General features: G+C 36.0%; 2 protein-coding genes across 3 annotated transcripts; one reads left to right on the top strand and one right to left on the bottom strand.

The window, feature by feature from the left end:
* Nucleotides 1-22,753: 22,753 nt before the first annotated feature.
* On the bottom strand, nt 22,754-191,373 carry CCDC102B (coiled-coil domain containing 102B). Its single transcript, XM_074146474.1, has 8 exons — nt 191,319-191,373; nt 182,981-183,022; nt 176,610-176,686; nt 175,206-175,826; nt 173,365-173,579; nt 168,035-168,143; nt 137,072-137,281; nt 22,754-22,843 (listed from the first exon to the last, which is right to left on the bottom strand). The coding sequence occupies exons 4-8, from the start codon at nt 175,809-175,811 to the stop codon at nt 22,754-22,756; spliced, it is 1,230 nt and encodes a 409-aa protein (XP_074002575.1). The 5' UTR covers nt 175,812-175,826; nt 176,610-176,686; nt 182,981-183,022; nt 191,319-191,373.
* A 30,904-nt stretch (nt 191,374-222,277) lies between these two features.
* TMX3 (thioredoxin related transmembrane protein 3) lies at nt 222,278-252,397 on the top strand. 2 transcript variants are annotated; one of them, XM_074146292.1, is made up of 16 exons: nt 222,278-222,342; nt 222,635-222,689; nt 226,364-226,403; nt 227,708-227,831; nt 230,833-230,878; nt 232,459-232,539; nt 234,016-234,115; nt 234,367-234,444; nt 236,674-236,740; nt 239,051-239,149; nt 241,101-241,158; nt 241,990-242,043; nt 242,362-242,418; nt 245,922-246,051; nt 248,185-248,253; nt 249,349-252,397. In XM_074146292.1, the coding sequence occupies exons 1-16, from the start codon at nt 222,297-222,299 to the stop codon at nt 249,610-249,612; spliced, it is 1,368 nt and encodes a 455-aa protein (XP_074002393.1). In that variant the 5' UTR covers nt 222,278-222,296; the 3' UTR covers nt 249,613-252,397. The 2 variants fall into 2 exon arrangements, with proteins under 2 accessions (XP_074002393.1, XP_074002394.1); XM_074146293.1 differs by lacking the exon at nt 242,362-242,418 and having other exon boundaries at nt 222,297-222,342; nt 249,349-252,391.
* Nucleotides 252,398-264,572: the final 12,175 nt, after the last annotated feature.

The following is a 264,572-nucleotide window of genomic DNA, read 5'->3' as shown; positions in this document are numbered from 1 at the left end:
GTATCAATAATGCTAGTATTCTTCACAGCTTTCCTTAATTAATTTTTGGTAGCAGCACTTACAGCTTTCAAGCTTTATTTTTTTTTTTCTAGTTTTGGGGACATGTTTTGTTTAACTAGAGGTCAAAGAGCTGAGGTCAGCCCAGGAAGTCTCTTATACTCTCAAAGTGAATAGGAAGGATGGTGTGTTTCTTTATCCAGATAAATAACTCTATTTAAAATAAATAACTAACTAAATAGTGATAGGCAAAATCCAGATCCTGGAATTTATTTTCAGGGTCTAGGATGTACAGAAGTGGAGAAAAAACCCAATTTGATTACTGAGTTATTCAATGTAGTAAGAAAATACCTTGCTATATATTGGATCTTTTTCCCATTTACGCTACTAGAATGAAATTCACATAGAAAACATGTCTTCAAAATGACCTGTTCACAGAGAGCCTGGAAAATAGAGAAATATTATGATAATACACAAGAAATATTGTAGTCTAGAAGTTTCTATTGGATACAACAAAAACATTTCTAAAAGACCAATTTTTATGGTTTTTAGTCTTTCTTCGGTTACTAGTCATGACATCATGTCCCTAGGAAAACTCAAGAGAATTTTTAGGAACCCAAGTAATAACTAAGCTCTGTACTACAGAGAGATAATGCAAGTTTGCTGGGTGTGTCTGTGTTGACATCCTAAGATCTCGAGGGGAAAATCATTTATACGCAGTATTTTCAGGAGGCAACACACAACAGTGCGATCTTTGCTCTTTTGTTCTTTTATAAAAAGGAACAAAAAGATAAGATTTTCTAAAAATGGTCCTTCTCAATCAAGGAGATAGTTACTGCATGCTAGAAAAAACCCAGACTCCATGCTTTACAGTGTTTTTAAAGCCATTGAAATAGAAGTAGCAGGATATAAACTATTTCTATTTGTTTATGCCAATAAAAAAGGTGAAAATCCTAGAAGAATTATCTGCAGAATCTCATTCATTTTTAAGAGACTGTATGAAAGCAATATGTCATCATTTTTGTACTGAGACATCTATTTCATGCTGCGCAAAGTCAATTGTCATAAATGGGAATCCATACGTGAATTCATACCCTCTTGACACTGAACAAAGTCTAATTTTTATATCTCCTAACCTCCTATTGTTGAGTGAGTTTTAGAACTGTGGAATTCAGATTGTTCAGCTTACTTGCCCTAACCAAAATGAATTTTATATTTCTTTATAATCATAATGGAAACAAACAAGACTATGACTTAACTAAACAAATTACCTGGAATAGACCTGGTATAATCCATTTGAGAATGGTCAGGGTTATAAAAGAAATCGATTTGACCATTTTAATAGTTTCAAGGGACTGTGAGCTGACAAATACTAGAAATATTGGCCTTATGCAGTCTACAAGGTGTTTCCTGAATATACAAACCTCACCTGAATATCTGCTAAACAAAACTCTTATTATTCTGTTTCTCTCAGGAATGAACATTTTAAGAGTGAAACCTTGCCATCGGTTTAATCATATTTAATTCATGTAGCAGAAACAGGAATAGAGAAATGCCTCCTGCTTCCTGCCTTGAAAATGTTATCCTTTTTCATTGGGATATTCAGAAAGAGGTCATTCACAGGGCAGAGAGGGAAGCATTACGTTCTGACTTAAGAAACAGGTTTCAGGCACCTTGTGTTCATGCCAAAAGTAAGTGAGGAATATCAATATGTCTCCTGTGGTCTTGGGAGTTAAAAGAGAACTGTATTACAAAAGCCTAATGTAAATCAGGCTTCATACACGTTACTGTAATGGAGAAATACTAGATTACTGTGGCTGAAGACATGTTCCACAAAGGAATGTAGCATGTGAAACACAAATCAATTTTCCATCTCCTCTTAAATCCTAGAAGCTCGAGAGTATTTCAGAAATCAATCTAGGATCAGCTCCTTCTCTCTGGAGAGACTGATTTCACATCAGGGGAAGACTGAACTCTAATAGAAGGTTAAAAGTATATAATACTGTCGTTCTCCCTGATTAATGGTTTTACCATTAAATAAAACAGCAGTGTAGGATTACTGGTACTTCCATATTGCTGTTTTTGGCACATTCCCAGGTGAGGCTTAACCAGGCATTGCCCAGGGTTCCCCCAGGCATTGCCCTGGCCCCAGCTGAGAGAGACCAAACGGAGCTCTGAGGGGAAGAAAGTGTAGGTACCTGTCTGCAACTGATGCCATCCCATTTGGCCTCAAAAACCTGTGCAAGTGGCCCCTGGCCTGTTGTATTCAGAGAGATGTTACTTTTTGACTATTTATCAGCCACCTAGACAGTGTATAACTGAAAGATTCTGTGCAGCATGCCATATCTGCATCCTCACTGGGTGACTGAGATAAGCACCCTACAGGCTGCTCAAACCTTGAGAAACCCATGTTCAGGCATGTTATAGTGTGTATCAGGCTAGAAGCAATGCTTAGGAATTTAGAAGTCCTGCACCTGGGAAAGTAGGTTTGCAGGTTCTCTCTTCCTGTAGACTATGATAAACTTGGTCTCAAAATACTGCTGAGCTGTCCCCTAGATATATCTTTGTTCTCAACTAGTTTGCCAGATTTTCTGGAGGATATGCTTTCAATAATTCCTGAAAGATAAGGTTATGATGTGATTATTAGATGCGATTTGCCTAAAATGCAGTTGGAATCACTAGGGCATATTACTATTTGGTGTCTAGTCAGTCTGTAAGTCAAGTCACTCCTTTCTTTTCAATATATGTGTCTTCAATCCTTTTAAAGAATTATTCCACCTCAGGCTTTCTGCTGCTAAACAATTGTAAAAGAATACATATGTTTCTTATTCTGATTTTAATGATACTCAGGTTTTTTTCCCCATCTTTTCTATTAGAGAAAGACTCTTGCCCAATTTAGCCAAGACATGTCTACGAGTTACATCAAATGAGAGGAATAGATGCAGTGATCTCATTTCCCTTCACACACACTTGATGTTAAGACAGAAAAACTAGAATTGCAAAGCAGACATAAAATTGTAATGAGTGACTCTAAAACCTTATAAAAATTTTGTTTGGAATTCAATTACCAAAAAAAAAAAGGATAAATGAAAATAAAAACTTCTCAGATATGGTAATAGAAGCCACAAACATTTCTAGGTATCACCAAATCAAACAAAAAAGTTAATATTTCCCATCAGAACTGTAAAAATATTTTTAAATGCATATAATTTTAACTTTTAAATTGTATGTACTCTGCATAACTTTTCATTTTTATAAGCACGACTAATCATTGTGATTTCAAAAGAAACAGTTCTGAGTAATAAATACAACTTCACCAATCAATCAATCAATCAATCAATTATAATTTATGTAAAGTATCCTGATTTGGACCATTCATATCAAACTAAAAAAGGTGTTTGAGAAAGGAAGACCTTGACTTTGGACTTTACTGATTATGTTCCCTATCCATCAATAAGTTATATATTCTGCCCTTTAAGTCTCAGAGGCCCGGAGAGATCCTGGAGGTCAACAGTATCTTATCTGTGGTTCTTGGTTTTCCTCTGACTTTTTGAGATTTCTAAGAGGCTGCATGAGAGAAATTATGCTAAGGCTAAGCAGTGCAAATAATCTGCATTATAGCATCTTTATCTAAAAAACACATAATAATTTTAGGTTACACTAAATATACAAATAAAAACATTATTTTGATCGTGAAGAGAGAATAGAAGGGTTTTTTTAATTTTTAGAGAAATAAAGCCAATTTTTCAGGGTTTTTTATATAATTTTATGGATAATTCAATGAATTCAAGTAAAATAACAAAGTATTTCATAGCTACAGAGAAAGCTGAAAAGGAGTCAGTGTATGCAAATCAAAGTATTTGATAGTTTATATAGAATATTTCCCGAAAAAACTACAGTTCCATCTGATAGGGTTTTTTTATATAATGAGGTGTAACAGAAGAATAAAATTTTACCATTAATTTTTGTTACTGCCAACTTGATGCCTTTAGGTGCATTAGCTGCCAAAAATAAAAACTTGACTGCATCTCCAACTGGACCTTGATGAAAGTTGTCCTATAACAAAAAATAGCAATTCTGGATTGAAATAGAAAAAGATTTTAGAACACACTGTAAACACTGACACAAGACATTAATGTATTGAGAAAATACATTTATGGCTACTTACACATAGAGATTTTCAAGTATCATAATACCACAATAAGGACTAAACTGAGTCCAAAGAAACTTGGGAGAAAAAAAATTCTTGTCGTTTAACCCCGGCCAGCAGCTAGAACCATGCAGCAGCTCGCTCACTCCCCCCAGTTTGGATGGGGAAGAGAATCAGAAGAGTAGAAGTGAGGAAAAAATCACAGGTTGAGATAAAGTCGGATTAATAGGTAGAGCAAAAACCATGCAGACAAGCAAAGCAAAGCAAAGCAAAACAAAACAAGAAATTAATTCACTACTTCCCATTAGCAGACATGTGTTCAGCCATCTCCAGGAAAGCAGGGCTCTCAGCAGTTACTTCGGAAGGCAAATGCCATAACTCTGAATGTCCTCCCCTTCCTTCTTCTTCCCCCAGGTTTGTATACTGAGCATGATGTCATATGGTATGGAATATCCCTTTGATCAGTTAGGGTCAGCTGTCCCAGCTGTATCCCCTCCCAAATTCTTGTGCTCTCCCAGCCTGCTTGCAGGCAGGATGGTACCAAGAGCAGAAAAGGCCTTGACTGCTTAGCAATAATGAAAAACTTTAGTGCACTGTCATCATGGTTTCTCATGCCAAATCAAAAACATAGCACTACACCAGCTGCTAGCAAGAAAGTTAACTCCATCCCAGCTGAAATCATGACAATATTCTACAGTGGCTTTGCACTGGCTATGAATGTAGAACAAAAATACTTGTTTTCTTTTTCCTTGAACTTTGAGGAAATCCACATGCTAATTTAGGATTCAGATTGTGTCTCTCTTGAAATGCCTCTCTGGATTGCTGTTTAAAAAGAAAAGTTTTGCTTAACTACCCGTATCTTTTTTAACATAAGCAGTGTTTTCCTTACATTGCAGTTCTTTGTGTTTTCTTGGTCATGTTCCAAACCCTGATAAGCCATATCTTTTTTTGATATGCCAGCTGGATTCAGGTTATTAACTTTTACAAGATATAGACTTGGCAACTCTTTATTCACTGTGAATGAAAAAATAAAAAAGTAAGTAAGTTTCTTCAGTCATCATATGCACTTTCTGTATGCATATTAATAAAGGTAAAATATAACTAATAAGTTATTATTTCCACAAGCAATAACTTTATTAACTTAAAGTCAATTCAAAATTTTAACTACATAGTACTGAGTAAAAAATCTATTCTGTGGCTAGTTTGCTAGTATTGATTTAGGCTTGAGATATATTCTTATTCACTGTATTACACCTCCACTATAGGTGATTTATGACAATGTGTACTTTCTACCGCTTTCTGCATCCATGGCTCTCATTCTCTTCCCCGAATTCTCACTGGTTTGCAAGGTTAAAACTGGCTTTTAATGCTGAGTTGAGATTACTATTTATATCTTTCCGGAGGAGAATTTACTCTTGCTGTGTCAATCCATAAGCAAGAAGTAAAGTATGCCTGCTTTAAAAAAAGTTGCTAAATACACAGAAAGGGGAACTTACAGCTGGAAATCAAAGCAGGACTGATAATGCATTGGAACCATGTTGCAGGAAACCCTTACCTATGTGGCCTAGGTATGTGGGGACTGAATTCCACCTGTACTTCTGTGAGACTTACCTGTGAGTTTAAGTATCTGGAATCATGAGGCTTCCTTAAAAGGGAGTCTAAATAGATAACAAAAACACACTACTCAGAATCCCTCAAAGATGTCTAGGATTTTAAAATTCATAGTTCTCATAGAAACAACATCAGCCTATGTCCTATTAATATTCTGCAGGTGTTAAACACTTCTCTTACTATCTCACATTTCATAGGTCCTGTCTGTACAAATAAATAAAACAGGGTCAGGTTTGAGATGGTACCACAATTATGGCCTGTAACTGTATCATGGTTATAGTCTGTTATGACTGCATGCTCAGTCAGTGGTGTAGTCCTTCATACAGCTTTCGCTAATGTCAGATGGTATTCTGCCACGCTGCCCAGATTTTGGCACAAATAGCACATGACAAGGACCATCCCACACAAGCAGTTTTGGTGTTGCCCATTTTTTTGGGGGGAGAAGAGAGTACAGGCATGTGAATGTGAGCTAGGCTACGTCATTTTGACCTCTGAGACAGTGAACAGTTCTTGATATCCCTTATTTATCACAATACATGGACATAGTCATAGACAGAAATGGACATAGTCATAGACAGAAATAGACATAGTCATAGACATAGACGCATACACATACATAGGTACATGCACATATACAAAATAGTACTTTTGATAGAGTTTTTGGTAGCTATGTGTTACAAATTCATAAACTGAAAATAAAATGTGATCATCATTACAATAATGCTATCACTTAAAGAGAATTTGGGAAAAAAATGAGTTTTTCTGAGGATTTTCATAAAGCTGTGGAGCTTGGAAGAGATACAGGGATCAAGCTGCACTTCTCTAACATGTAAAGTGGACATCTTATTGTACAAAGAGGAGTACTGGATGAAAAGTATAATGTTTGAAGAAACACAAGTGTGAAAATTAATTTAGATTTTGAATTGAGCAGTGGCACTGGTGGCAAAAAGGAAGGATATGTATTTGTATTAATGATGCTTTACAATGTAATGCAATAGTCTATTTTATTCCATTGTGATAAATTCCTGTTTGCCAATTAAGAATGGAACATTGTGCCAAGAAGCAGACTAATTCCTCATTTAAAGTGAAGATGATACAAATTATCACCAGATTTGGCCAGAAAAGGGGAATTCTATTTAGTTAAAGGGGAATTCTATTTATTTAAGTTTACAAAATCAGTTCTTCTCTGGGGACTTAGGGGAACAGAAGGTGTCCTGAGAAAAGCCTATACTGAGAATATAACTCATGGCCTGGTGCTTATGGCTGTCATCTACTCTATGGATGGCTGAGGTCTACCTCTTATGTAGATAATATGCAGAACATTTCAATGAATAAGCATATGTTGAACAACTCCCAGAGAGCACCAACTGTTTTCGCTGCTGTTGTCACGTCGAGATCAATTCTCCTGCTGTTGTCTAAGAAGGAAAATGTCAATTTGCCATTGGGCAAGATAGAGTTGATGGTACTTTACACCTGTGGAATGAAGACAGAGAAGATAAAATCATTAATGCAACTCTTTCCTATAGTCAGCCTATGCTATTGTGGCAGCGACAGAATTCAGACCTAGTTTCCAGTCACTTAAAAACGTAGTTGAATAGTATGTATTTGAATGCTATGACAAGTTTTGTCAACAGAGAGACCGAGTTTTGTGGAGTTAGTTAAGTCTGAATCTATGGGGTATTTCAAAGCATAGAAACACCATAACGTACAGGTCATCAACCTTCTCCTCTTTAGCAGTTAAGAAAGGCCTCTGCAGTCTCATGAAGTCCATTCTCACATTGCGGAAGGCAGCAAGCCTCTTCTACCTCTATGAAATGGAAGGGTTTCTCCAGAGTTCACCCCACAGCCAGGACACAGAGGTAGTACAACACACTTGTTGCCAGCACTGCTCGACCCGGTACCAATAGTTGCAGGTTGAGCTGGCAGTGGCAGAGCCAATTGTTTGCTGTTTCTGATAATTAATCCTCATCTGAGATCCAGGAACATTCCAAACATCTCAGAAAACTTTTTCATGCAGTTTACAAAGTCAGGTAAACAATTTACTTGTTATGCTTCAATGGGTGCAGAATTTCAGAGACACTAGTTACAAGTCCCTTTCACTTAACAGGCCTATAGTACCACACTTTCCTCTCACTTGGATATAATTTACCATTACCATTATTTCTACAAGTTTAGATACAATATTTCTTAAATACCTTGGAGAACAGGCATCTTGGAACAGCGTGATCGATGCTTGCATTACACTATTGCAGGGGGAACACACGGTTACGGCATGCAGCCTGGTTAATGGATAACTGCAGTCATTCAAACACTTTCTATCATTCCTAATACATCAGGCTAAGCTCATACATTAGGCTCCAGAAGGTCTTGCAATCCACATTTACATCTCTGCTCTAACACTGTGTAATATATAGTAGTTATATTTAAATTTAAATAGTTGTTAAATTTAATGAAACCATTGCATCACTCACCTTGTAATATATCGTGAACTCACAAGAAAGGGTAGGGACTTTGTTCTAGTTGTGAAGATAAATCTTGCATAGTCAACTTATAGCCTTATGGTATGATGCTGCCTTTGTTGTGTGGCCTATATAGTTGCTTTCTCCCACATCTAGTGTGTTTCTGTGTCCTCCTAGGCTTTGTTTAGTAAAATAAAAGAAGACAAGCTATTCTAGTGAAATGAAAGATTCTTCATCTCTGTACCCATCTTAGTGGCCCCTGACTGTAACTGTTCCAATTTAAAAACTGTTTTCCAGAACACTGGAAACCAGAATTATATGTAGCGTTCCAGATAACTTGTCTTCCAGTGCCCCTCATTACTACTTCCTCTACTAACAGCAATGTGCTTCTGAAACCTGCTGGTGGTTTACTTGCTCTTCTCATTTTAGACCGCATATGTCACAAGATTTAGGAGAAACATTAGTTTCTAGTTACACAAATTTGGGTTTTATACTGCTGCAGTTCTTTCCACTTGTATTACTTAAAGTCACTGGGTTGTTCAGTTCTATTTCATGTCTATATGATATGCTAGTTCTGCTTCGTTCAGAAATACTGCATTTGTTTTGTCAGCACTTCTATAAGCATACCCTAGGTTTTATGACAAAACCATTAACAAACCTATAAAACAAGATAGATCACAAGACCAGTACTAGAAGAAATCTATTAATAAGTGCTTTTCAAGCTCATTTGACATTTCCAAAAACCAGTAAAAATTAGTAAATAAAAAAACTTTTCAAAAACATACATTTCACTGAAAACATTTATAAATTTAGTAGTTCTGCACTTGATAAACTTTAAAAACATCTGATTACTGGAATTATTTTAAATTCATCTTTCAGCCACCTTAACTGATTCATGTATTAGTAAGATGTTTTTTCAGTAAAAATTCTTGTCAGTAAGGATGGTTTTGATAGGTTTTAGAGGGTGAACTTGTAAAAAAAAATCATTCCAATCATACTTTTTTTTAATTGCTCTAATCAGATCTGAGAAAATACATCCATCCTATTCCTATATCACCACTTCTGAAAGTGGAAAATGTACTCCCAAGCCACAATTAAAAAAACACAAACAAACAAAAAATAAAAAGGGGGAGAGTGGTATTTTTTAAAACAAATCCTGAAAAAAACCAGACCATCTACCCATAGTAGCTATTATTTTCAAATGTTGAACAGTAAAAACATGAGAAGTTATATTTTTAATAGAACTTAAATTATATCCCTTGGAAAGGATTCTTTCTTGTTAAATTTATGGTAAACAGCCTAACCATGTACAGTATGGAACTGTGGAAAAAAGCCCATATGAACTATTTTCTTCCTAAACTTCATGAATTCTGCCACACAAAGTTCAAAAACAGTTGCAAGAAGATTTAACCTAATAATTCCCAATGTACTGTGTAATGTAAGGATGAAAAGGCTATTATGCTTCTGCTTTGATCCTTTTATGGACAATTTTCTTAGCATATTTGCTTTTGGTACAGTAGATGTATTTATAATTCTCTTATAGCTCATATTTAAATACTATATTTTATTTCTTGCAAGCTCTGATCATAAAGCATAGTACACTTTGGGCACAATTTGTGTTCTTCCTTTTGTACACTTCTGCTTTTACCTGCATTAGCCCCTTTTAGTTTCCTACTTCTTTCTCTTCTCTCTTCATCATTTGGTCATGTTGTCTCATTTTTTCTCTACTTTGGTCACTTTTCTTCAAATACACGTGATTTAAGGAAGAAAGGTAGGACACTTGAATATTTTCCTTGAATCATAAGCACCAAGGAAGATACATTAATATACACTTTGAGCAGTTCTCTTAATTTCCATATATTTTATATCTAAAAAATGTTGCTACACAACTTTCTAACCAAACCCATAGTAGTTTAATTCTACTTTACTAACTGATGTCAAACCTAAAGATACAGAAAAAAATTTGTATTTTATGTTATGTGCTTCTACCCACCCACATACATATGCTGTTGTTCTAAAGGTTTTATTCCACATTTCTCATTGATGGAAGCTTTGCATAAGAACCAAGACTAACAGGAGTTATGTGAATATGACAGGTATGGATCTTCCTTTACATTTAGATTCAGACGCATTCACCTAACGTTATGTCTTTCATCAAGCCCCTTGATATCAATGCTTTAAATTGTGCTAAATACATTCAATCTCTAGGATTACATGGTACACGTTGGTTGCTGGAAGTGGACGTCAGCTGATCTATTGTACATTTCAAATATATTTATATTTCTAGTGAGCCCTTAATTCTTTCTCAGTCATTAAAAAATGTTATTCTGGCCTCAAGTGTTGCAGTGATTCTTGAGTTAACAAATTATTCTCTCTTTAGAACTTGTCTTCTTAGTGTCATCCCTTTGGCCAGGTGGCTTTGATGTGTGCTGTAGGAAGATTGCATTCCCATATCGCTTTCTTATGGTCTTCTGTATTTGCATGCACCAACATTTACTTGTTTTTTAAAATCAATATAAATATATTAAAAAATAATTTTCAGTGGAAAGGTTAAGTTAATAATAGTACTAAATCTAAATGTTTAGGACAAGCAATATGGAATTTCTAGCTTAAGAAAGCAATACAAACAATGAACTACACACTTTGATATTCCAATTCAGCAAAAAATATATGTCATATCATTTTCTCCTGGGCATAAAGCTCTCCCTTTTATGTTATATCTTTTCTAGATCAAATAAGAAGTGCATCAACTAACAATTGGTGGAGTATTTTCATGTTAAAACTCTGAGATTTTCTGGTTTGTTTTCAATAAATGCACAAAAACTTTCATAATGTATGATCATGCTGTACATATTTTGTACAGCCTCCAAATCAATACCACTACATTAGTTTGATATGCTTAAACTAATCTCTTAGATGGTTACTGCATCAAGGCTTAATTAGAAACTAACCTTAAGAAGAATCTTAGGGCCAGTTTACTTTTGGCCAAATCAATGAAATATACCCACTCAACGGTGCTTCAGCAAACTGTGCTGTAAAAATAAAAGCATTTAGCAAGAAAAGGCTGTCTTTTGAGCTGTAGCATCTACTTTTTACTGTTTGAAAATTGGTTAGGAGTAAAAAATTAGCCTTTCCTTTCCTTGTCTCTCCCACAGGGCACTGTCTGAAGAAAATGGTCAAATTTTCAGCAGCCAAATATATCTTTTCATATGGGTGAAGTGTTTTACTATGGGAAGTCAAGCCTGAAGAAATGGCAATTAAAGAAGACTTTGAGTTATACTGTGCATTAGTTCTAAAGAATGATGAAATAATTTTTTTTCTCTTTAGGATCAGCTTCAAGACAGTGACACCTGTAACAGTAAAAGGTTGTTTTTTTCATATCATAGTGACAACAGTCTTTAGTCAGCCCTCTTCCTGTGACTCACAGTTTCCCCAATGTTCATGTGTAGAAACCAGTATACATAGAGAGATAGGAAAATGTAACTGGCTTAGCCAGAACTTTGTTTTTTTTCTCTACTATCTTGATTTTTTCTCTCTCTTTCAGCGTCTAAATACTCCATTTGAGAGTTTGAAACATATTTCTTGCCATTTAATTGCAACATGAAAAGTCTTGCTAGCTGTAATTATAAAGTTATTTTTTACTTTTGAATAATGAAGTACTCAGCGCTATGAAGAAAAATAAAGTTGTCTAGTATTAGAGGTGGAACTGAACTACAGAGTCAAATGAATTTGTTATTTGTTTTCTAAAACATATTTGTTTCTAAAAATAAAAGTACTGAAACATTTAGAATAGAAAGCGTGAATGCTGTTGACTTTAAACACAAAAGAAGCTCTTTCTGTATGACTCAGATTAGTTTACAAATAAATATCTAATAATACCATACCAACACAAAAAAACTTCAAGTTTCTGAAAAAAAAAACACATGAAAAACTGAAACTGACTTCCCTATCCCCTATGTGGACAGAAAGGCAAACTACAGTTCTAAGTTTTGAAGGATTAAACTTCATTTAACTGAGATGATTGGAAGGAGTAAGGCATGAAGTTCTTGCTTCCATATATACAAACAAGGTGAACATATGAAAGAATGGAAAGAAAATCCATAACTGAAATATATCTTCTTATGACTTTTGTGTCAGTGTTGTATGTGGTTATCTTTGGATTTTTTCCCCCTGAAAAGTCTGGGGTAATCTTCAGTTAAAAAGGACTATGAAAGTGGACTCTCCTTAATAACATGTTTTCAGCTCTATGGACAGCATTTTCAGAGTAAGATAAAGAACTACAGAGAAGCCACATTTATAGATTCTGGTTATATTTTTTCAACCACATATATTTTAAAAAAATTTTTAAATATGAAAGACTTCCAATAGACATCCAATTCGTAAGGTTCCCTTTTTCTCTGAATACATTAAAAAACTCTCATCCAGCATATAGTTAAAAAAATATTTTCTATTTTACCTCTAACGTAGGTTGGAAAGTAGATTGATGCAAACTCTGAGAATTTGAGTGGCTTGAATTAATAAAAATGGAACATTTAATCCATTATCATTGAGGATCATGGTGATTTTCAGCTTTTAGCTCCTAGCTACCTCACACCTGCCAAGTTATACATCTAGTCCTCATTCGCATTGAAAGGAGTCCTGTTTATGTTCCAAAAACACTCCTGCATTTTCTCATACATTTTAAAAACGTTTTATTGTTTTTAACCCAAAATATGCAAAAAAATGTATCTATGAGAAACACAAATGAAGGAGATTTACAGGGCTAACAAATAATAAAGCTTTCTAATCAACCTTTCTATGCTTACAGCATAACTTGTGCTTCATTTTTTTAAAAGGAATATAGAGATGTATTTTGATCATGGTGAACAAACTATCAAATTCTGACTCTAGAAATTTACAATAAGTTTAAAGATTTCATGTTTTCCCTTAATGCATCCATACCACTAAGCCTCTCTCATATTCAGTATTTTGTAAATTAGTGCTGCTGGTTACATTTTACGTGATACAAGGTTTGAATAATGAGGTAAAATAAAGTCAGTATTGTGACCTAAAATGCAGCAAGACCAAAAAGTTAACACTATGTCTTTTGATGGAAGAATGTGCAAATGATATCTAATATTTCTAAAAAAGAAGTTCCAGATATTATTTGCTGATGACAGCAAATTGCATCTTAGGCTTCTTTGGGCTGCACAAAATACATCTTCTTGTAGAATTGGTAAAACTACTGTAAGCATCTTTGTACCTTGAGAATATTTTGAAAAAAACCTCTAAAATTATATTAAAAAATAAAATTTTCATTTAATTAAACGCTAATAAAAGATAAAAAAATTAAAAAGAAAACAGAATTGTGTAACATTATGGCCTCCACAGTTACATAGAGCATATATAGAATTTTATAAGTTGATATTCCTGAGCTGCCTTGTACAGATAAAAAAAGATTCCAAACCTTGATTCATCAGAAATAAACAGACAGTTAAAACATATGCCAGTACATGTTACATAGCTGAGCACAAAGGAGATAGTATGAGTTAATGTACACTAAAAATACAATTTTGTTACAAACAGCAATATATTTTTAACTTAACTCTGCAAGAAAACAATTCTTTTCAGAATTTAAAAATTGTTAAAATCAAAATATTAAAATTTGATTGCAGACACTGCAAAGTTGGGGTTTTTATGAGCAAGGCAAAAGCACAAGTAGAATAAATTTCTAGTGACAAGCAAAAAGCTCAAAAAGCTCAAGTTGTCTACATGGTAACAAGCTGAGAAAAAGATCAAAGGCAGAAAGGGATGAAGAGGAGCAAAAGGAACAGAGTTCACAATTACAATGCTTCTTAAAAATAAAATAAATAAAGTTGTTTAGCACTGGAAAAGAGAATACATATGGAAAAAAAAAAACAAACCTTTAGCTTTTTGTTGCTTTGTTTTGGCTGTATTTTATAACCATGTGCCATGTACTTAACTTTGAGGTGCTTATATGGTCATTTTGGACAGATTTCTTTAACTATCCACAAGCCGATACTGTTCCATGCAGCATCAAAAGCCTGTGCTGTTCCATGCAGCATTAAAAAAGGATTGCAGTAATTGATTTTTCAGTTTGGCAGAAAAACTGGGGAAAAAGTACTTCAAAGCTAAAAAAAGAAAAAAGTAACTTTTCCTTACCAGAGAGAAAAATTGAAAAGAATCAAATCAAATCATGTTGTTATTGAACACATTTTCTGTTCATCCTAAAGCTCAGCAGTTTGAGACACTTAAATGGAAGAAAAACAAATGAAAGGTAAGGTTCTTAAATCACCTGTAGTTACTTTTATTTCAAATCTCTGCAATTAAAGTTGCCAACCAGGCTGAAAGACAAACAAACAGAAAAGCAAAACATAAGAAGATAACTGGTTCTAGCTCTCTCTCAGTGGATTTTTCTACCTTCTAGTGGAGTGCCTTGCAGCTACTGAGCAATACTTACTAAGATAATGGCATTATAAAAAGAGTTTTCCTTGACTATTCTTTCAGAACCTATTGTACTTTGAATAAAAGATGTATTTTTTAAGCATTGGACATACCTCTCATTAGAGAATATTTGTAGTTACATAAGTGCAGAGAAAAACATAAGATTTTATCTAGCATGCCTATGCCAGGGTTGAATGAAATTGCTAGAAAAGTCTGAAGCTCTAGAAAAAGTAACCCATCACTTAATATAACATTTACTTCAACCTACACATACTCGTAAGTTATGCAAAGTGGCTGTATATTAACCAAACAGAAACCCACAGTATGCTTTCTTTGAAACAATTGTAATTTACTAGCAATTAATGAGATGAACTTCTTCTATGGTTGTTGATCAAGTTTTGTCATTCTTGTATGTTTGACTTTTCATCGCTCATTAGTGTAACGAATGACAGCATTGGAAACAGTTCTTATCAACCATAGAGAAATATAACAATGTTATACTGCAGTACAACCAGGGTTGTATTGGATAATTCATATAGCTCAAAAAGAATTGATACAATGGTTTGCAAGAGATCACTATAATAGAGTAATGGTAGCGTAAATCTGGGGTGAGTTGAGTCTAATTTATGTTTTATTCACTGTTCAAATTAATCCAGAAAGAAATGTTTTACTGTTGGAATAAAGACACTTGCATTGAGTTTATGTGGCGAAGTTTTGGTAACAGAGAGGGGGCTGCAGGGATGGTCTCTGTGAGAAAACACCAGAAGCTGCCCCCATGTCAGACAGAGCCAGTTCCAGATGGCTCCTAAATGGGTCCTGCACTGGCCAAAACCGGGTCTGTCAGTGAAGCTGGTGACACCTCTGTGATAAGATATTTAAGAAAGGGTAGAAATGCTGCACAGCAGCTGTGAGAGAGAGGACTGAGAAAAGTGTGAGACAAACATCCCTGCAGACACCAAGGCCAGAGAAGAAGGAGGCAAGGAGGTACCCCAGGTATCGCAGAAGTTCCCTTGCAGCCCCTGGAACCGTGGTGAAGGAGGTTGTCCGCCTGCAGCCCATGGAAGACCCCATGCTGGAACATGTAGACATGTTTGATAGAAGCTACAGCTTGTGGAGAGCCTGCGTAGGAGGAGGCCTCTGGCAGGAGCTGCAACCTGTAGTGAATCCATACTGGAGCAGTCTGCTTCTCAAGGGCTGTGTCCCATGAGAAGGACCTATGTTGGAGCACTTAATGAAGGACAGTATCCCATGCTGCAGCAAGGAAACAGTGTGAGGAGGAAGGAGCAGCAGGGAGGAGTTGTTATGGACTGAACATATTCCCCTACCCCCTGTGCACCTTGAAGAGAGGAGGTAGAGGAGTCAGGAGTGAAGGAGTGAAGCTGAACCTGGAAAAAAGAGGGATGGGGGGAGGGAAACATGCTTTTAGTTTTGTTTGTTATTTCTCACTATCCTACTCTGTTATTAATCCTCAATAAATTAAACTTTTCCAAGTCGAATCTGTTTTGCTTGTGACAGTAATTGGTGAGCAATCACTCTGTCCTTATCTTGATCCTTGAACTCTTTCATCTTGTTTTCTCCCCCTTTCCTGTAGAAGAGGGGGAGTGGGAGCGGCTTGGTGGACACCTGGCATCCATTCATAGTTAACCCACCACAACACTGCAAAAAGAGAATCTGATAAAAGAATATTTATACATAATTACATCTAAGCTTTCATAAGGCATTTAAGTTGGAAAGCAAACAATTTTTCCATAAAATATAGTAAAAACATTTAAGCTTCATATTCCACTCAACTGATTTTTAGCGATATATCTGACAAGACATAATAAGAGCAAAATAAGGTGCAGAATTGGCATACACAAGAAAATAACAAAATATGTGATTAATCATATAAATTTATAGTCTTTTTTTTTTTTTTGAAAGCTGCATGTTTCAAAATACGACTAAGACATCTAAAGACACTATAGATACTGTGTTTGTTTTTTCTTTTAAGGGCAGACACCTCAAAGTTTGAGATTCTTCCTTATTCTAATTTGTTTTCTTATAGAGTTACCATGGCACTAACTGCTCCACACTTTTTTTTTTAATTTTTATTTTTAATTTTTTTGAGAGAGAAGCTTCTGTGACTTAATTGAGCTCTGATCAAATCCAACAGGATATTAGGGAACAACTACAGTGGCCTTCAGAAATATTCTGCCATTTAAAAACTCTCAAAGCTGTGCTTCAACTTCTGTTTGTGGATACCAATAAAGTAGTGCAATGTATAATAAGAAGCTATGTAGAAAATTGGCTGTTGAATCCATTTGTATTTTTATTGATTATCTGACGTGAAGAAAAGCATTCATTTATTAACAGAAATAGAGTCTATTGTACATGTACCATAGCATTTTGTTGAGTTAATAAGGTTAGCACATCTACTTTTATTTTCTGATGTGTTCACTGATTGATGGTATGCTAATACTTCTTCATTTTAGACCCTCTTACAAAGAAAAAACCAGAAGCTTAAATGGTAAATAGCATATTTTTGTTGCTTCCTTTTCTTATCTGCATTTTCTTCCTTTCAGATGTTAATAGCTTTAAGAATTATTTTATCCAATCTTAGCATAAGCAGTCATTCATGACCCTTTTCTAATTACGATTAATTGGCTCCTGAAATGGCATTGCCTGGAAAATACCCTATTCATGATTAAAGCAAGCACCTGATTCATGTTTGCAGTCTAACATAGTAATATTTGTTGAACATGTTGAGAATATCCCTTGAAATTTATTTTTAAATCACTTTGATTTAGATTGTACAAAAAATTGAATATATCTTTCTGATTTTAATTGAATAAAATTCATGAAGTCATATGAAAAAAAGGTCTGTAATGGTAAAAGGCATTCAAGAATCTTTATAGTGCCTGAGAAATAATTGCTTACTGGCATATTTTTAATTTAGTGTTGGAGGATATTTTTCCCCTTAAAGTGAGGAAAATAGATTCAGGTTACTCTGACATAACCCTTCAATTGTGGTAAGATTTAAGCATAGAAGTCATGGAGACAGTAGGACTTGGGGAAAAAACAGGTAGAGATTTCAGGAGGAAAAAGTCACCAGTTTTAATTAACTGTGACAGCTCCCACCCTACTGGAGACAAAGCTCAGGACTGGTCATACGGTCTTCATAGTTATTCTTTATTGTTTATCAAGTAAATAGTGGAATAAGTACACATTGTTTTGGCATGTATCTTGAAAAGTATTTACAAAAGTACTGTAGAGGGAGACTAGGACATCTTTCGGAAAAGTAGTGCTTTATTTAGGAATGAGAAAGTCAATTTTGCAGTCAACAGTTTCACAGAGAGAAAGTACAGTTTAACTAATTTGATATATTTCTATGATAAGCTCACCAGCTTAGTGGATGAAGGGAAGGTGGTGGATGTGGTTTTTCTGGATTTTAGTAAGGCTTTTGATACTGTCCCTCACAGCATCCTTCTGGACAAGTTGTCCAACTGTGGGATGAGTGTGTTCACAATGCACTGGGTGAAGAACTGGCTGAAAGGTAAAGCTCAAAGGATTCTAGTGAACAGAGCTGTATTTGGCCAGTGACTGGTCACCAGCAGTGTTCCTCAGGGTTCAATTCTAGGGCTAGTTCTGTTCAATATATTTATAAATGGTCTGGATTCAGGAGTTGAATGGACCATTAGCAAGTTTGCTGATGATATCAAACTGGGAGGTTCTGTTTATTCTCTTGAGGGACAAGATGCCTTGCAGAGGGATCTAGATAGATTGGAGTGTTGGGTGATGATTGATGGGATGGATTTAACAAGTCCAAATGCTAGATTCTGCACCTAGGAGGGAGTTATGCTGGGTACAAGTACAAATTGGGAGAGGAATGGCTAGAGAGCAGCACTGCAGAAAGGGATCTGGGGCTGCTGGTTGACAGTAGGCTCAATATGAGTCAGCAGTGTGTCCTGGCTGCCAAGAGAGTAAACCTCATGCTGGCATGCATCAAACACTGTATAACCAGCTGGTCAGGGGAGGTGATTATCCTGTTGTATTCAGCATTGGTGCGGCCTCACCTTGAATACCTTGTGCAGTTCTGGACCCTACAATTTAAGAAGGTTGTGAAGGTCCTTTAATGTGTCCAGAGGAGGGCAATGAAGCTGGTGAAAGGCCTGGAAGAAATGTCCTATGAGGAGTCTCTAAGGACTTTGAGTTCATCTAGTTTGGAGAAAATGAGGCCGGGGGATGACCTCGTTGCTCTCTACAGCTTCCTGAGGAGGGAAAGTGGAGAGGGAGGTGCTGATCTCTTCTCCCTGGTATCCAGGGATAGGACGCATGGGAGTGGGTCAAAGCTGCTTCAGGGGAGGTTCAGACCGGACATTAGGAAGCATTTATTTACCAAGAGTGTGGTCAAACACTGGAACAGGCTTCGTAGAGAGGTGGTCTCTCAGTGTTTAAGAGGCATTTGGACAATGCCTTTAATAACATGCTTTAACTTTTGGTCAGCCCTGAATGGCTCAGGCAGTTGGAATAGATGACCGTTGTAAGTCCCTTCTTTTTGTCTATTCTATTCTATTCTATTCTATTCTATTCTATTCTATTCTATTCTATTCTATTCTATTCTATTCTTTTCTATTCTATTCTATTCTATTCTATTCTATTCTAAACACAGTGTTAACCACTGTTTCCCTATCATCTACTTCCTGACCACCAGACCACATAAATAATTTTTTCCTGTCTTTCTGCATTTGTACCAATATTAAATAATATACACATTTATGGTGTTAAACAAGGTTTAATGGAACATGCTAGTTGTGAAAATTATTTGTAGGTTTTTCTATTACTGTGTTTATAATCAGTTTGTAAAACTGATCCCATTAAACATTCGTGCTATTTATCATCTTAAAAGGGAAAACAAGAAAGACTAGATTTCATGAAGTTTTTCTAGAGGCAATCCGCTTTTTTAGTCACCACTCATCTCAAGAGATGAAGAACAACAGCTTAATGGTTTACAACCAGATTTAGGGTTAGGAGTTTTACTGACCTTTCCATATTTATCCTTAGTGACCCTGAGCAAATCACTTCTGCATTAATCTGTGTGTCTTCACTGCACGTGTGAAATGTGAAAAGGAATGGATGGGAATACTGGTATATAGCAAATATGATAGATGTATATTTAAGATCAGAAGACATTCTAGTATTATGATGAAAAGGTCATAAATTAACATATTCTGACATTCTCAACTGCAGCCAGGGTAATCATGTATCATCATATTTTGGCTTACTTTCAAGTGACTAATTTACGGGTTTACTTCTTCACGGAAACCTCTGAAGTTCTCTATGTATGTAGTTGCCGGAATAAATATTTTATGTAGTTAATGGAAGTAGCTGAATATTCTCGTACTCGGGGAATAGGGAGAAATTATGAAAAATGAAAGCATCTTGTGTGATCTATCACAGTCAAGCAAGAAAACTTAAATAGCACCACTAAGAAGGCACTTGAAATAAGATATGATTAATAACAAAGAAGTGTGTGGGACAAATGTGAATATTAACTACCCCACAAAAAACTATAATTTCCTCATAAGAAAAAAAAAAAAAGATACTGTATTGATATTCTGAAATATAAACTGTAAAATTAGCAGCATCTAATGGTCTTTTTATTGCCACCATAACCTTTGGACTACCCAGGTATATCGCACCTGCTGGGTATCACAATACAGTGAACATGTACTAAAGGTTTATATGGTAGAGCCAGTTTGATTTTCATCAATATCCATGTTACACTACCAAGCTGTTAGCACAAAAATATTCTCCATCACCAACTAAATATTTTTAGTTTTACTTAGAAAGATACAGAGGGGGAAAGACAGAATCCGCATTTCCCTCCTAACTCATAAAATTATTCAACTTGATTTTCAGCCACAGATATGACTGTGGGGTGAAAAGAGACACTGGAGCTTAAGGAGATTTTGCCCAGCTGCTGAAACCCTAGGGCTTTATCTCTAAAAGAACCATATTTCTAATGGTTTGTAAAAAAAAAAAAAAAAAAAAAAAAAAAAATAATCTTGACTCTAAAGCTTATCTAAACAATACAAGGTTTTATCATAAGCTATTTTGCCACATTACTGTATTTTCAAGTGTTTTAGTGCAATCATAGATGCACATTTGGTTGTTGCAGCATTTGAAAATCAATAATTATACATTTTCCATTTCTATTGTGCACATTGAAATTTTCAATACAGCTATGTTACACATAGGGGTGTCATGAAGATGCTGGCATAAGAGAAGCAGATGGAGTTTTAGAGAAAGTCAGTGTGTCATTTCACAATGCATGGAACAAGACCAGATTTCTTTCGTTTAATATAAAACCTTCAACCAGTAAGGTAAGAAATTGAGGAAGTTTGTATTAAAAAAAAAGGTAACTATCATGAATCTATTTTATTGTCAATTGTTAAGAGTTTTAAATGTTTAAACACCCTTTAATAATAAATTGTCTCAGTTTCTCTCTACCTTGTTGACGAACTTGTGTATCAGCTATTGACAACAGAGAGAGTTAGCATCCTTTCATCATGTATCCTGAGAGGTAATGACTGGGATTAGGTCAGTATTGGTAAACATGAAAGAAGGTTAAGAACATAAGAGTCAAAACACAGATAGTTCTACTTTAGCATCCTATCTTCAGCAGTGGTGAAAAGCTGGTGCTCAGGTAGGGCCATAAGAACAGGTAGAGCCTGCTGGATGATCCAACCTCCAACCATTTGCAGCTCAGGTAATTTCTGGGCAAAATGTGATTTCTGTGTAATTAATAATCTTTAGTGCTTTCCATTCATGAACTTGACCAGCCTGCACTTGAAGGTAAGCAAATTTTAACTATATATATATAACTATATATATAACTATAACTATAACACTGACACTAACTATAACAAAGACTTCTACTGCACAGTTACCAATTGCGAAAATAATTGTTTCTTTTTATATGGTTCTAGGTAAATTACAAGACAAATTGAGACCTCTGCAGCAGGCTTAGATGGAGAATGTAATATATCAGTGGCAGGAGAAATATTTTTGGCTTTAGATACAATTAGAATTCTCTTAGAAGCTTCCTGTTTGTAGGGGTATAAGGCATTAAACAAACATATTGCTGAGCAACTAGAACAAGTTCACAGAATCTTTGTGAAACAGAATCTGCATGTAGTCATTAACAACTGTATATGGCAAACAGCAACCCATTATACTTTGTGTCTGACTTGGTGGCTGAAAGCGGTTCTTGTTTTTATAAATCATGAATTTTCTAAAATTCTCAAAATGTGCTTTTGCAGTTTATCTTAATATATTCATGATACTTCTTATGTGATATTTACCATTTTTACATAGTTAATAAACTCAAATTTAAATAAAAATGTGATATATATTTTAAGATAAATTTGAGATGCATTATTTCTATGTATTTCTATTATGTCATGCATATAAGAAACACAAAGAGAAAGGGTAATCCTTTAATCTAAATGTACAAGTGAGAATATTTAGGTATTTTAAATAAAACAACTTTTCTTCTTTAAGTATTATGATTATTTTTTTTTAATGAAAGAAGGTGTAGTATACATGTCAACCTGACTGAACTGGGGAACCTGAGAAAGAGAGTTATTTACCCATTGTTCTATGAAAAAAAACAAGTCAGGACCAAAACAAGAAACAAACAATTGACTTCTATTTCAGACTCACTGTCTTCCCAGGACTAAATGTGAATCGGTCTCATATGCCATGTACATTTTAAAGTATTTTTTTCCCAAAGGTAAACTATGGAAAATATTAATTAAAGTCCACCTTTTGCTTTAGAATAGAGCAATTAAGACAATTGGAAAGGAAGGACAGACAATTGCCAACAAAAATTCTAAGTTGGTACACACTGACACTAGCATATTTTCCTTGGTCCTTTTTGAAAAATCTGCACTAAATAGAAACAATGTATACAATATTCCCATAACACGTCTGGCATGTGCTTCTTCAAGCAAATTTTCCTGTAAGTCTTTATGAAGAGTGTAAGTTCTTTGTCCTTTCTGTTTACTGTTAGCTTTATTGCTGCAGGGCTGTTTGATCATCTCCCGCATCTTCACTCACTGTCTTGGTAGAATCTCCAGCAACATACAAGTAGCTTTGTCTGGTCCCAAATCCTGAGTTCACTTTCTTCTGTCTCCTTACTCTGAAATGAATTTTTTAAAAAAGTGTGACTACAACACTAAGCAGAAAAGCCAGTTTAAGTTTAAAATGATTGCAGATCAAATTTCTTCTAAGAAAAAAGTTTCAGCAGAAGATAGTAGAATTTAGATGAGAAAATCTTTCAGTATTGTTAACTTTATAGTACATATTGGATACTTTTTCAACTGATTCCTTAATAAAGAAGAAAAAAGTATAGGGTTTCAGAGCAATTACTTGGAATTGTCTTTCACAGTGAGAAGCAGGCTACACTTGCTTGATCACTTTTGATGACTGGGAGCCATTATTTATTGATTGACTGTTCTGAACTGCGGTACTGTTGCTAGTCAAGATACGTATAAAGTACTTACATATAACACATGAGTCTTTTTATTGGAAGAAGGGAAAGTGGAGAATAGTGAAAAAGATCAAAAATATCTCAAAACCCTCATTTGACAGAATTCTAGCCGCTAGTCCAGCATAATGTCTTCATATTGCATTAATAGCAATAGGGAGAGATTATTTACCAAAGCATGATAAAGATTATCATTAAAACATAACCATGCTAAAAATATATTAGTTTTTATAACTTTTAGGTTGATAATCACATTCTGAATAATAATGTGCCATAGAACAAGAAACAGGCTATTATATTCTCCAGAATTCAGAGCAGAGTAAACAGACAGTAGCCATGCACAGAACAACACGCATTTAGCAAGATTTAGGAGCTTCAGTACCGCCCAAAGTAGGTACACTACAAACTGACCCAAGAAGACTGCATGTAAGAATGAATAAATCCTGGCAGATCTAAACTGTGTCTGTATATTACTAGTTTTTAATATCATTCATGGTTAATTGAGAATTTACTGTGCTTTAAGCTTAGGGGCATACATCTCCAATTCTCTCGATGTCATCTTTGCACTTTCATTGAAATCCTAGCAAAAGCCACAGTGCAATTCCTGGTTTCTTGTCTTTTTTATAGTAACAGGTTTTCAGAAAAGAGAATTCACAAACCCATTGGTTTAATTTTAACTCTGGGACCCTGAAAGTCTTGCAAATGATGTCTGAACAACACATCAAGGAAACAGAGTTTTTACCAAACTGTGGAACACGGTGGTCCCCAGTTACTTCTTCATAGCTGTAACCCAGTTCCTGGCAGCGTCAACAGGTCAGTCATGCCATTATTCATACTCATCTAATCTAATCTGTCTAATATCTGGAAAACAGCTGTGTTCTTAGAAAAACCCAGCATCACATGTCAAAATAACCCTGGGTTAAGTAAGCGGCTAAAGTGTAAAAGCCTTTGACCTAACATAGCAATGTCATTGCTTACTGCACCAGAGACCCCATGACGCTCTTGTCTACTGATGAACACGTCCACTAATCGTTCCAGATGCAGACTGATTGCCAAGCTCTACATCAGTAAGAATCAATAAGCTGGCAAACTCTTCGCCCTGCTGGATACATAATACTAGGCTGATCAGAAACTTAGTTGTCGTTACCGAATTTCACTGGAATTTTTTTGAAAAAGAAGGCTGTTTCCTTTTTAATTACTTTAATGATTTCTAATAACTTTGCCTTATTAAATTATAGATAAGTTCTATTAACAACTCCTTGTTATTAAAAACACTTGTGTGAATATATTAGTGCAATATAACTCATAGTTCTTTCATTTTCCATTCATTTTGCTAATCTAAAATACATTAATATAAACTAAAAATAAAATCCCTAAAATTAGCAACAGAAAGAGTTTTAAATTAAATTTAAAGAAAAAAACCCTAAGAATATATGAAAAATATTATCAGTACCTGATGGCTATGGGCTTAAGTTACCTCTTTATCCCTGGGAATACACACAGTAAATTTTCAAGACAAATCAAGTTACTTGTTTTTAAAATATTTCTTACTTAAATGTTGTAGAAACACTTAATCTAGTGTTTCTAGATGTCATGACTATCTTATATCTATAAAAAGTAAGAGAGTTTCATTCTGATGTCTATTTCATAATCGAATTAATGCAGTTACACATATGGGCTACTACCAAATACAGTACCTGAATACATAGCATGGTAAGCTCTGGATGTCTATACAAAAGCATACACACTTGCCAAAAAATCACTAGCATATAGAAAATCTTATCTAAAAGACTAGTCCCATTCTGTAATGAATCACAAAACCTAAGAGTGCTTATTGACAAGCTAACATTCAACAACTTCCTTTCATTTCCATGCTGGTTTACAGCAGTCTGCAAATATCTCCTGTAAGAATCCCTGAGACCACTGCTTTATTGAAGGGAATTTTTGCCAAGGTATAACTGAAGTATGTAAGATATAAATCAAAAGAGTTTGGCTCAATTGCTCTTTATTTATAAGATATAATTCCTTTTAATACTTCTGCATTTTTATGGCTTCAATGTATGTATTCCATGTGATGGCAGTAATGAATAGCCTATTTAAATGTGAACATATATGGAGTTTGTGACATAAAAAAATCAGGGAAAACTTTCCCATTGATAGTCTGCACCAGCCATCCTTGACAGCCCCTGGCATCCTGGAAAGGGTGGGGCAAGAAGTTGTTCTGTTGTGTCCCTCAGCCATGTGATGGAAGGGCACTAGGAGCCGGGTGAAATAGGAAACATGTCTGCTTCCAACTGGAGCACGCCAAGGTTCCTCGGGGCAGGCAGGGAAGCAGCCAATGGCACAAGTGCCCATCCTGGTTGTGCAAAGCCTGGTCAGCTCTGCAACTGCTGCTGTTGCTTTAGCTGTTTGTTTGGCCAGCACTGAGAGTGAGTCAAAAGCCCTCTGTACATGGAAGGACTACACAACTGTCTTCCATGTTATTGCCAGACAGGGACTAAAACTATGGAAAGCCTAATAATAAAAGCAATATGCAGCTACTTTAGAAATAAAAATAATAATAAAAAATGAGGTACAAATGAATAAGCAAAATTAAATGCATGGGTTTTGAACCCCAGATAAATAAGCAAAACATTTAAAAAACCTTTTCCTTACAGCAGACAAATAGAAAATGCTATCAAAGGCAGCTAACAAAATCATGAAAATGCACAGGCATATAAAAAGGCAGCATACCATATGTCCACCAATATCTAGTACAACAGGAACATTAAGAAAGCCATTAAGATAGTGTCCCCATTGTGCCCAGGTATACAATAACATATGGTACATTTCCTGCTTCGCTGTGCATTTCCTTGCTTTCATTGTTTAGCATCACTAATTTAGAGATCAATTAATATAGTTTGTGTGTGCATATCTCTGCAGAATATTTTAAAATTCTTCATTGCTACTTAAAATTAATCTTTTTTTTTTTTTTTTTTTTTTAGTGCAAGTGCACAGTAAGTATTAACGTAAGGTAGGATTTTTTCCAAACCTTAATTAAATGGAAGAGCTAAATAGAATTATTTTAAGGTAGCTACAAATGACACTTAAATTATTATTGTCTTCTTATTTAAGTCCTCACATCATTTGTTGTAATGATGCTACAGAGAGACATTACAAGGTTGTTGATGATTTTAATCGATGGAGACTTCCTAAGGACAGATGGGGGTATCTCTCAAGATTGTTGCTCAGAGCCAAAGTAGTAAGGGACCAATGCAACATATACTGTAAACCTTTATGTGCGGAGAAAAGAAGGAAACAAAGTAGTCTGAAAGATTTTTCTCCTCATGGATATTTATACTCAAAAACCTAAAGAAGATTAAGGAAACTCAGGATTCCCAAAACCAAGATGAAAATTATTTTTAAGACACTGTCTATCTCTTTAGTATTTACAGATTCCATGTGTATTCAAGAAGAGCGGAATTTTCCCACACTAGCTCAACCCTACCAAGGTTCCTATTTGATATCAGGACTCTTTATGGGGGGGAAAAAAAAAAAGTTCTTTTCTCAAAGGAATATTGTTAATTATCTTATCTGTCTCTCTAAAAGATTCATACACTGTTTCATGAATTTTATATAGAAAATGAAATTAGAGTGAAAATAAAAGAAAATAAATCAACTTCTCAAATGTTCACAACAGAAATGTTTAGACCAAATAACTGATTAGACCAAATAACTACTATCCTGAATATTTAGTTTTAAAAGATAAAAGGTGAGAGTTCATTTAATAATAAATAATAAACATCAGTCCAGATCCGCTAGGATTTGCCATTTACTGTCTTGCCCATGCCAGTGGCACTATACAGTACTATTCGAAAAACCGTCCATAGTTTATTTCCAAGCATAATGGATGGAGAAGGAAGGGATGTCTGGTACAAAACCAAATCAGAATAAAGAAAGGAAACCATTACAAGCTTGAGTTAGTAACTTCACTGGTATAAACTATAACCTCAATTTTAGACATCTATTAATGCCTAAAATAATTAATATACTGAGTAGAATTACAGGTTCTTGCCCAAATTATAGTAACAGATTTATGTCACCTTCTGATTTCATTAAACCACATTTTCCATTTAGCATTAGGGGACTGTTACAGACCACGAGTGAACATATGGATGTTGAATTAGGTTTCATATCTTTACAAGGCAGAAATTGCTTAGATCCTGTGTAAACTCATCCCCTGTGCAATTCCAATATCTAAAAATACTATATGGGCTCTCAAACAGTACGACTCTTTCTTTAAATGTTGTGTTTCCTTTGAGAACCACAAGTCTTTATATCATGTTTTTCTGTATTTCTCATTCAATTATTTTTATTTCCTTGGAACTCATGCAAAAATGTGCTTTTAATTAATTTCCCGAGTACATTTCTGGGTACAGTGTATTACAATAACTACCACTGAAATTTACTAAACAACTACATTTAATATTTTCCCTAGGGTGGGATATGACAAAAATGACTATTTTGCTACTGCAAACTAGAAACAACGCTTTGCAACTGAATTTGTAGCCATACAGATCAGAACCTGAAATTGATATTTCTGGAGATTAAATAGGTTAAGTAAGTCAGTCATCCACTCTAAGGACTTTAAGAATGGCAGATGATGAACATTACCCAGGACTCCTTCAAACAACTATTTGTAAGTTCAGGTCTTGTTAACAGTGAGATTTTCCAAAAAGAAGAATCATTCCCATTTATAACAACAATTTCACCATTCTAGAACATAACAAGAATTAACATGAGCTTTAAAAGGTCTGTTTTTTCTTAAATTGTTTTTGCTTAATTCTGAGATAATAACGTATTTTTGCTCATTTGACTTTGCATAATACTGTCTTTCTTAAATTCTGATATTTTAGAATCTGATCATACCAGGTTGTGGCATGCTTAAATAAAATAACTTTTCTAAAGAAAATGCTTCCTTTCAATTACATGATAGAAGAAAAAATCTATCCATTCACTCCAACAAAACAGACACAAGAAATAAATAATTTCAGCTTTTGGAAACTGACAGTAACCTTCTGGCTTTTCTAGCTATGGTTTTTAGAGTACTCTGAACATACTGGAATGAACCAGAATAACCACATCATCTGCTTTTACAGTGAAAGAATGTAGAAAAAAGTACACTTTTCACAACGTGTTTAAAAATGCTTTTTTTTTCTGTGTCTATCACTATTTATCAGTCTAATGTAATTGTCCCAATAAATATGTAATTCCTTGCATATTACAATAAAAGAACAGAAAATGTTTTTATATTTGAATACAAAGCATACTTCAGCTCGTCTGCTATTGCTAAGCATACATTGAGGCTAACTACAAATTGTTTTTGTCATTATTCTCTGCAAATTGTTGTGTTTGACATTTGTATTCCAAACACTCAATGTTTAAATACATTTAAAAGTAAAAATTGAAAAAGACATATCAGAAGTATTGACTAATGATCACCACCATACAATCAACATGCTTTTGGGTTTTTTTTCATACGGTCAGGTTAGAGAAAAAAATAACAACCCATGAACTTTTAGCTAAATCACTGACTTATTGTTATAGAAAACAATCTAAAGTGTACCTGGGAAGTAGATACTACAAGTAGCTATTTTAAGACTTATAAATAGACGTATTTGTGTAATATGCTTTCATATTTCTTTATAAATTGCCTTCTGATTTCTGAACAAAGAAACAGTTCTTCTAGTCCTACAGAAAAGAAGGTATCAATAATATATATATTCCTTTCTGTTTTAGGGAATGTGATTTGCATGGAAGGCTTTTTTTGTGGTAATTTTTTTAATAGCTGAAAAAAGGATAAGAAAGTACACTTGGCACAAGCTCTTTTCTCATTTCTTTTTTATGCATTAAGATTCACTTTTTACAGTAATATTTTCACCTACATAATCTCCAGGCCAATAAAAAGCATGATCATTTGCCTTCCCAGTAATTACATCGTTGCCAGCTTCAATTTAGTTCCATTAACCCTTTCAGAATTTTTAACTTTTAACAGTTGCTCAACATACATCTTCATTACTTTCCTCTTACTTCTTCCAGGTATGAAAGGTGTTCAACTCTGTGGCAGACATTACCGTTCCTCCCCCCTCTCTTATCCACGTCCTACTCTTCATCCAAACTTGTCTTGAAACTAAATGGGCTATCTTCAGAATTGTGTCAGGCAGGTTAGTTACGTTCTGTTTTGTCACACTGAAAACACCACACTACACTAATATTTAAACAGAAAATGAAGTTCTGTTAAAAATAAGGAAAAAACATGTACACTCTACAAAATAAACCATTTTATTCCTGAAAAAAACTACTTACTATACTGCAGTATTATTCGATATTATGCCTCCCAGTTATAATCACTGAATGAAAATTATATGAGAGTTCTGACAACCACTGAAGAGTTCTGCCATACACAATGTTCTGTCTTGGACCATTGCCCAAAACACTCTTCAGCTTCGACAGCATAAAGTCTGATATCTCTTAAACCGGTTGGAGCAGAAACAAATACTGTGCAGCACTGCTATGCTGTGATTATGAGCTTTCCAATAGTAAAAGCATTTCTTTTAAAACTTGTCAGGTTAGGAGGTATAATGTGAATGTGCACATTACAATTACTTATCCTGCTCCCTTCCATTCCTCCCAGCTTCAAATTCTGACATGATAGTAGCTACTATCTCACAAGCTATTAAAGATAGCATGCAGCTAGAAAATTATCTAACTGGAAGTTTGAACCTTGGCTTTCAAATATCACAAAACACTAATCTCTAGCTCTGTGGGGTGTAAGGTTGCTGAAATCATCTGGGAGCTGAAGTGAAAAGCAACAAATGGTGATGTTATCTGGTGATGTGAAGGTTTCATTATCTTAGGACCTACCATGTCTGATAAAATAGTACAAGTGCTCTCAAGACCAGTAAAATTATTGTAAGTATGCAAACAGCAGGGGGAAAGCACTGATCCCTAAATGGCAGCAAAGCAGACAAAGACAAAAGCAGACAAAGAACAGATAAAGACAAGACGTAAAACACAATTAGATAAGATATAGAGCACTCTTCCTTTTTTCCCTTGTCCATTTTTTGTCACAATGTTTTAATTATTTACTAATGTGTTAGAATAACAAATTGCTGTTTGTCAAATATCATTCATCATTTTGGTTTCATATTGGAAAAAATAATATGCGTTTTCAGTAAAAAAAGATGCCTGATCTCAGCTACATTAATAAAGTACCAAATTCCCAATACAGTTCAGGACAAGTTGACCTATTATCTACAAACTCCTTTGAAAAGTTTAACTTTAGAGTCTCTGCTTGTGACAATGCCAGGACATAAGCTGGCTGTGTTTCTACTGTCTATTTTTCTGGTATACATCCAGCATCCAGAACTGTTGTTTCAGAAATGTTTGAGGATACATTCAGGATGCTCTTATTGACCTGCTGCCCAGTAACTCAGATAATCCTTCTTGGAACCAGCCAATACACTCTGCCTGAGTAAGCTCTTAAGGCAGACTCACAGCAATGAAGTTGTCAATGATTTTCATGACCCCTCCAATCATTTTCATAGACTCCTTCCAGTACATCCGTGTCTTTCTTATACTGGGAGCCCAGAACTGAACCCAGCACTCCTGATGTGGTCTCACTAGTGCTGAGTAGAGCAAAAGGATCACCTCCTTCAACCTGCTGTGCCCATCCTAATGTTGTTGGCCTTCATTGCCTTGAGAGTCCATTGCTGACTCATGGTTAACTCATTGTCCAACAGGACCCCCAGCTCCCTTTCTGCAAAGCTGCTTTTTAGCCAGTTGGCCCCAAGTCTGCCCTAATGCAAGGGATTGTTCCTACCTGAGTGTGGCATTTGGCATTTCCGTTTGAACTTTGTGAGATTACTGTCTGCCCATTTTTACATCTTTTTGAGGTTCTTCTGAATGACTGCACAATTACGTGGTCAATTAATGACTCTTCCTTGTTTTGTATCAACCGCAAATTTGCTGAGGGTGCATTCTGTCCCATAATCTGGGAATCTGGGAATTCTGTCCCATAATCATTAATGAAGTGAAACAGTACCAGCCCTGGTATTGACCCCTGGGGTACCCCACTAGTGACTGCCCTGCAGCTGGACTTCATTTCAAAAACCACAAATCTTTTAGCCCAGCAGTTCAGCTAATTTTCAGTCCACCTCACTGTTAATTTCTTTAGTCTGCACTGCATCAGATTGTCTATGAGTATGTCATGAGAGACAGAGTTGAAAGTATTGCTAATCTCAAGGTAAACAACATTCATTGCTGTCCCATCATCCACAAAGCCAGATCTTTCATTGTAGAAGGCTATCAGGTTGATGAGGTGTAATTTCCCCTTTATAAACCCATGCTGACTGCTTACAACCATCTTCTTGTCCTCAGTATGCTTGGAAATGGTTCACAGGGTTAGCTGCTTCATTACCTTCTCAGGGACTGAGGTGAGGCCAACTAGTTTGTGAATTCTCATATCCACCTTCAGTCCCTTTCTGCGCAAAAGGCTGCACAAACTGCTGTGCCTATTTGCTGCCCCTGTTATTTGTGCTTTCCTCCTGGCTTCAGTGCTACCTAGTTCTCATATTTGGTCAACAACAGTGCCATGTTCAGTTTATACACTGCCCTCATGATTTTATAAATCTCATTCAAATTTTTCTCAGTTCCCTTCGAGTGAAAGAGTCCAAGACTCCTTCCTTGAAAAGAACCCTATACATCCATCCATTTGACCCATTCAGAAACTGGAGCATGTACAACTGTCATTTTATTGTGTACTTATGTTCAAAAGCAGAAAATAAAAAAAAAGAAGACATGTATATATTAAGATGGAATATTAGCGGCTCAAATTATATGTAATTGAAGTTAATTTCACATCCTCTGCAATTTTATTTATGACTTTCAGTGAAAGAAAAGGTTTTGTATCTTGAACATTCTTGCTTTCAGTATCAATACAGAAATCTCGTATTTTCTCTTTTTTGTCTGGATAGATTAATTTTATTAATTAATTATTTTAATTTTATTACTGTTGAGATCCTCTTTCTGACCATCACTTTGCTATTCCTTGGCTTTTCATATCTCTAAATCTTTTCCTACTTCCAAAGATCGAATCCGTCACACTATTATTTAGATTACTAAACGCCTCTACTTTTCAAAAATATTGTTGCAATAAAAAGAAGATGTTTATCTTTCTATTTATGGTGTAAAAAATTAATAGAATATTGGACTGGCATGCTATAAATCTCTTATGTGACCAGAAACAGAATCCAGCTTTTTGTTATACCAGGCACAACTGATTCAATGTATTCTCTTTGTTTCCTGAAAATTATGAATCACAGCAGGTGATTTAGAGTGAGCGTAGTTCTACTGGGATCAGAAATAACAAATGCAGGATGAGAAAATTAACTGCATGGTAAATGATCTTAGATTTAGCAACTCTTACAGGATTTTATAGAAGATGTAGAAACTACATGATCATTAGAAAGTAAATGACTCCACCACAGAATATGTGGAAGTCAGAGGCACATACATTATCTTTGTTAAAGTTAAGAAACACAAAAAATGAAACTAAAAAAGGTATTCTTTTCATCATATGGTTCCGAACTCTGTTCACGTGTTGTGTTGCAGGTGCCATCTTTGATCAATTTCGTGCCAGCATAATTCCATTAACTTCATGAACTGATGCAAGAAGAGTATTAGAAATTTTCACTGTCAGACTCTAGTAATGGATGGTCACGTCATTTTGGTAAAGTAAGCAGCTCATGTCTTTCAAGTTATATTAGGTAGAAAATTGAGGGTAACACAATGATGGGTTAAAAATATAGACAGCTGTTTGTTACAAATACATGTATGTGTATGAGTTAGTTTACCTCTGAATAAGAAGACGTAGCAATTAATTATTCCTAAACCTGATTTGAGAAATAATTATTTTTCCCTGAAAATTGTGAAAGCACCACCGACTGCCCAACACTGATGTATCTCTAACATTCATTGAGTTATTTTCACAAAACCAACACAAACTCAGAATATACATAAATCATTTCCGTTGAAGAACCTTTTCAGTGTTAGTAAGAATTTGTAAGTTTTCTTAAGCCTTCCCTTATAACCTAGAAATTTGGAAGCAATATACAAATAATGTGGATTATTTTAGCTCAACTTTTACAATCTTTCAGTTTGGCACAACTAACACTTGGGAATTTTTATGGCAATTGCCACTGTACTGGGAAGGAAAAGAACTTCCTTAGTGGCAGTGCCATCTTCAGAACAAAGCACTGAAAGTCCCTCCAAGAGGAACACACCTGCATTCTCCAGGTCCAAGATGCTGTTCAGCTTAAAAGATCTTAAGTGTGTGGGAAGAATATATGCCCAAAACATCCTCCCTAAAACAGACTTCTTAGATTTGAACCTAAGAACTATAAGAACCTTTGAATCTACATCTTCTCTTTTCTAGTCATTTTCTAAATTTTGGAACATATCTCTGAAGCAGGAAACATAGCTGAAGCAGGAAAACAATAACGTAAAAGTAACTTTGACAAATACTTTACAGGTAATAGTAAAGAGACACAAGGTTTTAAGCAGCACAAATGTTGACAAGTCCATGAATATCCTCCTTGCTTCTGTTCATTTTTTTGTAGGTAAATATATATGTGTGAGTAAGGCACACCATAATGGATACAGAAAAAACACACTATTATTTCTTTGTCTAGAAAGGAAGAAGAAAACTGAGTATTTGGAGTTTGAAATAGGCTCAAGAAACAATTTTGCACATCATCATTCAGGATCCCTAAAGGATGGAGATGAATTGTAGTTGATCACAGTGATATGGAAAAGAGTTATTCCTTGCCTGCTTCTAATTTGTCTTTCAGAAACAACAACATAAAAATCTGAACAACTTGCATGAACATTTACATAACTTTTAGTTAAAACTGATTTTGAAAGCAGAGAGTATTTCAATTATTTGTGAATTACTAGACTTACTTGTACTTTAAAAATAAACTAAGAAGTTAAAAAGCAAAGATCATTTTTTCAGCTCCTTTGTATCTTGACTTTTAACTTCTTTGTTTCTTTATTATCTTCCACTGTCTCAAAGTGCAGGAAAAAAGAGCATAAAATTCAGTCTTTTGTATTTCAGATTGTGACTTCTCTCTGTCCAGTAAAACACAGTGGTATTTTGCATGTATTATGACTTCAAGGATGAGATGAAGTTACAGTTTCTCCTTTGGAAGACATCAAACTGTCTTCATCATCATATTTCACTGCAATCAATGTTGCTTTTCTTGTAAATTTGATGAATTTAAGTAATTCAGATGATCATAATATTTTTATTTCATTTTTGAGATTACATCTGGCCTAACAGAATGTTAAAATAACATCTCCTTATTTCTCACTTAAGAAATAAAATCCATTAGAATAGTACTGGACTCCAACAAAGCTGCACCTTCTTAAAATATGTAAAAGTGTAAGCATTACAACTCTCTTGCAACTTTGCTATATATGCTCCAGTTTCACACAACATAGCTTATTTGGCACAAACTTTGCAATTCTGCTTCTCTAGCTCTGCACTTTCTCATCATCCCATCAGAAGATATTTCATTTTTCAAACAGTGTGGAACCAGGTTCAGCTGTAAGATTCCTCCTTAAAAGGGGCCATGACACTAGAATATGGAAGTAGATCTTCCAGGTACTTATGAAAATAATTAATCATTCAAACAAAAGGTTTCCAGGACTTTCTGCAAAGTGCATTATTGCTTATACATCCCAGCAGTTTGTCATACATCACTTTCTAAGTAGCGTACCTCTTTCCTGCTACTTTGCACATTCTCACTTTTCAACTGTGTCTCTTTGTCGTAACTGTATCAATTAATTTCTTAGTTATTCTGAATTCATATACTTTGCAACAAATGATGAGCTTTCTGGTAGTTCAATTCTGGGGAGAAGTACTAATTTTTCATTTAGCTCTCAAACAAAATTTTTTGTGCTGCAGAATAATCCCAATTTGTCTATTTAAAACTACAATACAATAAAGAATATACGTTTATATTTACTAATTGGTTTCTTAAATGAAATAAAATGTCATCAAAAACTCTTTTGTGTGTGTCAAGTAAACAGCTTGGCTTAAATTTTGAAAATTGTACTTCCTCAAAATCTAAACACTGATCATCTAGTTTCCTCATATTTAGGCCAGTGATTGTAACTACAGAAGTTTTACTGAAAAGTACTTTACCACAGCTACTGCTGCGATAGGATGATACCACACGCTGGTGAATTTTCTCAGATTGTTTTGTGTGAGACTTGTCATAGAATTTCAATTGGTAATGATGGTCACTGCAGATCTGTGATGATGCTTCAAAAATTGTCCATGTTTTTTGTTGGCTGCTATATCTTTAAACATTCCTCCAGTGTGGGCAAGCAGACAAAATCAATTATCTCAGAAGTTTCTTTCAAGAAGAATGAGTAACATACACTAATATTTTTTTGCGAGTGACAGTAAGTGCAAATCACAGCAGGAGGCTTTCAAGTATGGAGCTGATGGATGACAAACATGTTACCCTAAAAAAGTGTATGCAATGTAAGCTTTAACTTTTTGGAAATATTGTTGAAAGAAGCTATTTCATAAAAATGCTTCACGTTGCTATCTGAAAACTAGAAGAAAACAACTCTTCTGGTCTCCAGAATACGACTGAAATATGTGCTAGGAAGTGATAAGCACACCTAAAATATTTAATTAAAGCTCTCAGGAATAAAGAAAAGAGCTACTGATACAGAAAGTGTCATGACAAATTATCTGTTGAAGAATCTTTAAGAACTGGAAAATACACAGCTAACTACAAAAACTGTTTTTAAACACTTACTGAATCTAGGCCATGATACACATTTATAATGCTTAGTATAAGGTCATTCGCTTACTCTGATACATTCAGAAAAGTTGAAATGGATGCCCCATCCCTGGAAGTGTTTAAGGCCAGGCTGGATGGGGCTTTGAGCAACCTGCTCTAGTGGAGGTGTCCCTGCCCATGGCAGGGGGGTTGGAACTCGATGATCTCTAATGTCCCTTCCAACACACACCATTCTGTGATTCTGTGTGATTCTGTGATTCTGTGAAATTTGAGATGATTTGTAAAAAGAATTGTCCTTTTTTATAACTGGTATGCAGCCAGTGTGGATCTTTAAAAAACTTTTCCATAAAATTACGTTTAATGATTATAATAGTTAGTATCAGCAGTAAAGCACTTGGCTATTTAATTACCAAGGTAGAAATTCTATTTATAATTCTACAAATGGTGTTTGTGTGTAGTGACATAACAACTTCTGGAGAAATCAATGACTTATTTTAAGAACAGTCATGGTGATACTCCACCTTTTTTTGAATCTTGTATTTAACACAATCATGCAGTATTTCAGGTTATCTTTCACAATAAAACACTGGTTATCTCTACTTTATATAATAATCATTGAATGAATTCAGTCCCATAGAAAAAAATGGGTTATCACCATCAATAAGAAGCTTAAGGAAAAAAAAAATCACATATGGAATCTAATTGTTTGTTGCCTGAAAAAAATGCTATTGATTTTACCAAATCCACTAGTAACTTATTCACTTCTAAATAATAAATTGAAATAGAAAGGATGCATCTTGTTCATGGAATCATACGTCCATTTTTTTCCTTCTTGATCACTTATAGAATGAAGTCAAAATACCTGTGCTTACTGGGGTGGGTATTTAGTTCAGATACAAAATACAAAAGATTACGTTAAGAAAACTTTCTTTGCAAATAAGTAGATAATAGTCTATATACTGTTGATATTTGAGATAATCAGCAAAACATAAAAATATCCTCATATATCAAATTTATCCAAACCTGTAAGAAGCAATGTGGGTGATGCTGTGGTCGTTACTACATTGTCAGTCACAACGAAAAAAAATGGACTTGGGTTATTCGGTTACTAAATCTTTTTTTTTTTCTAACATCGAAAGTTACTTCTGTACTGACATTAAATCACTAGCATGAGCAGTTCAGCAACTTTTGAAGCTTTAAAGAAACCAGTAAAAACTTCATATAAGAGGGGCTAAGTGCAGAGAAGTGGGCTATAATTTCAACACATCATTGATAGAAGACTATTGTTTGGCTTTTCAATTTAATAGAGAGGACAACTGCAATTATAGTGTTCTATGCAACTCAAAGAGCATGGAAGCTCTCCTTCTGTTTTGTTCCTCTAAATGTTCATAAATAATTAGTTCACTGTCTCCTTACATTTGCTTCTCTGTAGGTTCTATTAAATCAGAAAACTAAAAATTAGTGATAAGGAGACTTTTTTTTAGAGATTGTATACATGCAAAGAACACAGCAACGTCTTATGAAATGCCTGCTTAAAATCTGCCTGCATTTTTAAATTTTAGAAGTATTGATCAAAAATATTTTGCACAAATGTGTTTCTCATTTTCAAAGAGCTGTAAACAAATGTATTTCAAAAGAATGGCATCTTAGCTCAGACACTTCCTCATTAAATAAAAAGTATGTAAAAAGAAGTAAAAGAGAAGCAAAATTTATCATTTCCTTTCCTTAGTTGATTTCTTAAGTGAATTAAAGAACTGGGGAAAAGCATTTTTCCATCTGCATCTGACAGGTAATTCTTCATAAACTTTATGAATTAAAACAAGTTATTCAAGGTCTTAATAAATATGTCTTGAGCTAAATTCATAGCTGGTGTCAATTTGGAAAACATTCAATTTTGAGAATGAAGGATTAAGAAAATGTAATATATTTAAATATTAATTTAAATTTTCTGGAAGACCGATTCAATGCTGCAGAATGCACACCAATCAGATTTTACATCTTGTAGGGTTGTCAGTTCCAAATCTCAAATATCTAGCTTTATGTTACTGAAATCTTCACCTTTTGTCATTCCCTGAGTAGTGGGATCTGTTTAAATACATATTTATTTTTAGCAGAAAGTGTTATTTAAATGATTATTTCAATACTTATTCTATAGATTTGTTGCTTAATGCTGTTGGCAAGCTAATCAAGTATGTAATTTTAATTAAGCTTTTTTCATTCTCCTGTGGTATAAATATCTAAAGAAAGATGATCAAATCCTCATTGAAAGTTTTTATCCTGTAAACACAAAACATGGAAAAGAAAGCAAACTCAGAGTAATTAAAATCTAAATATTAGCTGAACATCAATGTTTGATGGTTATTAGGGAACACAAGTTTTCAGTGAAAGATGGTTAAACTAGATCTACTAGACTACTACCCCAGTAAGCATTTTAATAATTCATTTTTCATGTAGTCTGAAAACTGGAACTTTATTCTCAGGTGCCAAATTTCATTTCAAGAAATGAATATTTTATATATTCTTTTCAAAATATTCTTCCATGGAAGTAACCTGTATACTTCCAACAAAGAACTGAATTACACTAGGTAGCTGATTCATAAGATCACAGACTGGAAGTTAAGAGGTCCCTTGATACAGACGAAACACTTATTTTAGTTCTTTCAATCCTATATAATGAAAAGTTAATTTTCTTCAGTAAAGATGGAGATATTGATCGGTTTAATCAGATCAGTCATTCTGAAATGAAGGACATGGACCTGCTGGAATGGGTCCAGTGAAGGGCCATGAAGATGATCAGAGGACTGGAGCACCTCTCCTATGAAGATGGGCTGAGAGAGTTGGGGTTGTTCAGCCTGGAAAAGAGAAAGCTCTGGGGAGACCTTATACCAGTCTTCCAGTACCTAAAGGGAGCCTACAGGAGAGATGGGGAGGGACTCTTTATGAGGGAGTGGAGCGATAGGACGAGGGGTAATGGTTTTAAACTGAAAGAGGAGAGATTTAGATTAGATATTAGGAAGAAATTATTTACTGTGAGGGTGGGTGAGGCACTGAAACAGGTTGCCCAGAGAAGCTGTGGATGCCCCATCCCTGGAAGTGTTCATGACCAGGTTGGATGGGGCTTTGAGCAACCTGGTCTAGTGGGAGGTGTCCCTGTCCATGGCAGGGGGGTTGGAACTGAAGGATCTTCCAACTCTAACCATTCTATGATTCTATGATTCTAAAAGTTGTCTGTCTTCTCTTCCTCCCTTGCCCTTGGAAGACGTACTGTTACTGGCAAAAAGACAGAGAAAGAATTTGTCTCTGCAGCCATTTTGGGTAGAGGGAAGTGATACAGAACTGCAAATTTTATCCTCTCATCAGCACAGGGAAAAATTTAAAAATTCTAGTGGTAGAGGAAATGTATTACAGAAAAGTAAGACTTATGGCTAGGCTGTCCAATTACCTGTTGCTACAAAACCTGTAGAGGTGTACAGTTGCAAAATCAAACATCTCAAAGGCTAAAAATGACAAAATTGAAATCCCCAGCATTTTAATATACCCAAATTTTACTTATAATACTGTCTTACATGCATGATTGAGGACTGTTTCCCTATTCCCATCTGCCCTGTTAATCCCCCTTTCTGCTCCTACTCTCCCTCTGTCCCATCTCCTACTACTATCTGATTCTTTTTTTTTTCCTTCCTATTTTGCCTCTGCCTCCAGTTCCTCCACTCTGCACCATGTCGGGCCCAGCCCTGCTACCCTTTGCCAGTCCCAGTTCTGCTGGTCTTCCTCAAGGTGTGATTGTCAGAGAGAAGGTATTGCAGACACAGAGCAGAATCTGCCCCAAAACACTGTGGCTTCCAGGTCTCTTCTGTGGCTGGAAGGAGCAGTTGTAGCAAATATTGTATTACTTTGTGAGTCAGAATTGACACATGCCACAGAGAAGCTCTGAAGCATTTTGCTGCAAAACTCTAAGAAGTCTCTGATGAATGTGGGAAATTGATTTCTACAGGCTTCATCAGAATATTCAAGTTTTCGTGGGGGAAGGCAAAAGGGATATACCTGACAGCAGAATAATCAATGTACCTAATTTAAAGTCCCTACTCCAAAGCACCATGAGTGAAAAAGTTTAAATTTAAGAATTATTTTAACATAAGAAAATCAGTGCATTTTCCTGGAGGCTGCCAAAACATTATAGCAGCTTTGTATAGATATATATGCACACAGCATACACACATAGCTTCAGGCCATCCAGGACAACGTCATGCTCTAACATGGAAGTTTGCCAAACATATAAGCAGACAACAGACAAAGGGTTTTAATTTTTACTATTATTATCATATCCAGGTACAAAGATTGCTGTAGGTCTAAGCCTTTTTTTAAGCAAAACAACATAAAAATAATGTTTTTTTTCCATATAGAAGCAACTATAGGAGATTTTGAAAACAGAAGAGTCTACCTTATAAGAGTTTGATCCACTCAATATTCTAAATATCGAGATTGGTGTCTCCTGTTGTCTACAAGCTGTTCATGCATGCTACTCTGCTGGAGCAGAGCTTTTCAACATTTATGGACACAGTTTTACTGATATGCACAAGGGAGTTGTTGTGAAATTCTCTTTGTTACCAGGAGGTTCTTTTCTAATCTACTAAACACAGAAATAAAAATCTACTCATTGCACAGCTGTATTTTTCATTAATTTCAGAGAGCTGCAGGTTTCTTAATAGCCTCCATGGCCTCCTCTGGTTTAAAGTCTAAAGTGATTAAAGGAGCTAAAATCTTTCATCCTTCCTTTTTAACCTGAGGGAGAGGAGGACATGAAGATATGACATTCTTTCCAGCATGCAATAAAACCCACACTTGCATCGTCAGTGGTGAAATTAGAATGGGAAGAACGGAGACAATAGCAATGTTGTCATGTATTTCAAAGAATCACAAAATGACATGGGGTTGGAAGGGACCTCTGGAGATCATCTAGTTCGACCCCCCTTCCAGAGCAGGTCCACCTAGAGCAGGTTGCACAGGAAGGTGTCCAGGCAGGTTTTTTCAAAAGAAAGGAATTGATTTTTAAGGTGAAAGCCCAGCGTTTTCCTGTTGAGCCAGTTCTAAAAGCAAATACACATTATATTATATTCTTCAAAAAACTCCATATCTGTATTTTGTATTGTACTATAACATGCATTTGGGTACTTGTTTAATTCATTTGGGGATCTTTTTGTTTGTTTTATATTGTTTTCCATCTTTTCAGTCATTGTCTAATACCCATAAGTAAATGGGAAATACAGTAAATGAATAGCTTGTGAAAAGGAATTTCAAAGGACGAGGAAAGAGTTTGAAGTCCAAAACAGATGAGGCTCAAAAATGTGCTAATGCAAGGTCTGTGGGATTGATTTTTCAACTGGATATTGAGCTCTTACTCCGTACCAAAATTAGTTCACTAAAAATGGCAACATGTATTTAAACAAAAGCACTGGGTGGTGCAAATGATGTGGGAGAAAAAGTGTAGAATGGCTTGGTTTTCCTTTTCCCCTAAGTTTTATTTGGTGGTAATTATGCTATTGTAGCAATTTAAATGAACAAAACTAATAGAGTGGGTATCAGTTTAATCTCTTTTCTTAAACTACAGAATAAACTATAGCAATTGTACTAGAGGGAAATATATAAAGCTGAACATACATGAATCTTTCTTCCAGGAAAGTGATCTAGGATTTTCCTCTACTATTCCGATGTTTATTATGCAACTGTTGAATTTTTTGAAAGGTGTCAGTTTAAAGATCTCAGGATAGCAAGAACAATATGCAGCTCTCTGTGCTGCCTGTATGCATTCTGTATTCACTTTCACATATTAGTAACAGGCAAACGTATGGGTTGCAATGTAACAACATTGCCTAAGAAACTAATTTCAATGTTGAAAATTTAATTAAGATGCTTAGGAATAATATCTTAGCAACTTAAATTCCTTGCTGATGTAGAATCTGGCATGTAGCTGTTTATAAATTGTTGATTGTAGTACGTGGTGCAAGCAGTCAGTGCTGAATTAACTAACAAAAATGGATACATACAGAATGCCAACACTTTGTATTTATTAAACTCATTTTAGAGATCTGTCATTCATAACAATGAGAAATTTATTTTTATATTTTTCTAAAATTTATAATTTTATTTTTAGATAATTGTCTCATCATATTATATATTTTCTCATTATTTTTCATATATATTTAAAAAACATAAAATAATTTAACCCCTATATTAAAATGCCATCTCTCAGCCTTGACTCCAGCACCATGTCTATTGAAGATATTATTAAATAGATTGGATTTTAATCTGTTTCAGTTAATTTATCCAAAAGTAAATTTTATTCAGTTAAAAGAAAAAGCGTCTTACTGCCAGGGACACAACGGCCCACCCCCACCATTAACTCTATAACCTGCTGACTCTTTCTCAGACTTATTTCCTTGTTGGACTGAACGTAGCAACACTGCACTCTGGAACACGAAACTAAGCTTGGCACAACCGCACACTGGGAGAGGAAGCACATACTAGCACAGGCAGGATACTGTGCCAGAGCTGTAGCCCTCAGAGTGTTCAAGGTGAGAGGAGTAAGAGGGATTCTCACCAGCTAAAATGTTAGAGACAACACTGAGTTAAATATTAACCAAAAATAAATATACTGAATAAACCCTACTGTTCAAGAAGTCAAATGTAAGTTTCACATGCCCTGAAGACTAAACAAACTTAAAAATAACACCTCCTTAGTTATTTCAGGTTTTCACTACAAATGCAGGTGTGACTGAAATATCTGCTTTTATTTATTCAACTATCTTCTTTTTATTATTATTTCAAAAACCTTAGTTAAATGCCAGTAATATCCAATAAAGACTTAGCATACGAGTATTTTAAAGAATTTCACAGAATCATAGAATAGCTAGAGTTAGAAGGGACCTTAAAGATCATCTAGTTCCAACCCCCCTGCCATGGGGCAAGGACACCTCCACTAGAGCAGGTTGCTCAAAGCCCCATCCACCCTGGCCTTAAACACTTCCAGGGACGGGCCATCCACAACTTCCCTGGGCAACCTCTTCCAGTGCTTCACCACCCTCACAGTAAAGAATTTCCTCCTAATATCTAATCTAAATCTCATTACCCCTTGTCCTGTCACTACATTTCCTGACAAAGAGTCCCTCTCCGGCTCTCCTGTAGGTTCCCTTCAGATATTGGAAGGCTGGAATTTTTGCCTTAATCCTGAATTTAAGAGTTGTATACATCGTTTCCAAATTATTTGTTTACATATACTGTTTACATACTCTGTCTTGTTATTCACACAAATGTTTGATCCCTTCTAGTCTTGCTGTTGTATTTGAGAATGTATCCTTTAGCCTCAGTAGTGCCAAAGTTTGAAATAAACCTCCTTTACAACATAAATTAGTTGTGATAAAGATGCTAGGAACTCAATGAAGAATATTACATATGATCGCTTTAGTTTTACTTTGGTATGAAAATGTTATAGTAAGCAGTTTTTACATTCCTAATACTGGTGCTTTGTTTCTAAGAAGTGTCACCTTGATCTTGTGTTATTATTTTGCTCATTCATTTTATCCTCTGTTGAACAGACACATTAACAATGGAATATGCATGCTATTCCTTCATATTTCTCCCGTTACTTCTAGGCAGCTATAGACTACTGTCATTCATGGTTGCTGTGTTGTAAATGACAACAGCTATCATATAAGTTGAAAAAAAACCCAAAAAATGAAAACACAAAATCCCATTTAGCAAAAAACTTCATATTTTGAGTTTTATCTCTGGGTAGAAATGTCCTCAAACTGCTTCCTAAGTTCATTAAAATGACACACCACTGTTTGAGAATAGAGGTTTAAATTGTTTCTCAAAAGATGGCCCTATGGCCTCACTATATTGAAGTAATATTTTGATATCTCCTTGTTAAAACAAAACAAAACAAAACAAAACAAAACAAAACCAATCTCCCAAAATAAAAATAATGGCTGCAGCTGGGATTGATAAATGCTGAGGTATAATACCCAACGTCAAGCACTCTTCTGTAACTTCTGCTGGGCATTCCTAATTTTTAGCTGACATTTCCAGCAATTCTTCCATTCTTTCCATGCTACAAATGTACTTCCTCTGCTAGCCTATTTGAATAGACGGTAGTTTATTTTGTTTAGTTGGGGTTTTTTTATATGTTGAACTCTATAACAGTATTTGAAGTCTGTTTGTTCTAGCTGAGGATTTTGAAATATGCTGAGAAAAGCAGTGTCAGCATGAATAACCCTTTTATGCTCAGTATGATTGTCTATATATGTAACCAAGGCTCAGAAAGAGATCAAATGAAGACCATGGAGAACAGCTTCCTTTTGAGTCCCTAATGTGTTAAACAGTAATTAATACACACAAAACTTTTGGATAATTGGAATAGAGGGATCATAGTCAATACAGACCCTCTAGCAAATTACGGTGCTAAATTACAAAATGTCAGAAGCAGTGGATGAGCTTGGGTTTTCCACTTACAAGATTAAGAAAACTCATTTTCCCTCAAATACTTTTTTCTTTTGCCTGTGATGGGAGAAAGAAAGGTTTATTCTCTCAGTTTGTCTTCAGGCAAGATCTTCAGAGAGGGTGTGGACATTCTTTTGATGCCACAGATGACACCAGTCTGTCTGTAGGTTAAATAAAAGACCAAAAGACCCCAGAGTACAGAAGGGAAAATACTGGATGAGGTATTAGAAAATTTGTCTGGAATACTAGCTGTATTCGCAAGTCTATTTAAACTGGTTTTTTTCCTAACAAATGGAACCTATTTAGTTTTATAAACAAGAAGCATTCATACTATTGCACACCAAGCAGGACATGAAATTTGGAGTCAGTGGTCACTCTAGGCAAAACCACAGCAAAGAAGGATGAAACAAAGAATTAACAAAGTGTATAAGAAACACTGTAAAGGAACCATGAAGACCCTCTGAATGCTGTCAAAGACATATTTCAAAATCAAGAAGAAAGTTTGGACAACACAAGGCAGTGGAACAAAAAGGTAAATTAACATAACTCTTGACACAGGTTAAGATTTAACATAGGTTAACTCCTTCTTAACATAGAGGGACTAGTTGAGATGATGAGGAACCAGGGCAAAGCGGACAAAGCTTTTCTATGCTTCCAGTAGGAATTATAGCATAGAATCATAGAATATCTCAAGTTGGAAGGAAACCATAAAAATCACTGAGTAAAACTCCCTGGTCCTCACAAGATTTCCTAAAAAAAAAATCATATGACTAAGAGAGTTATCCAGATGCTCCTTGAATTCTGACAGGCTTTGTGCCACGACCACTTCCCTGGGGAGCCTGTTCTGGTGACCGACCACCCTCCCAGTGAAGAACCTTTTCCTAATGGACAGTCTGAACCTCCCCCAGAGGAGCTTGATTCCATCTCAGTGGACCTTCATCCCATTTCCTCGTGTCCTGTTGCTTGTCTCCAGAGAGACAATATCAGCACCTGCTACTCTGCTGCCCTCCTTGAGGAACTTGTAGACTATGGTGAGGTCACCTCTCAGCCACCTGTTCTCCAAGCAGAACAAGTCATGTGGCCTCAGCTGCTCCTTGTAAGTCTTGCCCTTGAGACCTTTTACATGATAACAGGCAACATATACTGCTGTGGGGAAGACTTTTAATTGCATGTGTTGGAAAGCTGAGAGATCTGGTACCCAAACATACATCAGACATGTCAAAAATGAGATTAGTTGAAGGGTGTGTGATTCCAGGGTATAGCACAGCCAGCATAGATTCTGGGGGGCCTTGGATACAATGTTTCTAGGTAAAAATGGCACAATTTAAGTAAAGGGAACAGGATTTGGTGCAAGTTCACAGGCTTCAAGAGACACCACAGGCATGGAACAAATCAGAATGCAGACATTATGGCCACATGAATATAGTAGAGAAAGCAACAAGGGAAACAGAAATGTAAGTGTTCAGCATATAGACAGTTTGTGGTGTATAGAGTAGATAATGCGAAGCCTTTTATGTAAAAAAGGCTTGCTTGCTTGCTTTCTGGAAGCTGTACTGTAAAAATGGGTATATATGTAATGTAATTTTAAGATAACACTAGTGAAACACATGAACTGTGGAAGCAAGCTAGCTACTATTCAACTAACAAAATTGCAACTCCACACCCCACAACTCTACATTTGTGTCTCTGCACAGAATTTGTATCTCTTCTCCAGGTTATGAAGGGTTTTTAGTTCAGGTAAAGTGAAGCACAGCTCCAAAACAGGAAGCAGCTTGGATCGGTGCAGCATGCAACCAGATAAGCCTTCCTTTAAAAACACTGACCTCTGGGAACATTGTAGAGAGATGATTAAGTAGTGTGCCAGTTATGCTTTAAATTTCTTGACTGGCAGATATGAATACAGTCTAATAATGCATATGGTCTGAACAATTGTTTTTTTTTTTTCATCATTCACATTCATTCTAAGCTTGCAGAACCTTGGGACAGATAATACAAACTGAATCAGAACAAATGATAAAAATCAGGGTCTTTAATGAAGGAAGAAAGCAGTAAGACTCCTCCTGGAACAGGTCAAGGCTCCTTGGTGCTCTGTACGGCAGCAGGAGTCAGCCTGGGCATACAAAAAGGGGATGGGGGATAGAGAAAGATTTACTGGTGATGCTGTTTTGCATGGACTGTTTTATCAATTTGCCTTTGGTGATACAGCAGGTGTGCAGTCTGAGCAGAAGCTATTAGGATATATCATGAAGATGACCCAATTGAATGTCCTGCTTATCTAACTGCAGTGCCAGCTATGGAGATTCTAGCTCTGTAAGGTGAGAATAAGCATATCCCAGGAATTCAATTTGTGCAGTGAAGCCTTGACCTGGTGGAAAAGTCCTACATGAAACACAAAGCTCATAAACCTTGTAATAACACATGTAGTAAAGGAATATGGAAGAAAGGGTTATTCATAAATCTCTAACATGTTAACAGTGATAGCGTATAATCACATTTATTATGGAAAAAAGATCACAAGTAATAACATTTATATATGGGATAGTTTATTCTTCATGATTCCCTGCTTCTGCTATTGTCATAGCTACTCAATAACCTGCAATTTTAAATATAATAAGACAAGTTATTTTTCTCAGAGAATCTGATATGATGGATTTCTATTTACTATAATTACTTAATCTGGAGTGATTTAATTATTTGTATAGTTGTTACATCTTTGTAGAAATAACAAAAATTAATTATGACTTATTAGGAGTAATTAGGAGCTGATTAATTAAAGAAACCCTTAATAAGAATGACCCTCTTATCATCAGGTTTCCTACTTCAGCTACAGTCTTATTGATTAAGAATACAGATACTTAAGATTTTACTGATATATTGCCATAGAAGACTTGGAATAGTTCATGTCACAATTAGAGGAATACAAAACCGCTCTGATAATTTGAAGAGAAATATTGTTGGAAAACTACTGACAGTATGATGGCCAAGAATCATTAACAATCTGGTGCTTATTTTTGAACAGGTGTACAATTTAATTATCAAAGCCAATGGGCAGCATTAATGTCAATTTCAGGGAACCAAAATGCGGCTGGGGGTTCTGAGCCAACAAGCGGATAAATATCTCATTTCAGTCAGACAATCTAAGATAATCAGGAGTAGTCAACAGTGTTATGAGAAATACTACAGGCAAGAAATAAAAATGGTACTTTAATTCTCTGTGGTAAAAATAAGCAGTACTTGTCATACTGACACATTCCTGCCAGGGTATTTTGCCCTTCATTAGCCCCTGAGATAATTCCAGATCTCATGCAGAACTACAAAGGGAAAGATCTAAATAGATAAGATACCCATACTACATGCTATTATTTGGATTCTTTTCCTTTTTTATTTAATTATCTTAAGTGACAAGCTTCCGAAGTTTTGAGTAATTTATCCAAGAAAACAAATATATGAGTCTAAAAGATGCAATTTCCTTAGGTTCTTAGAAAAAACCCACTTAGATGCCGATATGAAATAACTTTTACTTACTTAACTCCATTAATTTTTTGAATACTATTAAATTTTACAGAAAAATAATTTTATTTAACTTTTTTTTTGAAAAATTCTAGTAGAAATGGCATTAGTGTTCTTGGACATTATTCATACCAAAAAAAAGTATACCCTTTGGTAATACTAAAAAGTGAATAATGAATTTAAATTATTTCCTCCAAAAAAGGAGGATCTTATTCTCAAAGATTCTTCCATCCTAATTTTTAAAGATTCTTTAAAGTTTGTAACTTATTTTATTCATAACATCAAACATTTTTCTACACTTTTTAATAGGTAATTTAAAAAACATTCCTCCACCTCCAGTCTAGTTTCATATATCAAAGTCAAAATCATTATTTGTTCACAGAGTGTTTTAACTTACATAGCTTTCTTATTCATGTTCACAGCACAGAACTAAATCGTCAACTAATGGATCTGAAATAAAAAGTTTTCCTCAAACGTCCATTGGTCAAATTTCATGTTTTTTTATACTTGAAAGCCTCACTGGTGTTTTGGGGATTAAGTAGCATGAAATTTGTTCCTTTTGCCAGATTATGATATTTGCACTGTCAGGTCAAAATCACAAGAAATTTGAACTTAGATTAAAAGCAATCAAATCTGAAATATTTTCTTGGGCATTTCTGCTTAACATAAAATATAAATCCCATTACATTTATGGGCAAGACTTATGGCACTTATAAGGTATGGGCAAGGTGTAATAAGTTTAAATAACCAACCATTCCAACCAGTCTGCATAGGTCGGTGTTCTGTGGTCTGCATGAGATTTAAATAAACTGAGGTAACTCAGCCACATTAGATAGTCACTATGCATTGTGATTTACAGTCTGGTTCTCCTGCTGCTGTCATAGTTGAAAAAAAGGATTATTGAAGCTGGTGATTCATGTTATTAAAAAAATTAAAAAAATGAAAAGAGGGAAAGAGACAGAGAGGGAGGGTGGCAGAGAAAGAGAGAGTGAGCAAGGGAGAGAGAGTGATGGGAGGGAAGAGAGCAAGAGGGGAGGGGAGCCTGAAAGACAGGAATGAGCTAACAGTACTTCTTTCTTAGCAGCTTTCCATTTTTATACTCTTGCCTTGATCTGGCAGAACTGGGTTTTGTCAGCTTTCAGGACACATTGAAAAATACAATTTTCTCTTAAATGTTCAGCCAAGGCAGCTCTGCTACTCTGAATTTATACAGCTGGTGTGAAACATACTACATCATTTCTATACTTATTTTTTTTTAAATTAAAAATATTTTGAAGTGCATTTAGGCAGATGCTTGTTTTCACATGGTTGCACACTGACCAATTAAAGAAATTACTTCTATACACTATATTGTCCCAAAAGGTTCCTAGAAACTATTTTAGAGGACAGATGTCAAGTTTAAGACCAAATGATTTTTATATGTTTGTCAAGGGTTTTATCTTAAACTGCTTTGTTAATGATGTGGAAACTTTCCTACATAATTGAAAGATGTTTTAATGCATTAGCATGGTCCTTATCTAAGGAAAGGATTTCATTCAAATCACAGAGAGAAAAAGAAACATTCTGGACAAACTTTGTTCCTCCCTTTCTATTAACAAAAGATTCTAACAGATAAGTTACCAGGTATGTTATAAAAAAAAAACAAAACCAAAACCTAAATACAGATTATAAAAATATCTGAAACTATTTTGGTATATTTTATTTCCATAACATATGAAATACAGAAGTGAGGCTTGATATATAAACCTTTTATACCTTTATTCTAGCCAGGCAAGCTTGTTCAAAAGGAATCCCTTAATAGTAAACTGTGAGAAAAAATATTATGCCAAGGTGACAACCAAAGTCAGACTCCTGTTCTATCCTGACCACTCGGTTTACATCAAGGAAGGTTAGAGATGGTAGTGTCACTGTCTAATATTATTTTTTGTGAATATCTACTCTTTATGGTCATATATATATATCAATTCCTTGTATGTTCATCTCACTTCTAAATGCCATTGAATGTTATTTATAGAACATTCACAGGAGATATCATAGTTTTAGAAAACACTTGAAGAATATTTAAGCTTTCAAGGAGTACATTTTGACAGCTGTTTCACAATCTAACAGAGGCAACATCACATAGCTTTTTATATAATTGTGAAATATCAACCCTACTTTGCTCTCAGATTTCAGAAAATGAACTGTTCTCTTAAATCAATTGATGAGCTACTAAGAAATATACACTTCAAGCAACAACACTGTGACTGCCTCCTAAACATGAGATAGAAAGAATTTATAATATTATTTTAAACAAAATAATTTAATATGCTACAGTTGTGCCACTATTTGCTCCTTATAACAGCTATGCTTCATAAGAAAAACAGACATTAGGGATAAATCAGTCTCTTTTAATTATTGTTCACTTGTCTTTATGGATATAGAAAGACTATAGTCACTAAGTATTAAGATGATGAGTTCAACCAAAATTTGGTCTAACATAACACCAAACCTCCCCTTTTTTCTAAACCTTTCTTCCTCAGACATTTTTTATTTTCCAAAAGGGCTTTTTAATCTTCCACGAGACAAAGCCTATCTGGTCTGGGAGCCCTACATTTGTTGACTATTGTAACCTCTATTAATTCATTTGGCAAATCACTACTTGTAAATGATACAGTAATATCCAAACTAAACTCTTTAAATAACCTATTCTGTAATTAACTTCATAAGTTGATTGGAATGTTTCGTTCTTTGGTAGAGTGCTTGTGTCTATTTTTCAGGCATTTATTTCCCTATGTTATATCTTGTGTGTGTGTGCTACAATGAAGTTTATTCAAAATATTTTTTAAGGTTGAATATGATGAGCTTTTTCAGAGATTTTCTTTATATTTCTACATAACCTCAAATAAAATCTGGCTTTCTTCAATGACCTTTCTTAGAAGGGTTCACCTCTAGTTTTAATCTTTGTGCTAGGATCCTATCATTAGTCTCACAAGTCACATTAGTATTCACATTAGATTAACAATTCAAGTAAGAAATTAGAAACTTTTGGGGGAGCATAAGACATCACTAGGGGATGGCAACAGTGGAAGTAAGAGAAGTGCCTGCAATATGCTTTCTTGTGTTTTTTCAAGATAAAACCATACAACAAATACAAAAATATTTTCCCATGATGTGATGCAAATATACTTCAACAACAACAGAAATAAAAAGAGTTGGGATTTTGTTCTTGGTGTTACAAAACCCCTAATAATTCTGACACAAAACAAAGCCAGCACCCCAGCTATTCCAAAAACATTTAGCTCTGAAGAAGGCAATCTCAACCATAATAACTTAATCAGACAGTCTGGCAGTTTAATGCCTAAACACAGCTATTATAGTAGAATAAAGAAAAAACAACAACCCAAAGCCCAGCCTTCTCACTCAGCAGGCTGAGTGGTGTCACTCCTGACAGTAATTATACAGTGCTCTGCTACATACAGCACATAATATTGTGTTTAGTTGATATTTGTAAATTACAAAAAAGCCAACCCGGCAACCATAGTTTTGAGTCATACATTTTAATCATTGTTTACTGCAAGCATTTGCAGTTCATATTAATTTCAAAGAATTTCATAAGCACTACATTCCTAGTCATAAAAATTTAATTAAAAAAGCCCCCCAAACCACAAAAAGAGTTAGTAAAGCAACTTAACATATGCAGAATTTTTAAATTTTTTTCCCAGTGCTCAGGGTTTGATGATGACCTACAGCATATGAAAGAATATCACTTTGGAGTTTATATGGCAGAAAATCACAAGGATCCAAGCCAATGCTAACTGAAAACTCAAGGAGTATAACTGATTTTGCAAGCTATACAAAGGCTGCCTACTGCCCACTATGTGAGTCTTTGTTAAGCCAACAAAATACCTCAGTCCAAGAGAGCTAAAAATTTGACTGTTCACACCAGAAATTATATCTTTATGAAATATTCCCACAGATTTTTCTCAATGTGTTCAATTGCCTACATATTGCAACTGAGAATTTTTTAAAACTACTAGGAAAATCATTGCTACATTCTGATGAGACTTCAAGATATCTCTAAAGCAAAAAAAAAAAAAAAAAAAAAAAAGAAAAAAAGAACAAAACCCCCTAAAACAGAGCTGTAGATTAACTTCCTGTTAGTGCTGTGAATGTTTAAGATCTTCAGCAAGACGATGAGAAAGTTAGTGTATGTTATAGGAAGTTCCTTCTCATTTTAACCTCAAATTGTATCAAGTTTCAGAACATACGACAAGTGTTACATAAAGATATGTTGATGAATGTATCATTTATATTGTAACAAGTTTAGCCTTGAGTCACTTAGAACACCTAATCTTTGCTTTGAAAACTGCACATTTTATAAGGATGCCATTTGCAACATGCTTCAGACATACCATGGAGGCCAAGTTATATTTTGACTGGAGTGAGTATGAGTGTCTTAAAGCTAGGCAAGTATGCTTTTCTTCATAACCTAGTTTCCTACAGATGACAGAAAACATTCTACTTGTTTTTCCAGACAGAAACTCTGAGACCAAAAAACTCAGGAGAAGAATTGGTTCTTGTCTATGTATTTATCAAAAGAAAAGAGAGGAAAAAAAAAAAATACTGATAGATTTGACCATTTAAATTATTTGAAAGCACTTGAGCTGTATAGTGAGCATTTCCTTACATGATCTATTTATCTTTGCTTACATCTCAAATGAATTTCTTCAGTGTTACTTTCCTAATGGCTAAAATGAAGGAGGTTTGAGGATGACCTACTGTAAGAAACAGATCAAAATTGAAAGGGAGAAATTTTTCACCAAGAAAGGTTACAGGCTGGGAGAGTATATATTTCTTGGTTTTTTCTCAATCACCACAGTATCTCTAAAAATCATGCTGGTAGATATTTTATAAACTACAGCCAAACTTCTTATCAAATGCTTTCCATGGAGTACCAGTATAAAAAAAAAAAAAAAAAAATCTCTGGTTATCTATTCAATTAATTTGCTGCCAAATAACTTCATTGCAGTAGAGATAATTTAAAAATAAACATGTACTGATTTGTGATTCAAAAATATGACCAATAGTGCTAGAAATGAGCATGTTTTTTATTTCTGAAATATTATTACAATTACTATTTACCAACTAGGAGATCTTCTGTACTTGAATACTCACACTAAATATGATTCAACAGGCAGGAAAGGTTACCACAGAACAGAGGGTGGAGAAATGCACTGAAGCAGGGGCTCCAATATTTGCTTTCCAGATCCATAGCTGAAACAGAAAATTGCTAATCTGAATAAAGCAGAGCAGGAATCCAACTCATGGTCTCCTGATGAGGATTTTTGTCACTGAGCTATCACAAGGTGACTGGAACACATAGGAGATTTCAGGGCACAATAGTTTTGTAAGAAACAGGTATTGTTTAGGAACACGAGTAGCTCCTAATTGAAAATAATTAACAAAATTCCAGTCAATAAATTATTTCCAGATATGTTTGCAAAGATATAACTCTTATTTGATTAATGATGTGGGGCTGATTGACAGGAATATAGTATACAACATCACACTATGTCTAGTATGATCCTGTCTGAGACTGTTATTAACAGATTACATTTGATAATCAGTATTAATTACCTGAAATGCTGTATTTAATCATATCTACCTCTAGCCTTGAGAACAGTTCATAATACTTTTTGGTTTGCAGTGTTAGTTTCCACTCTTGTTTCCCTTCCCCTCCTCCCTACCCCCGCACCCCACCCCATTTTCTAAAGGACCTAGTCTTGGGTTAAGTTTTGTGTGAAATTCTTGCTTTCTTTGCTTTCTGCACTTTTGAGGTTCATTTTTTATTCCAATTTTGACATGAATCATTTCTCAGTACTGTTAGCTATGCACTGTTATAATAAAATGCAACATTGTGAAGAAACTGGTTATTATAACTTCCATTATAGATTCAGGGTGAAAGTCCCTTCATCAATCCTTGCTTCAATTCACATAAAGAACCCATAACTTTCACATTAGTGGCTACTCTAATTAGAGGACAGTAAGAGCAAGGGAAATAAGACACAAAAGGAAAAAAAAAAAAAGGTTCCTTTGAACTAGAGAATTGGGCACTGTGAGAAAGAAAGTGTTTCTAAAAATAGTAGAAATCTGCAATACTATCTGAAAAATGGTTTAGACAATATTTCTTTGTATTTTTCTTACCTTCCAGTGGAAGTACTTCCATACTAGATTTCCATACCAGGAAACTATTTGTTAGCAACCTTATGCAGTGACACAACTAACACTATGGGGTTCAATCTAGTGGTGATATGCAATGTAGCACTGAATCTGATTAATATGTCCAAATGTTAGTTTGATATCTACTTTTCCCTTCATCCTTTGGGAAGCATAATTGGAAGGTACTAGAAAAAGATTGTAGGTTTTCCTTTCATAGTCTTTCAACTTTCTTTACTTTGCAAGTGCAAACATTCAATCTGAATTATTTAGATGACTGCCTCTGTTACAAACTAGAAATGTCAAAACAAAGGAAGATTATAAAGCTATAAATATGATAGTAGTGTTGAAATATCTAGCTGGATGTAAAATTTGGATTCAGGTCTTTCTCAACAGAAAATAAAGGGTGTTCTGAAATTCAATATTGCTTGCTGGAAAAAATGTATAAAACAGTTCTAATTTGTTGTTCACATATGCCTAGAAGCACCACATAACTCTAGCCTTCCTCTTGAATGGGAGCTCTTATTTGACTACACAATTCCTATAGGCTTATGCACAAACTCAATCAATTTCTGACTGAGCATAGGAAGATACTGATTGATGAACATCTCCATTTTACTTTTATTTTACTGTTTATTCCATGTTCTCTCTCTCATCAAAAATTTCTACCAGCCCAAGTTTCATGACATTACTTTAAGTTCTATGTAGCCCCTCCATTGTTCATAGAGCAAGACTTCTGAATCTTGTGCCAGAGAAGTATCATTAGTAGCAATGAGACCTCAGTTAGTCCTATACTATAACCATCTACTACATCCCTACAGAAAAGTTTTCTGTTCTCCATAAATCTGTAGTCCCAGATTTGTTCCAAGAGGGCAAGTCAGTTTTGCAATTGTTGTGAAACATAAGACTCAGGAAACTAGATTTTTGGATAATACTGCTTTTGAATGGTCACTTCAAGAAAGACAAGCCTGCTTGAATTATGGCCCTGCTGAACTCATTGACTTCAGAATAACAGGATTTAAACCTGTGTTTTTACAACTGACATTTCCCCATTAGCTTGTTTCATTTCTCAGGCTGGTTCAATAATAAAAATGTGGATTACCAGAATGCATACACTCCTTCCATGTTGGAGGAAAATGGAGGTCCTTTTTGTATTTTACATTTGCATTTAAATTGCTGCTATGGAATATGGAGAACCTATTACTATTTAACTTCTTTTATTAAAAACTCATACTATCAATATTCAGTTATTGTGCTTCCTTCAGTGGTAGCACGGCAGTACAGTGAGTTAATTAGTCATGTTAATAAAATGTGACTGTTCCCTGAAAGATAATTATTGAGCAGAAAATTACAGCTTATCAGCAAAATATTAACTTTTCTTCCTGAAAATTCTTTAAAAAATTGATTTCTCTCTATAAAAGATTATTAGATGACTTTAATTTTCTCATGTTTTTCCTTTATTTATGCTAAAATTGGACCACCACCATTTTTCCAATCTACACTTAATGGTTTTTTAAGAATCTTTAATAGAAATAACATTTTTACTCATTAGTTTTGTATGCTCGTTGAAAGCTGATGTGAACACGTGGCTTCCAGTTTATGAAACAAACAGAACTTACTTATATTACTAGTTCAGTACATGTTTTTAAAGGACATTTTTCATCATCCCAGTTTTCTGAAACAAAGCTTACACTGGGCACTAGATCAATCTTTACTTATTCTGATGAATATTGTCTAGAATTAGGAAGGATCAACACTTTAATAATGTAAATTTAAATTCCCATGAAAATATTGCTGAGTGTTTTCCTTTCTTATCACTTATGTTTACACAGTTCTTTATGTCTGTATTTTTTAAAAGTGAGGTAGGGGAGAAAAACCTTTGACAACACATTAAGACTAAATAAAGTCGTCACTGTAACCATATCCATTTTCACTGAATTTCACTGAATTTTTAGAGTTGGAAGGGACCATAGAGATCATCTAGTCCAATTCCCCTGCTGAAGCAGGATTGCCTAGAGCACGTTAGAGCATGTTACTCAGGACTGCATCCAGGCGGGTCTTGAAAATCTCTAAAGAAGGGGACTCCACAACCTCCCTGGGCAGCCTGTTCCAGGGCTCTGTCACCCTCACCGTGAAGAAGTTTCTTCTCATATTTGAGTGGAACGTCCTATGTTCCAACTTGTGCCCGTTGCCCCTTGTCCTGTCACTGGGAACCACTGAAAAGAGTCTGGCTCCCTCCTCCTTCAACCCACCCTTCAGATACTTATAAGCATTGATAAGGTCTCCCCTCAGCCTTCTCTTCTCCGGGCTAAAGAGTCCCAGCTCTCTCAGCCTTTCTTCATAAGGGAGATGCTCCAATCCTTGAATCATCTTTGTTGCTCTTCGCTGGACTCTTTCCAGTAGTTCCCTGTCCCTCTTGAATTGGGGAGCCCAGAACTGGACACAGTATTCCAGTTGTGGCCTCACCAGTGCAGAGTAGAGGGGGAGAATGACTTCCCTCGATCTACTAGCCACACTCTTCCCTATGCAGCCCAGGATTCCGTCAGCCTTCCTGGCCACAAGAGCACACTGCTTGCTCATTGTCATTTTGCTGTCTACCAGGACCCCCAGATCTTTCTCTTCGGAACTTGTCTCCAGCAGGCCCATGCCTAACCTGTATTGGTGCCTGATTTGTATATCATTTGTACATCATTTGTTTTATCATTAACCTTGCACTTAAATTAAGAACTGCAGATTAACTAAGAATAGTTAATGTCAATTTTATGCTTAAGTGAAGCTAGAAACCATTACCAAATAATAAAATGTACATTCCGTTGCACATAGCCAACCTCTTTCCTCTCTCTATTCCTTAGATTCTGCTACATTCAGAGTCTGAGGCAGGGGGAGGGGAAGAGGAGAAATAAGCTAAAATAAAAGCCAGAGGTGATAACTATATCAAGAACCTGCTCTTGCCTTCTTACTTTAAGAAAGAAGTATTAGAATTTTAATATCATCACTTTAATAATATTTCTATCTTTTTTCCTATTTTTTTCTTCTTTTTTTATTTCATTATTTTGTGTTCTACATTTTCAACAGACATCCATATTCACTTGCTGACAATGGTACAAACAAAACACAAGAGCATTTTGCTATAGAAAGCAAATTAAGATATAAAATGCAAAATGTTGCCAGTTCAGTTGGATTTACAAAATGGTTATATTTGCCAAACAGGTTTGCCATAAAGCTAGGCTTATGAAGTCTTTCTTCCCTAACCTCATTACTAATTAGGTCACAGTGACAGATATTTTGTGATAATAGCAAGGGATTCAACACCATTAAAACAGTTCTGTATTGTTTTAAAGATATTTAAAAACTGTGATGAAATCAATTTTAAGTGGATAAAATGTGGCTCACTCCTGTCTACCATATAAATGTCAGACATGGCTATTAGCTATGTCCCAGGACTAATACAGATTCTCCCAGCATACATGTGATTTTTTAACAATATAAATGAGATGGTCAAGTTAAACTGTCCTTATTTTGCTTCTTTACTTCCTCAAGGGAAAAAATAGTTTTACCTAATGCATCAATAGCTTAAATGTATTCTTATATACCTAGCAACAGGTTGCCATGATGAAGAAATTTACTAAATTTTACTGATACTATAATAAGTTCTAAGCCTACAGAAGGCTTCAATTTATTGCTGTCTAACTTTTGCAGCACAATTTTCTTTTGGAAATTAGTAAAAAATTAGTATAAAATGCTAAAGCAGGAGTGAAAACTGGTCTTTTCTGAGATATATTTTTTTAAAAAAAGTACGTCTTATTAACACTAAACACAAGAAAGCTGTTAATTTGCTTAGCAGCAAATATTAAGAAATTTCAGAAACCATTAACCAGGTGAAAAGAAGAAACTTCTACAGATAATGCTTCATGACCGTTTGAGAAGAACAGATGGTAGGTGCATACAGATGCTGCTGAAGGCAGATGACTTGCTCAGTTTTAGGTCTTGAAGTAAACAATAATCTAATTACTGGCAATGGATTGTCATTGTAACGAGAGTAAACAGTAAAATCAAACTAAAGCATTATCATTTTCAGGACCAGATGCATGCTCTAATCAAACTAAACAATACTAACTGTTATATGTAAATTTTGATAGCACCAAGTTAAGACAAAGTATAAACTGAATTGGTATTATAGCAGCTACAAGAAATATTTCCTCCCCTTGACAAGCAAAAAGCCAAAGATGCCATATGCTATAATAACGACACAAAAATGTGTATCTCAAAAAAGACCCCCACAAAGTATGACTATAGTATAGTCATACTCTACTAGTTATGATTACATATGAAGGGAAATACAGACTTCTGCTAAAGAAAACAGAAATATAAATAGTTTCTAGGAAAGAAAGAGTTGAAAATCAAATGAATAATGTTATGGTGTAATATCTAAGATCACATAATTCTGGTGATGTATCATTACTCAGCAAATAAATAGAAATGCTAACAGAGATATTTTACACACAGTATTTACTGAAAATACAATTTTACTTGAAGGGTTTGCTCTGCTTTTTTTTTTTTTTTACCTTTCCTTTGTCAGCTAAAATTCTAGATGAAAATATTAGTCAAATATTGATATACAAATTGCCTTCTAGCTCACTGAGTTCATATAAGGTCAGTACCCACTATTTCTCTTGAAATTTGAATTAATTAAGTCAATATTTTGAGTTATTATTAATTAAAAACCAACTGAACAAACAAACAAACAAAACCCCAAAACCTTCTTCTATGTTTGTGGAAGTATTATAAGCAAAATGGATGAGAGAAGGACATTCTATTGTCTGTGCTTGTTGCTTTGAATGTTTCTTGCCTTCTATTTTCTCCTTCAGTTTGCCACACCTTGACTGACAGAAGTGATTGGCGTAAAAATGTAACTATTACATCAATCTGTTATCAGTGTTCAATTCCCATTTCAAAAATGTCCATACTTCTGAAAAATGAGTACTATGTTATTCAGCCCTTCATTACAGGCATCTCAGTAACAGCTCCTCATATTAATTTTGAATGACAGGCTCTAATGAAGGGCAACTCCATTAAAATGGAACAGTAAATGTGTTTACCTATGAAATTAATTTAATACTTTTGCAGATGGAACAGTTAGTCTTGGATGACAGGCAAAAATGATACAGTAAGCATCCATGATTTGGAGAGCTGCAGAAATTATGTCTGTTTATTTTGACTTCAAGGTAATTGTTTTGTTCAGAACATAAACTCCAGGATGCTTTTTTTTTTTTTTTCCCCTTGAGAGACAAATTCACTTTGCATGCACCAATAGTTGTATTGACCGCAGAAAAGTCTATACAATGATATTGTATATCTAGCTTCTTGTTCCACCTCTAATCCATCTTGCCCTTTCTCTCAGTGCTAGAGACAGGTATCTTCCTCCCTGACTGTAACAGAAACAGTATTAGCCCTAATCCCATTATTTGATAGAGGGTATCAGTTTCTAAGCTTCAGAGTTTCTTATAAAAAAGGAAAATTATGTTTTACTCTCACATATTGTGGAAATAATGAAGTCATTTCTTTCACTTTATTAAAGATTTTACTTTTATCTTTTATAGCACTGGAATTTGAAGCCTGACTATGATTTTTCAGTATTTTCAGTATTTTTAATGAAAAACAGTTGTCATAACCAATACAAATGAGAAAAAAAATATCAAAAATTATTTCTATGAAAGTTTAGCAATCTTCAATAAATAAAAAGTAACATTAAATGAAGAAACAAGTAGATGGAAACCCACAGAAAACAGAAATACCTTTGTTTGAGATTACAACTGACAAAGTTTAAGGAAGCTCCGGGGTTAAGGTAAAAATGCATTAGTTTGACTAAATCAACGGTATTAGGCTTGTTTAAACTAGATATGAATTTAACCATTTCTTTTACTCTCTTCCAATATTTCAGCATATTAGAAAACTTATGTTTAGAAGTGAATTACACTCTTCAGTAAAAGAATATATCACTAACCAATACTGTTTTACTTAATAACAGCACATTACAGAAGTTCTAGCAAAAAGAAACACAAAATTTCTATTACTGTAGATAAACCTTAGATCTACAGGTTTATACTGCCAAAATTAGAACTTGAAGAGTCATAAAGCAGTGTATTGGAATAGACACGGCTCTCACAGCATTTACAACCACTTTTTTTTGTATCTTCACAATAGACATGAACAGCAAAAGTCATTTATCAGTGAACTAACAAATTGATGTGTTAGAGCAATGAGACTAAAATTTATTTCTTGGAAATACTGTTTCCTAGCACAAAGAAAAGAAGAAAACATGGATAATCAAGCTGTACTGTACAGAACAAATATTGAACTTGGAAATTTTAAAGGCAAGATTAAGAGAAGTGTGAACTTACAGCAGTTTAGATATGTTTGAATTGTTATGTCATAAACTGCAAAGCAACATTTGTTTTATATGCAATGAGCAGATTTATATGAAACTAATGTTCTACAGGAAATGAGGTTGGAAAGCTAAGACAGTGTGAACTACAGCTGAGTCTTGGCAACTAAAACCACAGTATTTAATGCTTTATGAGGGATGTGATTAAAAGCAAGCAAGCAAGCAAACAAACAAACGTAATAATCCTAAAGCAGAAATTACCATTAGAATGAGGGAAGAAAAAATCATTAATGCATTAAATTAGATAATGTGTTAAATGCACAATATGAAGGAATAAATAAGGTCCAAACATTTCTTCATTCTAAGGACTTAAACTGTAATGCCAAAAGCACCCTGAAATATACTGAAAACACTATGTAACTCATTGTCCTCTTATGTCAAACAATGTGTTACTAGAAGGAATTATTATGGGTATGAAATGCACATGAATAACCATTATTTGGGCAAGGCTATTAAAAAAGAAAGTGTTATAATCCATGAAGTCATCAGAAAAAATTAACGTACCTCCTTGTAAATGAAAATTTCAATTCTGAAAGGTTTCATTATAATCGGGACTATTTTTTCCTTGTGATTTATAATTCAAAAAAAGAGCAGACCTTAAGACACTGATGTATTCAGACCTCTTACCTTGAGCAGGAGATGATTTTTTGGTGGCAATTCATTACCTTTAAAGGTTTGGAAAATATATGCTGCTTTTAGGGAAGCCTGGAAAATCAGCTGTTGCATACATTACATAAGATGAATTATTTCGGAGGTTAGAACTCAGTTTGTAAAAGATCTAGGTTCAATTCCTTCTTTGTCTAAGTGGATTTGAACCCACATTTTCCATTTAATAGGACTCAAAGTTACAAAGTAAATGTCTAAGTAAAGTAAAATTGATAGACAATGTGTCAGTATAGTTTGATTCTGTAATGAATAAGTTAAAATCCAAGGCAAGAGTAAACAGAAACTCCATGGCTAATGCTACTCATCTAAAAGGACAGATTCTTTGACTTTTTCATGAGAAGGACGGCCTCACTATTTTACATGAAATTATTATTTGACTTGATTATCAACAAACAGAAGTGGGTAAGGAACTTCGTCTGCTCCCTCTTTGCCCAAAGTTTGTTTTTAAAAAATGTTTTTTTCTTACTAGTAAATTGGAATATATCTGGTAAACCAAACTTCAGTAAATTTGATGCAAAATAGAGTGAAGAAACTACGGCAATGAACATTTCTCATCAAAATACCTGTGACAAAAATTAGGCATAAGAATATAGACTATGCTAAAAATTAAAAGTTAAAAAAATCAACCTTATTAATGGATGAGGGAAAACGTCCCTTGGGAAAAGGTGTTAACAAATGGTTTCAGTGGCTTGGACAGAGTAGATACTATCTATATGCACTATACATTTCTCCATGAACTTAGAGGTTGAATATGCTTTGCTTTTCTTAGACAGGATTGTCCAGATATTCAGTGAGAAGTTTTATTAAGAACATAAAAAAGAAAACCAATGATATATTCCTACATGTGATCAGAAATATTTCAGCAGGAGTACTTAAAGTATATTTTAAATCAATTACAGTCAATTAAAAGTGTACTTATCAGAAATTGGTTCGAGTTAGTAACCATTAACTTTTTCTTCTAGTGGTTCAGCTATTCACGTGATTACTTTTATTTGCTTTAGACTGGCATTTTCTGTCATTTACAAGCACCACATTGGTCATTTACTTTTATAACCTATGTGTTTCATTTACAGATATACAAGAACCTTAATTTTTTTCTCTGAATTTCACAAATTTGATTATCAATCTTAAATCTTAAAAAAATAATATGTAACTTTATTTTTTTTCAACCTATAACACCTCTATTAATCTTCATAACTCTATACAAGTATGCTGCTTTTCCAAAGCTGCTAAATGGTTTTTTGATCAACTGCAAAGATGCAGCATTTGTAGGATCAGACATGATAAATAATTCCAAGTGTAGAACAACAGTGACTATAATTAAAAAAAACTACTGAAACAATTCAGCTTGTTCATTGTGTTGCTGTATAATTCATGGAAACATAACAGAGGGTCTAAACCCATGAGCTCATGAAATGTTTTTCTCCATGCAATTCTAAAAAAAAATATGTAAACACTATGATACATAAAAGATAATAAAATAATGAAAGGAATTAAAAAGGGCACTCATTAACCATATCAGGGAACATGAAATGTTCTTATTATCGGACTGAGCATTGCTAATGTAAATGTTGCCTCACTGCAACAATGATTTCAAATAATTTTGTTATATTTTAGAAAAGGCAATTAAGATTTAACGTACAACCTGATTATTCATTCATGAGGCTTGATTAAATCTGATTTTTATTTTAATTCCTTTGTGACACAAAGAACTTAGCCAGTAGACCATGGGGAGGTTTTTTATGCACTCTTCCTAGCCAATTCATGCAATAAAGATAGAAAAAAGTTTATTAAAAAAAAATAAATCCAGACAAGTAGAAAATCCAACCTCTAACACAATTATAAAACGATGGAAAGAAGTTTCTTCTTTGATGAGATTTCTGCTATTTATGTTTCAAAACCTCTGTTAGTCATGAATCTTTGTCTGCAGCACAGGTTTGTAACAAATACTAAACAGAATCCCCATGCACACATGTAAATCTAGTCTCGGCTACTAAACACAGCCATACATTTTTAATAGCAAACTCACCCAGTTAAAAACTGCTCCATTTTATACTAGTATTAAAGACAAAAGCTTTGAAAGAAACTATTCAATACTCTCTCCTCACCATAAACAATCAACATCCACAAACTTGTAACAGTCTGCTGAATGTGCAAAGAGAAACTTCTTCGATTTATTTTCAGGATTTTTTGTTTCTTATTCTACTCCAGTTTTTCGCTACCTGACTTTTTTCATGAAAAGTCTTACTGCATCTATGATTTTCTGTCCTAAAAACACCAACACACAGAAGCATCTCCCCATTTTTCACTAGAGCTTTTATTAAAATCTGACATCAGCTCTAGATCACTAAAGACAACATATTATAAAACTTACACTAAATTTAAAAACTTTGATCTGTTACGATAAGTCAAATGACATTTGCATGACAATTTCTTTCTTAAAATCTTACCTGAGAGTAAGATTCAGAGTGAATACAGAAGTTAAAGGAAACAGGAAAACCTGTAGCTTTCAAACATTCCAATACATAGTACAATTCCAAGGTAGTACAGGTTATTATGCTTGTTGAAATGCAGCGCTATATGTTTGAAGCTTGGGTACTCTTCCCTTGGTTTCAAATGTTACATAAATGTTACACAATGGGACACTATTTTGCAGAATGGGAAGAATAAGGTAGTCAGAAATAACTGGAAAAATCATTAATTTAAAGTAAAACTTTTCTTCACTAAGGCATTTCATATTTTCCCAGAGAAATTTGGCATAATTTAATTTTCAACTATCAAAGAGTTATTTTGGCAGGTTCTATTTAACATTTCAAGTTTTCTATAAAAGTATTTAAAAGCAAGTTATTACATCAAATTATTATACATACAGACCAATATACCAACACTTCCTTTGTTGTCCTGCCCCATTCCAAATAGGCTGGAAACTTCAAAAGTTTGTCATATATACTGAGTGACTTCTATAAAAAAATAAGATTTAAATAATCATGTCTTGATTTTCTCTTCTAAAAATTTCTGTCCATGAAAACTTAAATGCTGTTTCTGAATTCTGGATCAAAGTTACAACTGCTACCATTTTAGGAATTTGAGAAAGGAATAATAAACTTGATCACAACATTTATTACATATAAGTGAACGTGAAACACAGCAAGTTGAACCATTTTTGTATGTTCTGCCTTAAAATTTTACACAGTTCAAGTGGCTGTAATGGCAGGATTTCAAAAGTCAGACTCAAAATGTATGAACATACAGGGGTAACAATCTACTGAGAGAGTAAAAGTACATCAAATGCAAACAGTAAATTATACTGAAGTTCAGAGTTATCTCACAGGAAGCAGCACAATAGTCAGTGCTCACAGGTGCATTTCATGGACTCTGACCCTGAACTCAAGGAAGAAAAATATTTTAGTATACACGTAAAAATATATAAATGGTTGGCTATTAAAAAATAGGCTAGTTGGCAGAACAGTGGCGTAATGTGAACATGGGAATAAAAGTGTTTCTGGATGATTTATTATCAACATCCTTTCTAAAATGAGATAAAATGCCTGGAGAGATACACAGGCTACTCCCTGACCTTGTTGAGATATGTCATATGAACAGCAGGACCACAAAGCACATTCTCAAAGGAAATAACATATTTATGATTTACTTGACTTCATTTACTAGAAAAATGATCAGCTAGTGTTATTGTCCTACTCTGTGAATAAAAGTACTTGGGAAAGTTAGTAAGACCATAATGCACTGAGAATTATTGATATATGTAATCCACAGCTGAGTTAGTATTACAAAGAAGACTTCTACATTAAACCAGTGAAAAGTAAATATAAACTTTGAACACATTTATTTCTTTATTTTTTAATCAAGTGAGCAGTTATAGCAAAGAACACACAGAAAATTTATCCACACAGAGAAACTGAGCCACTATGCAATTATCTATTATCATCTAGCCTGCCTGTCCTTCCTAGACTCATTGTAAATTTGATATCACAATATAGTATTATTCTTGAATTTCTTTTGTAAATGTATTAGCAATTTAACTATGATTAGAATTGATGCTTTAGTGCAAGGTTGGGATCCTTTGGTACAGCTAAGTTACAACTAGTTACAGATAAATACAACTCAAACTGAAATAAGCCACTCAAAATATTTTTGGGTTCTTGATACCAAGTGTAGTCAGATTAGATTGTGTTAAAGCAATGAAATTAAGATATTAACATAAACTAAGCATGACGTATTGCCAGAAGTATCATCTCTGACTTCCCAGAAAATTGTATATATAAGAATTGAACTATTGTGTTGTAATACTGTAACCACCAAGGATTAGAACTATAGCAATATTTGCGCAAAATTCTTAATATTTTATTCGGGATTGTTTTGGTTTTTGCTGTTGGTTTTGGTTTGGTGGAGTTTTTGGTGGGGTTTTTGGGTGGTTTTGTTTGTTTGTTTGTTTGTTTGTTTGTTTTTAAAATAAGGTTTTTCTAACTGATTTTTCTACTTTACATTTAAATTTCAAAGTTATACTTTACATTAAACATCAAAGTTCAAAAATCAGCACCTTTCTTTATGCTTAATGCTACTTCTCCAAAACAATACTAAGGGAGCTTCCCTCTCAGAGTACAGTATCAGTGCACATTGTTATCACCAGCTGACTATGAGAGCAAGGGTACAGTACACTACCGACATTCCAGACACAGATTCTCATTTCCAGCATGTCAAAACAAGTGCACAGTAAAATATGTGGATATTTTTGTTGGCATTTGGTTTCCAGATGATTGAGCTGGAGCTCACAAAAATCAACAACAACCTTTACTTCATGGAGCTTGTTTTTATGTGTTTGTGTTATGCACTAGCACAGTTATTCAAATACTGAGACCTGAATGGAGTATTATCCTAACCTGTATTTGAGAAGACAGCAATTTTCCTTTTACATTATCTGACTTCTAACAAAGTCAAAATTTCATGAAACTATTCCCATGTTATCAAAAAACATCTGATAAATTCTTGTCTGTCTTAAAAGCAAAACCACCACCACCGACAAAAAAAAAGCAACAAGAAAATGAGACCAAAGAGAGAACAAGGCGTTACTATCCACTTGCAGCCAGAACACCACCAGTAGAGAAGCAGAGTAAGCAGCAAGCTTATATCATAATTTATACCCTGAAGTGCTAAAATTACAGCTGAACTTAAATCCCAACTGTTCTAGATGTTACAGAAGTGTATAAGGAATATTTAATAGTCTAAAAAGACAAGAAATTAAAACGAAGAGACAAAGAGAGGATGCAGAAGGGGGAAGAACAGGCCCAGAGAACAATAGAATGGTTTGGGTTGGAAGGGACCTTGAAGATCATCGAGTTCCAACCCCCCCTGTCATGGGCAGGGACACCTCCCACTAGACCAAGTTGCTTAAAGTCCCATCCAGCCTGGCCTTGAACAGCTCCAGGGATGGGGCATCCACAGCTTCCCTGGACAACCTGTTAACCATTCATACTCCTAATTTAAATCATATCTGTGTTTCTTATATACTGTAAATTGGGTTTATGTTATTAGGTAGTAGGTGAAATCTATTATCGAAAGATGAAAAATGAAATATATTGTCATGAAACGGTTTCCAGAAGGCTTGAAGATTCTCCTTCTGAAATGCACGATGGTAGTTCCCTTGGCTGTCCTTAATGCTCAGAGAGAAGCAGATTCAACATGATATTCTCTTTTAATGAAGAACACTGTTTCATATTATTGGATAGACATAGTGCTTAGAGACATGGTTTAGTGATGGTTTTTGTCAGAGTTAGGGTGATGGTTGGACTAGATGATCTTAAAGGTCCTTTCCAACCTAGACAATTCTATGATTCTACGATTCTATATTTTTTTTAAGCATCCTTATTCCTTCTTGACATACTATCATTTCTTCACTATTAACTCAATTTCAGATGCTTAGTAGTTTTTAGTTGAATGCGTGGCAACAGGACATTTTCAGCAAAAAAAAATGTGGAAAATATCTTGCACTGGTTGGCAGTGTAGGAATACATTTAAAATTCAAAATCATTGGGTATGTAGGAAGCTGCAGCCAAGTGTTAAACACAGCGCTTAACTGTAATAATTCTTTTTATGAGTATAATACAACATAACTGATATCCTACAAATCTGATGAAAAAAATGATGAAAAAATAATTCTGTTTAAAAGATACTTAACTATGCTGGAACGGCATATTTTGAAGCTATGTACAAAGACTAAGGCAGTCATAGCCGTAAAAATCTCTATGTATCTTAATGGCTACATAACGTTCTGTGATAATTAATCCCATAAATTTAATTATTGTCTATTAGGACTTCATAACTCTATCTTATGTAACTTAACATGGGCAGGAATATTTATTCTCTGATTCAGACTTTTCTGTTGCAACTCAATAACATCACACAAAATATTGCACCTTGTGTGCTAAAGAATCAGTATTTTAGAAAAAAAAATCCTCAACAGTTTGAAAAAGTCTGCAATATTTGTTTTATCAGTACTTACATAAAAATGCCAACATTATAATGTGTAATATTTAAATTTATTGCTTTTCTTGAAATAATGAATTTCTCTTCTATGATTACATGTTTTTATTTAAGACCATTATTAGACTATAAAGTGTTGGATTTCTTTATGAGTCTTAATCAGCACAATAAAAGAACTGCAAAGAAATAAGAGTCTCTTTTTTTCATGCAGGTGTACCTAAGGTATTTCACCTATGTGTATTTGCTTAGGTAAAAACAGTATTGTACTATTGCACACCTTCTTTAATATTGTTCCACAGTTAAACATCACACTGTAAAATAAATAAACAGTAATATACAGATACGTTTTTTGGAAAATGATGGTTTTTGCACTCAGGGTAACCATGGATAGAGAAAACAGCTGGTCATTAAAAGCGCATGGAACTGAATAACTCCAACAGTAATCCAAATTTTTATTGCAACCCTGCATTTTCAAACACAATCCCATCTGCTGACATGGATATAGAGGTCTCCTATGTGGTTTGGAGCTTTTCCAGTACCTGCAAATTCAGTGAGAAGTACACTCAGACCCCACAAAGATGGCTGCCAATTTTAGTACATAAATTAACACTTTCTTTGTTTATTAAATCTATAAGCCTTCAACTATCCTAAGAAAGTAATATCACAAAAGCAACAAGAATGTTGCATTTAAGAGCTTGCCTGTTTACTTGTGATAACCAGTTTCTGTAATGTGGCTGGCAGCATTGACATTAAAAGTCTCACATAGCCAGCTGGTCTACTGTTTCATAAAGGAGGAGGAAATAACTAAAAGGATAATTACAAACAGAGTAAATGTTAAATCTTTTTGATTTAACACATTGTTAATTGTCTCTATGACAAAGGAGGTTTCATTCAGAAGACAATCTTTAGGAGGTCTATAGCACTCAGACTTTGCTAAATCTATGAAATGCATAAATATGCCATTTAAAAGAGCAGATGTTAATTTTGGTGTGTCACAAATACATTTGTACTACCATCACACAATGCTATTTCCCTGACTTTTCATTGCTTATCGTTCTTAGTAACCACCTCTGTGAAAAACATGCCATCATATTTGTTAAGATGATCTGGCATTATAAAGTGCACACTTGGACTTCATAGAGATCATCCTCAGAAAGAAAAAAAAGTCAAAATGTGTATTTAAGATTATAGCAACTGACCACTGCATTGTATCCAATAGATTGATAATAATTCTCAATGTGATAACACAAAGGACATAAGATTTTGGAGTAAATTGGAAGGTTTATGAAATGTTATTTGATGTGGCCAAGTCATGTTTATGCAATGAAAGTATGCTACCATAAACTCAAGATAGTGACTGGGGGTATTTCTGTGACAACGCAGGAGAGCCTGCTAAGTCCTAGGTCAGCTATAACTTGTAGGAGAAACAGATTTGTGTGGACCAATGCTTATTCTTACATGAAGCTAAATCAATTTTCCTGGAGACGTTTTTTAGAACCTATTACATTTCTTCATCAAGGTATTATTCCAGGACATTTTCATTCTAATTAACTTCCTGGAAAGCTGAATGCCCTTATTACCATACAGAAGCATAGCTTTAAAATTATTATTTTATTATATTAATCTGTCTAAGAATCAGCTCTCCTCATGCAGCCTAAGACCTCTTTGAGGTTGTACTTCTGTACTGAGCAGTGAACCATTTATTAACTGTGTTATCACAAAGGGATACACTTTCAAGAGTCAGACTTTTATCACTTTCCACATCAGCTTCCTTGTAATTAGTCTTTTCATTGTCATGCAATTTATTTTTGACACCAGTTCTGTATTATCTCTGCCAAACACTTTTATTTTCTCCAGTAATAGTTAGGAACAGCATCTATAGGCACACCATGTATATGCACAGCCCAATTATCTGTAGCTCATCAAGTTCCTTCCCTAGGAGCTTGAGTCACTAAGGCGAGCAGCTTGGCAGGATCTGCAGCGGAGCGTTCTAGCACAGTGCACAGGGAAGTTCCTGAGATGAGGGAACCTTGGGGGGAATTGAGAGATGCCCCAGGAGCCGCAGCTCACATGACAAAGGGACAATGGCTTATGAGAACAGCTCTGGGACCAGGAGCAACGAAGGCCAAGCTCTCCTCTCCATGTGTAAAAGAAACCCTTAGGGAGCACTAGCGACAAGGGTGGGCAAACAGGATGTGGTGCATCAGTCAAGGTGTGGTGTGGCAGTTTTCACAGAAAGGCATGTGGGAACAGCCCTGAAGCTCTAGCAGCTTGACCAGGAAGCAATGGTATCCATCCAGCAGAAAGCCATGACCTCTCTAAGCTCTGCACTCACTATGACTGAGGCAGCTTCCCAGACAGAACTCTGGTCAGAGAACGCTGCCACCCAGGTGCCAGGATGAAGAGGCAGATGAAACATTCTATGAGCAGCTGGGAGAAGTCTCATAACCGCTAGCCTTTGTTCTCATGGGGTGACCTCAAATTACCAGGTGTCTGCTGGAAATACAATACAGTAGAAAGGAAGCAGTCTAGGACGTTCTTGGAATGTGTGGAAAATAACTTCCTGACACAGCTGGTGAGTGAGCCAACTAGCAAAGGTGACCCTCTGGACCTGTTATTTGTGAACAGAGAAGGACTTGGGGTGACATGATGGTTGGAGGCTCTCTTGGGCATAACGATCACAAGTGATAGAGTTTTCAATTCTTGGAGAAGTAAGGAAGCTGGTCAGCAGAACTGCTACCTTGGACTTCAGGAAGGCAGACTTTGGCCTGTTTGTTGGCCTAGCTAACAGTCCCTAGGAGGCAGCTCTGAAGGGCTGGACATTCTTCAAGAAGGAAATCTTAAAGATGCAGGAGCAGACCATCCCCATGTGCCAAAAGACAAGCCAGTGGGGAAGAAGACTGGCCTGGATGAACAGAGAGATTTGGCTGGAACTCAGGAAAAAAAGGAGAGTTTTTGACTTTTGGAAGAAGGGGCAGGCAACTCAGGAGGACTACAAGGATGTAATGAGGTTATGCAAGGTGAAAATAAGAAGGGCCAAAACCCAACTAGAACTTCATCTGGCGACTGTGATAAAAGACAATAAAAAAGGTTTCTATATATACATTAGCAACAAAAAGAGGGCTAAGGAGAATCTCCATTTTTTATTAGATGTGAGGGGAAACATAGTGACAAAGGATGAGGAAAAGGATGAGGTAATACCTTCTTTGCCTCAGTCTTTAATAGTAAGACCAATTGTTCTCAGGGTACCCAGCTCCCTGAGCTGGAAGACAGGGATGGAGAGCAGAATAAAGCCCCCATAATCCATGGGGAAATGGTTAGCGACCTGCTACACAACTTAGACACACACAAGTCTATGGTGCCATATGGGATCCATCCAAGAATACTGAGGGAGCTGGTGGGAGTGCTCACCAAGCCACTTTCCATCACTTAGCCAGCAGTCCTGTGTGGGTGAACAGGATTGTGGAAGAAGCAAGACCAGAGGAAGGAACAGAAGCAGCAGGAACACTGGCAGAGGACGACCCACTAACAGCACCTAACGACCCTACTGATTGAGGGGAATTCCGCCTGTCTGGCAGTTGGGGGTTGCAGGGGCATGTTGTCTGGGAAAGAAGATACTTTGTACTATATAAACTGCGTGTTTCTTGTAATAAACGATTCTGGTTGCACCTCCGACCGGGGTCCATGCCTTCATACGCTACAGTCCTGGCTAACCCGGGAGGTCCCAGTTGACTGGAAGTTAGCAAGTGAGACACGCATCCACAAGAAGAGCCTGAAGGAGGGTCTGGGGAACTACAGGCCTGTCATTTTGACCTCAGTACCAGGGGATGTTATAGAGCAGATCATCTTGAGTCACATCATGCGGCACGTACAGGACAACTAGGCGATCAGGCCCAGTCAGCATGGGTTTATAAAAGGAGGTCCTACTTGACTAACCTGATCTCTTTCTATGACCCACTCAGTGGATGAGGGAAAGACTGTAGATATCACAGAATCACAGAATCTTCATGGTTGGAAGGGACCTTTGAGATCATCGCGTCCAACCACAAAATATTGTCTCCTTAATCTTTAGTAAAGCCTTTGACACTGTTTTCCACAGCATTCTCCTGGACAAACTGGTTGCTCATGGCTTGGATGGGTGTCTTCTATGCTGAGTAAAAAAACTGGCTGGATGGATGGGCCCAAAGAGTTGTGATGAACAGAGTTCAATCCACTTGGCAGCCAGTCAAAAGTGGTGTTCCTCAGGGCTCAGTATTGGGCCCAGTTCTGTTTAATATCTTTAACAATATGGACAAGGGGATTGAGTGGACCCTCACTAAATTTGCAGATGACACCAAGTTAGGTGGGAGTGTTGATCTGCTTGAGGGTAGGATGGCTCTACAGAGGGATCTGGACAGGCTGGATTGATGGCTGAGGCAAACGGTATGAGGCTCAACAGGGCTGAGTGTAGGTCCTGCACTTGGGTCGCAACCCCATGCAGCACTACAGGCTTGGGGAAGAGTGGCCGGAAAGCTGCCTTGCAGAAAAGGATCTGGAGGTGTTGGTTAACAGCCAGCTGAATATGAGCTGTCAGTGTTCCCAAGTGGCCAAGAAAGCCAACAGCATCCAGTCTTGTATGAGAAATAGTGTGTCCATCAGGACTAGGGATGTAATTGTCCCACTGTACTCGGCCCTGGTGGGGCCCCACCTTGAATACTGTGTCCATTTTTGGGGCCCTCACTACAAGGAAGACATTGAGGTGCTAGAGCATGTCCAAAGAAGGGCAATGAAGCTGATGATGGGTCTAGAGAATAAGTGTTATGAGGAGCAGCTGAGGGAACTGAGGTTGTTTAGCCTGGAGAAAAGGAGGCCGAGAGGAGATCTTGTCACTCTCTACAACTAGAAAGAAGGCTGCAGTGAGGTGGGGGTTGGTCTCTTCTCCCAAGTCACAGCCTATAGGACAAGAGGAAACGGTCTCAAGTTGCACCAGGGGAGGTTTAGATTGGATATTAGGAAAAATTTCTTCACAGAAAGGGTTATCAAGCATTGGAACAGGCTGCCCAAGGAAGTGGTTGAGTCATCATCCCTGGAGGTATTTAAAAGACGGGTAGACGTGGTGCTTAGGGACATGGTTTAGTGGTGCTTTTGGTGGTGCTAAGTTAATGGTTGGACTTGATGATCTTAATAGTCCTTTCCAACGTAAATGATTCTATGATTCTATGGATTTTTTTCTTTCAGCAGCACCACTGTTTGCCTGTAATTTGTCTTAACATTTGTACATCTGACCCTAAAAACATCATTTCAGCATTTTGGATTCGAAACACAGATGCAGAATAGAAAAAATTAAAACCAAATACTTCTACTATAACTATTTTAGCAAACTTGAATGCAAATCAGTGTGTAGTTCATCTTCACTTAATCCACCTATTTTAACATCAACTTTGAGACACAGCTGTTAGTGTCACCTATATCCTTTTCAAATGCCTAAACGGAATTTTCAGATTTTCTTTTGCTTTTGTCTGCACTCTCCAGGCACTGTTGTAGCATTTGAATCTAATTTTGCAAAACATCAATCTGAAAATAAAGACTGATTTTCAAATATTCTAAGCACATTTTTACTTTGATGATAGTAAGTAACATTCAATAATATTTGAAGCTGTTCTCTATACATGTACGTTTCACTTTCTAATAGTTTTAACTTCAAAGAGTAGTATTCTGTTTTGCATGCTTTAAACTAAAGTTGCCAGATTTTATTGCATGTATGTCATTGTACTGTATATTCTAGACTATACTCAAAACTGCCATTGTCTTAGCTACCTTGAAATTCTTCCATTAAAATGTTATGTGACACTTTATAGACAACAGGACATTACATACAACTTGCCTTCTAATCAAAGACAAGGACATTTCTTTATCTTAACGTTTTTGTCCAGTTTGTGTGCCATTGCCAATAAAATACATGTCACAAGACTGGAAATGCAATATAGTACAGAGATGGTTTAGAAATAGACCACATATAACTTTCATTCTGGAGCTGTAATTTGAGACCTATGAATGTTCTGCAATAAAAATTGATAATTTTTTTGATAAATAAACAACTCATGTATGACCAGTACTTTGGTAAAAGCTACACCAAAAAAAGTTCTGAGTTAGAAGTGATTTCAGCTCTCCATGGTTTTGTGTACTTGCAGAAAATTGTTGATAGACTGAGGCATGTATTCTTACTCTCAAGAACAAAAATCAGTCTCAAAGGGAGAAGTGAATACAATGTGGCAATTAAGTTTCTAAAAGGCATAACCTGGGGGATCAAAATCTTGCATTTATAATTCTGAAAATAATTTTGAGTGTATTCATGTGTATGCATACCCATAATGGTAAGATTTAGTAACTTAACATAGAGGAAAGGCTTTAGTAACTTAACATAGAGAGAATTGTCATGGCTCAGAAGCAGTTCTGATTCAGGAGGTTCTTTGCAATTGGTATCGAGATACTTGTAAAATATTCTGATTCTTTTCTAGACAAAGGCAGCAAAAGAATACAATGATTGGCATCCTGAATTATTTCTTGTTGGCTAACAATATGTCATTTTGTCCAAGATTATTCAAAAGCATTTAATAATTTTTCATATTACGTGGTGTCATAAATTACAATTTTTGGAAACATGTTTTATTGAAAATGGAAATAAAAATGTTTAATATGCCTAAAAATAATTAAAAAAATTGTTTAGTTTTCTGAACTGGCATGAAATTATATATATATCAAATTGGTTTAAAAAATACTGATTTTCTGGAATGGTACTCAATGATAGTTTAGTATATTGTCATTAATCAGACTATAGGTGTTACTCAGTGTTACATGAGACAAATTTCCATCACAGGAAATATGACTTGGCCATGAATAATGTTGCATATTGGAAAGGTGACTTGAAATACAATTTTAAGTGGAAATAAAGCTTATATTTCTGTTCAGTTTTCATTCCAATACTTGCTAAAAAGAAATAATGTGTAAAAAAAAAATGTACTTAAAACAAAGAACATGTTCTAAAAAAATGAAAAGCCATTGAATAAACTGTTCTCCAGGACTTCCAGATCTATTCTTGTGTTCTTATGACTCCATAAAAAAATACCAAATTTTTCAGTTACTACGATTGCATTGTATTTCTGACTGTTATCAGTCACAGTAGAAACTGCTGTTCTACAGATCCTGTTACTTGATTGCCTTGAAAAAAAGGATAAATTATTATCCTTTTGTCAGTTGTCCGGTCAATGTCATTGACATAGTACAGGAGATTTCCTCCCAGATATTAGGACAGTTATTTCTATTTCTAACTTTAAAATGTTATTTTGTGTATTTATTTTTGATCAAAACCTGAATGCAATAATTTCAGTGACAAATTCCTCTTTTATTCATTAGATGACTCACTAATTTTGAAAGACAGCGATTGAAAGTAGTCAACCATTCTGAAAAAGATTTAAGAAGAATGGACTCTTGTCTACAAGAATTTTGGAAATGATTCCTTAAGGGGATACATTTTCAAAATGTTCCAGAGTCAATTCTTGATCTGTTTTTTTGGTTTTTTTTTTTGTTTGTTTGGTTGTTTTTTTTTATTATTATTATTATTTAGGTGTCTTTTGTTTGTTTGCTTGTTTTTAAACAATTTCTTTTTTAAAAAAATTGCATTAGGGTTGGCAGAATCTCACACTGTTGAAGAAATCAGACTTACTTCTTTTTAGGAAAAGTCAGACCATATGAATAACAACAAGCTTTTAGAAGTTGTCATACCACCTTTCTATAACAGTAGCTGACTCTTACCACTAGTAACAGCTTTCATGACAACATTCAGCTTTCTAAATCCTGTCAAATTTGTTGTTGCACTGTATTGTAGGAACTAATCTTAAGAACTGAATAAGGATATCCTTTCTATAACAGGATATAATGAAAAAGCCAAACATAATTTATACACTGTAGACAAATAAATCTATCAAATATAAGCCGCATGTATGAATCTGGTGAAAGCTAAGACAATGTTAGGTCATCAGTTGAAAGTGCTTTCACTACTCTTTGAGTGAGTTCTGCCTCTTGCTGCAAGTGTTGCATGTGTTTCTTCCTGCTTAAATAAGACATTTAAGCCTATTGTGTGCAGTCAGAATGAGATAAAATAAGCTTTTTGTTCAGTAGTTTTGAAAAAAAAGAAAGGACATATTGTCTAGTGGAGACTTGGGGAATGTTATTTAAAGAAAGTCAGCCACAGAGGGAAGCTGTTCCGGAACCAGATACATCGTGGTACACAGGGAGCTTTTCCTGAGGCAGGGAAATGCCAGGGAAGCTGAGGGACCTGCCAGAAGCTGGCAGCTCTTGTGGGAGATGCTGATGAGGCCTGGGCATTGCCAGAGCAACCGCAACCACCCCATGTCTACATAAAGCAGCCTGGGGAGTGTGAGCGACCAGGAGCGTGGTGCCCAGAGCGGGCAAACAAGGTGTGGGGCATCAGCCAGGGCCTGGCGCAGCAGTTTGTGTGGCATAGCATGCAGAAAGGGCATAGTCGCCCTACCAGCTCAAGAGGTCTCTGCCACAATGGTGAGCACTCGTCTCAGATTTAAAACCAGTGTTTCTACAGAGAAAGCCCCTGACATGTCTTGACACTTCCACCCAAGTGGAACTGGTAAGGAAGGAGACTCCAGTACAGACAGTAGGTTGCAATGGGTGCCCAGATGACGTGCACAGGTTGATGATCTGTTCTGTCAGGTGGGTGAGTTGCAGGAAACAGTTAAAAGGCTGCACAGTATTAGAGGGGCCAAGGCGGAGATAGATAAGTGGTTTCAGAACCATCCTTCTGTGGCAGACACCACAGAGAATGAGGCACCTCGGACCCTGGTCACCCACAAAAGCAGGACTCTGCTTTAGTCTCCATCCTCCAATATTACAATTGAAAACATGTATGAAGTTTTAACAGCTGCAGACACCCATGAGCAAGTCCCTTTCAACCTGATATTCTATGATTCTGTGAAATTGTGAAAATGTACTTGGTTTCAAGCTATATATAGCAGAATATAAATACAACAGAACTGCATTTAACAGAGCACTCAACAATCGATGGGAAGAGAGATTGGCAGTTCTGCTTAATGTGTTTCTGTATATACCTCTTGGGCCACTTTGGGACACAAAGAGAGAATACTATTTCCATGTTGATTTTTTAAATTATTCTGCCTACAAGTAGAAGGCACACAGAATTCTTTAAGTTTCAGCTATGTATAGTAGTTTTGTCTGGCTTCATTTCCAAGTAAAGAGCAGCCTCATTTTTAGGTTTTGCCCAAACATGAGTAGGTCCCTAGAAACCGAATGCAAAAGAAAAAATGCTGAGTATGCAATAATTATACAGCTCATTTCTGCACATAAGCATTAATAACTCTTTCTTGTCATGTTGCTCATGTGCATATCCTAGAGCTAATCTATAAATCACTGTTTTCACAAGGGAACTAAATCCTGATAATAAAGTTCATCGTCAGAGCTTGACAGAAATAAGAGTGATAGGCAAACTAGTAACTATGAAGCAAGCAATTTTCTACAAGAGACGAAGAAAACTGATGACGTTAACTGGTAATAATAAAGTAATACTCAAGAATCAAAAACAATAAACAGGCAGTGTCTGAATGTGAGAGAGAAAGGAAACATTTGTGCTATTCTGTAGGTTTCTCAGAAAAGTGATAATTATTTATTTAAAAGGAAAACAAATTAAATAAACATGGGCAACCTAGACTTTAAAACAAAGGAAAGTTGTTCTAAGAACAATTCACAACAGTGTTTGGGCTGTTAGCAGTTGACATGGTATGGTGTGCACTGGACTCAAACTGGAGGGAGCACAAAACAAACTCAGTGTAAACACTTTGATGCCCTCCCATTTCTTGTCTATATGTAATGGACAAGTTTTCAGTTGTAAAGATCATAGGCTCTTGTCTTCATTTCTCAAATTACCTCCCAACAATTAGCAGTATGATTCATCTGCCTCTTCAAGTCTGCATGAATGTTACTGGCAATAACTTGTGACACTAATGATAATGGCTAGCATGCTGACAGAGGGAGAAGTCAATCATTGCCTTCTCTTTATGAGTTTTCAGTGTACAAGAGAATTCCTCCTACACGAGGCACATAGGGAGTTTCACTGTATACAAAATATACTAAATAGCTCATTTCATCCAAAGTATGCCTGCATCATTTCTTGTAAGTTCTATTCACACTGGAATAACATCATCATCTTATCTGTGAGGATCTAACTATCATTACAGAAAGTTTATTGCAAACAAAAGCCACAAAAATGAGCCGTGTAAGCACAGTCCCTAAGAAATAATAAAACATGTCCAAGCCAGATGGTTTAGTCACAGTAAAGGAGTCAAGAGAATAAAGCTCTTTAAAAGTGGAGTAATTAAGAAAGCTAAAGATATGTAACTATCTTTCCTAACTAATCATGACCTCTGAAATCCCTGAAGTTATGCTGTGAATTTCTGAGCAGTTTCAGATAAATGGGTTCAATGGATATGCTACATATAACTTAATTCCTTACTACAGTGAATCTTCAGTTGCAAGGAAAGGAATGTAGTCACTCTCAGTATCTCCATGAGATCATATGTAGAACTACACAAATTTACATTGATTGTATCAACTAAAAGTAAAAGTTAAACCTGGAGACTTTTGGTGGGGTACATACTTTATGATTTGTAACGATGGATGATGTTAAGAGGGTAAGAATTAAAAAAAATATTTAAATACACAGAACCTGTAAGCTGATACAGAAACTGTAACAGCTGATAAGTACTCCAATGTGATGGACTCTAAATCACTTGGAATATTTATTGGAAGTGTAAGCCTTCAAATCCCAAAATCATAGATTTCAGTATACTTTCATGAGAACACAGAAAGATGAGAAAAGGGGAATATTATTGTTGATTAATTTAATTTAAAACTAAGGTTATTTTTACAGTCAAATACTGAAGATGAAATAGCTGTTGGGGATTCTGAAAAGGATGTTTCTAAGATAACTAGTAGCTATGAGATCAAGGCTCTCACAAAGTCTAGAATTAGTCCTAGTAAGATTTGTAATCATTATATCTACTTTTTCAAATACTTTGTTAGCCTCTGCTTAAATGATTTAATCTGGATATTGCTTTCCCGTCATATTTTGGCTAGACCTTGCAGCAGAATTTTCTTATCTAAAAGGTACTAAAAAGTACACCATCCTTTCAATTCAGTTGGGTGGCAGGACTGGAAGTGGTGGCTGTTACAGGAGTAATGCATTTGACATTATATAAATGGAGGTCCCAAACAGACTTTAATTATATTAGAAGTGTATTAAAATAATTAGATTCTAAGATCTTCAAGACCTGCACTGTGTTTACTTCTGTGTAGACAGATTCTTAGCAATAGTATGAACATGAGTATGCTGCATTGCTACAAATAAAAAATACTGGTCTAACTGTAGAAAAATATCATCTATAGAACCCACAAAACAGAAATACAGGTTCCTGAGATATGAAGGCTGCTTAGCAATGTAGGGAATGAAAAATACTGAACTGAACTGAAACTGTACATAACTGTAGTTATGTAGAATGTAATTACCCAATTTGGAAGGAGGCCAGAGAAACACAAGGCAAATTCTGCCATCTGTTACAGTCATATAATCTCACTAAAATCAATGGCCAGAGTTTAGCTCAACATTGGTTAAACCCTTTGAGTCATGGGACTTAATCACTGCAAGTGGTCAAGACCTTGGGTCTGTGCCTCTTTTAAAGAAGGAGTAGGCATTTGATAGATTATCTTTAAAGAGCTGACTCTCATAGAAACCCTCTCAATCTTCCAAACATTAAGAAACTTCTATTGCCACACATATGACTTAGAACATGATCTGCCAGGCTGGAGGTGTGGAGGATGAGAACCAGGTATCACATCTGAAATGGACTATGTTTTAGACTGGTAATACGTCTTTCACAGAATTAAAATTCTGAAAGAAAAGTCATGTTTTATTTCTGAATTGTTTTTGTCCCATGGTTTGTAGCCAGTTGAAACGGTAAGTTGTAAAAAAATCAGTGTATCAGAAAAGATCTGACACAGGAGACATATTTTCTCTTTTTTACAGTGTCAATTCGAAGCATGGAGAAACGACTCTCTTGCAACTCTCTTGACAACGCCTCAGTGGCAGAACTAGAATGAGAATTCAAGGTTTCTGAACCGTAATTCAGTGGTCTATCATCTGTTGCATACCAGTGCCAACCATGACCTGAAATGTCTCTTAGAGATTTTTATGACATTTATCTAAAACATAATTTAATGAAAATATTTTATTAATCTTACTTCTAATGTATCCCTAAAATTTCTCTTCCCTCTTAAACTTCTTGTCTTTCACTGTCAAGAGAATTCATACTCTATTGAAGGACTCAGGGTTCAACAAATGGAAGACATTTTAATTCCAAATAGACAAAAGTGGCCCTTCTTATGGGAAAGACTTTCGGAAGGGGGATGGACCTGCTTTTTCAATATAACAACTGTTCAGACCACGTTAGCAAGCTTATTTTAAACCTTCACCCAACCAACTATAAAAAACAAAATCTAAAACTCTACATATACAACAATGCACTATTATGACACACACTCAAATAATGTTTGTGTTTGAAATAGCGAAATAACTTGATAAACTGTATACCACAGTGAATATACATCAAACCAGTCTGCCTTATGGCAACTGTTGAATAGAAATAAATACAATGTGCCAGTTTTTTGTTCGTATTTGTCTTAAAATTTAAGGGGTGTAAAATTGCAATGGTCTTCAAGTCAGCGTAAGATAAAAATATAAATCTGTTAGGGTTACTCAGACAATATTAAGCTAAATATGATGGGTGTTATTTCTTGAGGTATGAAAGATGTTATTTTCGGGAAAAGCATTTAAGAACAGAAACAGTGCCAATTCATTCTTTTCACCCATAATAATATCTGACTCTAGAATATAAACAATTTATTTGTTCTCTTCCAGATATAGACATCATTTTTTTTCTTACTTTACATGAACAATATTGCTCCTAAGAGCTTTGTGGATGGCCAAATATTCTGCTGACAGAATTGTTTACTAAAATCAAATGCTGCTAGTAATGCCTAAGACCACTCAATTTCTTATGCCTGGATATCGTCTTGTAAATTATTTCCCCCTTATAATAATCAAGTATGAAAAGTTCCTGCTGAACTTGTTATGCAGTCTCAAAAGTCACCTGGAACCCTGCAGAAGAGAAATGGGAAAAAAGTGTAACAAGTTACTCTCTCAAACTAGTCTGAGGACTTTGCTTCCTTCCAAATAAATGCTAGCATGATATTGCACATTTAACTTCTCACCAGAATTCACCAGCTTTCTCAACTACATGAGTTATGCATTAGAGAATATTGTGAGATGTGGGGCCATTGTCATGTCTGTTCTTTATCAGCCCAAGTAACACACATAAATCTGCTGGATTGAAACAATTCAGCTGCTACAATCCCGTCTTGTTATTCTTCACATTCCTTGCCAGTTTTAGATCCTGATGGCATTTTGCTTTCCTAATTTTATTTCTATGTGTCTTGAGTTCTATGACTCTTCCTTTGTACACTTGGTCAATTTACACATTTGAATGCTTTATATTTCAGTTCATTAAGAAGGCTATGTGATCACTCATCAAATTTTCCAGCCTTTCTGTACAAGGAGATGGTTTGTTTCTTAGTAGTCAGTCAGTTTTACCTAGAACTCAATTTCTCTCGTCATTCTTCCCTTTATGGTAGTTTACCAGAAGATTTTACCTTATAATTTCCTAAACAAGCTGAAATACAGTTTCCTAAGAGTCTGAAGTCTTCTGCTCGTCTTGGAAGAGCTCGTCTTGGAAGACTTCCTGCAAATCCTGAATTCAGTCAGATCATAGTAGCCACAATCTGAGTTGCTCCATATGACCGCAGTTGTCACTGATTGGGAGCAGCAGGTGAAGTGGAACATTACTCTTGTTTGGTCATGAATCTGTTAGGGAAACAGTTCCTGGTGGAGATAAAGACCCTACCTTCTGCTGGCAGATGTCACAAGCTTCTACTATCAGAAAATGCATGTCCTCCTTTTGCTCTTGTATTGACTCATTTGCACCTTCTTTTTTGTCCTCCTGAGCTTTAGGTTCTTGTCTCTGAAGAATCCTTCAAAGACTCTTCCAATCTCATGTTTGACATCCTTGAGATGGTGGGAACCTTCTTACTTCACAAAGCTCTCTCACTGGGTGTCTAGTGCATATGTAGAGCATACGTCCCAAAGGTGAGGCTGCCAGCACCACCATTCCTGATCCTAGCTCTAATGTGGATAAACAAACAGGCACACTCTGAAGCAGAAGTTTGCAGTAGTGACAGAAGCAGTGGATGCATTTGCCAGGGCATGGGGTCACGTGTTAACTGCTCACCAGTATCTGCTCTCTGAGCAGCACTTCTGAGTGATCCCCACCTGCTACACTGTTTTATTTCTGTCTGGAGAGCCAGATCAATGGATCTCCTTAATACCAGGTATAAAGGATGGTGGACATGAGTTCAGTCCATCATTCCACAAAATTTTGCACGTAACAGAGAATCATTCATGCTTTCTGTGGGTTTTTTTTTTTTTTTTTTTGTTTTGTTTTATTGGTTTTTTATTTGTTTGTTTGTTTGTTTTTTTAAAGCTTGTCACTGGTTAGCCTGCTGCACTTTTCCTTCTCACTTACTGTGAGCCAAAATATTTTGTAACTTTAGTGTGTCTTTTCCTTCTTGTTTGTCTTTTGGAGCTATTATATCTAGCAAAAGAACTGTAATCAATACCAAAATCTGAAAAGCATGAGTCATGATCCTGCCTAATAGGAGTTTTGTTGTCTCATTTGGAGGCTCCAAGGCTTCACCTTTATGTACTTTATCAGTCTGAATGTGCTCTGTGTCAGTTGTTTCTCTGTTGCTGTACACACAAGTCATTGATTACCAATACCACTTTGCAGTTTGATTCCTTTTTTTTTTTTTAAATTCATTCTGTGCTGATCGTACTTCAAAATACATTAATTTCATTGTTTTAGCCTTCATCTGGGCTAATGTGGTTGAAACAAACAATTTCCATATACTTCTCATCTACGAGTATTGAGATAGATCAATTATCATGATGTGTTATTTTAGCTATCTGTTTAGTTCTGATGCTAGCCTGCCATTCTGTCATTTTCAAATCTCTCTTGATTTGTTGATGTCTGGCCCATCAAAAGAAAGGCCTGAATTCACCTAATTGGATGTTTATCAACTATTTCATTTTGCTGAAGATCACGTAAATGAAGAAGAGTTCCTAGAAAGGAACTAGCTTTGAGACATTTTCCATTCCTTCCACTTACATTATTGTAGAACCATTTAGGTTGGGAATGACCTTTAAGATCATCAAGTCCACAAGTCCTTTCTTTTTACAGCTTTTCCCAGAAAAAAAGAAATCTTTTCTTTCCCATTTTTTCACTTCAGTGGCATCAACTCAGATAGTTAAAACAGTTATTCTTACAATTACCGTTTGTTATTTGACAGCAGACTGTACCAACATTGCTTAAAACAAGCATATATGCTCCCATATAAGATAATAATCTTATATGTAAAAGGTTCATCTCAAATATGTATAAAATATTATATGTATGTATATGTATAAAATATTATACATATTTGAGGTGAACCTTTTACATATCAGGATTTCTATACACCTATTTTAACCTATATTCTAGAATATGTAGACAGAGTTTTCTGGTATTTGTGAACAAATGCATGAGAATGACCTGGTTCTAGCAGTTCTTGAAGGTGACATTCTAAAGAGATTTTAATAAACCCCATTGAACTGAATGAATAAAATTCACATCACTAGTTTCTGCAAACTGCTATCATTTAAGAGAGGTGTAGATTTGATAGAAATTAAAAAGAACAGACTATTTTAACAATACATTACAAAGGCATGAGTATAGAGTGAGATAAAGTGTGTAGGAGAGAAAATATGAATCTGTCACAGTAAGGAGCAGAATTGAGATCAAAAGCAGGCAAATACAACTAGGAAGGGAAACAGTCATGGTATTGAAAGTTTTTCTCTGCTTTCCAGTGAAACGTTAATGGGCTTTTTTTCTTGAAATGTCTCATGTAATCTTCAAATTGCATAACCATTAAGAAGAATTGCTAATCTACAAAAAGAAAAGAAACAAATCAGTTTAATGATCGTAGCTTTTGTAAGTATAGGAGCTGTGAGAGGTATTTGAAAAGAAGTGGCTGAAAGTGAGAAATGGAGTAAGTTGTTATCCATCCTTCAACTAACTGTAGTGCAAAACCCAATAATGAGATTCCCAAATGAAAGAAGACCCACAAGTAGATATTTCTCATGCATTCTCTTTTCTCAAATGTTTTTTTTTATATGAAGACAGTCCTGTCATTGCATATGCATGTGCATACACATTGCATATTGCTCAAGTTCATATCCTAATGCAAAATTAACCCAATATCTAGAACGAGTGCTGTTTCTCAGGGGTCAGCACTGGGACCAGTGCTGTTTAATATCTTTGTTGGAGACATGGACAGTGGGATTGTGTGCACCCTCAGCAAGTTTGTTGATGACACCAAGCTGTGTGACGTGGTTGACATGCTGGAGGGAAGGGATGCCACCCAGAGGGAACTGGACAGGCTTGAGAGGTGGGCCCGTGCAAACGAGGCCAAGTGCAAGGTCCCAAGCACAAAAACAGGCTGGGTGGAAAACGAGTCAAGAGCAGCCCTGAGGAGAAGGACTTGGGGGTGTTGGTGGATGAGAAGCTCAACATAAGCCGGTAATGTGTGCTTGCAGCCCAGAAAGCTAACCTCATCCTGGGCTGCATCAAAAGAAGAGTGGCCAGCAGGTTGAGGGAGGTGATTCTACCCCTCTACTCTGCTCTGTTGAGACCCCACCTGGAGTACTGCGTCCAGCTCTAGAGTCCTCAGCACAGGAAGGGCATGGACATGTTGGAACAGGTCCAGCAGAGGGCCACAAAGATGGTCAGAGGGCTGGATCACTTCCCCTGACCTGCAGCACCTCTCCTCCTAATGCAGTCATTGCATCCTAATGTATCTATCAGATCCCCAGGTCCTTTTCTTCCAGACTGCTTTCCAGCTTGTTGGCTCTCAGCATGTACTGATGCCTGGGGTTGTTCCTCCCCAGGTGGAGGAACAGCCTGGGAAGGTTTACATTTCTCGTGTTGAACTGCATGAGCTTCCTGTCAGCCCATTTCTTGAGCCTGTGGAGGTCCCTCTGGGTGGCAACACAGCCCTTCGGTGACCCGTGAAAGTTTAGTGTTATCAGCAAATTTGCTGTGGGTACACTCTGTACCATCATGCAGATCATTAATAAAGATGTTGAACAGGATTGGACCCAGTATTGACTCCTGGGGCACACTACTAGTTACTGGCTCCAACTAGACATCGTGCCGCTGATTACCACCCTCTTAGCCTATTCATTCAGCCAGTTTTCAATCCACCTTGCTGTCTACTCATCCAGTCCATACTTCATCAGCTTTTCCATGAGGATCTTATGGGAAACAGTGTCAAAATCCATCCTGAAGTCAGGGTAGACAATATCTGTTTCTCTGCCCTCATCTACCAAGCCAGTCATTTCATCATAGAAGGTGATCAGCAGGCTAGTCAAGCGTGTGTTCACCTTCATGAATCCATGCTGACTACCCCTGATGACCTTCTTGTCCTCCTTGTACCTGGAAAAGGTTTCCAGAATTAGTGGTTCCATCACTTTCCCAGGGATCGAGATGAAGCTGACTGGCCTGTAGTTCCCTGGGTCCTCCTTCTTGCCCTTCTTGAAGATAGGAGTGCCATTGGCCTTCCTCCAGTCCTCAGGCACCGTTCTCAATCACTATGATTTTTCAAAGATTATCGAGTGGCCTTGCAATGACACTAACCAACTCCCTCAGTACTCGTGGGTGCATCCCATCAGGGTCTGTGGATCTATGTAAGTCCTGTTTGATTATGTTTTCCCTGACCTGACCTGCTTCCAGCAAGGGTACCTCTTCCTTGCTCCAGAATTTCTCCTTGGCCTGGGATTCCTGAAAGCTGATCTTGCTAGTAAAGTCTGAGGTGAAAAAGACATTCAAGACCTCAGCCTTTTCCATGTCCTGTGTCACTGGGGCCCCTGCCACATTTAGCAGTAGACTCGAATTCCCCTTAGTTTTTCTTTTGTCACCTATGTACTTATAGAAGCCCTTTTTTACTGTCTTGGACATCCCTGGCCTGATTAAATTGCACTTGGGTGTTGGCTTTCCTAACTGCATTTCTGCATGCCTAGGCAGTGTCTCTGTATTCCTCCCATTGCCGTACCTGCTTCCACCCTCTCTAGGTTTACTTTTTATGTTTGAGTTTTGCCAGGAGCTCCTTGTTCATCCATGCAAGCCTCCTAACATTTTTGCCTCTCTTCCTGCTTGATGGAATGGCCAGCTCTTGACTCAGAGGCAAAGATCATTGAATATTAGCCAGCTTTCTTGGGCCTCTCTTCCCTCCAGGGCCTGATCCCATGTGACTTTAAGAAGAAGATCCTTGAAGACGCCAAAGTCTGCTCTCCTGAAATCCAGCATTGTGATCTTGCTTTGTGCCCTCCTCCCTCCTCTCAGGATCCTGAACTCCATCACCTCATGGACACTGTAGCCAAAGCTGCCTTTGACCTTCACACCCTCAATGAGTTCCTCCTTGTTTGTGAGTATGAGATACAGCAGAGGCCCACCTCTCCTCATTGTCTCCTCTATTGCATGGGTCAGGAAGTTGTCACTGGTGCTCTCCAGGAACCTCCTGGATTGCTTATGCCTTCCAGCAGCTATCGGGGTGTGCACGTGGCCCTGTGCACGTGAGGCTGCATTTAACTGTATGAAGAAGGCTTTATGCACTTGTTCATCTAGTATCCCTAAAGCAAGATCTTAGCAGATCCCATTTTACATATTGCCCTTGTCCCTCTGCTTCTTAGTTTATAATCCTACACACTTTCCCTATGATATACTTCTTTCTTCTCTCCTCCCTAGCATTCCAATTGCCAGTTTTCAAGTTAAGTGTAAAGAGTCTCATTCTTCACTGAAATTAAACTCAGTAAAGATGATGCTTAAGCATACTTCCTATTTACTTAATTCAGTTCAGCTACTTCTGTGAAGCGCATCTCACTGCATCCTCAACTGCACATTACTGTCAGAAAATACATGAGACAGGCTCAACATTACTCCTGATGTTTTAGTTCTTAGCTTTTCTTTTTTGTTGTTAAAATTAAAACACGAAACAGTTAACAAAAACACATCTGGAACAATGTAAATACAGTTCTAAAATGACTACGTGAATAAAATGTCCCAATTATTTACTCATTAAGAGGACAGAATATGAGACATTATAGACAGTAAAGACCAAATTAGAATTCATGATAACAAAATAAATTAATTAATGAAGCAGTATCCTGTAACATCCTAACAGCGTTATAAAATATAAGTGTTTCTGATTTTATTTATTGACAGAAAAGTTTTCTGCAGCAAAATTCTCTTCATTTCTAACCAGCTCCACATTATGCTGTTTTGGGAATAAATTAGTCTGTTTGTTTATAGATAACTAGTGTTGCTCACATCTTGCTCAGCATGTATATTCTAGTTGCATGAGTGTGTTTTTATACAGCAAAAAGTATTTGATGTAAAAAGGAGTATCTCTTTCTCATCTCTCATGAGAAAAATACAGTTTTCCTAACTCGTCATAAAGAAGTTCATTTAGAACCACAAGATTAGAATCTAAACATTTATAACCATAGGAAAAAAAGAGAACATACTCCACTGTACAGGAAGGTATTATAATGAGCTATTACCTTGTTTGAAACAAGGTAATATTACTATTTGCAGCAATATCTAGAGCTGTACATAGTTTCACATACAAAGTTTAAATGCTACCTATTGTTACCACACATTGTAAAATTTATGTCACTTGAGAATAACATATCTAAAAAAAACAGGAACCACTTTATAGTTTAAATTGGAGAGTTTACCATCAGCTCGCTGACAATAGTGTTTGGAATCACACTTACCACAGAAGTGCCTTGATCACTTCAAGGATTCATGTCCTAAACAGTACATAAAATAATAAGAAAATCTGACAGCAGCTCAGATTGCTGCATTAATCTGCATAAATCAGATTGAGTATTAACTGCATGACAAATATCCCTTCAAAACTTGCTAGGTTAGGCTATGGCTATAGAAATGTACTCCTAAGAGGGCCAGTGAAAATTAATATGGATCATACGGTAAATTAAAAAGTAGCAGTCAGAAAGACTGAGAACTTTCCATCTTCCTATGAGTCTGAGATGAGAATACAAATAATCACATTGCGCATTTTGTCTGAATACACAAGATAATTTCCTGGCAATGAAACAGAGAAAATAACAAACTACTTTTGTGATGTGTTAAAGACATATTGCCTGTAGTGTTAAGTACAATTCTTTTGTGTAATGCGTATTAACAGTGAACATACTGTAGTTAAGAGCTGTCTAAATAAACTTACATTAGCATTCTTCTCCCTTTATTCCTACCACTCAGATTTAAAATGAAAAGCGGATCTTTTCATTTTAAAAGAAGGATACTTTTGCTAAATCACTGGTAAGTTGCTGCTTTAGGGAAAAGAACATAAGTATGTATGTGATACTTTCTCTAAAAATACAAGGTATCTCTCTCTCTCTTTTATACAAGATTTTTTTAATAGCAATAAAGGAAAACATACTACTCCACTACTGGAGGCTTTTTCCCTTTGTTTTACTTATTACCCCAGAAAGACAGAGAGAAGATTTTTACTGAGTATCCCGGAATTCAGTAAGTAAACAACATCACAGACTTGAAATCTGCCTTTTCACACAACAAAAAAGGTTCAAGATGAGCTGTAGTTTTATAAAATCCCCTTACAGTACCACAACTTCTATATTTTAGTAAAGAAAGTTAAATTATTTAGTACTAATTCCTTACATAAACCCTTCATTGACACTTCTAGCAGATGTGCCAATCAATTTCAGAATCAGTCACAGAAGTGCTGTGGTTGGAAGGCACCGCTGGAGACAGTCTAGTCCAGCAGTCTCAAAACACTTTTGATCATGCACCCTTATCAGCAAAAAATGTTTGAGCATGCAGCCCCAATATATGTATATTTATTTATAATGTACTACTGTACATTATTGATACTGTACAGACATTGGTGATAAAAACTATAGAGACATTGTTCTTAATGCATTCTGCAGTCAGTGTCTTTTCTCTGGAAAGATAACCCTACTGATTGTATTGTTTGTGATTCTTCATATGCTACCCAGATTTTTAAATAACTTGGAGCCTGTGGCAGTTGAAGTTATGAGCCTTTGTGTGTGCACAGCTAACCTACAAGCAAGCTGCTGGGTCACCTGTTAAAACAGAGGTGAGGTTCAGATGAAGACTAAGGAAGATTATGAACAAGCAAACTATGATACAAATTTCAGTTTCTCCAGCTAGAGCAGGGAAATTGAAGTTTTTAGATGGGAATATATACAGCAAGCGTTTAAACTTAAAACAAACAAAAAAAACCCCACCAAAACACCCTTAAAAAAACCACACTCAAAAAACCAAACGCCCCAAAACTACCTATGCCCACCATCCTGTATTTTTCTGTCTTTTCTTTGAAATTTGTTTGCTCGGGTCTGGTCTTTGGGTGTATTCGACTATCAGAAAGTCAACCACAGGAAATGAAAAAAAACTTCTAACAAAAGCTCAAGGAAAAAAACCCACTTATTCTTTGGGGTAAGGGAAGACCTTTTTTTAGTTCATCTTCACTTGAGATTTTACACATTGTGTTTTTTTACAAGGGTCATATCATTTGATAATAAAACATTTATCCTTACACACTTCTGCACAAGAAAGAAAAACTCAAAGGTGAATGGTAGGGAAAGGTCTTCTTTACACGGACTTTTATAGGTTTCAAAATGCAGCTAGTCATTCACCCTGTGTGGTCCTTCCCATGCATTCAGAAGCCAGCAAGTCTGCAACTTCCATGCACTTCTAGAGGAAGAGTGATCCTTGAAACAAAGTAATAATAATGATAATGTAAGTCCAGCCATTTTGAAGAGAATGGGAAAGGCATCTACTTTTATGACCTAAGAATACTTCACTCACCAAAAAAAAAAAAAAAAACCAACCAAAAAAACCTTTACTCTGAGAATGGTGAGAAAGCATTTTTTTAAACCAGACTGTTTTCAGAAAGAAGATAGGCAGAGAAGAAGGAAGAACGCAGATATAGTTTTAAATGTGAAGATTAATCTCTCTTTCTCATAATGTCTCTTTTGAGGGAAATAAAAAATTAAATATTCATGAGTATCTTAAACCTGAATTTAAAGAAACTGCTAAAAATTATTTACATTAACATTACAGTTAATTAACAAAGGTGCATTGCTTCTGACTCATACCATTTTCTAGATACCAAACTTTAATTTACTTCATGTCTTATTTAAAAGTTTTAATTTATAACTCCAGTCCCTTTCAAAGTAAATCATTCCAAGACCTGAGCAAAAATCAACTCCTTTTAATATATATGAGCATGACTGTTAAAACTTAGTTACATTTAAAAACATGTATTAACATTTTACCATCAAACAATGCAGTGTTTTATAAATTACCCTGTCATAGTCTCAGTGACATATAAAATGACAAGAATTTCCAAGTGTATACATACAAACACACACAAGGGTAGGAAAGCAAATATGTGTATAAAGGAGAGATATAGAAAGAACAGCATCAGCAATGGATTAGACTGATCCTTGTCTAAATTTAGAGTATAATTCTCAATTAATTTCTGATAGGTATATAAATTTGCAAAATTATGAGTATTCTTTTTTTCATATGCCAGTCAACTGCTTGTGGCAAAATAGTATACTACTGGTCATTTCTATTTTGACCTACCTCAACTTTTGACTATTCTATCTCCCTAAGATTTCCTAAGAATTCTCAGTATTTTAACATCAGTTTTGTGCTTTATGTTTCTTTCTTTGCATATATCAGCTCTACTACTTTTTCTTGATACTCCTTTTTTAGCTTGGTGCAAGCACACTGCAGATTTTGGAGCTACTTTTAATTAAGAACAGAAAAAAGTACAACTGAGACTCCAAGATCTTATCTATAGTTACGACACAAAATCTGACTACTGTCGGGAAAAAAAAAAAAAAAAAAAAAGAAAAAGAATTATAACAAGCTGCCCAGAGAGGTTGTGGAGTCTCCTTCTCTGGAGATATTAAAAACCCGCCTGGATGTGCTCCTGTCCAGCCTCCTCTACGTGAACCTGCTTTGGCAGGGGAGTTGGACTAGATGATCTCCAAAGGTTCCTTTCAAATCCCTTATATTCTGTGATTCTGTAACATTTCCCAATATGTAGGGGCAAAGACACTGTGTAATGGTACACGTATTGTATTTTTTTAAATCTCTATATGAAAACATTTGCTACATTATCTAGGGTAAGACTTTCAGAAATACTTATTTAGAAATTGTTATTAAAAAATTTCTACTTTATTTATACAAACAAAGTTCATTCATACTAACCCTTATGTTTTTGTATTTGAAATGTAAGCAGCAGCAGAGACTATTTGGAAAAAAGAATGGGATTTAAAAAAAAACAGTGACATATTTCCAGCTGGTGTAAATTGCTAAAGGTCACTGCCACAGTTTATCACAGCATGGTGATTCCCTTATTCCAGACACTAACAAAGAAAGAATAGTCCTTTCAGCAGAAAGATTACAGAACTATCTAGCTATCACTATTATCTTGTGCTTTCCTACCAATCCTGTGCACAATCTGCTGTTTCCTCCTAAGCACTAGTGTTATATATATGTGCATTGAGACAATACCATGCCTCCCTTGTGATAAAGTTGGCACTTGGTCAGAAATCATAAATGCAGGGCAGGTGGGAAAGTGACAGCCAGGCTTATTTTATATTTTTCGTTTCTAAAGGTGGAGCATGAAACCAACCTCTAAAAGAAACAAACGCAATATAACCTACAAATGTATCAAAGTGACCAAAGAACGAAAGCTGTGTTTCTAATCATCTTGGTGCCATTAGTATACAGTGCAGCACCATTACACTCGGGCAAGACCAAACAGAAAAAGTAATCATTACCCTGAACAAGTTAGAACATAAATAAAATTAAACTTGATTGAAATAAAAATTTGAAGAAATCTGGCCCATCAGCTGCAAAGTTGAACAATTATTATTGACTACCATAGTATTAATTTTTCTTAGTATTGAAAAATAACACATTAGTGATTATATAAAAGAGATGGTCCATAATTCTCATCTCCACCATCTATTACTGCAATTTTCAGCTCCTGTAGTTCCCAAACGGTCAACAATATGTCAGAATGACATTTGTAATGACTGAACTGAATAAAATTTGTTTTGGGCATCTAAATGCAGAGAACTAGTCACTTTTAGACCTTGCACACTCATATCTCATCTACTATGTTTATGTTGCATGTGTGACTTGTTAGATAACAGAAATTTTCAGAGAGACATCCACTTTAGGATGAAATGAACTGTATCCTAAAAAATTCCATTACGCTAAATTGTTAAATGAGTTTCATTATTTGTATCCAAAGTTACATTTGAAGCCTGAGCTGCATTCATGTAGCCAGAGAACTTGCAGACAGAAAGACAAAATGAATATTTCTATTCAATTAAAAGTAACTGTGAGATAATACTGTTATAGTATAGCATAGTAAATTACTTCACTAAATACACTCTGTTTTTCAAGTAATTGTTCTGTTACCAGCCCACATCCAGAAGACCGAGGTTATGCAACCCACATCCTTCCCGAGCTAAGGGGTAAAAAACATTCACTCTCCTTCAAAGACTGGAGCCTTAGCACTAATTTTTAGTTAGTAAAAACACAAATTAGAATTCTACTGCTATTTAGTATTACCAGTGCTTAATTCCCTCCCTTCCTACTTACTGATAAATATGTATAGACAGTATTGTCAGTAAAAATGGCCTGGAATAATTCAAGAACCATGACGAAATAGGTTACTGCATCTATGATTTTCAAGGTTGACAGGATTCACTCCAGATACTTTAGAGACAGCAGTGTCTTAAAAAGTTATGATTAAGTAAAAAGCCTTGCAGAAAACTAGTATACAAAATTTCAGTGTGTGAATTCTGAATATTAACAGGACACATGATTATTTTTTTAAATTCCTCTATATATAGTCTATATTTTACCTGCTGCAAATTTGTTCAGCTGCTATAAGCACATGCATTAATGTGTCTGAAACAAGTTATAGTTTTCTGTCTGTCAGTTCTGCATTCCATATCAATTGATGCAAGAATATTGACTGGATGAAGATTAACTGTCTTTACATATGAAGTGAAATAGAAATTTATTTTACATAGATGCTGCAAATGTCATGAGATCTTGAAGAATCACAGAAAATCACCTAAATATCAATCTCAGAAAAGCAGCCACAAATGAACATTTATTCAGGTTCTTCACCCAGAGCCAGATAAATATGAATTTCCTTAATAGCTAGAACATATTTTTTACTTTTGGGTCACTTAAAAAAAAAAAAAGATATTTTTTCTGAGGGTAACCTCTTCTTTGTAAGTCAAACCCATAAGTGAAGAAATGAGGAAAAAGTTTAATATTGGCATGCAGTCACACTATTTATCCACACTAGAGTGCTTTAGCCCTACAAACACATGGTAACTTAATCTTAGAAGTGATAGCTGAAGGTGGAAACAGAAGTGGTCTCCCAACATGGCTCTAATGGGAGTTACAGCTAGAACATGGGTTTTGAGTTCAGTAAATTTTTAACATCTATTGCTGGATTCAACCCATGTTGTTCTTCCTTGTCCACCCCACTCTCATTCCAAGAGTAAATTGTAGCATAAGGTGAATGTTTCCACTTGGTCTGATTTCCACCCATATTTTTTTCTCGCTCTATTCTCGGTAATTTTTGGTAGCTTTTAACTGCTATCATTTAAAAGCTGAATAAAGGGTAGACAAAGTCACAGGAAATTTAGATTGCTGCTATCCGTATATGTAGTAATGATAAAGATGTTTAAGTTATTTTTGGTTTTGGTATGATTAGGAACAAAGCTTTACTTTTGGATGAAATGTATGACATTCAAAAACCTTTCTCTAATAGAAAACATATTAAAATATTTTTTGAGAGTTTGGAAAAAGGCAAGAGAACAATAAGCATCCAGACATCTAATACTAATACAGCTGCAGTAAAACTGAAAATGATGTATGGAAACAGACCTAGTTGGATCCTCTAAAAGTAAAAAAAAAAAAAGTGATTTCAGAGAAAAGTGTTAAGTTTTTCCATTTTTTTTTTTAAATTTGCTTTTTGAATAACTTGATTATGTCAGCCCCACATGATGAAAGAAGCACCATCTGCAGTTATAACAGCATATTTATGCCATTTTTCAGGGAGAACCTGTTTGCAGGTGAATAATAATACTTCATTCAACAATTACAGTAGAACCATACTTCCAAAACTATGTCCTGCTTGACTGCATTGTGCTGATAGCCTTGTTACACTCCAGCTGGGTTTAATAGGGGGCATGTACAAGAACAGTTATTCTTCCATGGAAACAAGTTGACTCAAGTGCAGAATGTACTAACACCATAATCAAAGCTGTTCATTTAAAAGAGTTAGACACATCAACCATAAGCCAAAAAGAAGCACATCGGAGGAAAAAACCCAGCACTGACAAAGCATTATGCAGAGTATGCAAAGTATTGAAGTAAGTCTGGTGTGTATGGGCTCAGTCTTATCATATTCAAACTTTAACTTCAGCTGTAATACCAGCATGAGTGAACTTTATTAAGAGACAGTAAGGGCACTAAAAAAAAAAGCACAACAAAAATTCAAAAAAGTAACAAAATTTCTCTTTAGGACATTTTTATTTTTTTTTTTTTTTAGCCATTCTCCCACCATTATTATGAAACCGATTAGTTTGTATTAAAAAATTACATTTTTCTCCTTTTCTATTGTCATCTGATTTTAGAAAACCTACTGCAAAAATTCCAGAAATGTCAGCATGAGGAGTCAAGAGGGCTAAACAGTAGAAAGTGGTGACATGACAATCACCTATCACTAATACCTTTTTTTAAAGTAAAGAATGATTAAAAAAGGAAGAAAATACTGTCAAGATAACTCACATTTTAACTACTTACTTATATTTGCAAACTCCAACATTGAAGTTTTATTTGATAATTAAGCTAAGTTTAGCTCAAATTTCAGTTCATGCTTTGTAAAACTATCAAGTGGCTCAAGGAGATTCCTAAAGTACACTTTTTAATTGGAAGAGGTCCTGTTTGTTGTCAACTTCAAAAGGAGAGTAAGTGTGCAAGACTGAAATTCCTGGAGAGAAAGGGGAACAGAAGTTTAACCAGTGAGGACTACAAAAGAATAGTTGAATGCAGTATTTCCGGCAGATTAGCATGAATCACTTCTCAGCTTTATAATGACCTCATTTTTGATTAATTTCTACTTTACGTAGTCAAACTTACATTAAACTAGTGATAGTGATCACACTAGTGATAGGTATCACAAAAAGTTCCATGCTGAAGTAAATTTCCACATATTCTTTCCATGTGTTTGGTCCCTGCCAGTGTTGTATCATAAACACAGTGTTAATCTGTACTAGCCGCTAGGTTGAGGCTCTGCAACCATTTTTGTTACCAATCACAGATGCTAAAAAGGTCTCGAGTAGTTTAGTTGCCATATTATATCCAGGCATTTTTTCCTGAGAATGAACTTTTAGTTCAGATGATGTAGTATGCCCTCTCCCCTCTCTTGTGACAGTACTGCCTTGATTCCCTATTCAGAATCTAAAGTATTTTGCAGCAATTCTTTAATCGCATTCAGGCTTTAAAGAAATGCCTTTTTTAAAGATATACTTTCTAAACATGATTTTCTTAGAGTCTTATCACAAAGGAACTTAAGACAGCTGTAATGATTTAAAGTCCTTCACAGTGTGAACTCCAGGTAGGTTCTACTGGCAAGATGCTTCTTGGGTTTAGGAGGACTTCACCAAAAGTTCTTAATCTTCCAAATCCTAAACTGCCTAAACTAATGTTTATTTTTTAATTATTATTAATTTTAATCTGGACATTCAAGTCAATGTTCTACCCTTCCAGTAAATTTACCTTTAAAATCACAAGATGTTTCAGAACATTCCATTATCAGGGTGTGAAGTTCTTCAAATGTGGTGGGGTGTTCGGCTCATACCTCTGCTAAACTTTTCTAGAACTCCAGAGAATGTGGTCCAGACAGAAGGTACCAAAATTGTTAAGAGCAAACAGCCTAGATTTTCACACTTAAAGGGAACCTGCACACTTTCTTTTGAAAGGACAGCTGGATTAAGTTTCCTCAGACCTTTCATTTACCAGTTTGAGGAATCAAGTTTGAACATTAGCTTCAGTATATGAAAAGCAATGCAAATTAGATGAGACTTATACAGTTGGACTAAGCCATTCATTAAGACCTTTTTTAGTGAAACCTAACTGTAACTGTAATGCCTTTTTTTACTATATTCCATAACTATGTAGAGATCCCCAAGAAATATGGTAACTTCCAGGAAAAATATGATTGTCCACTTCTTGAAATGGCGCATTTTTATACCACAGCACACTAGTGTAATTTCTCACATTTTACCCAGGATAATTATGATTGTTACCACACCTGATGTGGCCCACCATTTCTCTCAGTGCAATTTTAGCCATGAATGATGAGTTCAGTAGAAAGGAAGTGTCTTCTTATTTGTCATTCCCCTGAGAACTGTGCAACGTCTCTTGACTTTATTTCTGGAATTGATCTACTAGACCAGCCTGAAGAGTGACAAAATTTTTATTACCTGTTGCATCAATACTACCACATCATGTCTGCCTGGCTTCAAACATGCTATCAGGGTGATGTTAATTTAAAGGCCTGCTATTATATATCTTGTGTATAGAGCATTGGATCTGCCTTCACAAGAATCATGGTTCAAATCCAGAATCTACTAGCCCTAGAATTTACACTCTTTCTGCTGAAACTAGAAGCTCACACCTAAAATGCATTATTTAGTCAGATATTAGTCACATGTTTGGTAAGACTGCACCAGAAGAAAACATTTTTTCCATCTGTGACCCTTTACCTGCAGGTGAAAAAGTAACTTATCTTTGCCATCAAATTGTTCTCTCTTTGAGTTATGATGCTGCTAGATTTTGATGCATTGGGACTTTAGATGAAGAAAGTGAAAAAAAATCCTTGACCCTAAAGAAACAGAACAAAATCTCAGGGTCTTCAGCCCACTCCAAACTCTTGCGACTTCATAAAACTTCTTTACTTTTTCCTGATGGCCTCTACTACTAGCCAGTTTTCAGGAAGTTTTCCACTAGGCATCACTTGCTTTACATCCACTGAAAACAGACATATTCCCTCAAAAGGGTCAACAAAATTGTTCTAAAATGACTCGCGTGCTACTTTCCTACTTCACAGCAGAACATACACTTCTGAGTCCTTAAACAAGAAGAATTCTTAGGGCAGGAATCTGTAGCAGCGTCTACCTAAGCCATTAGTTCTCTTTGGATGAGTCATGTATGTTATGTGTTCTTTCCTCACAAAATGAGAGAAGTAAGGGCAGTTAAAGGGCTCTTACGCTTTAATAAATAACTCCTTATCCAATTACTCTATGCAAGTAATTATTGAGGGGCAGTGAAAGCACACAAGGTGATGCGTGGAGGTGGGTGTTAGTGTAAGATGGGGTAACTCATTACTAGTTTAAGACACTAGGGTCAACCCTAGGAGTTGGTGTGGGATTTGGAATATAATTCATTTTACTATCATGAATTATGTGATAGCAGAGTGTAGGGATTGTGGATATTGGAGACATAGTTCTGCCTACTGATGCTCCAATCCGGCAAAGAGTCAGGTACTGCTGTGTTTCCCAAGTGTTAGTGATGCCTGCTGCTAATAATAATACCTGAGTACAGAAAGTGTTACCCAACCCACCACTGATGGCTAAATATAAATTTCTCTTCAAGAAGAAATGTAAAATCAGCCTTCTGCATTGGTTGCTCCAGCAACAAATTAGACATTATGTAGATTTTAATTATAACAGTTTTCCTTTCTCCACATTTCACTTTTCTTTGCGGTTATAAATTCAAAATATACAGGAACCTTAATAAAGAAAACCAGTTTAAGTTTACTTTTTTTGTTAGCTTCTCCAACACTTCATAACTTATAAAATAGGGATCTGAATTTCAGGATATTTCTATGTTCGTTGGGCTGCAATATTTTAAGACCAGGGGTTTTATTACTCTACTTCCATAAATGATTGCCTAATACCCAAAGAGGCCATAGAAAAAGTAAGCAAGACGATACAGATAGTGCTAGACTACAAACATTTCTCTTTTATTGCCTTAAAAACAGAGTAAATAGATTTGCCTACACTAGTATTCTGAGACCACCCTCTGCGGACAAAATTAACCATGCATAGTCTTACTACTATTTCACCTACTCCTTTTGTGCTTTGAAACTAAATATTTTTCAGCTCTCACTTTTAGTTAAATAAATGATCAATCTATCAAGTTAGTCTTGAACATGTTCATTTACTGTTTCAATGTTTATGATACTTCGCTGTATATCATGGGAATACGTATGTACTCTCCAGAAAACAATAATCTTGATTTTGCTCTCCAACCCTATATTGAAGTTAATACTAGTATGTATCTCCCACATTGACCTTGTACACAGTGGAGTAATCGGGAACAAATTCTTATAATAATAAATGTTCATCAAACCTGATACCTTTCTATTCAGACTGAAGGCTTCCTGAATGCAGATGACTGAGGAGAGAAGTGAAAAATTGATATACAGAACCTGGAAACTAATATATTAATTCATCAGAGAGGAGGGAGAGGACCTTGAATACCCAAGCAACTTGGTGGAGGTACAGTGGGGGGGAGAAAAAGGAATGTAACAAAAATGACTGGAGTTGTAATTATCAGATGTCACAGAATCACAGAATGATATGGGGTTGGAAGGGATCTCTGGAGATCATCTAGTCCAACCTCTGCTTGCCAGAGCAGGTCCACCTAGAGCACGTTGCACTAGGAATGTGTCCATGCTGGTTTTGAATGTCTCTAGAGACAGAGACTCCACCATATCTCCGGGCGGCCTGTTCCAGTGTTCTGCCACCCTCAAAGTAAACAAGTTCCTCCTCATGTTTAGATGGAACTTCCTATGTTCAGGTTTGTGCCCATTACCTCTTGTCCTGTCACTGGGCACCACTGAAAAAAGACTGGCCCCATCCTCTTGACACCCATCCTTTAACTATTTATAAGCACTGATCAGATCCCCCCTCAGTCTTCTCCTCTCCAGACTAAAAAGACCCAAGTCCCTCAGCATATGCTCGTAAGAGAGATTTGAATATTTGACAGTGGAGAGGAAAAAAATCCCTAAGAATAAAGTTGTGTTTCGAAGTCTTGTGTATCACCAGATAACAAGCAGTGAAACAGAGTCTCATGGGATAGGAAATGCGGTCAAGATGTTCTGGAGGATCGCAGATATTTTATGGGAAACAGAAGAGGAAGGAACTTGTCACCAAACTGGAGGGTCAAAGAAAACTGTATCATGAGGTCCTGCTCCCACTAAGCCTGCATCTATCACATATTGTTTTGTTACACTAAGGAAAGCTTGAACAGACATATCCTTTCCCACTATTTGGAAGGCAGGAAAGGTAACAAATGAATAGGTAGTCACACTCCTCATCTTAGACTCAGTCCTTGACGTTTTTGATACCCAGTAAGCCAGTACAAGTGGTGTTCCCCAGGGCTCAGTATTGAGGGGAGTTCTGTTTAATATCTTTATCTACAACCTGGATGAGGGGCTCGAGTGCACCCTCACTAAATTTGCAGACGACACCAAGTTAGGTGGGAGTGTTGATCTGCTTGAGGGTAGGATGGCTCTACAGAGGGATCTGGACAGGCTGGATTGATGGCTGAGGCAAACGGTATGAGGTTCAACAGGGCTGAGTGTAGGTCCTGCACTTGGGTCGCAACCCCATGCAGCACTACAGGCTTGGGGAAGAGTGGCCGGAAAGCTGCCTTGCAGAAAAGGATCTGGAGGTGTTGGTTAACAGCCAGCTGAATATGAGCTGTCAGTGTTCCCAAGTGGCCAAGAAAGCCAACAGCATCCAGTCTTGTATGAGAAATAGTGTGTCCATCAGGACTAGGGATGTAATTGTCCCACTGTACTCGGCCCTGGTGGGGCCCCACCTTGAATACTGTGTCCATTTTTGGGGCCCTCACTACAAGGAAGACATTGAGGTGCTAGAGCATGTCCAAAGAAGGGCAATGAAGCTGATGATGGGTCTAGAGAATAAGTGTTATGAGGAGCAGCTGAGGGAACTGAGGTTGTTTAGCCTGGAGAAAAGGAGGCCGAGAGGAGATCTTGTCACTCTCTACAACTAGAAAGAAGGCTGCAGTGAGGTGGGGGTTGGTCTCTTCTCCCAAGTCACAGCCTATAGGACAAGAGGAAACGGTCTCAAGTTGCACCAGGGGAGGTTTAGATTGGATATTAGGAAAAATTTCTTCACAGAAAGGGTTATCAAGCATTGGAACAGGCTGCCCAAGGAAGTGGTTGAGTCATCATCCCTGGAGGTATTTAAAAGACGGATAGACGTGGTGCTTAGGGACATGGTTTAGTGGTGCTTTTGGCAGTGTTAAGTCCATCAAGTCCAACCATTAGCCAATGGTTGGACTTGATCTTAAACATCCCTTCCAACCTAGGCAATTGTGTGATTCTCTGGTTCTATAACTTCTCTCACACTCTGATATTGTGCACATAATGCCATGGTATGAGTTCATCTCTTCAGATAAGCTAAAGTAGCTATTTGTCATGTAAGTCCTTGTAACCAAATTCTCTCCTTCCATTTGGCTACTTACAGTACATAGACTCAACAAATGGTACGAATTAATTTTCTTTTAGTTTTCTAAAATATCATATAAAATACTGCATAGTAAATTAGAGAGAAAATTTTAACATAATGTACATGGATGGTCAGAGTGTAGAATAATACCTAGCTTTATCAATCCAGGTAATACAGATGATATTGTTTATTTTAGAGCAAAAGAAAAGCACAGAAATATTTGAATCTGTTATAAATTTTCATCAGTTTATGAAATGTTTTATTATGCCTTGAGATTCCCCAGCAACCTGAAATGAAACGGCCTACCTCTGAGGTGCTATTAGGATAAGAATAACTTACAGAATAAGCTTTGCAAGACACGTAGAATCAATCATTTTTACTATTATAACCAAGACAAATTCCCATTAGAAACTATGCTACACTTACAAGCATCTACTTTAAATTTTTATATACTTGGTGTGCCCAATATAGCAGCACTGTGTCTCAAATTACTTTTGTAAATCTAATTGATTTAATAAATTCACACTTAAATTGCTATTCAATTACTTACTCTTCTCTTCAGCAATTTTACAATCTTGAGCATATAGCAGAACGGGAATATAATCAAAGGGCTTATTCATTAAAGAAATACTTCTCTGCTGGTAGGTCACCTGGGTTTTTCTCAAGATATTCAAGCTACACCACTTCTCTGTAAAAAAGGTATCATGGAAAACTGGAAAATTATAAATATTTGATAATACACAGAAACAGACATGTCTCATCATGCAGTGAGTATAAAGAATATTTATTTATCTCATGTGAAAATATACATTCATAATGTTCATTGTGTATATCTGTGGCCCATTAGTTCTATATACTTTTTTCCAATCTTTTTTTAAAAATAATTTTCAGTTTTAAAAGGGCAACAGTTTTCATATAATTATGTATATGAATGATTTTTAGCTAAAATCAAGCTGCAAAGTTCATCTCTATCTATGCGCATAGAAATGAAAGGTAAAGCTACTCACAGCCATTTACATGTCAAATAGGTGAATTGCTTAAAAGCCAAACAAACCAGTGGGCCAATCACATGGCAGAGATCACAATACAATGAAGAAGTATTGGTATGCAAATATGAAGAGGGACTGGATATTAGTATTTTAAGTTTCTCTGTGGTATTACAGACACACAGTACCTAGAGGCTCTGTGAGCAATATTTTTTGTTACAATAAACTAACAAAGTAGGAAAGTATCATCCATTTTGATTGATGAGAAATCTGAAGCAGAGAACTACTAACTGTCTTCTTCAAGCCTGTACGAAACTGAACATACAATTAATCATTAAGACAGTGCTTTGATCAAGACCACCACATCCCCTTTTTTTTTCTTTTCTTTTTTTTTTTATCAAGAAACTTGTTTCAGCTTGAAGGTGCAATAAATCTTGCTTAAGTGAGATATTACTCCTCCGAGCACAGCCAGATTGTCATTTCCCCACAAGCAAACAGTCTGCTTGCTGTGCAATTCCAGCTTTCTGTTTAGCATTGCTTAGAGTGGTTTCCCAAAAAAATCTCTGCTACCTAGAGTAAATGTGGAAACACTGGCACTTCTGCCTGTGGGCTAAGCAAACTATTCCAAAGAACAGCTTGACTCTAATAGTAGGTGGTGGATAAGCTAATGCAGTTTTTCCCCTCTTTGCACTTTTCAAGATAGTATGTATATTAGATGTTCTGCTCTTATAGACAGATTAAAGACTTGATACTTCTTTCTGCATTTGACTTTCTCTATTTTATTTTAGTGGAGTATTTATAGTGCTTAAAGAATTTAGTTAGATCCAGAAAGAGAAAACCAAAACAACCTCACATCTATGAAAGATGGCTTTTTCTTTTAATACCTGAAAGTAACACCCTTATTTATTTCCATATGTCTTGAATTAGAATATTTACTCTTTTAAATATTATTAAGTAAAAAGAAAATCAACTCTGTAATAAGAATTCTACAAAGTTAGTGCAATTGTATTCACTGCAATTTTAATGATGAAATACAGAATAGTAAAAAATCTTCAAAATATTTTAGAGCTCTCTGAAGACATTTCAATTCTCTAAGCCAGCATATGTTATTTCTCTAAGTAGCATATATCCCAATTTGTTTAAGCTCAAAATTCCCTCAAAATAAAAATTCAATCAAATTTAACTTTTGCCTAAATAAACCTGCTTAGAAGCATTAAGAGCTTTTTTGGTTTTGAATTACTTCACAGAGTACAGACACTTATAAAATGTCTGGGTTTTAGACTAGTAACAGATTTAATGCTACAGGTTTTAAGATGGGGCTTTCACCAAAGTTGTGTGTTTAAATCATACCTGACTTCTGCACAAAGCTTTTATACCATAAATCTACTTTGGAAAGTGGTAGGTTCAGGGGTTTCATATGTTATTATAAAGGAAAGGTTTATTATCTTCAATGTTATCAGTTACCTTGACATTTTGATGTACCAGCATTTTTTTCCAGACTAAACAAGTTAAACTTTGGTGTGATTTTATCTGACTATTAGATAAATCTTACAAAAGGATTACTGAAGCTATGAGGAATGATACCTCTGTTCTACAGAATTTTAACTGGATCCTACCCATACATCACCTGTATGCGTCTGAAGAGTGGCACTGAAATCTGCACTACCTGCACATGGTATATCACTTTATTAGCTTTTTTTTTTCTGGAAGTTGCTGTGCCTGATTGGTAATATAATAATACAATCACTATACAATCATATATTGTCTAGCAATATCTAGGCAACATAAACAGAAACATAGGCATATGCCGGCACTCTTGCATGGAATCTTTATTACAGAAAAAAAATCCAAAAGATTTTTATTGCGATTTAGTGTGTTTTATCTTTTCTGATTTATCTAAGACAGACGATTTTCCTATCTAGAATGGAACATGAAATCACCTGCACATACATATCCACTTTTTGTACCATTGTCTCCACAATCCTTTATAAAACACAAAATAAGTATATCAAAATGTTAAGGAGGCAGGTCTTAAAAAATATTATAAAACATCAGCATCTTCTTAATCTCTGACATACTTCATCCTCTTTTCCTACTTTCATGAACAAAATATTATTTAAGTATTATGAAGATGAAAAATACTTGTTTTGAAAATGGGGAGAATTATGAACCCCTAAAAGACTGATTCACAATTTTTCTTCTTAAAACAAGGAACTGAGAGCTTATGTAGAGAAGAGGAATGTGGTTCCTTCTCAGAAAGAGTCATTTAGCTAGGACTCAAACTGCTAAGTCATTTTAGGTCAAAGCAAAGCATTTTAATCATCACTCAACAAATTGATTAGCAGTCAGCAGTGACTGAGAAACTCAGTGATCTTTTTGCCTGAAACACTGTTTAGTAATTGGACTCCCTCTCATTACAAACCTCATCAATCATGAGAACCATGACAAAATCTCATTTTCATTTCTTCTCACATAGAAAGTATTACACCATTACATTCCATTGAGCTTCTGCCAAGTAAACCTGACCACGTGCAAACATATACACACCAGCAGAAAAAGTGAGATATAAGCATTAGTATTTCCATAGCCACAGCCTGAATATCCAACAATCCACACTTACTTCAAGCATTCCCTTTTTAAGCCCCTGCTTATCCCATTGAAAAGAACAGGCAACAAAATGCAAGAAAAAATGTCTACTGTTACTTTTCAGATATATCAAGCACAAAGCACAGCCTTTCTGAAGTTAGTAGTTGCTGCTGCAGTCTGCAGTTTTTTCAGCAATGTCTCATACTTGATTGTTTCCATGGTAACCAACAAAATAAAGGAACTGTTGATATTCTGCTGTTATCTGTTACCAACAGAATCTTAGTACATTTCATTTATTTCTTTATTCTACCCACATCTGAAACCTAATTGATTGAGATTAAAAAGAACTTTTGGCATTGTAAGAGTTGTTTTCTGCATCTGACTCCTCAAATAAACTTCACCCAAGAGCAGGAGATGCAGAACCAAACACTATTGAGTGTTGTATTGGAATCAAACATTTCTTTCTTTCTTCAAGCAATAAGAAGTGTTTGGAGCAAGAGGCTCACGTCTCCCCCTTCAATCACAATCTCTACAGCAAAATAAATGCTGTGGATGTAATTCTCATAATAATCCACTTAGGCAGAGTACCTCCAATTCCACAAACTATCACGCAGTAAACCAATGATGTTTTTTACATTTCATCCCCTACAGTCCCTCCCTTTCAAATGCACAGAAACCTGTTCAATATAATTAAAATATTTATGATTAACTGGAAACTTTTTAATGAAAAAAAAAAGGAGATAAAACTAAGCTGCGTTAGTCAAGGTCCAAAGTGATGGTTATACTAATTAATTGTTTTTTCACAGCTATCTCAGAGACCAAACATGTTTCTGTGAACAGTAGAATTAGTCTGCTGTCCTATGTGTTATTTGCACTTTAACTTCTCTTATCTTCTATAGGACACATACTGGATAACAAACAGTACATACTGTGACTAATCCAAAATTTATGTGCAATGCTGCCTGGCTGGTCAGCTGCTGCCACAGACAAAAAATACCCGCCAAATTTTGTCTGTTTTCTGTATCTACTCCCACTAAGGAGCAAGAAAGAAAACTAATTTGAATCTTTTTCCTCTTGCAGGCAGGATGATTTTCACAAAGCCTGCAGGAACGCAGATATTGGGAAGCATTTATCATTTGATTTAATCATTTGACTGTTATTGACTAACAGGTTCAAAAGTTAGTGGTAGGAATGTGTAGATACACGTAATGACTTACTGTCATTATGTGGCAAAGCAAACAAAAAAAAAAGAACATACTATGGTGACAAATAAATGTGCAGTGAATAAATTAAAAATGTCAGCAGATTGTTCAGTTAAGGCAAATGTACCAGGGTCTAGGGAGAAGTTTATACCCCTAGGATAGGGACAGAATGGTTGTGGTGAAATGGTAGAGCAGCACAGAACCATTTATCTTCTTCCAGAATGGCCATGTTAACTAACCAGCAGTAGCCCTGCTGCTACATAGCAGTAGCCAAAAAGCTCATTTCTCACCAAACTGACTGAGCCACCTGTTCACAGGGTGGTATTCTTCAGGCTTTTGCAGCTCTAACAATGTTATCTTTTACTTTTTTAATCTGTTCAATAGTTTGCTGTACGATTGTGCTGGATGGCACCTGGAAATGTCTGAGAGTCTCTTGTGTCCAAGGTGAATACCATGGGAAGATGATGTCACTATCATCTCTGCATTATTTTTTTTTAAATTATTGTTATATATAAGTTGATATTATCTCCCTGTTCTTTGATTTTAGTAGCCTTACTTAGGTGAATAATATTTTTCAATAGGAACAATATATCCTTAATGTTCACAGATTAGATTCATTTCCAGCTTTGATGTTTTACAGTCTATAAGAAACAAAAAAAGGTTTAGAACACAGATAAATTTTAAGAGTTAATTTACTGATGCTAATCCAAAGGCTTGCTTAATTTTTCAGCTTCATTTCCTCTTGTTTAGATTGCAGTCTTTGCCACTTCATCAAAATTTTTATATTCTCAGCATGATCAATACACAGAGTCCCATGAATTCAGTATGTTTCTTAGAGGTTAAAACCCACACATTTGCAACTTTATTGATCCTTGCTGTGGTTTCAGTTGTGATAGAGTTAACTTTTTTATTAGCAATTTGTACAGTGCTATGTTTTGGATTTGGGATGAGAAATACTTTTGATAGCGTTATGGTCATTGTAATTGTTGCTAAGCAGTAAACGCCTTTTTTGCTCTTTACACTGTGCTGCCAGCCAGCAGGCTGGTAGGGCACCAGACAGGAAGAGGACACAGCTGCTACATCTGACCCCAACTGACCAAAGGGATATTCCATACCATATGACACCATACTCCGTGTATAAAGCAGGGGGAAGAAGAAGGAAGGGAGAGACTTTGTGGTGATGGTGTTTGTCTTCCCAAGTAACTGTTATGTGTGTTGGAACCCTGCTTTCCTGGAGATGGCTGAACACCTGCCTGCTGATGGGAAGCAGTGAACGAATTTCTTGTTTTGCTCTGCTTGTGTGCACGGCTTTTGGTCTACCTCTTAAACTGTCTTTGTCTCAACCCACAAGTTTTTTTTCTCACTTTTACTCTTCTGATTCTCTCCTTCATTCAAACTGGATGAAGTGAGCGAGCAGCTGCATGGTTCTAGCTGCCGGCTGGGGTTAAGCCATGACAATACTTCAATTATTTTTATAACTCACTTTAAGTATTTAAAGTTTGTTTTTAAATCAAAGTAATGAAAATAACGAGAGATTTCTATGAATAAAATTCAGTTAAGAATCAAGATTTTTTAAAAAATGCCTCTCTGCTTAGAACTATCAGTGGAGGCTAGCTAGGCAAAACTTAGGTGAAAAACAAAACACAGTCATTTCAGAACCTATCCTATTCAGTTAGTGGTGGACTCCATGCTAAATCCTGTTATAAGATTAGTCAGGGAGACTTTGATTACTTAAGCCAAAAAGATCATTGAAATACAGCATGGTGAAATTTAACTGCACATAGAAGTTTTACTGATGATAAACCAGTATGATTAAAGTTCTTAAAATGAAATTTCTTCTTTTCCAGATTTCTTCGTTATTTACTCTGGTAGGACATGAAGATACACAAACATATGGCAGTGACTCACACCAAAACATCCTCTGTTCTTTTAGCCTATTTGTCTTTAATTTCTTATAACAGCAATCAGAAAAGAGTAATAGAGATTAAAAAATTTACCCATCATAAAAGGGACTGTAGCAGTGGCTAAAATTATCTACACAACCAGAATTTTAATGCTTAAAAAATCACTACTTTGCAGAGACATGCGGTTTATTGCAGTTACTCACAGTATAGAATATCAACACTAAAGCAATCCAAGAATCTTCAGTTTTATTCCTATTGTGTTCATAATCAGCTCTTCTTTGCAATTTCTTACCTTTGAATGGTTTCTCAGCTACAGTTGTGAGATTGTGTAAATTTAAATCAAAATTAGCACAGAGGATTAAACATAATCTCAAAGCTAAATTTTATTGATGTGGATATTGTTTTAAATCCTTATTCAGATATCATATCTTGGAGCTATTGTAGATATACCAAACATTGCAAATTATTTAGCACTACTCATTTAATATAATAATGATGACTATTAATTATTACTGATTAAGATCAAATTCTGAACAAAAATGGACTAAATATTTTATCTTCTAAGTATATTTCTTAGGCCTTCTGCATTCATATACAGATTTAGGAAGAGTTAAATTTGACTTTGCAGTCAATTTTATGAGATACAGATATTCAATCACCAGAATTTTAGGTATTATGAAAGATGAAGTTGTGCTGAATGAATAATGTGCCTGTGATAGAGCAAACATTCTCTGTTGATGCTTTAGGCCATCCATCAACATCGACAGAAAGATGTGTAAGCAGGATTTACACATTGTTAAGGCTTAATCCAGTGCTTCTTTTCTAAATGACCTGTTGACAAGGAATGATATTCAACATGCAGCAGCTTTAAGGAGCGATTCCCTCAATAAGATCATTGTGTGTGGGAGTCAGAGGAGATGTACAATTACAGAGCTCAACTAGGACTTCTCCTCTTAAACTACATGTAATTTCAGAAGTTTGGAGACACTTCTCCAATATGGTTCAGTCTTTCAAAATTATACACAAAAAAATTATGTCACATTGATGCCACGGACATATTTGTGGTAAATACTGTTGTGACCACCCACTAATGCCTCCTGTTGAAGATTATTGTTGCTTTCATACTTGGTCAGGAGCAAATAGAGAACAGTGAATTCTTAGAGTATTTCAGAAAAAAAAAAAAAAAAAAGAAAAAAGAAGAAAGAAAAAAGAAAAAAATAAAGAAAAAAAAGAAAACAGCACTGAAAATAGTCCATTTATTGATGTAACTTATGTGCGTTCCTCTCACAATGCTTGAAAATTCTTGAAGACAGGTATAAAATGCATAAAATACAGCATACACCAAAACCTTCCATGCTTATCAACTGACAGTTTGGTAGATGCAGTAAATAAAAACCCATATTATCATATAGTTTACTGCTCTTAGGGTACTGAAACTTTTCTTCAAACTGTCATTAGTTACTTCCAATAATTATGTCTTTTAACTTCTAGAGGTATTTTCAACATCATTAACAGATATGTCAAAAAGACCAATAAATATCAAGGAGCGGGAAAATTATTTACTCAGCATGATTGTCTATCCACAAATTTGCTAAAAGGAGTGTAAGGAGTTGATGCTACCAACCTTCTTTGCTTAAAATAAAGTTTCTGAGTAGATCCACATTCCTCTAAACTGGAACAAAAAGCGGTTGCCTGTACTACTTGTATTTTAGCAAATATGTCTACATGGGTATTGAATTCAAGCTAAGACCCTCCTGACATCATATCTGATTTTTGCTAAACCAGGGCAGGTCTCCACAGATGTAAAATGCCAAATAAGGAATTCTGCTTACCAGACATGAAGTATAGACGGACAACAGCACTACATTGCTATCAAGTTTACTGATGCAAACATTGTAAAATTATGAATCCTTTTTCTTGCTAAAAATCACACAACTAACCATTATGAGTCATTTGTTTAACAGTTCTTCAGGTCTGTTGCCAACAATTGTCAGAGAATGACAGTAAAAAACAGCAGAAATTCATATACAATTACCTGATTCACAGAAACAGAAAATAAAAATCAACAGCAAATGTGGATTTTAAGACTGCGGTACAGACATTTATGCAGGTATAGTGATCCATACCTGCAAATTTGAACAGGCAGAATCCATCCAATACGACCTGGGTCACAGCATTGGCTTAGTTTTTCTACCCAGAGGAGTTAATGCATCAAACACCTAGATTTGCAAGGTAAAAAAAATATTATCCTCTCTTCTCAGAGGACATAAAGAACTGTCAGTTTACTGAATCCAAAAATTCTTGAATTTTAATGAATCAGAGAAATAGGGGAAAGAAGTTTCAATTTCAACAACCTTCGACTACAGAAATACTTAATAATGTAAAAGGCTATTCAAAGATAATTTTTAAACCTACCAATGCATGCACATTTCTATTATATCCTTCTTTTCTTGATTTTTCTTATATTTCTCTGTGAAAAAAACCAGTATATATTGTTCAAAGGTTTAAATCCTTTCAAAGAAAACCATAAGAACAGAACCAAAATTACTAGCCAAAACATCTTGCAAATTTTTTTTTTGTGTTCCACATGTATTGATGAGAACTCATAAGATTGAACTTTCGATATAAACTTGTTCTTTTGACATTTTTCCTCAGCCTCAATCCTAGTAAATTCCTTTACAAGTAGCATCTTAGAAATATCTTAAGAAAATAAGTCATTTGTGACCAAATGAGTCTTTCCTGCTACTGCCAAGCCAATCACTTGCTCTTCCTCATGCCAGCTGAGGCATCCTCAGCCACTTCCCAGCTTTTATAGGTCATCACGTCATCAGATGGTTTTAAACATGCTACCTTCAAAAGAGCCCACAGAAGCCAAGCCATTCAGTTATAGATATTCACAGCACTGTAGCAAAAGCTTTTCTTCAGTTCCCCATGTTCCTTAGGCAGAAGGATTTTGAGCAACAGATGTTAGGACGTCTACATAAATACAACTAAATGTTATTACAATCCGGAAGAAAGCATTTTAGAGCAAGGGAAGAGACGGTTCTTTTTTTTGTTTGTTTTATTATCAGTTAGGAGCTGGGAAAGAAAAAAACAAGAAAGGCAGACTAGACTGTTCCATTGAAGTTGATTAGTTTCACAATATACCTCTGGAGACATCACTTTCCTCACTTCTCTTAAATGAAAAATTAAACAGTAAAAATGATCATTGAGTAGATCTGTAGAATACCAAGCCTTGCATCTTTTAAAAAACAGGAGTGTGTATGTGCTCAGAGATTTCCCTCTGGCATTCTATATTGAGTTATGCTTCACTTCCATTTTTTCAAAGATTAAATTTTTATTTATCTTTTTCTCCCAAATACTCTTAAGCTATTGACAATGAACCTGGTGCAGTTTGATTTGGAACATACAGCTAAATACAATAAAAATTATACTGTAGATTGGGTATAACTACCTGCTAGAGGATCAGCAGTTAAGCTTCCAAGAAACTTATCTTTCATTAAGTAGTTTTACTGATTTAAATTAAAACAAGCAAACAAACAAACAAACAGGAAAAAAAACCTCAAGAAACCAAACAACAGAACAAAACCCAAATGAAAAAATCCACACAGTAAAGGGTGTCTACATGGAATATATTTCAAAGTTTATACTGAGAGTTTGGTGGTGATGCCACTACACGTAGTGATTTGCCATTACTAGTAGAAGGCCACAGGATTTCTATTAACTTGGCAGTGTGGCGTCTCAGGTCTTGTCTTTACCAGAGTTGAGTTTAGCTTTGACATAAAGTATAGCGGTCAAGTGACTATTGCCTGTGAATATTATTTATGGCAAAGGTCTAACAAATCTATAAAGTTGATGACTAACAAACACGGCCCCTTTATGTTAAGTGGGTTGGAGGAGCCTATCATAGAACCTGAACTAAGGGGTGAAGACAGTCACACTTCAGCAACCAGTGAAGAAAACTCCAACAAAGAGATGGTCTTTGAAAACATAAACAAATAATCCCAAGACAGACTCAAGTCTGAGAAGAAAGCAATGTTCACCACCAGTCGTATACTCCTCCATACAAAGAATGCAAGACAGAGATAACTTTCTGTAATGCTCCCCCTCACCCCATACCTCTTGAGAATGATTACAGACCTTAGATACTTGACTGACACCACAAAGATGAACAAAACATAAAAGAAAATGAAACATCAAAGAAAACTTGGGTAATTTTGGTACAACAAATTTAACTATATTACTACTGAAACTTTTCTTTATTACCCAGATATTTTGGCCTGTAAATGTTAGTGTCATTGTAACTGAGACAATAACTGTATATTTGGATTGCACACTTAAGTCTTTAATTAGACTAACAGTAAGTTATTGGCTCTGCGTGTACAGTGTTCCTTTTTGCCTTTAAAACTTCAAGCTTGAAGCAGCTCCTCTTTAAATAACATGTAGTGTAGAGTATATAGATAGTTAAATGGAAACCAGGAGGTCTGAGTAAATGGAGCCATTTGGGAGGTGAAACTGCTCTGATCATCTCCCTGCCTACTACTACTACATCACAGACAAGTAGATTCATTCCTTCAAAATGAATCTGCCTGTTGTGTGCTGTGATATACAGGAGATATAAAGTGTGATTAGACTTTTTAAAGAAGTGGTTATTTTTTACTTCAAAAAAAAAAGATAGTGGGTTGCCTGAAAACTAACTTATGCTGTCATGCAATTCTTGCCTCCCAGGAATATCTAAATAAGGCCTGTAATTTCTGCAGTAAAGTTGAGAACATATTTTTTAAAAAAATGGTTTTGATCTCATATGTATTTTTAAATGCAATGTTCAAAGTACAGGCAAGAGGATGAATACTGTACATAAAAATATTGTGAAGAGTTTTATGCTAAGGAGCTATCCTGACTCCTATTAAAATATCAGTGGCTTTTGGATGGTAAACCTCTAGATATGCAACATCTTCCAGAGGTATTATAACATAATCTAAAATATGGATGAGCTTGCTGGATTAGTACCACCATCATCTGCACCTCCTAAGTTCAAGATACCATTATGAAATCCTTTTTTTTTGCTGTTTTCTTTCTTTGTCTTATTCTGATACAGCTATCACTCCATAACACTTATCAATCACTCCAAAAGAAACAGAAATAAATTAGGGACAAGTTCAAAGTTCACTGTGCTCAAAATAACATCAAAAACTGTGATTTACTCACAGTAGTGATGACCAAGTCTTAAAAAGTGACATTTAATTTTCACTGAAAAATTGATAAAGTAGCATTTAATTAATGATTTTGTCTCAAATGTCTACACCACTAAGCCAGTAAAACAAAAACCAAACAAACTAAAGGATCAGCATTCTGAAGAGACGACTGGGGTTTTTTATTGGATTTATTTTTTTATTATTCTCTCCAACATGACAGGCATTCTTCAGATCCTGGAGCACCTGAATGCTATCTAAACACATACTAATAATTGTTACTTTACCTAATCTATTGCTTACTGACCGAATTCAAAGTAAAAAACCACCACCAGCAGTATCATTCTTTACTCTGCTTCTACTCCCTCTGAGTAGAAGAGAAAAACTAGAAAAGCTAGAAAAATTCCTATGCAACATTTATTGCTGTGGTAATCAAGGAGCAAATGAAGTTTGAAAACTGATGTCCTTACTGGTTTTAACAAAAATGTCCATATATGGTGCAAAAGAAAAAAAACTGATTTTTTTTCTTTACTTTGGGTGGATGTTCTATTTATTAAGCTAATAATTTGACAAACTAACAGACACGGCAGACCTACTCATATGGTTTCTGCTTTATTGCAGTCCCTTCTCCAGAGGGAGAATTTTGCACATCTATAGAAAAAGTGTGTTGTATGACAACTGCATGTACCTCAAAGAACAAGAAGAGATGGGATTTAATGCCTTTCCAGAGCTCAGTTGGTAAGAAAAAATCCAATTAAGTATTCTGAATGCTGTTGATACATAATGAAGTAGCAACTAAAATAACAGAGCTGAACTTGAATTAATGGTATTTTATATGATCTTCTCAAAGGCAAAGCATAAAAAGATTTTAAAGAACAATCTGAAATACCGCAAGGGGACAGTAATTAGCAGGGGTTTTCTTTTTCTGTCTTTAATTCCTGCCAACCGAAAAGACGGTCTTAAGAAATGCCTGTAATGAAGTGCTGACATTGCAGATAAGATTGAGCTATGGCAAATAAAGATGGAATTATCTTGAAAAAGTGAATCTTCAAATATGGTCAAGTAATTAGAGACAATAATTATTTTAAAAAGACAAATTTTATCACAGAAAATTTCTAAATAGGAAAAGAAGACAATTAAGAACTAACCAAGCAGCTCATTTTAACTTGTATTCTAAATTCAATCTTTACCACTCTAAGGCTGATTTGTTAGACTTTCAAAAGAAAAACTTTAGAGAGAAAAAGAAATTGGTAATTTTTACTGATATTCAAGCAGAATTTCAGCTATGGTCTCCTCCCCCCTGCAGTATCAGGGTCATTTCATCAATATTTTAAACTTTAATTATGCCAGATTCTAAACATAAAATTTATTTAAACTGAAGTGACAACTGAGATGTTCCATATTTTTATTTATTAGGAGCATGAAATTTCTGGCATAGTGGAAAGGGGCTTTTGGGTGAGTCAGGGACCATGTGTTAGAATTATTCTTTAAATAGATAAAAAAAAATTACCTCAAAGTTTCATGTGTGTTTTACTATTTAAATTGTAACATATGAATTTACTGGTCTGTGTTTCCTTTAGTTTGGCTTTGTTAACATTGAATTAACTAGAATTATTATACCAGACATTTTCTAATGCAATCCTGTCCAAACCACAAAACTTCTCATGTTACTACAACATTACCATAATGTTACCACAAACATCATAGATATGGACCAATAAAATATATATTTTGCCTCTGTAATATATTGTAATGCAATGACAGTAACAGAAACACACATTAATATGCAGTCATCCTTAATTACACAAAGAGATGGTACTTTTTTTCCTATGTATTATCACTTTGCTTCTGCCACCATACATTACGTAAAAAAAAGGGGCAGATGGAACATTTATTTTTTAATAAAGATGAATACAGGAATCCTGGTCCACCTTCAGATCATAACTAAAAACTCTTTTTCTAAGGCCTGTCAGTCTATATCTGGCAAAAATTGTTATACTGGAAGCAAATGTCCAATTAGAAATGCATAATGATAGTTTTTCCATAAACATAATTACATAAGTATATGCTGTTTACACTGTTTAGTTTCATCCACTTTCTCTGTTCATTGCCTAGATTCTATCAACATAAAGAAGTAAAATAGTGAAGTAGATGCTTTAAATAGATAAGTCTAGTTTTAAGCAAAGTAATACTCCTTTACCTTGTCCTTAAAAAAGAGGCAAAGGTAACCTGAAGGAATCTTTCATAGAAGTACTGGGTTTGGTAGGATAGAGTCAGTTTTCTTCATAGCAGGTCATATGGTACTGTGTTTTGGATTTATGACCAAAACAGTGTTGATAACACACCAGTGTTTTAGCTATTGCTGAGCAGCACCTGCAGAGCATCATGGCCTTTTCTGTTACTCACTCTGCCCCACCAGTGAGGAGGCTGGGGGTGGGTAACAGGCTATGAGGATAAGCAGCCCGGACAGCTGACCTCAACTGACCAAAGGGATATTCCATACCATATGATGTTGTGCTCATCAGTAAATGCTGGGGGAAGAAGAAAGAAGTGGGGGGACATTCAGAGTTATGGTGTTTGTCTTCTCAAGTAACTGTCATGCATGATGGAGCCCTGATTTCCCAGACATGGTTCTAAACAGCTGCCTGCTGATGGAAAGAAGTGAATTAATTTCTTATTTTGCTTTGCTTGTGTATGTAGCCTTGCTTTATCTATTTAACTGTCTTTATCTCAACCTACAAGTTTTCTCACTTTTACCCTTCTGATTCTCTCCCCCATCCCACCAGGTGGGGGAGTGAGCGAGCAACTGTGTGGGGCTGAGCCTCCTATGCGGGTTAAACCACAACAATAGATTATATGAACTACAATTGGATTACTAAGGTAATTTTTAGGTTCTAATCATAATATCAAGAAGCAAGACTGTACAGAAATAACAGTCATAAGCTCAATGCACAGCATGAAAAGAAAGTGAGAAAAAAGAGTGGAAATCTGCTTTAACAAACATCCATGCACCACATCATTGTAAATACTTCTTGGGCATGTCACGAAATTTCGCTCCTCAAATTCTGTTCCTGGAAGCATTATTTGGTGCATTAACAAAGAGCCACACATATTTAAGGTAACAGAATCATGCTAGGGAAATTATTCAAATGATTCATCCATTGTATCACACCCTGAATGTGTAGGAAAGCTACATAAGAAACATTTGGTTTTATCACTATTTACCGTTCTCAGGAAGTCATACTGTTCTAGTGTTCAGCAACAGGTACATGTGTCCTATTTAGCACATGACTACAATGAATCAACATTTCCAGGAAGGCAGATTTATTGGGTATGATGTGCACAGATGGTATGAGCACATTCAGGAAAGCCAAGACATTTTTCTTATGCCAAATTTACCATGTGTTGTCAGACCAATGATGCAGAGCATCTGCAATACAACTTCTGCATTTCCTGAAATAAGGGCATCACTGCACAGGTCTTATGAAGCTGATTTGCATAATGCACATGGCCAAGATCCCTAGATTTTCAGTTATAAAATTTTGTAATCCATTCAATACTTGTACTTTGAACAAGACTACTCCCAAACATCTATAAAAAAAGACGTTTGAATACCACTTGAATACAATTTCTGGGGGCAGGGAGGCAGGGAAGTGAGTGGGGATGGAGAAGAGATTTGAATGCCTTAGCCTAAAACAACAATAAGGTTTTCGTTTGCTTGTTTTTTGATGCACAAGTGCTACAACTTGAGCTGGATGCTATCACGTTGACAAATTTATCGGTTTTGCCAGTGAGTATTTATATAATTACAGTCCTTCTGTAAGTACAGTCCTTCTATAGCATATGTAATCTTATATATCTAATGCATATCTTAGTCTAGTTCAATTTACTAATTCCACACAGATGCTGCATATTTAACACATATGTAAAAGTTAAAAGCAACCTTCCCGTCTAGATTATCTTACTGACTTGTGTAGGCAATGTCATACAGCTGCCCTAAATACATATTAACACATTAGCACAATATGTTATTTTATTCATACTTTCTAGTTAAACTTTTCTGTCTTACTGATCCACTGTATTTGACTATATTTTTAAATTGAGAGCTGCCCACCTCACAAAAATATAATAACCTTGGCAGGGTGTTTGTTTGTTTGGTTTAGGCTGTTGGGGTTTGGTTTTGGTGCACAACAGACCTCTACAGTAACCACACAGAAAGGCTACCTGGATCAAAGGATAAACATAAAAAAAACCAAAAACCAAAAAACCAACAAACAAACCTGTATAATTTTGATATATTTCTAAAAACCATTGAGTTAGTACAGGGTGATGGAAAAAATTCACAATAAGCAATTTTCAGAGCACATCTAAAGTAGGACATTATTGTTATTTCAAATCTTGAAAAAGAACATATGCAGCATTACTCTTCCCTCAGATTACCCAGAAGGTACCTTTAGTGTGTGTGCTATGCAACCAATAAGGCACTTCTATGGCTCTCTCAAGTAATTTACTTGAGGAATCTTCTAAAGTATCATAATTTTCCTGTGAAGTTTTGCTGGTGTCATCAAGGGAATCATGTCTAGTTTGGCAGCAGGCTAGGGTAAAAGGGAAGAAGCACACAATACAGAGAAAAAGTAAAAAAGTTTAAAAATTGCATTCTTCTTGGTTTCTGAAGGCTATGCATAGAAACAGCGCTTTCATAAAAGTTTCTAGTTGGTATGTATGCTTTCCCACCATTTCCCATATATGTTTCTCATACCAAAAATTCCTCTTTGCCCAGTATAACAAGTTTCATTTTCTCCCTCAGTGGGAATTCTTTGATTAACCATTCAGCTTCTGCTCAACCATTTCCTACCCCATTTCCTACCATGCTCATGAAATGCTTTAAATATGTTTAAAGTTTGGATAAAGTGACTGAAACAATGTTATGGTAACCAGCGGCCCAAAAATATGTGAATATGCTAATTCAATGAAGACCATAATAGACATAGAAAAATAGAAAATTTTTAAAATTTGAATGAATAATAAACTTATTTTTCTTGTGTAAATGAGGTTTTTAAAGATATGCAGGACATTGGATAATCTTCAATTTGACACTCGGCATCAAAATTTTTTTGTTATTTCAGATCATGCAAGACAGCAGACAACTCTGTATTCTTTATTTCTTGAGAAGGCCCAGTGGCTAGGTAATAACTACATTTATAAAAATGGATTAGTCTTCATTCTCTGTATTCTCTAGACTACCCTAAAACCAAACCACTAGCAACAACTATGTTACCAAAGCCTGGTTCAGTGGGCAAAAAATTTTTCTTTCAGAAAAATAATAATGATGTTTAATGATGTTTCTTATTTTTTAAGAAGGAGATAAAGACAAATTTTTTTGTCTGAAATGAAGCATAATCATAGCACACGGATGCTGATGACCTTAACACAAAGCGTCATGAAACTAGTAGTGACAAATCAGTTTTTCTTTCTCTGGAGACTGTTTATAGCATATTTATATTCAAATACTTCATAGTACCTGTTATTATCTGGCTTAATGAAATATAATTCACGGATAACTACTGCATAAAATATCTCTAAAAAGGTAAATCTGCTTGCAAATCCAAAGATTTTTTTAATATCACTTAATTAATAAAGACTCCAAACAAGGAACAAGCTATATGAACACAAAATTTCAACAACAAAAATTTGGAGTGAAAGGTTATATTTACTTTGGGATATGTTAGAAAATGCCACCATATCATGGGTGACATTTCTAAATATCAATTTAGCTGATTTTATGAAACACTGCTCCTATTTCTCTAGAGCCAAACTGAACAAACACTCCAGAGCAAAAGAAATTCCTTAGCCCTTTTTAAGAACTCTGTAAGAATAAGAAAAATGCGAAGCTTTATAATTTTTTCCACAGTTCAAAGGCATATATGAAATACTCCAACCTACATATTAATCCAAGCTGGACTTTATCAGCCTACCCTCACTAGTCCAAACCCACAGTCTACTAGTCTGTGCACAGAACACTTATTTTATTTCAGATACTGAATATCAGAACTTATAATAATTCTTGTGTTAAAAGAAAGGTACACCACATAGAATAAGAGATTACACAATATCTGTTTCAGAGTTCATAAATAATATCTGTCAAGCATTTCTGATGAATGATTCTACATTATGCTGATATACTGCTTGGAGCACTAAGAAATTGAATTCACATCAATATACCTGAGTTTTGGAACACGTCATGAATCGAATGATTCACACTTTTCCTATGATTCTCCATGCCTATGAAACACGTTTGTTTATATTTATATTCAAATATATACATTTATATTTATATGTATATTTATATAAAAACAAATGGTACTGTTTAGGAGTATGTAATAGGGCTATATTTTATCCGTTGCTTTCTCTGCCATTCATATCAAGTGTTTTAGGTTTAAAAGTATCCCAAAGTTTTGTATTTCCCATGTCTTACTCATGTTCAGAAAACCTATTTAGTTGTCTTTTTACCTTCTGTTTAGGAACAATCCTAACCAAAAAAGAAAAAAAAAATTACTTGAAATACAACATACATTTCCAACACACCAACTAACAACTCTCACTTTTATAAAACAGCACAGTTGCAGTTTGGAACATGTTTTCAAGACAATCAGGTTTACAGGCTCTTTTACCTTTTTAAAAATTATTTATTTATTTATGCCTCATGATTGTAAAGCATAATTCCATTTTCCTATTCTTGGATCAAAGCAAGAAGCCCCAGATAAGTCAACCTTAATTTTTAGTTTATCTAGTTTTGTATGAATGCTTACAGAAGTTTTGTAATTACAAGTCATCCTCACGTAATTTCTTTATTTATTTTTTTTTATATCATTTTCAGGATAAAGAAAATCCATTAATATACTGTATTAAAAAAATTAACAATTTAGAGAACATAAAAAACAAGTTAATTATTAGTTTACACTACTGAACATTGATATTTTTAAAACTCCTTTTCAAATACCTTAGTATTGCATTATTTTGATTATAGATGTTGGGTTTTTTCATCAATTGATTTTATTTTATTACTTCAGTGCATGAGAACATCTTTATAATGGGCAAAACACAAATGCATGGGATGAATAAACCTATTCAGAAAATTACAGAAGATGATATAGAACATAAGTACCTAAAGGGTGGGTTGAAGGATGATGGAGCTGGACTCTTTTCAGTGGTTTCCAGTGATAGGACGAGGGGCAACAGGCACAAGCTGGAACATAGGAAGTTCCATTTAAATATGAGGAGAAACTTCCTTACAGTTAGGGTGACAGAGTATTGGAACAGGCTGCCCAGGGAGGTCATGGATTCCCCTACTCTGGAGATTTTCAAGACCCACCTGTATGCAGTCCTGAGTAATGTGCTCTAGGCAATCCTGCTTTAGCAGGGGAGTTGGACTAGGTGATCTCTAGAGGTCCCTTCCAACTTTGAGAATTCTGTGATTCCGTGATCCGTGATATTTTAATATTCCACAGTACTATATGCAAGTTAGGGAATCATATCCAAGGTTTAGAGAAAAATCTTGTTTTCATTAAAAAGAAATCAATCTTTTTTCTCTGCAGGAGGAATAAATGGGATTTGAAAAATTTCTAGTCATTGCTCCTCATAAGCTCCAGTTTTCACAACTTCTGTTTGATTGACATACAACGTTCAGCATTCCAGAGTGCAAAACTTCTGCTTCACACACATGAGCCTGATTTGTTGTTAGGAAATTTAATATAGGAATACCCTGGAGCATTTCACTTAACATTTCTGTGGGGGCTGCGTCCAATGTTCAATGAAATTAACCTATATTCGTTTAGAAGCCAGTAAGCACGACACACTCTGAAAGATCTCCTTGAAAACCTCTTGTGAGTTGTCACCATAAATTTGGGTCGCTAGTAATAAATTTCTTATAAATAATCTATAAGCTGAATTTCATGACTGTAACATTTCAGAAAAATAAACACTTGGAAAAAAAAAAGTTGTCCCTGGGTAAGAAATAACTAGTATTGTGAAAAAAGGGCCTGGAAATTCAAAAAAATGTGATTTCTAATCCTTTGTTACCTAATCAATTAGTAACAGATTAGTAAATTGTAGTCACAGAAGTATCAGGGCATATCACTTCACTGACATTTCTTCCTATTTCAGAGAACACATAAATTCATTAAAAAATCTATATGCATTCAAGACTTAATTTTCTTCAATATATTTCATCTTTTAGTGTTAACACCACAAGTTTTTGACACTATTGAAGCATTTATTATTTCTTGATGGAAACAAACTTAACAGTTTATAAGTACAAGTTTTTAGTGGAATGTTTTGAAAACAGAAATGATGAACAAGGTCAAATTAAATTTTGTTGAGAACTGTGGGATTTTTTCCACATTTAAAAAGTGTAGCATCTTTTCTTTAACTTACTTCTTTCCCAACTTAAAGTCTGTTGTTCAAAAACTGTTTCCAAAACACTATAGTCACCAGTTCAGATTTTCAAAACAGGTTCACAAGGGTCCTTACAAAATTTTAGTTCAATTGGTAAATTACTTCTATACCACAGACTAGTTATTACTGTTTGCCTTCCATCTGGACAGTACTTATTTATTCCTTCCTTATAATAACAATAAATTCTTGTTCTTTAGAACATCTTCTTTCTTAAGTAATTGAAGGCTACATGAAATGTTATGGACTGCTATGAGGTGACTGAGGATAACATAGTTCTAGAAATACTAGTAAAGCAAACTTCTTAGTATTGAAAAGTATTGAAATATTTTGCAGTAGTTAGCAGTACTTGTAATAGCATTGAACCAAATATCTGATGGGTTTGTATATGGCAGACTTTATTTATGAGTTTGTTGCCTCATACTTTTTTATTTTGATACAGAAGGATGAGCAGCCCTATGTTATTTTGGGATTTACAGTTTCTTTACAATTTATTTGTTTAAATAAACAAATAAACACACACACACACCAACCTCAAAAACACATACGTCTCCTCCTTAGATCAATATATTGAGTTCTGTTATAGTCTAGTGATTTTGGGGTACCTCCAGTGGAGTGAGAGCATAGTGGTTTATCAGTTTCTTGAATATCACCTCCATTACGTCAATTGAATTTGAATAAATTCTGATGCAAAATTTTGCCTTTTTTTTTTCTCTACAGAACTTATGAATATACACGACAGGAGTGATTTCATATACATATAGTGCTAGAAATACATTTGTCTTGACTATGAAGAAAGCAGTGCAGAAACACTGGGGTTTATTGTTTTAGGACAAAGAAGTAGCCATATGCAGCCACAAATGTAGAAATAACAAAAGGACACTGCTATATAAGCTCATAACTCCAGTATCTCCTCATAGATAAACATGCACAAATTGCTTTCTCCTTACTTTTCTACAAGCATTTCCACAACATTATGACAAATACCTTGAGGTTACAGTAAGACACACTATAAAAAATCATTACCATCCATTATCTACTAGGACCCTGCAGCGGTATTATAAACAACTTTGAATGCCTGCAAGGGAGTTACACCACAAACATTGTACATTAGCCACTCAGATTTTATTTTATGGTTTTCTCTTTGTTGTATCAAAATAACACACTTTGTTTTTACTGACTATAACACATATTAAGTAGAAAACAGTTTATAACTGTTACAGCTACTGCATTTATCTAGAATCACATTACGGATGTGGCAAATTAGACCTCTTTTAAATTAATCCTTCATAGATCTTTTCTTGTACACTTCAGAACGATACACAAAAACATTAATATTACCTAGAGCTCTTCCTAAATTAAATCTTATTACCCAGGCATGAAAAAGACATTAATCTGAATGAAGTTTAAAAGTTTAATAAAATGGAACATGCATCTCAAAGTCTTAACTCACTGCCATCCTTTAGTCCTTCCTATGGCAAAATTTGAGAAAAGTTCTATAAGACAGTACGACAGTATTTTTGTCTCCATAGATTGTAGCAGAAATGGAATATATTTCAATACTTTTCAATATAGTTATTTATGCCATGCCTTTTTTCAAAGTACTCTTCAAGAGTACCCATTTTTTATTTTATAACCCCAGTTTGGTTTTGTTTAGTTTTGGGTGGGTTTTTTTTTTTGTTTTTTGTTTTTTTTCTTAAGAGTATTGGACCAACACATGTGCAAATGTGCTAAAATGTATGATATATTTCTACTATTGAGAAGTTATTCTAGTTATTTTTTACCTAAATAATTTTTACCATTTTATTAATGTTTCAGATAAACAGTGAAACATTAGAATGAAGCCAGCTATCACAGTTTCACTTTTGCCACATACATACTTATTAAGGATTTACTTCTAAATTAAATTTATTAATGGAAAGGAAATTAATGACATAATCATCTAAATAAAACACTGAGCTGAGTTACCTCAAAATATAATAAAGAATAAAGTATGAGGAAAAAAGATGCTAAGGTGCATTTAAAGTTGCAGCTGTATGAAACAATGAAAGGAAATGTATTTTTCATCCCAATTTAATTGTAAATTTTTACAGTGACAGAACACTTATTTTTGACAATATGATTCTTTTTGTTTTATTAAACAGCAAGAGCTCAATTTTCAATTTAAAGTCTAAATATTTTACCTTATTTTCTTTAAAAAGTGTACATATTTATAATTATACCTCCAGTACAATTTTTTCTTACAACAACAAAATCACTGGATTTTGCTGACATACAATGAACTATTTCTGAGAAAGATTATTTGAAATATATTATTCCAAAGCACAGCATCTCTGTGGTGTTACTTCAGTCATATCACCGTCTTATGTTAAGACTGAAGGGTAACTTTCATGGTGTTGCTTCTGAAAAAAATACCTAATTCAAAGAATCTAATGCCTTGCTAATTCCTTCATAACTGAAAATGAAGAAAAAAGACTGTCCACAACCTAAGATCAGATTAAGATATGTTATAACCCTATAAACTTTTAAATAGAATATATGAGTGCTGCCTCTGATTTTTTTTTTTTTTTAAATTTAATTTTATTTTTGATATCTGCATTCACTGCAACCATGCGGTAATGAAAATAAAAATTTTTTTCCATACAAACAATGTGTAAAATACTAAACTGTACTCCCTCCCTTCCAGGAAAAAGAGAGCTACTTATGAATTATGGTTTAAAGGAAAATGATAATAAATGGCCCATAGTTTTATATAAATATACAGATAAATAGAAGCACAGAGAATGTATACAGAAATATACATGTCTACATCTTGCTATTTAAAGCATGTAATGCTAAGATTTGTATTTGAAAGTGGGATTATTACTAACACACAAACTTGAAGAAATAGAGACAGCATAGATGTTGAGACATACGAAAAATATATAAGAAAATACAGCCTTCTTACAGCCTGTTCTTACAGCTTGTATTAACAACAAGAATAATACTGAGAATTCCAGCAGAGTTTTGGAATATCCACAGAACTTATCAAATAATCGATACCTGATTTCAAATAAAGGGAATCATGAAACTATTGATGATCTTGCCATCAAAACCAAAGCGTTCAGGTTGGTTTTATACTCCATATAGTGTTAAAGGATATGTTTATTCTTGTGTCCTTTGCTACAGAACACTGCAATTTTTTTTAGTAGCATGCTATGGGAATGATAAATATGTTTGTACAGACTCTTTTGTATATGGTTTAGCACTGAAACTCTAGTGATGCACAGAAGCAGCAGCTCTGATAGAAGTTTAGTCAGTTAGACCTTATTCAAAGATTTGATATGATCAAGTCTTCATCTAACAGAGCTGACTGTAATAGTATTGCTGTAAATATTTGTATCCATATGAATCCACACCAGTTTTTCAAATACATAAATTTTACAAATAAGAAGAGGAGGTACAGTCCCTACCATATGAAGGATGATAGTCTAAGACCCAGTTAGCAAAGACCTTCTTATTTTCTTCACCTTGAAGAAGCTGATAGGATAACCATATGATTTCTGGGGTTTTTTTAATAACTGCACTCAGAGACCATACTGGTGGATTCGGCTATGTTAATATGATACAAGTTTTGAAGCCATAACTTTTAAGACAAAGTATGAAAGCTGGGGTACCTAGGCAGTATCTTCTATTGTACACCAGGATAACTAGTAACTAGTACAACCAAAGACAGCACAGTTATGCAAACTTACAAAGTCTCAATAAGATGAAACATAATCCACTAGTTAAGTCTTCCTGTGACAAACAAATTTAAAAGCCTTCCACTGTTATATACACCAACATCAGAACAGATCTGAAATAAAGCCCTGAAGTGTCTTCATGCAGTACAAAATAACAAAAAGGACTGCATGAATTGAACTGTAACACCAAGCTTACTGTCGTGGTTTTGGCTGAATTTACCAAAACCGGACCGGCAGATGGCCCTTCCCCCCCCTTCCCCCCCCTAAAAGAGGAGAGAGGAGGAGAAAGAGATAAGGAGATTCAGAAGTTTAGAATGAACTAAACTACTTTAATGAAAAATTAATATTAAAATAAAAATAAAGAAGAAAATAATGAAATAGATACAATATATACAAAACCGTATCAAGCTCCCAGGATGTCAGTTACATCACCGGCAGGCACTGGGGAAGTCCCAGACTGGACTCAGTGACGAATGGGAACTGGATTCCAGCTCTGGAGTCAGGAACACACGGATCAGGATCAAAGGCAGATGAACAGACAGAGTCCTCTCTGGACGTCGGCCATCGCAGGAAGGGGCTTGACCCTTTGATCCCTCAGCCTTTATACTGAGCATGGGGCAGATGGGATGGAATACCCTAGTTGGTCAGGTTTGGGTCACCTGTCCTGTCCACTCCTCCCCACTGATGTGACCCCTCTACGTTTTTTTCTGTTTCCGACCCTCTAAGGGGGCAAATAACGAAATTGGCTGACCTTGGTTGTTATAGCAATAAGTATAAGCAAGGGCCTCCCTGCATACCATTCCTTGGCATGGAGCACAAACATTGGGCTTATCACTCTGAGAACGAGCAGTTTTCTCCACAATATGCCGTTAATTTCAGAGAGTTAGAGGAGGCCTAGCTAGGATGTAAAGTTACAGAACAGAAAATTGGTTCGGTTTTACTTCAAACCGGGACACTTACGTTCCAAGTATTGCTATAAAAGTTGTACAGTTGCCTCTTTACTACCAATAACGCTTGATACAGTCCAGCTATTGAGCCTAACAGTCCAGCTTTTGGACTTAACAATCATTTTATCTTCTTTAATTAAAAAAATCTAAATATGGAAGTCAAGAGTCCATCATCACCACTATGAATTAATTTACACCTCAACCCAATTTCAACCTCTTACTGACAAAACTTTAAAGTACATCTTTAAAGGCAAAAAACTAATCCTCAAGTGGGAATGGAATGTCCATCAAGAATCTAAACTCTCATTTTCTGAAGAGTTCAAAGTGGGAAAAAGAGAGTCCAGTTGAATGAGTAGGCATAGAGAACAGAAATAAAAATCCTTGATTCCAAACACCGACTGCTCCTTTTCACAAATTATTTATTATGTTTCGGTTTAATGTTGTTTTCAAATCTGTGGGATTAAACCATTTCTTTGAGGGGCTTGGCAGTATTGGAATTAAGTATCAACAGCCTTCCTACCCATGCAACTGAAACAAAAAATTGCCAGTTTATGTTGGAATAAGCCCAAGGACTGAGTGCAATGTTGCTTATATGTCTCTCAGTGTAAAAAGGTATACAATGAAAGATGAAAAAAAATAAGATACACACAGTCTTCATGGTAGCTTAACTGTTAGATTGTTAAGGCTGGATAGGAGCTGAACACCTCGAATCACATCTGCAATGATTTATTAGATGTGGAAGAGCAGCACTGAAATAGTCTTAAGAGAATCTGCCCCAAACCAGATAACAGCTTAGATTTCCCATTTCTCAAATATTTAATTCTAGGAGCTTAAGTTCTTTCTCTTTCTCTTCTTAGCATATTTCCCTCAAAACTTCAGATTTATCAAGTTGATATTTTCTAAATAATAAAGATTATTCTTGTATGTAAAACCAAGAAAACATCTTTATTAGATTTAAGAAGTCCCAATAAGGCCAATGGAAAAAAGTTTACTCTCAACACAACCACCTGAAACAAACAGGAGCATCAATAGCTTTCTTTACCTAATCACTGCAGCCAGATTGATTTTTCAGAAGGCAGACTATTATGTATGTGTGAGTACCATGACCTTTCAGATTTTATCAACAATATTCTTCATGTAAATCGATCCATCTTACGCCACTGGACACAGGGATGCAGAACTGCCAAAAGCATTCCCTTCCACTTAGTCCCTTCTTAGACAATTCAGAACTGCAGACACCTTTACAGCTAGTAATCACAAAACCACAAGAGTGTGAATGTAGAGTAACCAACTTAAACTTAATCAGTTCTAGGCCATTAGACCTGATAAAAGGTATTTCCACTCAACTATGCAGAAGCCCATTACAGTCATTTCTATTCGAAGGTCAGCAATCACCAGTGTTGACCTCAACAGGACATAAAAATTGTTAATCGATGAGTTTATCAGAACAACCAACAATCACAAAACAATACTAAAACCAGATCATAATTAATCAATCTGAAGAAAAAGGAACTTAATATTTTGGTGAATGAGATTAGACTGGGTGGAAACTATCCCTCTTCTCCTGTTTTGTAGCCTCTTAGCCATGCTCTAATGCTCATGCAGTCATTTAGTACTGTAAGGAACATCAGGGCTCTAAGGGCATCCTATCCTTTCTGAGATTTGGCTTCCTGGGCTCAGGGCCAACTTAGAGACCATGTAGAGCAGTGCCCTGCTCCCTTTTTAGAAAGAACCTTAAGTAAAGCTCTTCCAGACAGCTCTGCTGGAAACCACAAGCAAGGGCTGCTCCTCCTTGACTTGGGAACTTTTATGCTGAGGCTCTCCATCAGCCTTGCCTTAGCTCCAGCTTCAGCTGCATCAAAGTCACTATAGACTTGCTTGATGATCTGGACTTTCAGCTGACACTGCATGCCACCACAAGACCTACTCTGCTTTGCTTCCTCAGGTGCTGTGGAACTGGGTAAGGTCTCTCTGCCTTTGCCGGCCTTTGTTCCATGCTCAGCTCCTGGCTCCTCTTCCCTTAGGGAATGGGCACCCCTCTGACATATTGGGGTGGAGGTCAAGATACTGATTTTGACACTGATACCAAAATCATGGTAGTACAATGTAAGAGGAATTCTGGGTTCCAAATACTAATAGCCACAACATATCTACAACATTGGCAATAAAAGCGGTCTCCACAGACTAATCACCTGCTCAGTTACAAAGACCTCTTGCAAACACTACAACAACAGAAAAATATTTTCTAGACAGCTGGAGGAAAAAAATCTACAACCTTGCTTAGGCAGGGTATACAATAGTGTATTAAATATAGTACACTATTTGGTACTAAAGAAATTAAATCTCCTTCCAACATCGTTGCCACTCATATATATTACACATTTGGCAATATGAAAATATCTCTCCTTAGTAAGATGCAGGGCTTGAAATAAGCAACCAAACAATGTCAACTATCTGAAAGAAGCACAGAAAAAAAAAGATGCAAAAAGGAAAGTGAAAGCAAAATGGAATGAATCGGTGAGTGAGAAAATTTGTGTAACACAAGCTGAGAGATACACAATACAGCCCAATACAATCACCCCAAATATCCCAATTAGACACTGGATAAACCAGCACTTATCTTGGTATCTAAGGGTTCCTGCTAAATGACTTGATTGATATTTCTGACTGTAGACAAAAGGAAAAATAACAATGAAGATTATTTATTTTCCTTTGCAATCATGTTATCTGACAACACAGATTAAGAATGTCTTGAACTTATTTAACAAGAACTTTTAACATCTCCACAAAGTCAACTATAATTTAACAAAGAGACTAGCAATAGTAAATAGTCTTCACTTACAAAAATAAAAAATAAAAAAAATTACTTTCTTCCACAATGTTTCTGCATTAAGAAGGGGAGAAGTTGGGTACAACACTGTCTTTTAAGAAACCACCTTTATCATCATCAAGTATTAAATAACATTCCACTAAAAGCATCTTAAAAAAACAGAAAAAAAATTAATTTATGATAGAGAAGTAACTTCGGTTATCTTACATCAACTACTATTTTTCTTCCTACAGGTTTTCTGAAACGGAGAAAGACAGAGAGGTCGATATCCCTGATTTGAGAAAAGCAAAGGACACAGGAAGTGATGGGGTCAGACAAGAGGCGTTCAGCTGTATAATCAATGTTTATGCCATTTGGGGACTATCTGGCTCTAATGTACACAAACTACGAGTTGTTTTTCAGCAATATTTTGACAAAATTACTTTAATAACAAAATAAAAGCTGTTATTTCTGTTATCTCCTTTGGCACAAGACTTAATTTTTATGCAGTTCTAAGCCTTGGGGTGTTGTGATTTGTTTCTTTTTTAAATAAGGATCCAGTGAAGAAATATATACTCTGAAAAGCACAGAATTAAAAATGGTAGTATAATGAAAAGAAAATCCTCTGTATCTAACCAGAATCAAATGGACTAAGCGACTCTAGCACTAACTCAAATGAGCACAAAAAGCAAGTGTCAGACCCGAATCAGACTGCTTCCAGTTAGATTACTTTTTCCATATACTGGGATAAATAAAACAAACAAACAAACAAACAAATTAATAAGTAATGTTATGAGGCTTTACATGGAGACATGTCTTCTACACAAACTTGGCTAAAAGGGTTAGAAAGTGAGAGGGCAGTTAAGGGAGAACTGACCCCATGGTCTCCTCAATGAGTATGATAACCCAAGATAACTGTCCTGAAAGCAATGTGGTATGCATAGCACAGCAAGACAAAAGCACAAGATATTCCAAGCATCTACTGCTTGCTGTTTAAAGAACTGAAATTTCCAAAGTTTATAAGAAATATCACAAAATACCATTCAAATCCATGAGTATGCATTCTTAAGAGGGATACTGCTGAAGAACAATCCCTTCCTTTCTTTTTCCAAGACTGTTAAAAGACGCCAAAAACTGAAGGCTGAATTAGCCTCTCATTGCTTTTAATTTTTTTTTTTCTTAGAAGGAATTTGTCAACAAGTGAAATTGAAAGTCTGCTACTTCAAAGAAGTCACAAGTTAATCAGAACTCATTTCAAATATTCAGCAAATGTAAGAAGTACCTTGACAAGTGAGACAAGCTTACAGATATTCCACATAGGGCCAAAGTTTCAAACTAACTGAAAAGATTAATCACTGAAACTGTCAGATTTGACAGGCTGAATTTAAAGGAATGAAACTTGAACTAAGCATCGACACATTTTTATGCATACGTCCCCCTTTACCAACTGACAACTTAATCATGAGACAAAAAAGGAAAAAAAAAGGAAAATTCCTGAACTTCTATCAACTGCATTAATATAAAGAACATATTTCAGGAATTAATAAAATAGTGTGTATGTGGGGAAACAGAATCAAAGAAGATTTGAATTTTACTTTTATCACATATTTTGGGAAGTAGCCTGAAAACATATTCAAGTCTAAGAATAGGGCAGGAAAAAGTCAAATCAATTTCTCATACATATACTCTGGGGTGGAGTCTACTGTATTTATTTCACAACGGGAATTATACAAAATATTGTATCACACGATATATTATAGCTAGCTGTTTACAAAGGGGAGAAATAGAAAAAATCTTTAAAATCTTGCAGTCTTGTAAAGTCACAATAAGGCAGGTCAAGGAACGACTTGCAGAAGTTATAAAACTATTAATAACCCTTTTTCTAACAAATCAACAGCAAAAAACCTTATAGTCTGTTGACCATTAGACAATCAATATGAAAAAAGAAGGGAATGAGACTTACTTGGTTTTCCTCTATATTCACATAGAAGAAGCATGGAAATAATCCTTTGCCTGTACGTTATGTAGGGGCTATATCACAAGATCTGTCTCAAGCTGAACATTGTCATGAAACAAGCAGATAAAACGGATAGTTAAAAAAACCTGGGACCAGTTACCAGCCATTAAAGGATTCAGAAGGCCAAGAAAACAGCTAGCATGAAAACAATTTTTAAAATGCTTCAGGATGGGATTTAAAAAAAAAAAGACCTAGTATCTGTAACAGGAAAAATGACATTCTTAATTACAAATAACATGACACACAGACAAACATGATATATTGAAGAAGAATCAAAACATTTTTGTGCAAGAAAACTTAGGTCTTACAAATATATTTCAGTTTTCTGAATGAGTCAATAAATTGACTCTGCTGGGTCAGAGGTCTAGGTAGGCCTTCAAAAGGCATTTAACAAAGGCCTTCCACAATGATTCTTATAGAAACTTAGCTGACTTGGAAAAAGAAAAAGCCCTCACATGCCAGGATACTCAGTTATTAAATTAAGAAAAAATAAAGGAGAAGGGATAAGAGAGGAATAAATTACCAGTTTCCATGCTGTAGGAAGATCAGATCAGTAGACACCCAAAGGGAACCATGCTTGGTTTTTGCCACAGAAAAAAAAAACACATCAGAATTATTTAGGAAGCTAGGTAAATACAAACATAAACAAAGGAGATTAAAAGTAGTAAAGACCTTCAATACTTAGTGATGAAAAGAGAAAAAAATAGAGTAATGAAAAACAAAACACAGTTCTGATTCTACTGATAGAGGTGCAGCTCTGAGTTTACTATTATCACTCAAAATGAGATTTTGCAGTTCTAAAAGGTACACTTATCTAAAAATATCCACTTTTTATTTTTATAAGATATTGTGCAATAGCAGTAAAAAAGTAAACAGAAGATTAAGAATTATTAGGAAAAACATATTAAGCATAACAAAAAATAAAATTATTGCAGTCATACATTAACATCTTCAATAGTGTACTTGTATCCATAAAAATTAGACTTACACGGTGACACTGCAAAATTACAAAGACCTTATAACTGCAGCGGAGTAACTAGTTTCTGACGTGCAAGTAAACCATCATCAAATATCTCATTTTGTAATTAGGAGGAAGAAATACCCCTTTTACATCTTTTGTCTAAGGAAAAGGAGAGAGTAGATATTGTCCCTCTATTTTAAAAATACAATGAAAAGAAATCTCATTGAAGTTGCCATTGTAAAAATTATTTTTTTGCCTATGAAATGTGAGGAACTCACCCATGTCTAACAATGCTGTGGGATGACCTTGGCTGGATTCCAGATGCCCACCCAGCTGCTCTCTCACCCCCTCTCCTGTACAGCGTAAGGGGAGAAAATAAGATGGCTCATGGCTTGAGGTAAATTACCCTCACAAGAAAAACAGACTTGATGAAAATTAAATTTATTGCCAATTAAAAATTGAGTAGGATGGTAAGAAACAAAGATGAAAATAAAAACATCTTCCTTCCCTCTCACTCTTCCGTGCAGGCTCAACCTCACTCCTTTACTCCTCATTCCTCTACCTCCTCCCTCTATGCACAGATGGGGAATGGTGGGTTATGGGTCACTCCATAACAACTCCTCTCTGCTTCTCCTTCCTCCTCACACTGTTCCCCTGCTCCACTGTCCCTCCCATGGGATACTCCTCCATGAACTGCTCTAGTGTGGGTTCTTCCCACAGGCCACAGCTCTTCAAGAATCCATCCAGGACGGGTCCTTTCCATTGGGCAAGTCTTCCAGGAACAGACTGCTCCAGTGTGCATCCCCCGCCATGGGCTGCAACTCCTGCCAGGACCCTGCTCCTGATGTGCTCTGCACAGTCTGTACCTTCCTTCAGGGCATATCCATTTGCTCTGCTGTGGGGTCATCCATGGGTTGCAATATGGATGTTTGCTCCACCATGGTCCTCCCTGGGCTGCAGAGGGACAATCTGCTTCACCATCCTCTTCTCCATGGGCTACAGAGGAATCTCTGCTCCAGTGCCTGCAGCACCTTAACCCCTCCTTCTTCTCTGGCCTTGGTGTCTGCAGGGCTGTTTTTCCTTACATTTTTTCCTCAATCCTCCCTATCATGCACTGCTGCTCAGCGTTTTTTCTGTATCTTAAATGTGTTTTCACCAGCACATTGATGTGCTTGGCTTTGGCCAGCAGTGGGCTCCTTTTGGAGCCCATTGGAACTGGTTGTGTCTGCCATGAGGCAGCTCCTGATCTCTTCTCACAGAGGCCACTCCTGCAGCAACCCTGCTACCAAAACCTTCTCTTGTAAACGATTTTTCAAGTTATTTGCATAAAAAATACAGTGCTTCCTACTTTTGAAAAATCAAACCTATGATGTTCATGATTTAAAAGCCATCTTGCTAGGTATTGTTAAGCTAAACTGGTTTAATCTTAAAAATATGTGTTGTCCATCATTCCATCTTTAAAATCTATGGATTTTTTTTCCTAACAACATTATGACTGTATCATATTAAATCCAGAAATTAATTTTTAAAAAAATAATTAGTTCATGCATCCACAGCTTCACAGCATTCTTTACTTAGATTCTGCACAAGTCCACTACAAAACATAGTCAATTAATCAAATATTTAATAACCAGATACTTACCATAAAAGTTAGAGATAATACAAAAACCCAATTATTATTCCCAAAATTATTTTATAGGTTTGTTTCAAGGTGATACTCACAGATGAAATAGAAAATATCTTTCAATAAAAAGCATGTTATGGGTATTGATCTATACCATCAATAAGGGTTCATTGTTTTTTTTCTTTTTATCCCTTCCTAGATGAACCAGTTAGATCCATTTAATATTTGTTGCCATGCTATTTGTCAAATAATACAACTATTAATTTAAATGGTATTCTCCATTCCAAGAAGTACAATCAATAAAACCACATAGTAACAATGTCTGATCTCAATTGTTTCATCAATTCTGTTCATCTTGTGCAACAGAAGTAAACCTTTCAAAAACTGCATCTGGAAACATTTTAAACCAACACGCTGCAAGCTAAGAATAATAGTAAGAACTCACATTTTGTATAAAATATAATTAACTTTTATGTTCAGAACTTCACTCTGCATGATTTACTACCATAAGTAGCAAGAGATTGCACAAATTCCGTATTCTGTCAAGGTATACGTATTAAAGAGCAAGATAATTAAGTGTCAACATGAAGTCATTTAGACAAGGACGTAAGGAGTTCAATTCTGTATTTTGATACCATGTTTAATCTTACTAAAACTGTTATTAAAAAGAAAAATGTTGCCATTTGTTGTTTATACCCTTTAAAAGTATGAATCAGCCATACATCAATTAATAACACTGTATATTGTTCTAAACAACTACAATGGATCTCCCAAGTCATCTCACAAATACAGGTTTTGGAGAAGCTAGCTTGTTAGGCAACTGTGTTTTGCTCTGGAATTAGTTCCATAACACATTACCCATATCCCTCGTGTCTAGTCATTCAGATTAAGATGCACAAAGATCTTCAGACAGCTGTGGTTTCAATCTTGCATATGATTCCCTTTGCTAACCTAAGTATGGAACCATTACTGGTATTTTACAGAAATCATTCTCTATACTCTTCTAACTCTGCATGTAACATGTTATTTTATCTGAATTCAAGCTACCATGCCAGAAAAAAAGGCTCCTGAATCAGAAGTCAAAGCCATTCTTGTCAGGTGTTAGAGTAAATTAGATAGAAACAGTCTCAGGAATCAGAAAGGTTCAACACTGATATTAGAATGTCTCTATAAATTAATAGACAGGTTCCATCTAAGATATAAATTGAGTTAGGTTGGAATCCTTGAAAAAGCCACTCTCTCTTCTTCCTTAACACCTTTTTTTCATTTATTGGCTGCAGTAAGGTTAAAAAATTTGGTAATTAACTCTACAAACCACTGCCTTCTCCACATATGGCTGGCCAGGTCTCCAATGCCATGACTGATTTGGAGATGAACTAATTGCTATAGTAATTTTTCTTATAAGGCTTTTTTATCTTAATGATTTTTTGCTGCTGTGAATAGAGTTAATTGCAGCATTAAGGGTTCACCAGAGTTGTCTTTTCCTCTAATACTGTTGACCTTTTATTTTACTCATGTTGTCAATGGGTATTTGGTGTCACAGAAGATTGTTTATGGTGGTACCGTTTGCTCTCCCTGCAGCCCGAGTCTGGGAACCGTGGACACAGTGAACAAGTGCGTTTAGGATACTATGGCAGGCACTGGCAAAGAGTCCTGGCTCGAAACATTGCTGCAAACTACTAGACTGCTAAGCCTTGTTGGTGATGCACCATAGGGCATAGTTCCAAGCCCAGAATGGAGAAACTACTCCTGGCACAGCAGATGCCTCAATTCACAGCTCTGGAGGGAAGATGCTTCCATCAAAGTTATGCTATGTCTCCCTGAGGCTGGGGAAATTCAACAATGACAAAGTCCTACACCTGGGAAAGAAGAGTCCCTTGCAAAAACAGAGGGGTGATGTTTTTTCCAAAGTAGCTGTTGCCTGGAGACTGGCTGGGCATCAATCTGCTGGTAGTGTGTAATTCCTTTGGCATAATTTTTTTTTTTTTTTTCCCCTTCCTCCCCCCCTTCACTTATTAAACTGTCTTTACCTTAACACAAGTTTTTTCTCAATTTTGCCCTTCCAATTCTCTCCCCCATCCTGCTGCTGGGGAGTAAATGAGGGCTGGGTGGAAGCTTACCTGCCAGCTGGAGTCAACCCACCACAAACATGCTGCCCAGAGATGTTGTGCGGCCCTGGATGTTTTTGAGACCCCACTGAACAAAGCCTTGATCAACCTGGTTTGACCTCAGAGCTGACCTTGCTTTTAGCAGGAGGTTGGACTGAAGGTCTCCTGAGGTCTATTCCAGCCTGACTTATTCTGTAATACCATGTCTTGCAGTTCTTGTGAATCTGAGATAGAAACAGCTGCAAACGAATCTGTTCCCACCCCAGTCTTTGGATGATAACTGTTACCAGCGCACCCATGATGCACATAGTTTCTGCTGACACTAAAATAAAATTTTTAATTTTGTCCTTTAAACTGATAATCAATAGTTTTGAAGAAAATCTTATCCTAAAATCATCAGCTATGAGAAGGCAAACACTGCACGGACATTTACTTTTACGATAAGGAAACAGAGATGACTGGGCTCCATTTCTGCCTTTTGACTTGGATAAAAAGTTGTGAAGTTGTGTCAGTATGAGGTGTGATACTAACAGGCAGAGCTGATGCTAACGAAGTTGATCACAGATGTCAAACATTCTATGCAAGTAACATTTCAAAAAAATAAACAAAAAACCATCACAGCCATATAACTAAAAGATTTTAAATACAGTAACATGCCTTAGCAGAGGACTGTCTTCCTGGCCACATTTCTAACCTCAAATTACTTGCATTACAGAGAAATCGTGAAAATGCTGATATGATATGGTATGATATAATGTGATATATGATATGATAAAATAAATACTAGTAAAGGAAAATCTAAAATAGGTGTTTATTATGTAAGATATTTTATAAAGGTAAGCTATATAATTGCAATTTGCTGTTCCTGAGCCATCACAGAAATATAGAAGAATCATATAATTACATTTAAAAGCAGACATCAAGTATAGAACCTCTCTCAATCTTTCCCAAGGTAAATTACCTATTGTAACTATAACCCATATTTGGTCCTAGTTACTCAGACTTCCAATATTCAACAGTAAATGCACATAAATGACATTAAATTGTTTCTTATTTAGGCAAATAAGAACGTTACTGTTTATCACTGACCAAATCATAACATCAAGTAGGTACATTAACTGATTAGTTGGGGGTTTTGTTTTGTTTTTTCTCTTACACAGCTTTCAGAGTCTCAATGAAAGTGGGAGCCTTCTGGATTACTACTTAATTATTAGCATAGAAAAACATAAAGTCAAGGAAATACCCATAGCTAAGAGTCTCTGAATAATTTATGACATCATTTTTAGCAGTACAATAAGGTTTAAAAGTAAGTAGATCTTTAGAGGAATAAAAAATGAGAAATACAGCTCTTCCTTCAGTTCTCTTTTCCTTAAGAAAGGAGTCAATATTCAGCAAGATAGAGAAATGATTTCTCACAGCTTTTTTTCCTTTGACCTTCATCGGGACTCTGTATCTACCAAAGTTTAATTAATCTCTTCTGTTTCTCCCAGTCTTCGTTTTTGCTCCCTAGTCTTGTCAGACTTGTCATTTCCCCCTGTTCATTTTAAAAATGAAAATATATTTCTTTCAGTTTCTGTACCCTACAGAACTTCAAAGTCACTGATTTCTAATTGTCCAGGTCTAAGATGCAGACAGGGCTGCTCTGTCTTGCACAACCCTTGTTTTAGGGACACATTTTGACATCATGAAATAATAATTATTTTTGGGAACACTCCCCAGGTAATCAAACTAAGAAATGCACATACCTTATTTTCAACCAGAAGCTTACTTTGTGCATTTTGATAATCACAACTCGATTCAGTTAGTGTTGCTTTATTTTTTATCTCCAGAAGTCCCTGAATTTCTTTTACCTGCAACTCCAATCTTCTGTTCTCTTCTTCCAAACTTTGCTTTTCTGCTTCAAGTCTCTCTCTCTTTCCCCATTCAGAGATATCCTCAAACTGCACTCTTTCCTGCTGGGAAAGGTTGGGGTGGGGGGAAGAGTAACCGAAAGATAGAAAAATAAAGAGGAATAATATGATTAAAAAAACCTGTTCTTTACTGGGTGAAGCTAATGACCTCACCTCAGAGTAAGGTGGGCATTTTAGAAATCAGTCCAAGATACATGTTTTCCATATTTCATAAAGTACTTGAATTTTAAAAGAAAAAACCCAAAAGGATTGATTTCTTATTAATTGTACCTTTACAAAAGTAAAGCATAGGTAATGGTTTAATATAATAATCAGTAACCAAATCTTATTTCTTTCCCTGCTATTATAGAACAATGATATTTAAAAAAAAAATAATAAAAGAATTTGTTTTAAATAACATTATTGTTTATTTTGGTTTGACAGTGTCAAAGTTCACTCTTTATTCCCCAAAAGATGAAAAATCAGCACTTTTTAAATTATAGTCTGTTTACACCTTAGGACTATAATTGATATTCATTAAACTGAATAATTTCTAAAGTACATCTTCAGTACTAGAAACCACTATCCTAATTACCCGAGGAAGGATTTTTAGGTTTTCACACTACTCTCTTTCTTGATGTCACAATTAATAGTATTAAGGGGAAAATTATCTTTTTCCAGGAAAAAGAAGTCCAGGAAGAATAATTTTGTACCTTTGTTTTTGGTTTGATTTTTTTTGGCGTGGGCTACCCTCTGGTGATAGAGTACAGTATGTTAACTCCAATGCACAAGAAACTGTTAGATGCTCACATATTCCTAATGAGGTCTTTAAATTCTGTCCACTGAATTTCTGTACAAGAACCGGAAATGAAGGGATCACATACCTCTATTTAGCACTAAATCTTTCCCACCCTAACTACCCCCACCACCACCACCACCAAATTGTGCAGCTTTATAGTTTAGTTGTTCAATTACCACCTACTGGACTACAGTAACAAATGTCATATTTTTTTTATAAATGAATATGTAGGCATAATGTCTTACAAGTACCCGTGAAAGATCTGGAACATAAGAAAGCCCTCTGTTCTTGCAAAGCATCTGCCAAAAGACAGGACTCAGATTCCAAGCCTGAAAGTTCACCTTTCACAGTGATGACACTAATCAATACCAATTCATTTTTGGCAGACTTCAAGTAGAGAGAAATGACAAAGCCATCAAAGGTTGAATTTCAGTCAGGCAATTAAGCACAGGATGACTACCAAACCAAGATCTGATGTCAAAGGTAAATTTACTTATCTCTGTGTCTGTGAAATTTGTATTCATTGTGCCCAAGATACCTACAAGCTCCAATAATGATAAATATTAAATATCTAATATACTATATACCTAAATAACTCCATAATAAAGTCAGAAAAAAAATACTAACTTGTACAAAATCATGAATAGACAATTTTGTTATAATTGATTTATTATAAATCATTGTCCAGGAAAGTACTGGAACTCATATTTTCTGAAATACTGATTTTCAGAGAGTTAGTAATCAGGGTTGGTTTGTTGTTCATTAGAGTTCTCCCAAACTACACCTTATGCTTATTCCAAATAACACTTTTCATATAATACTCTCACTGGAGGTATTTGCTCTCTTTTTCCTCTTTGGTAAAGAATGTGCAAAAAAAAAGTGTGCCAGATCCCAGCTTTCGGATTTCAATTCAGAATGCCAGCTTCACAAAGTCACCATGTGTAATTTTGTCACTCTTTCCTAAAAAGATCAACCTTTTCTTGAGTAGACAGAATTTGTCTCCCACACCTGTGCAATCACCAATCCCACTCACACCCCAGAACCCCTGTCAGAGCCCTTCCAGCTTCAGGAATTCAGCTGGCAGCACTCAAGTCCAGCTGGCTGATGTGAGCTGTTGTAAAGAGCTGGAAAAACACCCAGACCTGAAGTCACTCTTTGCCTCAGGGCAGTTTTTAATCTCAGTATTCCAGACCCCATCCTTGATGGAACTGTGTTGCAAGTATCTACATATTTGCCTTTAAAACAGACAGGAGAGGTTTGTATGAATGTAATATACATTGCAGAAAACAACTTTGATACCCCTATTTTTTTTATGAGGAACACAGGTACTCCTGAACTGACTAGTGTCAACTTTCTATATGAACTTTTCAACATATTTTAATCTTGAATCAAATAAAATGAATTATATCTGAAATTATATATGTTAACTCACTTAGTGGAAAACTGAAATATTGGTATTAAAAAGGTCATGAAGGAGAATTTTTTTTTTTTCAGTATGAAAATAACTGAAAATTACTGACCAGGTATTTGTAGGTAACATCTTTGCTAATTAATCTTCCTAAAGTAAAGAAGGATGCACACAGTTTTTTTAATTGAGAGTTAAAGAATATTATTTTACATTACATTTTCTGAATTTGTATATTCTATATTAGTAGATAATCTAATCAAGTCATTTAAATCCTTGAGTAGGATAATTCTGGCATGACAGAATAATGAACATGTGTGAAGATACATGTTGATATTTGCAGAACAAAAATTCAAACAAAGGAAAAATATTTGCTGTTTACAATAATTTTCTAATGACATATATGAGCCCAATTTTACTTATCATTAATCATATTTTTGAAACAATTTAAGCAACTCTTAACACTTTAAGCAGTAAACATACTGCACGTATCCAGTGTGAGAAATATTTCGTATGCAAGTTCAGCTACTTGTTCCATGAATTACTTTCACTCTCTTAATTTAATTAGGAACTAAAACATATTAATAGCTTAGTGGTTTCTTATGACAGAAGCAACAGTATGTTCACTACAAAGGCCTCAGAAAACCTGTGGATGTACAGTATTATTACAGCTTTTAGTGGTGTATTGAATCCATATAAAAAGAAAGTTAGGTTAATTAAACTGTTTTGTTTTGTTTTGTTTAAGTGAGTTAGAAATTACAATGTTATATTCTCTTGCTGTTCATCTTGCTTCAAAGATGAAATATAGATATTCACAGCAGTAATGTTCCATTCAATAATCACACTACTGTTTTTCTAATTGAAAGTTTTTTAAGAGTTGTATTTTTACATAACAGATTAAGGTAAATCATATAAAACACATAAACTTAAGCACTTTGCAAAGTTGCTTCTCTATCATTCATGTCATTCTTCCAAAATGAGAAGGGAGGCTAAAGCAAAGAAAAAAAATCAGGTCTAGAATTAAGTTAGGAAGAGCAAGCAAAAGTAAGTATTTCATGATCTTTTTAATGTAATTTTATGCAAAAAATCTTGCAGGGTTATGGTCTTTCAGAACGCACTCAAGACTGCTCAGGCCTCTTCGAGACGTTGTAAGAAAGGCCTTTTTATAACTTGGTGCTTTAGCTTCTGGAAAAGATTAAAAGCAATGAGTAAAGGCAATGCTAGGTGTTAACTCAGATTTTTGAGAACATATTCATCTCATTAAAACAAAGCAAAATAAAAGAAAACAAAAAAAAAGCTTCACGGGTCTTTTTCCCTCTATAAATAAGATTTGGAATGTTGTTTGTTTTTCAACTGAAGAAACTCACCAACCTCATTTTCCAATTATGACCTTCCTGCCTTTAGAGAAAGTAACATTTACACTTAAGAAAAGAATAAAAAAAAAAAAAAGAGTAGTTTCATATGCTGGTGGGCTCTGTAGGCTGTTTCATAACTGTACAACTAGACTTGCTCTGTGAGGGACCTATTCCCCCTCACTAAGCTTGAATGGACCCTGGGATTTCGATCTACTTAATGCTACACAGTTTCAAAAGGCTGAAAATCACCTCATCCATTGTGCAAGTAACTTGTGCAGACCTGCTTTCATTCCCACTATGTAGCCAGAGAAAACAAGTGTTGTGACACCTAATACAATGAGGAAAGCAGCTAGAGGAAATTTTCTCAACAAGGAAGTTGAGCCAGATGTTATTGAAAATGCAACACAAGGCAAACATTCGAAAAGTGTTAGCTGTCTTGAACTGACCTAATGAAATTTTTGTGGGTATATATGTGTATATAAAATACATACATGTATGTATATGTGTATACACATAGACATGTTCCTGTGGTGTTTTAAAGGGAATCTGGCATTTTAAAATATTTTTTTCCACCCTTCATTACAAGAAAAAAATACTTTACATTCATCCTTTGCTTCCTTAAAGTCTATCTCATTTCATTTTCCACACAAAAACATTTCAGAGGAACAACAATACTTATTTTTCATTTTGAAATTTATCACTGAAACTTCAATTCGAAAGTACAAACTGATTGAATAGCAGTGTTACCTACCTCACACCCGCAGTGAAAAGAATTTCTTTTCTTTCTCTCCATGTAATATATACATTGTCATATGCGTACAGAGAATAAGTGTTCTGGGGTGGAACTACAGACTCTTATTTATAAAGGTATTTAAAGCCTAAGAAAAAATTTGCAACGTGAAAAAACTCTGGATGTTTCGTTTTCTCTTCAAATGTGTATATTTTCTCTCCAGAAACTTGCACTGAATTTTGCTTTTCAATAGGAAGACCAGAATAATGGTGGAAGCATTGAGTGAGGTCAAGGTACTGTCGGTGAAGTGGATAATTGCTAAGGTGAATGATGGAAATGAAGTACAGTGTACTGACCTTTTGAAACTGGATAATTACGTCTTAGAGCTAACCTACACCATTTTATGACTAACATGAAAGACGGAGCCCTGCGAAAAACAGACACAGGAAAAGGAACTCATTAGTGGGAAAATCTTAATGCTCTAGTTCAGTTTAAGGCAACATAACAGTGGTTGAGGCTCAAAAAGTTTTACTTGAAACACGTTTTTTCTCCTTCCCTTTAGTCAAGGGAAGATGGAGCAGGATGGAGGACAATAATTAAGCTGCCTACCCATTTTTAATGGGAGTAATGAGAGCATAAAGAAGGATGACAAAGAAAAGATGTAACAATCAATATGATTTCAGATGGAAAACAGAATTTTTTCTACACACCACTAAGAAGAAAGGGAGATTAAGAAAGCAGCAGATTTTGTTTGGCTTTAGGAAATAGTTTGTTAGCTTTCTATAAAACTTGGGAAAAGATAGGAAAGTGTACTTAGACAGTTATGACTCCCAGCTTTCCAAAGGAAATATTTAAAATAGAGGTGGACAGAACACAAGCATTACGGTTAAAAGCTGTAGTTTTGATTTGATCTGACTGACAATGAAAATTATATCAGAAACTGATATGATTTACAATGATATCAGAAACAAAAAAAATGACAATTCAACTGGAAATTCTCACTGCAAAAGGTTTTTCTTTTACAAAACTAGCACTTTTTAAAAAACAACATTTTCTGAGAAATATTCTCCGAACATCTTAAATAAAAGTTGTCTATACAAGATACCTCACATTACATGCAGGGCCTTTTCCACAGCAGAATTGACTGAAAACAGAAGAATTTAATTTATTTATTTACAATCTGAACCTTATTCAACCACATCAAAACATTAAATTCTAATGCTATCTGTCTTCATACTAATAATCTACAGGCAAGCCAAATAAGGCCTATGGATACAGAGAGGCAAGAATTCCTGTTTAAACTAATAAAAAGAAACTTCTGGCAGCCTCAATCAAATACATATAAAACATCTGTTTCAGCTTGCAGAGATTAAAAATGAAAATTTAAAATCATTACGCTTTTTTGTGTTTTAAATGGCCACACAGGGGTTTTTCGGGTTTTAAAGCAGACTGAATGAATACACATTTTCAAGATTCTTGATATCTTCACTATATTGTACATGGAGGTCATTTATACTACTATTATGCTACAAATTATTCTACAAATGTGAAGCAAGTGACACATTGAACTGAAACTTTAACAAGGCACAGGTTGATTATGAATTAAGGATCATGTCACCGTCCTTAAAAAGAAAACTTATTGAAATAACAACAAAGTTTCATAAAGATATTAGTGAATTTGACCTTTACAGACCTTTTCCCTGCAATTACTTACAAAACTCAGCACAAGCCTTTGTTTCTGAAGAAAACATTCCTTTTCTGTAACTGAGACAGGAATACTATCTCTCAAAAAAGTCACATCTAATGACCTTCTCAAAGCCAGAGCCAAAAACTCAACAGTTATGTAGTTTTATCAACCATCTTCCAAGCTATTGCACATTGACAAGAAATGTGAGGACAGAGAATCTGCCATTTCACAGTGGCAGTTTTATTTATTTATGAGATGTTGTCACTTCTAAGGTACTGAATGTGTCACAGCTACCAGAAGGAATGGCAGAAGTGCAATTTCCTTAAATATGGCACCTAGGTAAATTCATAGATTCACAGATTGGTCCAGGCCGGAAGGGACCTCCAAAGGCCATCTAGTCCGACCTCCCCGCAGTCAGCAGGGACACCCCCAACTAGACCAGGTTCCCCAGGGCCTCGTCGAGCTTCACCTTGAATATCTCAAGGGAAGGGGCCTCAACCACCTCCCTGGGCAACCTGTTCCAGTGTTCCACCACCCTCATGGTAAAGAATTTTTTCCTAATATCCAATCTAAATCTCCCCTTCTCCAACTTAAAACCATTGCCCCTCGTCCTGTCACTGCAGGCCTTTGTAAATAGACCCTCCCCAGCCTTCCTGTAGGCCCCCCTCAGGTAATGGAAGGCCGCTATGAGGTCTCCCCGGAGCCTCCTTTTCTCCAAGCTAAACAACCCCGGCTCCCTCAGTCTGTCCTCATAGCAGAGGTGCTCCAGCCCCCTGATCATTTTGGTGGCCCTCCTCTGGACCCGCTCCATCAGGTCCATGTCCTTTCTATATTGAGGGCTCCAGACCTGCACACAGTACTCCAGGTGAGGTCTCACCAGAGCAGAGTAAAGTGGCAGAAGCACCTCTCTGGATCTGCTGGCAACACTTCTTTTGATGCAGCCCAGGATGTGATTGGCCTTTTGGGCTGCGAGAGCACATTGCCTGCTCATGTCCAGCTTCTCGTCAATCAGCACCCCCAAGTCCCTTTCCTCAGGGCTGCTTTCTAATACCTCATCCCCCAGTCTGTATTTATACTGAGGATTGTTTCTTCCCAGGTGCAGAATCCTGCACTTGCTTTTGTTGAACCTCATGAGGTCATCTGGGCCCACCTCTCCAGCCTGTCCAGGTCCCTCTGAATGACATCCCGTCCCTCTGGTGTATCGACAACACCACACAGCTTGGTGTCATCTGCAAACTTGCTGATGGTGCTCTCAATCCCTCTGTCTATGTCTTTGATAAAAATGTTAAACAGTACTGGTCCCAGGACGGACCCTTGAGGGACACCACTAGTCACTGCTCTCCATCCGGACTTAAAGCCATTGAGTACCACCCTCTGGGTGCGACCATTCAGCCAATTCCTTATCCACCGAACCGTCCACCCATCAAATCCGTATCCCCCCAATTTGGCAAGTAGAATGTTGTGAGGAACTGTGTCAAAGGCCTTACAGAAGTCCAGATAGATTACATCCATAGGTCGCCCTTTGTCTACTGACCTAGTCACTTCATCATAGAAGGCCACTAGGTTAGTCAGGCAGGACTTGCCCCTAGTAAAGCCATGTTGGCTGTCCTGAATCATCCCCCTGACCTCCATGTGCCCAAGCACGGCATCCAGAAGGATCTGTTCCATGTTCTTCCCAGGCACAGAGGTGAGGCTGACAGGTCGGTAGTTCCCAGGGTCCTCCTTTCTTCCCTTTTTAAAAATGGGTGTGATGTTTCCTTTCTTCCAGTCTGCAGGGACTTCACCTGACTGCCATGACTTTTCGAATATCATGGAAAGTGGTTTTGCAACTTCATCAGCCAGGTCCTTCAGGACTCTGGGATGGATTTCATCAGGTCCCACGGACTTGTATATCTTTAGATTCCTTAGGTGATCACGTACCATGCCTTCAGTTATAGTGGGATGGACTTTGTCACCTGGATCCTCAACTTGTGGGCCATCAATACAAGAGCTAGGAGGAGAGGGGTTGCCAGTGAAGACTGAGACAAAAAAATTATTGAGAACTTCTGCCTTCTCTTCCTCCATTGATACAAGTTCCCCGTTGCTGCTCATTAGGGGGGTACATTTTCTTTAACCTTCCTTTTCTGGTTAATGTACCTGTAGAAGCCTTTCTTGTTTTTCTTTATGTCCCTTGCCAAGTCCAATTCTAGCTGTGCCTTGGCCTCCCTGACCTCATTCCTACACAGCCGGGCAACATCCCTATACTCTTCCCAGGTTGCCTGTCCCTTCATCCATTTCCTGTGTAGCCCCATCTTACCCCTTAGTTTGACCAGCAGGTCCCGGCTCAACCATGGTGGTTTCTTGCCTTCCTTACCCAATTTCCTACATGTTGGGATTGAGATCTTTTGTGCTCTATGGAGAGCATCCTTAAAGATCTGCCAGCTTTGTTCTGCTCCCTTGTCCCTAAGGGCAGTTTCCCATGGGGTCCTATTTACTAACTCCTTGAAGAGTTGGAAGTTCGCTTTCTTAAAATTTAGCGTCCTGACGGTGTTCCTCTTGGGCTTCAAACTTCTTAAGAGAGTGAACTGCACTAGAGCATGATCACTGCAGCCCAGACTGCCTTCAACTTTGATATCCCTGATGGCCTCACTTGCATTTGTGACCAACAAGTCCAACAATGCGTCTCCTCGAGTAGGGCTGGTGATTTCTTGTCTCAAGAAGTTGTCGTCTAGGCACTCTAGAAGCTTCCTGGAGTGCCTGCAGCCAGCCGTGTTGCTTTTCCAACAGATGTCAGGGTGGTTAAAGTCACCCAGCAGGATGAGAGCCTGTGATCGTGATGCCTCTTCCAGCTGGAGTAAGAAGGCTTCGTCGACAGGCTCTGCCTGGTCAGGAGGCCTGTAGTAGACTCCTACCACAAGGTTCCCTTTGTTGTCCCGATCTCTAATTCCTACCCACAAGCTTTCTACCTGCTCATGGCTATTCTTTAGCAACAACTCTTCACACTCTAGCCATTTCTTCACATAGAGGGCAACACCTCCACCCCTTCTTCCTCTCCTGTCCCTTCTGAATAGTTTGTAGCCATCAATGGCCACACTCCAGTCATAGGACTCGTCCCACCAAGTTTCTGTAATTGCTACTATGTCGTAGCTTTCCTGTAGCAGGATGGCTTCCAACTCTTCCTGTTTGTTTCCCATGCTGCGTGCGTTGGTGTAGAGACACTTTAGTCGGTCTGCTGGCTGTGTCTCCTTCTTAGAGGGGCACTCCACTGATCTCCCAACATGTTTTGTGCCAAATACACTTCTGTCCCCTATTGTCTCAGGGGATCTCGGTCCCTCTCTGCAAGACCATGCCTTTGTTACAGTATTTACAGCATCTCCCACTTCAAGTGATATGGCAGGCTGAAGGCTCTCCTTAGGCTTATTTCTGCTGGACTTGTGTTTAACCCCTTCCCCCTTCGAGCCTAGTTTAAAGCCCTTTCAACAAGCCCTGCCAACTCACATGCCAGTATCTTTTTCCCCCTCTGAGAAAGATGTATTCCAGCTGTTGCTAGGAGACCTGGTGCCGTATAAAGTTCCCCAAGATTAAAAAACCCAAAATTTTGTTGGTGGCACCAGTTTCTGAGCCACTTGTTAATCATGCATATTTTTTTATTCCTCTCGGTATTCCTACCTGCGACTAAGGGTACTGACGAGAAAATTATCTGTGCCCCTGATCCCTCAACCAGTTTCCCCAGTCTCTTAAAGTCCTTTTTGATTGTTTTTGAATTTCCAGTGTTGACTTCATCGCTACCCACCTGAATAACTACTAACGGATAGTAGTCAGAGGGCTGTACCAGACTTGGCAGCCTTCTGGTAACATCTCTGACCCGGGCCCCAGGGAGGCAGCAGACTTCACAGAATCACCAACCACCAAACCCAACAAAAAAAACAAACAAAAAAACACACACAAAACACCACCCAACACTAATCCATATCCCTGAGCACCATGTTAACTCCTCTCTTGAATACCTCCAGGGATGGTGCCTCAACCACTTTCCTGGGCAGCCCATTCCAATGTCTGACAACCCTTTCAGTAAAGAAATATTTCCTAATATCTAACCTGAACCTCCCCTGGCGTAACTTGAAGCCATTGCCCCTTGTCCTATCATCTGTAACTTGGGAGAAGAGACCGACCCCCGCCTCTCTACAGCCTCCTTTCAGGTACTTGTAGAGAGCGATAAGGTCTCCCCTCAGTCTCCTCTTCCCCAGACTGAACAACCCCAGCTCCCTCAGCCTCTCCTCGTAAGACTTATTCTTCCCTGTGGGAAGGATCTGGCCGACATATGGGACCCTCTGTTCCCTTCAGAAGGGAGTCACCAATAACAATAACCTTCCTCTTTTTTTGTAGTGTAGAGGTTCTGATGCGAGGGGGAGACTGATTTGCTTTAGGTGACTCCCCAGATGGTGCTTCTTCTACCTTCTCATTTGCCTCACTCTCAACCTCCAGTGCCCCATACTTGTTGTACAGGGGTAAATGGAGAGAAGAGGCGGGCTGTGAGACTTTTCCCTTGCTCCTTCTAGCAGGCACTTGTATTCATTCCTCCTTCTTCCTTTGGTCACCTCCCTCTGCTACAGGGGTCTGCAGTGCCTGATACCACACATCTAGTTCTTGTTCGGTATCAGGCACTGCCATGATTGGATCAAACGAATTGAAAAACAAGCTCTGCCTGAGGAGTCTACCATCAAGTGCAAGCATCAGGTTTCTTCATTAAGAGTGCATAGTGAAACATCGTTACAATTCATAACATAGTTATAATACCGGGTCTGAAGGTCTTTTGTCAAGGTTCTAAAAGGAATGGTATCAAAGTGTTAAAGATACTCTCTCAGTATAACTGGGAGAAAAAATTGTCTGTACTGGAAGATCAGGAAAAATGTGATATAGGCAGAAGCACTATATACAAGCAGAAGAGATCAGTTAGATTGCTGAATCTGATTCTCTGATACCGTTTTTGGTTTTAGGTCAGAAGTGTCTACAGAACTTCTTAGATGGCAATGGTTCCATCCCACTGCATACCTCCCTCTTCGAAAGGTGTAAGAGGAAGGCAGACTTCACATAAGCAAGATGCCCGTGTCCAAGTGGATAGGAAATACTTTCAAGAATCTTCATTACCTGCAATATACCCTTTGTTTTGTTTTGGGCTTGAGGGTTTTGGGTTTGGGTTTTTTTATTATTATTTTATTTAATTTATTTTATTTTATTTGTTATGAGATTTCTACTGCTAGAAGTCTGTAAGAGCTTGGCAAAAACTGCAAAAACTCCTAGGTCTGAAAGGAAACCCATCAGCTTGCCTGCTTCTGAGCCCAGCACTGCTGTGCACAGGTGTGATGTTTGCTGGCAAGCAAAACTGTTACTCACTATGTGTTACACTAGGCAGTTTTGCAATCATTATTTACAGTGTATATGACTGTTTCTAGAATTCTTTTCCTTTTTCATCTAAAAGAAGTAATCAAAGACTACCAGAATCCTTAGCACTCCTTCCACAGGAAAGAGAAGACAAATCTTGGGTACCTTTTTATTTGACAAGTACTTCAACATTCAATAAAGGAAAAAATAAATTTACTCTGCTTTTTTTCTTATTGTGAGCAAGTCTGCCAAGAACACCATTTAGTCCATCAGAAACTATACTGAAAGCATGATAAATGTTATTGTGCCTGATAATATCTTGAGATGTCAAGCCCTGCAATAAATTGAACTTTTTAATGAATGCTTATATTCATAACAATGGATATATCTGAGCACCAGTGTGTTAGTAATCAAATATTTCTTCCTTCTGGTACTACTCAAATGTTTAAATCTGCTGCAAACTGATATCATTGCACAATGTTGACATTAAAAGAAAAGTTGCTGATTTACCGCACATGAGTAAACTCTTTTGTGTGTATAAGTAATTTATCTCAAATGATTTTATGCAGGAATATAAGTTCTCCATAGATAAATAAAACCTTAAAGGCTGAAAATGTACAACAATTATGAATAATATATGCAGAGTCATAAATAAGTTCAAGAAAAGGAAAATGCTGACAGTGAAGAGGGGAAAATTACCCTGGATCTCACAGATCTTTCTTTCTATGTTGATTCTGGCACTGCTTTCATCAGTTTCTTCTAAATTCAAGTTATTAGGGACTATGTATTACATTAAACTAAATAAATGTTAACATCTTCACTGAAAAACTAGGAACAGTGTCTATCTTAAATAATCCTTAATGCATCTTTAACAGTCCACGCTAACATGCATATCAGGACATGGTAGTCCTGGAATTTCAGATGTTTGCTGCATTCATGTCTCAAGTGTAGCCTCTGCATGGATTGTAATGCATCTGATGGAGTCTCACTTAAATCAGTGAATTCACATGAAGAATTGTTTAACATCAACCACCTGTTTTGCAGGAGAATCTAGTATGCATGCAAGGAAAGAAGTTTTTCTATCACCGAGTATCAGAGAGAATTATCCATAACGCCTGCCCAAAATTCTACTTTCACTAATTACCTGAAAATAATTTTAAAACTTCAGAGTAAGTACTTTTACCTATCTAAAATGTTGAGATCAGTAAAGAGAATGCCAACACATCATGCACTCATTTGTACTGTAAAATTATGAAGTTTTTATGTTTTATCTTATTTTAAACAAAAGTACTTAAATTTTTCAGATACAAAAAATAAGGAAGATGACTTAAAAAATACTGAAAGCTTCTTGCTATATGCTAGCCTTCTTCAGTGTAATCACAATTCATAAAATGATTGAGAGTAGAGGAATATCCAAACTGTCAGTGTCTATCAAGTTGTACAGTACTGCTTACTTATTTCATACTGTCATAGATGAACAACAAGCTATTGCAAAAAATATCTAGGAAACTAGTTAGAACAAGAAAGGACTGTTAGAATAAAGATATACAAACACATGCTATAAGTAAGATCTCTGATAGCCATAAGATGTAAGGACAATTCTGTCAAGAAAACATTCTTGTAGGCTTGCCAGAAAAGCATGAATATTTGAATGAATATTTAAAAAACAAATGAGTATGATTATTTTTTTTCTGATACATCTTGTGCTATTTTAGCTGTCTTTTCTCCCAATTAATGTCTATTTTCGTAATTACATAGAATCATATAATAGTTAGAGTTGGAAAGAAACTTAAAGATCATCTAGTTCCAACTACCCTGCCACGGGCAGACACCTTCCACTAGACCATGTTGCTCAAAGCCCTATCTAACTGGGCCTTGAGCACCTCTAGGACTAGGACATCCACAGCTTCTCTGGGCAACCTGTTCCAGCATCTCACCACCCTCACAGTAAAGAATTTCTTCCTAATATCTAATCTAAATCTACCCTCTTTCATTTTAAAACCATTACCTCTCACCCACTCCTTGATAAAGAGTGCCTCCCCTTTTTTCCTGTAGGCCCCCTTTAGGTACTGGAAAGCCACTCTTAAGGTCCTCCCAGAGCCTTCTCTTTTCCAGGCTGAACACCATCAACTGTCAGTCTGTCTTCATAGGAGAGGTATTCCAGCCCTTCCACCTTCGTGGCCCTCCTCTGGACCTGCTCCAACAAGCCAGTGTCCTTAGAGACCTTAGTGTCCTTAGGTCCCCTTAGAGACCCTTAGTGTGCAGGTCTGGAGCCCTCAATATAGAAAGGACATGGACCTGATGGAGCGGGTCCAGAGGAGGGCCACCAAAATGATCAGGGGGCTGGAGCACCTCTCCTATGAGGACAGACTGAGGGAGCTGGGGTTGTTCAGCTTGGAGAAAAGGAGGCTCCGGGGAGACCTAATAGCAGCCTTCCAGTACCTGAGGGGGGCCTACAGGAAGGCTGGGGAGGGTCTGTTTACAAAGGCCTGCAGCGACAGGACGAGGGGCAATGGTTTTAAGTTGGAGAAGGGGAGATTTAGATTGGATATTAGGAAGAAGTTCTTTACTGTGAGGGTGGTGGAACACTGGAACAGGTTGCCCGGGGAGGTGGTTGAGGCCCCTTCCCTTGAGATATTCAAGGTGAAGCTCAACAAGGCCCTGGGCAACCTGGTCTAGTTGGGGGTGTCCCTGCTGACTGCGGGGAGGTCGGACTAGATGGCCTTTGGAGGTCCCTTCCGGCCTGGACCAATCTATGAATCTATGAACCTACTATCTCAGATTCTCCCGGATTTTGTATAACATTAAGTAAATAAAAAATTCTGTATCCCCACTGACCCCCAAAAGAGATTTTACTGTTGATGGAGAGGAACAGTAAATGTGTCAGGTAAACTATGGCCTCTAATGATAATTACAGTTAGGATTTTAAACTGAAGAGAAGTATTTGGTTTCCTTCTGAAATCTAGGTCCACTAAATGAAATGAAAAGACAAAAAAATTTCCTTAGTTACACCTGTAGGGGAAAGAGGTCTGCAATTGCGCTATCTTCAGGCCAAAAAAAATGTGTACAATAACAACACTTGCAGTGCCCAAAATTTGGTGGTAACCAGATTGACTGACAGGTCTCCTATCAGAAACTGAAAATACATCTTACAAAGACAATACACTACAGTGTTTAAATAATTAGAATTAACTATTAAGAGGTTTGTTACAAATATTGGGTTTAGCTGCAAAATGAAATATGAGTTTTAACAAAAATAGATCCACTGAAAAGCATCTATAATCTCTTCAAGATATAGTAGCCCCATAAAGCTGTGGTCCTTAATTCTACAGCCCTACTTATAAAAGTCTGAAAGATAGTATCCTGAAATACATTACTCCTTTTTAGAAAAAAATAAACTAACAAACAAATCAATGAATACATTCTGCCACAAGGAGTCAGGGTCATTATTTTTCTGATTGTATCTCTTTAGGCTTTCTCTAATAGCTGGTGATCAGTATAGCCTGGCAATATATTCATTTTTATTGCCAGGCAATATATTCAAACTGTGTGGTATCAACAGAAGGCATTTTTCAAATGCAACTGTAATATACTTTTTTTGGAAATAAATAAACTTTATGAAGTGCTGCTGCCAGTTCATTAGTGTACCTAATCAGAAGCTACTGACTAATAAAGAATTTATACAAAATACCTGTGTACTTAGCCCTAAATTAATATAAAAATCTGCTTTCCAGAAGACAAAGTAGTATTAAAAGGAAATATGAATCATAATGTAAAGTAAAACAAAACTAAACAAACAAACAAAAGACACCCAAACAATAAATGTTCCTATTTTATACTTTTGGTTTGTTTTCATTCTGATATATATATAGAAAAAAAATAGTAATCTGATATAAGACATACATTCTTGAAATACTGAAATTAGCATTCCCACTCACACTATCTGGAAAAATCACGTCATGTCCTTTATTTTAGTGAGTGTATCCAGGGGAAAAGAGATGATGGCACACATTCTAATAGCTACATAACATTAAAGAATTTTTCCAGACAAGAATACTGAAGAATGAAGTCTTCTTTCATAAGAAAACAGTTCCATTGAGATATCAGCCAAATGGTAGGCTGTCTTGGAAACTGAGAGGCTTTCACCCATGGGTTAAAAAGAACAAATACATAATACATATTCATTTTTATATCCAGACAATATATCAAACATGTCCACATGTCCTGATCAACTAAGTTACTAATACACATGAAAAATGAACCATGTACTTTATTATATTTCAGAACAGAACTCAGCAATATGTACTTCAAGATGCAAACCTCATACATTATCAGTCCACACAAACACCTGTCATTTTTCTTGTCAGTAAAGTGTGTTTCAGGTGGAAGAAGTCAGAGACAAAACTGATTCCTTTGTCATATATATATATATATGTATACAAATGCACACACGTGTATAAAGTACACTTGATTATTATAAGCACTAATGTATCTTCTATATGGAAATTTAATCAGTGAAAATAATACAAATAATAAAAACTAAACATGATCATCTTCATCCACCTTGCAAAATAAAACAGAATACCAGCCTTATCTCAGTAGCCATTCTCAGTGCAGCTTTGCCTCATATTTGCTAATATAAATATTTCAATATTTTATCACCATTCCTGGTTGGGGAGCTCTCATATTGTACACCTGTTTGCAGTCAAAAAGGTAGCAGGCCATATATTTGCATATCTTCCAATAAAATATTTGTGTAAGAACCATTCCTGAATTTTACCATCAATATTGATACTGACTGAATTTCTAAGTAGCCTAGATGAAATCATCACTGTGAGTACATTCTCCAGGTTAAAGTTGAAAGTACTCTGTTTTCAGTCTCTTCTTAAGTTTCTGGGCACTTTACCAGGGATTGCTGGGGGACTCATGGAACGCTCTGAGGAACTTGTGTGTACCTGCCATGTGAGGAGCCACTGAAGTAACTGCTCCTTCCCTATCAGACTCGGACCCAGACAGAGCTTCAGGAGGAGGATTCAACTCAGAAAATGCCAGACTGCAGGGAGTCCCTTGAGTCTCTTGTTGGGCACATGGTCTCCAAGCCCGCAGGAGGTGTGCAGTTGTCAAGGGGCTGTGCTTCCTTGTGAAAGGACTGTTGGAAGAGGCCACCAGACTCACACAGCATCAGAGAGCATGAGAAACAGGTTGACTTGATCTTTTCTTAGACCTTGCAGCTTCAAGAACCTGAACTTTCAACTGTAGCAGAGGGGCAGGAAGAGTCTATGCATGTATGAAGCTGGAAAGTGGAAATTCCCATGATGATGAAGGCTGGAAGCTGATGAATCCTCACACTACGAAGAAATGTCATGTCCCACCCGATAACTTGCACTTTCAGAACTGGTTCACTGCCCCTGTGGTTGATGAGAGGCCTTTCTGCAGGGTGAGTCTAGGTGACTCAGAATCACTAGAAGAAAATGGTGAATAATAGAAGTAGGAGACTCCCTGCTGCAGGCAATGGGGACACCCATCTGCTGATGTGATTTGTCAGAAGGAGGTTTGCTGCTTGATGTTCCCTGCATCTTAGATGCAGAATGAAGGTCCCCACAAGAAAAATGAACAATCTAGATTTCTAACTTAGAAAAAAGATAAGAAATCTCTGCAGGATGTCTGAGTCCTGTTCCTCCTACGTTTTGACAAATTTGCCATAATGTTTTACTTTTTTTTAAACTGGTATAATAATATCTTTCAGTTACAAATATCCTATCTATTAAGGTACTGGGGAAAATCCTGAAATTTTCCTCCCTTCCTTCATAAGATGACGTGATAAGTGAGACCTATTTACTTACTGAAAAAAAATATTAATTATAATGATTAAATTACCAATAATAAACGGTCTATCAAGTCATTTATTCCTTTAAAATTTATACTGCTGTTTTTAGAAGGAAACACTCATATTGTCTCCTTTTATATATACCTAATCCATATATAAATATATAATTTTATGCAGACACATCAATTTGCCTTATAGATATATTACATTATGGGCAACAGTAGATGTGCTGAAAGGTTTTATTACTTGACAAAAAAGTAGATGGTATCTTACCAATGGCAATTCCCCATCTCCTCCTCTTCATTCTGCAAACAGCATACTAGAATCACAGAATGGCTGAGGTTGGAAAGGACCTTCAGAGGTCACCTGGCCCAAACTCCCTGGCTCAGGCAGCACCACACAGAGCCAGTTGCCCAGGACCATGTCCAGATGGCTTTTGAGTATCTCCAAGGTGGAAGACTCAGCAACTTCTCTGAGCAACCTGTGCCAGTGCTTGGTCATCCTCACAGTTTAAAAGTGTTTCGTGATGTTCAGAGGGAACTTCCTGTGTTTCAGTGTCTGCCCATTGTCTCTGATCCTGTCACTGGGCACCACTGAAAAAAGCCTGGCCCCATTTTCTATACACCTTCCCTTTAGATATTTACAAACATTTATAAGATTCCCCCTGACCCTCCTCTTCTCCATGTTGAACAGTCCCAACTCTCTCAGTCTTTCCTCATATGACAGACACTCCAGTCCCCTCATCATCTTAGTGGCCTTTTGCTAGACTGTCTTTCATGTCTTTCCTGTACTGGGGAGCCCAGAAGTGGAACCAGCACCCCAGGTGTGGCCTCACAAATACTGACTAGAGGGGAAGGATCGCTTCCCTCAACCCGCTGGCAACAGTCGTCCTAATGCAGCCCATGATACCATTACAATTCTTTGCAGTAAGGGCATATTGCTAACTCATATTCAAATTTTATTTCATAGTATCTATTTTTTTTCTTCACCCAGCCCCCAGAAACATTACTAGGCTTTCTCTTTTGTTCAACCCCATCTTATTTTCCAACTCTGACTGGAAGTAAGACCACCACCTTTGGCCCACACCACAAAGGCCCTCAGAGTACATATATCTCACCTCTCCTAACTTTCCTTGGGCTGCCTAATTCCAGCCCTACTCTAGAAGCACCTCTAAACTTTTTGCTCAACCCTGACCTGAGTTTCTGTCTCAGATCAGGACAAAGAACCTCACCTCCAGAACTGATAGAGTATCACTTGCTACCTCGGCTGCTCTGTGTTTCTCAGTCTAGACACTGTTCAGATATATTGCTTCCTACTTCTATGGCTTTGCTGTACTTTAAAAGTAATGCACATGCTATAAAACATACCAACAACTACATCAGAGGTCATATTTGCCTTATTTGACTATACCAAAATGATGCTGCACTAGTTTATTTCAGTAACTAGTCAAGTTACTGCAAATTTACTACATGGCTTAATAACATCCCCTTTTGCTATGGTCTTTCAGGCTATCAAATACTAACTTTCTACTTGGGATCCATTCTAGCCTACTTTTTCTTCATACTAGCCACTTCTAAAGGTTTCCCATTTCCTTGAACTTGTTCATAAATCAAGCACTTTTCATTCCATCTTGTACAAATCTGAAGTGAGTGACCCTTAGAATAATTTCTAACTGCAGAAACCAAACTTGAAGCTTTGGTTCTCATGACAGAAAAGAGTACTCATTCAAGACTAATTACATGTCTATGTGAACAGAAAACACTACCAACAGAATTCAGTAACTATTTATTTATAACTTTAATATTAACCATCATTTAAGTATCTTTTGACATGAGGGGGTTCTTTTGAACAATGACAAGACCCCTTAGATTCAAATGCTTCCCATAATTAAAACCAGAGACTAAACTCCTTTGGATGTACTGGGCATCTTTTTTTTTAACATCCTTTTTAATGCAAACTCTTAAAATTATAATTATTTTTTTTTTTGTTATGTGTAGCAAAATACTGGTGCCTGGATAAGCATAATCATGACCTTACATAAAAATGGCATGTAGAACATGCCCATTTGCTGTATACCTACAGGCAAGTGATACTTGAGATGGGACTAATATGACTTAATTGTCAAACTGCATTGCCTAAAGCTGAACATAACAATTATAGTTCCAACCAATACTAATTTAAATGAACATTATACAGTGGTTTAGGTGAATTTAAAGTGTTGTCTCATCTCAGTCAAGAAAAGAATTCACATTTCAGTTAATCATTTGGAGAATACTGTTTGAAATTTATAAAGGACACATGTCAACCAAAACTCTCAAAACTTGACAAGTCATCACTCATCTAGAGAGTCAGAACTCCAATGTGCTAACAAGTGCATAGTTACTCTTGCTTCTCCTGCATGAAGAGGTTGAACCTTTAATCCAGGGAATAAATAAGTAAAAATCCCCATATTAACTAACAATCCACTGATCTAGGAAATTTATCTAAAATTAATTTTTTTAAAAAACAATAAAATCACACCTTAATCTTTATGTTTCACTACTGAGAATGGGAGAACTGAAGCTCTTGACATTCACACCAAAACAGTTGGTCGGTTTGTTTGTTTTACAAACAGTAACATGCTTTTCTTGCAGTTGATTGGATTATGACAGAACACAGCGGGGGTGACAGTGGTAATAGATTAAACAAAGTGTGTTAAAAAACCTAAGTAAATGGCAAAGATTGTTTTAGGCATAGGGATTATAGCAATTATTTCTGCTAATTTAATTTTAAATTTCAAAGGGCAGCTGGTTTGAAGCATTCTTAGCCAAAAAGATCTAAAGCAAAGCGTGAGCTTTCATCCCTTAATTTGCCTCAGTGACATTTTAGCTTTACGTTAAAAAAAAAAAAAAAAGACAAAAAAAGACTATTCATTAGTTCCCCAGTCTGATAAAGGTTCAATACTATACATTTTGGTTTATATTTCAAAAGGTGGCATAATAGGTCTCTGCTGAGAATCTTTTTTTTTTTTTTAAATGACAATTGAAACCTTTTATTAAACTCTGCTTATTTCTCTTTTCATCCAAGTATTGTCACAATGGCAAACTGAAGTTGCTTAGTTTAAGGGTAAACTTCCTTCCCAAATAAGGAACCCAGACTAGCCCCTTAGAGAGCTGAGACTGACTAATGCAAATCTTTTCCAACATCAAGATAAAGAGTGGATTTGTCAGTTTGTATGCTTATGAGTAAAAATGCATATACAGACTGTATTGAAAGCGAAAGTAAACTTCTATGCAAAAGGATGACTGATTAAATTGTTAGTCTTAACTCTCAGAACAATTTATCTCTAATTTACCAAAGATAATTGAAAAATTTGGGATTTTTACAGATACACAGCATACAAATTTAATTGTAGTCCAGACTATAACAGCCTGTCTCACTTTGTTTCAACTAATTATCTGCTGCTGTGTGTTTAGTAATACTATTAGTTATTATTATTAGCTAATTAAGGGACTAGAATAAGCCACGAACCATTCTAATAAGCACTACAAAAAGAAGATTACAACCCTTACTCAAAAAATACAGGGATTTGTCACAAGAACATGAATGTAGGCATGCAGAAAATCACCTGAAAACAAAAAAATAAACAGTGCAAACGGGTAATCTCTTTTTTTTAATTTATTTTATTTTTGAATTTTCATTTGCCATACAGAAGGTCAACACCTCCCCGTTTCCAACAAATTTCTAAGCTGACCTTTGATCCTGACTTTATATTGCTTTACTGAGTCAAATATATAGATAAATAAGGAACTGTAAGAAAAAATTATATCAATAGAGGTCAGCATGATTGGAAGCACTCAAAGCAAGTTTAAGTTGTCATCAGTCTCAAGAATTTCCTGGACTGTATAGGTACGATGTGCTGCAGATCAGAACACTGTTCAACCCAGTTTACTAGAAATTATTAAATTAATAATATTAAAGATGCAACAATGATGGTAATTGATAAATTGGAAAAGAAAATACTAAGTTAAATTATCTCAGTTTACAGTACAGTTTTCAACATAACTGCTAATGAATCATACCGACAATACATCAAAACTGACAGCAACAGTCAAAGCATTCTACATTTAGGTCAGGAACTATGCAAGATCACTTATCTTACAGATGAACATTGTTGACTTTTCAGATTAATAGTTAAGTGGTGATGGAAATAGGATGTTTGCTGTAACTGTAGATCTCTAAAAATAAATACATCTTAGATTACTAGAATACTAAATAGCGTGAAATCACAGTAGAATTTGTAATCATTACTTTCCTGTAGGCAAAAAAAAAAAAAAAAAGCACACCAACATACTTAATAAAAATTTGCAAATCTGATTGGACATAATGTTAAATTTTCAGGAAAATCAAGATTGCAAAGTTGCTTGATGAATTCCAGACTGCTATATCAACATTACTTAAAGTGCAGGTAATTTTTACTATGCAGCAGATTCCAAAATTTGCCATGTTCTGGTGCAATAAGGATTCTCCTTAAACAACAGCCTACACTAAAAGGGACAGATTAAACTAGTATTTAAGCTCATTTTTTCTTCTGAACTGAAAGTCCAACAGGATTCAAGAAATGCAGGAACTGACTTTGCTCAAGGAAATTTTGAAGTATTGTGCTGCTTAGGCTTCAGATAAATATGGTATAGAACATTGCCTCTAGACAGCTCTCTCTCAGAGTATGAACCTGAAATATACAGCTTTAGTTACTTGATCTAGATAAGTAATTACCTAAGATAACTTCCGTAGGTCAATGGTCTGGCGGCAAGTGCCTGTGGAAATAGTTCTACTACTTTCAGTACGGTTTACAAGACACCTCTTCTGTTTTATCTGAACCATACCTACAATAACATATTACCTTGGTAATTTGAAGTTACAAAGGTTCCTGAAGAACCTTCTGGCACAGTTTTCAAACACCTGTTACTACATAGTTTAAATCAGGAGCTGATCCAAAGTTTATTCTCATCAGCAGATTTCTCATTGACTTCAGGATATCACGCACGTTGTTGCTCAAAGAAATATACAGTACTCCACTGATGTAAACAAGGAGAGTTTTTGACTGTATCCAGACAAAACACTCATTAATTTTTGCTAAGATTGAATTCTTTGTTTGAAAGTGAAAATATAATGCTTCAGTGCAGAGGCACTTCAGTGCCAGAGAGTTCTCTTTAAGCATGAAGACCAAAGAGAAAAAATCCTGTTGCACATTAAACAGAAAAATGAAAGCAGGAAAAAAAAAAAAAAAAAAAAGAAAAAAAGAAAAGAAAAGACAAAAAAAAAGGCATGACTGGTTCTCTTCCTTTCCTACCTCCCATGAAAGTACAACTTCTTTGTTCCAGAAGCAATACAGCTCTCTTGTATATGCTTAGTTGAGTCAAAAAGAAAATTCTGTTTCAGCAGCCACAATGAAACAGTAAATCTATCCTGAAAGCTGTATATATATATAACCGTATCCTAGATGGCAGGCACGAAGCTACATTTGGGGGACCAAAGTCCCTCCCACTGTGAGAGAAGATCACGACCACTGGAGGAACATGAACATACAGAAGTCTATGGTACTTGAGTCCTGAGGCTCCCAGAGTGCTGAGAGAATTGGCTGATATAGTTTCCAAGCCACTCTCCATGATGTTTGAAAAGTCATGGCAATCAGGTGAAGCCCATGGTAACTGGAAAAAGAGAAACATTGCACCCATTTTTAAACAGGGTAGAAAGGAGGACCCTGTGAACTACCGACCTGTCAGCTTCACCTCTGTGTTTAGAAGACCATGGAACAGATCCTCCTAGAAGCTACACTAAGGCACAGGGAGGACAAGGACATGATTCAAGATAGCCTGCATGGCTTCACTAAGGACAAGTCCTGCCTGACCAACCTCATGGCCTTCTGTGACGGAGTGACTACACCAGAGGACAAGGGAAGAGCTACAGATGTCATCTATCTGGACTTCTGTAAAACCTTTGATGCAGTCCTTGCAACATCCTTCTCTCTGAATTGAAGAGGTATGGATTTGATGGGTGGACAGTTCAGTAAATAAAGAACTGTTTGAATGGCCATATCCAGAGGGTAGTGGTCAAAGGCTTAATGTCCAGATGGAGATTGGTGACAAGTGGTGTCCCTCAGTGGTCCATATGGTGACAAGTACTGTTTAATATCTTCATCAATGACATCAGTAGGATCGAGTGCACCTTCAGCAAGTTTGTGTTGTGGTTGACACACCTGAGGGATGGGATGCTATCCAGAGGAACATGGACAGGCTCGAGAAGTGGGCCCATGTGAGCCTCATGAGGTTCAACAATGACAAGTGCACGGTCCTGCACCAGGGTTGGGGCAAGCCTCGGTATCAATAACAGTTGGGGGATGAAGGGATTGAGAGCAGACCTGCCAAGAATGACTTGGAGGTACTGGTGGATGAAAAGCTGGACATGAGCCGACAATGTGCACTAGCAGCCCAGAAGGCCAATCATACCATGGGCTGCATCAAAAGAAGCGTGGCCAGGAGGTGGAGTGTGGCGAGTGCCCCTCTACTCCGCTCTGGCGAGACCTCACCTGGAGTACTGTGTCCAGCTCTGGAACCCTCAGCACAGGAAAGACATAGACCTGTTGGAGTGTGTCCAGAGAAGGGCCACAAAAATAATCAGTGGGCTGGAGCACCTTTCCTATGAGGACAGGCTGTGACAGTTGGTGGTGTTCAGCCAAGAGAAGGTGGAGAGAAGGCTCCAGGGGCTTATAAGAAAGTTGGGGACAGACTTTTTAGCAGGGCCTGTTGTGATGGAACAAAAAGTAATGTTTTTAAACTAAAAGAAGGTAGATTTAGACTAGATATAAGGAAGACGTTTTTTACAATGAGGATGGTGAAACACTGGAACAGGTTGCCCAGAGAAGTGGTAGATGCCCCATCCCTGGGAACATACAAGGTCAGGTTGGACTGGGCTCTGAGCAACCTGATCTAGCTGAAGATGTCCCTTCTTACTGCAGGGGGGTAGTTCTAGATAACCTTCAAAGGTCCCTTCCAACCCAAATTAATTTACGATTCTATGACTAATTCTAACACTAAAAGTTTAGGCACCTTCTTTATTTCATAGAACATGATCCTCTAAAAACAATAAACTTCATTGCAATTCCAAATGTTTTCCCTTCAAAGGCATGCAAAAAAATTACTTAATCCATTTACCATATAGTAAACACGAAACTCTAGATCACTACACAGTAATGGATTTCACAAACCTTCATGACTTGTGAGTCAACATAGGCAGTGATTCCTAACAGTCCTGCTGAGTCCATAATGGAAACTGTTCATAAGTATAAAGGTGTTAAATCCCAGATAAATAAAGTACCACCTATGCATTTCTTATTAACATTATGACAAGAGCTTGCAAGGTGACAGGATTATTTTCCATGGAAAAATAATTTAAAAGAAACCTGAGAGACAGGAATTTGTTGAGTTTTTTTTCCAAGGAAATAAAGCGCTTTTTTTTTTTTTTAAAGTAGGAACACTAAATATTTGTCATGTGTAGAAGAGAGCACTGTATTTTCCAAAACTAAAAAAGAGAATGATCTAAGGTTATTTTTCCAATCAAACCTCCCCCCTAATTAGATTTTTATTTTTTAAGTGACACATCAATAGCCTTATCTGGATAAAGACTGACAAAAACCAACTACATAATTAAGTACAAAATGCTTATATCTTTAATTCAATGTCTGCAACATGTCAGATATTAAATTCAATTTTATACATTCTACCAGGTGTCACATTTAATTCATTAGGGTGGTTTTTTTTTTTGTTGGGGTTTTTTGTTAGTTTGTTTTTTGTTCGTTTGTGTGTTGTTGTGGTTTTTTTAAAAAAGAAACTGCTTGCTTTAGCCCAGGCTGTTTTAATGTAATTAACAAGTAAGCCTACTAGCAGAAATATTTACTTAAGCAAGAAAATAAGTGTATACTAAAATATAATCTTGAAAGGTAAATTCAAAATATTTAAACATATTTAACAAAACTTTTTTGGGGGTGATTTTTTAAAAAACTATACACTGCAAAAAATTTGTTTCTGATATGGGACCATATGGTAAACTGATGACTCTAATAGATTATTAAGAAGTAATTTTGTCGTCATTTTGGATTTCTCAGCCTAAGCTATGAAGAACTGGTTTTGTTAAAAATGCAATGCTAACCTCTAGAACAAAGATTGCTTCATGTATATAAACACATATATATACAAGCGTGTGCGTATTCCTCCTCTGTCTTCAAAACATTTCCTCACCAGGTTATACTTTCTGCTGGTGGCAGGCCAACAGGCAAATCAAATCTTTACAAATAATGCAGCTTTGGCATGATATTCCTTTCGCAGAAAATCAATATGCACAGATATGTTTCAGTATGCACACGTTTCTTCTAAATATATTCCTCACAGAAATAAGGATGAGTTTTCCTCTTTCATTTATAACAGAATGCCCTTATATAAAAAAAAAAAAAATCCTCATCTTGGTCTATATTTCATTGCCAAACGTGTAATGAAGATCCAGGAAATACTGGCAAGTACAACTCAATACAGTTTAAATTTCTTGTTAGAAGCTAATATGGGGGGAGGCCGGGGGGGGGGGGGGGGCTGTCAATGAAACAGTAGATTTTTCTAGCATTTTCCAAATTACATCTTTAGGAAAACAGGCAATCAAATAGAAACTTCATGTTATGCACCATCATAAATTATACTTTATGTTTGGTGAGAAAAACATTCACATTGAGTACATAATTTCTAGAGGTAACACTAAAGAACTGGTACCTGATTTACGAAAACAGTGGAAAGAATAGTTAAGGCTCTACAAGAATTCTTGCTTAAGCAATGCTCCAGAATTCTTTCCTTATGCTCAAACTACTTGTAAACTATTGTAATTTAGGCAGGATGAAGAAACATGGTGTATATCTAAAGTAATGATTTAAGTACTTTTATCAAACCAGCAGCCAGCTGTGTAGTAACGTCATCATCCCATTTCACTCAAACTGAAAACCACACCAGTTTCTTAAACAAATGAAGTATTGAGCCCGGTAAGGAACATTCCAAATTCTAGATCTAGTCTAAAAACATTGAGATTTTACCACAGGAAAAAGTAACTGCACTGAGTTTCCACTCTACAAAATCATTTGAGTTCACAAAGAATTCAGACATTGTTTTCAGAAAATTCCCAAAAAGATGTTTTAAAAATCAGCCTTGAAGATTTAGATATCAAACTTTATAAAAAATGATTTAGCTCGTTGGAGCAAAATACTGGCTATTGGGTACTATATGAAATCATCACAAATTTAGGCCATAATTTTATTCCTATGATAGCTATGTATAGTATGCAATATTTCTGTCCACCTTAGGTGAGAATTAAACAAGATAATTCAAACTAGCTATATAGGCATTAAGGCTACTGTTTGATAATTATATTTTCTGAGACAGCCAAAAGGCATTTTTGGGGTGAAGCAAAGAATATGGGTCAGAATATATGGCTCTACTACATGTATTTAAATTTTCTGTAAGATTATCAGAGTATCACTATTTTTAGTTCATGTATATACTAAGTGAATGTAAATAGCAACTACACATAAGCAACTCTGCAGCATCTTCACACTGTAAGGTAATTTCAGAATAAAGTTTTCTGGAAAAGGTAGAAATAATTCTTTAACAAGAACTAGCTATTAACAACCTGAGTCTCCAAAAATGCTGTTCCATTTTAAACAGCATTTAAACATCTACAGTGAAAGTAGAAGACTTGATTTGTCCAGAAGCCTCACTAGCCTCAGTGGAGTTTCTTCCACCTGAGAAACAACAGGTAAGGTGTTGTTACAGTTCTCTTAAAGAAATTAATGCACTTAAGTAACAATACATAGATTGCCAAAAGATACGATGTAAAACTTATCTATAAACTGAGAGAAGAGAAAACATTTGTTCTAAAAATTGTTTAAAGATATTTCTTTGGCTCTAGTGCAAAATCAGCAGTGCTGGTGATTTACCCTCAACTCCATGCATTACTCTGCCTAAGATACAAAATGCCAATTTAGTCTGTGTTTCTTTTTAATCTAAGGATACTTCTTTTCATATTCGTGTTCCAATAGGCTTTATGTAACAACTAGTGTAAATTTTGCCTCACATCCCACAAACTGGGCTATGAATTTCCCTCATTAATTACCAACACACTAGACAATGTAGAGTAAGGGCACATTCTGTATTTCAGCTCACAGAAAATTATTTTAAACAACACAATAGTCACTGCCTATAGTAGCATTTGTAAGTCTACAGTGCACACCAGTGGAATGTAGCAGTATATGCATTTTTTCTGTTTTCAGTATAATGTGAAATTGTTTTGTAAATATTCCATATGATATAACTTTTAAACCATCAAAAAAGCATGCCCTTCAGAAATTATAAAGACATATAAAATGTTGAGGAAGACTTGTAAAGAGTGTAAACAAGAATGTTTTCTTGTGCATGTTATAAGACTAAATGAGCATTCTAAAATCTAAAACTTGAACAGTCTTGCTAACTATAATCCTGTGATTAAAAACATCAGGGCAACACATCAAGGATTTGCTGTTTTACAAAAAATCTAAAGACCTAACTAATCAGACTCAGATACACTTTTTGTGTCTTTCAAACTGTAAAGTTATTTAATTGATCTGTAAACTAGGCCGTATCTGAACAAAATTGTATAGCCCATTTCTGCAGATGACTATGGATATTCAACTAGCAACATCATTGATGCCAAAATTTTCATGTTCTCCAGAGAATTTAAAGATTTCTAGGTTTTCCTATGAAAGTTACTTTAAAAACAAATCTATCTAATGTCAACACCCTTTATTTTTTCAATGTTTTTACAGACCTTTCTGTGGATTCTCATGCAAACACAATAATAATGGAAGTGTGATTTTATAATGAACAATAGCTTTACCCTTTTTAAAAATAAGAAAATGTTTTATGGTTGTGAATAGGCTATTTTAATGTACACAAAAACGAAGGCATAGGAAATATTAGCTTATTTACTATTCCGCTAATATTACTGCAAGCTATTCTAGAAGCAGAACTGAAGCTTATTAACTGGACAGTACATACAGAATGGTTTTGACAGCTAAGAAATGTTGACACATAAATCTTAGTTTAAGATGTGATCTCATGGACTGAGTATTGCGTAACAAGCTCATAAATGCAGTAAAAACAGATGACACTTGACTGCTTGCAAATAAAGAAACAGTGCTGTCAAATATCAGTAAAAATTTGAACAATGAGCTTCTTAGTAAAATTAGAAGTTACCGTTGACACTATTTAGTGGGAGAGCAGACTTTTTATAATGGAAAAAGAAATTATCAATTTCCACACTAAGTGCAACTTCCTGCTGCAACTGTTAAAATGGTCTAATTTATGATCCCAACCAGGACAAGTTCAATGGCAGTGTCACTCAAAGGTATATATAATGCTTGTATTTACTACAAACACAAATTGCCACTTTATTACTTTTTTTTTTCGTTAACTTAATATACTGAAAACTTATTTACAGTTTCCAAATTGATGCAGACTGAAGCATTTTTTGAAAAGATGATTATCAAGATCACCTAGGCTTTCCATATTTAGTTTGTTAAAAGGTGAGTGAATGCTAATCTTTTAACAGAAAGTAATTAGTTACTAGAGCGCTAATACCCAAATCTTGGCAGCTGTGAAGCTTCTAGCATTACACAAAATCTCTCAAACTTCCAAAAGGTTAGCAGAGCTCACCACTGCTAAAAATGGTTTAATTTGCTGTGGCACTGTCACTTGCAAACCAAGCATTTTTTTCCACGGTCCCAGTGGGACCATGAGGTGATCTACCAATGGAAATAGCAGATTAACTTATACATTGACTGAAACCAAAGACCCTTAGTCGAAGACATGAAAATTATCCAAAGTAATGATTAATCTGTTATTAATCTAGAAATATCTTTGTGATTTAGTATTGCAAGTGTTTATAGAAAACAGATTCCAGACTTAGCCTAGTACACATCTGTGCTTTCCTTTATTTCACTTTCAAATTTTTCACCGTCAAAAACCTTGTACGGTGTTCCAGCATCCAGTTATCAGCAGTAATATATAGTAAGTGACATTCACACATGCATTACCAGAACACAAGATTTGCTTTTTTCAACAAATGAAGAATTTTCACTTACAAAAAAACCCACAAATGTAAGTAATATCATTTACATTAGTCAGATTCATCAAGACCAATGCTGTCCTGTAATTTAAAATAGATATATGTCTTATAAGTCTCTGAAGACAAACAGAATTCTCAAAATATCATGTTCTGTTCATAATTAAAGAAATTCAGCAAGTTCCCAAGAAAAATGCAGCAACACGTATACATGTGTATATGCTTGCACATATATAAAAATTGGTATCTATCAATCTCCAACCTCTTCCCAGGAATTTTTTACTTCTTGTTGTTCTGTTCCTGATGATGGTGCCACAAAATATAAAGACTATGTTTCTTAAGGAAATAATTAACTAAATCTAGAGTTCCTTTGTTGTACAGAAGTATGACATACTAAAATCCTATTTAATGAGCAAGCAGAAAATAAAGAATTAAAATCTGAAGGAACTCAAATATGACAGATGTTAATTTGTTGCTGTGGATGTTCATCTATGAAGGAAATTCCATTTACATATGTGCATCCTTGTAACTTGAACTTGGAATTTAATAGACTGCTTGCAATCTTTTCCAGAACATAAATAGAAAACATAATTAATTTTCCTGGATTATTCCAAATCTGAGATGTTAAATTTGTAGGAAATTTAAAATTCTATATCTGTATCTAGTTATATCGACACATATTTTCTAAGAGGTCCTCAACCCATTGTTCAGAAAGCTAAAACCTGAAAGCTGCAATGCAAATATTTCTTAATATTCTACTCATGAACTTGGATTGAAATGAACACTTCTTTCCTAACAACATTCCTACATAACCAGACAATTTTCTTAAACTGTTCCTTTGTAGGCTTATCTCCTTTTTAAAAGTATATTGCTTTCTGGCATCAGAACTCCACCAAGAGTTCCCTGCTAAGATAAATCAACCTCCTGATGCATCTATCTGTTCCCCTGAGTATTAGGACAGACCTTTGTTGCACTTGGAAGATGCTGTATAAATCTCAGGATGCCTCCACTGCCTCTGAGGATGCCACACTCCTCATTGCCAGGCTGTCACCCCCACCATGGCCGCTCGGTAGGCTGGGGGCAATGGTGTCACAGTGGCAGAACGTCCCTATACACTTCCTTTCCTCCATGGGTCCATTCTGCCTGAACATAAGCTCTGCAGGACCCCAACCATGGCTGTAATATCAGGGCCATTACCCTCACAGCACATCAGGATGGGGCACCAGGACCTGCCTCCCCATCCAGTCCTTTCCTGTGAGACTACAGAGCCACCCTAGTGCCTCCCTATGGCTCCCCAACACTAGTACCTCCATGGCAGCACATGGCATCTGAGCTGGGGCTAGGCTTCTCCATGCACCCTGGATATGTCCCTCTCCCCAAGATACATAAACCCTAGATATGATTTTACTCAGTTTCCACACAGGAAATCAGAAATATCAATTTTGTTTCTTACTGCACATGATAATGATGTACTGCTAACATACCTGTTTCAGGCTTTCCAGCTTGGTTTGTCTCAGTTCTTCATACTTCCATTTCCAAATAAATAATTCGTTTTCTATCTTTTCCATTTCTTTTTCCAGAAACATGTTCATTCTGAAAAAGTATTTCAAAAGTTGACAACAGACAAATTACTTTGAATTTTTTTCATAGTTATATTTTCATGAGTTATATTTTGCTGCCTTTGTCAACGATATATCTGTTCTTTTCTTAAAAAACTATATTATCATCATATAATGATTCCAAGAGATTTACCAAAAATAATAGCTAAAGAGAACAAAGAAATCCAGTAGCATAGAATTAAAATTTTAAATGAAATAAAATTTTGGGATAAACTGAAGAAAATTTGGAAACGGTCTTCAGTTAGTGATTCAGGTCACCTAATACATTATAAGATAGTGAAGATCCTCAGAGAAAAGGTACTGTTATTTGCGTAGAGGTAGAAGATTAAACACACAGATACGTGGGAATATATACAGCATGTAGACAGTACTGAAATCAAAGATGATCTACTTTAGATGTAAAAAAAATTAATAATTAAAATATGCATATCTCATGTTTCAAAAAGTAATTGTTCTTGATAAAAATGCTAGAACAATTTTAGGAAAAGGGATTATCTAGCTCAGAGATACTGTATTCTCATTAAGTGTTGAGCATAAAATCCATTACTACATTCAGGAAAAATACTTAGGATTCACAATTCACAAAGAACTAACGATGATTCCTTGGAGAAAGTTACTGTATTACTGAAACAATGAAGTTTGATATTTCATTTGCCCTTTTCTAACCAATTAAAATATTTTCAGCCATTCAGGAAATAATGAAAGAAATATGAGGCAGCAGAAGCACTACAGATGTTCTTGTCTTTGACACCAATTAAAAACTCATTTCTGTGTTAACAGGAAACACTACTAGCCAAATTTCAAAGATAAGAATGAACTTCTCATAATTTATAGTCCTACATTCATAATTTTATTTTATATTTGTGTAATGCGTATGCATCATTTTGCAATTTTGCAACAAAATAGAACTTGGCCTGGACCATTCTATGAATCTATGTTGGGAGATGAATATTTTAAATTATATAAGACCTATGAAAATGGAGGGATGAAGGGCTGTACAGCAGAAAAGATAAAAAATTGAAATAGTTGAAAATAAAATTCTAATACTGGCAATTAAAGAAATTATTTTATGCCAAAGTTTTTATTTTCTATTCTGAGTCTGATGAAACGTGTCAATCTTTTTACTAAAGACAGTATTGCCAGGCTGACTATAATTACATTCTAAGAATTTCTGGTTTAAAATTAGTCTGCCACAACAGCATTGTTAACTTTAAGGAGTTAAAGCAAAGGGTATTGATGAGATTTGTCTGAAGCGTGTCTATGCAGCATATTGCAGGCTTGTTTAGAGATACCAAGAGTTACCACTGACCGGTCTGGCTCAGGTCCTGGAGGAAATGTTAGATTGCTTCATTAATGTAGCTATTTGAGTGAAGTATCTTCTTATTCTCTCTTCTTTTACAACTAAACCTAATGCTCTTGAACCAGGGATCTCCTTTCTCTGCATAGATATAGCACATAGCACAGCTTATTTTAGTAAATGCCTATGGCTCCCGTAACATTATAGTAACAAAATAAATGCCGTCACTCAGAAAGCAAAGTTGAGCAAGACAACCTCTGTCTTTTTTAAGGAACCTAAGATATGCATTTCAACTGAATAGGTTTTTTTCTAAAGCAAAGGGATGTGTCAGTGGAATGGTATCATAACTTCATTGGGAAACTGAAAAAAATACTGAGTGACACTTAATACAGTAGAAATTGAAAGCGTGAAAGATGACAGTTTAATACTTTGAATAACAGTCTCCTGACTGTACTGAATGCATTGAAAGTCCCTACGAATGGTCTAATCTGAAAAGTAAAAGAAGAATGCAGTGCTTACTCAGAAGATAGCATTTTTATTTTGTGTTACAGTGTCTCTTAAGTGAGATCAGGTCCCTCTGATGCTACCAAATGAAACAGATAATCCTGACTACATAAAGTTTACTATTTAAATAAAGAAAATAAGGAGTAGAAGAAAGAATAATGCAGAGATCAGTGAAGAAGCTTACTACTTAAACAAAAGGTCAAGATAAGAGCATTTTTAATGGCTCTTATAACCACCTATTTTAACTTCTTATCTAATTAAATCACAGAATTACACAGAATGGTTAAGGTTGGAAGGGACCACAGGTAGTTGTCTGGTCCAACCCCTCTGCTTGAGCAGGGTCACCTAGACCTGATAGCTCAGGACTGTGTCCAGATGGCTTTTGAATATCACCAAGGATGCAGACTCAGTAACCTCTCTGGGCAACCTGTGCCAGTGTTTGGTCACCCTCACAGAAAAAAATGTGTTTCTTGATGCTCAGACGGAGCCCCCTGTGTCTGTTGTCTCTGCCCATTCAGCCCTAAGCAGTTCCTCTTTGATATTATCAACTACCAGTGTAGTTGGTGGGCTTTTGGTTTTAGACCAAAGAAACACTTTTACATTTGCAATAAGTGGAACAAATACAGACCTTGAAACCAGAAGACAGTTAGATGAGAACACTGATCCAAAAGATGACTAAAGATAGCTATTTTAGGCAAATGATTCTTTCAAGTGCTGAACAACTCATAAGGTCTTTAATTTCTATTGACGTCAATGGGACCTCAAATGCATATTTGATGTAAGCAGTAGTGCCTAGTAGAGGATTTTGGTGTGTGATTTTGTAAACCCAACCCTGAAGTTCTTTGAAAGTCAAAACATAAACTTTGAGCTCTCCTTTTTTTTTAGAGATCCTTTAGGTTTATATTTTACAAAGGCAGATCCATGGCTTAAGGGTATATTGGTATTACTGAAGATAGCTCTAAACAGAACGCAAGAAGCATTATTCCTCTCTGGGTGAAGAAGCAAAACAGCGTATGGAGAGATGAGTAAGGTAACTAGGGCAAGTCCAAACACTGGATCTACATAAACTAACTTAATTCTGGAAAGAATGTGGCCACAATTCTTTACTGCATGTAAACCAGAAAACTGCTGAGAAGTCCTGTGCTGAATGAGTAAGATCATCCTGACTGCCAAGGTAACCTTTGGCCTAGGGGTTCAAGCTGTCTGTGATCCAAGCTTGCTTTTGATGCAGCACAGCTGTGCATCCTTGGCTCAATTTTACTGAGAAAATGGCTAAGTTGCAAGGAAGAAGCTGTGAGAAAGTACTTAAGCTAGAGCCATGAAAGATAAGAAAAGTAAAAATGCAAACAGGGATGAGATTGTGGAGATAGTCTTTATTAGCAGCTCCAGAATCCAGGACCAAAAATACTGACATGAACAAGTATAAAACCTTAAGAGGAAAAACTAGGAATCTGAAGATGGAGACTCAGCAAAATAAGCACATTCCAGTAAGCAGTTAAGACCAATCCTTTCTGAGCTGGCAAATGATAGCCTGTCCAACAAAGACTCATAGGGTGTATCAAGAGACTGGTGACTATGTTAATGCTTATCCTAGTAGCTTTACTCCTAGCTATGTATTGTGTGCATTGCCAAAAATAATTGCTTCATACTTTTAAGTTGCATATATTCTGCTTACAGAACACCTTTGCACGTGGGAAACGTTGCCCAAAGTGACCTAGAGAGGCAGTTGTTATACCAATGCCCGCTCTTATGTGGAAATCACTGTTCTGTATTTGCTGCCCGAGGTTGGCACTGCCATATGTTGCACGAGGTAGACATGCCCCATTTCTTACCATGTGCCAGTAAATTTATTACCGTATACCACAATCAGTCTGTATCTAGAGATAAATGGCAAAAATATCTCGCTCTGAAGTATAGCTACAAACTGGCTAGAGACACGTGAACAAAATACCAAAACCAGGAGGTAGAATTATTTATTAAAATTTGGCCTAAGAAGTCATTAAAAAATAAGAGTTGAAGAATTATCCCCTTTCTAAATGGAAAGTTTTATACATACATGTACGTATACTGTGATTCCTGTTGAAAAATTGAGTATCTAGGTCCCGAAATATTTCAATCAGAAGAAAATGGATATGTGAGGCATCAATCTTTTAACTCACAAATACCATGACAAGCTGGAAAATTTAGGCATTCTGAGACTTTTGCTTCTGCAAAAACTTAAATCTTTTTTAATGAGGTAGAACATACTTCTGGTCATCTGTCACAATACGATTCAAATGAATTATTTTATGTTTTCTACAGCAATCTAATTCACATAACAAAACACAGTAAATACTAGTTAGGAATTTTAAGGACTTTAAATATTAAAATTTTTTGATTTTTTTTTACTCTGACTTGTACTATCTACAGGACAATTGTAAAAAAACCTTCAGGATAGAAATTCTTTATCATAGCTTGCCATTACAGAGTGTCTGAATTGAAACTGTTAAACGTATTTGCAATAGAGGGGGAATTTTCTTCCTTTTCATTATCTAATTAACTTCAGCTGATTTTGAAGTTACAGTCACATAGTGCCTGAAGTCTCCTACTACATCCGTCATACATCATACACTGTGTATTTCCTTGGAAAGACTTTTTGGTGTGATTCAATCTTGCTCAATACTGATAATCTACACAAAACAGCAAGGAATTCCTACCAACACAGAGACTCACATGATAGCATATAGTGTAATCAACATATGAATTCTTTTAGGCCACCAAAATGGATATTTACTATTTAAGTGAGGTAAATCTGGTATGATATAATAAGCATACAATAAATGTGTTATTCTTTCTTTGTGATCTGCTTTTGACATAGACCTTACTACAGGTGAAGAGGTTGAGATTAACAGCATTTTTCAGCTGTATGCATGTACTTTTAATTCAGAGTCTGCTGGTAGAGCATATAAAAATTTAATATTACACACAAAACACTCCAATACCTGAGTATAACATACATTAGGTACCACTGCATTCATACTAAATTGCTAATAGGTATATTTTTTTTTTAATTAACTGTACATTCTTAACAGTTCTGTATGGAGCAATTCCTATTTAAATGACAAACTAAGGAAAACAACAAACACACTATTGTGAAATGATTACAGATCATGAAAACATTGATTTTCAATACTATTAAGCAAAAAAAAAAAGTAAAATCCTTATGCTGAATTTTCTCTCTAAATTCTTATTTAAAGAGTTGCCTTATTTGCCTTGTAAATAGCAATTAATAAAGATTTGAAATAAGAGCATATGAGCTATAAATGCAAATAAACCCATACCTATTTTATAAAATATCTTAAACTCCTATATTTTTAATAGAGATTTCCCCAAGTTGGATATATTTCACACTTACTCTCTTTCCTTCTGTAAGATTTTCTGCATCTCAGCCAAATGCAAATGCAAGACAGAAACATGTATTAAATCATTCTCTGTTGTCTTAGCTGTATTATCCAAACTTTTTTTAGGTTCCTCCAAATAGACACTGGGAACTCCATTGGGAAAGGAATCAGGAGCCTTTGGAGTGATATTTTTATTTTGATTGTTTTGGTCTTTGATTACCTCTACATCCTGAGAAAACAGAAAAATATGACATCTGAGAAAGACATAAATGAAGTGAAAAGTCTAATAACTTCCGCAGGACCTCCCAAGGCTCTTCTAGATATGCAAGTCATGTAGGAGCAAAAAGGGAATAAGTAACATCTTGTACAGTTTCACTGTATATGGACAGAATGTGCAAAAAAAATCATTGTAGTTGGATCACTGTCATTTTATTAACATATCTCACACTTTCTGTTATGACAGGCTTCATATCCAAAATACTTCAAATGGATTTTTACTTAAGAAATAGATCCCAGTTATCATTAGTTAACTATAACTATGGTGGAGACAGAATCCTAGAATTAACAAAACCAGGAATGCAATTTATGCACAAAATTAACATATTGAGAAACTCTACATTAAGAACTCTTAAACTTCTAATGTAAATCATGTTGAAGCAGGTGACAGACTTGTACAAGTTTTGTATAAGGCCCAAAGTTACCTGCATAACATACCAATTTGGATCCCATTCAGAAACTAAAAGTACTAATATATATTTCGAAGACACATGTTTTGCATACAATACATAGGCAAACCTAATAACAATTAGAAAAAATCATTAAAATATAAAATACATATTTATTAGGAAGACTGAATATTTCTTATAAACAGTAGTTTCCCTTAGAAATGTACTTTTGTCTTATCACTACTGAGTTGTCTTTAAAAGCTAGTCTCATTTTAGCCAATAACCAACAGTCCCATTTCATACCACCCTGTTCTTTTGAGTTTTCAGAAGAACATCTGAAATCTACATCAGAAAATACTAGAAGCTGCTGAGAAGATAAGACTGTTTTCCACTCACATATAAAGTTTCAGTTTTCAAGCATTGCATTATTTTATAGTAAGGTGAAACAGTTAATATATATTTTGTGCCATTTCCTTCCTATGGCCCATTTGTTTGCCCAAAAATATGAAAGGCATGCATTTTTGGCCAAGTTTATTCTCAATACTATTCACTATGGTGTGTTTTTTTCCAAAATTCATAGTAATATAATGTAATTTATATGTATTATATATATATAATATTTATATGTATATATATACATATATATGTGTATATATATACATATATTTATATATGTATATATATGTATATGTGTGTGTATATATGTATATATATACATATATTTTTATATATATACATATATATTTATATATATATTTATATATAATATTTATATGTATTTTATATATATATTTATATGTATTACATTTGATTACATTTGATATGTACTACATTGATTTTTTGAGCTAAAAAGAAAACAGTACACAAAACATGGAGAATTCGGATAACAGAAGTAATCTGTTACCTTAAAACATGAGACAGAGTCAGAACAATGCTCTGAGTTATTGGATATAACAATCAACCTCTGTTACTTAAATGTTTAGCCATAGTTGAAGGGTATATTTGAAGGACATGAATTGTTTTCTGTATTTCTCTATATTAGGAATATAAATTAGATGGGTGAAAAAAGTGGTTTTACTATTGAAAGGATCAGATAGTATTTTGGTCAAGACCCTTGAAAAATCCTACTTCTAGATAGATATCCATAATCTCCCCCTTATTCATGAATTAAAGAGTTCCCCATTCTTTACCTTCTTTGTGTCTTCTGCCCCAGGAATCTTGTTGGTTTTTCTAAGTTCTTTCACAGGTTCTCCTTCCAGAAATGTTAACTGGCTTAGGTCTCTTCTAATACAAGATATTTCTGAGCAAGATAATTCTGTTTTCCAAGCAGTTACATTTTCTAAGTTTTCCTTCTCATTTACTAAATCTTGATTTACTTTTTTGAGCATACTCAGTTCTTTTACAACACTGTCTAATTTTATTCTCAATTGTCTTGCTTCCTCTCGGGCTTTATTTCTTTCTGCTCTAACTTTGCTCCATTTCTCCCTCCAGTTGGCGGTACAATCTGACCACCAGCGCATGGTCTTCTCCATTTGGGCAGCTCTGGCTTTGGCTTCTTCCAGTTCCTGAATTCTTACTGCTTCCAAAATTTCCCAATCACTGCTGCAATTTGTAGACATATATGGATAATGAGATGAACATGGGGTGAAACTTTGAGATGGGAGATTTGAATTGCACAGATCGTCACCTGTTTGGCAACCTCCAGTTAATTTATTAGGTTGTCTTGGTTGGGTCCCAAAAGCCTGTGACTCTTCCATTAGTTTCTGAACAGAGCCTAAATTCATGTTTGGATTCATAATCTAAGTTCACTCCTAAAAAAGACAAAGATGGACAATAATTTAGCTTCCCTCAATGAAATGATATGAATAACCTCAAACAGTAGTTTATTTTATCTCTATAGTGAGACAAACCTAATAATACTGTTGATGTTTTAGAAATGTGCTTTATCAACAAGAAATAGCTATTAAAATATATTTCATGTAATACTTTTTGAGTACAGCATAAACAGACATAACTATTACTTGATTAGGTATTGTTAGCAAAGGAAGTGTCATTAAATAGTCATAGTGGTCTCAAAAATTTTTGGTCTAGAGAAACCAGGCAAAAGCTTTCTTCCTTCAAGACAAAATTAAATTGAATCAATATTTTTTTCAAAAGTCTTATAAGAGGAAAGTATTTGTCTAGAATCACAGTCACAGATTCATTTGCCTTCTTTCCCAAACTATGGAACTTCATACTAGGCAAGACTACCTTATAATTTGCCTACCTAAGAAAATTAAAAAAAACAAAACAAAACAAAAAGAAAAAACCCAAACACCCCACTGACCTTTGGATTTCCTTTCTTTCATGAGAAAAATCAAACCTTTTCATAGGGGCCTTTATTTTGCTGTCTACATTCCAGAACATGCCCCAGAAATATATTCTTATATTATTTTTGAAAAGGTAGCACTATTCTACTGTACTGTATAGCTTATCTCATGATGATTTGATTTTGCTAGTAAATATTGCCGCGTTCCTTTTCATTTTATATCTGCTATTACTCATTCAACTGTTCAACCCAGACGAAACCCAATGTCTCAGAATTGCTTTCTCACCTCACAATTCCAGAGGGATGATAATTCTTTTTATACTTCACATCAATCTGATCTTTCATTTCCACAAAAATACTTAACTGATGAAAAAAATCATAATTAAAAAAAAAGTTTAACCAAAAACTGTTGTAATACTTAATTAGTTGATACTGAATCTTTAATGATCCCTGTAGTTTCAGTGATACTTTTAAAAAATTTTCTCATCTATAGTATATGACCATCTCATAGAAAAGTAATTCACAGTAAATTATCACATATCTACATTGAACTTTGAAAACACTCATCTATACAGTATTGCAAATCTGTTCCAAAGGGAACAAGAATAATTTCTAACACGTATGTTAAAGATAACTAAGAGAAGAAAGCTATGTGTTAATATTGTTACAGACACAGACCTTAAACATCAGAAATTTTACAAGTCTGAAAACTGAAGAAAAAAAATATATACTGTCTGCAGCTAGTTTTAAATTTGCAAGCTTGAGTTTGCAGCGGCAGACTATCTAGCACAGCATATGGAGCTCAGTGAGCATAATTACTTAATAAGAGATAACTGGAAGGAAAGGCAAGATAAAGTTAGGAAATTGATTGAAAGTGAAGATTTTCTGACCAGTAAAACCTTCTGACAGTTCCACCCTTAACAATTCAGAGCTAAAAAGTAATACAGAATCTCTCTTAGTTTTTCTTAGCTGAATATTCTAAAGTAAATATTAACAAAACATAGTAAGCAACGTTCATTGTATCAAGTGAGTTGGGTGGGGATAGTCTGAGAGAAAGAGAGAGGGAGACCTGATGGTTCTCAGAGAAAAAAAAAAAGGTGCAGATATTTGGCAAACACTACAAGGAATATAGGTCTAAACCATATTACATTATATTGCAACTTTTACTTATTTACCTAAGGATCATAAACAGCAGTAAGAAAAACAAGAGCTCTTGATTTATTATTATAGGCTATTACTGTTATGGGCAAAGAGAAATGTATTAACCCTTGGTGGCTTGGTCACTCTGTTGGGTGAAATTGCTATAAGAATTGAATTAATTTGATAATGAAACCCTAGCAAATAAATTGTCAGCATTAGGAGAAATTGAAGCTAGGCTAACCAGAAAGACCTGGAAAATACTTAGAGGAAAGAGAAGTAAAAATATGATAACAGTGAACACACAACTCATGCTAAAGCCTGACGTATGCTGGCTTACCATTAGGTCATAGTGACAGCATTAGGTCATAGTGACAGCAACACGTACATAGAACTCAGTAGACAGGAAGAAGTGCTCGTATCACCTGCAGTCACCATCTCCTGCATCTTTGCAAAGTAACTGCTTGGGAGTTTCTTCAGAAACCACTAACTTATAGAAATGCTATAGACAAAACTTCCAAGCTCATAAAATAAATTCTAATTTATGGAATACCTTGTGTTGCAAATTTGAGAGATCCAAACAGACCATGACAACATATGCAGATTATCTTACTTTCACAGTCTGGGTCTGATCATGGTCTCTGTTAGCAAGTTAAGAAAACTGTTATTTTAGAATTGAAAATTAAAAGATGGCGATTTCAAGACTTTTCAATGCACAGACAAAGATAATTATGTTTCTTTTTGCCACAGCTATACACCATAACAATATTAAGCCATATGGTACATTTTTAAGCTGTTTATGTTGTTTCCAAACATTATATACCTTGCATGTGTCGTAACAAAATCAGCCAAAAATTGTTCTAAAAATACAAACAATACAAATTATTTATTTCCTGTTACGAGTTATGTGTTTTTTTTTTTTTAACCTGTTAACACTTTTCCAACTACATTCCTTTTAATATCAAAATATCAATACAAATATGTTTTTATAATGTATAAATTATTATTTTTTATGCAATTATGAAATCATAAAATGGTTAGAGTTGGAAGGGATCTTAGAGATCATAAAGTTCCAATCCCCCTGCCGTGGGCAGAGACGCCTCCCACTGGACCATAGAATCATAGAATCATCTAGGTTGGAAAAGACCCTTGGGATCATCGAGTCCAACCATGTTACTCAAAGGTCCATCCAACCTGGTCTTGAACACTTCCAGGGATGGGGCATCCACAACTTCTCTGGGCAACCTGTTCCAGCATCTCACCACCCTCACAGTAAAGAATTTCTTCCTAATACCTAATCTAAATCTACCTTCTTTCAGTTTAAAAACATTACTCTTCATCCTATTGCCATACTGCCTGATAAAGAGTCCCTTCCCCATCTCTCTTGAACACTTCCTTTAGGTACTGGAAGGCTGCTATAAGGTCTCCCTGGAGCCTTCTCTTCTCTAGTCTGAACAACCCCATCTCTCAGTCTGTCTTCATAGGAGATGTGTTCCATCCCTCTGATCATTTTCACGCCCCTCCTCTGGACCCATTCCAACAGGTCCATGTCCTTCCTGTGTTGAGGACTCCAAAGCTGGATGCAATATGCCAGGTGGGGTCTCACAAAAGCAGAGGGGTAGAATCACCTCCTTCAGCCTGCTGGCCATGCTTCTGTTGATGCGGCTCGGAATACTGTTGCCTTTCTGGGCTGTGAGCACACATTGCTGGCTCATGTTGAACTTCTCATCCACTAACATCCACAAGTCCTTCTCCTCAGGGCTGCTCTTCAGCCATTCTTCACCCAGCCTAGATTTGTGTTTGGAATTGCCTGACCCATGTGGAAGATCTTGCACTTGGCTTCGTTGAACTTCATGACGTTTGCATGGGCCCACCTCTCAAGCCTGTCCAGGTCCCTCTGGATGGTATCCCTTCCCTCCAGTATGTTGATCACACTGCACAGCTTGGTGTCATTGGCAAATTTGCTGAGGGTGCACTTAATCCCACTGTCCATGTCTCTGACAAAGAGATTAAATAGTACAGGTACCAGTACCGACCTCTGAAGAACACCACTTGTCATTGGTCACCACTTAGACATCGAGCTGCTGACTACAACTCTTGAGTGTGGCCATCAAGCCAGTTCCTTATCACTGAGTGGTCCATCTGTCAAACCCATGTCTCTCCAATTTAGAGACAAGGATGTCATGTGGGACAGCATCAAATGCTTTGTTGAAATTAAGGTAGATTTTTAAAGTCTGTATGTGCAAATTAAAAAAACAGATTAAAAATAACTGTACAGATTAAAAATCTATAGAGTGCCTGAAAGAAACAGGTTTTCTCATTGCATCGATTTAGAAAATTTGATTTAAGTGTATCCTTGAGTTAAATGAAATCACAGCCACAATGTATTAATGTCCTGACACATAAAATAAAAATTATGCAACCCCATCTCCCTTCTGTAACCTATCCTCAGCATGAATTTTTGAAGTGTGAGAGACACTGTCAGGCCTAAGTCTTAATTTCAAAATTCCTTAATTTTCAAAGTTCCTAAGGGACAGGATTAAAAATCAGATGTTTTATAAAAAAAAAAAACAACCAAACAAACAAAAAAAACCAACACACCCAAACAAAAAACAACTCCAAAATCTAAAGATCAAATGGAGGGAAAATACAACCAAAATATTCAGACTGACTGAGAAGGAGTAAAGACATATACATTCCCTATAGGTCTGGGCAAATATTAGATCTTAGGAAAACTGAATATCACTATTTTCCTTATTGTTTCCTTATGGTATAAACACCTTTGCCTTGAAAATAAATAAATAAATTTAATCAGGAGAGGTTAAAAAAATCCAGAGGTCGTAAAAGGAGTAAAACCAAATCTAAGTAAGGACTTGTTAGCAGAATCTATGCAAAACTGCAGTCAGATCCCACTTATGAGTTGATCACCACTAGATGATGAGAGGGAATAATATGACAGAGAAGGTAAAAAAGAGAGACCCAAGTTTCAGCTTGACCTTCTACTGAAAAATCCAGAAGCAAAGTTTAACTACTCTATCAAGCCTAAAAAGTTCAAAAACAGAAAGTAACTTCAGGAAAATGGTACTTCTGTAGGGAAAATTGCATTTGACTATCATATAAATTATTGTAATAGACAAGGTGTTTCTGAAGTACCCCCTGAAAGTGTATTATTATATTAGCAGCCCATGTATTTCCCTTTTCCCAGGAGAAAAGGTAAAGGATAAGCACGTTAAAGATAATGACTGAAAGGCGATAAACCACAGAGGGATTAGTAAGTGAAAGGAGTACTCGGGAATAACTAAATCTTTTTCTGATTTAATCAGAAACAGACAGGATTATCCAGAAACCAAAGGAAAATAAAGCAATCACCATAACGGCGAAATAAACATTTTACATTATATAACAATATTAAGTATACTGCTACTTGATATTGCAGTATTGGTCAGAAGAAACAAAATTCTCTGACTCCAGAGGAAAAATTCTTTCTATTATTAGTAGCAGCTTGCTTCTCCTGAAGATTTTCATTATTCACATGAAAACCCACGCCCTCCAACAGGGCAAATAACAAAATTAGCTGACCTTGGTTGTTACAGCAATAAGTATAAGCAAGAGCCTCTCTGCATACCATTCCTTGGCATCAACTATGAACACAGGTCTTAACACTGAGAACGAACAGTTTTCTGCACAATATGCTATTAATTTCAAAGAATTAGAAGAGGCTTAGCTAAGAAGAAAATTACTGAACAGAAAGTTGGTTCTATTTTACCTCAAACCAGGACAGAAGCCCTGAGCTTCAGGCTGGCCACACCACTCACATTGCCATCCTCATTTGCTATCCTTCCCCATAACCTACTCCTACTTTGGAATAAGAGTTCCAAGTGGAAGTGGTCCTGCCCATTTTGGAGAAAATAAAATCTCTAGTCTCACAGCAATCCTTTTAAAACAAAAAGGCATGCTATATAGAAGTCCTGAGTAATTTGCCCTGAGAAGGGGGGCTGGATTAATTGGTTTCTAGAGGTCCCCTCTAACCTTAGCTGTTCCATGAATCTCTGAGCAGTGTGATTTCTGAGGAGCTGTGCATGCCGCCTTCTCCCAGTTTTAACAACATTGCCATAACAACCAGGAAAAAAGAAGAAATCAAGATCACAAATTTTGTATCTCTGAATACATAAATTTTAGCCAAATGGTTCACAAAACAACATGTAAGTCGAAAAATGCCGTAAGAAATAAGCCCATTTTGTGACAACACTGAACTGCCTTAGAAGCAGGAATTCTGCATTATTGTCAAGAACCATACAGTATATCCACATTTTTAACTTCTGCAACACTTCAAGCAAATTTCTTTTTAAGAATCAAATAGTTTTACAATGTAAATAACTTTAAATAGGAAGAATATAGGAATACCTTGATTTATTGTTTTGTTTTGGTTTTGTTTGGTTTTGGGTTGTTTTTTTTTTTTTTGCTAACAGACTCATGCTCTAGAGCTTTGTTCTCACCAATCTGGTTCTTGAATTTTTAAAAAACATCAGCACATTATGTGAAAAAAAAAAAGTTTTCAATGTTGCATATTATAAGTAATGATCTGTTATTTAGACACTTCTAAATAACAAAATCTGATATCCTATTATACATATTAGCATCAGAATTCCCTCTGTTAAAGGAAAAAGTAAACACATTGTGTCTTCCTAAGAATTCAGTGACATATGGAAAAGATTTTATCTTCTTAACTACATTCCCATTTAATCCACTTTTAATATAAAGATTGAATGGTAAACCCATGCTATCTGCTTCAAAAAAACTGCCAATTTATCTTATGTTTTAGGGCACTAATGTGTTTCTTCTGAATGTTCTTGCTTCCATTGCAAACAAAAAAAAAAAAATAAAAACAAGTAAAAAAACACAAAACATACAGTTAACGCTGACATATTTAATACTGCTACAATCCACTTGAAAAGATCTCTAATTTTCTAAGAATTTGATCATTTTATGGGATTACATTTATATTGCTTCTGTAATAGATACCAGGGTCTACACACCTTCATCCATGCATCAAATGCATATATTCTAGAAAGAAAAAAAATATCTTGTGATATGAAACCTGATTGCATATTGACAACATAAAATTCAATTCAGTAACTTTCCCACTTCTATTATTGCAAGTCTCTGCTTCTTGTTTCCAGGAGATAGAGACATAGAAATGCTGATATATAAAGTAAAGGTTTGTTCTTAAAATAAGTTTGCAGAAAGCAAGAGACACTCAAAAGAACATCTATTCCTCACACAACAGACAAAGCTTGAACCTGTAAATGAATTTAAGAATTTGAAGTTTGGAATAATTTAATACTTGGCTATTTTGGAATCAAGCAGAAACTAGCAAGACAGACACTGGATAGATGCAAAACCAGAAATTTAATTATTTAATATGGGTTACATTTTAAGAAAAATTAAATCAAAATGAGTACTACAATATGTATCTACTCTGAAAATAAGGACTGTTACATTATATTTCACTTAACTTACTTTTTCTTGAAGTTGAGGAGTATCCAGATGGTTTGTTCGTATCTGCAAGACAAATCCCTATGAAAGATTGCAGTTTTTCATCTTTAGATATTTCTCTTCCTTTCTGAGAAAGGATCTATGGTGCATGCCTAGTACTTATTATTCTTAGGGATGCACTTGGCTTCTTATAGAGATATGAACCCGTACAATTTTCTTCTGTTCCTCTTCATCACTTTCTAAGGTAATTGAAGTCGAAACAAACTAATAGTCTTGTTTCTAATATGGGGTGGGCTACAATATATCAATGTGGAAAGGTACAACTGTAAGGCACAAGGAAAAAGGAGGAAAAACGTGGATAAACCTTGGCTTTATCCCCATAAACCTATTTTGCCAACAGAAACTGTGAATATGCAGAGCACTGTGCATGAAGAAAGTGCTGAACAAGACAAGCATTCCCAGATGCTTCCCAGGCTGAAGGTCAATTCTAAGCACAGGTGGAAACAATCCAGAAAAGATATAACCATAACAGCAACAATTAGTGACTTGCAGGAAATGTTTAATTCTCCATAAAGTTCCACAAAAATTTGGACTGATGCTTTTATTGAAACTATTACCTTTACTGTGATTCCTGTAACCATGAGGTATTATATATTTCTGTCAATGTGTGAATTGCTTCTGCAAAATATAGTGGAAAATTTCTATGCCAACAAGAGAATTTGATGACATGGATAAAAGTTTTTAAGAACTGAGATTTTTTTTCTTTCCATAGAAAAAAACAAAACAAAACAAAACAAACAAACAAAAAACCAAAAAACAAAACAAACAAACAAACAAACAAAAAAACCCTAGGTAAAGAGATTTTGCTGTTTTAAGTTAGTCATAAGGTTTCAACAATTAAAAGCAGCATCTAAGGGCAAGAATTCTTTCACAGCATATCTTACATTATTGTTGCGAACAGTGGTCTTAGAGGTTCTTGCTCAAAATGAAATGTTGTAATTCTCTTTGTAAAAGGATGCACCAGAAGAGAACTTGGTCCACTTCTCTGTGGTTCTATGTGCTGCTTTTTCTTTTCCCATTTTCTCCTTATCTAAATATCCATTTTAAAGTAAAATCCTGTTCACTGTTTCAATTTCTTTTTAAACATATGAATGTATTTCACATAATGTTATACAGATTATATACATACTGTACACATACTCATTCATAAAAAAGACAACTTGGAAGGTAGTCGCAGATTACAATAAATTTAAAGACTAAACAAATTCTACTCTTTTTCCTCTATTGAAAGTGGCAGCCAAAAAACTATAAGCAGTTTGGATACTGTTTCTTCAAGATGAGAAGCAGTGTGTGTATATATATATGTACTGGTTATATACCAATATGCATATACACACTCATTATGATTTAGGTCTGCTGGTTAACGCAAGTCATTACATATCAATTCAATATCTTCCAAGATCTTTTACATTATGAAACTGATGTTTCTTTACATGTCTTTGAAGTCATATTTAAATCCTTAGGGTTAAATACGGGTAACACAAATATTTGTACATACAGATGTTGTCATTTACTACCCATAAGACCACAAGAAACTCTGAAGTACTGCTTTAAATATAATTTACACAAACTTTGTTTCCCCAAGAATGCTTTGTTTGGTTACAAACCTTCATAATATATCAACCATAATTTTTATACATTTGAGTCTGTAGAATTAGTACTTGTTTCCCATCCACTATGCTTGAAAAAATATGTTGTATAAACCGATCACGCAGAGGGGAAAGGAAGCATGTGTGAAACAAACAACTTTCCCAGACAATCTCAAACAGAACTAAGTATTAAGCAGAAGCCAAGACAAACTTAACTCAATTTAACTAGCTAGTTGGCTAAACAGTTTGCTTGGCTGGCTCCCTTTTGAGGCTGCCTATCCTAAAAAACAATAATATGACCAACAAAAAAAAAAAAAGGCAAAATCAACTTCCTAGGCAATTAGGGTAAGTATGGATTTTCAAAGTTTTGGATCTTTTCAGGGTAACAAACTTACAAACAGGTTTACAAACCCTAGTGTAAACTTTTGGACTAAGTAGCTGACTCACTGAGTTATATTCTAATCTCATTTATTATGTGTGGAGGTTGGTAATCTACCATGGAATACCTTTATTGTCTCAATGATGCTCTGTATGATTGTTAGGAAAGACAAGCTCTGAACAGTAATCTGAATAATAACTTCAATTCACACCAAATTCAGAGAGTATTGCAACCAAGGCAATGTTAATTCATACAAATAAATTCATATCAGTTAAAGGTCTGGTCTAATAGGCATCTCCTGAATAGCAAAGAAAGATTTTTAGAGCAATAGTAGTCTGTTTTCAAACTTGAAACAGGTAATTGCTTCAGAAGAATGGGGTTCATATTAGTTAATAGTGCAGTATACTGAAACACTATCTTTTTAATTCTTATGCCTAAAGATACAAATTAACACTTTATGTGATTTATAAAAACACCTAGGCATCTTGTCCTTCAGACACAATATTTGCTCTTAATCACATTAAAATGGTTTCTGATTTTTTTTTTTCAGCAGTTCCACAGCTGAGACAAAGAATAACCAAGTGCATAAGTCTTTGTCCTTTGTTTCCAGAGAGAGCAGAGTAAGTTAGTTTCAGTGAGTGTTTAAGGTGACAAACATTTTTTACCCCACATTGAAACGAACAGCAGTGCTAAAGGTGTCAGAGCCCCTTTTTGGAGACAACTAGGCTAAGCAGGTAGCTTCTTACGCTGCTCAGCTCCATTGCAACAGAACCAGTTGTCAGTCAACAACAGAGAATCTCAAAAGACTTCACACAGAGTTGTCAGTGTGTTATCACAGAACACGCAGCTCAGCCAGTACACACATGCACTATCTTGCTTATACTGACAGACAGCCTTTTGACTGACACAAAAGACTATCTTTCATGGATTCACTCTGAAATTTCCAGAAAGAAGGAAGACTCCAGAAACATATGGGAATAATATCCAAGACATACCTCATCCACAAGGTTAGATCTACCTTTGAGCATGCCATTCATAATTGGCTTTAGAAGTTTTTAAAATTTGCAAGCATTAAAACCAGTTGTAAGCTAAAGTCAAAGAAGAGAAATCTAAAAACATTTCATTTAGCTGTTCATTTTTGTCCAGGGTGTTTGTTAATCAATTTAAGATACTTGAAACATAAATATTTGCAAGTAAGCTTTAAATAAGCCTACAGTACAATGTTCAGCCCAAACACCATTGTATCATGTCAGGTTGTCAATGGTTAGGTTCCTTTCCTAACCATTACTAAAATTAGCATTCTACTATTTAATGTTTTATTTATTTATTTTAAAAACCAAATTAATCTCCTTGTGAGAACCTCTGTAAATTCTTATTGGGCATCTTAAGATGCTCAACTACTCCCAAATGGCACTGAGGACTTCAAAGATCTGTGGGTCTTGGGTTTTTTCTTCCCCCCACATTTTTCAGATTGGGCTATAGAACAGGTCAGCTGGGCTCCTTTCAGTTTGAAAATGAAGTTGAAAAAGGCAACTGAACACAGACTTCTCTAACCATTCTGGAGAGCACTTCATTGAACAAGAATTAGGTCAGACAATGCTAAAACCTGTCCATCCAAATAGTAAAGGTCACTTAAAGGTACAGAGAAGCTTCATTACTTAAACAAAATCCTCATTTTCTAGAGTTTATACCACATTTCTAACAACTTCTTGTACGTTACTCAGTTGGAAAGTGACTGTATAGCTTAACATTCCTTTACAGGCTTTCTTTGCTTACTAACAAAGCAACACTGAGGGGTGGGTTTTTTTTGTTTTGAATATGTGAAGATGTAAAGGCATATCCTTAAAAAGTTAAGTTTTTAATCCCTGCTTATATTCTGAGAAATTATTAATTTTTTAAAAATTCTTGACAATATCTTAAAATCACATGCTTTATGATATAAGAGATTAAGAACTGTCTTGTTATAGTTGAAATAATTTATGATCTTTTCCTATTCAAAACATGACCTACTTTCAAATGCAATTTCATAACACTGGGAGTAGGGAAAATTAATCACAGATATCTGATGCATTGTTTCAGACAAAGACATAAAACATTCCAAAGCTTATTAGGACACAAAAAATTTTTTCTTCAAATCACTACTCAGAGTCAGTCTGGAAACAAGTGATTTTCCCACTCTCATAAGCACATAAGTAAGAATGCTCATGAGTATTTTGTTTTCTCTGGGTCAGAGCCTATCCCTTTGGCTTGTTGAACTACTTTGAAATAGTTTTATCAGAATTAACAATTCTGCTGTGCAGAGATGCGCTCAGATTTATCAGAATAGTCTTAGAAGCCATTTCTTCTATAATCAAGTCTTTAAAGAATATTCTTTAAAAAAGATCACTTCTTGGACATTTATATGTAATTATTTTTAATTGCCCTTAACCACTGTAGTATTTTAACACCATGTTACATCTTTCAACAGTTCAAGGGCTCCTTTGTGGGATTTAGTGGTTTAAGATAGCATCCTGTGATGACTCCAACTCCACTAAGTCTTCTTTGAGGGAAATGTACTTAAGAAATAATTCATGTTGTCACATAAACCATGGTTCTACAGTTACTAGAGTGTCACATAAAATAGTGTTGTATCCTAGAGGTCATTTAGACGCATAAAAAAGCACCTCTATTTATTACCTCTATTTACTCTCTCAGTGCCCACAGCAGGCCAATGACTAGTCCCACCAAAAGATAAGAAATTAATTGTATAAGTAATAGTTACTCAGCCTGGCTCCTTCTGCATACTTTCCTCTGAATACTGTCCTTCAGACAGAAGGGAAGTTGGCATCCTCTTGCCAACGTGGATACCTACCTATGCTATGGAAAAACCTCCAACTGAAAATACATTTAAAAAAAATAATAATCAAAACAATAAGAGCTTTCACAGCACTTTCTCCCTGGTATTCCTCCAGTAATGTCATTGACATTAAGTAAGAAAGGATTTGGCATAAAACCTGTCTCATTTAACTCAATGTAAATCAGACCTAGATTACTCAAATAAGCATGAGCAGAGAATCAAGCTGTTCAGGGAGAATAATTTTCACAATAAATCAGTCAATGAAAGATTGTTGTATGGACCAAAAATGGAACAGGAGCAAGAGTGTCTTTTGCTTAGAGACCTGTTTTTCCAAAGGAATGTAGAATATGGTTTCTAGCAGCCTTAACAGGAAATTAATACCAAGATAATGTAGTTTCTATATATTGATACTTTTTTATGTGATGTCAGCTAACTAAGAAGTAAACCTCTGTTGTACAATCCCCTTCCCTCCCTCCCTGCTCCCCACCTCCCCCCCCCAAAAAAGGAGGTTTCTAACAACATGGAAAAGAAAAGCCCAGTAAGGGTCCCTACAAATGGAATGGACTATTAATAACAATAAAAGTGTTGTTTAGAAGGTAATTTGCCTATTATGTTAGGTATACAGAAGCGCCTCCTGTTTTGAGAACAGAGAAAAATCTTTGACATTAAAGCAGCGCTTACAAAATTGTAAGATTAATGTTCAGTTTTCAATTACCTTTACAAATCACTGAGTTAAATAGAATGGAAGATTTAAAGCTGAGAAAGAAGTGAAGAGTAAGAACAAGGAAGCTAAAGAATAGACAACTATTAAAGAGCACGGACACAATATTTATAGGAATATGAGTTATGAATCAATCCGTGCTAGGAAAACAAAACACACCAACTTAAATGAAGAATTTTGATATTTAAAAGTTCGTTAACATTCTTCTCTTTTCTCCATTTTGCTAAAATATAGTTTAATAGAAATGCAAATAAAGTACTTATCTCTGTTTTCCATGGGACTTCCCTTAAACCTACTGTTTCCAAATGCAGTTTGCTTGGGATACCTCCATCATAGAAAGGCAATTGACTTTAGACCTACTGGCAACTGCTTAGATCACCTTTATGGAGTTCACAGTGCACCATAACCAGACCCACAGTCCTCTCAATTAAAGTATCAATAATGGCATTAGTAACAGCACCTTTAACATGTATATAAATGGCTTACTGGTATAGAAGGAACTGTTTCCTACCTCCTCTAGAGAGCCAAATTCCATGTGTCTCTCTGAAGTACTTTGCATTGCACAAACAGGGATCCTTGGAACAGAAAAGCTCATGCTTGTGCAACTTCAACTTCCCCCCCAACTTTTTCCCTTTTTTTTTAAAAAAAATACCTAGATGAAACTTTTAGTGAAGGACAGCAGGACATGTCTACTAAGCAACCTGGAAGTTTTGTACGCATTACAATGCCTCATGTTCCTTTTCTTGATGATGAAGTGTTCAGTGGGTTGCTTGCAGTTGTTGAAGCGGATGAAATCAAACCCAACAATGAAAAGCTGCACTATACACTTCAAAGAATATGCTACATATGCCTGTTTACAGATCTAATTAATGTAGCCTGAATGTCAATGCTAGAATTGCTTTTCCCTTGGAATTCTGCTTACAAGTAATTCAGCTGTACTATTGTAGTGAATTCTGCATTTATTAGCAACTGGTGTAAGTACTTGGTATAGAAAAAAGGCAAAAAAAAGTAGAAAGCAGTATTTAAATAAATAGTATATATTTCATTGTAAGAATATTTTATAGGCTACAAAAAAATAGCTACTTGAATTAAAATTTGCACTAGCAGTTTTTCCTGATATAATATTGCCTTAAATGTCCATATGTTCTTGCCAATTTTACTTCAGAAGAAAAGTGTAAAATAAAACTTCTTTAATAAAAGCAGTAGTTGACGTTGCTTTATTCTGAATGCTTTATGAAAAGTTATTTGGGACATAAAATTTTACTTTTCTGTTTGCTATATTTAGCAGATTCTAATGGAATAATGGTTATCAATATGGAATTATTGTTGTGGGTAACACTTGCTAGTCTCTTCAACCCACAGAAGAGTCAACTAGTAGAATACCAAATTTGCACACTTTAAATGATTCCAAGATCTACCCCTCTTGGTGCTGAAGCCAATAACAGTGTTTTAACTTAGTTCATTACTAGTTGCTCTAGAGTATTCATTTTCTAATGATTTATTTCTCAGATCTTCCTGATGTTAACATTAATAAGGTGAAAGAGTGGTCTCGATTCAAAACTGGATACACACAAATACATAAAAATGACAGATACCTTATTTTGTGTTTCTCACTAAGCTTTTTGTAGAAAACTCTGGAAGGTTTCATGACAGTGATATGACTAGTTCCATTAATGATACTTAATATACTATGACAATCCTTTTATCTTCATTATATTATGCAAGGAATTGCATTCAGAAACAAAAAAATGTAAATATTCTAACATAGGTAATCTAAAAGAAAGGCTAGGCTTCTTGCAACTGGGTTATTTATAGCAGAGTCTGCTTCAAAAAATGGTTTTAAGAGCCAGTGATAGCTGCATTTTGTCTCTCTTAGTTATCTGGATAGTCAGTAGGAGGCCTGTTAGTACTATTTGTTATAGTACTATTCATCTATAAATTCATCAACATTACTTTTGAAATTTGATCCTTGGTTCTCATTGGCAATGGATCATCCATACAGTCTCATACCATCTGGGTATTTGCCTTTCAAATAATGACAAACTAAATATCGTTGTTCAGCATCAACAAATTATAGCATCGATAATTATATTTCATTGCATTTGAATAGTATCATATAGCTAAGAACACACTTTTTTTCTTATCTCATCAAATATTTTCTGAAGAAAGTTAGGCTTATACAACAATTAGCAGAATTTATGAAAACAGAAACACTGCTTTCTAACAAAAAAAATGCAATATGCACTGCTGTAAACTCATAACACGATTCTCATGAAACTTTGGTTCATAATTCCAATAACAATTTAAAGTTACCAAAGCTCTATCAGTTTATGCTATTGCAGATGCATTTCACATAGTGATTTTAAAAAGGTTTTCAGTATTGAAACAGTATAATCCTTGATGTTTCTGCACTAATACTAATTTCTACATCAAAAATAAGAAATAACCATTTAACAAACTACCATTTTTAAAATTTTGAAAACTTACCTGGTTATGGTAAGTAAGGATTCTACTACATCTGAAAAACAAGCTATGTTTAATAAAGCGTTAGAATTAATACTACCCAATAGTGGTGAAAAGGACAGAAGAAAAAAATTCAGCCAGATTCCAACTAAGCCATGTACTTCAAATACTATCTGTTTTCTGATCTTCAGTACTTTTACTGGGTATTTCAGATTGTTCTTCTCCTTACCATTAACAGGACAGTAACCCATATTTTGTCCCTGAAGAGAAATACTAAAATTAAACAGTAAACCCACAAGCTTAAGACTCCTTACCCTCTGGGTTTGCTACGCCCGTCTTGCTTCTCAGTGTTACAGACACATGTGTAAACAACAGAATTTCCTGCATCCTTTTCTCATCTGCACAGTACTGGGACTTGGCCAACGGGATTATTTACAGCATTAAGGCCACTCCACAGTAACTTGAAAAAGATCCTCATTGGTCAGGCTTTATCAAAACTAAAACCACATTTTTCTTTTAAGTACAAGTCATTTATCCAAAATAAAACTTTTTTTTTTTGCCATATTGTTCTTCACTAAGTATTGCTTTATTCAGGTTTTAGGTCTCCCTCCCTTTCTAAATTGAAGACTATGACACCATTCCGCCAAGTGTTAAGTATAAGCTTAAATTAATTATTCTAATCACAGTAGTTAAGCACAAGTACTAGTCTTTTCCAGATTTGGTGGATTCTTATGCTCATACTTGCTCTTAGTATACCTCCTAAGCTTTAAATATCCTATAATAGGACTAGTTTCTCCCTCTGTATGACTGCATATCATTTAGCTAATACATGTATTTTCAGAATTGACTCAGTAGTTAGCCAGAGGTTGTTAGACATCATTATGAAAAAATGTAGTATTTTTGACTACCAGAGATATGAAAAGAACATGGTGAGGAAAGGCAAAACAATACGGACTTTGAAAAGCTCATTTCTGAAAAATTAAATACCTTTGCAGTAAAATTTAGAGTTAAAGTATTAAAATACGAAGTAAGAAATATTTCTTTAAAGAATATAGCTCGAACATTTTTGTAACTGAAAAGTATGACACCACTGCTCCCAAACTGATATCACAGGCCACTAAATGACAGGTCCTCCTCTAACTGATACAGTTAGACACAGTTGAAATGATTTGCCATAGCTCTGAAAAGCTAAATATTTCTAATTAAAAAAACCTCAACATCTACAGAATGCTGAAAATTCCTGTCTCACAATCTCAGACTGAGAGCTAGATTTCCTTACTCATAGCTTTAAGGAACATATCTGTGCCTCCCTGCTCACATCCCACCACCTTTTAACAGCTGTATAGCAGGTAGTATTTTCAACATGAAGAACAACTACAGCTGCAGGACTCTTCGCTTAAATAAGGGGGTTGTCTGATGCCAGGATTTTTTTTTTTTTTTTTAATTTATTTTAAGGAGGTGAAGAAGTAAAACCTCCCACTCCCATCAATTACATGGGCATTACGTGACTTTGGTGACTCCCAAAATCTAGTCCACTACCAGGAGACAAAAGACATTCAACAAAAAAGGTAAAAAAACCCCTAATTGCTATTAAAAACAAAAAACCCAAATCCCACAGCAAAAAAAAACCACCAAAACCAAAACCACACACAACCAGAAAACTAAAACAAAGTAGAAGACAAACCAAAACAAAAAACCCACAAAAAACCCCAAACCAAAGCCAAAATATCAAAAACAAAAATCCAAAGCAAAAAAAATAACCGGAAAAACCCCACATAAAACAACGCCAAACTAAATCAAGAAAGCACAAAACAAAAAAAGCACCACAAAAAACCAAACCAAAACAAAAAACCCAAATCTTGAGTCTGCATCAAATTAAAAACAACAAAAACCACGACAAAACCCAAATCCAAATGATAAAATAATAAGACAACAGCTACTTTATGAATCCTCCATGGTTTCTTGAGCAACTACATATATCTCATCTCCCACTAGAATATTCTCTGGCTACATTCCATTATCCCTACTGTAGGAAATCAATTCACATTTTAAAAATCGAGTTATGTACACATCATAACTTACATGGCACGTTATTTCTCTGTAACTAATCACATTTCAACTCATTCATGAGCTACAGAACTCACTTTCCACCATTCTTCCCTTACTGCAATCTCTGAATGCATCCAATAAGCCTGTTCTATTGCCCATACTCAAACAAATACTTGGTTTCTAAATAAATTGATGCACATTCTTTTTATCTGAGAGAACACTAAGTAACTTTGATCACAACTAAAAATATCTTCACAAGTGAAGGTCTGTAATGGAGAATTTATCACTCAAAAATAAAAAATAAATAAATTTTAAAAAGTGTTAATATACCATGTGAAGGAAGTAGTACTGTTGGAAATACTGCTAAGTATATACTGCATTCTTTGCTACAGATGTCTTAAAAATGCCTAAAGCTTCTTTCTTGGTTCTTTTCTCCTGTATGCCCACTTAAAAAAAAAAAAAAAAGACCACTCTCAGTAACTCCTTTTTGAGAAGGAAAACAGTACTCTTCAGAAAAAAAGGCACAAAACAGAATTTTGTATGAGACGAATAGTAAAGTTATAACCAAAACTCAGGTTTTATTCTGTTACACTCTCTGGTAATAGCCAATTCTTGGATGAAGTTTGATTCTATACCATTGTTAAAGACGCATTCAAATTTAATTTAAAAATTACACTGTAAGCTTGGGAAATTACCATGTAAAATCGTATAGACCAAACTATGCAAATGACATGTTTTATAAACTTTGATTAAATATATCATCAACTTTGATAAGAACATCAAATCAAAAACAAAAAACTCCAACAGAACCAAAAACTTTTTGTACTGAATAAACTGGTAGACTGCAACTCTTCATGATGCTAGCTAACTACTGGGGAAAGTACTATGAGGTGCTATTAAGGAAAGGTAGCAAGGAACCTGACACATCCATGGTGTTAGAATTGATAAGCAATTTTAAATGTTTATTGAAAAAACTAAGTGGAATAATTAGCTGTTTTTATACTTTTACTTGCAAATATAGTCTTCCTTTCCAGTCTCATCTGACCTTGGTGTTAGGCCTATCACTGTAATAATTACAGAACAGATGTTGCCAATGTGTTAGCTCACTAACACATGGCTATCACATAGGGAACTGAACTGTCTTCCTAGAAATCTCCAGGTATGTAAAGAATTCTTAGTAAGTTCATACTAAGAACATTAATACACTCATCAAGAGGATGAGACTGTGGTCATTATTTTTGTAAGAAAACTGTACTGAGAAAATATGAAAAAGACTGTAGGCAGCATCAATAACCTAGAACATACGTTTTGATGTATGGCATTAGCTGTCAACTGGACTGTTCCACCCCTGACTAGCATGGGACAAAATCCCTTCACTTTGAGTACATACAAACTTTGGCAGTGCAACTGACCTGCTTTTTCCAGATCCACAGAGAAGCATTAACACAACGCAAAAGCCAAAATTTGGATTTTTAATTTCCTTTGAGAACACAAAGGAAGAGACACGATGCTTTTCATGATTACTGAGCCAATGAAGAATATTATTTAAATTTGCCTCAGAGGAGAAGGTTAGAGCAAGTCTTTTTCAAAATACACAAATTAACAATATTTACTCTATAGATGCAATTTCCTTAGCAGATATAAGAAATTAAATGGCATTACTGTTCAAGCCAAAAACAATAAAGCACTTGCAGCACAAATAGCAATAAAATGGAACACTCTTATTAACTACATTGGAAAACGTAGAGGAGTACGAAGCACTAAAAATGTAACCTTTGAAATCAGGCTTCCTCAAGTATTCTAAAAAACAGCTGAAGTATGCTAGTTCTGCTGTGTTGATGAAACTTGTTTTTAATCTTAATTTTATTATTTCATATAATTCCACACAATTTTATACAAGCAAAGCTATGAAGATCACAATGCATTTGAAAATATAAGGACACAAGGTCATCCTTTACTGTACCTAAACTCCAGACACACTCCCCTTAGAAGATGAAAGTAAACAGAAGACAATTAACAGTAGATGGTTACCTTCGAGGCACGAGGAGAAGATAGGGTCAAAAAAAGTCATATAATTTTTAATCTTGTCTCTGCAGCAGCAGCAGCAAAGCCTAAACCTACATAACAAAAAAGCAAGCCTGTGAACATATTTTGAGTCAGTAATCAAAATCACCAAAAATGAGATGCTATCAAACCCTGTACATAGAATAATCAGCATGGAAAAACCTGGTGCAGTTCTGTTTTTTTGATACACAGACCAGGAAGATGACACAATTAGTGTAATTCTTTTTTAGAATTACTCTCTAAAATTAGAAATTCAAAAGAGGGACAGCATTTTCCCCCCCATTTTCTTCTAAGTTCTAGCACGTACTAAACTAGCAATAGTAAAAAAAGTATTGTTTCTACAGTTTTTCAGTTCAGTAGTGTTAACTTGACTTTAACCACTAACAATCCTAACCTAAAAACTTAAGTAGTGATCTTTGAACAAAATAATCATCACATAACAAGGGTATTTATCATAAAACATTCGAAGTGGGGAACAACAGATTACACACAGACATAACAAGATTACATGAATAAAACCACTTACGCATTCAACACCTGTCTGGTACTTAAGTAACTTTAAAACAGAACACAAAACTTATAAGCAACATCAAACAACATCTTGAGAAAACTTCTTATTCTAGCATAGTAACAAAGCATAACAAGAAGATTTAGAGCTAATATTTTGCTTCGCTTGTTAGTCCAATTCTGACTTCATCTGCGCAAGTTAAATTGATTCACAGGTGCAAACAATTACAGCAGATTAATTTAGACAATTTATCTCATATAGTTCTGTGCTGCTGACAGAATTTCTTTGCTTATTAGAAGTGAAACAGGAAAAAACTACATATTACATTTGCCTGTCATTAGGCTATTCGATACTTCACAGCACGTGTAGGAAACTTGTGACAAAATTACTATTGTTCTTAAAGAGTCACTGTAAATATAAGCTTCAGTCTGCTGTTTATTACACTTTGTAGTGAAAATTAACACATAACACCTGAAACTGGATTGCTCATTATAGGTCAGTATACTTCAACAGGCCTCAGCTTGGCAGAACTACCATTGTTTCCCAATATCTGGAAATACAGGCACAGCAGGTTATAAAATAGGCTCTGAGTTTGACAATTCCTGTGTGCTGGAAGTTATAGCTGCATGGTAGTGGGACTTCAATATGCTTTTCTTTTTAAAAAAAAAAAAAAAAATCAAGACAAGATGGATCAGTTATTTCAATGGGTCCTGATTCTATTCCAGGTGTCTCCTGACCAGTTGATGGTTACTTTTAAAAGAAGTTATGAAATTTGCATGAGGACAACACTCCAGCAATCAGAAGATCAGAAATGGAAATAAAAATATAAGAAGAATTGTTGTCCTTTCATGATTTTAATATTATTTTCTACTGGATGCCTACAGAGATGTTTCCCATTTCCATACTTTATAAATAACTCAGAAAAATAGTTTCCAAATAAAGTCTCAATAAAAATATAATTAAAAATTTCTAGTACATCTGATGGAGAAAACACTAATATAACTTTCATAATTTATATTTATGACTACAGTTTACTTTTGAAAGAATGTAATACTGAAATAGCAGTAACATGCTTTAGAAGACTTATAAATGGAATCAAATTAAGAATAAATTAAGCAGGTTTTTCTTATGAAGGAAAAAACATTATTTCTAGTTTGCTATTTCAATATGAAAAACTAAAAAGAGTTGAGTCAAAGAGATACGGGTTTTTTTTGGTCTTCAGTTGTGGCGGTGTTCTCTCCCTGTTCCCCCCAGCTCCTGCTTGACCCATGGCCACCATGGCCATCACAACATCAGTTGCGATAACTTGCACCTGGACTTTGGGGGATGGCTGGCAACATAGCCAAAACACTGTCTGGAGTGGGGACCTAGATATTTTGTTCCCATGAGAATATGACTATAGGTCAATTATCTTACTCCATAAATAGTGGACAGCCCAAGAGCCCTTTGAGCTCTCCTGTATGGCAGCGGGCTGCATGCCAGGATCTCCCCTTTTGTGAGGATGCTCACTTAAGGTTCTACTCCTTGAGGTTGAGAGATTCCTGCTGCAACAGATTCTTGATAAGTGACTAATATCATGCTAAACATTGAAATCTTAGCTAAGTAATACAAAGGGTTGATTGTGCATATATAATCCTTTAGACATAAACCATTGACCAAGTCTGGGACTAGGATTGGACTCAGCTGCACCTAGACTCCTCTCTGAGAAGGAGTTTAGAAAGCAAGGGGGTCCTTTCTGAACCTTGTGACTCAATGGGAGGGTCTCCCTGACAGCTTGTCTGACCCTGTCCTCTATGCACTAAAATAGAGTCTACCTTGACATTGAATCTCGTAAAACACTGTTGCATTTACTACTGATTTTGTTAAATCACTGTTTCACCTTAAATATTTCACTACTTCTCTCTTACGAGTGAAGTTAATCACTCCATCCGCAACATCAGTGTAACCAGAATGAGTATGAAGAGGCTGCCTTGCCAAATCTTTCATTCACTGCACACAGGTGTGATGCTGCTGTGAATTCTAGATTTGTTCACTAATTCACTGATTACAAAGAAGACAGCACAATTTTTCATTTCATCACCTTCAATCAAACCAAAAGTCTGACTTAGAATGAATCAGTACTAATCAATATGTCCCTATAAAAGAAATCAAGTAATCTCTCTATATATTTTTAATGAAAAATTTGAAAAGTCCCATGCTATTATAAAAAATTTGAGGCCTCGCATTTTTAGGGAAAACATATTTCTTGATGAATCATTCATATGCTCAGATAGCTCAGTTTGGTTTCCTCGGATATCAGTTATAAAAAAAATTTTTTATTTTTTTTTTTTCAAAAAACACTGACAAATACTGCAATGAAGTGTACAAGAAGTACATGTATCTTTCAATGTCACATTTGGAAGACTGGTCCTTTGCATCCTTAGAATGTGACTGCTATTAATAAGCACAGCTTTAGAAACAACCTTTTCTTTTTCCCACTCCTATAACCTAAGAATAATAGTATCTTCCACAAGAATACCTCTGCTATATACAGGGGATTGTAACAGCAATGCAATGTGACCAGTGTTTCATCAGACCATACCTAAAGCAGGGAAGATGTCTAAATTTGTATTATAAACACCACCTATCCCATTCTGAAAACCTGATTATTTCTAATTTTTCACAGTAAATGAAAACTCATAGTTTTCCTTTTTGATCTAAAAATAGTTATTTCTTTTACTGGGATAGCATTACTGCAGGTACTAAATATTCAAATAGCAACAGTGACTGCCACTAAAACTGTAGTCACTGTAACCTCACTGTTACTGAGTTAAAAAGTTACAGTTTATTCACTTTTATAAGCAACAGTGTCTCTCCGGCTGCAGGGTTGCCATTCTCAGTAATGAAAGCATCTTGTAGCTTCAGCATTTTAAGTGACAAAATTTGGCAAGAATGTTTTCATTTAGGTTTCTGAGTATCTGGACTTCATCTGTATCTATTTCAGAAAGGAAGCTATACATTTAGTTCTTTAAATCAGCAGATTATAAATAACACCCAAACAAAGATGTGTTCCTGATTTTTTCCTGTAGTCCAAAATGAAGATGAGCATCAGCTGCATACAGATCTTCAAAGTTAGTGTCTTAGCACTACTTATAGGTCAACAACAGTTAAAAAACCTTAATGTATTTAAGGCTTTGCTCCACACTCCTGTGATGACTTTGACCCCAGGATCAAAATTTTACCCAGGATTAACTCAAAATTTGAACCCAGATCACATTTATACTTTTATATTTAAAAGGCAAGCATGAGTCTGCTTTTTCAGTTTTGGATAGGATCAATTTTTGGTTTTTTGTTTGTTTGTTTTTCATGCACAAAAAAAAAGTAACTACAGCAATAGAATACTTTTATCTTTCTGCAGTTTTTTTTTTTTCTCAAGGCACCACTAAAGCATGATCAAAAATGCACTTCTTTTGGATAATTCAATAACAAATTTTAGTTAACAAGCAATTTCTCAGCAGGCTAACGAGAAACACAGGAATCTTTTCTCACAAGGTTTTACTTTATTGTTTTTTAACCTACCTGTTATTGTTGCAAAAAATAATCACAGCTTTAAAACAAGCATTATTAATCAGCTAAGACTATTATATACAGCATAAGACGCTACAAGTAAGAGATACACAAACTACTTCCAACAGTATTACTGAAGAGCATTTAAAAAAAAAAAAAAAGAGAATGCATTGGTCTGGGCAGAGTGTCAGGCAAATGTCTTGAATTGAATTTGCAGTGCAAATCACTTTTCAGTTATGACAGCAGAAACAGTATTTGTGTATGTACTTGTATGTTGCAAATAAGCTGCAAATACCACACCATGCTATGCATTAGAAGTGGTTGTAAAAGAGAGCTGGCATTAATCTAAAGACATGAATCTTTATTATGGTTTAAAAATACCCTTTTATTAAAAGTACTATGTACAATTTATCTGGCTCTGTCCATGTAGTCTTAGAACCATCTCGATTAACATTTCAAAGTTTACCTGTTAGCAATGGTCTGAACAGATGAATACCCACAAAGACAGCATGATGCAGCTGAGGGTCAAGATTGTTGCAAATGTCTTGCATCTAAAATAACCCACACTTCTTGCAGTACATCTTCCTTAAAAAACTTCCACCTCAGTAATGAGGACCCCCCCTGGTAAAATAAGCCATTCTAACTGTACCCTTGAGAGCTCTAAAGTTAACACATATGAAAGTGGCTACTGTGGAAACAATTTCCCAGGAATTTATTAAAGATCACTATTGAGTTGACTGAATTTTATTTTGAATGGTTATTGTCATGGTTTCGGCCGAATTTACCAAAACCAGACTGACAGATGGCCCTTCCCTCCCCCTACCCCCCCCAAAAGAGGAGAGAGGAAGAGAAACAGATAAGGAGATTCAGAAGTTTAGAATGAACTAAACTGCTTTAATGAAGAATTAATATTAAAACAAAACTAAAGAAGAAAATAATGAAATAGACACAATATATACAAAACCATATCAAGCTCCCAGGATGACAGTCACATCACCAGCACGCACTGGGGAAGTCCCAGACTGGACTTAGCAACAAATGGGAACTGGATTCCAGCTCTGGAGTCAGGAACACGATCGGGATCAAAGGCAGATGAACAGAGAGATTCCTCTCTGGACGTCAGCCATTGCAGGAAGAGCGTTGACCCTTTGATCCCTCAGCTTTTATACTGAGCATGGGGCAGATGGGATGGAATACCCCAGTTGGTCAGGTTTGGGTCACCTGTCCTGTCCACTCCTCCCCACATATGTGACCCCTCTATGTTTTTTCCATTTCCGACCCTCTAAGGGGGCAAATAACGAAATTGGCTGACCTTGGTTGTTATGGCAATAAGTATAAGCAAGGGCCTCTCTGCATACCATTCCTTGGCATGGAGCACAAACATTGGTCTTATCATTCTGAGAACGAGCAGTTTTCTCCACAATATGCCGTTCATTTCAGAGAGTTCGGGGAGGCCTAGCTAGGATGTAAAGTTACAGAACGGAAAATTGGTTCGGTTTTACTTCAAACCGGGACAGTTATGTTCAATGGGAACATATCAGTGGGAATCTTGAGTCCAGTTTAAATTTTATTTTCCATACTAATGAGACTAGAACTTCGGCCTTGTTGGTTTGTGACTTTTTTACTGAAATGAAAAAGGACACTACTTATTACTTGCATTCTGGGCTTTTCAGGGACTTAGGTGTCTTGGTCATTTCTAAAGGAGCACTACAGACTGATGTGTATACATTTAAAATATTTGCTCTCTCATTTAACACTTTCTTTTACATTTTAACTTCTTCATCTTTTTCAATAGTAAACTGCTCAGCACAATCTTGTACTGCTTCAGTGTACCCTCACACTAATGTATTCTGCTTAATATAATTCTTCCTGTCTATTCTTAGTGGCTTTGCATCATACTTAAGCATAGGAATGCCCAGCAGAAATGAAACAATGAACTTTCCTAATATCCAAGATCCTATCACAGATAAGCCAAAGAAATACATTCTGTACTGTTTAACTTGACCCAAGTTGATGGCTGGCATTTCTTCTGAACAAGAAGAAAAGGACAGGAAAGCAAAAGGGAAAGAGAATAAAAACTGTTCTGTGGAAGTTTCACACATGGTGTAATTCAGACAGAAACTGTGAGCAGCTACAAGGATCATTTTCAAAAATCTAAAATATTAGTAACTCATTCTAATATTTAAGATAGTTAAATGGAGATGGGAATAATGCATGGAAAATGTGTGTCTACAGGGGGAAAATAAAGCAAACAACCAAAGTTACATATGAAAATATCCCTAAGTAAGGATTCCTTCACCGTTACAGCAGCACTTTTTATTTCTATTCTAAAAAAATATTTTTGTCTTACAGTGCAAGCATCCACACAGAAAGTATTCTTTGGTGAGAATTTTCCATTTCTTGTCCTGCTAAATCTCCATTTCATTCCTTGCCTAAAGAAAATCAGTGCTATAATTGAGGTTGATCACTTTCTAAGATAGAAGTTCTATTCTCCACCCCTCAGACTTTAGCTATGAAGATGCATCTTTAATAATCACTAAAAATTGTGTTGTTGTAAATAAAAACATGTTTTAAAAATATGGATTTGCAATGAGAAGAAATATATGGGCAAATTCAGATATCAGAATTAGAAACAGAAACCATCAATAAACTAATTTAGTAACTCAAGCATACTTGGATTACTAATAAATTTCTTTTTTTTTCAGATGGGTGGTGGATACCATCAGTCTGTCACAGTGATAAGCCTTAAGTCTTTTAGTGCCTGATGAGTTCTGTTGTTCTACAAACAGGGATTGAGAATTAAGGCCTGCCTAATACCTGAACAAGTTATCTGCTTTTCACTTGTCAGAGTTTGGCTAGGATCAGAATCATTTTGACTAATTGCTTTAGACAAGTATGAATTAATCTACAGTTCTGCTCTCAGAACACTGGATATAATAATCCTTTTCTTAAGAAAAAGAAACAATGCCATTTTCTGTTAAATTGTCAGTACTTGCTTTTATTCAGCTGGCCGTAAGAATTACTGCTGATGAAGGTAAATTGTAAAAGTTCCACTATTCCCCTTTGGCTAAATATATCTGCTGGCAGCTCTGAACTTGAGTGATCTAGTTGTCTACAGTTCCATGACTAAAAGAGCAGATTTAAAAGACAGATATATAATTTCTTTTTCCATTGATTTTATTCATATGCACATATTTTCTATGCAATGGGATTACATGTTTTCTATATCTGTGGCTGATTCAAATCCATTGAGGTCAATCTGAAGAAGTAACTTGTTAGTTAAAATTATGTGTGGTTTTAGCCTTTTATTCACAAATAAGTATAGTGCCCCGTTATGTATTTTGTGACCAAATTATCTATCCAATGCAGGAAAAAGCCCCCACACTAATGCGTATGACCCTGGATATATTTTAGTTAAAATGAATTTTATAGTATGGCCACAAAGAATTCTAACTCATGAAAAGATAAATTAGATGGCAAGTTGATATTCACTGAAATAGGAGATGAAACCTACTACTAGCTGATTACCATTCCTGAAGGTTATGTGTATAAATAAAAGGAGAATATACAAGAACAAAAGGCAGAGATAATTAAAAAATATTCATAATCCTGATACTAATATGCTTTCATACTCAAAAATGCACTCACAAAATAAGAAGAACACCTACCTTTGATAGGGGTTTTATATTCCTCATTGACTTTAGCAAATGTTAAATCCCAAGAGGAGACACATGACATCAGGTTATTTAAAATCAACCACATGCTTTTGGCTTTAAACTATTCTTCATGTGCACCAAGATCTGACATATGGTTAATAATTAATGAATTCTGTTTTACAAATCTAAATGAAATTGTAATTTGACCTGTTAGTCCTTACTTATTAATTTTTACAGATTCAACATCACATATAGTTAGGCCACCAAGGCCAAGTTATACCATTTCCACATTAAAGGTATGATACCACTTTCAGAGCACATTTACTTTGCTTTATCTCATCTAAAAGATTATCTTCCAAAGCTCAAAATTCTGAGCAATATGTGGAAATGGCTCAACAAGATTTAATTAGCAAGCACAAGGTATGAGAAACTGGAAAAACTGCTTTCAGCAGACTATAATCCTGTAGATATCTGATTTTCATGATGAGTGAGAACACCTGCACTGGTAGTAGCTTTTACTGCATTTCCTGCTGCGGCTGTCCCTGGGCAGCTGTGGGGAGACTCAGCCAACTATGGCTCCTTTCTGGCAGGGAAGGTAGAACTGCCAAAGGTGCCTGGCCTGAGTGTCTTGCACTGGAGCCCTAGATTTATCCATGAGGATAGAAAATACATCCTTCCTTTCCCAGTTGCTTAATACTTCCCCTTAGTTCTCTGAGACTTTGTGCAATATCTCTAGATGAAACCAAGGAAATACATGAAAAAATTTCTTCTCCTAAAGTTCATTCTGTGCTTTTTATATAAGGCTGAGCACATGGTTAATTTGTACTAGTATGGTTAACTAGCGTGTAATATTTCATCGGAGGCATGTTTGATTAAAATAAAAATATTTTCTTTGCCAGATGAAGACTAGATTTAACTGAAGTCAGAAAGAACATGGATAGAATCCTTTTAACTTCTAGCTGAGGCTAAAAAGCAGATTATGATTATGCTGATATTTTATGCTACAAAGGGATCACTGTCAAACCGTGCCAACATTGCAACTCGAAAAGTAGAACTTATGTAGTTTGTCATCTTAACATACTCCTCTTCACTTGAGGAAAGCAGATAATGTACAGAACCAAAGAAATGGTGACAGCTTGCTGTTACTTTACCTAAGTATAATATTTTTAATGTTTGAAGACACTGAACAATTTTGCATTTTGCCAATCAGATTTCCCGTTCAAGTTCTCAAAGACTTGTTAGATGCATGATCACCTAAATATATGAAAGAAGCAAGATCTTTGGGAGAGGTAACATATCTTAGAAAAGCATGCCCAAAAGATGAGGCTTTTTCTTGCAACAATATAAAAATGTCTAATACAAATGTTAACTACCTCTGCAAATATTGTCTTTCTTACTCAATATATGTATACATATGTATATATGTATTTTATCGTTCTCCTAATACAACTATGATGTGTCAATTGCCATACTAACGTAAATAAATACACAAACAAATTGAGGTTGGTAAAAGTCAACAGGATACCACTAAGAAAGAGGATAGGCTATCTAATACTGAACAGGATAAGGTTACAATCAGGCTCTCATGTATGCGTTTCCTGATGTAGACTACAACTAAAGTTAGAAGTTACTCCGGTATCTCTCTTTTACCCTGTGAGCGCATAACCACAGTTAACTCAGATTTTTTTCTGCTAATAATAATATCCTAGAATAGGATAAATTGAGAAGTTTAATAGATAAATAGCTAAGAAAGCAATTTAAAAAGTATTTATATGAAATTGTGCTGAAATCAAGAAAATCTTTGCTTAAATAAAATCTTTTGCATATACTATGATACAAATAACTGGCAAGGTTGCAAAACTGAACTGTATTGAGTTATGGAAGCAACTAGAATTTTTGAGAACATTTATGTATTTATGTTATTGTTTATATAATACTTAAAATAACTATTTTCCTACGCATTTATCTTTATTTTATTCTTCTATAGTGATCAAACATTCTCTAGGAAGTACTTGCTTCTGGAGCAGTAATTGTGCTGCAGAAGTCATCATTTATAAATCTTATAAGGTATGAAACTCCAGATTCAGATTCTGACAAAGAAACTTTGGCTACAGTTAGACTAAAATGACGGGTTTTGTCACCATGGCAAAATACAAGGAGACAAAATATTGTAAATGGAAAATTTTTTAACTTCCCAATAAAACTGACTCAGCAGCAAAAATGTGCTGGGACAATTCTCAGCATATGCGCTATCATTTCCAAACACATGAAAAACATCAGTTCTGTCACCTTCTGAAGAACGTATTAGTGTTTTCAGATGTTTTTTGCTCAATAATATGGCTACATACCGGGAGGGATACGTGTTTCCAGGCAGTAAGAAACATGTTCCGTTTCAACTTGACTCCACGTGGCTCCTGCATGGGAAAAGATTAAATCAGCTCCTATATCAATCTTAATAAAAATTTTAATGGTTCAGTTAAGAGTCCTGATTAGAGCTGACTAGTGAAGCTTAGAAAATAGTATAGGCACTTAGGCTTAAGAATAACCTGTTTCAAATGAAGGAAATGATAAACAGTTAAGTAACTTTGTAAATTATTTATCCATAATGATGTTTACAAGACTTAAAAATTAGTAACAAAGTTTTGCTGTTCAGTGGAACACAATGTACCTTATGCACTGTGAGTCACACTATAGTATCCAAACTCAACGTTACTGTATGATCACATAAAGCAATTGTACTGTCTAAATAAGCTTAAAAATCAAAAAAGTATAATGAATAAGCCAGGACTCTTGCCTGGCTCATTTCCAGAAATGAAAACTATGAGCAGGTACTGAAGAGTGAAGGTGAATAGTCTTACTCACCGAATTCCACCCATCCTGAACCTGCCATGTGACTGGCACAATATAGACATATTTGAATAATAATAATTCAGTCTGTGTGTTGTAAAGTACAATAGTTATGGAAACTGTTTCAGCAGATTTTGGCTGAGATGTATCATGCATGAGTATGAAATAGTAGATCTCAACTCTTTGTCCACAGGTCTCGGCAAAAACCCCAAATCTCGGCAAAACCCCCAAATCTCTGATTTCAACAAAAGCAAAAGTAACATTATTCTCATCTTCCCATAAAAAAAAAATAGGTGGAAAGTTATTTGACTTTTTTGTACTTACAAGCATCTCAGTAGTGGAACCACGAGAAAAAAGAAAATAAAGTTCCTGAGCATCAATGTAGTCATACTAATCAGTCTATATTACCTCCCTCGCGGTTAAATTTCACCTGCTCTTTGAATCGATATTAATATATTCATTATGAGACTGTAACATTTCTTTTGGACATCCCATGCCTTGATGAATAGCCCTGCGTGCAGGCCTTTTTACTGCTTGTATTCTCCGAATACAGTTTTGTGCAAGGTGTCAGGGCGCCACAGGGGCCGGGATGGAGGCGGAGGCTCCCCATGGCTCCGACAGGGCAGGGCCCGGCAGCCAGGGCCCTGCCCCAGCCAGGATCAGGCAGCTGGCGGGGGGGGCACTGGGGCAGCCCCCACCCCAGGTATGGGACAGGCCCCTGGGGAAGGGGATGGAGATGGGCTTAGGCCAGGAGGCAGGCCCAGCTCTGAGGGCCCATGGCCGGGCAGGGCAGAGCTGTGGGGACCTGGAGACAGGCTCTGCTGGGGCATCGCTGGGGCAGGGGCCACAGTGGGGTGCTGGGCTGTGGGCAGGGTGGGGACAGCCCTGGGGCAGGGACAGGCAGGGCTGGCAGTACCTCAGGGCCATAATGCAAGGCCTCTAATGGCATTTATTTTTCCAACTCAGTCTATATCAGATATTTTAAACAAGTTAATATAAAACAAAAGTGTATTACAGAAGTCAACTTAATTACATACATGAATTTAAAAAGATGTAATTGTCTTTGATACCTTTGATAGTTATCTTTCAACACTGTACTTTGTTATTTGGTTGTGACTTCATACCTGCATTCAGGGACATGAAATTCAGAGCTAGATTTTGGATACTTTTGGATCATACTTTTGGATTTTGGATCATACTTATATGATGAATCCAGTGTCTTAAACCATTTGCGCTATTCTTTTTTGCTTATCTTTCCCATCTCTTTTTGTTTTGCTGTCTTCTTGGCTTCTGTACCAGTACTTTTCTCACAGTAACCTCTCTCATTAATTGCCGGATGACCCTCTGCTGTGGGGTTCAGCCATCTGAGATCCACGGCCCTAGTTTGTACGGCCCCTCTGCCCGACCTTCGCTCTGTTTCACTGAGAAAATTCTTGTTTAGGTGTGAGAAAGCAGGCGAGCTAAAATTAGGCAAGATAAGGAAAGTGAAAACAGCTGGAAGTGCAACCGCTGAAGCAGCAACAGTTAACAGCTCCAGGCCTCAAAGGGAAAAGCAATGACGTAAAACTGTCAGACCTTTCCCTCTCACCAGCCTCAGGGAACTGGAAGACAATAACACAGAAGCAGCAGCAGCAGAGCAGGTCAGCTTGTTTGGGGGAGCCTGGCCCTTCCCCAGACGACCGACAGCTTGTCTGGCCTGTGAGGACTTGGCTGCTCTCAAAGGGGTTGCCAAGCATGTTAGTACCTGACCTAGGGGCTTGCTAGTTCTAGCCTGTTGTCTCACGTATTATTCAACAAACCATCAGTTTGTATCTTGCTACAGAGTCTCTGCTCATGGCGAAAGCAGCGCAAATGAAGCGAAGAAAGAGGAGGGTTTACAGCTTCTAAGAAAGGGTGCTGTGTCCATTGTACAGATAGCTAAATGTTTTCCTGTCCTATGAGAAATTAGACTAGAAAGCAATCATTACTCAGAAGCTTCTAACAATCAACTCTAAAAATATAGAGGAAAAAAGTAGAAAGGATCAACTCAGAGCACTTAGTGTATTAATGTAGTCATCTATACCTAATGCAGTCATTCAAAATCAGTGATTGACAAAGTAAAGATTTTTTTTAATTTTCAAAGTAGTGTCATTTTTATAATTTAAGCCACTTCACACAAATGAAATGTTAATTGAAGACAACAATTTTGCATCAACAGTTTTGTTGCTGATACTCATTTTCAGTGAAAAACATTTTGCTGAAAAACATTTCTTTGTATTTGGATTTGGTGTGGGTCTTCCATTAAAGCAGACTAACACGATAGCTCTAGAAAACTGAAGTTTTTAGAAATTATCTAATAATTCTATGGAAGAATCCATATACAAACTAATTTTCAGTTACTGGCAGCCATGTTCTCAATGTAAGCAGCTAATAAAAGTACATCTAAATCAGCATGGAGTGACATAAACCATTCTAGTGAAATCCTGTTAAGAAATTCCTGCAGGTATCTGGAAGCATAAGGTTCTCAGAATTTCTAAATTCTTGCAACTTTATGTTAGCATACTATTTCCTTTTCTTGAAACTAAGATCTTAAAACACGGTGACTGTGACCTCTCAGAAAGAAAGTCTCTGGCATAGCAGGTTATTAAATTCTGTCCTTTAAATCCTACTCCAGACTTCACCTGGGACTCCTGACTCTCACATTCTCCTTGATGGTCATGGATATGTCAAATTCATCTATTGAGCTTTAATGATAAAACTATTCCTATAGAGATAGATGGTATTACAAATTAAAAAAAAAATAATGTTAAACTATACTTTATAAGCAATGATATCAGGGGCAATTTATTATCTGGGATAAAGGAATGGCAGAAATTACAAAAACTTTATTTCATGTAACGTGTTGAATTTTCCCACATTCCCTTTTCACTGTATAAGAACTTAAACTCCTTAATCCTTTTTTTTTTATGTACTGGTATTGGTATAACGCAGAGAAGATCTATGGATCATATATAATATTGACTTACTTAACTCAAAGCCAAAGTAATTCTTCCCAGAGTGAGATTTTTAATTACACATGCAGTTTATATGTTCATATTCTTCAGAGATAATGTTCTGAACAGCATAAATTTTCTCTCATGAGACTTCTCAATGGAAGGCATAGAGGATACTTTACAAACATTAGATCCCACAAAAACCTTATGGCAATATTTTTCGTGTTTTTGCAGATAAAGTAAACGCATACAATGTATATCACACAGGAAGTAAATGACAGATATGGAATTCAGACTCCTAGACTGTCAGATTAGAATCTTTAAAAAAATGTGCAGAAATCCAACTCTTAGGTATAGGAGAAAAAGAGAGTGCCAAAACAAGCAAATAAATTTGAAAGAGTATAAATAAAAATGCTGGAAGTTATTTTTTTTTAAATTCAAATAGGATTGTATGATTGTCTACCAGAACATAATGTTTTCAGATCAATAAAAGCTGAATAATTTCTCAAATGAATGGAAGAATCAGAAGAGAACAACAGCAACCCTCAAAAATATTTTTACCAGATACCTCATGTAGTCCCTTATTATGTTAGCTCTTGCAGTTTCTGCTGCTGCTAATAATCACAAGATGCTGACGTGTATAACCAGTTTCTGCCAATCCAAGCAAACTGTAGTAAGCATGCTGTAATTTACAGTCCCAAGATGTTGACAGACTGGTTCACAAGCCAACAAGACATAACTTTTTTTTGCAGCTTCAAAGCCTAAAAGGAGGACATTGAGTTCTGTGAAAATCAGTGGGATGCTGGAAAGCTAAGGCATAAGCTAAGCTGTTTGTTACAAAGATGCTGGCCATCATTCCAGAGGGGATATCACAGATCTAACTTCAACAAAACATCTGGCAACAAGGTTGTTTCTACACAGGCTGTAAAAAAATAGGCTGAGAAAGTTTTTCTTAGGGGCCTCAGCCTGCTGTCCAGCTGTGTGTCATTTTGTGCATGAGCAGTTATGTAAACCAGTAATATTTTACTCGTGTATACTGCATTGTCTGTCTAATTCTGTACCTTGTGCAGTTATTTGCCTGACAAGACAACCGTGTCCTTTTCAAATTTTGGCATTTCAGGACAGCATTTAGTAAATGCTTCTGTCAATTACATGAGGTTGGAATCCTAAAAATCTCTCTAGTTGCTATTGAAACTCGTCTGTCAAATGCTGAATTTTTGCATGTGTTAAGTGTGTCTCAAAATACAAAAAGGATGGATAATATGTTAATACTTTCATATTAGTTTAAAGAAAAATAAATCTTACTTTTGAACCATGGGAAAACATTAACCTTAATTCTTAGCCTCTAACCCCAGGACAATGGGAGATTACAGAGCCAGGAGAGAGCATAGGTCATCACATCGCAGCACTGGATGTCTAGTGACAGAAAATGTCTGGCTCTACAAGAAAATTCACAGCAGTGTTATGTTCACTTGAATGTTTATAATACCAAGAGTGATCTTTGTGAGTTCTGCTGCATCCTTCTATTCAAACAGAACAATCCCACTTGAACTCTGCAGCTGTCAGCCCCTGCCCCAGTGACACCCCAGTGGGGCTGGTCTCCAGCTCCCACAGCCCTGCCCTTGCCCACCCTAGGCTGTGGCTGCCCCAGTGCCTCCTCCTTGGCTGCCTGCTCCTGCCTGGGGGGTTTGGAAGGGCCCTGGCTACCGAGCCCTGCCCTGACGGTCCATGGGGAGCCCCCTGGTGCCCTCCGGGGCCACCAGCCCTCGCAGCAGCCTGATGGTTTCTCCCTTGGTGTTCCACAGTCTCAGAGGCTGGAGCTGTGGATGCACGCCCCGGTGGCACGCTCTTCAGCTCTTCTGCCCATGTACAACCATGGAAAGACATCCTGCGTGAAAGATTGTGAATGTGATATGGTTTAAGTTCTGCATAACACACTGCAGTGACTCTCTTTCAAAAGAAGACAACTTTTCTTATGCAAAAAGTATATATAGAGAGACACAGTACAGAAATCTTTACAGTTACCAGCCAAAGAGGTTGGTTTTCTCTAATACAGTGTCTGTTTTTTATCACAGTTATTACATTAGCACCCCACAATCTACTTGCATCCTGTTGGCTCTACAAATAGAGCTCTGCAGATGTTTGCTATTATCCACAATTTAGAAACTATTTCACCAAAGGAAAAAACCCTGGGAATTAATCACCCTCTTTCTCAAAGGGCCCTTGAAGAAGCAAAAATGTCAGTCATGGCAAACAAATAAAAATTTGTTTGCATGTCCATCTAAAACAATATAACATTGTTCTTATTAAACAAAAATTAAATTATTTTTCTTTATTTTTTTTTCATCATCCAAGCATATTACAGTATGTGCTACAGTATGCCTATAAAACCCCTCCGTTAGAAGAAGAAAATACTTAGGTATCCAGTCATACACGGACCTGTGCAGACCAAGAGTAACAAATTTATCTCTTCAAATTCAAGAAGGGTAGTGGTCATCACAGGCATAGTGATACATAACTTGTATAAACTAAATAGATTATTCTTGTGTGGTTAATGAGATCTATAGGTACTAAAATGTCGTAATTTGGGCCAGACTGGCCACTGAAACGAATGACAGACATGCAGGCAAAATTGTTATCCAAGTAATCATATTATACCTCAAACCGGGATATTAAATTACAGTGGCTGGTATTAAGAGGTTATTTACTCAAATTTAAGCTGAAATTGCAAAATAATTTTCAATTTTAACTATAGAAAATTTTAACCTTGGAGTTGCCAAACAAAGAATAAGAAAGCTACAGAACAACTATAATTACACTTTGTCCCAATTCCTCCTGCGGATGTTGCATAGTGTCTTGTTGACAGTGTTTTCTACTTATGTGAAATAAAATTAAAAGCCAAGTTCTAATAAAACTGCTTGTTTATTACATTTTATGTCAATAGCTGTGATATTTATGTAGATTTGCTTACTGATGACTAATTATGAAAATTAAATTGGGCACATAAAATAATTCAAAATTGGTAGAAGTATATTTTAAGCAAATTGATTAAACATGAAAACTATTTGTATCTCATTATTCATCCTCTAGTGAATACAATATTTAATAATTGAATAATTAGAAAATTCTACTAGCTACTTAGTTACTAAAGCTGTCTCCTTGATTGCACAGTCATAAGTAATTTCTTCAGATGAAAATGACATAAAATAACATTATTGTTAGCTGGACTCTTCACAAGCAAAATATCCGTGTTACAGAGTAGGTGCAATAAGAATGAAGTCCTATATAGCAAAATGCAGTATTTCAAACTAGGAAATGCAGTCTTTATACTTCAAATCTGTTCCTCACTAATTTTGAGATACAATATAGGTAAGTTATAAATGTCTCTTAAAGCGCAGTGCATAGACACCTTTTTTTTTTTTTTTTTGGTCTCAGTTTCCCCATCTCCAAAACAGGAAAATGCTTTAAGATTTTTTTGAGAATTTTGCTTTACAGAATCTACATATTATTACTTATATGGGAACAAGGAGTGGGGGAAAGCAAGAAACCATGTGTCAGCTGGCTCGAACATGATTTAGCCCAGAAGGAATTCTTAGTCCCTTGATGGCACTAGTCATGGGAACCCTCTCCACCTACCTGATTTGTCCCTAGGCCAGGACTGGAATCTTTATGTAATCTGTAGCGCACCAAACCTAGTTAGTGTATTTGCTTCTTGACCTCATGATCAGCAGTTTCAGATCCACCCTGGCGTGACTGGTGAGGGACACTCAGGCACAGGGCACTGACCATGGAGGCAACCAACAGAGACAGCAGTTGTGACAGAATGGTGCACAGAAAGGGACAGATGCTCTGCCAAAAAGGGTGTCCCTACACTCAGTAGCGCTGGTGAGATCCCACAGGGCACAGTCCCCAACCTCCACTGGAGGAACTACCCCCACACAGCAGGGGCCTCAAGCCAGAGAGAGCTCCCGAAGGAGCTGTAGCTCTGCAGGGATGGAGCTGCAGGGATGCCTGGGGCCTCTTGCTGAGGCTGAGGCAGATGGACTACTTGACTACCTGCTCATCTTGTGACTGAGCAAAGGAGCTGTGGGAGGAGGTCACCAGGCTGTGTAGCATCAGAGATGATGAGAAATAGACTGGTGTAAGAGTATGCAGAAGGGCTTCGTTAAGGTCATCATCTGATCAAGGACTTTTTCAATGCATTGATCATTATTTACTCAATAATGAGTAAAGGAGGAAAAAATAAACAAGAGCCCAAAGAGATACAAACCTGGTCACAAACAAGGGATAACAGAGATGATGCCAAGGACCAGAAGCCTCCCGTTGCTAATTGATGGGCCATTAAGAAACTACAGGCACAGCTTTGGAAAGTGCCAACCTGGACCTTGTAACTGGCAAGAACTGGGAAACAAGGGGAACATTGAGGATTTGGGATATTTGAGGGCAGCCTGTGAGACCACATGAACCTTTTCAAGAAATGTTTAGAGGAAGGGGACTGAGGAGGGTTGAAGTGGGAAACAGATGGAAAGGTGTCTGGTAGGGATAGGGCAAGAGGAAATGGGCACAAACCTGAACACAGGAAGTTCCATCTAAACGTGAGGAGGAACTTGTTTACTTTGAGGGTGGCAGAGCACTGGTATAGGCTGCCCAGAGAGGTGGTGGAGCCTCCTTTGGAGACATTCAGCACCCGCCTGGACACGTTCCTGTGCAACCTGCTCTAGCTGGACCTGCTTTGGCAGGGGGGTTGGACTAGATGATCTCCAGAGGTCCCTTCCAACCCTGTATCATTCTGTGATTCTGTGCATAAAAGGGACTAGTCTTTTGTAAGACAAGGCTGGCCTGCACACTTGTCGGACCAATCCCTGTGCCTGACTGTCAGTCTGTCCTATCCTTTCACTAAATCCTTCCTTAACTATCTTTCTATGGAATCTCAGTATTTCATGCGTGTGAGAGCTGTAAGGACTAAGTGACAGCCACAGGTGACTTAGGTGTAAGTTGGTTTGTTGCCAGCTCCATACTGGAGCAGGTGAGGGTCTTTACACCAGTATTGGGGGCAGGGGGGAGGTGGGGTACAGCGCTTGCAAGTATCTCTTTGTGTCTGGGGTACTAGCTATGGGAAGGACCAGTGAGTGTAGACAGAGCCAGCCACTGGAGTCAGACTGCGGGTACAGACACTCCTGGCCTGTGGTGTCAGCAGCTGAAGTGAATGGGGGTGTCAGCTCTAGCCACTAGGATGGAACTGATGGGCATCCCAGGTGCAGCTACTGGAGGGACTGGGGTGAGCAAAGTGAGTGAGAGGCTCAGCGACAGCAGATGGAACAGGACTGAGTCACAGTCTGCGTGCCTGGTGCTGGCTGCTGGGGGTCGCTGGAGTGTTTGCATCTTCCCCAAAGCTGGTGTGCCTGGCAGTGTGCCTGTGTAATTCATTACCAAACTTCAAGCCAGACTGGACAGTGAGTAGGGGCCCTGAGTTTGGCCACAGGGTCTGTGCTGGTGTTCTGGGGGGGACACGTGTGTGGGGTACCTCTGTGAGTGCGTGCATGTGAGCAAAGGCATGTGTTTCTGAATCTAGAGTGCTGTGTGCTTTCATTAATTAACTTCTGTCTCTACCAGCCACAGAGGTGGAAGGATGCCTGCCCATCTATATTTATGTTTTATATGAGTCCTGTATGTTGGTGTTGTTGAAGGCAGCACCTTGCTTGTGGCAGTCTGTGTAGCCAGCCACATCAGCGTTCTTTGTGTATCAGTGTGTCTCAGTTTTGCTCCTGGTTGAACATGCAGACAAGAAAGCAGCAGCCACATCCACACAGAGAGATGGGAGAGCCCCATCTGTCTGGAGACACTGGGCTGGGCTCCAGCGGCCAGGCAGGAGGAACCCCTGTGCTCAGAGCTGACGGAAGTGGTGGTCATTTATAACAACCCTTAACAACTTGATCTTCTCCAAGATCCTGCAGCTTCAAGAGTCTGAACCTTCAGCAATAATGAAGTAGGTGCAGGCAGAGTCTGTGCTTATTGGGTTGAAAAATGGAGCCTCCCATGAAGGTTAAGTCTGGAAGCTGGTGGCTTCAGCACTCAGAGGTGGTTCCTGCTTGACCTACAGATTTGCAACTTTTTGACATGCAAATGTCATCACTTACATGACACTACCAAATCAGGTAGTCATCAGGATGACAGAGAAAAGCTATGTAACACTGTTTATCAGCAAGGAACCATTGCTTTAGTAACTCTATTATGTCATATACTGACATGACTGAAAAGTCAAAGGTAACTACTTACTAATGCTAATAAACAATGACATTTTTTTTTTTTTAAACTGACGACACTTAATTGGAAAGTGTATTATTATTTTAGTTTAACTTTACATCTGCTGTGGTTTCAGAGCATATGGGACATTCACTTTGTACCACTGGGAGCCATTCCCTTACTGAGTGACAATAATGGAAGCTTGCTCTCAGATCCTGGATTCTGCACAGTTCCATCAAGTTAAAGAACTTCTTGACAAATGAGCTGATGCAAATTCAAAATGCATTATTTCTTTGGCTGCAACAATCTTTCTCTGTTAAAGAAAAACAGAAATTGCAAAAATAGGCATTCAGTTTTCTAGACCATGTATAAGGTATAAAAATCATCAAGATGTACAAGTAATCTTTGTTTTAATTACTTTGAATCAGGTCCTTAAGAATTCACTAACAACTCTGTCCGTGTGTCATTTAATCTTTTTGCCCATCTACTGACTGCAATGACAAGGTTCCTATTTGCCAGGCAGCATCTGCTGCACACCAAGAATACTTCTAAATTTATCTGACCACACTATTGCTAACATGTTTTGACTTAAATTACACCACCAGCTATGTTAACTAACATTAATTTAAAGCATATTTTACTTTTGTTTTCTTGTTCTTTCCTCTTATATGCTGAATATTTTTGCTAGAAAATGATGTGGCTAAGCTGGGGAGAAAATACTGTTGAATAACTCTTTACATTACCACTGGATCTCCCCAAAATACCATGAATCTGTTCTGGTTCCTATAGTCAGAGTGAGGGGCAAGTTTTCTGGTGGCCAGCAGAAGAGTGGAAATTAAAGTATAATAAAGCTAAATACAAATCTTGCATAAGACAGCTCCCTAGAGTCTCATATATTTCTTTTGCATGAATTATTCTCTTGGAGTTTCAAACTATATCAAATCAGTGTTGCAACATACACTGCACTAATCATAGCAGAAATTCAGATGGGAAAACTACTCCTCAACTGAAGTGCAATTGAAGGTGTTGCAAAAATCACTTCAAAGTGTCTGTAAACTTTTCTTAAAAAAAAAAAAAAAAAAGGCTGCATAAATTAGCTCTTAAAGACTATCAAATAACATCATGGGCAGAGGTCTGGTTACTGCCAAATGAAAAAATAATCAACCAAAAACAACCCACAAAGACAACTTCCAATAAAAATAACTGCAATGACAATTTTGTTTCACTTAGGTAAAAGCTACAAAACCACGTTCTAAATATGGATAAGAATATTCCTACGTTACCTGTATTCCTTGAAGTGAAAAGCACTCATTCTAGTTGCAAAAATTCCGTTTTACTCCCACCCACCCCAAGCATAATATAGATACCTAGCATTTAAAACTTACTTAGTAGTATATGCCCCCGGGGAAAGAGTGGATGGGGATTTTTTTACCTAAAAAGCCAAACCTGGCTGCTGGTCATGGAGGCCGTGGCTGGATGACAGCTCCTGTCCACCTGCTTGCGGCTGCTTATGGCTGTACCCAGCTGCATTAGGAGGAGGTCATGGATCTGGTGGAGTTGTGCAGACGGGTCCCTACTGTAGGTGGGTGACAAGAGCTGCTGTGGCAGGATGAGTACAGGGATGGAAACTGGAAGAAACTGCTGTAACACCAGAGACATTGCTCCAGGTTCTGATTGACTTTGTCTTCCTGACAGTCTGGGTGTGGTGTGAGAAGAGATCTAACCGTTAGTATTCTGTGTAATTACCTATTATGCTGTGTAATTACTTGTAATTGCCTATTATTCATAAAATGCCATATGCATGGAGTATTATTAAAACTTTTCTGTGGTAGCACAGTCCTGTTCTTGTCAGCATTTCTAGTGAAGTAAGCACTTTCATTATGTACTAATACGTCAACCTGGAAATTAAACTGGTTCTGGCAGAACTTTTTGGTCATCATTTCAATCTCTTAAAACAGACAAATCAGAAGCAAAACACACAAACTGAATGCTGAAAACATGAAAACAAAATAAACAAAATACTGGTTGTTCTAACATTAAAATTTTGGAAGAAATATATTTTTACTTCACTTAGCCTATAACATGCCCAAATCTTTCTTCCATATAGCTCTGATAAGGAAGATGCAAGAAAAATACCCATGATTAACCACTAGAATCAATATCCAGTACCTACTAGGTAATATATAAATGTTCTCAATTTAATTTTGCTGTCGTACCATAATGTAGGAGGTTCTAAATATAAGCGATATATAATAAATGATAAAGCAAACTTTAAAGTAAACCCAGACAAAAAAAGCAAAATGCTATTTTTATAAATACACTCAAAGACCACCAGGTATCTCTGTAATAAAAGCAATGTAATTTTAAAAAAAATAAAAATCAATCTCCAACCCACAAAAAAAAACCCCTGAGGATCAGCTCAAGGTCTTCTAAGAACTGAAGTTATATGGAAAGGTGAAATGTTAATACAAGATCAGCCAAATTCTGCTGCCAGAGTCAACAGTATTAATGCCATCACAATTCTGTTTTTAATTCAGATTCTACTTCATGTTGTGCCTTGCAAAAACTCTAACACTCTCATGCAAAAAATGCAAAAAAAACCCCAAAGGGTACCAGAACATGTGTAATTCTCTATTCTTCTAATTAGACACGAAATTATTTCACTACAAGTTTATCACTACTTTGAATTTAACTATGATTAATGACAACTGTATTACTGGTTTAATTCATTTTATGAAACAGATTTAGGCTGCATGTATAGGAAGGTACTGACACAGTTAAACTGGTACAAGCCCTCTATCATAAATGCAGGCATTATGGGAAGATACTACATATCAGTACAGCTTATTCCTGTAATGAAAGAGAAATAAATGAGTCCAATATAAAGTAATATAAAAAAAAAATATATATATATAGTGGCATAACTTTGCATTCTATTACAAAATTCAGTATTGATGATAGTTACTGATATTCTTGTTTATAATAGTACTTATATTTCACATGAAGACAAAGACTCCAATTATAGTTGAGTGCATAGTTTTGAGTGCATAGTTATGAGTGCATAGATGTACCTTGTAAAAATGTAACAAGACAAGAAGCGTTTTTTCCCAAATGTAGTTATCACATTCAAATTAAAGTACATATCCTCCCTTTCCCTTCATTGCTACAGTCTAACTGGTTTATGTGAAAAGCTACTTGAGTAGTATTTATTTAATTTTTGTTTTGCTTAACATGTCTTTGACCGCAGTTCTTAATTGTGAGCACCGTAATCTTAACTGTCTGATAAAAAGTATATACCAACAAGAATATTCTCAAAGTACGGAACACCTGTACCTTATTAAGTAATATATTTTTCTATACTTTCAAAAAGAAAGATGAAATTTGAAATTACTAAGTTAATTCTGCGACAACTTCTACTAAAACTAAAATGCACATTTTTCCACACAGTCTCAGATTTCATGTAACAGAGAGGAAAACATGAATAGCTGTTAAACATTTTGTATACAATCTTTGTGTAAATGTGCAGAAATAGCATTTTGTAAGCTTTATTTTGATGTTTACATGCTTCATGTTCTATAATAGCAAATATATTTAGCAAATAATATTCAATGAAGTCAAAATATACAGTAAAATTTACATAAAACAAGTAGCAAAATATGCCCCAAAATAGTAGCATCATCGATATACTACTGGTGGTAAAATTAGAAGGCATGTGAATTCCTTGGTTTGCCTTTTTCATTAGACAGAACCCATTCCCTCTTCACTGTCTCAGCTTCTTGGCATTTAGTAACTTGCAACTTCTTCCCTCCCTATCCTAAGGTCTTGACGTGGGTTATATTATCATCTCACCACCAGATCGAGCTCCAAGACTTCGTCCATCTCATAATGCTCTTCACACTTCTTCTATGTTTTCGTTCTTCTTCCTTGTTCAAACTATTTTTTTTGGTTTTGTTTTTGTTTTTTTTGTTTGTTTTGTTTTTGTTTTTTCCCCCCCCCCCCCCCCCCCCCCCCTTCTTCTTTTCTTTCTTTGCACTCTTCCCTTCCCTCTCTACACTCTCCGTCTGATCCCTCCCTACAACCTTTCATGTCTGGCTGGGCAATGCTGGGAAGTCTCCTTTAGCATGATGTCACCGATACACAGTTCACTTTAATAATAAAGATGTGCACAAAGAACTTTAATATTCTAAATATTTTATTTACACCTAGGTGTATTGAAACTGACCTTGGTATTCTGTTTACAATGTTAACAAATCTTAGAGAGGAAATTATTTGAAAGAGATTATTTGTTAAGGCAAAATCCCACACATTCCAGTAAAATTAAGTCTTCATTGTATAATTTAGACAGAGTTACAGGTAAGTCCTTTTCCCTCCCTTCACATAGGGCAAGAAGAGTGGACAACCTGCACAAACAGACTGAAAATCTTGCGACAGCCAAAAAGCTCTGAAAATCAGCCCTCGGTAGGCCATAAGTCAAAGCTTGTATATTCTCTTTGTTGAATCTCCTCATCTATCAGGTTTAAAAAAAGAACAATCTGGGAAAGCAGGACCTTTAAATCCTCCTACACAATATGGACTGGAAGGAGCCTTTGAAAGTTTTATGTGAACTTGTCTGCTCAATTTCCAATGTTTCACTGATTGCTGATCCTATAATTCCCACTTTTTCCTGCAGTAACTTCCAGGATTTCAACAGTACTCTCTGTGCTTTTTGCTTCTTAACTTTCTCTGTGTTTTTTTTTTTTTCATACCTCCTGCTCAATTCATTTACCAAAGCCATCCCTTTTCTTCTCTAGTTATTTTTCTTACACAAAACTCCAGTGTTTAGTAATCTATTAATAGTAATCTATTAATCCTGTATTTTTTTCAAATGAAATGTTAATAGTAAAAATAATACAAACACAAAAAACACTTGCGATCTCTCTACATCTCATCTATCATTATGCTATTTATTTCTTTTGTGTGTTACATGTTTTTCCCATGGTATTTTTTACTTGGCTACAGTGCAAGAACTATCTTTTATATGCATATCACATTTTAGGCAGTAAAGCTGAACCATAAATTGTATAAATAAATACAGCATAGTGTTGTGTAGGCAGGTGTGCATAAATTTACTTACAAAGAAGTAAATATACAGTGACTCCTTCAATTTCAAAATAATATAGCTCAAGAATAGTGTACAGGCTTGCAGAAGATTACTTTGCCTCACAAAATGCAAACATTAGAACAACTATATTCCACTATTTGCAGAGAGAATAAACTTCAAAGCTGACAAATAGGACTTAAAGGATGTGCAAATAGCTTTATTCAAATCCATACAAAACTATATAAAAAGTTCCTTTCACTTTAGAAGTTATTTAAAGCCAACTGTGAACTGTCTGAGTAAGAGGATTATACTAATTTAACAGTTACTTGGCTATTCCCATTTTCTCCCGTATGGATTTTCCACTAAAGGATTGATGGGGTAAATTGTTTTCATTGTCTCAGTCTAGACAGCGGCTAGATTAGGATCAAAACATATGCCAGCTCTCATTTGGTCAGGCATATAGACAACACTTAGCTAACTCTGGTATACAGAAAGATAAATGCTGTGGAACAGAAATTCTATGCATTCAGTGAATAATTCTCATAGTTTATCCAATAAGTATGTTAGTAACTCATTAGTTATGCTATTGACAGGGGTGGAGGAGGGAAGAAAAAAAAAAATTGAAATAGTCTTATCAAGATGTGTAATACTGCATAATCTTTCAGCGCAGCACGGGTAAGAAAAAGATAAGTCTAACATAGGCCAGAGTCAGATACTTCTGAATTCTGATGACATCTATGGCGCGCACTTCTCAGGTCTTGACCTATGTCTCAGCCAATAAACCTATCTGGTAGCTGGCTTTTCCAAAGGGCTGGACAACTCTGGGGATCATCTGATGAATCCAACATGGTATACCCAGAAAGCATTAAGTGAAGTCCTCACCAGGCCAGGTATGGCCTAGTGAGGAAGGTGATGAATACCGAGTTCATTTTTTCCTACAGAAGAACATGTATCTACATATATGTAGATACAAGCACACGTGCACACACACACAGAGTGCAGCCCAAAAGCGAGGCAACTGCAATGTTTGCTGCTTGTAGACCCTATCATTAGAGGAAGAGACACGAACACTGACATGAAAGGAATTGAATTGTCACTGGAAGAATCTATCCTTCTCCAACAAAGACATCAAACATTTGCACGTACAGCTGAGGAAAGTAACTCCAGTACAGGGGAGAAAGGTGTATGTAAGAACTTATACTGAAGAAGTCAAAACTGAAAACGAACCGTGAAACGGAAATGGAATCGGAGTAGCTGAGGTTGGAAGGGACCTCTGGAGGTCATCTGGTCCGACCCCCCTGCTTGAGCAGGGCCACCTAGAGCTGGTTGTTCAGGACCATGTCCAGGCAGCTTTTGAGTATCTCAGAAGTTGGAGACTGGTGGCCAGTGCTTGGTCACCCTCACAGTGAAAAAATATTTCCTGATGTTTAGAGGGAACCTCCTGTGTTTCAGGTTGTGCCCATAGCCTCTGCTCCTGTCACTGGGCACCACTGCAAAGAGCCTGGCTCCATCCTCTTTGCACCCTCCTTTCAGGTACTTAGACACGTTGGTAAGATCCTCCCGAGCCTTCTCTTTTCCAGGCTGAATGGTACCAGATGAAAAACTTGCTTTAACTGAACTTTTTAAAACAAAGTTTCTCAGCTGGATTCTTTGCCCTTAAGAGGACCTGCAGATCTGTACTGCACAACAAGGTAGTTGAGGCAGGAAAGACCGTAACAGGTTTGAAAGAATGAGGAAAGCTAGAGAATGATATGGACATTAAGCATAAGGGAGCAAGGCCGTGTTCTTCCTAAGGGTGCTGAAGGCTGGTTGCTGACATTGCAGCATCAGGAAGCGGTACGGGATGACCTCTGGCCATCAAGGACATCCAGCAACATCACAGGTGGAACACGTTTTTATGCCAAAACTAATTTTCCAAGAAATCAGAGCATTGATTTTACTTAATGAGAGAGTCTGGCAGGGCCCAACTCTGGAAACCACTCGGGAGATAACAACGTCCACCCACGCCGCCTCCCGACACCGTGTCAGGGTGTCACACCTCGCACCCCCACACCCGGGCCGCCTCTCGCAGCCGGCTTTCTGCGGCGCGGAGACCCGGAATTCGGCGGGGGACATGCTGCCCCCGGCCCAGGCCGCGGCTCCCGTTACTTCCATCAGGCAGAACGTCCACCTCTGCCTTCCCACCCGCAGCCGGCGCCAGCCCCCGTGCAACGGCCGCTATAGGCCGCCACCGCCACCCCCGCCCACCTCCGCGCCTGCGCAGAGGGGAAAGGTCGCCGCCGCCGCGCGCTGCTTCCCCTTCCGGCCGTGCCGGGGCCCCTGTCAACATGGCAGCGGCGGGCGAGCGGCGGTGGTGCCTCCTCTGGATGGCAGGTAACCGCTGGGGGCTGTGGCCTGGCTCCTGGCGGGCGGAGGGAGGGAGAGGGAGAAGGAGGGAGGAAGGAAGGCAGGCAGGCAGGGAGGAAAAGCGGTGGGCTACGGAGGCGGGAGAAGGGCCGAGGGGAGCGGCGGGCAGCGCTGCGGCGGTCGGGGGCGGGCAGCGGGGAGACTGGGGCTGTGGGAAAGCGTCAGAGGCATGAGGGGAGAGAAGGGCGCGCTGGCGTGGGGAGAGCACCCCCAGTTCGGTGCGGAGATCACTCACCGTGCACTTTTCCTTACCTCGCAGTGGTTGCGCATGTGGTGGCGTCCGGTGCGGGTTTTGTGGAGGATCTAGATGAGTCGTAAGTACTGTCTTATGGGGGTGTCTTACCTTATTACTTAAATATTGTTTTTTCTTTTCGCGAGGGGGATGATCCCAGACCGACAGCTTTGTGCAGAGTGCATTTGTCAAGAAAGCTACACTGAAAAAGTTTGTCGTGTTCTTAGCAGGAATGGCAGAAGGATTGTGGCCTGTATTAAGTAGGTGCAGTTCATGAAGCTGAGGAACACTTTAATTTTGAAATTTTTTTTAAAAGCTGTCATCACAGGTGCTGTTGCCAAAAACGTCCTCAGACTTCCTTGCTCTTTCCTGCTCTTTTGTAGAGTGTATATTTGTCGATTGATGCCTGTCCCAAATAAAAGCTGATTGCATTTAACCAAATTCTTCATTAGAGTTTGCTGGGTAGCTGCCTCAAGGAGTTGGGAGAATGAGTAAAAGTGCATTCATGCATGGCCAGAAACGGAAGAGAGAAGGAGGTCTGCAGGACTAGTTCATGGCTGCTTGAACTGCCAATTATATTCCAGTGTAAAAATATGCTTTTGCAGCAGTTTTAGCCCTAGGACTACGGAGGTGTTGAAATAGGTAGTCCTGCCCTTAACATGGCTGCGTAGTGTCATTGTTCGTGTACTGCCTTGCTTTAGCAGTTTGATGGCTGCGTACTTGCTGTTTCCAATAAAATCTAACTTTCCAAAATGATTTTTTTTTGTCAGATCAGCAGGTTGATCTAAAGTGCTACAAAGCAGCACAATTATTAGAATTGAAGTAGAAGGTACAGAAAATACTACCTGATAGGGGAGGAGAAGGTGGCATTAGATGGCTGCTTTATGACAGATTGAAGCCAGTCAAAGGTAGTGTTTTCATGAGGGTTCAATCCATGATAAATTGCATCATAGAGCTAAACAGTCAAAAAACCATTCACTTTTTAAACCGTATTGCTGATTCAGCATAAGCACATAATCATAGAATCAAATGAGTTGTAGTGGAATTATGGGGGAGGGAATGGGAACATATGGAAGAGAGATATATCAGCATCCCTGACTGGTGTGTAAAGTGTTGTGAAAAAGCAGCTGAAGCACAGAAATTGCATGGAGTTGATTTTCGAAGCTTGTTTTTGAAGCATGCCTCATATTTTCATGGACTGAAGATAAAGAGGATAAGTGAATAAAATAGCGTGTATCTGTGCTTCTGCATCGTGTTCCTGCATCATGTTTCCACAGGTGTAAATTTAAATGTAATCGCTGTTTTGGTGTAAAGAAGTGCAGTCACATAACTTTTTTTGAAATAGCTGATAAAAGAAAATCCTACTTTAGAACACTTAGATTTTTCAACTACCAAACTATACAGATGCCTGTATTTGAATTGGGAATAAGAATTAAGTGGTGAGTTGTTCAGGACAGGTTTTGCTGCTGTTTTTTTTTTTTTTTTTTCTTTTATTAGCTAATTCGAAAATGGTGAAAAAGGTCAGGAAAACAAAAAAAAATATTTGGGAGCAGTGACTGGTGAACATTTCAAGGTTTCCATTACTGAATATTATGGAGTTTTTGCTGTTGCTGGAAATTTTGCATTTTGTTTGAATTTTGGTAATTGTAAACACTGCCTGCTAGCATGAGGGCCAGGTCCCTTTCCCAACCTCACAAGATACTGGAAAACAAGTAGCAGAGAAGAACTAACACAGGTGCAAGTTACCCAGCATCACCCAGCTGGGCTGTGGAAGGGATGCAAAATAAGAGCTATGGTTCCTATCAGCTAATACGGATTGAACTGCTGGCTGCCTCAGATCAGCACTCATCTTGCAATATTTGCTGACTTGTTCCAGTGTGATAATGAAGCAGATAAGTAACCTGACTTAAAAGCAAATATTTTTCTGTCTGTGAGAATGCATTGGTGGCTCAACCCAGGATCAGAAGCATCAGAAACGGTGCAAGATGGGTGAGAAGGGAGATGGGGAGGAACAGAAACAGTAGTGGGGTTGATTTAAGGTCCTTGGAATTGTGGCTTTAGTCTTTAGTTTTGCTTCATGCTGGTTTCTTTTAACTATTAATGATTAAGTGGAGTATGTGGATTAAGTGAAGGTTGAGGCAACATTTGTTCGTGTAGTGCCAAATGTTGGGGAGTTGTATGTATTTGAGACAAATAATTTTGATTCAAGAATTTGCAACACCCATGTCATCTTTCCACCAGTATGATTGTGCCTGTGTCATCTGACAGAGGGAGGATTGCATAGGAGAGTTAAAGAGAGACACTGAAATTTTACGCTTGGAAATGTATTTACATGGCCTAGAAACAGCACCTTCAGAAAATGCTTAAGTTCCTATTTGTACAGAGATTTCCATTTTACTTTAACAGTGTGTTGAACTTTCTTAATATTGTCTAATAATTTAATCATTGACATAACTGAAACTAGAATGAGTTTAAGTAGTTGGTTTTTTTTCACACTTAAGATTTTAGTTTCTGTGGAAGTTGATTAAATAGGTGCTTGTAAATGAGTGGTACAACTTGAAATTTATTATTGTAAAAACTACAAAAATTGTTTATAATCTCATCATAGGCCAAAGTTATTAAATTCCATTGGAATGTTCTATATCCAGACACTTCCTTTCTATCCCTCTTTTCCTTGATGTCCACTGTTTTATGAGATTTCAGTCTACCTTTCTCAGTGCTTTAATGTCATACTGTGGCAGGGGGAGAACAGTTCATTGTAAATTCTTATTTTACTAACCAAAGGTGATGTTCTAAATTGAAGCACAACCCAGGATCTGGTGATTCAGTGGTTGCTTTCTGCCTCTTGCATCATGACCAGTTATTTGACATTGTAATTGGAAGTTAGCTGGAGCTTCATTAGAGTTCCCAAGAGATGCTAGGCTCTACCTAGTCATTAGCTCTGCAGCATTTAAGTGTGGTGAAGTATATTTTTAGTGAGGTGGTTGACTAAGCAGTTTTGTGAGTTAAAAATGCTTTTTTCTTGTAGCAGTTTTACGTTAGTCACTGCAAATACCTTTTTCTGCTGTACAAGCATTGCAACCTTGGTATACTTTGAATAAAACAAAAAAGGCTTGAATTTACCGGACAAATGCTGCAATTCTAAGTTTCAAAGACTCAGCGTTGTAATTAGATAATGATTTCTGAATTAATTTTTTGAACAGTAGGCCAGCTTCAGCATTAGTATTTCTTCAAGACCATTATAAATCTATTCAACTTTAAATATAATATAATTCATGTTCCCTGATTCTGTTTACTGCCAATGAGCCATTTAGAGGAACGCTGCATTTTGGGAATTGATGAGTTGGGCTATAACTTCTAGCAATTGGATCTTAACTTAGAGTGTAGATCACACACTTATTGTATAATTATAAATATATTCATCTTCTTTCACAATAAGAATGTTACAGTAAGAATGTTGCATTTTATAGCATGTGACATTACTTCCAGTTCTAGTCACTTCTATGAGGTCCATCTTTTACGAAAATAAACCTTACATTAAAATTCTGGTTTAATTTTCAAAGTAGAAGTAGTTAAGTAATGCAATAATTTATATGATCTTGTATTGACAAAAGTTCAGTGAAAGAAACAAAACAATTCTTTTATCTATGGTTTTATACCATGTTAATTGAAGACTTTGCCTATTTCACTTCACTTATTTATTTTCAGATATGTTGTATATTGATTTCTTCTTTTTTTTTTTTTTTCCCCTCCTAGGTTTAAAGAAAACCGTAAAGATGATATTTGGCTTGTAGATGTGAGTATATGAGAAGATTGGGAAGACCTGTTAGTGGAAATCAAAACACAAAATGTACAATGCTACACTCTGTAGTGAGGCTGCTTCACTGTTTGGAAAATCGTTTGTACATGGTGCAGAAAAATTACATGACAGTAATTCTTCTGACAGGATGGATAAGCAATCTGTCTATATTGTTCAGGATGAACCAGGAATTAGAGTATTGGATGCAGACAGGCTTCATCCTGGTTTTTACAGTCCTTAAAAACAGGAAGCAGATTACCTTACACTTACAGTCAGGAGGTGATAACTTCTGTTTGGAATTTTTACAATTCCATTTTGTAGTTATACAAGCTAATTTGTGTTCTAGACCTCTAGCAATAAAACATCAAGTATATGAGAGGCTTCTTTTACCTTTCTAACATATTTGGAAAGATTCAGTGCTCCTTATGTCAGAGGCAAGGAATTATTAAAAAGATTGAGCTTGTTTGGCAATGAGATAAAGTTCTTTTTAGCTGACCCAAATATGAACTGCAATTCCCAAATTATATAATTCAGATTTGTGATTTTTGAGTGGGGAAAACTATATACGCTGATTCAGAATTGATCGGTAATGTATAGAAAAACAAACAAAATCCAACTTGTCAACTCGTGACCCAATCTTATTATACCAAAACACTGCTATCTTCCCTATTAATTTCACTGAGGTGTTGCAGCAAGATGTAGGCAGAAAGATCAAAAGAAGTCTCTCAGCTCTGCTTGGTCCTGAGAAAAGGGGATCAATTTTACAGTATGCTTGTATAAAAGTAGTTGCTGCAAACCTGAAATCCAGAGGGCAGCTTGGAGAAGTATACACATATATATATAGAGAGAGAGAGATATAATATATGTATGTATTGTCCTTCCTTTCAAAGAATAGCATTCTCCTATTGGCAAATAAATTTGTATTCCTGAATAGATTGATAACATGCTATTGTAACTTTGAAAAAAAGACGAAAATATTCCAAAAGAGATTAAAAAAAAATGTTACCACAGACAAATAAGCAGTCATATAATAGTACAGCAATTGAATGTATTCTTTTCAAATTTGTGCTTTCTTACTAAAAGTAGCACCAAATCAAAAATGTTGTGTTTGTCACTCCAGCTTCATAATTAACTTCCCAGTTTTATTAGGACTTGAAGAACATCATGACTGGAAAATAAGTCTTGCTAATGTATTTGAGGGTTAATCATAGAATCAGCTTCTCTTAATTACTTCTCTTCATTAACTTCTGGGTTTTTTTTTTTTATTTTTTTAATTTAAATCAAATGCATTTACTTCTCAGTTTTATGCACCTTGGTGTGGCCACTGCAAGAAACTGGAGCCTGTGTGGAATGAAGTGGGCATAGAAATGAGAAACATGGGCTCTCCAGTAAAAGTTGGGAAGATGGATGCAACTTCCTTTTCTAGTAAGTATGGTTTGATTAGGGGTAGCTTCATGACAGCCTTTGTTTTGAAACTGTTCTAAATTTTTTTCATTACTCATTCTTCTGTGCTCTATCATATGTAGCAAATGTATGGAAATAGTCATTGGAGAACAATCTCCTGATCTTTTTCTTTCTAAGAGTGACAACGAGCTGTAGTATGCATTTTCTATCACACTTCTTTCTGCTTGAGTAGTGAATTTTTCCTGAGAAATGGAAGGTAAAAGCTTTTCAAAGATAAGCTTTTGATACTCTTCTTAGAGTACTGTTATACAAGCATCTTTGCAGTGCATCTCTTGACAGCATCCAATTTTAGGTTCCTTGTATTACTGTTGGACAAGTGCTTGTGTTCTTGCTTGCGGTTATTCTTTTCAGGTAATCAGCCCTTAAGCTGTTAACACCAAAAGCCTGCTGAAATCACTGAAGACATTACATGAGTGTTGAGCCAATTTCTGCCCATGTTTCTCTGTAAAAGAGCCTGAACCCATCCTCTTGACACCTGCCCCTTAGATATTGATAAGCATTGATGAGATCCTCTCTCAATCTTCTCTTCTCCACGCTGAACAGACCCAGGTCTCTCAGCCGTTCCTCCTAAAAGAGGTGCTCCATTCCCTTGATCATCTTTGTAGCGCTCCGCTGGACTCTTTCCAGTAGTTCCCTGTCTTTATTGAACTGGGGAGCCCAGAACTGGACACAGTACTCCAGATGTGGCCCCACCAGGGCAGAGTAGAGGGGGAGGATGACCTCACTTGACCTGCTAGCCAAATTAAAATGATCTTGTCTCAAACACCAATTTAGTGTATGTAGTTTTTTCTGTAAAAACACATAAATTTGACCTCATGTTTCATCTTAAAGATACTTACTTGCTAAAGAAAAGTAAGTCTGGAGAATTAAAAGTTTCAAGATCATGCAACCGGGTAACTTCAAAATTGGGAATAGATTTGGTGGATCTCTAGCTTATTAGTCATGTGTATCAAATTCTAAATCATAGAAATTATTTAAACCCTTACCCTGAAATATTTGCCTCTGTCATCCTGATACTAAATTTTTGTATTTGATACTAGAACATAAATGACACTTTGGTTCTGTTCTAAAATTCAGTTTTGCTTATTTAAAAACTATTAAAAACTGCAAGGGTTCCTTTGTGCCCCAAAAATGTTTTTCTTCTCAGATTTCTTATCAGTTTTATGAAGAATAGAGTCTGATAAATCTTTTGAAATAGTTTCATGCTTTTATTTTGAAGGTGGAAATTTTACAACATCTGGATATGAAAATCTCAGTCAACTCTGCTTAATGTCTTCCCAGTCTAAAGATTCTCTGAAATCAAAGTAATTCAGTCTTAAGAATATCAGAAGGAAATGCAGCTGGCACACATGGGTGACTAGGAAGGAACATGAATGGTTGGCTCTGCATAGTTTGTGTTCCTAATAGGAACGTGAAGTAGCGTGAAAAATCTGAACTTTGGGTAGCTTGTCATCAGAGAGTTGCTATCACAGCTGAACATATAAAGCATCCAATGTGTTGCCTCTGGTGGCTGTGTGGAATGAAGATACAGCAGTTATATCAACAGAATAGTCACCCGGTGTGGTATCAGTTGCATTTTCATGGGGGTTAGCCTCAGCAGTCTGCTGAATGTGGTCAAAGTAGGGATGTGTCACACCTGGAGCTTGCATTCTTGCTGCTGTTTGCCTACACTGCTTTTTTCGTATCAACAAGTGGAGGTGATGCTGTAAATAAGTCACTTCCATGATATTGGCAGTGTTTTAGTAATCTCCATTGCTGGGATGTTTAAAAAAATGTATTAAAAAGTGTCTATTTTGTAGTTTTCCTGACTGTGCTCAAGAGCTGTACAAGGAGAAATTAACTGCCTGTTGATAACTCTTGTGATTTAATGTTTTAATACATATTTTAGTGCAATCTAGTTCCGTGAGAGAAAAGGATCAGAATCAAATTGATCCTAGTATGCATATTTCTTAGCTCTGACTCCTGAGCTGCTAGTTTTATTTGTAGTTCCGTGCAATTAGCATCTTGATCCAGGCAAAGAACCTTAGGGTCGCAATTTCTAAACTGTTATTCAGAGCCCTGCACACAAGTCCTCCCACATCTGCTGCTCTGGCATGTAGTTGGTAGCTTCAGAATGTTTATGTTAAAAGGATTGAATCTTCGTGCATTTTTGAGTGCAAGGGTTGTTTATTATAGCCTTATTTTAGCCTTTTTTGAAGACTACTTAGTTTAACTCTTGGAAAACACTGAATTGACTGGAAAGTGTAGCTTAAGGTGGCAGTTACTATCTTCAAAACTGAAAGGATGGTTGCAAATTGTACTCTCATGGGAGCAAGATACAAGGTTTTAGACAAATGTAAAGTGGGAGAAAAAGTTCTGTGATTGTCTTTCTTTTTACCACTTCAGTAAGCAGCAGGTAAGTAACTGATTGCTTAGAAAGTGTCTATTTCAGGTGAAGTTGATGACTGTAGGCATTTACCTCTGCAGAATATGGTTTAAAAACTGACTTTTTCTAACTACTACAGCATGGTACTGCAGTTCTATTGTTACCTGTTACTGTAGAAAGAGTAGTAATTGTCTTTTTTATTTCCTTTAAGCATTAGTATTTACAACTCTACACGCATGATGCTTAATTCCTGCCTCTCATGTTTTCAGCCAATTGTATGTGCATATTAGATGCTTACTATCTTTTGGTAAAAACTGACCAAGCCTGTCTATTTAGAGGATTTTCATGCCATTTTACTTGTGGTGTAAGAATTGAGAGCCTATGCTGGGACCCTGTAGTACCTCTGAAAGAGGTCCAAAATTTAATAATGTAGCTTCATAACAGCAGCATATTGAAAGCAAGTAAAATAATTCATATTGAAATAAGTGGTGGGTTTTTTATTTATTTACGTTGCTTGAATGGTAAGCTGTTTTTAAAGATTAAGGTAGGAGAGCAAGAAAGTCTTGGTTCACTTGGGCATTAACACATTTCTTTCAGGTATTGCATCTGAATTTGGAGTGCGAGGCTATCCAACAATTAAGCTGTAAGTTGATGCTTCCTGTTGAATTTCTAAGAGTTACCTATCCTACCACCGATTTCATGACAGTAAAAAAGTGCTCTCTGCTTAAAAATCACAAACGACAAAAAAGCCCCAGAACCCAAACCAAAACCAAAGACATAGAAATACTCCACCATTTCATTTCAACATTATCTTTGATTTCTACTAGACTGTTTTGCTTTGAAAATCAGTAATATCAAGCTTCTTTTTTAGAAACAGAACTCTTAATGGCAGGTTGGCAAATTTGGAGTTCATTTAATTGCTGTTTTTTAGGCAACTGGGTAAAAGTATGCGTATGCAAGTATATATTTCAAATATGTGTATATATATTTCATTATCATTATTAAAATGAATTTCATGTACCAATTGATTTGACACCTTAAGAGGGATTCAGGCAGTAAGTGCCTACCTGAGTCTTCCTGTTGAGTTTTTTAAGTTGCTGATTGCATTTTCTTATTTTAATTGTCTCGCTCTTCTTTTCAGTGTACCTGAAAAGCTTATATAAATGACAGTAGTGGATATTATATAGGGTGAAGTGTGAGAGCCGTTGTTTGACAAAAGAAGTATATATAGATTTTTTTCTTCATGTACTTCAAAAAGAAAATCAATGGAGGACAACATTTATAGGAAAATACCAATCCATAATGGTATTATATGTAATTGCTTATAAAGTGTAGTATACAATCCATACAAGGTGATGTTAAATAAAGTAATCTTGAGTACTTTTTACTATGAACATAGTGGGTTTGTTAGCCAGTTATTGTTTAAGCAAATTATATTCCTAATATATATAATAAATCTTGTCAAATTAGTTTTCTCAAAAGGTGGCAGAGATGTTTAGCTTATTAATTTTTAAGGATAAAAAACCTTATTGGCATATAGAGGTAAAATTGGTTTTATGATTGCTTTTTTTTTCCTGTGAGCTTTCTAACCCTATATGGATTCAAAGAAAACCCGTTAGAATTAATAAAGCTTACTTGAATATTCTTATAATGCAAGCGTGCTGCATCCCCTGTCAGCAGAGTACAGTAAACTGACCAACACTTTATGGAAGCTTAATTTGGTACGTAAATCCAGAAGGTTTTGCAGGTCATTTGATACTTTTCCATCATAAAAAAGTGTTACAGAAGTTTATGTATTTGTCTTTCACAAGGACTAATCCTTAAGTGGTATATATATGCTGAATGTTTGGGGTTTGGTTTGGGTATGTAGGTTTTTTTGTGTCATCATAAGCAAATGTTCTAAATGGCCTGTATATTTACAGGGTGTGTGGGTGCTGTGCACTCTAAAAAAATAATCGTAAAAGAAAGTTAATTATTTTTAAAAGTCAGTAAATCAGATACTGTGTAAATAAGTTTTTGCTCTATAGTTGCATTGTATTGCATTATTGAGTTTCACATATTCCTGACCACTTCTTTTATCTGACTATTTGAAAAATTATCTTGCTTGTCACTTGCTTAAAGGTGACTGTAATAAACATGTGAAGATTGAGTAATTCTACATGTTCAGATATAGTCTAGTTGATTTTCATTCTGTTCTTTTCTTTGTCTTTCCTATTTATCTAGCTTGAAAGGTGACTTGGCGTACAACTATAGAGGACCTAGAACTAAAGATGATATAGTTGAATTTGCTAATAGAGTAGCAGGGTAAGTATACTCTTCTGTGAGATTGGTTCTGGTGACTTAAAACTTCTGTAGGATTTTGAGGTGGGCCAAAAAATAAATCTGTATAAAAAAAGAACAAGTCATTGACATGAAGTTAAAATGTGTATGTGTACTATGCCTGGTTGCATGTGAGTCTGGTGGTGAGTGGCGTGGAGAAGGTAAGTAGAGACTGGTTAGTCACAATCCCTTTTTTACAGAGCAAGAATTAAGGGCTTTTCAAAGTAGTGGAAGCTATGAGCAAATGAAACCCATAGAAGCCAGGAACAAGAATACTGACCTAAATTTTGGCTGATAGACATCATTACTAAGGCAGAATCTGTTTAATACTCAAAAGTTATCTAAAAACAGCAGTTTAATATATGCTTATGCATCTGAAAAGTTACAACAATTGACAATGTAAGGAAATTGCTTTTACAGAATTGTTCATAACAATTTCTTTTGGCTTTTTGTTCTTCCCCTATAGTGGCCTATGTCTTCAAAATGTTATACGCAGTAATTTTGGGGGAGAAAAAAAAACATATTTTTTTCCTTCATTCTTAGATACAATTAAGAAGCATTCCTACAGATACATAATTATTGTTCAGAATTCTGTAGTTCAGGAATATCAGTGATCTCTAGTAATTTACCAGAATTTTGTAAATTATTTATTTCTAAGACCACATTATCTAATTGCTGTGCTTACATTCAGAATTTCTCTCTAAAATGACTGCAACCTTATTGTACCTGGGGAGACCTTATTGTGGCCTTTCACCATAAAAAGAGGGCTTATAAGAAAGATGGAGAGAGACTTTTTATCAGAGCCTGTACTGGCAGGATAAGGGGCAACGGTTTTAAACTGAAAGAAAGTAGATTCAGATTGCACCTAAGGAAGACATTTTTTGCTATAGAGATGGTGAGACGCTGGAACAGATTGCCCAGAGGAGCTGTGGATGCCTCATCCCTGGAAGTGTTCAAGGCCAGGTTGGATGGGGCTTTGAGCAACCTGGAACTTTGAGCAACCACCTGGTCTAGTGGAAGTGTCCCTGTACATGGCAGGGGGTTGGAACTCAATGATCTTTAAGGTCCCTTCCAACCCAACCCAGTCTGTGATCCTGTGCCCAGTAAATGCAATGCATGTTTACGTCATAGCAGCCTTTTGTCCTGAGACATTAATTTCAGATGTAAGTGTGCTATTTGAGGAACATGATGAGTTTATTTTGGGGGATTTTTAGTGGGTTTGCTTTTAGTTGAAACTGAAATAAATTGAAAAAAGTAAATGAATTTGCATTGGGGAATTTAGTTTTTTAAAAAACCACAAACAACAAACCAAAAAAAAAAACCAAAACTAAAAAACCAAAACAACAAACAAGCACACAAAACCATATGGCGCTTTCTTGTGTATTTTTATTTGTTTGAGTTTTGTAGCTTGCAGAAACTGAGATTTTCTTTTTTTTTTTTTTTTTCCCATCTTCCCCCCAGACCGCTTATCAGGCCACTTCCTAGCCAGCATATGTTCGAGCATGTGCAAAAGAGACATCGTGTACTTTTTGTGTATGTTGGTGGTGAATCTCCTTTAAAGGTTTGAAGCTTGATTAAGTAAAGTTATTCTTTTGGCTATTTGCAGTTATACTTTAAAATATCTTCTAAAAGACTGAACTGCATGCTTATAATAAATTCTCATGTTTTTTATGTTTATTGAAATTTTTTTACAATTTGTGTCATAACTTTTTTTTCTAATTACTCTTTGAAGGTAAGTTATGTCACAAAACTTTTGTTTGAAGCATACTAAAAGTTCAGAAACTAAAAAAAACATTGTTTGTATTTTTGCAGGAGAAATACATTGAAGTTGCTTCAGAACTAATAGTTTATACATACTTTTTTTCTGCCTCAGAAGATGTGCTGCCTGAGGTAAGCTGTTTCAGTTCTTGCCATTTCCTCCAGCAATGGTATAGTTCTCCTCATATGTAATTTGGCTGTTTTGATGGCACAGAGATGGTTTCTTACCATATATTTGGCTTTGATAAATTTCAAACTAATTACACTGAAACTTTTTTTTTTTTGAGTCTATATGGTTAAAGAATACAAACTAAGTTTCACTCTGTCGTTGCTTTGTATTGGCCAAGTTACTTGTTCAGTCATGTTAATAAAATGAAACAGAAAATGTACAGAACTCAACGTGGACCATACAACCTGCTTAAGAAGGTAGATAATTTGCTTTTTAGCCAATGCAATCATGACAGTCCTTTCACCGACCACTTTCATAACTAGTTTGGGCATCTGTGGCAGGGAGTACCACTGGTACCATAATAATCAAAGAAGTGAAAAGGTAAGTTATTTTGACCTTGAGCAATGCAGCTGATTAAAATATTAGTCTGCCCAGGGGTCAATCTATCCAGTCTACTGGCTGCGGAATTCTCATGTGGCTCTTTGAAGGATTCTGTAAAAAGGAAATAATTTGCAGTTAGTCACAAGGGTGGAAAAAATTGCTGTTACTGTTGCTAGTCTAACCATTGTTGCTTATGTGTTGAAGCAAAATCAAGAGGCTTTTTCATTTATTGCCTGATAATGTGTGACTTCAAAATTAGTTTGGGATTAGCAGTGAGGACTAGCAGAATTTATTTTTTTTTTAGGCACCTGTGTTTTCCAACATCATAAGTAGAACTGACCTCATCATATTCTTAGATTTATTAAGTGTATTCTTATTATACACTTATTATTTAAGTGTATTCTTAGATTTCCAGAAAGCTTGTAGCAAAAACTACCTCAATTTGAGTATTGCTATTTGCACTTCAGCCCCAGCTGAGCAGAAAAAGTACTGTTCACTTGTGCAGTGGAAAGAGTGTAAAAGGCTGGAACTCTTGAGATTCTGTGATGCAGTGGTGTAAGCAGTGAGCTGTTTTTCCCATCAAATGTAATTTCCCACAAATGTCATTTAAACTGAAGTAGTCATGGTATGCAATATGAGAAGCAAAAATGTTATGAAGTCATTGGTTGCTAGTTATAAGGCTTTGCATGAGAGTATTCACTGTTAGGCTTTGTTTTATCACCTTAGGTAATCTTGTTCCAAGCTTCAGGCATCTTTCATAAGCCATAAGCTGTACATAAATCGATTTGTCCTTTAAAGATGCTAAACTTTGTTTTGAGCAAATAAGAGAATAAAGCATCATCTAAAATTACTACTGTCTTGCTCATTTGTATGAGCTGTTACGTTATAAACCTACGGCTTTTACATTTATTTCCAAGGAAGAGAATGCAGAATGATTACAGAAGGCATGTGATTTGAAGAAGCACTCATGATACTGTTCATATGATTCACAAAAATATCAGTGAATTTGACAGTTCAGCCACCTTCATCATCAAAACTAAGGTCATGATACAGTCCTTTCTTAACCACAAATGCTATTAGAATTTCAACTTAGAATGGCAGCAAGCAGTAGGGAGTAGGTGCAGTATTTCTTCTGTGGCAGTTTACTGAAAACGTAAGTTTAATAAAATTCTTTTAAGTTCCAAGGGAAAGGTTTCAACACCTTGTAATTTTTTTGAGTATGTTGTTGATCATCCTAAATACCATATTTAGGATGGTAATGCATGCATTCATTGTTCTGTTTGCCTGAATTAGGGCTATTTGCAGTCCTGTCTGCTGAAGCTGTGTCTTTATATTCCCATTAGCCCAAACGACAGGAAATAGCCCAGATTTAATGGGACATCTTTTCAATGTTACTGGTTTTCAATGCTATTATTGACTGGCCATTTAGTAGAAGTAATGGTATGACAAGTATGCTGACAACAGCACAGATTGGGAACAGAGAGCATCATTGATAAAACCCTCAAGTTACCATCTTCTGTCTAAAGTTCATGTCCAACCAATAAAATATTCTTCATGCTACTGCACATACTAGTAAAAATCCTGCTTCATGTACATTTTATGAGACTTGCCTCTCAAAATACATTTATGTTGTGTTACTTTTTAATATGTGGAAGCTTATAAATTTATTTTAGTAAACGTATACAGAAAACACTGAAATGCACTTTGAGATTTTCCCCATTGACTATGTTTCTACATTTTTAAGATTTTCTTTATTTGTTTAAAAATATTGCAATCTTCCATAGATTAATTGAAAACCACTTCTCTTTCAGTATGTGACGTTGCCTGAATTGCCAGCTGTTCTGGTCTTCAAAGATGGAACTTACTTTGTTTATGATGGTAAGGCAAAATATTTAAAGTATGGAGAAACTGGAACAGTTGGGATTTTTTTGAAGGTTTAGTTGGTATGCTGGGAAATTCCCTAGTTTTATGATAAATAACAGCTCCTTCATGAAAGAGAAGAGAAAAAACTAATTAGTTCTTAGGGAACAAAATGCATTTGAGAAGGAAAGTGGTTTTAGGAATACTGAAGTAGAAGTGATGATGTTTGCTTTGTGTTATCAGTAAGATTTATCTTCCAGTGTTCTTGCTTTGCTGGTATTAATGCACTTATAAAGCTAAGCCATCACTCAGTGTCCAAATTCATGATACGTAAAATAGAAGAAAATACTTGATGAAGAGGAGTCACATATAAAATGACTTTACAGTTCCAAACACTTAATCAGGTTTTCTCTTAAGTGTTCTTCCTGACAGTCAGATCTCTCTCTTGAAGTTAACTTGATATTTTTTTTTTCAGATGTGTATGCTGCTCAGAGATCATGTAAAAGGGTCCAGTTTGAGCCTTCTGTGCCTTGGCAATACAGACTATACTTTCTTAGTACAGCAAGCCTTCCTTCAAAAACTGTGAAGGAAGAGGAAACTGATTCTGCCTTTATTCCCAATATTAAAATTTGGAGGGCCTTAACTGATAGCTTTGAGCATATGTGACTTTCACATTTGTGTTACTTGGATACTGGTAGTGGGAAAGGATCAGACAGCATAACCTCTTCCGATATGGCTGACAGGGCATACTGTGCATACATAGGACAGTTGACCATTCAGCCTGTTTTTCCGCTTCCTGAGAGTGTCTCTCTCAAAAAGAGGCTAAGGAGACGTGGACTTTTGTCACTGAAGCAGTGGATATGCAATTTTGGGCTTGATAAACTGCTTTGACTGTCTTGTTCAGTGAGTAGACTGTAGAATGGCCACCTGAGACTAGTAGTGTTTCTAGTAGTGACTAGTAGTGTTTCTAGTAGTGACTAGTAGTGTCAGTGTTTAACACCACTTACAGCAGTATGCCTGCCATTTATATAAAAATGTATATCCCTACGTATGGATATCCATATATAAATGCTATGTTATACTCAGGCTGTCCTGTAAAGCCAATGCTTTATAGTCTGTTAGATGCACGCACACACACGTACTTATATACGCATATAAAGGGTTGTCTTATAGGTTCACTGCTTATTTACAAAAACATCTACGCTTGATTTAGATTGTTTTAAATACAAGTTTTTAAGTTGAAAACACATAACTCAGAAGATTAGTCTGCTGTTTTAATTTCTGAGGATCAGTAGTACCACAGCAAAATGCTCCAGATGGGCCATCAAGGATATTCTTTGTGATTTCATAGAATAGCTGTACTTGTCTCCCTCTTCAGTCTGTTGCTTTACCAATCGTCCTCCAGATAAAAAGTCACTTTACAGCCTCCTTGATATGCATTTGATTTATTTTTTTTTTTTTTTAAATGGACTGGAGAAGGAAAGCTTGTCAAAGAGAAACACTTCTGAATTGCTTATTGCTGTGTGACCCAGTCGCTTTTTCCACACCTTTCAAATCAAACAGAAAAGTGGTAATAATTCAGGCTTCTAATTTATGTTGTAAAAATTTTTCTCTTTTATAATGTACTTGAAACATTATTGTAAATCAGACAAGTTATAAAGATACGGTATAAGAGACTGGATAAGCTTTTATGTGCAACTGTTATGATTGGGCAGAAATTTGAAGAGCTCACTATAAGAAAAAGGTTTAGCAAAATCCATTTCAGTGCGCTGGCCTTGTCTGCTGTTTTGTTTTGTTTTTTTTTTTTTTTTCTTCCCCATAGCAGGGGAATGGGATGCAGATCTATGGGAAGCTTTATGCTTGGAATTGCTTGCTACAATCTTATGACTATTGCTAAGCTGAAGTTAATGTTAATTCATTCTATTCAATAGGATTTAACAGAAATGTATTTAGTTAATGTGCATTTATATCTATGTGTATATATGTATATACACATCATATATATGTTAATTTACATTCTTCTTTTTGACTTGTGATTAAGATGTAATTATAGTGGTGTTGCTGGCATGTGTTAGAATTTGACTCTGTCCAGGTTAAAGCATCTAGCATCTGAAACTAGCCTTCAGTATAACTGATTTTGAATCACATGTAAATATTTGTCCATTTACATTCACAGTGCTGTTAATTCATCTACTTTGTCTTGATTTCTTCGCTGTAGTACTGAAAGAAATAAAGCTGATACCCATGTTACCAAAAAAAATTAATAATTTTTAATGCATGATGTGTGTTTAACTTTCAGTATATTTTTCTCCTGTTTGTTCTGTTAAGAATATGAAGATGGTGATTTGTCATCCTGGATAAACAGAGAAAGATTTCAAGGTTATCTTACTGTAGATGGCTTTACGCTGTATGAACTTGGAGATACAGGTGAGATGGTGCTACCACTGAACTGTTTGGCATCTCTTGTACTTAACACTAAGAAAAATTAAAAAGCACTAAGAATGTGGGTTTTTTAAACCTCAAAAATTAATTAATATCAGAGTTACAGTTGATAGTGCCAATTTTTTTTTTATGTTGGTGAGACCTGTTCTATTGACTAGAAGCTTCATCCAAAGCCTACACTAGTCCTTTCCTCACAACATAAAAATTAGTGTGTCTAATCCTGTAGTATTCACAAAAAATTAGCAGATCTTTTAATTTAAGAGCAGCTTAGGTTTTGCGTAAATTATATATTAACTCTTGGAATACCTACAGGGAAATTCAGGACTGGATTTAGAAGTGTCAAATATGGATGGGTTTATATGTCTTGCATCTAATGGATTTGGATATCTTTAAAGTAGGTATGGTAAGGAAGGGAAGAGTACCAGAGTGGACCTGTTCTGGAATACTTCAGCTTTTCTCTATTAAAATTTTTTGCAAGCCAAATAAAAACTTCGTAGCTGAGTGATTTCTGGAATAGGCAAATGACTTGTGCTGTTTTTAAGGTATACATACTCTGAAATAGTGGAAGAAATGGTGTAAGTGTTGATTTTTCCAGCCCAGGATACCTTGTAGTCTACGTTCCATTTCCAATAAAAGTAGTTTATATTCAATGCAACATTGACTTCTTTCAGGTTTTAAAAATTATGGAATGCCTAGCTTCTAACGTGTTTGTCAAACTAATATCATTATACCTACCTTTTAAAAGGTTGTTTACAGAAGTGCTATTACAAATTGTTTAAATGTAGCATATTACTTCATGGTACATTTTTGTCTAACAATTCTTCAAATTACCAAAAAAAAATAATTATGAGTTACTAATACAATGGAGAAGCCACCATTTATTTTTAAAAGCTTTATGTATAAATACACTCTGAAAAGTAGTTATCTTCTAGTATACTAGGTAGTGTCTTAGGGTGTGGAAACAAATGGGAAAAGTGAGGATTGAGGTATGGAAGAAACTGGGTGGGGGGATAGGGGAAAGCTATTGCTATTTCACAAGAAGGCCTGGGAATGAATCATTGGTTTTGCCCGCCCTCAAAATTCTTCAGTATTACTTGAACAAGAGCAGATTTCTTTTTTTGAGAGGATTTTTTTCCTGTGACATGGTACTAGGTAGGAATTGAGCAATAGATTGGCATGGTGGGAAGGGTTATGAGTGAATCGTGACATCCAGAGAGACTTAACTATTCTTCTGCACGCTTGAAGCTTTAGTTAATCCTGCTGATGACTACATTGTTAATAGATCTGCTTTCCTAACAGGAAGTGCTTTGTCTGGAGAACATTTGGCCAGCTTTCTAAACATATTTTGATCTGATTCAACTTAGGAGGCTTTGGCTTTTTTCTTTTAATCAGAAAAACTTCACTAAGTTGTTTTTCTGATGTAATGAATTTTAGGCTTTGCCAGTAAATTTTCCATGTTTTTTTTTCCGTAAGGATAATACTCCAAATTTTCAGTAGTATTAAAAATAGTTGGTACTGAATCCATACAATAGTGATTTCATCGCTTAAAATCAGCTTGCAATTGCCATTACATAATAAAGTTTTTCATTGCCTCATATTTAGGTATATGTAAATAATGCAGCTTGGTTAGGGAATTAATTTTTATCTGTGTTTTTCCCCTTTTAACTACTTTCTGTAGATAGGCTTTTCGCTTTTCACAGAACACTAAAGGTGTGGCATTAAGCCACATCTAAATTTACTTTCAGTAGCTCTAAGAAAACCACAATTTGGTCAGCTAGAAGAGGCTATTTGGCATTGAGGTTGGTTTATGCCTGAAACTAGTTCCTGTCCCTGGAGAGTATCTAATCATCTAGGTTGGAGTATTTTCCATCTGATAATGTGTGTTTCTCTTTAACAATTTCTCTTTTCTAAAAAAGTATTTTATTCCTTATTTTAGGAAAACTTGTGGCTATTGCAGTCATTGATGATAAAAACTCTTCAGTGGAACATACCAGGTACAGAATTGAGTATTGGTGACACAGTGGGAGGAATGTGCTGGTATGACATAGAGAACTTTGGAAGTTTCTTAAATATTCAGAAATGCTAGGTTAAATGGGTGGCTTCAACTTGTGGATGTTCTCTAATTTATTACGACTTAATGTATGGCTCTGTTGAAGCACATGTGAGTTCAATGAGATGATGGGAGTTTGGTGACACTCTTCTGCCATTTGTTAATGGGATCACAGGAACAAACAGTGATCACAGCTTTTTAAAGCTATTGTGTCACTTTTTTAAACATAGACAAGAGTACTTGAGTTCAAATGACTTTTGAGATGAACTTACTAAGTTTAAACAAATGACTGTTCTTCAGCTCAGTTGCACTAAAAATTAATTTAGTGGTGCTTATATATTAGTTGTCTGTGGAATTTATATTAAGAAGGGGCATTTTCAGTTGGGTTTGAGTTTGCTGAAGAGACTCGGAGGAGCAGGCCCTCCACCTGTCGCTATCTCATTGCATACGTAATTAGATTAAGAAAATCTCTTTCAAGTACTGTGTATGCTATTTTCCCAGACCTCTTTGGATTTTATTTGGAGTGCTGCATCTTCCAAAGGCAATAGATGGAGTGATTGTGCTTTTCTCCTGTTGAGACTATGTGGTAGATAGGCCTTTCAACCCTTAGAAACCAAGCAAGATGAGCAAGATGTGTTTTTGTTAATAGAATAGGGAATCCTTATTGTTAAGGAGATGCTATTTGCTGCTTACTGGGGAAATCTCAGTGTTTAATTGTTTGTATGTTGACAGAGTATATCCTGGTTTATCAATGTCACTTTTTTTCCCCCTCCAGACTAAAATCTATTATTCAGGAAGTTGCTAGAGATTATCGGGATCACTTTCACAGGTAGGCATTATATGGTACTATGGCATCTTAAGTGAACTTCTGCATTAACCTTTCTAAGACAGCAGTCATTCTTTTCTACATTAAAAATGTTATAGTGCCTGCTTTTATATTCATATACTGATGTTTAATAAGATCATTCCATAAACTGAACGTTTTGGGATGCTAACTGTCCTGTAGATCATCAGTTTCTGAAGTATATTGCAGAGTGTGTGCTCTCATCTCCAGTTATAGGTAAAATATTTAAGGAAGAACTTTTGCTGAAACCCATTATTCTGTTTTCTTTTTCATCCATTCTGCTTTTCACTGCTTCTCTTACAGGGATTTCCAGTTTGGCCATATGGATGGAAATGATTACATTAATAGTTTACTAATGGAGTAAGTAAATTCTTATTTGAATATTATTTCTTCTCTTGTATTTGTTTAATTGAAAACAGTCTTCTGAAGAAGTCTTGCCTTTCATGGGTTAAAAAAAAAAAATCGCTGTCCTCAGAATTCAGCATGTAACATAGTATCAGTTTGTTAAATTAAACTGCATAATTTATATTAGAAGTGTGGATTACTTATAATGCTGATTGACAATGTTTATCTTTTAGGTCTATTTTGTTAAATTCATTACTCTGTTAGAACCGTGGGGTTTTTTTCCTTCATTAAATTTACAGGACACTACACAAGTTAAGTTATGTCAATTTGTAACAAGAAATGTAAATAGTGGTTATGCATTATCTATGTTTTTTATTTCTGGAGAGAGATAGAAATATGCTTCTGCAGAGAAGCAGATTAAGATGCATGGAAGATGCTGTTCTGCACTTGATATGTACATGGTACATTTTGAAATATGTATGTAGTTTAACATGATGCTTGATATTTGCCTGTATTATGATCCTTTTCTAAAAATGCATAGTTAGAAATTTAAGTTGCTTGGCATTTACAGTTGAGTACTTGTTCTCTTCTCGCTGTTTGAGTGGGAGGGAGAAGCAGGGGTCAATATGCCAGCTCTGTAAGTTTTCTGAACCCCTTTCTTGGGGATCAAAGCATGAATAAAGCATGTGTTCATGCCCCTAAAAGTTCTGGGAACTTCATGGGGATTCAAGAGGCACAAGGTCTCTATTTCTGTGGAATGCCTGTAGATTGATACCTGAGTACAATTAATTTAAAAACAACTGTCTTGCAATTGAAGTTAAGTGATGTGATTGATCTAGTGCTTTATGGCTGCCAAGAGTGAGACCTTCCTCACTTCATTATCGCTTCTGCTGTGCAGGCTCTTATGTCTGACTGTCTGTTGAGCTGTTTCAGCCTGTTTATCTGGCAGAAAAGTGTTTACTTTTTTGGCTAGGCGAGTTGTTTTGCTGATCCAGCAAAACCCTTAAATGTCTTCCTGTATATTCTACTGAGTACCAGAACTGCTGTGCAAAGAAGCAGGGGAGGGAGATGAGGTCCCTGGGAGGATGAAAAAGAAGGGAAAGAAGACAGACTGCCACTTACAGCGGTAGTGATTTGGTTGTAGTGGCAAGATTTGTTCAGCTGGATTGTTAACTTATTCTGCAGAATGCCTGATCTTATAATTTGTAGTATATGGGAAGTTGCTGTTGTAGTACTCACAGGCTTTTAATTGTTTTCTAAACAGAGTGTATACATTTCCAGCATGAGTGGAAAGAAGCAAAAGAAAGCAGCAAAATATGTTCAGTGATACAAGTAGCTGCTCTTCATGTGGCTCCTTGAGTAATTCGAGTAAAACCATATTGCAAGTGCTTCAGTTTTCCACTAGATGGCAGCAAGTGGAAATAGAAAAAGCCACCTGAATAGGGAGTAATCTTCCAGAATACTTTTTTATGGTGCATGTAGGAACAAATTCTCTTTCTTCACAAAGGACTAAGTATTGTATAATTCGTGGGAGTAGTAGTAGTCCCTGATAGAAGTACACATGAACTTGGCTATAACGTCATTAGTAAACATTATAATTTATCTGTCTCTTCAACAGTGGATGAACATGCTTTGTTGCATTAAAAGTGTTATTGTTAAAACTATGTGAAAAAGAAGAAAACAGAATATTGTGTAATTTACTGAAAGCAAAACTACATCCTTGTGTAAGCTAAAGTATATAGCATCATTGGAATGTCAACTATAGATGTATTTAGAGTATTAATTCTTCAGCTCTTGGAAGAAACATATTAAATATGTTTTATGAATTTCTGTACAGCACATAACATTAGTATATGGAGTTTATATTTCTGCTGCTCTACAACCAACTCCAAGAACCTCAGTTACCAGACTTTTAATTGCAATAGAAGTACTTCTGGGGTTTTTTTGAGGGGTGTGGGGGTCAGGGAGGTGTCTTTTGTGCAGCCAAATAGTAAAACTTTTCTGTTTTAGCTGGGATGAGGTATTTTCGCAGAAGTTGATAACTTGTACCAGGCACTTGCAAAAACACCTGATTTGGTTTGATTGTCTCCCACTTACATTTCTTGTTTCTTCCTAATAAATAGGGAGTAAAATTTTCAAGGGAAAATTTGTATTTAGAGAATCTTATGTTGCAGGTTGTCACTCCTAACAACGTTTGGTTTGGTTTTTTTAAAGTTGGGTTATTTAAAGTTCCTTTGAAAGGATGAAATTATTTTGTTACCTCTGTAGTTGGTCTTGCATACTCTGAGGTGCCAGCGTGCTTTCCACCTGAGTGCTGGGAACATGGTCTGTACCTGAAGTCTTAAAGTACTCAGCTTTCTATGAGTTTAGAATTTTTTTTATAAGTATTAAGCTTGTCAGCTTCTAGGTTTAGAATTGAATTTAAGTTAAAAAACAAACAAAACACTTAGGATGTATGTGAAAATTTTTAATAATATCTATGGCTTAAAAGAAAAATGGGAATCTTGAATAAATGCTTAACAATATTTTCATGCAAAAATTGATTATGGATTGATAGCCACAGTTAAGGCTGAAATCATCATGAGTATTACATGGGTTGCAAATATACATGGGTGGGCCACTATTAGGTGAGTGAAAATGTAGAAAAACAAGGTCTGCGTTGCTTCTGCTGTGAAGGAAAGCTTCATAGTATTTAAATTCATTATTGACAGAACTGTAGAAAAATATCAAAGAGTACAGGAGTTTTTTCGCCTTATTTAATGTATTTTAAATCTTGATTGTTGAACAGTGCACTTGTGCAGTATTAAATTTTCCTAAAACTGATCTAATTTTGAATCTAGGGCTCCTTTGAACAGTAGATTATACTGCTGTATCTCCAGAGATAATTTTTAACCTTTTTTCATCTTTTTTTTTTTTTTCTTGCTTTCTGATTCTGTGATACTAAACAATGTTTATGTATGTGAAGGTCAACTGCTGAGTAATAATTGTTTAAAAACTCTGAAGCTCGTCTGCCATATCTAAAAGAGGTGTAGTAAAACTTTGGTTGGTATGGCTTATTCTTTTGACCTGACAGGTAGAGGTTGATTGATAGAGCTGATCAGTTGGACCATGGCTGGATGGGACTGAATTTTTGTACTATACTTTTGCCTTTATGCACTAAACACTTAATGTGTTGTGCAAATAGTACATTTCAAATACAAGGCTACTGTCTGTGATCTCTTACTAATTGTTAAGTCATAAGGTACCTGTTTTGCAGTCACTCTGGGTATGTAAAATGCAGTAAACTACAATAGCATCACTGACACAGATGTGAAGGAAAAATATTCATGAGAAATATGCTTGTACCATTCTGGTGATTCTGTTCCCCCTTTCGTCTTGCCTTTAAGGATCTGCTACAAGGAACACACATGAAGTGAAGATTAATGGATACCCTTTTAAACGGTGTAGGAATTACTCGAATTGCAGTGTTTTACACAGTAGTTCTTTAAATGTCTAAACTATGTGTTTTATGTTTCCAGTGATTTGACAATACCTACTATTGTTGTACTGAATACCTCCAATCAGCAGTATTTTCTACCAGATAGGCACATTGAGAACACAGAAGACATGGTTCAGTTTATTAACAATATCTTGGATGGTACAGCTGAAGTAAGTCTTCATTGTGACTTGGAATGTGTTGGTTGGTGTTTATTTCCTTGATGCTAAAGTACAGAAAAAAAAAAAGGTTACTCTGATTGTTATGCCATGTGTTGTATCTTCCTGTCTTGGGTGCTGTCAGTGAATACGTGATTCTGAATTCCTGAGATGTGCTGTTGCTCGCTGTTCGAACTGCAGAACCTTTTGTAGAAAGCAAGGGGTTTTTTGTTTATAGCATAACGTTAGCTGACTTTTCTTGATACTGCTTTTGCAGGTGTCACTGGTAAGTGAAGAGCTTTTTATTCATCTCCTGGTTTGCTTTAAATGCGTTTATTTAAAATTTATCTTCTTTATAGTGCATAATGCAACACTAGCCTTTCTTTTAGGCAGTAAATTAATAAATCAAATAGGTTCAGATTAAAAAAATCAGTGGTATACAGACATAACCTTACCCCTCTACTCTAAAATGAGCTGTCTTTTGTTAAGACAGCAAAATTAATAAATCCATCTGGAATTGATAGCTTGGACAGTTTTTTAATGTTGGCAAAACAAACTCAGGTTTGCTTATTTCCCTCAGTGTACTGTAAGTTGGACAGAAGGCTGTGTTGTGTGGATGAGGAAAGAGATCATGGATCAGAGCTTTCAGTTGCACTTATGGGGCACAAAGGCTTTGCAACAAAGGGAGGCAGGGCTAACAAATAATTTGGCTGCCTCCTGGGAGAAGCCTCTATTGGTTTAAGCCCCAGTTCACAGTATATTGCATATTTACTGTGTTAGCTGAATCCCACTTCATGTTATGCCAGCAGTTTCAGGTCATCCAGTGGTAACGACAAGTAGTGCTGTAGATCATTTCGGTCATACAGGGTACTTTAGTTTATTTAATCTGACAAATTGATGCAGCAACATAATATAGGTGAATTTACTTACTGTTCGTGACTTTGCTGTTCATGCTTCGAGTTGCAAGATGAGAGGTATTCCTGTAATTTATTTGGTGGTTCTTTGTTCCTCAAGTCTCGCTTTTTTAATGCTTTATTAATTGCATTGAATTATGTTAAAAACGTCTATTTGACTCTACTTAAATACATCCTTCTGGATGAAACAACAAATTAAATTGGTTTCTGTCTGTTTTCTAACTTTGAGGAAATTCATTTGTAAAGCCTTCTTTTTTTTGCCATGGTGCTGCTTAGGTCTTTCTACCTTTTGTTTGCAGTATTTCAGTTAGAACGATTAAAGGTCTGTCTAAATTTATGCCTCTATATGTATGTGAGAGTGCTAACACAAGACAGACAATACAGGGCGTGACTTCATTTAAGCTAAATAGTGTCTGTAGACATAAAATGGCACTACTTTTGGCTATGTTCAGGGCCAAGAAATTGTGCAGCAGTTGAGGAATGACAGTCTTTAAAGTATACTGATAAACAAGTAATAGGATGCAGACTTTGTGAACCACAGTGAAATTTCTGAGAAGTGTAACATTCTCTCCCCGCCCCTCTTGGGAATTGTTGGATTATTCACCTTGACTTTCTTGTTATTTTCTCTAGGGCCCTACAGGCAGCCGCCTGTGAGTCTGTTTCATCTTTGTAGACTTTTCTGTACTTTGAGGGGTTTTGGTCAAGGTCAAATGCTGATCGGTTGACTTTCAAAATGTAGGTTTTCTTCCCATTTGTTTCTCTGGCAACTCAAGGCAGGTGAAAACTGGTCCTAGTCAACAGACGAATTGCCTTTGGATTCATTTAGTTATTCTGAAGATTGCCAAATTAGGTGGCAGTGTAGGCATAGTATGTCATGGCTTCACACAAGTTTTCTTTATTATTTCTTCGTATCTTCTTGTTACTTAGTTCTTAGATTTTTTTCTAACTGCCTCTGTCATAATCCATAAATAGGCATCTGTCAGCTGCACTGTTAAAGTTTGCACCGATTGTTTAAAACAGATATGAGAGGATTTTTCATGAGACTATTGAAATGTTTATCCATGCTTAGAAGTTGATAATGCCCATGCTTATCTGGGCATCATGAAGATGCAAGAATAATTACTTTTCATTTCCTTCTAAAGGGACTTAAGATTGCAAGGTCTGAAGAATGAACTTTTGGAATCATAACTGAAAAGTGTCAGCAGTTTTGACATGGTTCCATTTGAAATTTCAGGCACAGGGTGGTGATGGACTTCTGCAACGAATCAAGAGAATAATCTATGATGCCAAGTCTACTGTTGTGGTAAGTTTTATTTTTTGTTACATTAGATGGTACCATTGTCAATCAAGATCCAAACCTTTTCAGAAGATTTAGAAATATTTGTATATGTTTGTTTATATTATATATAGTGTACATATACACAAAGCCAAATGAACTGCTTGATTAAAGTTTTTAATAATATTTTCCGGTCTGCTAAATATTCAACATGCGTTAGTTTCTTCATTTTTCACTTTTTTTCTGTATTAGTCTGACATGTATTTTAAGGGATAGAACAGATGGAATTCAAAATCTTTTCCTTGACCCTTTTGACATCCTTTCACTGAAATTGATAACAATTTCACCTTCTGAGAAGTGTTATGATTTCAGTCTGATTAGGACGTAAAGGGATTAAATACTGCACTTGGTGTAGTTTTGAAGGAAATTTTTTTTATTATCTTTCTTTATAGGTTAGTTATGCTTAACAGAATTTTGTTGGGAAGATTTACACAAATCAGTTTCTTCACTTGTCCTACACAAGCAAAAAAACCTGTGCCTGTGAATTTAAATTGATACTCATGTTTCTGTATGAGTGGCTTCCAAACTTCTGTGAATGTACAACATATAGCCATCAGTTTCTCAAACCAAGTCTTCCCCCTTGTGCCATTAAACTACTCTTCAACAAGGAGCTGTTTAATAACAGAATGTTTCTGCAGATCCCTTATTGCTAAGGCTGATTTTTGAGAATGAGACACAAATAAAACATGAAACAGGTTGCCTCAAAGTGTTATTTTAATGCTATTAGAACAGTTGTTTCTCAAGCTTCAGACAATGAATAGGACATACAGTTGACTTGTTAACGTTAATCATCCCAATGCAACATTGTAGTATTTGATGTTCTAAGAGCTTTTTTTTTTATGAACTTATAGTAGTAATGGTTAAAATGAGGACTACTCCTTCTTTCCGGGGAAAAAAAATATGGCAAAAACCAACAGAACAAACCAAAAAACCCAAGAAACCAAAACCCTGTCTGTCGTTTTGGGTGTTACTGAATAAATACCCAGAGCAGTAAGAGAAGAAATGCAGTAATTTTGTATATTCACTGAAAGTATTTTTTACTTCAAATTTGTGTTTTAACAGTCTGTGTTCAAGAGTTCACCACTTCTGGGATGCTTTCTCTTTGGGTTGCCCTTGGGGGTCATCAGCATTATGTGTTATGGAATCTGCACAGCTGATACAGATGGAGGGATAGATGAACATGAGGCAGCTAAAAAGGAAAACGGTGACCAGGAGCTCACAGACGAAGGCAGCGAGGAGGAACAAGAGGAAAAGAATGGAAAATATACAGAACTGTCAGATGGAGAGCTTAAACAGAAAGACATAATGGAAAAGAAAAAAGACTAACTTGTTTAGCAAAAGAATTCTCTAGAATTTCCAAATAGACTTATTTATTGAGGGTAGTCATTTATTGATGAACTTCACGAAAGAGGACCTTTTTGTCTGCATTATGGTAGTTTTGACTTGCATGTATTCAAATTTTCTCAAAAATTGACAGAAAAAAGTATATGGATGTTCTCTTAATTGTCTTTAATAGATTAAAAAAGAGCAATTTAAACTGAAGGAATTTGCGGGTACAATTCTACACCCTTTTTTTTTTTTTGAAGAGTTTTGAATTTTTCATTTCCAGAACAGTGAGATAAAGATGTTATTTTACCTTAATGTATGTGATGAACTACTACTATGAACTACTCGTTCATATAAAATTAAAGCTGAAAACTAAGAAAGATTAAGAGATCTGTAAAGTCTTTCAGACCCTGATAGCTAAAGACAACTTAGAGTTTTCCAAGAAGTCACATGTCCTACCTGTTACACATTATTTTGGAAAAAAAAATAAACCAACTTTTCTATTTTCTGAAGTTAAATGTAAGTTGTTAGGAATTAGAGGACTGTTTTACCATGTAATAATATAATTATTGGCAGTCAGAAATGTTTACTTGATATAGGATGTGGGAGGTATATGCAAAATTAAGTCTTCATTAGTGCTTTAGCAGCTAAAAATACTGAAAAACTACTTTATAAACCTTTTAGAACATGATTGCCTGTTAAATTGTTTTGTATGAGTGCTTACACAAACTTGTAGTGCAAATGATCTTTGTTTTCTGAATCCAAAGTACAACTTGATAAAGGAAGACGCAAATATAAACACCCTCTGACTATTTTGCATAACTCTCCAATGACAAGCTTTTTTGAATGGTGTACATTTGCTTCACAGTGTTTAATTCAGATTGTTATGTATCTTTGAGCTGGTTGGTGTTGATACTTTTGTTTGAGACTGTTACCTGCTCTGAAGGTGGGAGTTAGTGGAGCATAAGATTAACATTAATAGAGATAGGTCAAAATAATTTCTTTTTTTTTTAACCTATTTATTCATAAAAGTCACTTTTAATACAACCCTGTGACTGTGCAAAGGACTAATTTTTGTCCAGGGTTAAAATCTCCAAGGATAAGCTATAAAGCAGCCTTTGGCATTGATTTCATGGAGAATACAACAGAAATAAAACTTACATTGCTCTTCCTCCTAGTATTCATGCTGGGTTTTTCCTTTTTTTTTTTTCTTTAATATTTTTAAGGCTGCATTACTGTATAATACAGGTTATAATGTCCTCCTTATAAGGCAGCTTGATCACGTAAGAAATTACTATGTTATAGCACTAAATCCAGGAATTTTAAATAAAAAAACCTGGGTAAGCCGAAGTAGAAAAGTTCTGTGTTTGAATTAACCTGATGATGATATAAGTCATAACCACAGAAAATGTATGGCATCCTTTTTCCCTCTAGGAAAGAAACTTCTTTCTTCTATTTAAGTAGCTTGGTAACAGCTGGCTTCATGTTGCAGTACAGAGTACAGTAAGTAGATGCCTTACATCAAAGATTTTTATCATGCAGTATAAACAATATCTAAGGAGATTAGGGTTTTGGGTTTGTTTTTGTTTTTTTTTTTTTTTTTTTTTCAGAAAAATTCCAACCCTGATTTTGAGTCCGACCTTTTCCCTTTTGGGAGGAGAGGGAAAAAAAATGAGTTTGTAGAATACTGAGTAACAAGTGTCTGATACAGATTTTTTTTTTTTTCCATTTTTGTTTTCTTCTTTTTCCTTTTATGAATTGCCTTTTTCTCTTCTTTTTTTTAATCATAGCTACTTGTATGTAGTGACTTAAGTTTTCTTGTGGGTTTTTTTTTTTTTTGGCAGAATCTTTTAGGTGTAGTTTTGGTATATATTTGAAGAGTGAGATGTTTAAAAATGTGTTTAGAAGTTTTTTTTAACATGGTGTAGAATCTTGCGTTGTTTAAAAAATAATAAAAATCACTTAATAACAAGCCTATAGATTTCATTGGACTTAGCACAACTCAGTGCTGATAATCAAAATGTAGGACTCCTAAGGCAGTAATTTGATTTCTTGATTCGTCTCTTTTGTTAAGATTTCAAATACAGATCCATTACATAGTTAATTTTGGCTCGGGCAGGAAACCTGCAGCTTTTGACTTAAGAAAAAACCTGAAGTGGTCACTGAAACACTGCTGTTCCTTCTAGGGTGTGTAGTGAAAAAAAAAAAAAAATCTGAATCCTGCTGCACTGCTAAGAATTGTTTCAACTTATGAGCCTTTGTTTTTGTGGTTATTTTTGTGTTTATAATCAGTAGAAGCCAAATAACTTACTGAGAAATCGAGATACGGACATGAATATGATAAATACTGTGTGAGAAACAGGTCCCACCAGGATCTGTTAAAACTGTAACATTTAACTGCTGGAGTTAGGAGGAGAGCGTGTGTCAGTCACTTCTGAACTGTAATATCTATCAGATGTGTACTCAACTGTTGAAAATTAAACTTGAAATGTACTGCCATTTTCACCAAGTCCTTTTCCCAGTTGTATTTAAGAAGACCCAGGGAGAAGACGACCATAGAAGTCATATACTGGGTGCCAGCAGTGATGTGAAATTCAGGGGTTTGCTGTGGCCACTCAATCTGGAATGCTGTCTGACGGAGGGATCTGGCATTTTATTTTTTTTAATTCGGTCTTTAAAGGTTTCTTAAAGCAACTTCACCGTAGTAACTTTGAATTAATGAAATAATGCTGCTTTTTTAAGTCAAGTGTAAGCCTTTTGGTTTTTTTCTGTAATAAAAACATTTAAAAGAGCTTGTTTCCTTGTCCTAATTTACACTGTGTTAAGCTTAGATACTACATGTTGCGTAGGAGGCTGTTTTTCCATGGACACTCGTAAGCTACTTTAGGCCCTGAGTAACGCAGGACAGAAGCGCAGCTGGGAGCTTTTAAAAATTACTTCATCCTGTGCAGTACCTTCTTGTCAATATTTTGAAAATACTCTCTAGATGTAGGACTTAATATTTACTTGCCTTTTATTTAGTGAGCATCCTAGTAGTATAAAATGAATACTGTTCTGAGAAAGAAATTGTAAAATACCGGTTCATTCCATTAGCATACTCTCAGACTCTTACAAGAGTTTCAGTAGGAAGGGGACGTGAGGCAGACTGTTCTGCAATACATCTCCTTCTCGAAGAACTTCAGCAGTCTTGGCACTTGGGACACGTGCCATCTCTTACTGCCTCATTATTTGCCTAGGCTGATGTAACAGATCCTGTCCACACTGTGGTGCTCACTGCTTAAAGGATGGAATGATTACACTCTGGTAGATCTGATGTGTTGAAGACTGCACAGGAGTGCTTAATTTTCCTGAATTCTTTAAGTAAAAGGTTTAGCTTGCTCTGTTCTGGCTCAGAGTTCATTTACCTGTTCCTCTTTTTGTCAGCATGTTTGAAGAAGCAGTTGTTCTTGGAGGAGTGGGAGGGTGGAAAGTGGTTCTGGTGACAGACAAAAGCTCAAGTCAGTGAAAAGGGTGAAAAACCAGAATGTACTTCCCTTAAGTTGTTAAAACCTCATGAAACTACAGATGTTTCAGGTTGTGTTGTACTGTGACAGGGTAGTTCTGGCTCTCAAATCTTCTCAGGGAGCAAAGCAGGTTTCTGCCGTTTTGCTCTCGTCACTGAGCGCGTTGCGAACAGACTGAATCGTGTGAAGCCGTTGCATGTTATATTGCTGGAACAGACAAAGACAATTTTGACAATATCGTGTTGAATGCTTTGTTGAACTCTTAAATCACAAGGTATTCATAGTCTGCCTAGGCAGTGCTGGCATTCCCAAAACAATTCTCTGATTTCTAAAATTTTAACTATTTCAGAGGGTTACTGCCACTATTCTATATATCAATTTACTGACATAAAGCACCGTTTAGCAGCTGATGTGAGCTCTTCGTTGCTAGCAAGCTTCCTTCTGCTTATACACCAAGGAGTATAGAAACGTTTGGAGTTGTTTAGCCAGGATAAATAGAATTTAACATAGAACATTTTTGAATGGAGTGTTGGGGCTTTTAACAATAAAACCTGAGAGATCTAGAAGGTCCTTTGAAGACGAGCAAGGAAACATTTAGATGTTTACTAAGGAGAGGAATTGCTTTGTAGCAGAGTTTCCCTATAAATTTAGATTAGAGAGAAAACATCACTGAGTGTATAACTTGACAACTTGTTTGTACTGAAAATGGTTTTGCTTTTTTAGTGTGTGCTTCTGTCACTTCACTTCCATTGCATCACTTCTAGTACTTAGCAGCCCCCAGTGCGAGGTTGGTGTAGTCTTCAGCTGCGTTAATGACTGTCCTGGCCAAAACGGTGGCTGGTTTTAATGGTGGCTGCCTTGAGTTAAGAGATTGAAGATTTGGTAAGTGTTAGGGTTAACACATGAAGAGGATGAAAATGCATAGACAGGAGGAATGGGCACTGGAGAAAGGAATGGAGCAGGGAAGTAAGAGATCTTTTACATGAAGCGAAAGAAAGCTAAGGCTTCTTTCTTTTCAGTCACCATGAAAATTAAATTTGAGGGCATTTCCTGGTATATAAAAGATGGGAGAAATACAGTGGGCCCAGACAAGTCCTTGACAATGCATTAGTTGCTCCTGAGCTAGAGAAAGAGATTAATTGCTCTCAGTAGATTTATCATTTAATAGCTCTGTCCAAGCCTCAGTAGAGAAAATAATTGTAAATTATGCTGTGCCTTCATGCAAAATTATGCTTTATGCAAATAAAAAACACTTGAGAATTGAGTTAAATCTTGATATGGCAATAGTGTGGTGCATCTTTCCCCTTTTCTTCATCTTTTAAAAATACATACTTTAAAAAAAAAACAAATGCAGAAGGAAGGCATATTTTTATTCTTTGTGGCTCACTTATGAAATCCCAAAATGCTTCAGTCATACCAAATGCCACAGGTTGCAAGAGATGATGTGATACATTGTGGTGTTTAAGATTTATCTGATCCTACTGTGAAGTAGGAAGTATGAAAAGGTGTTAAAAGTGGGTAGAAGGAAAAGAGGAAATATTTTTTAAAAGGTAAACAGAGGTGGTGTTCTGTGTTGAGTGCCTCTGACAGACATATGTACCATAATATGAAAAATACTCTTTGGAATGGAGCTTTAAGTAGCTGGGAGCTTGGAGCTTCTTGTATCACATTGTCATGATTTAAAATAGAAGGATTTCTAGCAGAGGAAGAGTAAGTAACACTTCATTTTTTAGAACAGGATTTAAATGCAGATACGAATCTTGACCGGAACATAGTATATTTATATTTTCACACTTTGCATCATGTGTTGTTATAATTTGTGGCATGTATTCAACAGGAAAGCCATCAGTGCATTCATGTGAATGTGTTGAGTTTTAGTTTGGGGAGAGCACCTGAAATTCAAGCATAACACTGAAGCTCAGGGTTCTTTCAGTGGGCTGTAACTCTGCGTTAGCTTTAGTTGTGAGCAATGTAAATGCTAAGACATGCTAGAAATAAGACCTCGAGTTGCTCACTTAGCTCTGTAAAGTCTCAATCCGTGTATGGAAAATTAATCAAATGCAGCCATTGTGTGTTAGCTAATGGAGAACAATTATCTGGGGCTTAAACAACCCCAAGAAAGAAGTTGCAAGCCTTCTTTTATTGTTGTAAATAATGTTTATGAGGTAGGAGGAATTTTTTGTACTGACATCCTTAAGTTGCATGCAAAAGGTGTCGTCTAGAAACGGGCAGCAAGGCTCATACGGGAATAGAGTTTGCAATGAGGGCTAAAGGCATAATGATCTTAAAGTAAAACTATTCCTCATATTAAGGTGGAATGGAGGCTGGGAAGGAGTTACAATGGAAGTGCATAATAAAATATTGAAGACTGCAATACTCGCATTTAAATAATATGCTACTACATCATGCCAGACTTCTTAAAAGAGTGTTTATAAAGTTGGGGTTTTATCAGGATATGATGCACCATGTTGGTAAGAAAAAGTGGAAAATTTCCATAGCACTGTGAGGTCTTTTCACTTCTTCCCTTTAGAATAAAAAATGTCTCACTGTAGACCCCTGGCGTGAACTAGCACAGCTGAGGTCCAACACCAGTTTCTTTTCCCGTGTAATTTCCCAGAAGCAGGAGCTTGACTGCACTGAGCAGTGGCTCTGGTAAGTGGCTCTGGTAGTCTCTGTCACACATGCATGAGTTAGCCCCAGTGGTTTTCAGAAAGACTTGGAAGTCGGCCACAATGAACATGAGCCTGAAATGCGGCAGGAGCAGAAACTTCAGGAGTCTCAGCTTTGACATGCAGGACATGTGCTGCTGTGGATAGTTTTAATGACTGTCTGAAGACATAGGGAAAAGGGCTCTCTTTAAACGCTTCAAAAAGTCATCATTGCATCGCTGTGATGATGTATCACAAGGCGAGGAAGAATACATAAGGTATGGAGGTGAGCACACACAAAAGCCTGTGGGGTATTTCCTCTGCTCAGGCCCGCACAACCTTGTTTGAAGCTAGGACAAGGCCACTTCATTTTGAGGACTGAGTTCATGATCATAGATGTGGGTTGCCCCATGCCTGTTGGTCCTTGGGCAGTGAACTTGCCCTGTCATGTTTAAATTAGAGCGTAGACATGACATGGAGCATTAAATTCAGTGTCTGGCCATCTTCCTTTGACGTGGAGTGCAGTTTTAGGCAAGTTACTTAGGCCATAGTTTCGTTATACTGCAACTTTAATAACCCTCCTGGCTTAAGGTGTTTCTATCCTCATACCTTTGTAGGCTGCCCTTCAAATTATGGCCACACAAGCAGTTGGAAAAGCAGTGCCGTACGTGGATAAATCAACTCATCCAGGTGAATGCAACTCTTTGGACAGAACAGCATGCCAGGGTATGAGACAGCAATGAGGGTTTGGAGGCAACAGCAGAGTGGGAAACATTTTTAAGGATATCTCATGGTAAGCTGGCTATGCTGGCTTAGGTATTTGTTTTGTCTTTTGCTTGCTTCACCCAGAAAAAAAGGTGATTTGACTGGAGTCTTACAGTAAAGAAACTGTGGCTCGCTATCCCATGATCCCTCTTTCAGTAATGCAGTAATATTATTTGTAATGTATCTTAACCTCTCCTTGCTAGGAGACAGTTAACATGGAAGAGATACAATCTCGAGTCTTGTCATGTTAGGCAAAATGCATCTTTGCACAGGATATAACTAGGTAAGAGTGGGAAGGAAGCACTTCCCAGAGTGTAACTGTGGGGGATCGCTGTCATAGTGATAGGATGACTCACTAGGTTGTACATTTGTAGATAAATTCTGCTTTAGAGTTCTGCATGTACATGTAAAACTACAGAAAGCTTGAACTCTGAGTCTGGACTCAGAAATTCTTTTCATTTGTGCATGACTACCTCTGCAAATAACTAAGAGAAATGGGAGCTACATTATAGAAAAGGACAGGGTTTTCAGGCGTGCATTTTAGGAGAGAAATTTCGTGTATAGAGAAAGATAACTACATGAATTCGAGTAATCTGTCTGGTGTGTAGCAACTGCAATTTTTTTGATAAAATTTTCTGTATCAGAATCTAAGAGCTTTGTGAGGTGGGTAGATTTAGGAACTGTTGCAAGAGAAGGACAAATGAAAATCTCAGATGTCTGCAATGCTTTATTTTGGAAGCACTTTTCCCAAGTTAGATGAGAACGTTGTGATTGTAACCTCGGAGAAACAGAAGATACAGTACCAAATGCTATATATGTTATGATCGTAGTAATTTGACAGAAAAGACACCTTCAACCAGCAGTGGAGAGAGATATATGCTGATAACTTAGTATCAGCCTTGACCACTCCTCCTGGCTGAAAAGACTGCTTTCTTCAACCAGTTGGTCATTTGCCTATTATATCTATTAATTCATTCTGCTTTGTTTCCCCTTTTCCCCTTTCCACTAATTTTCATTGTCTCTCTTCTTTTTGCATTGTTCCATCTAAATCTTTTACCATCTCAGTTTCTCCCTTCCTTTTCCAAGCTTTTTTTTGTTTCTCCTTTCTTTCCCTCCCTATATATTAGCAGTCACAAATATACAGAAAATACCAGATAATGATGAACCAATCTGTAATTTAAAATCTTTTTTCAGGCTACTGCATGACCTCTCAGGCTGTTTCATAATGAAGTTTCCTTAGTGGCCCAACATACTCAGTATTCCAGTATTTTACATAGGTTTGTTCATTAATTTTGACTGAGTTGAAATTATTAGGATATTTTATTATTAAAATAAGGGGAAAGCTTGTTACAGGTAACTTACAGATTTGAGATTTAACAGATTTATATGCAGTACATAAAACAGCTTGTCTTTGAGCCTTCCTCTTGGGAGTTGTAACATTTCACTCCTGTATTTAGAAAACAGGAGAATTTTAATTTTTCTTCTTTTGAATTTTTACTACATTTAATGAAGAATTTAAGGCTTCCTTTCAATGAAGACCATACAGATAAGCCTTTACTGATTAATTTTGTCTTGACCTCAGATGATAAACATGGTCTTGCAAATTACTTCTTTCCCTCTAGCCAATTATTAATTTCTGTGATTAAAATACTGTAGATAGGTTTCTATCTGCTACTCCTGTTGTTCATATAGTTAATCTTTGGATCAGCAATTGATGTCTAATTAATTAGAATATGGATGCAGAGCATATATTTTTCATATTGAAAAAACAATATTTTTTTTCAGGGGGCTTTTCTTTTCTCCCTGCCACCTGTTTTTATAGTTTTGAGTGAAATCTAAAGAATGCAGATGATAATGTGATCTAGAAGTGAGTCGTTTTAATGCAATAGCACAACACATGAAAAACACAATGGGTACTGTTAAGAGCAGTTGATATGTTTGTTCTCTTGGCAAAACTATTTTAACTGAGCATAACCAATGCTCTTTGTTTTTCCAGAATGCTGTAATGGCGCTCTGATTCTCATCCAGCCAAGATGTACTCGTGGAGACATCTTTCTCCTTCCCCTTCTTTGTTAACATAAGTATCAACATAAAAACAAACTACTGGTACCTGTGCAGCTGATAAGCTGTGTGGGTAGTTCTCATAATGAAAATATCTCATTTTGCTTGCTTTAGACATGACCAGTGCTTCTACAATATTTGCATGGTTAATTCCCAGTTAGTCCAAATAGTTTATGCTTGAGCAGAACTCTTAAGACCTCTATGGATTATTCAAAGCTTTCTACCACAGTAGTTTATTACCTTTAAAAAAAAAAAAAAAGGTATGAATTTTATGAATTGCTTGTTTTTCAATGGCATTATGTTAGCAAACTTCTAGTTGTGCAAGTTTTAAATTTCTTTGCAGCCTTTGGAAATGGAACAGGAAAAGTGATGATTTGGCGAACTCTCTCTCTCTGGTACGATGCAACTCCCAAACATTAAAAATTAAAAGTTAATTTGCCTGTCATTATTAAAGCTTAGGAATTAAGGTTGCTAGTGTAATTGTTGCTACTTAGTAAAAGTTGCTAGTTAGTGTCATTTCTGGTATGTGTAATTTCTGGTATCTGCAATTGTCTCTTGCAGTGAGCTGAAACGTTTGATTTTTATAGGATGCTGTTTAGGCTATGCCACAGCTTAGGTCTCCCAGAAAAAATTGGGTTAGTCCCGTCCTGCAGCACCGTATTTGAGGTCTGGTAAACTGTGGTTCATTGAACCATGGTCTTTGGAGATGAAAGACTAAGGTAGTACTTAACTTTTAACACTACTTAACAGAAGTCCAGTTACAGATTGTTCAAAGCTAACCTCGCTGTGTGAACTCTCTGAAACACAGGTGTAAGAAACAGAATTTTAAGGTAATTTATTTCTGTCTGAATGCTTTTGCATTCCATTGACTAACAGGTTGTTCAGCACCTTTATGCTGTTCTAGAGTAACTTGCTACATAATGGTAAAAAATCTAAATTTATAATTGTATAGACTCCATGTATATACACAGTCAGTATCAAAATTCTTTAAATGTGGACCATGTAAGTATAGAAATAATTGATCTGTCTCTAAATCTGGTAATCTCAATGAGACAATATAAAACTTTAACATAAATTTATCATTAAGAAAATAAAATAAAAATTCATACCTAGATCAGAAAAGTGTTACTAGATCACGCAGGTAACAGTGATAATATGGTTATTTAAATTAATATTTTTATCTTTCAGTTTCATATATGCACACAAGGGCAATACTAAAGAACTCTTTAATTATCCATTCTTTAAGTCTTGTGAGAGTCAGGAAAAAAATCACACTGACGAATAAAAAGGGAAAAAGATTATGACTGCCAATCATTTGTATAATTCAATTTTTTTTATCAGCATGTGACTCAATTACTGGGGAGGTCAATAGTGAAAATAAGGATTTTCTTCCCTGAGAAATAGATTTAGAATACCATGGCTGGTCTTTTCCACAGAAAACTAAAAGAACATCTCTGTAGTTAACACTATGCATTTTTCAACAAAAATTAAGACAGCTCTGCACAGTTGCTTGAGAAAACAGACCATGGAATTCATTGGGATTTCAAGTCTTAATCTTCCAGCAGTGTCTCTTTGCTAATATGGTAATATTAGTAAATGCCAAGTCCCTGAATCTAACTCTGTGTGTTAATGTGGGGTCTTAACAGCCTAATCCAGCCCTCCTAGAGCAAGGCCACTGGAAGCCTCTGAAATATAATTACATATTTAGAAATAATTCAATGGAAAAAAAGCATAACATTTTTCAAAAGAATTTTTGAAAAAATAATGTCTTCAAGGCTTTTCCTTTAATGTACTCTCTTTGCGGATGTTCTAACATGTTCCACTCATGATCCCCGCCACTCAGGAAGTGCTTTGTGACTCCTCAGTTACAACTGATTAATAAAACCCAGAAGTGGATCTTAATGCTTTATATTTGAAAATAATTGATCAACGCAGTTTAAAAATCTAACATATACTTTTGAGAGAAAGATGATTGTCAATAAACAAACCCTACTAATCAAAAGATACTACATTGCTACAATGAATCATGGGTTTGGTTCAGCTCCAAAATAATTTGGAACATTCTGTGTTTAAGTGTTGCAGGCTTACGTTAAAATTGTAATATTAGGTGTAGAACTAAGTTATCTGCTACAATAATTTGTTTGATTTTTATGAACAAGTTTTCTAAATGGAAAAAATTATATTTTGGTGAGGGATACAGGCAGAACTTAAAGAATGTGTTGGATTTAATTAAAAGATCTAACAAATCTGTGGTTTTTTAATGTGGAAAATCTATTGCAACTTTTTTATGCAAAAGTAAAAAAAGAGGCGGTGCGGGAGCTAGGCATACATTCAGTATTAGAAAAAACTGGTAAAAAAAAAATCTATCCTGGTATAACATGTAGTATTTAATATATGATACCTATTTGTCCATAAAAAGAAAAATGGTTACAGAAAAATACTGTCATAATGACAAACCAGTTCTTGGATCCAGATCTGCCACGATGTTTTCCTAGATTTGGAAGCTCTTTGATGTCATAATGAAGGCAGTGGAATTTCAGTACAAGCGTGTAACCTGTTCTGCAAGAGTGATTTGTTGACCATGGTAAATGACAACTGTTAGATAGACATGCTCTTTGAGGTGCTGCTAGGCCTGTTCTTTCTGTGTAAGGCTTCTGTGAAGTGTTTGCTATTACTTACACACAGCTAAATGGGAATATCCCTATAATTACAGTTTTGTATGTCAAACATCAAACATTTAAAAAAATATATATATCTCTGGTAATTGTGTTGGGATTAAACCATGAGCTGTGTGTTATTAGCTTGCTTGTAGTGCTTTATGCAGGTTGTAACTAAGGTGTTTGTAAATCTTGCATAGTGCCCTAACACATTATTGTTCTAATCTTGTGTCCTATCTTTTATAATATTTTACTCAGGTTTTGTTTAAATTATATTGCTGTGGAGCATTATCAGTTTTAAAACTTTCTATATCCTGAGCGTGAGCAGCAGCCATCACACCTTTGGAATTTCTTCAAAGTGAGCAATAAGGTGCTTCAGGAATATGTACGAACCTGCTTCAACACTGTGAGGTTGATGAAATGTAATGTGTTGCTTTGTGTCTTAACATGCCTGTGGTTTGTATGCAGTATATTGGTTAACAAATGCAAAACCTGAAATGCATTATTGCTTGGAGGAAGAAAAAAAAAATACTTGGAAGGGGAATAATTTTGAATAGATTTGACAACACTCACTTGTTCTAAAAAAAAAAAAAAATAAATTTAAATTGTCCAAGTATTTGGAAAAGAGGGGAGCATTTTTTAGCTAAGCAATAGTCTCTCGGTCCTGCTTTGCTGTCTCCTTCACAATTTTTATCAAACTTTCTTTCAGTGTTGAAATATCCTATTTTCTAAAAAATATTTTTCGGAAAAGTTCAAAGTTAGCAGTAGATGAAAAAAAAAATGGTTTTCATTGGAATGTGCTGACTCTTTGAGGGGGGAAAGTCACAGAAATTTGCTGTACTTAAGGTAATAAAAATAAAGATTATTTAAGATAATAAAAATAAAGGGAAAAAAATTAAGAAAAGAGGTGCTTATTTAATTAACACTATGATTTTTCACCTACATTGTGGAGTGGAGAAAACTTTGCTGTAAGGGCTTTAGGATTAGATCACATATGATTTGGGAGATAAGAATAAAAGTCACACCCACGCTGTTTGGTTTGAAGTAGCTTCTGCTATATCTCTGGAAGCTGGCTCTCCTAACTCCCAAGAAAATGCTATTGTTATTGGTCCATCAGTCATATAACAGATTGACATGTATCACGAAAAACTGTGAAGAAGATACCAGTTACCCTTGTAGTGTTAATTGAAAAATAATAAAAAATAATACTGACACTTGGTAGTAATTACTCTGATTAAATGTTTATTTGACATTGAAACATTAGGTACTTGTTACCCATGCACGTTACCCAGGAATGGTTCCTGTTTCCAGTGCAATGGAACAATGATACAGCCCAGGAGATCTTTTTCATTCCTCTTGGCAATCAGTTCACACTGGTACGTGAGTATTAAAAATTGTTCTGATTAGGAAAAGGAAAGCTGGTGATGATTCTAAGGTTTCAGACAGAGAGGTACTTACATGCCTGTGCTCTTAGGTGTTGATTTAAATTATTATAGTAGTCATAGAAACATGGCTACTTTTTGTATGAGATGGTCTTTCACTCTCTTTGTCCCACATAAGGATAGCCTAATATATAGATATTTCCAGTCAATAAAGAGAGAGAAACATGAGAGATTTGTCTTGTAAGTGTTACCAATAGTAAATAACAAGATTGATTACCTGTACTTGTTTTCTTTTCCATAAAGAATTTTAACTTTTACATCATTATGCTTTCTCTTCCAAAGGAAAATGACAGAGTTTGGAGTTGTGCACAAGGCTGATGACAGCCACTCTCCACACCCTTTGCCATTTTCCTTTTAATGATTTACTATTTGGATGATCATTAACTAGAAAGAAAAAATGTTTCCATAAGCATACAAGACATCCAGGCTCATATCCTTAATTACTCTTCTTTGGAAAGATGACAGCACGTTTCACTGTAATTATTGTTCAGCTGGATGTGTGCTTATGAAAAAAGAACTCATCTCAGATTATTGTATAGGATGTTAGAATTGCACTCCAATGCATGGTGTTTGAAACTAGCAAAGAATAGACTTGATATTTTAATTGATTTCTAAGCATAGCAAAATTGTTTGCATTAGATCTTGTGTATATTCAGTTTCTTTGCACAGAACCTGAGAAACTTAATGTTTAAAAAAAAAAAAGGTTTTCAAACAATTGAAAGCAGGATTAGACAAAGACATCACTGAAGACAGCTGGATTAGTTTAAAAGGCAGCAAACCAAGGTTATAACACTGTAACTTCAGTGTGCAGAGAATCCATGCTTGTATGTAGTAACCTAGCTCAAAGCATTTTGGTACGTCCTTAAAATACAGTCCTATTTAAAAGCTGACTAGAAAAACTGGAAGGTGCTGCTTGAAATATGTGATACCTGGGTGTGTAGATGTCTCCCTGTTTATTTCCATGATGCAATGAAGTTGTCATGCTGCTTTTTTTTTTTAACTAGGTTTCTGAAGTATTTTTCACTGTTCTGATAGTGGAATGCCAACAGAAAGGCGTGAGCTGGATTTTCTTTCTGTGGATCAGCTGAAATTTGGAAGGTTTATGCTCTTAGGAATGTATTAAAACAACTATAAATAACTGAAAGCAGAATCTTACTCTGGATTTTCTATTGAAAATGTTTCCATATGCAAAAATTCAGCATAATGGATTTTTGCTCAGATGGGTTAAGTGAAGAAGTTGCCTATGTATAATGGGGAACAGTACTTAGCCAATCATATCTGAATTAGCGGTCATCTTGGTATAAAAGGATGCATATTCAGTGCTATGCTATTTTTTTCTATGTGAGAGGGAATTTCATTAAGAGTTGTGAAAACAAGTTGTCTGTGCCAATTTTCAGGACAAAACAAAGCATGGCTAGATGAAACTAGCACCTTACACTTGTCTTAACTTAGATTATTAGCTTAAAATTCAGTCCAGTGAGCACAATGACATTATATACTGCATCATGCTAAAACAAAACACCAGTCAGAACAGATATCTTCCTTTGAACTCTGTAATATCTTTTGATAGTATAAATTGATGCTGAATCAGGAATAAGTGCACAATGTTTTGCTAAAACATTTGCACTATATGTACCATTTTTTTCTCTGTTTAATGCTTAATGAATAAAAGCTGTATATTGAATCTAAGTTAAGCTAAGGTAGTACCTTTTGTTACAATGTCTTTTCATTTTGAAAATGGTAGCACTTATACAGCTTTTATAGAATATGTTAATAGGTGTTTTGCTCAGTAAAGCTTAATAAATATAAACTGAAGTATGTATCAGAAACTATTGTAGAAAAGATAAAATATTACAAAATGGTCTTGTGAAAAATCTGATCATG

This window comes from Numenius arquata, chromosome 4, assembly GCF_964106895.1.
Source record: "Numenius arquata chromosome 4, bNumArq3.hap1.1, whole genome shotgun sequence".
In the NCBI taxonomy this organism is placed as follows: domain Eukaryota; kingdom Metazoa; phylum Chordata; class Aves; order Charadriiformes; family Scolopacidae; genus Numenius; species Numenius arquata.
Note: the sequence above shows the minus strand (reverse complement) of the source record. Positions and strands in the feature narration are given on the sequence as shown.

What these genes read in the sequence shown, in the direction of transcription:
- CCDC102B (XM_074146474.1), bottom strand. Translation starts at nt 175,811, where the DNA reads ATGAATCCAAACATGAATTTAGGCTCTGTTCAGAAACTAATGGAAGAG. An exon ending in ATCTTACAGAAGGAAAGAGA is followed by an intron (nt 168,144 to 173,364) that starts GTAAGTGTGAAA and finishes ATACTTTTTCAG; the next exon opens with AATGAACATGTTTCTGGAAA. An exon ending in AGCTTCTGGTTGAAAATAAG is followed by an intron (nt 22,844 to 137,071) that starts GTATGTGCATTT and finishes AATTCATTTCAG; the next exon opens with AGTAAGGAGACAGAAGAAAG.
- TMX3 (XM_074146292.1), top strand. Translation starts at nt 222,297, where the DNA reads ATGGCAGCGGCGGGCGAGCGGCGGTGGTGCCTCCTCTGGATGGCAG. An exon ending in GTGCCTCCTCTGGATGGCAG is followed by an intron (nt 222,343 to 222,634) that starts GTAACCGCTGGG and finishes CTTACCTCGCAG; the next exon opens with TGGTTGCGCATGTGGTGGCG. An exon ending in TCTTGGATGGTACAGCTGAA is followed by an intron (nt 246,052 to 248,184) that starts GTAAGTCTTCAT and finishes TTGAAATTTCAG; the next exon opens with GCACAGGGTGGTGATGGACT.